The 288,358-nt window shown below is 48.9% G+C and overlaps 2 protein-coding genes, 1 long non-coding RNA gene and 1 pseudogene across 3 annotated transcripts; 1 reads left to right on the top strand and 3 right to left on the bottom strand.

The window, feature by feature from the left end:
- Positions 1–77,453: 77,453 nt before the first annotated feature.
- LOC149345753 (tetraspanin-33-like) lies at positions 77,454–92,791 on the bottom strand. Its single transcript, XM_089585284.1, has 6 exons — positions 92,573–92,791; positions 90,940–91,197; positions 86,086–86,169; positions 82,373–82,597; positions 79,509–79,783; positions 77,454–77,687 (listed from the first exon to the last, which is right to left on the bottom strand). The coding sequence occupies exons 1-6, from the start codon at positions 92,702–92,704 to the stop codon at positions 77,498–77,500; spliced, it is 1,164 nt and encodes a 387-aa protein (XP_089441410.1). The 5' UTR covers positions 92,705–92,791; the 3' UTR covers positions 77,454–77,497.
- A 13,014-nt stretch (positions 92,792–105,805) lies between these two features.
- Positions 105,806–108,562, top strand: LOC149345752 (uncharacterized). Its single transcript, XR_016292031.1, has 2 exons — positions 105,806–106,064; positions 107,285–108,562. It is a non-coding gene; the product is annotated as an uncharacterized LOC149345752 (long non-coding RNA).
- A 3,990-nt stretch (positions 108,563–112,552) lies between these two features.
- On the bottom strand, positions 112,553–236,650 carry LOC149345751 (uncharacterized; annotated as a pseudogene).
- Positions 236,651–265,079: 28,429 nt separating this feature from the next.
- On the bottom strand, positions 265,080–266,304 carry LOC149345750 (uncharacterized). The gene has a single exon (XM_089585282.1). It carries the CDS (start codon positions 266,287–266,289, stop codon positions 265,090–265,092), a length of 1,200 nt encoding a protein of 399 aa, XP_089441408.1. The 5' UTR covers positions 266,290–266,304; the 3' UTR covers positions 265,080–265,089.
- Positions 266,305–288,358: the final 22,054 nt, after the last annotated feature.

Below are 288,358 nucleotides of genomic sequence, written 5' to 3'. Positions count from 1 at the left end.
TCCGCATAGCAGTAGCGCTCCTGAGAAGCGCGCTCACATGTGCATGAATAAGACCTGCGGATGTTCTAGAGGAAATCAAGGAGTGCAAAGAGTGGAGCCATGTGCACTTTTCGCTTGCTCACCAGTAAAATAACATATGCATCTTACCAGTACTCACCTATGGGGCAGAAACGGGGAGGATAACGAAAATGGTTCAGCTTAAGTTAAGGACAACGCAGTGAGCTACGGAAAGGACACTGATGCAAAGTTATGGGACAAAAGAGGGTTAATGACATCCTACTAGAAATCAATAGAATTAAATTTAGTCTTGCAGGGGACATAATGTGAAGGAAAGATAACCGAAGGCCGTGAAGGGTAATGGGCTGGATTTTAAGAGAAGGAAAGTGCAGCAGGGGGCGTCAGAAAGTTAGGTAGGCGGATGAGAGTAAGAAGTTAGCGGGGATACGGTGGCTGCAGCTGGCAATGGATAGTGTTAATTGGAAAGATATGTGAGAGGTGTTTGCCCTGCAGCGAGCGTAGTTAAATTTATGGTGATGATTATGATGATGATGAAGGAAATACTGTAGCCACATGTAGATGCTCTGCCGCATAGGGTTTGACTGACCGTTGGCATTCGCTGGGGACTGTGGGGGCCTGGCGACAAAATGGATAGACAATTTGCCTAAAAAGAAATGGGCACCTTTTCTTACTATGTTCACCGTAGGCAGTGTGGGTGAATCATACTACGTTTCCTTCTTTTATTTTTGTAAATAACTGTTGGTAATATTCTTTTTGTCCTGATCAGCTTCCGTGGAGCAGCAAGACTTCGATGCTTGCACACTCGATCACTGTTGAACGGATTCGTGCAGGTCCGTCCAGCCGTCTCTCCGGTTCTCATTTTGTGATATCGGCCATGTCTTAAAACGCATTAAGGTGACGCTTAAGCTGCGCCTTTAATGGTATGACGCCATAGCGTTGATGCGTCCCTCTACTGGTGTGGGTCCTCTTGTCGTCACTCTACGCAGGTATGGACACTGTTCTTTCTTTCGCCACCCTATGACGCTTATCCTACCCTTCTAGTACGCAATTTACCGGTTGCGCTTAATGCGTAGCGTATGGTGTTTCTTAACATTAGGCTTCTTAAATGTAGAGGTACTGTGGTAAAGACTAATATCCATTTGTCTTGGTTCTTACGGGTACAATACTCTTGTGCCGAATGTTATTGCGTCATTTCAAGCCTTAATTTCTGGACTTCATGTCAAAAATTGAATTACGACTGCGTTAATAGAAGCATTAGCATATTACATTTCCTCGGAAATGCCAATTTTACATTATTTATGAAATGACTTGTGCCCACGTCATTATAAAATTTCTGTTCACTACACGGTGGTTCATTTCGATTATTTCGTGTCTCTGTACTTGCACTAAAGGATACATATAATTGTGATGATTAAAGACACTAGTATCTACCTCGCTTTTATTTCTTGGCTTGTAAATGCGGAATTTTTTAAATTCAAGTCTCAATACCTGGTACAGAATTGGCCAACGGGAAACCAACTTTGCCGCGTGCTCTTACACACCTTGACCCGCCATGAAAGCGAAGGCAGCCGATGGCATCCTCGAAACATTATTCATTTTTGCGGACACTCAGCCGGCCCCAATGACCGTCTGTAGTTGAAGAGTGCACATTAACTCTATTTGCCAGTGAATGGAGGCTCACAGGAGCTTAAACAAACGTTTGTCTTACTTCCAGGTTTGCAGGGAAAGAGAAGCCAGCGAAAAGGTGGCGTGGAAGCACCGCGACCATTGAACTTCTCTCCTGTTGTGTGGACAGTGAGACAGTTTATCATACAGGGCACGACAAATTTGTCCAGCGCACAGCTGAGGGCTTCGAGCTTCGAAGCCTAAGAGGAGCAGCAAAAAATTGGCCCTCACGTATGTAGTGTGCGGTCAAAAATGTAGCCTGTATGAAGGAATCATTCGGAAAAATAGTTCTCCCCTGCTATGAACTGCATGCTTCAGAAAACTGCGTTCTTATGCGAGAAGATGTAATGTAATATTGCGCGACGGATGGCACACTTTCACAACATAGTTATCTGCTTTTTGTGACACTCCAACTTCACTGCACTAATTTTTGAATGCTCGACTTCAATCGTCTACAGGTAGGCAAAACATTGTTTTCCGAAGATTAACATGAAGAGAATTGGTCCGATCGCGTTTCGAACAAAGTATAGCCTAGGCAGGCTTCTATCTCGTCCTTAACATATTCAAGAATCTAATAGCACTTACAAAACTATGCCGTATTTTAGTAGTATAAATGTCTCTAGGGCTACCTATAGTACTGAAAATGAGGCTCCTAGAGCCTCTGAGTTCCAATATATTGCGTCTAATACTAAAGCTTAAAGCTTTAGAATTAGCTCAAAGCTAATTCGAAAAAGCGCAAGACCCCTCCAACCCGACCAGCAGGATTTCTGAACCCCATTGAACCCCCCTCAAGGCCCTTTCAGCAGATCGGCATGGTCTTGCTCGCCCCTTTCCCAAAATCAACACCGGGAAATAAGTGGATCATTATAGCGACCGACTACCTGACCCGCTACTCCAAGACAAAAGCCCTACCGAACGGAACAGCAGCAGAAGTCGCCAAATTTTTCGTGAAGTACATTGTTCTGCGACACGGCGTCCCTGACGTGCTCATCATTGACAGAAGAACAGCATTCACAGCGGAACTGACGCAAGCCATCCTACATTAGAGCCAAACCAGCCACCGGAGAACAACTGCATACCACGCGCAGACGAACGCACTTACCGAGCGCCTCAACAAAACCATTGCCGATATGCTCGCCATGTATGTCGATGCAGACCACAACGCCTGGGACGTCATCCTGCCTTACCTAGTCTTCGCCTACAACACTGCAGTGCAGGAGGCCACACAGATGACGCCTTTTAGGCTCGTCCATGGCACAGAGGCCACGACCACGCTAGACGCCATGCTGCCCAACGTTTCCGAGGAAGATAACGTGGACGTCACGGCCTAGCTTCAGCGCGCAGAAGGAGCCCGAGGACTCGCCCGATTAGGATCAAAGACCAGCAGCGGACCCACGCCACACGCTACAACCTACGAAGACTCAACGCGGAATACAAGCCAGGAGACCGAGTCTGGGTTTGGACGCCTATTCGCCACCGAGGATTGATTGAAAAGCTTTTGCGCCGCTATTTCGGCCCGTACAAGCTTCTTCGTCGGCTAGGTGAATTCGACTATGAAGTCGTCCATGACCAAATGACTGCATCCCAGCAACGCCGCGTACGACCAGAAGTCCATGTCGTACGCCTAAAGCCCTATCATGCACGCTAAAGGACGCCGTGTTTCCACATTCAGGTGTTTATTTTCCCGCTATCCGTTTTTGATATTTTATAGCTGCATTATGTTCTAAAGCATCGAGTAGGTGCTTCTTTGAGAGGAGAGTAATGCCGCGAATCTTTGTAGCGTTGGTTTGTAGTGCTTGTTCATTCTTCAAGGCTGCCGACACGCCGCTTTATGGCTGTTATGCGTCAGTAAGCCATCTATTTCATTATATGACAGTGAGGTTGCATACCTTGATGCCACGTAGCAACATAGGTTGTGTTTACTAGCTGATAAGTTGGCCACTTTTTCTATAAAATGTACTACTTTCCTTGAATAAAATTTCAGTTGTGAGTCAGCGCTTGTCCTGTGTGTTCTTCTACTTTGTCTGCGTCGTTTGCGCTGTTGGCATTCAATTTATGGCTTAGTTTGTGACGCAAGACGCGCCTATATTTATCTCGATTGATCGCATCCAGGCGGAGCCGATTCTACTTTGCGCCGGAATGTTCTAGTAAGTTTCCAACCTTTATCTCGAAAGTTCGCTATCAGCTTTAGAGCGTGGCCGACAGCGGCGGGCATTCTGTTCGACGACCGCTGAGCACGCTTGTTGCTTCGCCGCCGCCGAGTGATTAAGTTCTTTGCGGGCGCAAGTCAGCCCAAATAAAGAGTTTCGTTTAGAAGCGATTCTCGCTGCTTTCCTGTTCACCGGACTGCAGTCACAACTACGTGACAATATACTTTTCTCTTGAGGGATTTTGTAAATTTCCATTAATTATCTAAGATGATCTGCCATATGCTATCCATAGCATTTTTATTCCTCTGGCTTTTTCTCTCTCAAGCTCCGGATCAGCGGGCACTACCTGCCCTTAGCATACTTTATTCTCTTGCAATTCGAACACCTTGCTACCAATTGTGAATTGCTTTTTCCTTGCGATACCGTTGAACATTACTTTCGTTTTCTGAATATTAATTTTTATACCCACCGTTTTGCTATGCCTGTCTGACTTATCCGTCAATGCTTTGCAGCTCATTTCCTGAGTGGCTTGGCAAGAAAATGTAATCAGCGAATCACAAATTTTTAGGTTTTCTCCATTAATTCTTATCCCCAACTGTTCCCACTCTAGGCCTCGAAACACGTCCTGTAAACAGGCGGTAAATAGCATTGGCAAGATCGTGTTTCCCTGCCTGACACCCTTCCTTACCGAAATTTTATTCCACATTTTATGACGGACTATGTTAACTATGCAGTCCTTATAGGTATCTTCCAGTATTTCCACATTAGTCTCTTCTAGACGCTGATTCCGCAATGCCTGCATGACTGCCGAGGTTTCCAATGAGTTAAATAATTTCTCGTAGTCAATGAACGCTTAAAATATAGGGGTTTGTTATATTCTGCGCACTTCTTATCACCTGATTGATAGTGTGAATATTGGATGTTATCTAGCATCCTTCACGAAAGTCTGCCTGATCATTACGTTCATTGACCGCGGTGGCTCAGTGGCTATGGTGCTCGGCTGCTGTCCCGAAAGACGCGGGTTCGATCCCGGCCGCGGCGGTTAAATTTCTTTGGAGGAGAAATTCGAGGCCCGTGTGCTGTGCGATGTCAGTGCACGTTAAAGAACCCCAGGTGGTCAAAATTTCCGGAGCCCTCCACTACGGCGTCCCTCATAGCCTTAGTCGCTTTGGGACGTTAAACCCCATAAACCAAACCAAACCATTACGTTCATTGAAGTCTAAGGTTGCCGGAATTCTATTTGCGATTACCTTAGTAAATACCTTGTAGGCAATGGACCGTGAGCTGATTGGCCTGTAATTTTTTAAGTACTTAACGTCTCCTTTGTAATGAATTAAGTTAGTTTTAGCATTCTTGCAAGCTTCTGGTACACTCCAGGTCGTAAGGCATTGCGTATACAAGGTGCCTAGTTTTTATAGCACAATCTCCCCTCTGTCGTTCAACAAATCTGCTGTTACCTGATCTCCACCAGCTGCTTTCTCCTTTGCATTGTTCCTAAGGCTTTCCTTACTTCCTCTTTTGTTACTGGCGGGTTGCCCCATTGCTGTGCTCTACTACCTCTCTCAACGTTGTGATTACATGAATACAGTATGGCTTTGTGAATAACTCTTCGGCTAGTTTTACTATCTTATCCATATTGCTAATGACATTGTCGGATGCGGATGCTTTACCTCTACGCCGTCGCTACATGAACTCTCTGTCTCTGCGTTACAAAGCTATTTCTACAACACATTCTGACAACGAAGCATGCTCTGCCTGGTCTGGCCCCATTGAAAACCTGATGTTCATGAGCTACGAATCAAAACAAATTACATGTCCATTAAACAGGCCTGGGTGAGACACTGAAATAGAACAGAGTTGCCACAAGGCAGGCAATTCAAAAGTACTTTGTAGCCAGGCTGTGTGCAGAGCCTGTACGGTAGAGCCTAGACTGTAGAGACGCTCGAGGACATAAGGCATTGCGTATACAGAGTGGCTACTTTTTCGAGCGCAATCTACCCTCCCTGCGTAATCCACGAGAGCACAGTACGTGTCCGCCATTTAGCGCTGTTTACGCCTCACTTGTCCTTCTAGCCTCACTATGCCCTATAAAATTCTATGCAATAGGCGATAGTTTCTAGAACAGCACTGCTAGGCTAACCTCACTGGATGATGTTCTAGGGCTAAAAGGTTGCCACGTTCTGTTTCGAATGGGAGCCTGTCTGGATCCAGAGATTCTTTGCACCCTTGGTGCGTCACAGGTATGACCGCCGCCTTGGTCATACATGTGTTTGTTCTTAGAAGGTCGTGTCCAAGTACTACATCAGGTGGCCAGATCCTTCTCTGGTGAGTGCGTTCTGGTCACAGAGATCAGACCGCACCCCAGGACTGGTTATGCAATTCCGTCGATATGCAGAGTTTTTTTTTTAACCCTTTGGAGAAACGCGCGGGACCGGGATTTAAACCCGTCTTGCAAGAGAGGTGGATGCTCTACCTCTACGCCATTGCTGCTTACCGCGACAGAATATCGAACGTCAACTTCCCACACAGGTCACCGGTTCAAACCGCGGGCTTACGCTGCACGAAATGCGAAATCGGAGGCCACAGCCCCGAACACTGCGACAAACGGGTGATCTGGAATTTTCATACGGATATTCGTAAAGACGTGGAATTGGAGGTACATACATAGTTCGCCGGGTGGAATGACCGCCGAGAGATAGGCTTTAACTTAAGTATTAAGTGTATGCTACATTAAACGCTAAATCGTATGACAGCATCCGGAACATTTGGCGTCAAACTATTCGCCCACAAATTTTACACGAATGTCGGGACTAAATGGCCCGAGTTTCACGCTTGCTAGACATGGATATATGCAGGGTGCCCCAACTAACTTGGACCAAGATTAAAAAAAAAACCTATGCGTTCTTCAGAACTGAAATCACGTCAATGTTGTTAGGGTTTATTTAAAGTTACAGTAGCATTTTTGCACTCGTCCTATTTCAATAATTTCAATAGGAAAGATGTAGAGATCCACAAATATTTTCCAACCCATGCACTTCGAACGAGATTACCCTCGTGTGGCCGTTCTTATTCGGGAAAAACGGAAGGCCGCGGAGTTTAAAAAATACCAAGTGACAGCGCGCTCCGTGCGACCGGATGCGCCGCGACTACAGCGCTCTCATATGTGCTACCCAAGACAGAACTTCGCGTTGTGCTTGGTTCCAAGATAAGCTCCAGTGGGTACGGGCGGCAGCTGAAAGAAAGCGCGGCTCGCGTTTCTGCGGCGATAATTACGCTCTCACGTTAGCAGAATGCATGCGGAGGAACGATGACAATCTCATCACTTCGAATTTGGGAGCAAGATCCGAACAAGCAAAGACGCATATAACAAGCTTGATAACGTCGGGTGAATTACGCTGAAAAACGGGAGCCGCGCTTTTTTCAACTGCTGCCCGAAACAGCGCCTCCGGCGCTGCCCGAACCCACTGGTGCTTATCTTGGAACCAAGCACAACGCGAAGCCCTGTCTTGGGCAGTACGAAAGGCGCGAAGCGAGTGATCTTTTGTAGAAAGCACGGATGAGAGCACGGCAATCGCGGCGCAGCCGGGCGAACGGAGCGTGCTGTCACGGGGTATTCTTTTAACTCCGCGGGCTTTCGTTTTTCCCGGGTAAAAACGGCCACGCAAAGTCTAACTTGGTGGAAGTGCCTGGGTTAGCAATATTTGTGGAGATCCACAACTTTCCTACTGACGCCTGAAAGTTTTAAGCTATATTTAAAAAGTTAATTTATTTATCTGGACTAATTATTCAAGTAGGACAAGAGAAGGAAATGATACTGTAACTTTCCATAGCCCTAACAACATCCACGCGATTTCAGTTTTGAAGAGCGCTTAGGGTTTTTTGAAATCTTGGTCCAAGTTAGCTGGGACACCCTGTATATCGAAGCGACAGGCGAGTTGTGGTGCTCGGGCATCACGCTGCCGCCTGTTATTGGTTGGTTGGTTGGAGGGTTGGTCAAATGTTTAGGGGAATCCCCCAAGGTGGAGTAGATTTGTAATAAGGGAGAAATTACTCATTGGCATCCACCCAAGCGCAGCCATACGGCTACAAAGGAAAGCTATACAGCTTTCTCAGAAACTTCGTAGTTAAAGAAAAATTCGTCCTGGTCCGGGGTTCGAACCCGAGTTACTGATCAATTCGCTCTCGCCCTACCATAAGCTTGCTGTCCCGGTTAGCTCAATTGGTAGAGCGACTGCTCCGGTGTGGCGGTGGTTCCGGGTTCGAACCCCGGACCAGGACGAATTTTTCTTTAACTACGAAGTTTCTGAGAAAGCTGTATAGCTTTCCTTTGTAGCCGTATGGCTGCGCTTGGGTGGATGCCAATGAGTAATTTCTCCCTTATTACAAATCTACTCCACCTTGGGGGATTCCCCTAAACATTTGACCAACACTCTTCCCACTTCGAGTTACTGATCAATTCGTTCTCGCCCTACCATAAGCTTGCCGTCCCGGTTAGCTCAATTGGTAGAGCGACTGCTCCGGTGTGGCGGTGGTTCCGGGTTCGAACCCCGGACCAGGACGAATTTTTCTTTAACTACGAAGTTTCTGAGAAAGCTGTATAGCTTTCCTTTGTAGCCGTATGGCTGCGCTTGGGTGGATGCCAATGAGTAATTTCTCCCTTATTGGTTGGAGGGTATAACGTCCCCCCAAAAGGAATGGTTCAACCGCCTACCGAGGGAACAGCAGTTTGCATTTGGTAGCGAGATGCTGTAAATAGTAAGGGAATACCTTCTAAGGGCAGGTAGTGACCGCTGATCCGGATCATGACAGGGATATAACTAGAAGAACAAGAATGGGGTGGAGCGCATATGGCAGGTTCTCTCAGATCATGAATGGAAGTGTACGATATTCCTGAAGAGAAAAGTATTCAACAGCTGTACCTTACCGGTACTCACCTACGGGGCAGAAACGTGGTGGCTAAGGAAGAGGGTTAAGCATAAGTTGAGGACAACGCAGCGAGCTATGAGAAGAAAAATGATAGGGGTAAGGTTAAGAGATCGGAAGAGGGATGGATGGATGGAGAAACTTTATTTAGCGAGAGAATTCGAGGACCGCAGGTATCCTGCTTCTGTGCGCGACTCCACTCTCGGTCTATACATTCATGTGCTGTTTGGTCATGACGTATGCGACCCGCCTGATGGCGATGTTCTGCCTGGCCAGGTCCGCTGACAGTAGTCAGGTCTCCCAGTCCTCACAGGTTCATAGTTGAAATCAAGAGGAAGAAATGGGCTTGGTCCGGGCATGTAACGCGAAGGCACGATAATCGCTGGTCTTCAAGGGTAAGGGAGTGGATTCTAAGATAAGGCAAACGTAGCATTGGCGGCAGAAAGCTAGGTGGGCGGATGACCTTACGAAGATCAAGGAGGTAGGGTGGGCGCCACTGGCAAAGCACAGGGTTAATTGGAAAGACATGAGAGAGGCCTTTGCCCTGTACTGGGTGCAGTCAGGTGATGATGATGATGATGGTGAACATCACAAAGCTACTCAGGCTATTATTGTAGCGTGTGCTACATTGGCGACAGTCTCGCCGTTTCACGTGCTCTCTTGCTCGACCATACTGCGCATGCCCGAGGAGTAATTGACGTCACTACGCACAGCTGGCGTGCCTCGCCGCGCGCGCTTGCCGCTGCGGGCTACTGCGCGTGCGCGAAGAGATTGAGCGGCGTGTATCAATGTGGAGAGATACGCAGCTACCGCGCCGTGTTCCATAGAGCAGAAACGCCAACGGCAATGAACACAATGAACGCCGACGGCTTATGGGTTCAGCGCTGCGTTTCTGGCACAACCTTGTCAATGCCTGCATCCCACATCTCTTATCGCCCCACGTACCTATAAGTATGATTCAGGCGTCTATTGACCCAGGTACGTTTCGAGGACAGATTGCCAGCCTCCAAACGTACCTGGCAACTCCTCCGTCACTTAATTTACCCCACGCAATCCAAAAGAGCCAAACAACACCACGTCAGGCGCCTTACACACAAGACCGACCTTTCTCCCTACGCACTCATCAATATACTTAGAAACACACATACAACTCCCGGTACCTCAAACCACCTGCCCCCCTATACAGGCGCTCCGAATGCCACATGCCAAACTCGACGCAGAAGTCATGGAAGCAGAAGTCAGAGCGGCCCTCCTGACTCTCCGCTCTAACTCCACCCCAGGAGTTGTCCGGATTTCGAATACTATTATCCGCAATCTGGACGATCCGTCGATCGCCCACCTCACGGGGTACTTTAACAAATGTTGGCAGGAAGGCACTCTCGCCCAATCCAGGCGTCACGCCAAAATTTTATTGATACCAAAGCCCCACAAACCTCTTACACCTGCCAATCTTCGTCCAATCTTCCTAAAGTCATGCCTGGAAAAGCTTTTCAAACGCGTTGCTCTCGCCCGACTCACCCACCACATGGCGGAGCAAGACCTCTACCCGCACAGCGCATGGTGGGCTTCCGTCCCCATCTGTCGGGGCAGGAAGCCATGCTCCTACTCACACATGACATTTTCAATCCCCTCATTCTGGGTCACACAAAAGCTGTCCAAGCCTTGGATCTCTCCAAGGCCTTTGATCGCCTAGACCATCAAGCCATCATGGCAAGCCCTCTCCCCCTTGAACATAGGTGAACGTACGTGCACCTACATTCAAGCATTCCTTACTAACTGCACGGCCGAAATTCACTTCGGTCCCCACATATCCCTCTCATACACACTTAGCGGGGTTGGCACCCCCGAGGGATCCATCCTCTCCCCTTTTGTTTTCAATGTCACTCTCATTCCCCTTGCCCGCAATCTAAAAACCATCCCTAACCTTCGTCATACACTTTATGCCGATGACATCACGCTATGGACCACCCATGGCAGTGATGGAGACATAGAAAATACTCTACAATCGGCAGCTAACCTCACACAAACACATGCGCGGAGTACCGGACTCTGCTGCTCTCCGGAGAAGTCGGAGCTCCTTATCATCCGCCCCACAACTCGAAACTGCCCCACAGCCCCCATCATGGTGACACTGGAAAATCGGCACATCCCGGAGGTAAAGTCCTTCGGGGTACTGGGCCTCCATGTACAGAACAATGGGAAAAACACACTCACCATAAAGAAACTCAAGCAGACAACGGTGTCGATATCCCACCTAATCCGCCGCGTCTCTGCACACCACCGGGGCATGAAGGAGCATGACCTATGTCGTCTAATTCATGCCTTCGTCCTCAGGCGCTTTTTCTTCACGCTCCCCTACCTGAAAATCCTGGCTGGGGAAATCACCACCCTGGATGCCATGATCCGAACAGCATTTAAGACAGCACTACACCTACCCCCAAATACCTCAACGGAAAAACTCCTGCAACTAAGCCTACACAATACGGTAGGGGAGCATATTGAGGCCCACCGACAGGCACAATGCATACGTCTCGCGAAAACCACCAATGGCAGACACATCCTACACACCCTCAGTATCTGCCTACCAGCCACGGATCCCACACAGCTCCAGGTCCCCCGCCACATTCACCGAGAATTATTTATTAAACCTCTCCCCAAAAACATGCACCCCACCTACCACGAACCCCGCCGCAGAGCTCGCTCACGGGCACTCCACAAACACTATGGCACGGAACCGTATGCCGTTTGGGTGGATGCCGCATGCACGGGCGAGGACGCGGTTGTAGCCATCACGAACTTCTCCCTCCAACCGATTGCCTCCCTTCACATAACCCCTACTGCCACTTCGGAGGAGGCCGAAGATGACGCCATTGCCCTGGCCATCACACGGGCGGAGGCCCGATATATTCTATCCGACTCTAAAACAGCTATACTAAATTTTGCTCGCGGGAAAGTTCACGTACTTGCATTTCGCATACTGAACTCCCTCGCCGCACACCCACCCCGCCACATGGAGTTGATATGGGTGCCTGCCCACTCCGGGAATCCCAGAAACGAGGCCGCCAACACTTTACCCCGAGGTTCTCTCAACCGGGAACCGGCGGCCTCCGACCTGGGGTTCTCGCGGGAGCGCATGCACTCATTCAGTTAAATGATGCAGGCCTGCAAAGCCGAGCGTCGGCTCTACCCTCCACCGCATCCCTTCCTCGACCATTATCATCAGACACTTTGGAGCCGGCTTCAAACAAGCACCTTACCCTCCCCTTATATAAGCTCACGCTATCACCAAGTCTTCACAAACCCCTCCTGTACCCTCTGCCTCCACCCGAAAGCCACTCTAGACCATATCCTTTTCCTCTTCCCGGCGGATCCTCCCCCGCGGGGCCTGGAGCACCTTACCACTTGGGAGGCATGGGAGACCCTACTGTGTTCTGAGGACCCGGCCAAGAAAGCCATGCCACCGGCCCGGCTGCCAGCGTCATGAGCCTACGGGACATGAACGTTTTAGGGCAGTGGGGCCGTGCGAGGGACCACAGACCTGTGTGTCCCAAACTCCCCAGTTGTAAATAAAGTTTTCACCACCAGCACCATTGACCCAGGGAGCCATTATGCGCACTTCCTTTCCTTAAAATGATCGGAGTGTAAAACGTTGTCAACTGCAACGCCAATGAACACAATGAACGCCGACGGCGTATGGCTTCACCAACGAGGAGAACTACAAGATTTGGTTTATGGGGTTTTAACGTCCCAAAGCGACTAAGGCTATGAGAGACGCCGTAGTGGAGGGCTCCGGAAATTTCGACCACCTGGCGTTCTTTAACGTGCACTGACATCGCACAGAAACCATAAGATAAATAAACACTTCACAATGGATACTGCACATTGCCACGTCTTTAATTTAGTCATATTTACACGTACCGGAATTTCAAGGTTTAAGAGTGGGGAAACCAAGCGATAACAAGCTTCGCCAAGATATACCTATACCTCCTCCTCTTCCTCATCATCATCATCATCAGCATGACTACGCACACTGCAGGGAAAACGCCTCTCCCATGTCTCTCCAATTAACCCTGTCCATCGCCAACTGCTGCCACCGTATTCCCGCAAATTTCTCAATCTCATCCACCCACCTAACTTTCTGCCGCCCCATGCTATGCCTGCCTTCGCTTTGAATCCACTCCGTTACCCTTAAGGACCAGCGGTTATTGTGTCTTCACATTACATGCCCTGCCCACGTCCACTTCTTCCTCTTGATTTCAACTAGGATGTCATTAATCCCCGTTTGATCTCTCACCACTCCGCCCGCTTCCAATCTCTTAACGTTACACCTATCGTTTTTCTTTCCATAGCTCGCTGCATGTTCTTAACGTAAACTCAACCCTCTTTGTCAGCCTCCACGTTTCTGCCCCATAGGTGAGTACCGGTAAGATACAGGTGTTGTATACTTTCCTCTTGAGGGATATTGGTAAATTGCCTTTCATGATCTGGGAGAACCTGCCATATGCGCTCCACCCCATTCTTATCCTTCTAGTTATTTCCCTCTGATGATCCGGATCAGCTGTCACTACCTGGCCTAAATAGACATATTCTCTTACTGCTTCCAGCACGGCGCCATCAATTGCGAACTTTTCTTCCCTTGCTAGATTGTTGAATATTACTTTGATTTTCTCCATGTTAATTTTTAGCGCCATTGTTCTGCTCTGCCTGTCTAATTCATTGGTAATGCTTTGCAGTTCATGTCCTCAGTGACTTAGCAAGGCAATGTGATCAGTGAATTGCACATTACTTAGGTATTCTTCATTAACTCTTATCCACAACTGTTTCCCTTTCAGGCCCTGGAATACCTCCTGTAAACAGGCAGTGAACAGCATAGGCGAGATCGTGTCTCCCTGCCGGACACCTTTCCTGATTGGAATTTTATTGCTGACTTTATAGAGAACTATGGTAACTGAGCAATCGTTATAAATATCTTCTAATATTGTCACATAACATTCTTCTACATCCATATTTCGCAATGCCTGCATGACTGCTGAGCTTTCTATTGAGTCGAATGTTTTCTCATAACCAATGAATGCTGTATATAGGGGCTGGTTATATTTTGGGTATTTCTTTATCATCTCATTGAATGCGTAAAACGTGAATATGGTCTACTGTCGAGCGTCCTTGAAGAAAGCCTGCCTTATCATTTGATTGATTGAAGTCTAAGGTTGTCCTGACCCTATTAGCGATTACCTTAGTAAATACCTTGTAGGGAACAGACAATAAGCTTATCGGTCTGTAATTCTTCAAGTCCTTGACGTCTCCGTTCTCATGAATAATGTTAATGTTGGCGTTTTTCCAAGCTCTAGGTACGCTCGAGGTCACAACGGATTGCGTGTAGAGGGTGGCTTGTTTTTCGAGCGCAATCTCTCCTCCTTCCTTGAACAAATCTGCTGTTACTTGACACTCACCAGCTCCTTTCCCCTTTTGAATTGTTCCTAAGGCTTTCTTTACTTCTCCTTGTTACTGGCGGGATGTCCCATTGCTGTGCTCTACTGCCTCTCTCAGTAACATTCTGATTGCAATCGCTACTGTATAGATTTGTGTAAAACTCTTGGGCTACTTTATCAATCTTACCCATATTGCTAATGACATTGCCCTCTTTGTCTCTTATCGCATACATCAGGTTTCTACCTATGCCTAGTTTTCTATTCACTGCTTTTTAGAGCATGCTCGATTTTCTCCATGTTAAACTTCTGGATGTTGACTACCTTCTGCTTATATATTAACTTCGACAGCTCTACGTGTTCACTTCTCTCTACAGAGTTAGACGTCCTCATGCTTTGCCGTTTCTTAATCAGAGTTTGTCTCCTGAGAAAGCTTCCCGGTATCCTGCCGAACCATCCTACCGCCTACTTCTACGGCGCACTCCGTAATCATATCTGTGAGACGATCGCTCATTGTTTCAACATTACGGTCGTCATCTTCAGTTAAAGAGGAAATTCTGTTCTGCAGCAAAATCCTGAATTCCTCTACTTTCCCTCTTAATGCAAACGCGCTAATAGACTTCCGCTTAACTAATTTCCTCCGTTACCTTTTAGAACCTAAGCTAATACGAGACCTTACCTTTCTGTGGTCGCTCACGCATGTTAAAGATCCCCTGGCGGTAGAAATTATTCTGGAGCGCATCGGCTCCGCCAACTTTTGGCTGGACCCACGGAATTCCGACCGAAACCCCATCAAAGCAGCTGCGTCGGTCTACGCGAACTTGAAAGCTACCTAAGGATAGCACTCGCACCCAGGTGGGCCTACATTTAGACCTTTTAAGGCCGATCCTCACTTGCGTATCGTGGCAACGGCACTAGGCCATATGCCGACGCCGGGTCGGGAGTGAGTCGCCCACCCGCGGCAAGATGGCTTCTCAAAATGTAGTACAACGTGGCTACTACTCGGAGATCATGGCCTGGTCCGAGGTTCCTGCAACTCCAACGCCTGATAACCCGAATTCTGCGCCCATTGAGAACATCAAGCTTTTTAAGCTCGTCGAACGCCGCTTGCGCAAGCGGCCGCGTTTCGATGGAGGCGAAACGCAAGAGGCACCCGTGTGCTGCGCGATGTCAGTGCACGTTAAATATCTTCAGGTGGTCGAAATTATTCCGGAGACCTCCACTATGGCACCTCTTTCTCTCTGTCTTCTTTCACTGCCATCTTCCTGCTTTCCCTTACGGCGCGGTTCAGGTGGCCGCCGAGATACGTGAGACAGATACTGCACCATTTCCTTTACTCAAAAGCAATTTATCAATTTACCGCAAGCGGAACGCTAATTGCAAGAAAACGGACGCCACATCGGCAGGACGCGCAACCCGGGAAAACGCTGCTGCGAGCGCTGCAGCGCTTCATATCCTGAAGACTTCATCATCATCATGAAGCCCCGGGTGAGCGTCGCTCTCAAGAATGTGTAACAACATGGCGAGCAGGGAGCAGGTTTCGCGGCCTACCTCGGCGTCAAGGCCGCAGCATCCCTCAGCCTGCTCCCCACATGGGAGCAAAATGTGATCGTAGCAGGCACCCGAGAGCCGCACGTCGCGGACAAGCTTCTGTGGGACTTCGAACTCACAACATCGAAGGGCCGGCTCTTCATGCACGGGCAGCTGAAACTCACTGGCGATGTGTGCCGCGGCGTCATCACCGTGGCGAAGCACGAGACAAGTGAGTCGCTCCAAAACAATATCCAGTGGCATGCTGGAGAGCTTGCCGATATCCGGAAGCTTGGAAAATCAGACTCTCTGTCCTGTGCAGTCTGTGGGTAAGCCCACGCTACTAGCTCCCGCGACTGCACGGGAAAATTCCGGCAGCTCAAGGTGCCATGCCCTTGCAGTGCACGTTAAAGATCTCCAGGTGGTCGAAATTCGCGGGTATCGCAAGGAAGAGTCGCACGTACGTAAGCTGGCGGAAATTGCGTCCACGTTGCGTCTCACCTTCCACACGGACCCCGTCCATTTAACACAGGTAGAAAACTCCGTGGCACCAGATACATGTCCGGACTTAATTTTCACTCGCAACATATGACACGCAGACTGGCTCAACACCGAGCAGACCGTCGGTAGCGACCGAGGGTCTCCTCGGTAGCGATCAGCATCCTTAACACTACACTACACACACTCCCCCTCAAGCCTCCCAGAGCACAAGCCCGTATCTCAGATTGGATGAAATTCAGGTAAAATTTTCAGTCACTTGATGATACACCCGTTTCAGAGCAACGCTACTCAGCATGGTCCCAACAGCTGCTGACACACCTTTACTGGCATGAAACTCAGATCCAGCTCTGAGAGGCGGTCACAGACGTAGATAACCACCTTCTACACCTCTGGGAAGCGCGTCGCAGCCTCGTCCCGCGCTAGCGACGCGAGAAATACAATAAAAAGGGTAAAGTTCGAATTGCCGATCTTACCGAGAAAGCGGCAGAGTATGCAGCCCAACTCGCCGACTCCAACTTGGAGGATAGATGCAACACGGCCGCGCGACAAATGTCCAGCCGCTACACGTGGCGTCTCTTTCGAGCCCTAATCGACCCAAGCCAAACACGAACCGAAATACAAAAACACCTGCAGCGAGCCATGCACGCTTTCCCTGCCAACACAATTCAACTGGCACAGGAACTTCGGGGCCAGTATTTGTGTACAGGCCAAGACCGCCGTGGATCTGCGAACTCTTATACAGGCAAAGAGACGACGAAGCTGGATCAACCTTTCAAGCTCCATGTTCTGCGGGCGGCTCTCGCCAAAATGAAATGGGGCACTGCGCCAGGAAGAATAAGGTCATCATCAAGCTTTTGACGAACCTGCCTGACTTGGCATACCAGTCCCTCCTCGACTACATCCATGCAATTTGGCGCAGGGACACCCCCCTGCCAATCGACACGAAAACGGCTCTGATCCCTTTTATTCCTAAAGCAGGCAAACCAACTGACACAGCTAACCTTCGCTCTATCTCTCTCACCTGATGTGCGGGCAAAATTATGGAGATGATGGTGCCGGATCGGTTATCTTCATATCTTGAACACAAACATATCTTTGCGAGCACCATGTTTGGACTCCGCCCTCACAGATCAAAACAGGATGTCCTCCTGCAATTCAATCGGGAAGTGCTTGACCCGCTCAATTGCCCCCATACTCACCGGGTAATACTCGCCTTGGATCTTAAAGGGGAATTTGATAATGTAACACACGAGATCATACCCACTAACCTAAGCCAGACCGACTGTTGCCTCAACACATTCCGATACATATGGCAATTTTTAATGGATCGTCAGTCCTACATCGGCATCCAAGACAGAGGGCATGGTCCTTGCCTACTCGGCACGCGGGGGAACCCTCCCAAAGGCCCAGCACCTTCCCCGCTGCTCTTCAATCTGGCCATGATGCACCTGCTGGCCCAGCTGGGTGGTGTCGCCGGCGTGCAGCACGCGCTGTGCGCCGATCACATCACCCTATGGGCCACGCAGGACAGCACAGGGGACATTGAAACCAGACTGCAAACAGCGGCGACGATAGTGGACCGCTACGCCCGCCACTGCGGTCTTCAATTTTCCCCTCAAAAACCGGAAATTGTGAACATCCGCCCCTCACAAAAGTGCATAACTAAAATATCTCTTTCTCTTGACAGTGATCCTTTACGCGAACCTAATGAGATACGGGTACTCAGACGCTACATCCACAAGCACTGACGGCGACACACTATATTGGCCATAGTCCGTAAGGTGGGGGACCAGGTGGGCCACTTGGTCCGCCCGGTTTCAAGCAAACGCGGTGGTTACGAAGTAAGGATGCCTTGCAGCTGACAAAAGCTTTCGTAACTAGTCAAATTCTCTATTCGACTCCTTATCTCCACCTATGGAAACAAGAGGAGGATGCCCTTCAGGTCATCCTTCGCAAAATTGCTAAACGTGCGCTTCACCTCCCCAACACTACTTCAAACAGCCGGCTTATGGCCCTTGGGGTGGTGAATACTTTCCGGGAGCTCCGTGAGGCGCAGCTTACAAACCAGTACACTCGCTTGTCGCAAACGGAGTTGGGTCACCGCCTTCTTACTCGACTCCATATCCAGCACAACACTCCCATGGAAGACAGGTTTCGCATCCCAGAACTGTGGAGACGCGCCCTCCATGTGCGGCCTCTTCCAGCCAAAATGTAACACGAGGACCATAATAGTCGGCGCCTGGCACTAGCGGAAGCCATCGCCAGACATTATGGCAACAAAACAGGTGTATACTACGTGGACGCTTCCGGTCCTCACCTCGGGGTATGGTACACGGTCGCGGTAGTTCACAAAAGCAACACCATTAACGGCCTCATCTTCAGAGCCCGCAGTGCAACACAAGCAAAAGAGGTCGCGTTTGCTCTCGCGGGCTCACATTCCTATTCAAAATGCATAATCATCTATTGGCGAGCGGCCTGTCGGAACATTTAACAAGGCTGCAATCCCTTCCTAGCCTATCCAATGTAGCAAATTGAATACGGGATACGGACCACGCACACCGTTAATTTATATGGGCCCCTGCTCATCAGGGGTTGCCAGGAAACGAGGCAGCAGACGGAGCCGCCCGCGCTCCCTCTCACCGGGTTGTTTTCTCCTCCCCACCCAATCAGGAAACCGATCCTAATCTGATCTGTACCTTCAAAGGTGTTACAACCTACTACCAAGGGAGTCATTGCCTTTACCATCGCCCATGTAAAGGCCTGAAGAAGGCGGATGAGCGGCTCCTTTTCCGCCTTCTCGCCAATACATATTGTGCCCGGCAGCACTAAAACATTTTTACCCCTGCTTTAACGGCAGCTGCCTGCACTGTAGTGCGGTGTCTTCTGACGCCTATCACATGGTGTGGACCTGCCCCTCCAACCCGGCTATTCCCCCATCCCCAACAAACCCGGGAGGACTGGGAGTAAGACATGATGTTGGGCTAGTCGGTTCATGGTAAGAGCGAAACAAAACTGCGCGAAGACGACGGGAACAGGGAATTCCCTCCGCTTACACAGCTATTTTCGTTGATGTACAAGATCTTTTCTATTCAGTACCGCAATAAGGGTTGTACACTGCTGTGAGGGATTGCATTCAAGAGCATGGTGAATTAGTTTTTCGCAATATGGCTGGCATCAGTACCGAGCATTTTTAGAGCTTTAACAGTTTTACCTGAGTTCCACAGCCACTTTTTACGACGGACGATTTTATGTTCAAAAGTCCGGAATTTGCATTGGGTCTTCGGTTGCTCCAGTGCTGTGTGACATTTTTATGGCTTTTTTAGACAGACGCTTAGAAAAAGAGCTTTTAAACCACCCTGTATCACGTGTGTTTCGATATGTCGATGACTTTCTAGTGATTCTAGACAATTCTTCTAACTATGACCTTGACAGTGCTGTCACTAACATTCTTAACGCCTTCTCCTCTGAGGGGCAATGCTTACTTTTTACTCATGAACTGACAAGGGACAACCGCATACAGTTTTTAGACTTAAATCTGCACTTCACTGATGCCCACGTTTGCTGGTCGTATAGCCCAAGGTCGAACAAGAGTCTACTACCCTATAAAAGCGCTCATTCTAAGCTAGTCAAACGTGGCATCATCATGTCTGCATGCCTCTCTGCCCTGCAGAAATCCTGTACCCACACCATGTCATCCAGTTTTCACTGTCAAGTTGAGCGCCTTCTTTCCGCTGGCTATCCCCGTCATCTACTTCTTGGCACCTGCGAAAGCCTGCTTCAAAGGCTAAAATCTACACATGTAAAAGATAAAAGATGTTCGGATACCAAGCCACCATTTGTCAAGCCGTATTTTCATTGCCTTTCCCATAATATCAAGAAGGTAGCAGAAAGGTATGGGATACGCGTTGTTTTTTCGGCTCCCTGCAAGCTGAAAAAAGTGTGCCCTCTACTGGCTGGAACAAGAAAAGAACCCACCACTTGCAAGAAGAACCACCGGAACAAGTTTACAAAATGTGTTTCCGAAGTTGTTTATGAAATACCTTTGTCATGCGGTCGTTCCTACATAGGCCAGAATGGCCGTTGTTTTAATGAACGCGCTTTAGAGCACAGGCGATCCCTTAGCAGTGGCACCGGCAGCAATCTACCCTTGCACTGTAAGAGCTGCGACACTACAAACTGTTCCCCTTACCTGGAAAAAACAAAGTTCCTTTCAAAGGCCAAAACAAAAACCGAAAGAGAAGTCATCGAGGCCTATTTCATTTCTAAAAGGGGTGATAAGTGTGTTAGCGCCCTTTCTTTATCTCTTTCATGTCAGGAAACCAAGTTCTTAGATGGACACATCCGAACTTTTCATGCGTCGTAATTCACACGTGGTCTTGTTTACCCTGTCATTGGCGTTCGCACGTTGCTTCTGCTTGTCTCCTTTTTTGCTGTGATTGCCTTTATAAACACCCTGCTTTTACAAAATAAAGTCAGTTGGAAGTCTGCGCTTTGTATGTGTGTATTCGTGCCTTTCTTTTGTCCCGTCGTCTTCGCGCAGTTTTGTTTCGCTCTTAGGACTGGGAGGAGACCCTGCTCGGCTGCCACGACTTACACGCCCAGCAAGGCTTAGCCCGGCGCGCCCGGGTGGCGGCCACCGCCACTGGGCTCCCATACTATGGACCTCCACCTACTGCTTGTAAGGATCGGTTCCTTGTGAGCTGATCCAAAATAACCTCCTATCCCTTCTTAATAAATGTTTTCACCCCCACCCACCTGTCGGCGACGAATCAAAACGCAGTACGGGCGCAAAAGGGCTGCTCTATAAAAAAAAACCTTCAGAACACACTTGGAACCGGCCCACCCACCTTGCTGGGATATCGGTTGCTTCTTCGTCCGGCTGGTGGAGCGGCCTGTGGGATCAGCTGCTTCACTAGCGTCTGCGTACACTACGCGCACCCAAGAGCACTTACCGATGTCAAATTATTTCTCAAAGAACGCAGATTTCATTAAAACGCTTCAAGAAAGGTGTGTTGCAGACGCCTGGGTCTTTATTAGCATCGTCCAATACAGCTCCCATATACGACCCCGTAGCAGAGGCAAAGAGTACAACTAATATGCTTCGTCAGACCGGTAATTAAAATCAGAGCAGATGATGTGATACAGGACCTTATTTCTTCATGCCTTGAGTACACAATTGAGTGGTATCACGTATAGGCAAACAGAAATATGAATCAGTCCGTGCATATTGCCACGTATCATTGCAGTGTTTGTTCGTTCACGCTCAAGGCAGCAGGAAAGGGTCGTTATCACTTTTGTTCGTGGCGCGAGAAGCGACCAGACTAATCTCGATTGTTCGCAGCCATGAAAGGCTGCATCTAGGCTTTTACAGATTACCTTAGATGATCTTTACCTGTTATCTGGAAGTTTCCTTGCAGGCTTTAAATTCAGCGATGCCGCGAGCGGCGGACATTCGTAGTTCGACGATTGACGAGCACGCTTGTTGCTTACGCCGCCGCCGGAGTGAGTCAGTTCTTTTGCGGGCGCAGGTCAGCCTAAATAAAGAGCTTCGTTTCCAAGACTGGTTGTTGTCTTCCTGACCGCTGGACTGCCGTCGCTACAACGTGACATCTGGTGGAGGTGCTGGGTAGCCTTTCATGTTCCGGACACCCCCTACAAGTCGTGACGCCAGCCCTCTGAGTCATCTACCGCAGGACCTGAGTCCAGTCCACCGCGCAAGCCGACGCCTGCAAGGGGACGCACCTGAGTTCGGGATTCAGCCGGAACCTACCCGGAAGTGAAAGCCAGCAGAAACGCCTACCATGAGCTTGCCCCAGACGATGACTCCAATCATTCTTCAGCAGCCCCGAGTGCCACCAACCTTCGACGCTTCGCCTCGCGCCGACCCCGAAGAATGGCTGGAGCAGTTCGACCGTGTGGCTATCTTCAACAACTGGGACGATGCCACGAAACTTAGGTACGTCTTCTTCGCCCTGGAGGGACCAGCAAGAGTCTGGTTCGAGAATGAGGAAGCCAGCCTTGCCAACTGGGAAACCTTCAAGGAACAGCTTCTGAAAACCTCTACAAACGTCGTGCGAAAGGAGAGAGCCCAGCAGCTGCTACAGTCTCGCGTACAACACCCAAACTAGACCGTTGCAGTGTATACTGAGCAGATGAAGCGGCTCTTCCGGCGTGCCGACATGAACATGAAGGAAGAAGAGAAGGTGAAGTTGCTTATGCGAGGAGTCAAAGAGCAACTCTTCGCCGGCCTCGTCGGGAACCCACCGAAAACCGTCGCGGAATTTGTAGAAGAGGCATCCACGATGGAAAAAACGCTAGATGCCCGAGCCCGCCAGTATGACCGCCAGCAGCATGTTTTCTCAGCAAGCTGCCTGGACACCGCTAACAACAATGACCTGCGGGAGGTTATGCGTCAAGTTGTGCGTGAAGAGCTCCGACGATTGCTGCCAACGGGAACGCAGCCGCAGCTTTCATCGCTCACAGACGCCATCCGGGACGAGGTTCAACAGGCCTTGGGTGTGACGCCGACACCCACGCAGCCTCTGCAGCCGCCAGCCATGACTTACGCCGCAGCTGTGCGCCGTCCTGCACCTCGACGACGGGACCCAAGCCCCTATCGCCCTCAGCCAGCTGCGTTGGACCGCCGCCCACTCGCCCCAACCCGCCCGTCCTGCGAGCGACGCGCGCAGCCGAGGAAATGCGATGAGTGGTGAACACCCGACCAGCGCCGCCCGCTATGCTTCCACTGTGGCGAAGCCGGTCACGTCCTCCGGCACTGCCCATACAGAAGACTGGGCATCCGAGGGTTCTCTTACGACGCTCCACGACCCCAACCCGGCCAGCGACCAGCCGAAATCGAGGAGTTTTTGCGTCGGGAAGAATGCTCACCGCCCAGCCGCCTATCACGTTCCCCGTCGCCTTCGTCTCCGCTCTTTGTATCTCCTAGCCGAGACTACGCAGTGCGCGGACGCTCCCCCAGCCCCCGAAGGTTAAACTGAATAAAGCAGCCTCTGGAGGTGAGGTTGCTTCCGAGCGCAAGTACAAAGATCCTCCATCGACGAAAACCCAAGTCCATGCCTCAACTACGACGACAACACCGACGACAACACCGACGACAGCACCGACAACGACGACGACGACGCGGCCAGACTTGAAACTTTTACCGCTGCCCAGTGAAGTAACGTCGGAGTACGCCCACCGTAGCCTCACTACTCGACGAAGCCGAGATCGGACACCGAAGACAACGTACAATACGAGAACGCGAACAAGTGACCTTGAAGTTACGGTCGACGGTCACGCGGTTACTGCCTTGGTCGACACTGGAGCTGACTACTCTGTCATGAGTGGCCCACTCGCTGTCCGGCTCAGGAAGGTGACAACAACTTGGGATGGCCCGCTGATCCGCACCGCAGGTGGTAACCTGATTACGCCGTCAGGACGCTGCACCGCGAGAGTTACTGTAAATGGGAGAACCTATGCGACAACCTTCCTGATCCTACAGCAATGCTCGCGAGACGTGATTTTAGGAATGGACTTCCTGAATGAACATCGAGCGATCATCGACCTTCGATCTAAGTCGATCAAGCTTTCCACGGACAAAGCCATACCTGTTGCGACGAGCGCGACTCATAACGTTGCCTTAAATGTCCTCGACGAAGCATTGAGCGTGCCGCCCCGATCAAGTGTCCTCGCCTGCATAGGTACTGGGGACATCGAAAATGCCGAAGGCGTCATCGAGGGGAACACCCAGTTACTCCTGGATCGAGGAGTGGGCGTCGCAAGGGGAGTCGTTGAAATCCGAAATGGCCAAGCCCAGGTGCTACTAACCAACTTCACAGAAGAATACCGGCATCTGAACAAAGGTACGACGATTGCCTTTCTCGACGAGCTGCCAGACATCAGAGACATATTTGCCCTCCCCGACCAACCCGAAGAACCATTTGACCAAGGCCATCAACCCACGTTCAACATCAACCCGGCATTACCCCGGAGCAGACAAGACCAAATACGCAGACTTCTTCAAAAGTACAGCGATTGCTTTTCATCAGCATCGAATGTGCGACGAACCCGGCTTGCCAAGCACCGCATTGTAACAGACGAACACGCCCGACCACTGCGGCAGAGCCCCTACCGCGTGTCGCCGATAGAACGCCAAGCTATCCGCTAGCAAGTAGAGGAAATGCTACGTGACGGCGTCATCCAGCCATCAAGAAGCCCCTGGGCAGCACCAGTTGTCCTAGTGAAAAAGAAAGACGGCACCCTTCGCTTCTGCGTCGATTACCGCAGACTGAACAGCATTACGAAGAAGGATGTCTACCCCCTCCCCCGCATCGACGACACATTGGATCGGCTATGCAACGCTAAATACTTCTCATCGATGGACCTGAAGAGCGGCTACTGGCAAATTGAAGTCGACGAAAGAGTTCGCGAGAAGACTGCGTTCATCACACCAGACGGACTCTTCGAGTTCAAGGTGATGCCATTCGGCCTGTGCTCTGCCCCAGCGACGTTCCAGCGAGTAATGGATACGGTGCTCGCAGGCTTGAAGTGGCAAATTTGTCTAGTCTACTTGGATGACGTTGTTGTCTTTTCCTCAAGCTTTGAAGACCATCTCAGAAGGCTTCAGATAGTGCTGGAAACAATCAAGTTTTCAGGACTAACACTCAAAACCAGAGAAGTGCCACTTTGCCTACGAGGAGCTGCTGTTCCTTGGTCACGTCGTAAGCAAGGATGGAGTTCGCCCAGACCCCCAGAAGACGGCTGCGATCGCAGAGTTTCCACAGCCTAATGACAAGAAAGCTGTACGCAGATTTCTTGGATTGTGCGCTTATTACCGGCGATTCGTCAAGACCTTTTCGCGCATCGCTGAACCTTTGACCCAACTTACCAAGGCTGACGTGCCTTTTAAATGGGAAAGGCCGCAAGAGGAAGCTTTCAACGAGCTGAAGCGCCGCTTACAGTCCCCTCCTGTGCTCGGGCACTTTGATGAAAACGCCGAAACCGAAGTTCATACCGATGCAAGCAATGTGTGCTTAGGAGCGGTCCTCGTTCAGAAAAATGGCAGAGAGGAGAAAGTTATCGCGTACGCTAGCCGTTCGCTGTCGAGAGCCGAAGCCAACTATTCGACGACAGAGAAAGAATGTCTCGCCATTATTTGGGCCACGACGAAATTTCGCCCCTACCTATACGGACGACCATTCAAGGTTGTGAGCGATCACCATGCGCTCTGCTGGCTGGCCAATTTGAAAGATCCCTCCGGCCGCCTTGCTCGTTGGAGCCTGCGTCTTCAAGAATTCGACATACCTGTAGTCTACAAATCTGGCCGCAAACATTCTGATGCAGACTGCCTATCGCGAGCCCCCGTAGACGCAGCACCGGAAGAGGAAGACGAAGATGCTTTCCGAGGACCGGTAAGCGCCAGCAGTTTCGCGCAGCAGCAGCGCTCTGATCCCGAGTTGCTAAGCCTAGTTGATTATTTGAAAGGCAAGACCGCATCGCCTCCCCGGGGGTTCAAGCGCCAACTGTCGTCCTTCGTCCTTCACAATAATGTCCTCCTGAAGAAGAACTTCGCGCCCAACAGGACAGTACATCTTCTTGTCGTGCCCAAGAATCTTAGGCAAGAAATTATGCAGGCATGTCATGATGAGCCGACTGCAGGGCATCTCGGGATTGCTCGCACGTTGCACCGCATCCAGGAGAAGTACTATTGGCCGCGGCTAGCTACCGACGTTTCCCATTACGTAAAAACGTGCCGTGAGTGTCAGCGACGCAAAACGCCTCCGACTAGACCAGCCGGACTCCTGAACCCCATACCACCTGCAACTAAGCCCTTTCAGCAAATAGGAATGGACCTCCTCGGCCCCTTTCCGACTTCATCATCAGGTAACAAGTGGATCATCGTGGCCACTGACTACATGACCCGATACGCCGAAGCAAAAGCATTGCCTAATGGTACCGCAACAGAAGTCGCAAAATTTTTTGTCGAGCAAATTCTCCTGCGACACGGCGCCCCCGAAGTGCTCATCACAGACAGAGGGACGGCATTTACAGCGGAGCTGACGCAAGCCATTTTAAACTACAGCCAGACAAGCCATCGGAGGACAACTGCCTATCATCCACAAACCAACGGACTCACAGAGCGTCTGAACAAGACCATCGCAGACATGCTCTCTATGTACATCGACGCCGAACACAAGACGTGGGACTCCATTCTGCCCTACGTGATCTTCGCGTATAATACTGCCGTCCAGGAGACAACCAGGTTTACCCCATTCCAGCTGGTATACGGCAGGAAGCCCACGACAACACTCGACGCAATGCTCCCGCACGTTTCTGACGAAGACAACCTCGACGTCGCCGCCTACCTTCATCGCGCCGAGGAAGCCCGAAGACTTGCGCGGCTTCGCGTTCAAGACCAGCAGCACACCGACGCCCGACGCTACAATCTGCGCCAACGAGATACGCATTACAAACCAGGTGATCGTGTTTGGATATGGACGCCAGTTCGCCGCCGTGGATTGAGTGAAAAGTTGCTGCGACGCGACTTTGGCCCGTACAAGGTTCTCCGTCGCATCGGTGACCTCGACTACGAAGTCATCCCCGACGGCACGACAGCATCTCAGCGACGCCGCACACGCCCGGAAGTCGTACATGTCGTACGCCTGAAGCCATATTATGAACGCTAAAGGACTGGAAGTTTTCATTGTCCGTGTTTATTTTCATTTTAAAGCATCGAGACGATGCTTCTTTGGAAGGGGGGTAATGCCACGTATCATTGCAGTGTTTGTTCGTTCACGCTCAAGGCAGCAGGAAAGGGTCGTTATCACTTTTGTTCGTGGCGCGAGAAGCGACCAGACTAATCTCGATTGTTCGCAGCCATGAAAGGCTGCATCTAGGTTTTTCCAGATTACCTTAGATGATCTTTACCTGTTATCTGGAAGTGTCCTTGCCGGCTTTAAATTGAGCGATGCCGCGAGCAGCGGACATTCGTAGTTCGACGATTGACGAGCACGCTTGTTGCTTACGCCGCCACCGAGTGAGTCAGTTCTTTTGCGGGCGCAGGTCAGCCCAAATAAAGAGCTTCGTTTCCAAGACTGGTTGTTGTCTTCCTGACCGCTGGACTGCCGTCACTACAACGTGACAATATTGCACAGAAACAAAATAAATCAATGTTTCAGGTGTCAGCTTCACATTTCAGGAGGTGCATTCACCGCAGAAAATGCGCCCATGTTTTAATTATAGTCCAACTCCAAACAAAAATATGACTTGCGTTCAATCTGGCTTGAATCTAGTTACACGAATGAAAGCAATTTGACACGTGGTCTCCAGAGTCTCAAATCAAATGTCCAGCTCGAGGTCACGCATCCAATGGTCATAGTTATATGATTACGTGGTCATATTACCATAGCTTGGACCACACAACCATACAGTTAGGCTTGGTTTGACTTTGTGAGGCACTAAAGGTAATTGTCCCATCCGCGCCGAAATCGAAGTTGTACCCTGAGGAGACACCTCTAGCTATAAAACTACGTGTACAGATAAGGACACAGAAAAAAAAAACAATTTTTGAGTTGACTGCGATTTTTTTCTACAACAGTGAATTTCGGTAATTTTTCTGCAAACTTTAGTTGACATTATGTGTCTAAAAACAGTTGCACGAGGTAGTTTTTTCTCTCTTTTTTGTCGAATGCGTTCTCCTCGATTAGTATTTATGTGTAAGGGTTTATTATCGAGCCCACTTAAAAGTAACCCAAAAGTCTCGCGGAGTGTGTTGGTTGTATCGGAGTTTCGATGAAAGAAGACTTTTCAATATGCAGCCAGAAATGCGAAGTACCAAGAAACCGACGTTTGTTTTTTAGAAAGGATCGTTATGCGCATCGGGTTCTTCGAAAGAGCATAAATAACGGCGCTTTCCAACAAGGAAGGGCATGCGCACGAAAAGGAGTAGCGGCCATCGAAAACATCAACTTCACCGCCACAAGGACAGCAGGAACGTCAGTCGCGTTGTTAGGCCTGAAACTAGGTTCAGAAACAGCGCTAAAGAAATGTGCGAGGCATCACCACCGCGCAAAGCGAAGAACATAACTGCGCCGAGGCACGCGGCTCTGGGCAGTAAGAGAAACTGTGAACAGAAAGCATGCAAGCATTCGCGCGGGAAAGAGTGTCATGGCAGGAAACTGAGATACAAAACAGCGGTGGCGAGAGGAAAAAAATTAAGGAGCGGTACAAGGCTGAAGCTTGCCGCCAGTACACAGGGAGCAGGACGCGCAGAGGTCTGTACTCTCATGCAGGCTGTCACTTTCCATTGCAATCGGGGAAGAAGTCGCGGTCCCACAGGAAGCGGCACGCGCGCTCAGAGAAAACGCGTGTTTGGCTCATGAAGCCAAAACCTGTAGGGGCCGTAGTGAAAGAGGCAACGAGATAACTGGCAAGAAGAAACCGCTTAAGTCCTCAGCCAAGCATAGCTATGGCGATGGGAACCCTCGAGTCGTGATAACGCTATTTAGTAGGCGTAAAATCAGAAGGCCGGATAGATGCGAACCTCACAGAGAGCGAAAAGGAATTGTGCGCCAGAAATTAAACGCTCCTGGAAGGTCTCGCTTGCCACCACAAGGCAAGAAAAAAAAGAACTCTCACGTCAGAAGCGTTACGCACTCGTAATGGAAAGTCGCAAGGGCGCAGGAAGCGTAAGAAAAGGGTCACGTTGTCAGTAAGAGAAAGCAACTCGTTCTCTTATTGCTCCTACCGTAGAAAATAGAGAGACAATCGCACGGAGAGAGACCAGCGCAACTACAGTGAAAGAGGCAGAGACATTAGCTTCCGGAGTAGAGGGTGTCGTTTAACATCTGTTAGAAGGGAGTTAAGCGCTGACGTAGACGCACTAACCTTTGCGTTCTAAGGTAGGCTCTCTTCTACCTCCTCGTGACTTACAATTTGTCACTATGCGAACAGTTATCCGGTTCGTTCGTAGATCGGGGAAAAATTGATGTCCTCATTTTCGGTCTCAGCTGAGTGTTTTCCTGCCCGAAAGGACCATGGGACCAACTTTATTTTGCATTCTTTTCTTTCCGTGTGTCACATGCGTTGGGCACTTTGTTGAGCCAGTATTTTAAGAGTCCTGGTATCCCTCATGTGTCTCTTGTTGAAAGGAAGCAAGAAAGGGTGTCACATATAGAGCCAGCAGAGATTTTGTGGCCTTGAAGTCTGGTGTTCTGACGGGTTACAGAGGGCACTTGCTCGTGTTTGGTGCTGTCTGTTGTTGGTCGGTTCTTGGCGAGGCGCAGAACGATCAACGACCGGTGTTGAGCAGCAAGCTCTCCAGAAGGACTGAGCGAACGTGGTCCAGACACCTGGGAGACCAGGCGGTGGAGCAGTGATTTTCGTCTCACGAGCGAGATCTGTTACGGAAAGGAGCATGGAGCCACCTGCTTCTGAATACCAGACGGGACCTTGGCGGGGCATGGTGTGAGGGCGCGCCTCGCATCCGAGCGACACGGAAGCAGCTCGTCTTTATGGCGCATTGTCTGGCGTCGGGGGTGCAGTTATGCCTGAACACGCATTAAGCTAGCCTCCACGGAAACCAGCGCTTGCGCCCGCCATTGTGCAAATCAAGTCCGGACTCTTGGACATATTGCGGCTTGCAAAATGATTCATCTTGGCTTGCCCGAGTACTCCCTTCCCCATCTCCTCGCTAGCATCGGCTCGAGACTCAACCGAAGCTTCTTCGCCAGCCCATTCTAAGCTGCAAACGTTCAACGGCCGAGCTCTTCTCGTCAATTCATCCAATACAAACGGTGGCCAGTGGCATGTGCTGATTTGAGTGTTCGAATGGCTGGCTGCTGCAACCGTCGCCGGAGGCTGTATAAACGGAGCCGCGCTGATGCGGCGCAGCAGACGGGCAGCAGACGAGAGATCGCCCCAGAGAGACGCTCTCCCGCGGCATGGCCCAACCCCTTTCTGCTATCCCGTTGTGCTCTCGGCCATTGTACGGATTGTGTAAAGCCCTTCTACATACTGAGCATAAATGTCTGACTCACCGTCGCCTCGACCGTTTCATCGCTCAGCTCTGCACAGCAGTGGCAGCAGTTTAGGATGCTATAGCCCCAAGAGTAAGAGGGAGTGGGATGCCCAGTCGTAACAATCTCCACCTCACGAAGCCATACCTGGCGATATCTAATCTGGCCATATGCGCTTAACTACACGTACTTACAAATCCATACATTTCATCACTCGGATGTTCAACAGCGTCTTCAAGCATTTTTTGGTCCACAAACAATGCTCTATGGAAGCAATTCCCGATGCTCTCCAGCGTCACTCCGGTCCACACGGTGATAGTATTTCTCGCAGCGGGAACAAAGATATCGATACATAAACCAGACATCGGCTTGGTCAGCCTTTATTGGAAAGCGCTTCATCTCGTGCTGATGCTGCTATATCTTGAGCGCGTGCATGGCGCCCGTGTCTGGTGACTGACTCTACCACTTTCCATTCCATGGCGAAAAGAATATTCTAACCACAGTCAGAGAAGGCAACTTGTGTTACACAACGTTGTCAAGAATGAGCAGGACTTACTGTTTTAAAGCGCAGTTGCTAAGCTCCCGTTCGTGGATTCAGCCGCATCGCTGTCGCAGCCGTCAGTGTAACCGAGGCAACAAGTGTACCGCTGCTCGCTGATAGATGGCGCCACAATAGTTCGCGCCGCGTGCGCCGTTGTCCTTCGGCGCTGCAAGCGCGGAGATAGGGCGGCTAGGGCAGGGAGGTCTTTTCGCGCCGGCATGCGCCCACGCACACCCACGCTCAGGCTCTTCGCAGTCGCACCATAGAGTAACATAAAAGTAAAGAGCGGACACTCGGGCCCTATCTGGCGAGTTCGGCGCTTCCCTGTTTCCGCCAGATGGCACTGAACGTGCAAATAAAAAAAAAAGAAAAAGAGTATGGTCTTCGCATGTCTTGGCTTGCAGTGACGTGCGGTGCGCGCCTACGGCCGCAGTTACGTCAGCAACAGCGGCGTTTTTTAAGTGCGTCAAGCCAACGGGCAAGCACGTCCAGGCGGCAGTGAGCGACGGACCGACGGTGTGAGCAGCTGTATTATTTTGCGGCGTCTGCAAGCTTCGTGGGCACGTCCGTTTTGTGTACTGCTGTGGTGCTGCGACGGTTGTTTCTGGGTAAGACCGCAGTTCGCTATTATTCCTGTACTGTCTGCACGTAAATATTCCTCTATGTGTCTCGCTGGGGTGCATAGCCCTAAATACGCATATTTCGATTAAGAAATAGCGCATAACTGTAGCATTCGGCGCGAGGGCCGTTTGTTTTATTTACTAAAGCTGCACACGGCGGCTTCAGGACATGTGAATTCAACTATGATATCGCGTTTGTGTGAATTTGGTTAGCTACGCGTAGCATGCGTTGTGAGAAATTGTGTATTTTATATTTTTGTTAGTGTTCATTAGGTTTATCTCAACGCAGGAATTTGCCGATATGCAAAATTGTGGCTTTTCTATGTTCTCAGGCCATGCCACCGGGAAGTGGGGGCTACGGCAGGTACTGCTCTGTAACGTGGTGCGGCAACAATGAAATAGCTCGAAGGAAGCCAGGCACAAAATTCTTCTGTTTGCCACGAGACAGCAGGTATACATTTTAATTGTTTAATGTTGCCACTTGTTTTCAACGTAAGCTGAATTTCTGTGGAGACGTCAGTCTGTGCACACGTGTGTTATATTTCTTTTCATTTACTTTCACTACTCGTCGAAAGCATCCACATTCAGTTTAAAATACCGTTGTAAACTTCAAGCGTAGCCGTATTTATTTTTGACGCTGCACATCTTGCAAGTGCACCCATCATGTGTGATAGCTGAAACATCGTCTTGGGACAACTACTGCCTGCTAATATTTTCTACCGATCCGGTGCTGTTTTGGTTAAAATCACCCTTGTTGTCACCTTCTGCCATGTGTCGTGCGTAAATCTAGACATTCTGATCTGTACTTGCATTTCAGCACAACTTACGCCAAATTTCCGGAGATATGTTCAACAAGCATCAAGCCCGATACCTTTGCTAAAGAATAATCTCTCTCCCCAAGGCAAAAGCATGGGTGCAGTACGCCGGGCGTGACGAGCTCCTTTCGAGGCCAGCTTCTGCACTCAGCAGGTGCTATTACATGTGCAGCGAGCACTTTTCTGCTCACTGCTTTATGGACCCTGCTCGAACAAAGCTCACAAAAAGTGCAGTTCCCACTGCGCCTCCACTGACGTGCTCTCAAGTTATGCTAGCTCGGGGTAACTTTCATTTTTTAGAATGTGACATATATGTGCATTTGTTTCCATAGGAAAAAGTGCTGTTTGTACTACTTTTAAACATTAATAACCGCAGCAGCGACCCAGTGGTTGAGCATCCGCCTCAAATGTGGGAAATACGGGGTTCGAACCCCAGTGCCGCCGGGTGCCCACTGTCACCCACACTTCCCGCACTTTTAAAGCGTGAAGCTCCCAGACACCCTTAGAGCGTGTGGGGGTAGCGGTCTCGGACTCAAAGGAGATGCCCTCGACTAAGCGTGGCAAGCTCAGCGGTGACCAGCTACCAAGTGACAAGAGGTTTTTGGGCGTTCGGTGCCCAGCTTTCGCTGGTCGCAAGCCAGATAATGGGTCGGAGCAAAAGGTTCACAAACAAAACAATGTTTATACAGCAATGAGACGATACAGAGGATTTCACAATCACTAGTACTAATACATACAAAGTGATTAACAAATCAATGGAACTCATGCAATGTTAAACTCGAGAGAGAATACAATACAAAAACAACATTGCACCTAAAGTGCACTAATAGAAGAGAGAGAGATAAACAAACAAAACACAATTTGTTCACCGGGCACTGCGGCAGTCCGAAGACCAGAGTTCCACGACGATGCCGTCCCGCAGACTGGCGAACGTTGCCTCGTTGGTCCGATGCTGACCGAGTGGTGTTTTCCCCGGGAGTCGAACGGGCGCGCTTCTCCGAAGCTTAAACGGCGGTCCGGACTGACTTATAGTTCTTGTTGTGACTGAGAGAACGATGAAAAGGAAATTGCACGGGCCTGCTACTGGCTCTAGCCAAGCCACCACCGCTGCCAACGTGCAGATAGAGGAGAGGTAAGAGATCAGAGGAAAGAGAAAAAGGCAAGAAAAGAAGCGCGTCGCAGCAACAACTGCGTCCGCCGGAGCGGACGCTGCTGAAAAAATCAGATAAGCGGCCGAAGCCGCGCTCGCCGAAGCGAGACCTGACTTATAGCGGTCAACGCCCTTTTTTTTTATAGCCGCGCTTGCAAGTCTGTTTGTTCTACGCGCCAGAGTAGGCGCGCACATACACGCAGCATCTCCCGTGCAGTTTCCAACGCCCTTTTTTATAGCCGCGCTTGCACGTCTGTTTGTTCTACGCGCCAGAGTAGGCGCGCACATACACGCAGCATCTCCCGTGTAGTTTCCCTTCCTTTCTCTCGCCGGCTGCACGACCTCATTGGTCAAAGTCGGGAGACGTTTCGCGAAGGTTCGGGCTAGTGCTGGCGTGGCGCCACCGCCGACGGGCGAGGGGGTCGTGTCATAGTGCACGCAAGGCTACGCCCTTTTCCCCCCGTCAGCTGCAGAAGCTACTTGGATGTTCCAGAGAAATCTTCGGCATGGATGACTCATTCCTTCGGCGCACGCCCTGTCGGTGAGCGGTGGTGGAGGGGAGAGAGAGCCACGCGCTCGGCGGGGGCTTTCCCTCTCCCCCGTTCGGCTCGCGCCGGCGACATGCCGTGCGCGCGGCGGGCTTTTGTTTTTTTGTTTCCAAAATTGCGCCGAATTTTGTGACACCCACCGGTGATACAGTGGGTACAAGCTGTCCCCTGGCCTGGTGCTCGGCTTCTTTGGGGTGATACGCTTGAGAAATGGGTCTTTGACCCCACCTTGAGTAGACTGAAAGTACATTGTGCCATGGCTCCCTTCAGCCTCAGATGTCCTTGCGCCGTAAAAATGCATGATCACTATTTCTTTCAAACATTAATGCAAGTAATATTCCTTGGTGTCAACTAATTACAACCTAACAGCATGTGTCCCTCCGTGGTGGGTCAGTGGTTATGGTACTCGGCTGCTGACCCAAAAGACGCGGGTTCGAACCCGGCCGCGGTGGCTTCATTTCGATGGAGGTGAAATGTTGAGTCCCGAGTACTGTGTGATGTCAGTGCACGTTAAAGAGCTCCAGGTGGTCGAAATTATCAGGAGCCCTCTACTATGGCGTCTCTCATAGCCTGAGTCGCTTTGGGACGTTAAGCCCCACAATCGACCAGCGCCACGTAACATCTACTTTTTGCCCCTGTTGTGGCTGTTGTATTTGGAACATTCCTGTTTTGGGGCACAAGGTCATCATACTGTCCCGGTGGCTTGCACTCTTTACTGAGCACTCCATCTCTTTGTCCATATGGTGCCTTACCATGACCAGTGTTTTTATTCTTCTCATTGAATGTTGTGTGCTTCCTTCTACACTGAAAATGTCTTTTGTCTTGTCCAGTCCCATCTTCAGACTCAAGTGGGATGTGTCTCCAGTGTAACGTATAAGAGCATGACAAATGTAAGGTTCTCAACATCCGGAGTTGCTGACTGCAGTATGCTGCTCCCACTCATGCATACAGTGGTGGATCGAGACAACTAAAGGTAACATATTTGTTGTGTTTAGAGTATTACGCACCGATTCTAGCGCGACAACATAAGGAACCCGTGTCGCAGAAAAGCCGGGGTCGGTGCTGTTTTCCAGTATTGCGATGCGAAATCCAGATTGGTCGCCAGTTTGCGACGTCACAATAACATTTCCGTCTGCAGGCAATGCAGACATCCCTAGATGTGATGGAGTTCCCAACGCATGCGCCTCATACATTATCTAGTGGTAACGTCTTACACGAACCACGTGACCCTGTCATGACGTCGCATGTCGTCTAAACATCGTTGCAGGAGTTACCTGACATAATCTTGTCATGAAATCAAAACAAACACTCAAGCTACAACCTGGTTCCGTGATGCCGCAGTAGAACCTGACTCGTATAATGAGATGCCATGAGTTGCTGATGTGATGTGTGTAAAGTGACAAAGCGCCTGAGTAGGCCATGGCAACGAATACGTTTCTTGTGCATAATACTACATATAAAATGGAAGAACGCAACCACTGTCGCTCTCTCAGGAGGGCAGCCGAGCCATGAACACGCTTTTTGATCCTCACCTTTTTAGGGGCAGAAAAAGACTATTCTCTTTAGGAAGGCACTCGAGCAGGGCCGTTAGAAGGGAATGAAATGGATAAAAAAAACTCTCTCGCGTTTCACTTTCAAAAGACGTAGCTTGATAGTCCTGTCTAGCTGTTAGGATCCAGATGTGTGTTTGTGTTAAAGGGTGGCCTCTTCATACGTCCTGTTTCAAAGTTCCTTTTTGCCCTTGTTAAGTGCACCGCATTGTTCCTGTCTGTTCAAGCACCAAACACTTTTGTTCGTAATAAACATTCTGTCCTTGTGCTAATTGAAAACGCGTGAGTAGACTCACTGAGTTAGATCATTGTATTAACTGTTGCATGCTTGTTCAAAAATACTGTCTGTGTATTTATTGAGGGTATGACATTTGGTCATTGCTGCAGAAGCATGTTTGTGTGTGCCTTTAAGTTCCGGCGCCCATTCAATCTAGTTTATTCTGTGCCTGGAGGATCCATCGTTATTTCTTTTCATTCAAGGAAACTTTCTTTTCTGTGTGAAAGCTCATAGGGCCTTGTTTTCCTCCCACTCTGAATTTTTGTTATCTTCATGATGTCTGCTATGCACTGGCATCCTTAGTGTTTTTGCGTGTTGATCTTGGTAGCTTTGGCATACCTTACCCTACAAGCGCATAGAGGTTTTTGCAGGAAAAACTGACCGAAGTAGACGGTGTGTTTCCTTTCCTTCGATAGCAGAGCCCACAAGTGCCAACTATGAGAGGCAGCCTATTTTGGAAAGTGCAGGGAACACAAGCACTGTGCTTGAAGGTGAGGAATTTTTATTTTGCACCACTTGCTTATAGCATAATTACTTTGGTATGGAGTAGTTCACACTGTTCTGTGGTGGTGCCCACTGTTGCTGTTGCCGGTCTAAATGTCTTTCCTGCATGCAGCACCCATTGCAAGTGGCAACTGCACGGCACCTCAGGGCACAAGTGAGCAACTGGAGGGCACAAGCATGCCACTTGAAGGTGAGAGACATTTGTTTTCCACCTCATGCTTCTTGTGTAATGTTTTTTCCTGTTGTGGTGGTATTGGAGAGCCAGCTTTAAGTTACCACCATGAAAGTCCTGTTCCCTGTGAGCTATCCAGCAAGTGAAATGTTCTTATTGTGATCATTGAAAGGGTGGTCTCGTACAGCACCTTCAAAACTGCACGAAAGAGACAGGGACAGATTACAGAATACACAAACAGCGGAGACTTCCAGGTGTTGTTTCGAAAGATTGCAGCAGACTTTTCGTATTCTGCAGTCAGCAGGTAACAGCGAAACGAAAGTAAAAACCCAATGCCTTTATCTGATTAGTATGGTCGCTTTGACTACACCATATCAGGAAGGAACTGGTACAGTAAACATCTTGCGAACATATGATGTCATCAGTCAAAGTGCTCGAAGTTTACGAGCCCACGCGGCACTTAATACCAGAACATATCACATCGAGAAGCCTAGGAAGGGAGCGAAAGTGGAAAGCAACAATGTTCATTGTGACCACTACAGAAAGGCAGGTGTCAGAAATGGATGGGGCAAATGGGGCAAAAAGTAAAATGCGCATACTCTTATAAACACTGATTATTATGGTAATGAAGGTGACTACTTCGAAATCTAGATGGAACCAACCTGCGCCAAAAGAACCTGAAAAGCGCACCTGCAAAAGCCATGTCTAAAAGGTGAAAACCGGAACAGCGGAGATTAATCTAGGCGTGAAAGATGGAATCAACAAGGAAGAATGCTTAATGTGAGCCCAAGATAGACGCCATGTGAAAACAGTCGTAAAAGGTGCAAACCATATCGACGGAACTATAACCTAAATAAAGACATGTGGCATCAACAAGGCGAAAGAGCTGGGGGATTGAAAGAAAGAAAACCGAAATGAAAAAAAAGGAAAAGTGCTAAACTCGTCAGTATGCATTTCGACCTCCTAAATATTAAATTTATTTCTCTGGCGGGAGTAGATGGCCTACGGATAAGCAGATAAAGGCACCCATTATTATGTTTCTTCCTATTACCTAGTGGGTGTATAGTATGAAACGTCTGCTGTAGTCTTTCCATACACAAGAAGTCTGTGCTGTGCATGCGTTTTGTGTTCTTTGTTCTCTTCCTGTATCTTATGCGCAGTTATGAAGATAAACGAATTTCTGCGGGTACCCCACAAGAAAGCGCTTTTCTACAGCACCCTTTCCTGTGTGTGTCAGTAGAAGTTCTGAAATTCCTCTTTGGGCAGGTGTCCACTTATTGATCACTACCCCTAACACTCATTCTGTTCATTTCTATCATTGTGTGCCTTGCATTTCATGGCAAACATCCATAAACTATTTGTGTTCCATGTAATGTCTGCAAAGTGTGCTTGAAAGCTGTACTTCATAACTTGCATAAAAGCAGGTACACAAAGTGCAAATAGAGTTTAGTGATAGATATGCTTGGACACTGACTATCGCTGATAATTTCTTGAATGCAGTCGGCACTAAACCTTCTTGACCTCTTCATCGTTATGCATTGCACACACACAGGCGCACAAGCACACAGATACACAGACACACACACAGGCACAAAAAATGACTGCATAGCAGACAAACGCAGAAACTGCACCAGTTTGGTCTGCATTTGCAGCTGTAATTTAGCATGTCGAGGATGGCATTGTAGTTTATTCATTAAAAAATTATTCAATCAAAATGATTTACATGATTCTTACCAACCCAATTAACTGATTGCAGAGGGTACATGCAACTGCATAGTGTATCTCATACAAATGGCATTTTCTGCTCTTGAGATTACATCTATGCACTTTTAAGGCAAACCTTTTTTCCCAGCCATTCCTGTTATACCGTACGTAATTTTTTCACAAGAGAAGCGAAAGCTGTGAGGATTTAAGCAACTTTCATCCAGTACTGAATTATGAGGCTATTCGTTATTTTCTTTCTCTGACTACAGGTTCTGCAAGCATCTCTGCTGCACTTCCTGCAAAATGCAGGCCTCGGCAGGAAAACGTTATCAGGCGCCTTCAAGGACAGATCTCAAAATACAGGAAGACCATTGCGAGACTGCGGAAACAAAAGGTTAAAGCCGTGCACACGATTTCCGAACTGCTTGCCTCGATTCGTCCCCATGTGTCAGACGAAATGTTTGAGCTTCTGCAAGGCCATGCATTGCACTTGCATTTTCGTGGCCCAAAAGCATACCGATATTTGTCCTCTTTTCTCACCTTGCCCACAGAACGCTCCATCAGGAGGTGGCTGTCTGACATAAGAATGTCACCTGGTATAATTCCAGGCATATTGACATCTCTTTCGTCATCAACTAGATCATGGTGTGAGCGTGACCGTGTGTGTTCGCTGATATTCGATGAAATGATGCTTAAAAAAAACCTGTCCTATGAAGCAAACCAAGACCTTGTACAGGGGTTTACTGACAGTTGTGTTGAACGAACATCAACCACTGCAGACAGAGCCTTGGTAGTCCTGTTGTCTGGCATATCTAAACGATGGGTTCAGCCAATCGCCTATACACTCTGCCATGCATCAACACCGTCATCAGAATTGTGTTCCTTATTATTGTCTCTCATCAAAAAGCTGATTGAGATTGGCATCATTTTGAAATGCATTATATGTGACCACGGAGCCTCCAATGTGAGATTAGCCAGGCAGCTGGGTGTATCGGTTGTGCAGCCTTTTTTCACTGTCGATGATAATCGAATCTTCTTCATTTTCGATGTTCCGCACCTTGTGAAAACTACGCGAAACAACCTGCAAATGCACAAACTACATATTGGAAGCGAGGTCATCGACTGGGTACATATCACTCAAGTGTACCATTCAACACACGAGCTACGGCTTAGGATGGCACCAAAGTTGACGGAAGGGCATATTTTTCAAAAACCATTCAGCAATATGAAGGTTAAACGAGCAACCCAAGTCTTTAGCGCATCTGTTTCCATTGCTATTACGGCACTTGTCTATGTCAAGGAGTTTCCAGACGCTGCGCTTAGCACAGCAAACTTTTGCGACCGGATGGATAAGTTGTTCGATGCTCTGAACAGTTCCAGCCCCAGGAGAAATGCTCAAAAAATGCGGTATGCAATTCAAGAAGGACATTCTGAGGTGACAGACTTCCTCGAGGCTGCCATACCTTGTGTTGCTGCGTGGAGGTTTGAAGGCAGGCGCCAGCCACATACAGTTACTGGGTGGCAAGTAACAATAACGGCAATTCTTTTGATGTGGGATGAGCTTTCAAATAAGTATGGCTTTACCTTCCTCCTTACAAGGCGCCTACAGCAGGATCCATTGGAAAATATGTTCGGCTGCATTAGACAAAAGCAGGGATGTAACTCAAACCCCACTGTCCCCCATTTCATATGTGGCCTAAAACACATCATGCTTAACAAGATCATGAAACTTTCAGACAAACGAAATGTTGAGGAAGATCACACCGTGCTTCTTCGTGAACTGTCTTCAATTTCATTGCAAAGGCCATCTCTTGGTGATCATGCTGAGCAGTCTTGTTCGGATAACTTTCCAGCACTTCAGGATATACAGACACTTTCTTCACTGAAGGAATCTCATATTGTTGATGATTCAGTATCGTATTATGTTGCTGGGTATCTCATCAAATATTTCTCGATAAGTACTCCAAGGGCTGTAGTTGTTAGGATACTCTCAGAGAAGAGCATCGCGCGACACAGGCACACAAGTACTTTATGCTGCTCAAAGCCTATCATGCTCCTGGAAAGTTGTACGACAATTTGACTCCCCCATCTGACAAAGCCTTCGAAATGTTCCAGGAAATGGAGTCCATCTTTCTTTCCATCGTTGAAAGCATCTCCCACAAGCGTAATGTTTGCTTAGCCCTGTATAACAAACTGTCTGGAGTAATTTTTCCATTCTGTTCAACGGTGTGCAGAGAACAATTTTTAAATATGTACTGTCGTATACGCTTGTGCTGGCATACTCGTTTCGTTAATGGCAACCTGGACAAAGTTCGATTTCAGACCTCTGTTTCTGGTTTGCAGCTAGACACGTTTAAGGCCTAATTCTTTATTAACTTGAAAGTCTGGTGGTCTGTTTGAACGAGAAACCTCCACCCATAAAGGAAAACTTGAAATTTCTCAATTCCCCAAACGAGTGCTAGAGCTTCCTTCTCAACGGTTGAATAGGCTATTTCTCGAGGGAGCAACTTACGGCTCGCATAGGCAACTGGATGAAGGATTTCGTCATGCGACTGAAGCAGAACGGCCCCAACACCCCTATCAGAAGCATCCGTTCGCAGGACGAGTTCCTTCTCAAAATCGGGAGGTTTCAGAATCGGTGCCTCAGCCAGTTTATTCCGAAAGTTCTTGAAAGCCCGCTCTTGCTCGCGGCCCCAGCTCACAACTGAAGGCTGACCCTTCCGTGTAAGATCAGACAGAGGGCAGGTCAGGTAAGCATAGTTCGGAATAAACTCTCGGTAGTAGCCCGTGAGTCCCAAGAAGGATCGAACCTGCTTTTTTGTCGTCGGACGGGAAGTTCTTGTATCTTTTGTAGGGTCCTGGTGAGGGGCGGCATCTCTCCGGACGCAATGTGGCGGCCCAGAAACGCGACGGTTTCCATTCCGATCTCGCATTTGAGCGGTTTGATGGTGAGACCCGCCGCCTCAGCTCCGGCAAAAACCTCGTACAATGCTTGGCGATGCTGCCCCCGGGTCGTACTTGCAATGAGTACATCGTCGAAATAGTACGCCACGTCGGGAATACCGGCCAAGACGCTCCGCATCAGCTTCGTAAAAACGGCTGGCGCCGTCTTAATACCGAAGGGCATATATCGGAACTGAAAGCGCTTGGTGCCAACCGTGAAAGCAGTCATCGCCTTTGAATCGGGTGACAACGGTACCTGCCAATATCCCTTAGATAAGACCAGCTTGGGAAAGAATTTCTGGCGGCCTATCGAGGCGATAAGGTCGTCCGCACGTGGTAAGGGCTCGGCGTTATCTGCGATGACTTCGTTTAGTTTCCGGAAATCGATGAATAGCCGATGCGTCCCGTCAGGCTTGCGTACGGCAATAACAAGGGAGTTGTAGGGCGGCTCTGATGGCTCAATATTATCTAGTCGGAGCAAGTCGTCCACTTCTGATGCGATTGCCTACCTCAAAGCGTAGGGTACCGGATAATGTTTTAAACTGATCGGCCTATCGCTCTCTAACTTCAGTTGGCACTCGATCAGCGTGGTCTTTCCCGGAAGGTCGGAAAAAATACCTTCGTACTGCTGTAGAAGTTTCCTTGCGTCGTTCTTCTGTACGCTGGTCAGTCTGTCGGAAATATTTACATCCTTGATAGGCTGTGTCCGGGAGGGCTTAGGAAGCTCTATCTCTCCAGCGTCTGTGTCTTTTTCTGCCGAAATTAGTGCACCGACGGCGGCCACAATGGTGTCGTTTTTCCTTTGCTGGTATTTCTTCAGCATGTTGATATGGAATATTTTTGTGACATTGCTCAAATCCACTTCATAGTCGACATCACCCCGGCGGCTGGTAACCGAAAAGGGTCCCTTCCATTGCATGAGCAGCTTATTGTGCTCTGTGGGAAGGAGAATAAGAAGCTGTTCTCCCGGTTTGAGGGAGCGTTTGCGGCTCTTGAGATCGTAGTAGCGGCTGTAACGCTCTCCTGCGCGCTCCACCTCTTCGTGGCATACACTAGGGAGGCCTTGCAATACTTTAAGCCTTTTCTGAGTTTTATCCTTCCATGCCTGCGTTCTAGTCACTACCGGGCAAGCTTCAGTGGCACCCGAAGGGGGCGCGGTACTCTCGGCGTCAGTTGCTAACTCTCCAACGTTCATTTCAGTGGACTTCGTGGTTTCGCTTTATTTTGTCTTGTGCCAGTCTGGATCAGGGTCGTCTGCTGGCCTAGTACCTTCCACATTTCGCAGCACCAAATCATACAGGGGATTCTCCATGCACTTAGCGCGGAGTCGTCCCTTAAAGTACGGGGTGTCGATATCGACCCAAGCTTCTGGGAGCATTAGGACTGAGTGGTCAAGTAAGTAAACTGGAGACTTCGTATCGGTGATATCTTCCTTCCGTACCAAGTCCTTCCTTAGCGCCACCGTGTTGCAGCCTGTGTCTCTAGGGGCTCGAACTGTTCGGCCCCCTATCATGCCGGCCACGACAGGTAAGCATTCCCTGGCTGCGCATTCCTTACTAGTGAGACCGGCGTTGGTGACCGGGATCTTTCCTCCGTCCTTGAGTTCTAGGTATCCGTTCTCAATGCACATTGCAGCGGACTCCCGAGTTTCCTCTCTCTGTTTTGAGGCCCCGTTTTCCCAGTATCTCCAGCTGGGATGCTTGCCGCATTTGTGGCATTTCTTGGGCTGGCCCGATCCGTCGGAGGAGGCGGCCCGGCAATTTCCGGGGCGGTGTCCCGTGAGCGCACAAATGAAACATTTCTTTTCATCGTGGCTCTTCTCGTCCGATGACTGAAGCTGCGTTCCCTTTTTTTCGGGATTATTGGAGATCGCGTTTTCTGCCTCGTCTTTCGGGGCGCTTCGCTTTCCGAAGTTCGGCCAGGCATGGGCCTCCACATACTTTTCTGCTCTTGCTACTGTTTCCGCTAAAGATGCGTCCTTCTTTTCTTTCAAAAACATCTGCAGCAGAGTGGCGCAGTTAGACAAAAACTGTTCCCTTAGAATCAGGTTCAGGAGATCTACGTACTCTTTCTTAGTGTCCGACAGCTCTATCCATCTGTCTAGGAAGTCCCGGAGGCGCTTCAAGAATTGTGAACACGTTTCTTCGTTCCGGGTACTAGCAGACCTGAATTTTTCTGTGAACCCTTCCTCTGTCAGACGGACGCGAATCATGAATGCCTGCCGGAGCTTAGTGTAGTTCAAGCACTCGGACGCAGACATGCGACTATAAACGCTGAGCGCTTCGCCGCTTAAACAAAGACTAAGGGCCGTAGCCCACTGGTCGCGAGGCCAACTCTGACTCTCCGCGACGCGCTCGAAACGCATGACGTAAGCGTCAAGGTCGTCCCTGCCCTCAATAAAAACCAGCATCAGCTTGTGCGGGCTTACGCGTTCGAGCCGAGCAACTTCACTCTACCCCGTTGTTACGGACCTTCTCTCTCCGTTGCTACTATCGTCACTTGCCGGACTATTCGACAGGTCTCGTCGGACCATCATTAACTCCCTTTCTTTCTCTATCTCCGCCATCCGGAGTTAATTCTGTTCTTGAGCCTTCTGCGACTCTAGTTCTGCCTCCTCTTTCCGCCGCGCACGTTCCTCATTGCGTTGTTCCCTGTGACGAGCTCGCTCCTGTTCTACCCATTTGAGCAGCTCTTGACCCTCAAAGCCAAAAGTTCGGCCAAACTCAACAAGTCGTTCCAACTCTGCTTCGGCCATCTTAGGTGGGAAGCGCTATGCAGTGCTAGGACTCAATATTAAAAAAAAAATTACCAACTCCTCTCTCCCTCACCGACACTTGGTTGACCAGTCCTGTTCGCGGACGCCAATTTTGTGACAAACCCCCGCCTTTACGGTCAACAGAGGCGCGAGATCCCCTTTACGGTTACCCGTCGTCCCTCTGTGAAGCTTCAGCACACAGTTAAACGTTAGGCCGGTCAACCCGTGAAGCACGTGTGTCGGTGTGGGATTGAGGAATAAGTTCACAGTAAGTCTCCGTTCTTTCAAACAATTGAATATTTACAACTGGTAGTCCAAATTACACTGAATAATAATCGAACAAACAAAAAAAAAAACCCGACAATGAACAAACACTGCGATAAGCCAAGTGGCAAGAGTTGCACAGCAACACAACGTAAAATACTAGCCAGATTAAGGTCTAAACACAGGCGAAAACAATGTTCAATTAAACGACAGCCTTTTGCAAAAAAAAACAAAAGAGTTCTCACAACTTGCTTGTTCGATGGAGCGTCGTAGTTGCAGAGTTCCGTAGCGGCGGTCGTGCCAGATGAGGAAGAACGAGGAACAGAACAGTATAGGCTTGGGCAGGTTGGTAATTCATTGCAACAGGGTAATCACAGTGCGGGAAAGAACACACGACAAAGAGGAGGCGGGACAAGCGCTAAGTTGTCCCGTCTCCTCTTTGTCGTGTGTTTTCCCGCACTATGATTACGCTGTTGCGAAGAACGAGGAGTTGACCGCGGGCTCGGCGAAGGAAAAATATAACACTTTCCCCAAACGAACGGCCGTTTGAGTGACCCGGGAGACTGCATCTCCCCAAAGCGCACTGCTAGGGCGGACGGCGGTCTGCCCTTTTGTTCCCTCGCCGGGTTAAGCGGCGCCCCATCGTCAAGGACGCGCGCCGTCCGGTCGCTGCCCCGGAGAATCAAGTCAAGGCATGCTCGGAGGGGCGGTGAGATCCCGTAATTTCCGCGGTTCAGAGGGGCGGGGAGATCCCGTAACTTCCGCTCTACAAGAGAGGCAGCTTGTGACAGGGATAAATACGTTCTTCTCGCACAACCACGGTTGACAGATTTCAAGTCCGCCGGACACCACCCCATGTTCGCGCGCCTACCACAGCGGGGATTCATCTGAAGGCAACAAAGGAACAACACTCTGGCTGGCACAAACAGGTATTTATTGCTACAACAACAATAACCCCAGCGAAATACAAAATACGCTAACGAATCGGTGTCGTCCGACTCACCGAAATGGCCATACTCTACGGCCACACGGGACGGGATGAGGAAGTACGTTCCTTCTAGGTCTCGCCTCCCTGGCGGAGAGCAGAGCCACAATTTGAAGGATCTCAAAGAACTGCACCCACACGGGAAGGTACGAGGCGAAATCCGGCAACATTGCTGCGCGCGGCTCTTCCCCCACTCTCGATTCCCCCCGGCCGCGCGTCGCTGCGCCGCTCATTCTGAGCTCAACAGCCGTACGAAATGGAGGTTCCCATTGCTGATTCCGCCAAGTGCGAGATTCATTCCGTATTTCGATTTTTGCACGCCAAAGGGACTCCACCCGTGGCTATTCATCGTAAGTTGACAGCGATGTATGGCGACAAGTGTATGTCCGTTCAACACGTCCAAAAGTGCTGCAGGGAGTTTAATGGCGGTCGGAAGGAAGTCGACGATGAAAAATGGAGTGGAAGACCGTCAGTTTCGGAGACGGTTGTCGAGTTGCTCCAATGCGAAGTGCTTCAAAACAGGAGGATCACCGTCCGTGAACCTGTTGCTCTGATTCCTGGGAGTTCTTGCGTTTAAGGAAAACTGCTTTGACTAAAAAGTTGGGGTAGCACAAGTGCTCTGCTCGATGGGTACAGGAGCTATTGACATCAGACCACAAGGAGAAACGCCTTGACTGTGTTCTCCAGTTTCTTCATAAGTGTGAAGAAGTTAAGGAGGGATTGTTGGACTCCATTCTTACGGGAGAAGAAACGTGGATCTTTAATTGCACTCACGAAACGAAACAAAAATCCAGACAGTGCCGTCACCGACGGTCACCAGTCGCAAAGAAGTTAAAACAAACTCCTTCTGCTGACAAAGTCTTGGCCAGTGTTTTTTGGGGATCGTAAGGGGATACTGCTGATCGATTTCATAGAACGTGGGACAACAGTCCACTCAGACAGTTATTGTGCAACACTAAGAAAACTTAAGAGAGCTATCCAGAACCGTGCCGTGGACGACTGGCAGCCGGTGCAACGCTGCTTCACGACACTGCCCGAACGAACGTCTAACGTCAGACCCAAGAACATTTGACATACTTTGGGTGGACAGCCATGCCCCCCACGCCGAACAGTCCAGACCTCGCGCCTGGTGATTATCATTGTTGTTAAAGGAACATTTGAGTTGCCAACGCTTCAGTAGCGGCAATGAAGTCAAAGAAGAGGTGAAACGCTTCCAAAATAGGTTGGCGGTGGAGTTCTACGACATCGAGATATAAAAATTAGAGCACTGTCTATAAAAGTGCGTAGAAAAAGATGGCGATTATGTAGAAAAATAGAGGAAAGTTTCTTGTTTCCAATGAGGTGAATTTCTACGAGAATGAACAATTTTGTTTATTTCTAAAATTGATGAGGACCTTATTTCTGGATCGTACGTGCCGTATTCGCCATTGATGTTGAAGGGGCGTATAACATCAGTCATCCTGTTATTCTGGAATCCCTTGGCATGCTGCATTTACTCGTTAGAGTGCGCAATTTCATAAAATTCTTTCTTGAAGGCCGACACTTGCCATACGCCTCAGTGTTGAGGCCGTCGGATAATTTGTTCCTCTTCGTGGCGTACCGCAGGGATCAGTATTATGACCAACACTGCTTAATATTATTTATCCCCTTTGCTTGGCGCTTACATTATGTGCCTGAAATTGTTTTTATTGTACGCTGATGACATCACTGTGTGCAGCATCCACCACGACCTGTTGACTCAAGCTTCACAAGCTGACAATTACTGCGCCATTTCGTTTCCTCAAAAACAAATTTTCAATTTTCAATTCTTCAGAACGCGTTGGCATTGACAACATTGTTTCAGAAACGCGGCACTTGAGCAATTGCCCGCCGGCGTTCTTCGGCGCGTATTGCAGATATGTGCACCCCTGCGAAGTACTTTACAGACTACAAGACTGTCTTCCTGAACCTCGGTGCACCAGAGATGTGAAAAAAAAAGATGCGAGCTGCGGTCACCACTTGTCAGAATCATTGGGTATGCATAAGCGCAAGGAGGGAAGAGCATTGGCATTGGTGTTGACGTCATTGCAGACTCAGATTATTTGGAGGAAAGCAAAGGCGCATAACTGGCTCCCTGGGTGTGTGAACACCTTAATCGAGCATGCAGGTACGTGGCGATAGTGGCACATTGGAAAAAAGAACACGCTTTCGCAAAATATTCCGTGCTTATAAGCCAGCGTTTAAATTTTGGCAAGACATAATGTAACGACACGTTCCAGAGGTTGCCAACATCGACTTCTTGTGACAGCGGCCGGTTTGCACCTGACATTCGCCGACTCACTATCCTGCGTTCGGCAAGTGCGCAAAGGTGCAGTGCCGCAATTTCCGGTTTCAACTTCCGACTGGTGTGCAAGATTTTTAGCAGCAAATTTTTATTCGAAAGATTTCAGAATTCAGCCTAAAACGTAACGCACATCCGCAAAGAACTAATTGTTTTGTGAGCAAATAATTCTCTGGAAAAAAGAAAAAAATTGCTGAGGCTCAGCTTGGCTAAGCCTGGGGAATGCGAAGCATATTAGTGGCTAGGCTTGGTAATACATGGCTTTCTTTGGTTGAATACTTGGTCATTTTAATACAACCACTAGAAGCCTTCGTCGTGGGGGAAGACAACGGCATGGCTACAGCGGAACGCCGACTAACCCCGAGACGCGCGTTGAGTGAGCGCCTGGATTGCTACGGAAGCCGCGTCTGCCTGCCCGGTGGAGCGAGCGTTCGAAATGCGCGGGAATGCGCGGGTGTGACGGCTAGGGGTCCCACGGCGACGGTGCGAGGTGGAGGCCGGCTCTCTCATCCGATGTCACGTGGTGTGACGTCACGGTGTCACGTGGGGGTCCCACGGCGACGGCGTGAGTGGTAGCTCTAGCAATATGCTTCGCATAAAAGCACATAAATGACACGATACACTTCGTTGTCATACGTGATCTCTTAGGGGCTTCGCGCATCGAAGCAAAGCCGCGCAGGCGCACAGGGGCCCGGGGGAGAAGCGCTGCGTTCAAAGGGCAAGGAATCGCGCCGAACGGGTGGTGGCGTTCCTCCCTTCCTTTACGGTGCGGTTCGGGTGTCCACCGAGATGGCAGAGAATTACTGGGCCATTTCCTTTCCTCAAGAAACCTTGGGTTCAAATAGCGAGGCATCGCGCTGAACGGGTGGTGGCGTTCCTCCCTTCCTGTACGGTGCGGTTCGGGTGTCCTCCGAGATGACATTAGGCCCGTAAACATTTCATGCTTACTGTACTCTCGGTTACGGGAGAGGCCGAGATTTTTGTCCTGATCGTTTGGAAGTCAATAAACTTCTTTTTATAGTATGAGACACAAGGACATTCAAGTGGTTGTATTACAAAAAAAACGCTCTTCCAGCCGGTGCTCTCGTTCTTCGGAGGATTCCATGGTGCGCCTTTGTCGTCTATAGGCATTCCGACGCTCCAAACGAGTCGACATACTACTACACTCACTACCGTCCACACTGATTGAAGCACAGTTTAACTCTTGCACCAGAGTCGATACACCACTGTCCGCACTGGTTGAAACACAGTTCGACTTGTGATATGCACGGTGTGTTAAAATAAGGTCATGGTGTTTCTGGGTGGCCACCCACTTTGCATACATTTGTTTTGCCCTCAGTCATGAGTGTGTTTCCAATGTTTTGTTTGTTTGCACTGTTGAATAAACTTCCCTTTTATTTAGTTCGACGGCGCGAGGTGGAGGCCGGCTCTCTCATCCGATGTCACGTGGTGTGACGTCACGGTGTCACGTGGTGTGACGGCTAGGGGTCCCGCGGTGACGGCGCGAGGTGGAGGCCGGCTCTCCCATCCGATGTCATGTAGTGTGACGTCACGGTGTCAAGTGGTGTGACGTCACTGTGCCACGTGGCGTGACGTCACGGTGCCACGTGGTGTGACGTCACGGTGTCGCGTGGTGTGACGTCACGGTGTCACGTGGTGCGACGTCACGGTGTCACTTGGTGTGATGTCATGGTGTCACGTGGTGTGACATCACGGTGTCACGTGGGGGTCCCACGGCGACGGCGTGAGCGGTAGCTCTAGCAATATGCTTCGCATAAAAGGCAGGTGAAAAATGTGTTGAGAGATCGGTCTAAACCGCGATTTCGGTTTAAAAGCACCCGGTTATGCTGGCAAATGTTTGCTTCGGCTCGTGGTCACTAACTCGTTTTCTTTTACTTTTCTTTTGTACAATACTCGGACATGTTTCGAGCTGTGCTCCTTCAGGGAAGATTTTTTATTTTCTGCGCGATCATTTTTCTCGCATTCATTCTCTCAGCCTCTTTATTGGCTTCGGAAACTATGCTTCCTTTAGAAATGCTGGATGGTGCCAGCAATGCCCAGAATGCTTCGCTAGGGTTAGCTGAGCAAGGGCCAGGTTATAGCCAGGCTACGGAGCAGTTGGCCCAGGAGCCGGCTTCTGTTGATCCCCGGCGTTGGGGGCAGCTGCGGTGGTGACTGAGGGACTTTTGTCCGGCGGAGGCCCGGCGTCAATGGATGGCCGCCCCACCATGTGGTCGTATTCGGGCGACGGCCTCCACGTGGCCTCCGGAGACTGCCTGTTAGCCGGGTACTCGGCCCTGTGCAGCGTCGGCGGAGGACAAATAGCATTAGCGGGACAAATCGGTGCGCTTCTAGACCTGCACAAACGACACAATCTTTCAACGAACGAGATTCTAAGCATGAAATGCTTTTAGCACCCGTTGTCGGCAGTATGGTGACGTCACACCGAGACCGAGAGCCACCATCCGGGCACTGAATTCCCCTCATCCGGGCACTGAATTCCACACATCAGGGAGCTGAAACGCGAGCATCCGGGCACCGTACGAGATTTAACCAGACTCTCTAAGCCCTCCTACAGGACCGGCATACAAGCGCCGGTAGCTTCGCGCCGAACGGGTGGTGGCGTTCCTCCCTTCCCGTACGGTGCGGTTGGGTGTTCACCGAGATGACAGAATTACTGCGTAATTTTCTTTCCTCTAAAGCGTCGCGTTCAAAGGGCAAGGCATCGCGCCGAACGGGTGGTGGCGTTCCGTGGACTGCCTGGCAGCGCTACAGCACGCTGTCGCGTTCTACTAAGCTTAAGCGTCATTAATTAGCAGCTAATTAGTATTTAGTCTTTAATCAGTAATTAGTCACTAATTAATAATGCGTCATTACTTCGTCATCAATTATGTGGGACGTAATCCAGTGGTGACATCACCAGTGTCACATAGGCAATGTGGTGCGGAAAACGCTTTCGCCTCTACGCCCTTTAGACAGTTTCGAACGCGCTGCGTATACATTCTTGTCAGGCCTGCGTCTCGTCGTGTCCGCGTACGCTACTGCATCGGCCTGCATTTCATGCTTACTCTACCCGACATCTACTTACTTACTTACTCTACTTACTCTACTCAAGTCTACTTACTCTACTCTACTGTAGAAGAGGCATCCACGATGGAAAAAACGCTAGATGCCCGAGCCCGCCAGTATGACCGCCAGCAGCATGTTTTCTCAGCAAGCTGCCTGGACACCGCTAACAACAATGACCTGCGGGAGGTTATGCGTCAAGTTGTGCGTGAAGAGCTCCGACGATTGCTGCCAACGGGAACGCAGCCGCAGCTTTCATCGCTCACAGACGCCATCCGGGACGAGGTTCAACAGGCCTTGGGTGTGACGCCGACACCCACGCAGCCTCTGCAGCCGCCAGCCATGACTTACGCCGCAGCTGTGCGCCGTCCTGCACCTCGACGACGGGACCCAAGCCCCTATCGCCCTCAGCCAGCTGCGTTGGACCGCCGCCCACTCGCCCCAACCCGCCCGTCCTGCGAGCGACGCGCGCAGCCGAGGAAATGCGATGAGTGGTGAACACCCGACCAGCGCCGCCCGCTATGCTTCCACTGTGGCGAAGCCGGTCACGTCCTCCGGCACTGCCCATACAGAAGACTGGGCATCCGAGGGTTCTCTTACGACGCTCCACGACCCCAACCCGGCCAGCGACCAGCCGAAATCGAGGAGTTTTTGCGTCGGGAAGAATGCTCACCGCCCAGCCGCCTATCACGTTCCCCGTCGCCTTCGTCTCCGCTCTTTGTATCTCCTAGCCGAGACTACGCAGTGCGCGGACGCTCCCCCAGCCCCCGAAGGTTAAACTGAATAAAGCAGCCTCTGGAGGTGAGGTTGCTTCCGAGCGCAAGTACAAAGATCCTCCATCGACGAAAACCCAAGTCCATGCCTCAACTACGACGACAACACCGACGACAACACCGACGACAGCACCGACAACGACGACGACGACGCGGCCAGACTTGAAACTTTTACCGCTGCCCAGTGAAGTAACGTCGGAGTACGCCCACCGTAGCCTCACTACTCGACGAAGCCGAGATCGGACACCGAAGACAACGTACAATACGAGAACGCGAACAAGTGACCTTGAAGTTACGGTCGACGGTCACGCGGTTACTGCCTTGGTCGACACTGGAGCTGACTACTCTGTCATGAGTGGCCCACTCGCTGTCCGGCTCAGGAAGGTGACAACAACTTGGGATGGCCCGCTGATCCGCACCGCAGGTGGTAACCTGATTACGCCGTCAGGACGCTGCACCGCGAGAGTTACTGTAAATGGGAGAACCTATGCGACAACCTTCCTGATCCTACAGCAATGCTCGCGAGACGTGATTTTAGGAATGGACTTCCTGAATGAACATCGAGCGATCATCGACCTTCGATCTAAGTCGATCAAGCTTTCCACGGACAAAGCCATACCTGTTGCGACGAGCGCGACTCATAACGTTGCCTTAAATGTCCTCGACGAAGCATTGAGCGTGCCGCCCCGATCAAGTGTCCTCGCCTGCATAGGTACTGGGGACATCGAAAATGCCGAAGGCGTCATCGAGGGGAACACCCAGTTACTCCTGGATCGAGGAGTGGGCGTCGCAAGGGGAGTCGTTGAAATCCGAAATGGCCAAGCCCAGGTGCTACTAACCAACTTCACAGAAGAATACCGGCATCTGAACAAAGGTACGACGATTGCCTTTCTCGACGAGCTGCCAGACATCAGAGACATATTTGCCCTCCCCGACCAACCCGAAGAACCATTTGACCAAGGCCATCAACCCACGTTCAACATCAACCCGGCATTACCCCGGAGCAGACAAGACCAAATACGCAGACTTCTTCAAAAGTACAGCGATTGCTTTTCATCAGCATCGAATGTGCGACGAACCCGGCTTGCCAAGCACCGCATTGTAACAGACGAACACGCCCGACCACTGCGGCAGAGCCCCTACCGCGTGTCGCCGATAGAACGCCAAGCTATCCGCTAGCAAGTAGAGGAAATGCTACGTGACGGCGTCATCCAGCCATCAAGAAGCCCCTGGGCAGCACCAGTTGTCCTAGTGAAAAAGAAAGACGGCACCCTTCGCTTCTGCGTCGATTACCGCAGACTGAACAGCATTACGAAGAAGGATGTCTACCCCCTCCCCCGCATCGACGACACATTGGATCGGCTATGCAACGCTAAATACTTCTCATCGATGGACCTGAAGAGCGGCTACTGGCAAATTGAAGTCGACGAAAGAGTTCGCGAGAAGACTGCGTTCATCACACCAGACGGACTCTTCGAGTTCAAGGTGATGCCATTCGGCCTGTGCTCTGCCCCAGCGACGTTCCAGCGAGTAATGGATACGGTGCTCGCAGGCTTGAAGTGGCAAATTTGTCTAGTCTACTTGGATGACGTTGTTGTCTTTTCCTCAAGCTTTGAAGACCATCTCAGAAGGCTTCAGATAGTGCTGGAAACAATCAAGTTTTCAGGACTAACACTCAAAACCAGAGAAGTGCCACTTTGCCTACGAGGAGCTGCTGTTCCTTGGTCACGTCGTAAGCAAGGATGGAGTTCGCCCAGACCCCCAGAAGACGGCTGCGATCGCAGAGTTTCCACAGCCTAATGACAAGAAAGCTGTACGCAGATTTCTTGGATTGTGCGCTTATTACCGGCGATTCGTCAAGACCTTTTCGCGCATCGCTGAACCTTTGACCCAACTTACCAAGGCTGACGTGCCTTTTAAATGGGAAAGGCCGCAAGAGGAAGCTTTCAACGAGCTGAAGCGCCGCTTACAGTCCCCTCCTGTGCTCGGGCACTTTGATGAAAACGCCGAAACCGAAGTTCATACCGATGCAAGCAATGTGTGCTTAGGAGCGGTCCTCGTTCAGAAAAATGGCAGAGAGGAGAAAGTTATCGCGTACGCTAGCCGTTCGCTGTCGAGAGCCGAAGCCAACTATTCGACGACAGAGAAAGAATGTCTCGCCATTATTTGGGCCACGACGAAATTTCGCCCCTACCTATACGGACGACCATTCAAGGTTGTGAGCGATCACCATGCGCTCTGCTGGCTGGCCAATTTGAAAGATCCCTCCGGCCGCCTTGCTCGTTGGAGCCTGCGTCTTCAAGAATTCGACATACCTGTAGTCTACAAATCTGGCCGCAAACATTCTGATGCAGACTGCCTATCGCGAGCCCCCGTAGACGCAGCACCGGAAGAGGAAGACGAAGATGCTTTCCGAGGACCGGTAAGCGCCAGCAGTTTCGCGCAGCAGCAGCGCTCTGATCCCGAGTTGCTAAGCCTAGTTGATTATTTGAAAGGCAAGACCGCATCGCCTCCCCGGGGGTTCAAGCGCCAACTGTCGTCCTTCGTCCTTCACAATAATGTCCTCCTGAAGAAGAACTTCGCGCCCAACAGGACAGTACATCTTCTTGTCGTGCCCAAGAATCTTAGGCAAGAAATTATGCAGGCATGTCATGATGAGCCGACTGCAGGGCATCTCGGGATTGCTCGCACGTTGCACCGCATCCAGGAGAAGTACTATTGGCCGCGGCTAGCTACCGACGTTTCCCATTACGTAAAAACGTGCCGTGAGTGTCAGCGACGCAAAACGCCTCCGACTAGACCAGCCGGACTCCTGAACCCCATACCACCTGCAACTAAGCCCTTTCAGCAAATAGGAATGGACCTCCTCGGCCCCTTTCCGACTTCATCATCAGGTAACAAGTGGATCATCGTGGCCACTGACTACATGACCCGATACGCCGAAGCAAAAGCATTGCCTAATGGTACCGCAACAGAAGTCGCAAAATTTTTTGTCGAGCAAATTCTCCTGCGACACGGCGCCCCCGAAGTGCTCATCACAGACAGAGGGACGGCATTTACAGCGGAGCTGACGCAAGCCATTTTAAACTACAGCCAGACAAGCCATCGGAGGACAACTGCCTATCATCCACAAACCAACGGACTCACAGAGCGTCTGAACAAGACCATCGCAGACATGCTCTCTATGTACATCGACGCCGAACACAAGACGTGGGACTCCATTCTGCCCTACGTGATCTTCGCGTATAATACTGCCGTCCAGGAGACAACCAGGTTTACCCCATTCCAGCTGGTATACGGCAGGAAGCCCACGACAACACTCGACGCAATGCTCCCGCACGTTTCTGACGAAGACAACCTCGACGTCGCCGCCTACCTTCATCGCGCCGAGGAAGCCCGAAGACTTGCGCGGCTTCGCGTTCAAGACCAGCAGCACACCGACGCCCGACGCTACAATCTGCGCCAACGAGATACGCATTACAAACCAGGTGATCGTGTTTGGATATGGACGCCAGTTCGCCGCCGTGGATTGAGTGAAAAGTTGCTGCGACGCGACTTTGGCCCGTACAAGGTTCTCCGTCGCATCGGTGACCTCGACTACGAAGTCATCCCCGACGGCACGACAGCATCTCAGCGACGCCGCACACGCCCGGAAGTCGTACATGTCGTACGCCTGAAGCCATATTATGAACGCTAAAGGACTGGAAGTTTTCATTGTCCGTGTTTATTTTCATTTTAAAGCATCGAGACGATGCTTCTTTGGAAGGGGGGTAATGCCACGTATCATTGCAGTGTTTGTTCGTTCACGCTCAAGGCAGCAGGAAAGGGTCGTTATCACTTTTGTTCGTGGCGCGAGAAGCGACCAGACTAATCTCGATTGTTCGCAGCCATGAAAGGCTGCATCTAGGTTTTTCCAGATTACCTTAGATGATCTTTACCTGTTATCTGGAAGTGTCCTTGCCGGCTTTAAATTGAGCGATGCCGCGAGCAGCGGACATTCGTAGTTCGACGATTGACGAGCACGCTTGTTGCTTACGCCGCCACCGAGTGAGTCAGTTCTTTTGCGGGCGCAGGTCAGCCCAAATAAAGAGCTTCGTTTCCAAGACTGGTTGTTGTCTTCCTGACCGCTGGACTGCCGTCACTACAACGTGACAATATTGCACAGAAACAAAATAAATCAATGTTTCAGGTGTCAGCTTCACATTTCAGGAGGTGCATTCACCGCAGAAAATGCGCCCATGTTTTAATTATAGTCCAACTCCAAACAAAAATATGACTTGCGTTCAATCTGGCTTGAATCTAGTTACACGAATGAAAGCAATTTGACACGTGGTCTCCAGAGTCTCAAATCAAATGTCCAGCTCGAGGTCACGCATCCAATGGTCATAGTTATATGATTACGTGGTCATATTACCATAGCTTGGACCACACAACCATACAGTTAGGCTTGGTTTGACTTTGTGAGGCACTAAAGGTAATTGTCCCATCCGCGCCGAAATCGAAGTTGTACCCTGAGGAGACACCTCTAGCTATAAAACTACGTGTACAGATAAGGACACAGAAAAAAAAAACAATTTTTGAGTTGACTGCGATTTTTTTCTACAACAGTGAATTTCGGTAATTTTTCTGCAAACTTTAGTTGACATTATGTGTCTAAAAACAGTTGCACGAGGTAGTTTTTTCTCTCTTTTTTGTCGAATGCGTTCTCCTCGATTAGTATTTATGTGTAAGGGTTTATTATCGAGCCCACTTAAAAGTAACCCAAAAGTCTCGCGGAGTGTGTTGGTTGTATCGGAGTTTCGATGAAAGAAGACTTTTCAATATGCAGCCAGAAATGCGAAGTACCAAGAAACCGACGTTTGTTTTTTAGAAAGGATCGTTATGCGCATCGGGTTCTTCGAAAGAGCATAAATAACGGCGCTTTCCAACAAGGAAGGGCATGCGCACGAAAAGGAGTAGCGGCCATCGAAAACATCAACTTCACCGCCACAAGGACAGCAGGAACGTCAGTCGCGTTGTTAGGCCTGAAACTAGGTTCAGAAACAGCGCTAAAGAAATGTGCGAGGCATCACCACCGCGCAAAGCGAAGAACATAACTGCGCCGAGGCACGCGGCTCTGGGCAGTAAGAGAAACTGTGAACAGAAAGCATGCAAGCATTCGCGCGGGAAAGAGTGTCATGGCAGGAAACTGAGATACAAAACAGCGGTGGCGAGAGGAAAAAAATTAAGGAGCGGTACAAGGCTGAAGCTTGCCGCCAGTACACAGGGAGCAGGACGCGCAGAGGTCTGTACTCTCATGCAGGCTGTCACTTTCCATTGCAATCGGGGAAGAAGTCGCGGTCCCACAGGAAGCGGCACGCGCGCTCAGAGAAAACGCGTGTTTGGCTCATGAAGCCAAAACCTGTAGGGGCCGTAGTGAAAGAGGCAACGAGATAACTGGCAAGAAGAAACCGCTTAAGTCCTCAGCCAAGCATAGCTATGGCGATGGGAACCCTCGAGTCGTGATAACGCTATTTAGTAGGCGTAAAATCAGAAGGCCGGATAGATGCGAACCTCACAGAGAGCGAAAAGGAATTGTGCGCCAGAAATTAAACGCTCCTGGAAGGTCTCGCTTGCCACCACAAGGCAAGAAAAAAAAGAACTCTCACGTCAGAAGCGTTACGCACTCGTAATGGAAAGTCGCAAGGGCGCAGGAAGCGTAAGAAAAGGGTCACGTTGTCAGTAAGAGAAAGCAACTCGTTCTCTTATTGCTCCTACCGTAGAAAATAGAGAGACAATCGCACGGAGAGAGACCAGCGCAACTACAGTGAAAGAGGCAGAGACATTAGCTTCCGGAGTAGAGGGTGTCGTTTAACATCTGTTAGAAGGGAGTTAAGCGCTGACGTAGACGCACTAACCTTTGCGTTCTAAGGTAGGCTCTCTTCTACCTCCTCGTGACTTACAATTTGTCACTATGCGAACAGTTATCCGGTTCGTTCGTAGATCGGGGAAAAATTGATGTCCTCATTTTCGGTCTCAGCTGAGTGTTTTCCTGCCCGAAAGGACCATGGGACCAACTTTATTTTGCATTCTTTTCTTTCCGTGTGTCACATGCGTTGGGCACTTTGTTGAGCCAGTATTTTAAGAGTCCTGGTATCCCTCATGTGTCTCTTGTTGAAAGGAAGCAAGAAAGGGTGTCACATATAGAGCCAGCAGAGATTTTGTGGCCTTGAAGTCTGGTGTTCTGACGGGTTACAGAGGGCACTTGCTCGTGTTTGGTGCTGTCTGTTGTTGGTCGGTTCTTGGCGAGGCGCAGAACGATCAACGACCGGTGTTGAGCAGCAAGCTCTCCAGAAGGACTGAGCGAACGTGGTCCAGACACCTGGGAGACCAGGCGGTGGAGCAGTGATTTTCGTCTCACGAGCGAGATCTGTTACGGAAAGGAGCATGGAGCCACCTGCTTCTGAATACCAGACGGGACCTTGGCGGGGCATGGTGTGAGGGCGCGCCTCGCATCCGAGCGACACGGAAGCAGCTCGTCTTTATGGCGCATTGTCTGGCGTCGGGGGTGCAGTTATGCCTGAACACGCATTAAGCTAGCCTCCACGGAAACCAGCGCTTGCGCCCGCCATTGTGCAAATCAAGTCCGGACTCTTGGACATATTGCGGCTTGCAAAATGATTCATCTTGGCTTGCCCGAGTACTCCCTTCCCCATCTCCTCGCTAGCATCGGCTCGAGACTCAACCGAAGCTTCTTCGCCAGCCCATTCTAAGCTGCAAACGTTCAACGGCCGAGCTCTTCTCGTCAATTCATCCAATACAAACGGTGGCCAGTGGCATGTGCTGATTTGAGTGTTCGAATGGCTGGCTGCTGCAACCGTCGCCGGAGGCTGTATAAACGGAGCCGCGCTGATGCGGCGCAGCAGACGGGCAGCAGACGAGAGATCGCCCCAGAGAGACGCTCTCCCGCGGCATGGCCCAACCCCTTTCTGCTATCCCGTTGTGCTCTCGGCCATTGTACGGATTGTGTAAAGCCCTTCTACATACTGAGCATAAATGTCTGACTCACCGTCGCCTCGACCGTTTCATCGCTCAGCTCTGCACAGCAGTGGCAGCAGTTTAGGATGCTATAGCCCCAAGAGTAAGAGGGAGTGGGATGCCCAGTCGTAACAATCTCCACCTCACGAAGCCATACCTGGCGATATCTAATCTGGCCATATGCGCTTAACTACACGTACTTACAAATCCATACATTTCATCACTCGGATGTTCAACAGCGTCTTCAAGCATTTTTTGGTCCACAAACAATGCTCTATGGAAGCAATTCCCGATGCTCTCCAGCGTCACTCCGGTCCACACGGTGATAGTATTTCTCGCAGCGGGAACAAAGATATCGATACATAAACCAGACATCGGCTTGGTCAGCCTTTATTGGAAAGCGCTTCATCTCGTGCTGATGCTGCTATATCTTGAGCGCGTGCATGGCGCCCGTGTCTGGTGACTGACTCTACCACTTTCCATTCCATGGCGAAAAGAATATTCTAACCACAGTCAGAGAAGGCAACTTGTGTTACACAACGTTGTCAAGAATGAGCAGGACTTACTGTTTTAAAGCGCAGTTGCTAAGCTCCCGTTCGTGGATTCAGCCGCATCGCTGTCGCAGCCGTCAGTGTAACCGAGGCAACAAGTGTACCGCTGCTCGCTGATAGATGGCGCCACAATAGTTCGCGCCGCGTGCGCCGTTGTCCTTCGGCGCTGCAAGCGCGGAGATAGGGCGGCTAGGGCAGGGAGGTCTTTTCGCGCCGGCATGCGCCCACGCACACCCACGCTCAGGCTCTTCGCAGTCGCACCATAGAGTAACATAAAAGTAAAGAGCGGACACTCGGGCCCTATCTGGCGAGTTCGGCGCTTCCCTGTTTCCGCCAGATGGCACTGAACGTGCAAATAAAAAAAAAAGAAAAAGAGTATGGTCTTCGCATGTCTTGGCTTGCAGTGACGTGCGGTGCGCGCCTACGGCCGCAGTTACGTCAGCAACAGCGGCGTTTTTTAAGTGCGTCAAGCCAACGGGCAAGCACGTCCAGGCGGCAGTGAGCGACGGACCGACGGTGTGAGCAGCTGTATTATTTTGCGGCGTCTGCAAGCTTCGTGGGCACGTCCGTTTTGTGTACTGCTGTGGTGCTGCGACGGTTGTTTCTGGGTAAGACCGCAGTTCGCTATTATTCCTGTACTGTCTGCACGTAAATATTCCTCTATGTGTCTCGCTGGGGTGCATAGCCCTAAATACGCATATTTCGATTAAGAAATAGCGCATAACTGTAGCATTCGGCGCGAGGGCCGTTTGTTTTATTTACTAAAGCTGCACACGGCGGCTTCAGGACATGTGAATTCAACTATGATATCGCGTTTGTGTGAATTTGGTTAGCTACGCGTAGCATGCGTTGTGAGAAATTGTGTATTTTATATTTTTGTTAGTGTTCATTAGGTTTATCTCAACGCAGGAATTTGCCGATATGCAAAATTGTGGCTTTTCTATGTTCTCAGGCCATGCCACCGGGAAGTGGGGGCTACGGCAGGTACTGCTCTGTAACGTGGTGCGGCAACAATGAAATAGCTCGAAGGAAGCCAGGCACAAAATTCTTCTGTTTGCCACGAGACAGCAGGTATACATTTTAATTGTTTAATGTTGCCACTTGTTTTCAACGTAAGCTGAATTTCTGTGGAGACGTCAGTCTGTGCACACGTGTGTTATATTTCTTTTCATTTACTTTCACTACTCGTCGAAAGCATCCACATTCAGTTTAAAATACCGTTGTAAACTTCAAGCGTAGCCGTATTTATTTTTGACGCTGCACATCTTGCAAGTGCACCCATCATGTGTGATAGCTGAAACATCGTCTTGGGACAACTACTGCCTGCTAATATTTTCTACCGATCCGGTGCTGTTTTGGTTAAAATCACCCTTGTTGTCACCTTCTGCCATGTGTCGTGCGTAAATCTAGACATTCTGATCTGTACTTGCATTTCAGCACAACTTACGCCAAATTTCCGGAGATATGTTCAACAAGCATCAAGCCCGATACCTTTGCTAAAGAATAATCTCTCTCCCCAAGGCAAAAGCATGGGTGCAGTACGCCGGGCGTGACGAGCTCCTTTCGAGGCCAGCTTCTGCACTCAGCAGGTGCTATTACATGTGCAGCGAGCACTTTTCTGCTCACTGCTTTATGGACCCTGCTCGAACAAAGCTCACAAAAAGTGCAGTTCCCACTGCGCCTCCACTGACGTGCTCTCAAGTTATGCTAGCTCGGGGTAACTTTCATTTTTTAGAATGTGACATATATGTGCATTTGTTTCCATAGGAAAAAGTGCTGTTTGTACTACTTTTAAACATTAATAACCGCAGCAGCGACCCAGTGGTTGAGCATCCGCCTCAAATGTGGGAAATACGGGGTTCGAACCCCAGTGCCGCCGGGTGCCCACTGTCACCCACACTTCCCGCACTTTTAAAGCGTGAAGCTCCCAGACACCCTTAGAGCGTGTGGGGGTAGCGGTCTCGGACTCAAAGGAGATGCCCTCGACTAAGCGTGGCAAGCTCAGCGGTGACCAGCTACCAAGTGACAAGAGGTTTTTGGGCGTTCGGTGCCCAGCTTTCGCTGGTCGCAAGCCAGATAATGGGTCGGAGCAAAAGGTTCACAAACAAAACAATGTTTATACAGCAATGAGACGATACAGAGGATTTCACAATCACTAGTACTAATACATACAAAGTGATTAACAAATCAATGGAACTCATGCAATGTTAAACTCGAGAGAGAATACAATACAAAAACAACATTGCACCTAAAGTGCACTAATAGAAGAGAGAGAGATAAACAAACAAAACACAATTTGTTCACCGGGCACTGCGGCAGTCCGAAGACCAGAGTTCCACGACGATGCCGTCCCGCAGACTGGCGAACGTTGCCTCGTTGGTCCGATGCTGACCGAGTGGTGTTTTCCCCGGGAGTCGAACGGGCGCGCTTCTCCGAAGCTTAAACGGCGGTCCGGACTGACTTATAGTTCTTGTTGTGACTGAGAGAACGATGAAAAGGAAATTGCACGGGCCTGCTACTGGCTCTAGCCAAGCCACCACCGCTGCCAACGTGCAGATAGAGGAGAGGTAAGAGATCAGAGGAAAGAGAAAAAGGCAAGAAAAGAAGCGCGTCGCAGCAACAACTGCGTCCGCCGGAGCGGACGCTGCTGAAAAAATCAGATAAGCGGCCGAAGCCGCGCTCGCCGAAGCGAGACCTGACTTATAGCGGTCAACGCCCTTTTTTTTTATAGCCGCGCTTGCAAGTCTGTTTGTTCTACGCGCCAGAGTAGGCGCGCACATACACGCAGCATCTCCCGTGCAGTTTCCAACGCCCTTTTTTATAGCCGCGCTTGCACGTCTGTTTGTTCTACGCGCCAGAGTAGGCGCGCACATACACGCAGCATCTCCCGTGTAGTTTCCCTTCCTTTCTCTCGCCGGCTGCACGACCTCATTGGTCAAAGTCGGGAGACGTTTCGCGAAGGTTCGGGCTAGTGCTGGCGTGGCGCCACCGCCGACGGGCGAGGGGGTCGTGTCATAGTGCACGCAAGGCTACGCCCTTTTCCCCCCGTCAGCTGCAGAAGCTACTTGGATGTTCCAGAGAAATCTTCGGCATGGATGACTCATTCCTTCGGCGCACGCCCTGTCGGTGAGCGGTGGTGGAGGGGAGAGAGAGCCACGCGCTCGGCGGGGGCTTTCCCTCTCCCCCGTTCGGCTCGCGCCGGCGACATGCCGTGCGCGCGGCGGGCTTTTGTTTTTTTGTTTCCAAAATTGCGCCGAATTTTGTGACACCCACCGGTGATACAGTGGGTACAAGCTGTCCCCTGGCCTGGTGCTCGGCTTCTTTGGGGTGATACGCTTGAGAAATGGGTCTTTGACCCCACCTTGAGTAGACTGAAAGTACATTGTGCCATGGCTCCCTTCAGCCTCAGATGTCCTTGCGCCGTAAAAATGCATGATCACTATTTCTTTCAAACATTAATGCAAGTAATATTCCTTGGTGTCAACTAATTACAACCTAACAGCATGTGTCCCTCCGTGGTGGGTCAGTGGTTATGGTACTCGGCTGCTGACCCAAAAGACGCGGGTTCGAACCCGGCCGCGGTGGCTTCATTTCGATGGAGGTGAAATGTTGAGTCCCGAGTACTGTGTGATGTCAGTGCACGTTAAAGAGCTCCAGGTGGTCGAAATTATCAGGAGCCCTCTACTATGGCGTCTCTCATAGCCTGAGTCGCTTTGGGACGTTAAGCCCCACAATCGACCAGCGCCACGTAACATCTACTTTTTGCCCCTGTTGTGGCTGTTGTATTTGGAACATTCCTGTTTTGGGGCACAAGGTCATCATACTGTCCCGGTGGCTTGCACTCTTTACTGAGCACTCCATCTCTTTGTCCATATGGTGCCTTACCATGACCAGTGTTTTTATTCTTCTCATTGAATGTTGTGTGCTTCCTTCTACACTGAAAATGTCTTTTGTCTTGTCCAGTCCCATCTTCAGACTCAAGTGGGATGTGTCTCCAGTGTAACGTATAAGAGCATGACAAATGTAAGGTTCTCAACATCCGGAGTTGCTGACTGCAGTATGCTGCTCCCACTCATGCATACAGTGGTGGATCGAGACAACTAAAGGTAACATATTTGTTGTGTTTAGAGTATTACGCACCGATTCTAGCGCGACAACATAAGGAACCCGTGTCGCAGAAAAGCCGGGGTCGGTGCTGTTTTCCAGTATTGCGATGCGAAATCCAGATTGGTCGCCAGTTTGCGACGTCACAATAACATTTCCGTCTGCAGGCAATGCAGACATCCCTAGATGTGATGGAGTTCCCAACGCATGCGCCTCATACATTATCTAGTGGTAACGTCTTACACGAACCACGTGACCCTGTCATGACGTCGCATGTCGTCTAAACATCGTTGCAGGAGTTACCTGACATAATCTTGTCATGAAATCAAAACAAACACTCAAGCTACAACCTGGTTCCGTGATGCCGCAGTAGAACCTGACTCGTATAATGAGATGCCATGAGTTGCTGATGTGATGTGTGTAAAGTGACAAAGCGCCTGAGTAGGCCATGGCAACGAATACGTTTCTTGTGCATAATACTACATATAAAATGGAAGAACGCAACCACTGTCGCTCTCTCAGGAGGGCAGCCGAGCCATGAACACGCTTTTTGATCCTCACCTTTTTAGGGGCAGAAAAAGACTATTCTCTTTAGGAAGGCACTCGAGCAGGGCCGTTAGAAGGGAATGAAATGGATAAAAAAAACTCTCTCGCGTTTCACTTTCAAAAGACGTAGCTTGATAGTCCTGTCTAGCTGTTAGGATCCAGATGTGTGTTTGTGTTAAAGGGTGGCCTCTTCATACGTCCTGTTTCAAAGTTCCTTTTTGCCCTTGTTAAGTGCACCGCATTGTTCCTGTCTGTTCAAGCACCAAACACTTTTGTTCGTAATAAACATTCTGTCCTTGTGCTAATTGAAAACGCGTGAGTAGACTCACTGAGTTAGATCATTGTATTAACTGTTGCATGCTTGTTCAAAAATACTGTCTGTGTATTTATTGAGGGTATGACATTTGGTCATTGCTGCAGAAGCATGTTTGTGTGTGCCTTTAAGTTCCGGCGCCCATTCAATCTAGTTTATTCTGTGCCTGGAGGATCCATCGTTATTTCTTTTCATTCAAGGAAACTTTCTTTTCTGTGTGAAAGCTCATAGGGCCTTGTTTTCCTCCCACTCTGAATTTTTGTTATCTTCATGATGTCTGCTATGCACTGGCATCCTTAGTGTTTTTGCGTGTTGATCTTGGTAGCTTTGGCATACCTTACCCTACAAGCGCATAGAGGTTTTTGCAGGAAAAACTGACCGAAGTAGACGGTGTGTTTCCTTTCCTTCGATAGCAGAGCCCACAAGTGCCAACTATGAGAGGCAGCCTATTTTGGAAAGTGCAGGGAACACAAGCACTGTGCTTGAAGGTGAGGAATTTTTATTTTGCACCACTTGCTTATAGCATAATTACTTTGGTATGGAGTAGTTCACACTGTTCTGTGGTGGTGCCCACTGTTGCTGTTGCCGGTCTAAATGTCTTTCCTGCATGCAGCACCCATTGCAAGTGGCAACTGCACGGCACCTCAGGGCACAAGTGAGCAACTGGAGGGCACAAGCATGCCACTTGAAGGTGAGAGACATTTGTTTTCCACCTCATGCTTCTTGTGTAATGTTTTTTCCTGTTGTGGTGGTATTGGAGAGCCAGCTTTAAGTTACCACCATGAAAGTCCTGTTCCCTGTGAGCTATCCAGCAAGTGAAATGTTCTTATTGTGATCATTGAAAGGGTGGTCTCGTACAGCACCTTCAAAACTGCACGAAAGAGACAGGGACAGATTACAGAATACACAAACAGCGGAGACTTCCAGGTGTTGTTTCGAAAGATTGCAGCAGACTTTTCGTATTCTGCAGTCAGCAGGTAACAGCGAAACGAAAGTAAAAACCCAATGCCTTTATCTGATTAGTATGGTCGCTTTGACTACACCATATCAGGAAGGAACTGGTACAGTAAACATCTTGCGAACATATGATGTCATCAGTCAAAGTGCTCGAAGTTTACGAGCCCACGCGGCACTTAATACCAGAACATATCACATCGAGAAGCCTAGGAAGGGAGCGAAAGTGGAAAGCAACAATGTTCATTGTGACCACTACAGAAAGGCAGGTGTCAGAAATGGATGGGGCAAATGGGGCAAAAAGTAAAATGCGCATACTCTTATAAACACTGATTATTATGGTAATGAAGGTGACTACTTCGAAATCTAGATGGAACCAACCTGCGCCAAAAGAACCTGAAAAGCGCACCTGCAAAAGCCATGTCTAAAAGGTGAAAACCGGAACAGCGGAGATTAATCTAGGCGTGAAAGATGGAATCAACAAGGAAGAATGCTTAATGTGAGCCCAAGATAGACGCCATGTGAAAACAGTCGTAAAAGGTGCAAACCATATCGACGGAACTATAACCTAAATAAAGACATGTGGCATCAACAAGGCGAAAGAGCTGGGGGATTGAAAGAAAGAAAACCGAAATGAAAAAAAAGGAAAAGTGCTAAACTCGTCAGTATGCATTTCGACCTCCTAAATATTAAATTTATTTCTCTGGCGGGAGTAGATGGCCTACGGATAAGCAGATAAAGGCACCCATTATTATGTTTCTTCCTATTACCTAGTGGGTGTATAGTATGAAACGTCTGCTGTAGTCTTTCCATACACAAGAAGTCTGTGCTGTGCATGCGTTTTGTGTTCTTTGTTCTCTTCCTGTATCTTATGCGCAGTTATGAAGATAAACGAATTTCTGCGGGTACCCCACAAGAAAGCGCTTTTCTACAGCACCCTTTCCTGTGTGTGTCAGTAGAAGTTCTGAAATTCCTCTTTGGGCAGGTGTCCACTTATTGATCACTACCCCTAACACTCATTCTGTTCATTTCTATCATTGTGTGCCTTGCATTTCATGGCAAACATCCATAAACTATTTGTGTTCCATGTAATGTCTGCAAAGTGTGCTTGAAAGCTGTACTTCATAACTTGCATAAAAGCAGGTACACAAAGTGCAAATAGAGTTTAGTGATAGATATGCTTGGACACTGACTATCGCTGATAATTTCTTGAATGCAGTCGGCACTAAACCTTCTTGACCTCTTCATCGTTATGCATTGCACACACACAGGCGCACAAGCACACAGATACACAGACACACACACAGGCACAAAAAATGACTGCATAGCAGACAAACGCAGAAACTGCACCAGTTTGGTCTGCATTTGCAGCTGTAATTTAGCATGTCGAGGATGGCATTGTAGTTTATTCATTAAAAAATTATTCAATCAAAATGATTTACATGATTCTTACCAACCCAATTAACTGATTGCAGAGGGTACATGCAACTGCATAGTGTATCTCATACAAATGGCATTTTCTGCTCTTGAGATTACATCTATGCACTTTTAAGGCAAACCTTTTTTCCCAGCCATTCCTGTTATACCGTACGTAATTTTTTCACAAGAGAAGCGAAAGCTGTGAGGATTTAAGCAACTTTCATCCAGTACTGAATTATGAGGCTATTCGTTATTTTCTTTCTCTGACTACAGGTTCTGCAAGCATCTCTGCTGCACTTCCTGCAAAATGCAGGCCTCGGCAGGAAAACGTTATCAGGCGCCTTCAAGGACAGATCTCAAAATACAGGAAGACCATTGCGAGACTGCGGAAACAAAAGGTTAAAGCCGTGCACACGATTTCCGAACTGCTTGCCTCGATTCGTCCCCATGTGTCAGACGAAATGTTTGAGCTTCTGCAAGGCCATGCATTGCACTTGCATTTTCGTGGCCCAAAAGCATACCGATATTTGTCCTCTTTTCTCACCTTGCCCACAGAACGCTCCATCAGGAGGTGGCTGTCTGACATAAGAATGTCACCTGGTATAATTCCAGGCATATTGACATCTCTTTCGTCATCAACTAGATCATGGTGTGAGCGTGACCGTGTGTGTTCGCTGATATTCGATGAAATGATGCTTAAAAAAAACCTGTCCTATGAAGCAAACCAAGACCTTGTACAGGGGTTTACTGACAGTTGTGTTGAACGAACATCAACCACTGCAGACAGAGCCTTGGTAGTCCTGTTGTCTGGCATATCTAAACGATGGGTTCAGCCAATCGCCTATACACTCTGCCATGCATCAACACCGTCATCAGAATTGTGTTCCTTATTATTGTCTCTCATCAAAAAGCTGATTGAGATTGGCATCATTTTGAAATGCATTATATGTGACCACGGAGCCTCCAATGTGAGATTAGCCAGGCAGCTGGGTGTATCGGTTGTGCAGCCTTTTTTCACTGTCGATGATAATCGAATCTTCTTCATTTTCGATGTTCCGCACCTTGTGAAAACTACGCGAAACAACCTGCAAATGCACAAACTACATATTGGAAGCGAGGTCATCGACTGGGTACATATCACTCAAGTGTACCATTCAACACACGAGCTACGGCTTAGGATGGCACCAAAGTTGACGGAAGGGCATATTTTTCAAAAACCATTCAGCAATATGAAGGTTAAACGAGCAACCCAAGTCTTTAGCGCATCTGTTTCCATTGCTATTACGGCACTTGTCTATGTCAAGGAGTTTCCAGACGCTGCGCTTAGCACAGCAAACTTTTGCGACCGGATGGATAAGTTGTTCGATGCTCTGAACAGTTCCAGCCCCAGGAGAAATGCTCAAAAAATGCGGTATGCAATTCAAGAAGGACATTCTGAGGTGACAGACTTCCTCGAGGCTGCCATACCTTGTGTTGCTGCGTGGAGGTTTGAAGGCAGGCGCCAGCCACATACAGTTACTGGGTGGCAAGTAACAATAACGGCAATTCTTTTGATGTGGGATGAGCTTTCAAATAAGTATGGCTTTACCTTCCTCCTTACAAGGCGCCTACAGCAGGATCCATTGGAAAATATGTTCGGCTGCATTAGACAAAAGCAGGGATGTAACTCAAACCCCACTGTCCCCCATTTCATATGTGGCCTAAAACACATCATGCTTAACAAGATCATGAAACTTTCAGACAAACGAAATGTTGAGGAAGATCACACCGTGCTTCTTCGTGAACTGTCTTCAATTTCATTGCAAAGGCCATCTCTTGGTGATCATGCTGAGCAGTCTTGTTCGGATAACTTTCCAGCACTTCAGGATATACAGACACTTTCTTCACTGAAGGAATCTCATATTGTTGATGATTCAGTATCGTATTATGTTGCTGGGTATCTCATCAAATATTTCTCGATAAGTACTCCAAGGGCTGTAGTTGTTAGGATACTCTCAGAGAAGAGCATCGCGCGACACAGGCACACAAGTACTTTATGCTGCTCAAAGCCTATCATGCTCCTGGAAAGTTGTACGACAATTTGACTCCCCCATCTGACAAAGCCTTCGAAATGTTCCAGGAAATGGAGTCCATCTTTCTTTCCATCGTTGAAAGCATCTCCCACAAGCGTAATGTTTGCTTAGCCCTGTATAACAAACTGTCTGGAGTAATTTTTCCATTCTGTTCAACGGTGTGCAGAGAACAATTTTTAAATATGTACTGTCGTATACGCTTGTGCTGGCATACTCGTTTCGTTAATGGCAACCTGGACAAAGTTCGATTTCAGACCTCTGTTTCTGGTTTGCAGCTAGACACGTTTAAGGCCTAATTCTTTATTAACTTGAAAGTCTGGTGGTCTGTTTGAACGAGAAACCTCCACCCATAAAGGAAAACTTGAAATTTCTCAATTCCCCAAACGAGTGCTAGAGCTTCCTTCTCAACGGTTGAATAGGCTATTTCTCGAGGGAGCAACTTACGGCTCGCATAGGCAACTGGATGAAGGATTTCGTCATGCGACTGAAGCAGAACGGCCCCAACACCCCTATCAGAAGCATCCGTTCGCAGGACGAGTTCCTTCTCAAAATCGGGAGGTTTCAGAATCGGTGCCTCAGCCAGTTTATTCCGAAAGTTCTTGAAAGCCCGCTCTTGCTCGCGGCCCCAGCTCACAACTGAAGGCTGACCCTTCCGTGTAAGATCAGACAGAGGGCAGGTCAGGTAAGCATAGTTCGGAATAAACTCTCGGTAGTAGCCCGTGAGTCCCAAGAAGGATCGAACCTGCTTTTTTGTCGTCGGACGGGAAGTTCTTGTATCTTTTGTAGGGTCCTGGTGAGGGGCGGCATCTCTCCGGACGCAATGTGGCGGCCCAGAAACGCGACGGTTTCCATTCCGATCTCGCATTTGAGCGGTTTGATGGTGAGACCCGCCGCCTCAGCTCCGGCAAAAACCTCGTACAATGCTTGGCGATGCTGCCCCCGGGTCGTACTTGCAATGAGTACATCGTCGAAATAGTACGCCACGTCGGGAATACCGGCCAAGACGCTCCGCATCAGCTTCGTAAAAACGGCTGGCGCCGTCTTAATACCGAAGGGCATATATCGGAACTGAAAGCGCTTGGTGCCAACCGTGAAAGCAGTCATCGCCTTTGAATCGGGTGACAACGGTACCTGCCAATATCCCTTAGATAAGACCAGCTTGGGAAAGAATTTCTGGCGGCCTATCGAGGCGATAAGGTCGTCCGCACGTGGTAAGGGCTCGGCGTTATCTGCGATGACTTCGTTTAGTTTCCGGAAATCGATGAATAGCCGATGCGTCCCGTCAGGCTTGCGTACGGCAATAACAAGGGAGTTGTAGGGCGGCTCTGATGGCTCAATATTATCTAGTCGGAGCAAGTCGTCCACTTCTGATGCGATTGCCTACCTCAAAGCGTAGGGTACCGGATAATGTTTTAAACTGATCGGCCTATCGCTCTCTAACTTCAGTTGGCACTCGATCAGCGTGGTCTTTCCCGGAAGGTCGGAAAAAATACCTTCGTACTGCTGTAGAAGTTTCCTTGCGTCGTTCTTCTGTACGCTGGTCAGTCTGTCGGAAATATTTACATCCTTGATAGGCTGTGTCCGGGAGGGCTTAGGAAGCTCTATCTCTCCAGCGTCTGTGTCTTTTTCTGCCGAAATTAGTGCACCGACGGCGGCCACAATGGTGTCGTTTTTCCTTTGCTGGTATTTCTTCAGCATGTTGATATGGAATATTTTTGTGACATTGCTCAAATCCACTTCATAGTCGACATCACCCCGGCGGCTGGTAACCGAAAAGGGTCCCTTCCATTGCATGAGCAGCTTATTGTGCTCTGTGGGAAGGAGAATAAGAAGCTGTTCTCCCGGTTTGAGGGAGCGTTTGCGGCTCTTGAGATCGTAGTAGCGGCTGTAACGCTCTCCTGCGCGCTCCACCTCTTCGTGGCATACACTAGGGAGGCCTTGCAATACTTTAAGCCTTTTCTGAGTTTTATCCTTCCATGCCTGCGTTCTAGTCACTACCGGGCAAGCTTCAGTGGCACCCGAAGGGGGCGCGGTACTCTCGGCGTCAGTTGCTAACTCTCCAACGTTCATTTCAGTGGACTTCGTGGTTTCGCTTTATTTTGTCTTGTGCCAGTCTGGATCAGGGTCGTCTGCTGGCCTAGTACCTTCCACATTTCGCAGCACCAAATCATACAGGGGATTCTCCATGCACTTAGCGCGGAGTCGTCCCTTAAAGTACGGGGTGTCGATATCGACCCAAGCTTCTGGGAGCATTAGGACTGAGTGGTCAAGTAAGTAAACTGGAGACTTCGTATCGGTGATATCTTCCTTCCGTACCAAGTCCTTCCTTAGCGCCACCGTGTTGCAGCCTGTGTCTCTAGGGGCTCGAACTGTTCGGCCCCCTATCATGCCGGCCACGACAGGTAAGCATTCCCTGGCTGCGCATTCCTTACTAGTGAGACCGGCGTTGGTGACCGGGATCTTTCCTCCGTCCTTGAGTTCTAGGTATCCGTTCTCAATGCACATTGCAGCGGACTCCCGAGTTTCCTCTCTCTGTTTTGAGGCCCCGTTTTCCCAGTATCTCCAGCTGGGATGCTTGCCGCATTTGTGGCATTTCTTGGGCTGGCCCGATCCGTCGGAGGAGGCGGCCCGGCAATTTCCGGGGCGGTGTCCCGTGAGCGCACAAATGAAACATTTCTTTTCATCGTGGCTCTTCTCGTCCGATGACTGAAGCTGCGTTCCCTTTTTTTCGGGATTATTGGAGATCGCGTTTTCTGCCTCGTCTTTCGGGGCGCTTCGCTTTCCGAAGTTCGGCCAGGCATGGGCCTCCACATACTTTTCTGCTCTTGCTACTGTTTCCGCTAAAGATGCGTCCTTCTTTTCTTTCAAAAACATCTGCAGCAGAGTGGCGCAGTTAGACAAAAACTGTTCCCTTAGAATCAGGTTCAGGAGATCTACGTACTCTTTCTTAGTGTCCGACAGCTCTATCCATCTGTCTAGGAAGTCCCGGAGGCGCTTCAAGAATTGTGAACACGTTTCTTCGTTCCGGGTACTAGCAGACCTGAATTTTTCTGTGAACCCTTCCTCTGTCAGACGGACGCGAATCATGAATGCCTGCCGGAGCTTAGTGTAGTTCAAGCACTCGGACGCAGACATGCGACTATAAACGCTGAGCGCTTCGCCGCTTAAACAAAGACTAAGGGCCGTAGCCCACTGGTCGCGAGGCCAACTCTGACTCTCCGCGACGCGCTCGAAACGCATGACGTAAGCGTCAAGGTCGTCCCTGCCCTCAATAAAAACCAGCATCAGCTTGTGCGGGCTTACGCGTTCGAGCCGAGCAACTTCACTCTACCCCGTTGTTACGGACCTTCTCTCTCCGTTGCTACTATCGTCACTTGCCGGACTATTCGACAGGTCTCGTCGGACCATCATTAACTCCCTTTCTTTCTCTATCTCCGCCATCCGGAGTTAATTCTGTTCTTGAGCCTTCTGCGACTCTAGTTCTGCCTCCTCTTTCCGCCGCGCACGTTCCTCATTGCGTTGTTCCCTGTGACGAGCTCGCTCCTGTTCTACCCATTTGAGCAGCTCTTGACCCTCAAAGCCAAAAGTTCGGCCAAACTCAACAAGTCGTTCCAACTCTGCTTCGGCCATCTTAGGTGGGAAGCGCTATGCAGTGCTAGGACTCAATATTAAAAAAAAAATTACCAACTCCTCTCTCCCTCACCGACACTTGGTTGACCAGTCCTGTTCGCGGACGCCAATTTTGTGACAAACCCCCGCCTTTACGGTCAACAGAGGCGCGAGATCCCCTTTACGGTTACCCGTCGTCCCTCTGTGAAGCTTCAGCACACAGTTAAACGTTAGGCCGGTCAACCCGTGAAGCACGTGTGTCGGTGTGGGATTGAGGAATAAGTTCACAGTAAGTCTCCGTTCTTTCAAACAATTGAATATTTACAACTGGTAGTCCAAATTACACTGAATAATAATCGAACAAACAAAAAAAAAAACCCGACAATGAACAAACACTGCGATAAGCCAAGTGGCAAGAGTTGCACAGCAACACAACGTAAAATACTAGCCAGATTAAGGTCTAAACACAGGCGAAAACAATGTTCAATTAAACGACAGCCTTTTGCAAAAAAAAACAAAAGAGTTCTCACAACTTGCTTGTTCGATGGAGCGTCGTAGTTGCAGAGTTCCGTAGCGGCGGTCGTGCCAGATGAGGAAGAACGAGGAACAGAACAGTATAGGCTTGGGCAGGTTGGTAATTCATTGCAACAGGGTAATCACAGTGCGGGAAAGAACACACGACAAAGAGGAGGCGGGACAAGCGCTAAGTTGTCCCGTCTCCTCTTTGTCGTGTGTTTTCCCGCACTATGATTACGCTGTTGCGAAGAACGAGGAGTTGACCGCGGGCTCGGCGAAGGAAAAATATAACACTTTCCCCAAACGAACGGCCGTTTGAGTGACCCGGGAGACTGCATCTCCCCAAAGCGCACTGCTAGGGCGGACGGCGGTCTGCCCTTTTGTTCCCTCGCCGGGTTAAGCGGCGCCCCATCGTCAAGGACGCGCGCCGTCCGGTCGCTGCCCCGGAGAATCAAGTCAAGGCATGCTCGGAGGGGCGGTGAGATCCCGTAATTTCCGCGGTTCAGAGGGGCGGGGAGATCCCGTAACTTCCGCTCTACAAGAGAGGCAGCTTGTGACAGGGATAAATACGTTCTTCTCGCACAACCACGGTTGACAGATTTCAAGTCCGCCGGACACCACCCCATGTTCGCGCGCCTACCACAGCGGGGATTCATCTGAAGGCAACAAAGGAACAACACTCTGGCTGGCACAAACAGGTATTTATTGCTACAACAACAATAACCCCAGCGAAATACAAAATACGCTAACGAATCGGTGTCGTCCGACTCACCGAAATGGCCATACTCTACGGCCACACGGGACGGGATGAGGAAGTACGTTCCTTCTAGGTCTCGCCTCCCTGGCGGAGAGCAGAGCCACAATTTGAAGGATCTCAAAGAACTGCACCCACACGGGAAGGTACGAGGCGAAATCCGGCAACATTGCTGCGCGCGGCTCTTCCCCCACTCTCGATTCCCCCCGGCCGCGCGTCGCTGCGCCGCTCATTCTGAGCTCAACAGCCGTACGAAATGGAGGTTCCCATTGCTGATTCCGCCAAGTGCGAGATTCATTCCGTATTTCGATTTTTGCACGCCAAAGGGACTCCACCCGTGGCTATTCATCGTAAGTTGACAGCGATGTATGGCGACAAGTGTATGTCCGTTCAACACGTCCAAAAGTGCTGCAGGGAGTTTAATGGCGGTCGGAAGGAAGTCGACGATGAAAAATGGAGTGGAAGACCGTCAGTTTCGGAGACGGTTGTCGAGTTGCTCCAATGCGAAGTGCTTCAAAACAGGAGGATCACCGTCCGTGAACCTGTTGCTCTGATTCCTGGGAGTTCTTGCGTTTAAGGAAAACTGCTTTGACTAAAAAGTTGGGGTAGCACAAGTGCTCTGCTCGATGGGTACAGGAGCTATTGACATCAGACCACAAGGAGAAACGCCTTGACTGTGTTCTCCAGTTTCTTCATAAGTGTGAAGAAGTTAAGGAGGGATTGTTGGACTCCATTCTTACGGGAGAAGAAACGTGGATCTTTAATTGCACTCACGAAACGAAACAAAAATCCAGACAGTGCCGTCACCGACGGTCACCAGTCGCAAAGAAGTTAAAACAAACTCCTTCTGCTGACAAAGTCTTGGCCAGTGTTTTTTGGGGATCGTAAGGGGATACTGCTGATCGATTTCATAGAACGTGGGACAACAGTCCACTCAGACAGTTATTGTGCAACACTAAGAAAACTTAAGAGAGCTATCCAGAACCGTGCCGTGGACGACTGGCAGCCGGTGCAACGCTGCTTCACGACACTGCCCGAACGAACGTCTAACGTCAGACCCAAGAACATTTGACATACTTTGGGTGGACAGCCATGCCCCCCACGCCGAACAGTCCAGACCTCGCGCCTGGTGATTATCATTGTTGTTAAAGGAACATTTGAGTTGCCAACGCTTCAGTAGCGGCAATGAAGTCAAAGAAGAGGTGAAACGCTTCCAAAATAGGTTGGCGGTGGAGTTCTACGACATCGAGATATAAAAATTAGAGCACTGTCTATAAAAGTGCGTAGAAAAAGATGGCGATTATGTAGAAAAATAGAGGAAAGTTTCTTGTTTCCAATGAGGTGAATTTCTACGAGAATGAACAATTTTGTTTATTTCTAAAATTGATGAGGACCTTATTTCTGGATCGTACGTGCCGTATTCGCCATTGATGTTGAAGGGGCGTATAACATCAGTCATCCTGTTATTCTGGAATCCCTTGGCATGCTGCATTTACTCGTTAGAGTGCGCAATTTCATAAAATTCTTTCTTGAAGGCCGACACTTGCCATACGCCTCAGTGTTGAGGCCGTCGGATAATTTGTTCCTCTTCGTGGCGTACCGCAGGGATCAGTATTATGACCAACACTGCTTAATATTATTTATCCCCTTTGCTTGGCGCTTACATTATGTGCCTGAAATTGTTTTTATTGTACGCTGATGACATCACTGTGTGCAGCATCCACCACGACCTGTTGACTCAAGCTTCACAAGCTGACAATTACTGCGCCATTTCGTTTCCTCAAAAACAAATTTTCAATTTTCAATTCTTCAGAACGCGTTGGCATTGACAACATTGTTTCAGAAACGCGGCACTTGAGCAATTGCCCGCCGGCGTTCTTCGGCGCGTATTGCAGATATGTGCACCCCTGCGAAGTACTTTACAGACTACAAGACTGTCTTCCTGAACCTCGGTGCACCAGAGATGTGAAAAAAAAAGATGCGAGCTGCGGTCACCACTTGTCAGAATCATTGGGTATGCATAAGCGCAAGGAGGGAAGAGCATTGGCATTGGTGTTGACGTCATTGCAGACTCAGATTATTTGGAGGAAAGCAAAGGCGCATAACTGGCTCCCTGGGTGTGTGAACACCTTAATCGAGCATGCAGGTACGTGGCGATAGTGGCACATTGGAAAAAAGAACACGCTTTCGCAAAATATTCCGTGCTTATAAGCCAGCGTTTAAATTTTGGCAAGACATAATGTAACGACACGTTCCAGAGGTTGCCAACATCGACTTCTTGTGACAGCGGCCGGTTTGCACCTGACATTCGCCGACTCACTATCCTGCGTTCGGCAAGTGCGCAAAGGTGCAGTGCCGCAATTTCCGGTTTCAACTTCCGACTGGTGTGCAAGATTTTTAGCAGCAAATTTTTATTCGAAAGATTTCAGAATTCAGCCTAAAACGTAACGCACATCCGCAAAGAACTAATTGTTTTGTGAGCAAATAATTCTCTGGAAAAAAGAAAAAAATTGCTGAGGCTCAGCTTGGCTAAGCCTGGGGAATGCGAAGCATATTAGTGGCTAGGCTTGGTAATACATGGCTTTCTTTGGTTGAATACTTGGTCATTTTAATACAACCACTAGAAGCCTTCGTCGTGGGGGAAGACAACGGCATGGCTACAGCGGAACGCCGACTAACCCCGAGACGCGCGTTGAGTGAGCGCCTGGATTGCTACGGAAGCCGCGTCTGCCTGCCCGGTGGAGCGAGCGTTCGAAATGCGCGGGAATGCGCGGGTGTGACGGCTAGGGGTCCCACGGCGACGGTGCGAGGTGGAGGCCGGCTCTCTCATCCGATGTCACGTGGTGTGACGTCACGGTGTCACGTGGGGGTCCCACGGCGACGGCGTGAGTGGTAGCTCTAGCAATATGCTTCGCATAAAAGCACATAAATGACACGATACACTTCGTTGTCATACGTGATCTCTTAGGGGCTTCGCGCATCGAAGCAAAGCCGCGCAGGCGCACAGGGGCCCGGGGGAGAAGCGCTGCGTTCAAAGGGCAAGGAATCGCGCCGAACGGGTGGTGGCGTTCCTCCCTTCCTTTACGGTGCGGTTCGGGTGTCCACCGAGATGGCAGAGAATTACTGGGCCATTTCCTTTCCTCAAGAAACCTTGGGTTCAAATAGCGAGGCATCGCGCTGAACGGGTGGTGGCGTTCCTCCCTTCCTGTACGGTGCGGTTCGGGTGTCCTCCGAGATGACATTAGGCCCGTAAACATTTCATGCTTACTGTACTCTCGGTTACGGGAGAGGCCGAGATTTTTGTCCTGATCGTTTGGAAGTCAATAAACTTCTTTTTATAGTATGAGACACAAGGACATTCAAGTGGTTGTATTACAAAAAAAACGCTCTTCCAGCCGGTGCTCTCGTTCTTCGGAGGATTCCATGGTGCGCCTTTGTCGTCTATAGGCATTCCGACGCTCCAAACGAGTCGACATACTACTACACTCACTACCGTCCACACTGATTGAAGCACAGTTTAACTCTTGCACCAGAGTCGATACACCACTGTCCGCACTGGTTGAAACACAGTTCGACTTGTGATATGCACGGTGTGTTAAAATAAGGTCATGGTGTTTCTGGGTGGCCACCCACTTTGCATACATTTGTTTTGCCCTCAGTCATGAGTGTGTTTCCAATGTTTTGTTTGTTTGCACTGTTGAATAAACTTCCCTTTTATTTAGTTCGACGGCGCGAGGTGGAGGCCGGCTCTCTCATCCGATGTCACGTGGTGTGACGTCACGGTGTCACGTGGTGTGACGGCTAGGGGTCCCGCGGTGACGGCGCGAGGTGGAGGCCGGCTCTCCCATCCGATGTCATGTAGTGTGACGTCACGGTGTCAAGTGGTGTGACGTCACTGTGCCACGTGGCGTGACGTCACGGTGCCACGTGGTGTGACGTCACGGTGTCGCGTGGTGTGACGTCACGGTGTCACGTGGTGCGACGTCACGGTGTCACTTGGTGTGATGTCATGGTGTCACGTGGTGTGACATCACGGTGTCACGTGGGGGTCCCACGGCGACGGCGTGAGCGGTAGCTCTAGCAATATGCTTCGCATAAAAGGCAGGTGAAAAATGTGTTGAGAGATCGGTCTAAACCGCGATTTCGGTTTAAAAGCACCCGGTTATGCTGGCAAATGTTTGCTTCGGCTCGTGGTCACTAACTCGTTTTCTTTTACTTTTCTTTTGTACAATACTCGGACATGTTTCGAGCTGTGCTCCTTCAGGGAAGATTTTTTATTTTCTGCGCGATCATTTTTCTCGCATTCATTCTCTCAGCCTCTTTATTGGCTTCGGAAACTATGCTTCCTTTAGAAATGCTGGATGGTGCCAGCAATGCCCAGAATGCTTCGCTAGGGTTAGCTGAGCAAGGGCCAGGTTATAGCCAGGCTACGGAGCAGTTGGCCCAGGAGCCGGCTTCTGTTGATCCCCGGCGTTGGGGGCAGCTGCGGTGGTGACTGAGGGACTTTTGTCCGGCGGAGGCCCGGCGTCAATGGATGGCCGCCCCACCATGTGGTCGTATTCGGGCGACGGCCTCCACGTGGCCTCCGGAGACTGCCTGTTAGCCGGGTACTCGGCCCTGTGCAGCGTCGGCGGAGGACAAATAGCATTAGCGGGACAAATCGGTGCGCTTCTAGACCTGCACAAACGACACAATCTTTCAACGAACGAGATTCTAAGCATGAAATGCTTTTAGCACCCGTTGTCGGCAGTATGGTGACGTCACACCGAGACCGAGAGCCACCATCCGGGCACTGAATTCCCCTCATCCGGGCACTGAATTCCACACATCAGGGAGCTGAAACGCGAGCATCCGGGCACCGTACGAGATTTAACCAGACTCTCTAAGCCCTCCTACAGGACCGGCATACAAGCGCCGGTAGCTTCGCGCCGAACGGGTGGTGGCGTTCCTCCCTTCCCGTACGGTGCGGTTGGGTGTTCACCGAGATGACAGAATTACTGCGTAATTTTCTTTCCTCTAAAGCGTCGCGTTCAAAGGGCAAGGCATCGCGCCGAACGGGTGGTGGCGTTCCGTGGACTGCCTGGCAGCGCTACAGCACGCTGTCGCGTTCTACTAAGCTTAAGCGTCATTAATTAGCAGCTAATTAGTATTTAGTCTTTAATCAGTAATTAGTCACTAATTAATAATGCGTCATTACTTCGTCATCAATTATGTGGGACGTAATCCAGTGGTGACATCACCAGTGTCACATAGGCAATGTGGTGCGGAAAACGCTTTCGCCTCTACGCCCTTTAGACAGTTTCGAACGCGCTGCGTATACATTCTTGTCAGGCCTGCGTCTCGTCGTGTCCGCGTACGCTACTGCATCGGCCTGCATTTCATGCTTACTCTACCCGACATCTACTTACTTACTTACTCTACTTACTCTACTCAACATTTTTCATTCCAGCTGAAGGTGTTACCCTTAGAGTGGGGAGCGGTCCAGAGTGGGGAGTGGTGCCGGTGGGAAGAGCTAAAGTGAAAATGCTATTCGGTGAAGAGATAAATGGTGATCTCTTAGGGTAGCAGAACAGGTTCAAAAGAGACGAAACTTATCGGGGAAAGGCGGGGAGTCAAATAAGGAGATGATATTAGGAAACCCGATGGGGTAGCACTGCCGCAGCTGACGACCACCTGAGACAGTGCAGGGTAGATTGGAAAGCCCCTGAACCCACAGGGGACGTAGTCGTAGCCTAGGTAATGCACCTGCTGATGATAGCTGCGAATGAGTAATATCCGCGCTGTTCTACCAAGTGAGTACTTTTCTGGTATTCACTTGTGCACACCTGCCTTTGAGAAGAGCCAAGCACAAATGTACCGACCACAACACCAAACTAAGAGATGTAACGTAGAGAAAAAATTACCCCTGATCGGTGATCCTAGACGAGCTGGTTCCAAAGAGAAAATTTAGTACAAAGAAAGAAAAAGTGTGAGAAAGGGAGATAAGGAAATTTTCCGGGGCAAGGGGTGACTGAAGCTGACACACCACGGGTTTAAAGTATTGGTGATCAAAGGGTTTATGGTGATCAATGTTCGAAAGTGACTCGGACTGTGAGGTACGCCATAGCAGAGGGATCCGTATAATTTCGACCACCTGGGGTTGCTTAACGTGCACTGGCATCACGCAGCACACGGGCTTCTAGCATTTCACCTCCATCGAAATGCCATCGCGGCGGGCGGGATCGAACCTACGTCTTTCTGGTGAGGAGTCCAGCGCCATAAGAAGTGAGCTACCGCTGCGGCCGGTGACAAAAGGGATATGCAATAGCCAATCTCGCTTCAGGTCATTATGATGAAAGGGTAGAATCCGCCCTACTTCGCTCCTTCACTTCTATCCTTGTCTTCACATACATATGAGAACGACTGGGGCGTCCCGAGACCTTTTCCCCTCGTACTCACCCCGGCTTGGCCTCCCTGGTGACGAGGCGGCTTCTAGCGGCGGCCACCTCATACAGCGCCTCTCGGCGCGCTAGCGACGGCCGGCAGCCGCTCGCCATGCGCCGGTAGTAGCGGTCGTAGAGCCGCGTCAACGAGATCACCTCGTCGTGCACCCTGGTGGCCATCTTGCTCAGCACATTCAGCGCCACGCTAAGCACTATGCCCACGACGGTCATGGCAATAGTGTTGGAGCCCAGGTAGGAGACCATGGAGTCCACGCAGTTACGGGTATAGATCTGCGCCAGTCGACGAAAAGAAAGGGGGGCAAGCTGCCATCATTTAAAGAGTAAGTTAATACACTCACTCTATACTGGTATTGGTAGTGGGGGGTCGCTTTTGCTCTGTTTTTAGTGGTAGTACGTTAGTGGTTTTCCTCAACTTGTGGTAGTAGTGCAGTAGTGCTTTTGCTTTATTTGTTGTGGTAGGGCGGTATTGCTTTTGCTCAATTTGTAGTGGTAGAGTGGCATCACTTTTGCGATATTTGTAGTGGAAGTGTGGTAGTGCTTTTTCTTTGCTCTATTTGTAGTGGTAGTGTAGTAGTTGTTTTGCTCTACTTGTGTGGGTAGTGCGGTATCGTTGTTTAGTGGTAGTGCGATAGAGCTTTTGCTCTATTTGTAGCGGTAGTGTGGTATTGCTTTAATCGACTTGTAGCGGTAGTGCCGCATTGTTTTTACTCTATTTGTAGTGGTAGTGTGGTACTGCTTCTGCTCTGTTTGTAGTAGCAGTCATCATCATCATCAGCCAGACTATGCCCACTGCAGGGCAAAGGCCTCGCCCATTGCCTCTGCTGCGATTGCCTTCTCTTGGAATCCACTTCGTTACCTTCAAGGACCAGCGGTTATCTTGCGTTCAAATTACGTGCCCTGCCCAAGCCCATTTCTTCCTCTTGATTTCGACTAGGATGTCATTACCCAGCCTTTGTTCGCTCACCCACTCCGCCCTCTTCCGATCTCTTATCGTTACACCCATCATTTTTGTTTCCATAGCCGGCAGCGTTGTCCTTAAGCTTAACCCTCTTTGTTAGCCTCCATGTTTATGCCCCTTAGGTGAGTACCGGCAAGATACACCTGTTGTATACTGTTCTCTTGAGGCATATTGGTAATGTGCCATTCATTATCCGAGAGAAACTGCCATATGCGCTCAACCCCATTCTTATTATTCTAGTTATTTCACACTCATTATCCGGATCAGCAGTTCCTACCTGCAGTAAGCAGACATATTCTCTTACTAATTCCAGCACATCACTACCAATTGCGAAATACTGTTTTCTTGCTAGACTGTTGAACATTACTTTGGTTTTCTGCACGTTAACTTTTAGCCCAACTTTTCTGCTCTGCCTGTTTAACTCACTGATCATTCTTTGCAGTTCATGTCCTGAATGACCTATCAAAGCAGTGTCTTCACCGAATCGCAGATTACTTAGGTATCTTTCATTAACTATTATCTTCCACTGTTCTCAATTTAGGCCTCGAAATGCCTCCTCTAAACAGGCGGCGAATAACATTGGCGAGATCGTGTCTCCCTGCCTGACATCCTTTCTTATTAGAATTTTATTGCTGACTTTATGGAGGACTATCGTAGCTGTGCAATCGTTATAGATATCTTCCAATATTAACACTCTTCTACACCATGATTCCGCGGTGCCTGCATGACAGCTTTTGTTTCAACTGAGTGAAATGCTTTCTCGTAATCAATGAAGGTTATATATAGCGGTTGGTTATATACTGCGCATTTCTCTATCACCTGATTAATAGCGTGAATGTGGTCTATTGTCGAGTATCCTTTACCAAAGCCTACTTTATGATTTGGTTGATTGAAGTCTAAGGTTGGCCTGACTCTATTAGGGATTACCTTAGTAAATACCTCGTAAGGAAAGGACCGTAAGCTCGTTGGTCTGTAATTGTTCAAGTCCTTGAAGTCGCCTTAAGAATTAAGATGATTTTACCGTTCTTCCAAGCTCCTGGTACCCTCGAGGTCACAAGGCATTGCGTATGCAGGCTTGCTAGTTTTTATAACACAGTCTCCCCTTCGTCATTCAAGAAATCTGCTGTTACCTGATCCTAACCAGCTGCTTTCCCCCTTTTCATTACTCTTAAGACTGTATTAGGAGCAATGGAGACTTTCTTAGGAGCAGTAGTGGTTTACCACAATCTCCACTGCTCAATCTGCCATCCTGCTTTTAAAAATATAGCTGTTATTTTGGTTCATTGATGTATCACTGTCCTTGTATTAAGTGCATAGAAGACGAAAAACAAAACGCCTCTGCTGGCCTCACCTTTTGAGGTTACACGCAAAGGCAAATTGCCGTTTGGAGGCTCTTTTTCCCTCCACCATCTTGAAACCTCAGTCACTTTGAAAAAGCTATCAAATTTCAATTCCTAAATTTATATGAAAGAGTAAAAATTATTTCGCCAAATTTCATCCCTCAAATTCTACGAAAAGAAATATTTCTTGTATAGAACGCCACGCGAGGTGGCGGATTAGTATTCTCTCTCGAAATGTCTTCGTACCCGTATCCCTTAAAATTAGGAAGCCTTGATGTTATGCTTCGCCGTTCAAGATGAAGACAGCTATACCAATTGGTATGACTGAGTGAATTTTGCGGTGTCGCGATCCGTAGGTCCAACTGGAGCAGACGTCTCCTGACTAACCATTAGTTTCGAGAAATAAGTGGTTCTGTTAGGCCTGCTTTCTCCATTCTTGTCTTAGAATTCCGGACTTTATTATTGCGTCTGGCTTTTTTATTGCGCTTTTCTTATTTCTTATTGAGTATCATTGCGTCTCCGAGATATCTCGCGGTATTGCTTGGTGGTGACAGGGCGTACCTTCTTCCAGGCCTCCTGCTGGCTGATATTGAGGACGCCACGACCGCAGAAGCGGTGCTTGAGCCTCGTCTCAAAATCGAGGTCTTCCCCTTCCTGCGCCTTGCAGCACGAGGCCGGAACCGAGCACCGCTCCGTACTCGGGTTGTCCTTGGAGCAGTTGAAGTAGATGTTGTAGTCCCAGTCGCGGTAGCGCTCTTTCGTCACGCCGCAACACTTGAAGGAAGCCTGCACCGCACGTACATCAACATCACCATCGGTATCATCCTGTACCACCATCCAAGTTATAATACTGACCGCCGCCAACTTCAACAACCAAACAACAACAATCATCATCCTCGCCGCAACCACCAGACTCGTCGCCGTCATCCCCACGAATATCACCACACTAATTGCGTTCGCAGTCAATAGATATTTTAAGACCGCCGCGGGGCACAGTCCACCTAATCACGTCAAACTGCCGAACTTGACTGCACTGTTTCCTTTCTTCAGCCTAATGGTCACCGTGTTGCAAAAAGGCGCCTGTTTGGGGTGTGATGTCAGTGCACATTAAAGATCCCCAGGTTCTTACGGCATACGTTCTTACTGCATGGTTCAGGTGTCCATCGAGATGTGAGATAGGTACTGCATCTTTCCTTTCCTTAAAACCCACTTTCCGATTGTCTTTTTCTAATGCAGATTTCCAATAGTTGAGTGGCTGCGGTCGGTGAGATCAGCATTGACAGGTGTCCACAAATTGGCCCTCGGTATTGGCGATGGCGAAGTCGCGGAGGCTGAGTGAAAATCTAGGACAAAAAAAAAAGCCTATTTAACCACTTTGGGTCAGAAAAGAAGTCTACTCATGCATTAAAGGGACAATGGAAAAAAATTTAATTTCGTCTGTAATGATATGATAAGAAAAGCAAAGGTTTCCAACAAACGGAGGGGGGGGGGGGGGCGGTTGCGAATTAAGGATGCCTTGCGGCTGGCGCATGCCTTCTGATCGAGTCGAATTCTCCATTCCACTCCTTATCTCCACCTACGGAAACGAGAGGAGGGAGCCCTTGAGGCCATCCTTCGCAAAATTATTAAGCGTGTCCTTGACCTCCCCATCACTACTTCAAACAGCCAGCTTATGGCCCTTGGGGTGGTAAATACTTTCCGGGAGCTCCGGGAGGCGGACCTTAAAAAACAGTACACGCGCTTATAGCAAACGGAGTCGGGTCGCCGCCTTCTTGCTCGACTTCATATCCAACAGACCCCTCCAATGGAAGACAGGTTTCGCATCCCAGAACTATGGAGACGTGCCCTCCACGTGCGGCCTCTTCCAGCCAACATGTCACACGAAGACCATAATGGTCTGCGCCTGGCACGAGCAGAAGCCCTAGACCGACATAATTGCAACAGAACAGGTGTATACTACGTGAACTTCTCCGGCCCTCACCACGGTGGATGGTACACGGTCGGGGTAGTTCACTAGAGCAACACAGTTAACGGCCTCACCTTCAGAGCCCGCAGTGCAACACAAGCAGGCCGCGATTGCTCTGGCGGCCTCACATTCCGATTCAAAATAGATAATCGCCGCCGCGGTGGCTCAGCGGTTATGGTGCTCGGCTGCTGACCCAAAAGACGCGGGTTCGATCCCGGCCGCGGCGGCTAGAATTTCTTTGGAGGAGAAATTCTAGAGGCCCGTGTACTGTGCGATGTCAGTGCACTTAAAGAACCCCAGGTGGTCAAAATTTCCGGAGCCCTCCACTACGGCGTCTCTCATAGCCTTGTCGCTTTGGGACGTTAAACCCCATAAACCAAACCAAGCCATCAAAATAGATAATCACCAACTCACGAGGGGCTTGTCGGAACGTCGGACAAGGTTGCACTACCTTCCTAGCCTATGGAATCTACCAAAATTGCATAAGCGATACGGACCCCGCACACCGTTACCTTATATGGGCCCTGCTCCTCAGAGGTTGGGGATCTCTCAGCGGGCTGCTTTCTCCTCCTCACCTGATCAGGAACCCGATTTTAATCCGGTCTGTACCTTCAAAGATGTGACAACCTACTATCAAGATAGTCATCGCCTTTACTCTCGCCCATGTAAAGGCCCCAAGAAGGCGGATGAGCGGGTCCTTCTCCGCCTTCTCACCAATACATTGCTGTGCCTGGCAGCACTAAAACATTTTCACCGCTCCTTTAAAGGCAGCTGCCCGCACTCTAAAGCGGTGTCTTCGGACACCTATCACATGCTGTAGACCTACCCCTCCAAACCAGCTATTGCCCCCTTCCCCAACTCAACGCGGGAGGCTAGGAGGTGACCCTGCTCGGCTGCCACGACTTACAGGGCCAACAAGCCTCAGACAGGCGCGCCCGGGCTGCGGCCAACGCCACTGGGTTCTCAGACTAGGGGCCTCCACCTAGTGCTTGCAGGGATCGGTTCCTTAAGGGCTGATTGAAACATACCTCCTGTCCCTTCCTAATAAATGTTTTCACCACCGCCACCCAAAGGTTTGGACAAGTTGGTGACACATGTTACGAGAAGAATGAAGGGCCAGTAAAAAAACACGAGTACGAGAGGTAACGCGGCCTCAAGGGCCAACTATCAACTATATTGCATGGTGATTCACCTAAGACTTTGCACAATTTTTAAAGATAGGTTTTTTATGTCGGCGCTTTTTGCACCAAAGCATTGTCCCTGGTGTAGTGCATCAGAATACCGCTAAGATTTGCTATCTAGCAGGTTGGTTAAGTAATATTGAATAGTTAAGTTTCAACTATTCTGTTAGGCTCCTTAATTATTGGGTGCGATCTAGCCCACCTTGAGTAATCAACATATCAGTTTTTGGAATTTCGCAAAACCTTGATGCCCTCGCCGCTGTGGCCCAACAAAATTCAGCCCTTTCTGCGAGTTACGTACACTGGAGGGGTTGACTTGCTTGGAGGCTTCTTGAGAGGGCATGTATATACCTCTTGAGAAAAAACAGCGCTTGCAGACAAAGGACCAGAACAAGAAGGACACACAACTGCGCAGTTGTGTGTCCTTCTTGTTCTGGTCCTCCTTTGTCTGCAAGCGCTGTTTTTTCTCAAGATGAATCCCAACCAACTCGCCCAGGAACACACCTTGCCATGTATATACGCGCGATGTAGCGAAAATTTGTTGGGCCACAGCGCCGAGGGTAAGCGCGTTTTCGAAATTCTAAAATTGTTATATTACTTAAGATGGTGGGCTACACGCCTTTCCGTAATTAAGGTACCTAACAGGTATAGTTACAAAGCTGGCTATTAACCAGCGTACTAGTTAGCAAGTCTTAGCTGCATTTTGATGTGCTACACCACTGACAATGCTATGCCGAAAAAAAGAGTTCATATAACTCAAAAAGCCTATCTTTAAATATTGTATGAAGTCTGAGGTCAAACACCCTGTACACAGGACAGCACGCCCCACGGTAAAAATTGTCAAAGAATTAAGGAAACATCGAAGGTCAGTACGTTACCCGAGTCGTTGGGCATTAACTTTGACATGATGGCAATGACATGATACCGGACTACGGCACAGGGTCAGTGCGGATTGAAGGACATTGAAACTGGCAGGAAAAAGAAAAGTGCAGCAAGCGAAACAAAAACTTAAGTGATGAAAACAAACCCGAGGAACCGTTAAACTTATCAGTAAACTGTCTCGGACTAGACGCCAACAAGTAAAAGCAGAGGAAGAACATCGATGAGAGCCGCATGAGGAAATTCACCTGGGCATAATCGACGAGACGTGCGTAGTCAGGGTTGTCACGGTAGCTCACGATCAGGTCGATGGTGAACACGCTGCTCACACTCTGCGAAGACCCCAGGGCAGCCCGTGAAACAGGGGTGGAGGGGAAGCAGGAACGCGTCCTACTGAAAAATCCGGTATGAATTTTAAACCGGAACCGCATACCGGGTTATTGTACAGGATTTGCGATACCGGATTACCGGAATATCCTGTACAAAACAGGACAGTCCTGTATAATACAGGACTCTCCTGTTTTGTACAGGATACTCAGGTAATCCGGTATCGCAAATCCTGTACAATAACCCAGTATGCGGTTCCGGTTTAAAATTCATACCGGCATACAGGACAGTCCTGTATTCTACAGGCTAGGCCCGTATTATACAGGAGGGCGCCCTGTATCACAGGAAAAAGGCAGGAATCAAATGCTTCAAATATATCCCACTTGGACTAAATCTGCCCAAAAACTGGGGCCATAGGTGGTACATGCCAAATGCTGCAATATACAGACCCTCAGAAACTGGTAAGCTGCGATTATCAGCGACTCGTATTGCAGTCTATGTACAATTGTGTTATTTGCTCCCAGCTTTTACCGAGTATTGGTAGCTTGGTGAGTATTATAATTCATCAAAAACTCCAAAAGTTGTTTATTTGTTTCGCATGTCTTGAACCAGCTCAGTGAGGTAATAATTTAACTCTTTGCGACGATCTACCGGCGCTGGGGTCTCTACAGGGTGCTGGCCAATGAAGTAGTCAAAAGCACCTGCTGAAAAGTAAATATGATTGGTAGTACATAATGCCTCCAGCTTATCATTTAATTGGGCACTGACACACAACATAATGCATTGAGAATTGTGACATGCAACTTACGGCCATTATTACTTTATTCATTGCGCAAATGCATAGAATCGCTTCAATTACCTAAATATGCTGAGCATTCTTTAGCCAAAACACTACGCACACTAAATATAGTCGAAACGTTGAATCAAGATGCAAGAATATATCTCGTTAGTGTATGTATGCTCTCTGCAAAATTCGATGATATTCATAGGCATATTTATTTAACCATGACATGAACGCCCGCCCTGAACTTGAAAATTTGTATCTTTCAACCACACAAGAACACTGCCTGGTACATAAGAGAAAAATATATATTTACAGATACCAGCAGTCTAGGGCAAACATCGCGTCCCATGAATTTTAGAACCGCACCTTGTCCATATTTGAGCACCGTGATAAATTATTAGACTTCAACGATTGCTTCGATGCGCAGACACAACGTACAGTACCTTAGAATCTCTCACAGTCCGTATGTCGACGTCGTCGCGGCGAACAGCACGCTCCCACGTAATCCTACGTGAGTCTTTTGGGAACGAAAACACAAGCACTTTTGGTCCGTTGTCATAGTTTCCTCTACAGTTGGGCACGCAGCAGCGACCCATTGCTTCAACAGCAGGTCACGACACGCAAAGATTTAGGTATCACGATGACAAGCAATTTCCTAGCCAGCACTCACGAACGCAACAGCAATAAAACGCAGCAGAGCACGCTGACATGTCCGGCTACACGACTACGGAAGGGTGCAGAACTGGTTGAGGGAAGAAAGGAGACGTCTCAGTGTCGGAGGAATGCGGAGGGGTCAGCGGTCAAAGTGGCTGACGTCAGAGCGGGGGGAAAGGAAAGCGCGCAGGCCTTGAGAATTCTCATACCCAGGAAAAGCAGAGAAGGCAGTGATGAGAGAAAAAAAAAGCTTTAAAAAAAATTGAGAAGAGACGGGTTACTCGTGTAAGGTTTCTACAGGTGTTTTTTTTTATTTTGTTCTCTCGAGCGCTGTATCTTTTAGCTAGCACGAAGCGTCGCCCTTAAGGGAACACCCAAGCTGCCGGCTCCGTTGAATTAACCTTTTCTTCGTCGATAGAAATGTTCTGGGCGATTTGTGATTAGTATGTCTTCCTGATGGAGTGAAGGGTGGGGCCGCTCGCGATGGCGCTTGGACAAGTTGCGTTATCAATGGACTATCACTTGATGAAGAAGAAGTGCAAAGAATTCCTGCACGAAAACCAAGAATTTTATTTCTTCACCGATGCGTCGCTACAGACTGCCGCTAGCGAAGATTAAGAAAGCTGCTGCAATGCGCGCGACAGTAACAAACCTTTTGGAGCCTCTGGCGCAGTCACCGGAGGCTCGCCATGTTTATCAGCCAGTCGTGAAGTTCTGCACTGTGAAACCCAGAGTAATCTGCGCAGGACTTACGAAGACTGCTGGCGGATGTATACTAGCCGTTTGCCCGCACACAGCAGCCCTGGCTTTGTCAGGGTGCTGCACGGGAAGCCAATATGGCGGTTGCGCTCCATTCACCTTCATGCAGCCCCCGCCTTTCATACACAAACTGCATGTTTTGCCACGCTTAGCCCTTTTCTTTTCCTAACCCTTTCAACAAAACCGTGTATGTGTTGATTATCGCACTTATGCGCACGCTTACCCCCCCCCCCCCCCCTTCTTCCCCTTAAAAATATCTGCTGGCGTACAACAGTCAATCTGCAGACCAAGCACCAAAACCGCAGCACATATCGCTCTGAATACAGGCTGGTATGTCCGGTTTGAGCTCCGTACCGGACTAGTCTGTCCGGTTTGAGTTCCGTACCGGACTGGTCTGTCCGGTTTGAGCTTCGAACCGGGAATGGACTGTCCGGTATGAGCTCCGTACCGGAGCGGTCTGTCCGGTTTGGGATCAATACCGGACCGGTATGAACCGATATAGCGATCAAACCGGACGGGTCTCGCCGGTATGAGAGTGATACCGGACCGGTATGAAACCGATATGTTCCGGTAACATCCGGTTTGCCGCGATACCGGATTTTTCAATAGGGCGGGTAGGGACATTAGGTCGGACTCTCAATCAAAATCAGTGCCGCCACAGCAAAGCCTAGTGTGATACTGCTGCGCAGTGCCTCAGCCCCAACCAACGCCAAGAACACCGGCACAATAAACTGAGTTTACATCAACAGCAAGGTGCGTTCTGCGTAGTTGCTGCCATATTGTGGGAGCTCAACATTCAAGGACGTCCCATCTTCGGGATGGCATGACGCCACCTTCAGCAGTTGCAATGAGGCATGTGCCCCTGTTAGGACAGTCAACTCTCAATGTAAGGGCCCTTTGCAGTGACACCTGCATTATTAAGGCCTTCAAAAGTCAACGTTGTACTTGGCAAGCAGAGCACTCAAAGACATCATTGCTCCTGGATGGCGTGACTTTCCCGCCAGTCCGCCTGAAACGTAGCCCTGTTCTTCTGACCAGTGGCAATGTCTCATCCGTAGTCTGCGAGACGTTTCCAACAAGACGACGAACAGTACAGGTACCGCTATCAGTTCTAGGGCCAGGTCGAGGGAAATGCGTCTGGCGGTGTTTTGGACAGCAGTTCCTTAAATTGTCTCGTTAGATATCGAAAAGAGCAGAACGTTTTCTTACACTTATACGTGCCATTGATGCCATCCACATGCCACCTGAGTCTCGCGTGGAGAGCCTTAGTCGGGCGGACATTGGCGTATCTCCGATAAGTGCTCGCGACATTTCGAGTGAAACAGGGGTTATCGCAGGCGCTCTCAATGGGACTCCCGGAGCTGTGAAGCACAAGAGTGTGACACGGGCAGAGAACCCTTATAAAAATGGTCGATAGAAAGTCTATAGGCTTCTTATAGACTCTACTGCCTTTCTATAGCTATTTTTGACTATTCATAGTCTATGACTGTCTATAAACAACGGTTTACTACCAGTGTATGGCCGTGAATCTATAGACTGTCTCTAGACTGTCTATTGCATTTGTATTGCCCAAAGACGGTTCTCTAGAATTTGTCTATAGAGTATGAACTTTATAGGCAGAAGTAGAGAGACAGTTTATAGACGAAAACATTTTTGTAATGGAAGGCAACAAGACGAGTTTGATCCTCAAATAAGGACTCCACCGACCCCATCCACAAACAATTTCGGGCAAGTAAACGTTCTCCTATCCAGCTCTCCCCAACTGCTCAGACGTGTAGTCGACTTCATATCCCGCGGTTTCAAGGTACCTCGAGAACACTCCCGAGCCGGCAAGCACTACCAGCTATCTCCTCGAAGCGGTGCGGTTGTCCACCGCAGAATAGTAGGCTTAAGTTTAGTGACGAGAGAAGGTAGGAAGGTCGTACAAAGACAGAGCAAAAATCAGTCGGATTGATTCTTACTCCTTTCGCTTCACTAAGAGCCAGATTATGCCTGACTGCGCGCGAAACGCAAAAGGCTCCCGTGCGCTGACTCGCCGCGGTGGCTCAGTGGTTAAGACGATCGTCTATCGAGCCGGAGTACCTGGGTGGGAACCCGACCGCGGCGGCCGCGTTCGAAACGCAAAAGGCGCCCGTGTGCTGTGCGATGTCAGTGAACGTTAAAGATTCCTTAGTGGTCGAAATTATTCCGAGACGACGACAACGGCACCTTTTTCTTCTTCCACTCCCACCTTCCTTCCTTCCCTTGCGGCGCGGCTCAGGTGTCCACCGATATGTGTGAGACAGATACTGCTTCGTTTCGTTTCCTCAAAAACCAAAAAAAGGAGCGCTGCGAAACGTAAGTGCACGTTGAAGATCCCCAGGTGGTCGAAATTATTCCGGAAACCTCCACAATTGCACCTCTTCCTTTTTCCTCTCATTCCCTGCTTTATTCTTTCCCTTACGGCGTGGTCCCAGTGTCCACAGAGATATGTGAGTTACTGCGTCAATTCCTACCCTCAAAAAACCCTTTTAATTTTTTTTTCTGAACAGAAGTGCAGCCGCTACGACATCCCGAAGATGCACTAAGCCACGCTTACACTGCTGCCGGAGAAGTTGATGAGGAAGGCGCCGAGGATGAAGAGCCCGTTGAAGATCACCAGCAAGCGGATGCCGCGGATATACCAGGTGAGGAAGTACACGTTCTCGCGCAGGGCCCCCATGAAGCCCATGAAGCTGATGAAGAGGAGCACGCCCGACACGAACAGCACCGTCACCTCGATGTTCACCATGAAGCTGACGAGCAGGGAGTGATTCCTGAAGGAGATCTCGTCTCGACGATCCACGATGGAGACAACCTGTGACACAGGGAACGTGTGATCGATTCCGTGCGACGATGCGCACGTCCGTAGTCGGCCGTTTTATAGCTTAAAAGCACACTAAGAACGACTTTATGAAATTCCGTTCTCTATATATAGGCTTTTTGTTGGTCTTTCTGCATATTGTGGTGTTTGTGCGACACCAAAGACGCATGTATCGCTGAGAAAAAGGGGGTGGAAAACTCCCCCAGCATTAGATTGAAACTCGCGGTGGCAAGACTGAAAAAGACTCCGTGATCACCGTTTGGAAATTAATACAACAGCGTAGCTTAACCTCAGGGATTCCCACTGTACAAACTGTCTTGACGTACAGTGGATAATGTGTTAAAATTTGGAGGGGACACTTAGGCTCTGTATAAAGGGTACGACGCGGTAGCGTTAATGGGTTAATACCCTTGTATGCGGAATTGGTCATTATCTACATTGGTGTATGGCTGGGACTCCTCATACCACCTCTGGCCCATTGGTGCAGCGGTTAAGCGATGCGCTCCTGCCTCGGCAGGTCGTTGTATCAAACACAGCCACCTGGGCTTGTGAGACCCAGATTGTTCTTCCCAAGCAACCTCTGGCGACAAGTCGGTAATTTAACAGCCACCTGCCACGGAGGCAATTTGTTGAAATTCGGGTGTGCAAAATACGATGACGTCACAAGAGCACCGCTAGAGATTACTGTGCGGATTTTTGCCTGATCCCATCTCACCGACACCGACGACAGCAGGTTTTCACCTGAACGGGACCCTTAACGGTATTGTTTTAAAATGCAGGTGTCGCCGCGACCCACGTATTTTCTTTCATGACCTATTCTAGCTCCTATAACCACCGTTTCTAGTAAAAGTAGCGCCTTTTTCATTCATTGTCATCATCATCAGCCTAACTACACCCACTGGAGAGCAAAACTCCTCCCATACTTCTCCATTTAGCTCTTTCCTAGAAGGCGGTAAACTATCATGCAGCTAAGCAGATTTCAATTTGTCGTCGTTTTCCTTTTAGCACGGCTTCGGGATTCACGCGATAGATGCATGCTGCCAGTCTACACTGAAGGGACTGACCTCAATGCCCTTCTGGGCTACAGGATCACTCAAGGCAGACACTGTTGAGTTCCCACTCCGCAGCCGGCATTCTCCTTATTTTTCCCTTCCCCACCGGATCCCTTGAAAATCGGAAGCCTAATAAACTGCTATAGTCGCATGCCACTCGAAAATGAAGTCGACCGCTTGTCATTACATTGTGGTTAATCCGCTCTGATCGTGACCTTTCGGAACTCCGCAACTCTCGCATGCGAAGTGGGTGCTCAAGCCACTCGGCCACCACGGCGGTGGCTTCGCGACGCAGAGGCATATGTGTGTTCACTCACGCATACGAAGACGACCATGCAGTTCACGGCAAACATGAGCAGGTTGAGGAACACGAGCGGGACTCTGTGCAGCGGGTTCACGTCGATGATGAGCGTCGACTCGTCGGGCTTGGGCGTCGGGATCTCCTGCATGGCGCCGTCCCACCCTCGCTAATTCTGCGGAGAAGATCAGGGCTGTGTCCCAGAAGCTCGCGCCGCGTGTCTTCTTGAAGCTGCCGCCGCTCGGAATCTCAGCGCGAGCCTGTAAATGGTGATGATAATGCTACAGTCCACAGCTTATGAGTGTGCTGGCGACACTGGTAATGCTAGCTGTAAAGTTAAGAGATCGGAAACGGGCGCAGTGGGTGAGAAAACAAACGCCGGTTAATGACATCCTATGGTCGAAATCAAGAGAAAGAAATGGGCTTGTGAAGGGCATGTTATGCAAAGGCAAGGTAACCGCTGGTCCTTAAGGGTAACGGAGTAGATTCCAAGAGAAGGCAAGCGTAGCCGAAGGCGTCAGAAAGATAGGTGGCCGGATGAGATAAAGGAGTTTGCGGGGATATGGTGGCCACAACTGGCAAAGGACAGGGAAAATTGGACAGACAGGGAGGGGCTTGTGCCCTGCAGTGGGCGCAGTCAATCTGATGGTGATGGTGATGATCCTTCAGAAAACCTGCTTCTTCAAGCTACAGCCCTGGTAACTGTGGCAACTTTGGCCCCGTTCCCTCTTTCAGTCACCGATCTGACAGTGTTTGCTTAGTTTATTTCAATCAACAAATCGGAATTCCTTTTATTTACTTAGTTATTGTTATTATTAATATTGTTGTTATTTTTATTATTACCTTTTTAATTTGATTTGTTTATTTTTAACGCTTGGAGCACCTCTCAGTCGCCACCTGTGTCTTGGCCAATCCCCCGCAGAGGGCACGCGCCATTATTTTCAGAACAATAACATAGGAACGTTTACCAGTGATTAGTGTTAAGACTCCTGGGTATCTGTGTTCTTGTGTGAGCAACTGATCCACTTGCAGTAGGAGAGGGAATAAAGTTAACTTAGTGGAAAATGAGGTGTGGAATTTCCTCCCCATAAGGGCGCTTAAGATTAAAGGAGGCCTCTGGTCTCTGCTTTCGCGTCCCGCCCGGTTGACCAGTCTTGGCCGGTTGATCCGGTCTGCGGCTACCAGGGCGTCCTAGCAGGGAGAGCAGGATGTGTTGAGGATGCGATCGACGGCCTCTGCTTGCGAGAATGGGTGGTTGACCAACTGATCTTGAGGGATCAAACTGTCCACTTCACGGGGGCCTAGTACTGGACTCGAAAAAAGTTTTCGCCTTCTCCACGCACACCAGGCTCTGTTCTATCGGTTTATTGGTTACAGGTGTTAACTTCCGCCGATGTGCGGGAGCGGCATCCGCGACCAGGACCTCATACGCGCTAAAGCTGTCGCTGCTAAGCCTTCTCTGAGACCGTTACCTGGTAGACGTCGAGACGGGGTGGTGTTGGCACAGGCGGCTGTCCAGTCGATGGTCCAAGGCTTGGCAGAACTGGAAGGGCAAGGATGGACGGGTGGTCCTCGGTCAAGTAAGGGTGCGCCTGGGTAGAGAGAAGACCGACGGGTAGTCCTAGCAGGATCAGGCGAGACAGCAACCGGACAGCTCGAGTGCTGGGGTTCGAATGTGCAACGGCAGGGGCTGGCTCACGAGCTAAAAATCGAACTTCGTCTTCTTGTTCTCCCGGACACGAGATCTCATTCGCAGGTTTAGATATCTGTTCTCTTGGAAGCGGCTGTGCTGAAGGAGCATTGCAGATAATGATGACCCTTGAGCAATAAAAATAATAATAATAATTATCTTTATTCAGTATAATCTCAACATACAAAAAAACGGAAGCGCCGAAGCCACAAGTGGGCTTTTGCGGCGACAACCGGCAGCCATGAGGGCGCTGAACTAGCCTGTTTTTCTTACAGAACTTCGCAAAAGATAATCTGCCCGCGCTTCCTGTGTTTCATACCGTGAAAAAAACTCGAAATTTTTGACCTAACCGCGTGCGCTAGCCGGCTCGAAAGAGCTCAGTAACTCTCGTTCAGTGCGCTGTACACAGCTTAGGTCATGACGCGAGTACGCTCCGTCCGCAAATGGGGCGCCAATTTTTTCCACTCCAGCTTGTTGGCGAAGGCTGAACGTTTAACCTCTCTTACTGGTTGAGCTCTCACTTGCACATTAGCCCATACTCGAATGGCAGGGCCTTGTTAGGGTATGCTAGGGATAATGACACCTCTTCAGAAAGCCGCGCTTGTACTGAGCCGCAAACAATGTCTGGATCCTAATCGTATCGCGCTCTCTCTTCAGGAATGTCGGAGATGAGCGTGGTCTCCGGTAAGTATTTCTGGAACAATTATCTCCCCGTCTATTACTAACGCCCCAACTGTGTCAGGTTTACGTCACACGTAAGGTCACGTTTACGTCATAAAGCTTAACCATTCGCCTTCGATTTGTGTGGTCCGTCTGTCCAGCCTAGATGCCAGAAGTAATTGACCAGCGTCAAGTGTCTGCAGAAGCCCGCGTAAAATATGCCTCTGGAAGGATACGATGCACTTAAATGAGAGAAGTAGTTATAGGACAGTTAGAAAAGTGGAGAGTAGTTATCTCGTACGCTCGTATGACATAACTAAAACGTGAAGCCAATGAAAAAGAGAAAGGAACAGAAGCACAATATTGCACACTTCCTGTAAAAAAAAAAATAGGATTGGGCAGTAGTGTACATCTTCCACCAGAGAAATGATGGAAATAGCAAGCTTATAAAGATAAAGTTACCTTTCTTGCACTTCTCATTTGCGACAGTGTGCTTCGCCTAATTAATAGCCGATGACTAGAGACCCTTAAAACAGAATTTATTGATGGACATTTCACCACAGCGCTCGCATTGTCGTTGATCGCACACGTGCTTTCTTGTATTCCAGGCAGAGAAACTGGTGCCGGGTAAGCATTAAACCGTGCTTACGATGGTGCTTACTCTGCGTGAGAAATCTCTACTCAGTCCTCCCTATCTTGCAATAGATGTTGTACCCGATCCACCTCAAGAAATCAACGCTTACAGAGTTCCACTGTGTAATGAATTATCTCTGTGAGCTATTCAAACTACGCCAAATTGAGGTGGTAAGGAACTTAACGCGGTTAGGTCCTTAGTGTATGGATAGCGGTACGATGCACCTTGTTATTCACTGCGCGGGCCATTTTAAGAGAGTGCCCTCATGAGGCACTCCGTTGGGGGAGTGCGTGTGATTCGAGCTCTTGAACACTGAGGACCACTTGAAGATGACCTGTGTCAATTTATACTACCAGGTTCTAATCAAGAATACACTACTCAGAATGTAAACTGCGATTTATGAACTATAAGAGACCAAGCAGCCTAGGTACAGTCTTTGTCAAAGTAACCAGGCTGCACGTTTTTCTTCTCAGTGGTATATTAAAGATATTACGCCAGCCCTCAAATTCTAAATCTCTGTATGGTAAGAACAATCCCTGTTCTCACCTCCAAAGAACTTTATGATCTTTAGGGAAGCCATGAGGGCTCTGTTGTACGAACGAGAAGCAAACCATGCAGCCTGGTTACTTTTGACAAAGGCTGTACATGTGTCGCCCCCGTGTGCCGCTTTTGCAAGCAAACTATCATGATGCCGAGGGAGCGCGGATCACTGCATCCAGTTTACAGAGTCATCAACCTGCCGGCGGTGATCACGGAAGCCCATTCGGCCTGGACGTCATGCACTTGAATCCAGCTTCGGGGAAAAAGGGTTTCAGCTTTAAATCTTGGTTTCTGAAAAATCTTGGTTTCTGTTTTGTCCCTGTTCTCTTCATACATTGATGAACTGCCATGCTGCTCTGCGCGTCCTCACGCGCAGTGGGCCATTGCATTTGTTTGACCCTGAATAATCATGAAGTTACATTTGTCTTGCGGTACACTGTACTTGTGACTCACTGCAGTTCGTTTCTGGTATTGGATTTCTTGTTAGACTTGTCTGCTTTTTGTTTCTTTTTTTTTACCAAGCACTGCGTAAGGATTGATTAAAAACTTGTAATGTTGTGCTGGTGCCCTATTTTATTTTCTGTTCTGCTGCCACCCCCTTCTCTGAGTGTTATTTTGCAAAGTTGTGTGCAACCGCCTTTCCTTCTTCTTTGTTTCTGAGATTTTTTTTGTGATTCCTGTTCACCCCTATCCCTACTAGTTTCTCTTGAGATGTTGCCTCCTCGCTGCGCAGGGGTCACGTTTGTCAAAAAATGCGGTAATGAGCAACACCTCGAGGGTCACTCCCCTGTCTTTCTAAGAAAGCCTTGAGGTGGTGGGTGTTCTGTATCAACCAGTCGGTCTGATAACATTGTAGCGGAAATGACGTGTGCCTGACCGGCATGCAGCGTTACCTATAAAAGGACGCTGCTGTTCTCGCTTCGGCGAGCGCGGCTTCGGCCGCTTATCTGTTTTTTTTTAGCAGCGTCCGCTCCGGCGGACGCAGTTGTTGCTGCGACGCGCGTCTTTTCTTTCCTTTGCCTCTTTCCTCTCATCTCTTAACTCTCCTCTGTCTGCACGTGGCAGCGGTGGTGGCTCGGATCGAGCCAGTAGCAGGGCCGTGCAATTTCCTTTTCATCCTTCTCTCAGTCACAACAACAACAACAACAATAAAGAGATTTTTTGTTGCTGCCCCTGAAGCGTCTGTCTGCTGCTTAGAACAGAACATCTGGCGACGAGGATGGGATCCGGCGCGCAGTAAACCGCCGCCGGCCAGCAGCAGTCACCAGGCTGAACCGCCTACGGTGCAAGGCGACACGGAGCCCTTGCAGCCACGATTTCATCGGCGGCCAGGAGTAACGCAAGAACGCCGGAGGAGCGCAGGAACGCCGGAAGAGCGCAAGAACGCAGATAAGTGAAATGTGCTCATTATGGCAGAACCTGGACATGGTCCTAAGCTCGGCAGAATGCCCGAATTCAACCCGAAAATCGACAACATACGCTCGTATTTTGAACGCTTCGAGAACTTCGTAGACATAAATGATGTCTCTGCAGACAAGAAACTGAAGTTGTTTCTGAACGTACTCGGTGCGCAAGAGTACGAAGAACTAAAGAAGATAATTGTGCCTCATTTGCCTTCTCAGAAGACTTTCGAAGAAATTAAACAGCTTCTGGAAGCTCATTTCAGCCTAGCTCATTCAATTATCGCAGAGCGTTGTAAATTTAATCGCCGAATGCAGCAAGAAAATGAAAGCATCAAAGATTTCATCACTGAACTGAAGCATCTTGCAAGAGATTGTAATTTCGGCACGTTTTTAAATGATGCTTTAAGGGACAGGCTTGTAGCTGGTTTGCGTGACGAGGAAACGCAACGGGCTCTTTTTGCACAGGCTGACTTGACGTTCGAGCTGGCGTGCCAAACGGCGCTAGATAAAGAGCTAGCGGCACAAGAGGCGAAGCAAATGCATGAGTTTGACACAAAACCGTGCAGCTTCAACGTCATTCAGGGCGAACGTCACCGTGATAAGGAAAAGAAATCGAGGATGGTTGCATGGCCAAAAGATAAACGCGAGGAAGAGCGGCGAAGTGCTTGCAAGCATTGCGGAAAGCGTCATGCGGGAGAAAAATGTTGGTATCGCAACCACACCTGCAGAAATTGTAACAAAAAAGGGCATTTGCAAGCCGTCTGCAAAAGCGGAACGAAAGCAAAAGCTGTCAGATACGTCGACACCACGGACGACGAATCCTAAGACTTGAGTTGTCAGACTGTGTTCGTCTCGGGCAAGAGTTCAAGGGGCTACAGCGTCGACCTGAACATTGAAGGGAAGACTGTTTCGATGATAATTGACACAGGTGCAGCGGCCACGATCGTACCAGAGCAGTTATATAAGCAGTGTTTCCCGCATGTTAAATATGTGGAATCCAATCTGTCGTTGCGCACTTACAACGGAGAAAAGCTGAAGGTAATTGGAAGAGCAAACGTCTTAGTCAAGCAGGACGCAAGTGAAATCTCTTTGCCTGTAGTGGTAGTGAAGGGAAACGGAACGCCGATGCCCGCTCTCATGGGAAGAGACTGGCTGGAAAAACTGCAGATAAACTGGAAAGCAGTATACAGCCTGTCCACGGATAAGTCATTGGAGCAGAGGGTAGAAGCCTTACGGAAAAAGTACCCCGAGGTTTTCAAGTGCACCCCGGGAGTCGTCAAAAACTTCGAAGCTCGCATCTTTGTAAAGGAAGGGGCTCAACGAGTGTTCTTAAAAGCACGGCCAATAGCATGTGCCATCAAATAGGAAGTAGCAAAGGAGCTGGAAAAGCTCGGGCAAGCCGGAATACTAAAGAGGGTCACGAAAAGTGACTGGGCAACGCCTCTGGTGGTGGTCGCGAAGAAAGGCGGCGCAGGATTAAGGTATGCGGCGACTACAAAGTCACGGTTAATCCTGCTTTAAATCTAACCATTACCCTTTGCCATTGCCGGAAGATTTGTATTCCATGCTCGCAGGAGGTAAAATCTTTTGCGTTCTGGATCTATCACAAGCCTATCAGCAAGTGCCGCTTGCTGAGGAAAGCAAAGCGCTGTTAACCGTAAACACTCATCTCGGATTATTCCAGTTTCAGCGCCTACCATTCGGCATCTCTAGCGCACCCGCTATCTTTCAGTCGTTAATGGACGAAGTCTTAAAAGGGATTCCAAAAGTGGGTTGCTATATCGACGACGTCATCGTCGTAGGCGACAATATAGACGACTGTCAAGAAACTGTGGTAAAGGTACTTCAACGACTGGCAAAGCACAATATCACTGTAAAAGAACAGAAATGTGAATTTTTCAAGCAGTCCCTGTCGACATCACTCGAGTTATGTTCAGTAACAGTTCCAATACAAGAGCCCACTGGCCTTCCCGGATTGTTTTCTTTGTGAATTTTTGGAGCATAAAAATTTCGTGGCCCTGAACGCAATGGAATTATAGCTTGAGCGATCTTGTCATCAATTTTCTTCTTTTTTTGTCAGAGTTGAATTCATTCTGAACCCTTCCTGTTATACTCTTTGGTGAGATGAATAGGGAGAGCCTTGTAGAATGAGAAGTCGCTTAATTCTCTTAGGGCCTCATCAAGGTAGTCCTTTTGATCCATAACTACGGTGGCTCCACCTTTATGTGCAGGTTTTAGTACATTGTGAGATCGGCTGCTGAGAGCCTGCACGGCATTGCGTTTGAGCATTGTAAGATTCGGGTGGTAATGTAGCCGTTTTTCAAATTCCGAAAGGATGTCTCTTTTCACCGCCTTTAAACCCAGTCATTTATCGCGCTGCGGAGGTGGGGACCGATCGGTAATAGATGAATGTTCTGCACCAGGGTCTGATTATTGGAGGCGATGGTGGTAGTATTCCCTCAATATGAGGTTTCAGGAGCAATTTTATACGTCTTTTGAAGTTCATTAAATACGCCGCTGGTGGCGCTGAAGTTGAGGCCATTTCAGTGCACCATGATTTCATATGTGACAAAGTTACCGAGGAAAGATTCGAACATTGTTAGGTGTGGTCTTGGCGACTGTTAAGGTTCTATGGTATGAGCCTCAAGGGGGTGAGCTGATTTTTATATCTGACGACTACAGGTTGCAAGGAGTTGACAAATTTCAAAACCTGACGGAGGTGGTGGTAGAAGAACTCCATCTCGAAGGAACTTTTTCTTCCTCTGTGTTATTTGTGAAACTTTTTATTTTCTAGTAACAACTCTAAATGAGCGGTTTTATGAATGGTCCGAAGAAGTTCTCGCTTCTAGACGAGACTCATCATGTGAGTTTGGCAGGACACAGTTCAGAAGGCATCAGGGGAACTTGAGGATATTTCCCTCACGCGCATGGACCATTACAATTGTTTAATCCCTAATCGTCCCACTGTTTCATTTCTCTTACGGTACATTGCACTTGTGGCTTACTGCAGTTCGTTTTTGTGGTGGGATTCGTTGTTAGACTTGTCTGTTCCTCTTTCGTGTGTGTGCGGAGTGCTTGTGTAAGGATTGACCAAAAACGTGATTTTTGCCTATGTCCTATTTTGTGCTCTGTTGTGCTGCCACCACCCTTCTCTGCGTGACATTTTGCAAAGTTGTATGCAACAGCCTTTTCTTTTTTGTTCTGAGATGAATCGTTGGCATTCCTCCTGCGTGTGTGTGTGGGGGGGGGGGAGCCAAGAGCCACCGAAACCAAAGAGCACAGGCGAATGTTTTTTTTTAATTGTGGCGTTGATCAATGAAAGGCTAGTAGCGTAGTTATTTTCTCTCCTAAAGATAATTAGTTACAAAGCAGAAGATAAGCAACCACATACCACCTGTTCGACCTGAGCTCACGACCTCCGAATTTCGCGTCCTCACACACACCTGAGCAATTTGCCCACAACTCAATGGACCAGCACGATCACCCGAGCCAACGGCACTGAGTATTCCTGGCTTTATTTTGCCAATTCACAAAGCAGAAAGAGAGCGATGCCTAGCATATTGCGCGGCACACGTTGGCGAGTTGCTGTTACCAGTTAGAAGCAGCGCACGCGGATGCCCTTATGTGTGCTCCGACGCTACGCTTCTTAAGGCGCCACAAAGTTTCATGGTACAAAATCTCCTGCGTCCTGCAGAGAACAGCAGAGATCGTTCTGTATGACAACTGTGCAAGAAAGCGGATCAACTGTAGTCGGAGACAACTCATGAACGAAGCGGGAAATATTCTCCAAAGGAGGCCCTCCAGAAAACGCATTCGTCTTATTGCCATGACGTCACGACAATCGCCTCACACTTACTAGCCGCTTGCACTGTGATGGCAAAAGTTGAACGGCTGGCGTCATTGCCACGTCACCTGCAGAACTGGTCGGGTAGATTGGCTGGAGATACTCATTTGAAGGGCATTTTCCCTTTCGTTATTGAGCTGCAATCAGTCAAGAATAAAAAAATAGACTTAAAAATCTGCTTTGCGTGCCGGTCAGCTTTGTCCGAATAACGAAGGCGCTAAGACGCAAGCAGTGAATTTGGGCCTTCGCTTATTATCATCATGTGGACCGTCAGCATAGTGAAGTTATGGCCGCGATAGCTGCTTTGTCGTCCAAGTTTGATACACGACATGAAGAAATGATGAATGCCATAGCTGAACTCAAGGTTAACCAGGAAGCGCTGTCCGACACTGTTTCAGACCTTTCTAATAGGATGACTGCTGTGGAAGCCGCGGTTGAGTGTCTCGAAAACATGCCTTCTAGTAGCGATGTTACTGCAGCAGTCCAAGAGGCTGTTTCAAATGAGAGCGTTGCGCTCGCGTCCAGACTGGATGAGCTGGAGGACCAGTCAAGACGCGACAACATAATATTCTATGGCATCTCTGACAATTCGTCAGAAACGTGGGCACAATCGGAAGCCCAGATCCAACACTTTCTTTCGAAGTGTCTCAATCTGAATTCCTCGGAAGTCGCGATTCACAGGGCTCATAGGTTAGGCAGCTTTGGAAATGGCAAAACACGACCTGTTATTGCTAACTTTGCGTCCTATAAAACTCGAGAATATATACTTTCACAAAAATCAAAGTTTAAAGAAGAAGGCGTTTCTATCGGCGAAGATTTTTGTAAAGCAACCCGTAAATCGCGGAAAGCCCTTAGTGATTTCGGCAAGGCTAGCGGCCAATTCTATTCTTTACGCCACAACAAATTGATCATAGGTAAAAAATGCTACGCTTATTGTGCAGCTACTGACGAAGTATGCGAAATCGAACCAGCCAGGAGTGCTATTACCCCAAAAAGAGACATCACACCACCAGGTTCACCCACTGCACATTCAAGCTCAGCATAGCTATCTCATGATCGAACGCAAACAGACTACATATCGCTTCTTTTCACTAATGTCCGAAGTGTCATCAACAAACGTACATCACTATCGTCACATATCGATGCATGCTCGGCTGATATTGTTGTGCTCACCGAAACTTGGCTCTCAGCAAAAATAAAGAATAGCGAAATACTAGACTGCGAAAAAACATACAAGTTTTACAGATACGACCGCGATTTCCGAACAGGCGGAGGTGTACTGATTGCCGTGAGCTCTGCTATCAATTCCTTTGCTATCTCTATCGATTCACCACTAGAAATCGTTTGCATCCATGTTAGCTTTCCAACGGGTTACCTTACCTTTTGCGCTTGTTATAGATCCCCATCCTCACCTACTACTTTTTGCGCCGACCTTCATGATGACCTGAATAAATTAATTGTTCGGCACCCGAAATCACACTTGTTCCTACTGGGTGATTTTAACTTCCCAAACATAGTGTGGCGAAACTGTATTCCCTCCCTTAAGCAGCCATCCTCCGAGTGCACTAATTTTTTAGACACCTGCGCCGATTTTAATCTAACCCAGCTAATTAACAAACCCACACGTACCACCAGCACATCGTCTAATATTTTAGACCTCTGTTTTACTACAGCTCCAGATTTGGTCTCTCCGCCAACGTACCTAGAAGGACTGAGTGACCACTCACTGCTTCACTTCACAATTAGGAAGAATGTTCGTCCTAAGAAAATAGTTAAGACCATATGTGATTACAATGCCGCCGATACCACGTCCATCACAGCTGAACTAGAATCATTCATTGCCGACTACAGTGAGAACTTTTCCGAACTTACTATTGAAGAAAACTGGTCCTTGTACAAAAATAAACTGATAGAATTAATAGATAGATACGTACCTAAAATTAGGATTGTCTCAAATACTACCTCTCCGTGGTTTACCAAAACCCTACGCCGCTTATGCAACAAAAAGAAGCGTATTTTTCGTCGCGCTAAAGCATCTAACCTTCCTGAACGCTGGGCAGCATATCATCGCATTCATGCAGAATATTTAATGGCTGTTAAAGATGCTAAACAGAACTTTTTTGACAACACCCTCCCATCACTTCTGCAATCTAATCCGCGTAAATTCTGGAATATTGTTGGGGGCAAAGAAGATAAGGTAATTCAACTAACCCGTTCTGACCATATTTCCATTCCTTCGAACCAGTGTTGTTCCGTTTTAAATGATGTGTTTGCTTCAGTTTTCCAGAAAAGTGCTAATATTTTACCGTCTGTAACTACTTTCTCTTATTTGCCAATGGACCCTATCAGTATTGACTGGGTCGGTGTGCAAAAGTTGGTTGAAAACTTGAAAATGTCTTCTTCGCCCGGTGACGATGCAATCAGCTCTAAAATGCTGAAACTCTCTGAACTCTACTCTTCTATTATGCTTTCAATGCTTTTTTCCCAGTCACTCTGTTCCTCAGTACTTCCAGGCGATTGGAGGGTTGGCAAGGTTGTTCCAGTACCAAAATCAGGTAACACTCATTCTCCCGATAACTATCGTCCTATATCACTCACAAGTATACCATGTAAAATTTTGGAGCATATCATATACTCTCATCTGATTGATTTCCTTGAGTCTAATTCCTTCTTTTCAGCAGAACAACACGGTTTCAGGAAGACATTTTCATGTGAAACACAGCTTGTATGTTTTACTAATGACCTTTTTGCTTACACTGACTTGAACATTGATGTAGACTGTGTGTTTTTGGACTTCGCGAAAGCTTTTGATACTGTTTCCCACGATCTCCTAATTCTTAAGCTTAGCATGCTTAACATTGACCCTAACGTACTGAACTGGATTAAAAGCTTCTTATCGAATCGAACTCAATATGTCTCTGCTAACGGCTGTTCCTCCTCTCACACCTCTGTGACATCCGGTGTACCACAAGGGTCGGTACTGGGACCTCTTCTCTTCCTAATTTACATTAACGATATTCCTGAATGCATTTCTCATTCTTCTATCAGGCTTTTCGCAGACGACTGCGTCATCTATCACAAAATATCTAACCAAACTGATTCTATTTATTTTCAGGATGATCTCACAAGCGTATCTAACTGGTGTGATAAGTGGTGCATGCGACTAAACGTTAATAAATGTAAAACGATGCATGTGTCACGTCGCACTAACATCACTGATAACAAGCGTACTTATATTCTTCACGACATTTCACTTGAATCAGTTAACTCCTACAAATACCTAGGTGTTCATATCTCACGTAACTTATCATGGCATAGACACGTCGAACATGTCGCAAATAACGCCAACAGGACTCTTGGATACTTGCGCCGAAATTTCTCTACCGCGCCTCTGCCGATAAAACTAACCCTTTATAAAACATTAGTACGACCAAAGTTAGAATATGCATTGTGGGTTTTTTGCGCAAAAGACACGACACAGAAGAAACGAGGTAGACAGGACAAAGCGCTTGTCCTGTCTACCTCGTTTCTTCTGTGTCGTGTCTTTTGCGCAAAAAACCCACAATGCTTAGGCACCAACTAGCCTGCAAAAACATACTCGCAAGTTAGAATATGCATCTGCAGTTTGGGATCATAATATAATCACACTGATAAACACACTAGAATCCATTCAAAATCGTGCAGCACGTTTTATCTTAACTAACTATTCCCGTTACGCCAGCATTACTTCTATGAAAAACACACTTGCCTTACCAGACCTTTCTTCGCGCCGGAAGTGTTTTCGACTATGTCTTTTCCACAGACTGTATCACCATAACCCCCTGTTAAAGGATCATCTTTTTTCGAGCCCTTCATACATTTCATCCCGTTCCGATCGTATATTTAAAGTCGGTGTTCCATTTTCGAGAACCAAATCGTGTCATGATTCTTTTATTCCTAAAACCAGCGTTGACTGGAACGACCTTCCTCCCTCCATCGCTGCCATTACCGATGTTGAGAACTTCAAGAAAACTGTGTTTTCTGCCATCATATAACTTGTTTTGTATAACTGTGCACTGTATTTTTTTTTGTTGTACCACTCCTTTCTGCAATGCCTACGGGCCCTGAAAGTATGTGAAATAAAATAAATAAATAAAACATGCTCAGCGAACTAGTCTAACATTACAGGCCATTCCGGGTTTGAGGACTTTGTTGCAACACAAAATTTTGCATGTCTGCCACCTCAGACAACAGCAGACGTTGTTGCTTAGAATACCGGTACGCATTCCACAACAGCCAGGAGAAGAACCTACAGTCTTTGTCAAAGTAACCAGGTGGTATGGTTTGCTTCTCATTCGTATAACAGAGCCTTCACGGCTTCCCTATAGATCAATAAGTTCTCTGAAGGGGAGAACAAGGGTTCTTCTTACCATACAAAAATTTAGAGCTTGGGGGCTGGCATAACAGCTTTAATGTACGACTGAGAAGAAAAACGTGCAGCCTGGTTACTTTTGACAAGGGCTGTACATTCTAGTGCATACACAACGAAGATAGCCTGCTTATGGAGCCTCTTACCGCACGTGCGAACCAGGCGACTGCTGACGTACGCGTTGTGCAGCTTTGCCAAGGTAGGCTCGACCGCCGTGACGATGGGAGGACTGAGCGCTATTGCCCCCAGCCGATCCGGGGACGTGGCGTCGGTCATTTCCTGGGCGCTGGTCGCCGGATGCATCGCGAACCTGCTCCCAGCCTGCACTGTCGGTACGGCTATGCGGTGCTTTTTCGTAAGCAATCCAACGCGAATGCTTTGTTTCGAGGGACTAGCTCGACAACGAGGCGTTAAACAGGGCCAGAACATTACCCTTCTGTGAAAAGCGGGCAAACCTAAAGGACTCGTTATTGGACTGCCGGATGTATTCTGTCAACAGAAATTTTGAGAGGATACGAAGGCAGCAGGGTTGCGGGTGCGCACACTACACACGAGCCTCGAAAGGACGAAAAGGCTGAGAACTGGCATTTATCTCTCTCGCTGTGGACAGTCCAAAGTTCAGATGAGCCATAGTTTCCAGACTTCACGGCGTGCAGAGAATTCACGAAGGCTGAACCATGTTTTTGAACTTGCTTGTCTCAAGCGGCGGTCAGAACATTTTTTTTTCTGGTCCTTGCGGCGTCGACTGTCTAGAAAAGGCGACTCCGTGTGTGGTCGTTGTTTCTGTAGATAGGTATAATCACCAGCTGCTTTGCAATATATGTACGCTCGTTAAAGATGGCAATCAGAAAGTCATTCTATTATATTCATTCAACCATAATTCTATGAAACATATCTGTATTCGCCATCTTCCTTTGCGCATAAAATATTGGATAAGCAGTGAACTTCACGTGTCTGATTGGTTCAGAATTAGTGGGTGACGTGTCTATTGTTTCGTCCGCTAGTATGTGAAAGAACAGCTAATGGACACCAGGACAGCACAAGCTCTCCCCACCTCCATCATGCTTTGTGAATCTTGTTTACTCCTGCGATGCTTGCTCTATTTTTGATAGCGGTCGCCTGTATTTAATAACTTTTCTGAAAGTACAAAGCAATCATGTGCAGCTTTTCCAGTCCACTAGATTTTTAGCACGACATTTAGGCACTCAAATTTTATCGGCCTGTACATCCGCGGTCAGCTAGTGGTGAAGTATGTTCAGGGTAAGCCAGGCATTCCAAGAAGAATCAGGCTTTGTAACTGGACGCTTACAGAACGTCCCGCTTGGAAATTTTCTGGGAGTGGCAAAAGCTATCTCCCTACCTTCACGGACATATTACTGATCACATGTACTGTAGGTGCTCGGTTATGGCTTGCAAGCATAGGCCCAATGATCGCTATGATGGCTTGTAAGAGTGCACGTCAGGTACGTGTTTCTTAGCGCTGTGCTATAAATGTGGTTTCTATAAATGTGATGTTATAATGTGGCAAAAACGTGCTTTCTCTCCTTTACAGGGACAATGATAACGAACAAGGCCAACCCTGTTGTGGCCAAGTTCAACGCCATAGATTTCCTCGACGGATGACCGCGCCTTCAGTGTCATCACGCCGCAAACTGCGTAGCTACGGCTGTGCACGAATTGCAGCCTATTCGCCAAACCAGTCAGCGACCAGCTTACAATGACAGGTCACATTTCTAGACGCCTATGTCGAAGTTTTTCCGAAATACCAAGTTTCAACATCACATAAATTTCAACCTTTTTCATCGCACGTTCACTAGCAAGGACAACAATGCGGATGTTTTTGTTCATTGGAAGGATAGTCAAGTGTGAGCGTAAGTTACATTACGCCTCCTTGACAGAACCCAAAACAGTACATGAACTCACAATGGACTATTTAGAAAAACATGCCGGAACTAAACATTGTGCAAGTTCTGACCGCAATGCCTGTTTCAGCCCTGTAGGACTGCGGTCGTCGATACCAACAGTTGTGCCGTTGGCGCTTTGTAACCATTTACTTCTTGGAAGCAGATTCACGCAAATCTTATAACAATTGCTGTAACCGCAGTAGCAGCTACTTACATAAGCGTGTAGATCAAAACGTATTTGCTATGTGTTTCGCGGAAAGCCGTCCATCCTGATCTCGACGGACAAACTGGAGTCAGATTCTTGGCTTCCGCGAGTTGCATTGTATTTTCTTCTGCAGCTTTCATGTTGTGAATGCGCCACTATTCTTAACAATTCTTAACAAGCAATCGCAAGTGCCTGTTTTTGATGTTCTTCTCATGGATCCCGTACTATTCGACCAATCGGGTATTCAGAGCACCAGAGAAGAAAGTTTTCCTCTTCCTATAGTGTAGACAGCGTTAATTATAAATTCTTGATTAATGCAAAGTCTCACTGTTTCATATTTCTTATTAAATACTTTGATCCGTCGCCTGAAACAGGATGTATTTCCAGTGATAATAAAATTAGGAGGGCGATTTCACTGCTTAAGTCTGGAAATCAGCATTGCCCTGATCACTTTCGACCTATAGCGCTTATTTGTATTCCTTGTATCATGCTACCTGCCATATTCTTTCATCTCATCTCCTTTTTAGAATCTAATTCATTCCTTCAGCATTGTTCAGCATGGGTGCAGCAAGTAATTTTCATGCAAAACTAAGGCTATGTTCCCTACAAAGACCCTCATTCCATCCTTGATCAAGGGTCTATTGTGGACAACATTTTTGGGCTTTTCCGAAAAATTTGATACTGGTTCTCATGAGCTTCGCTTTATTTTATGAAGTTATCTTAATAAAGCTACCATAAGCTTGCCGTCCCGGTTAGCTCAGTTGGTAGAGCGACTGCTCCGGTGAAGCGGTGGTCCCGGGTCCGGACCCCGGACCAGGACGAATTTTTCTTTAACTACGAAGTTTCTGAGAAAGCTGTATAACTTTCCTTTGTAGCCGAATGGCTGCGCTTGGGTGGATGCCAATGAGTAATTACTCCCTTATTACAAATTTACTCCACCTTGGGGGATTCCCCTAAACATTTGACCAATGGAATAATATGCGTCGGGACAATTTGTTTCTTTCTGTAGACTGTGGAGGAACTTGATTAACTTGCACGAACTCATAAGCAATTAAGCAGAGATATCTTTTTGTTGCGCTGGGATCTTCTGTGATAATTGATTTCACAGGGTAGCTGAACGGATGCGTAATTGTCATCAGTTTCCTGAAGTCGCGGTAATGGAGCTCTTAGCACGAAGACATACTCTTGTTTTCCAAACGAACCTCGGGTCTCTGGCAACCGCGCTGAATTTCTTAATGGGTTCGCTCGTTCACTAGGCAGAGGCCGTTCGGCAACACAGTGCTAAATGGGGAGGATCGTTGCGTGCAGCTGGTGACGTCGGCCAGTCGCTACGCACTCCTTTTAAGCAGAAACGGTGGTAACGGTGGTTTATGCTTTGCGCATTAAGTAAAACAATGACATGTGATTGATGGGCCGGTTCCTTGTGGCTCACAGCGCAACCTCTGAAACCGAATGTCGTTTTCACTGCGATGCGTCATGCGGCACTGTCTGACAACAAACGCCGTTTGCATAGTGAATATTGGATTTATTATAGCACAGCCGCTGCGCTGAGTTCCGCCGCGCGTGACGTGATGACTTCGCTATGCGCCTGACTGCGGCAAAACGAAAGGCTAAGCGGCCGGCCAAGGCGCCCGAAGAACGATAGGAACGTCTCGCGAAGAGGCGCCGCCAAGCCGCTGAACGACAGCCACGGCGTGTCGCTACCGAAATGTCACTGGACGAAACTGCTTTCGCTACGTATATCCTGTTCTAGCCGACCTAAGCAGCTGCCAATTTTTTCGACCGATTGAGCTTGTAGCGCCACCGTATCGGCACGCTGAAGACGACGAAGCGGTGGGCGCGCGAAGGAGAACGCTGGCTCGCGCAGAGAACGCTCTGGACTTCGGCCTCGGCCGGACGCTGCCGCCGCTGCTCTGCCGCTACCTCTTCTCAGGCAGCCCTCAAATAAATGTGGCCGCGGTCGCCTCCTGGGCGACCTCCACAGCGACCTGTACAAGCTGTATGCGCCGTCGCGTAATAATTAGTTTCCTTAGTCGCATTTTGTCAACGCGCACCACTTCAATAATAGAAGCGGCGGGTATCATTGCTTTTTCAGCTATTTGCCATGATATCACAAGTCGATGCTAGCAATAGTATATTAGAAGCGAAAACAAATGAACAAGGTATAAAAGAATTGTTGCAAGTTCGGCCGAGTTATTGAAAATAAACCCTCTCTAATATCGCCCGGTGGCAGTGAAGACGGAGGTTAAAGTACCACCGCGGGCTTTACATCTAAACGCTCCCAGCGATAACTTACGAGTGGCTTAGAATTTTAGATTGCGCGACCAGGGAGTCAGGAAGTTATTTGCTGCCGATGAAAAAAATTTGCTACTGCAGTTATTTGCTACTGCTACTGCAGTTACTGCAGTTATTGGCAGTTATTTGCTGCCTTCCTTCCGATGAAAGAAGGGCTACGAAGGGCGCCTGATGCAGTCAGATGCAGTGAAGGAGGCATGCTTTATTAGTAGGTTCCTGTTATCTTTCGACCATATTCTGGGGAATGGTGTAAACCTTCATCTCATGGGAGATCTGTGAAGGGGCTATTGACATTCTGAAAGGATTAATCGTTTAGTTCGAGGCTGTGAATATTTAGAGCGGTATCTATGTGCCCCCCATAGTTATGACATACCGACACGTGCACAACTGATTCCCCAGTCCTCTCTTTCCTTTCTTTCTCTCCCTTTGTTCTCTTTCTCGCTTGTACGGTAGCACACTGGCCGTCGCTTAGTTAACCTGTCTTTCCGTACTTCTGTTTCTACCTCTCTCTCAGCGGCGGTGTCAGATGGCGCGTTCCCATGGAAGCGTAACGCAAAAGGCGCCATTTTACGGTGCAGTGTCAGAGCACGCTAAAGATCTCTGGGTGGTCGAAATTATTCCGAAGCCACCCACTACAGAACCTTTCTCTATTTCCTCCTTCAATCCCACCTCCCTCCCTTCCCTTAGGGCGCGATTGAGGTGTCCACTAAGAAAGGAGACAGTTACGACACCTTTATTATCCTGATAATTTTTCACGACAAGTTCGTTTACAGAAAGAACGGGACGATTTCTCTTTTGGTGCCATCCGTACTAACAGGCAGTACAAAGGCGATGTAGCAAACGATATACATAGAAATGGCTTCCTTCTCATTACAGTCCAGCGAACGCGGTTTGCAAAGTAGACTATACATTAGTACTGACCTCCTTAACTCCTTCAGTCACGCCGTGGAGCTCAATATGGAGAAGAAAGCAGCAGAATAATTTCACTTTCTATCAGTGAAAGCTGCACACAAGTTATGTTCTGCGCACTGAAATTTGCTTTCCTCTTTCTTTCTGTTATCACCCTCAATATCAGCTGCCACACTCCCGGCTTGGCACTATATCTGTTCACCAAGAATCGCCATATTCGCGGACGGCGAAAGGAAGAAGTACACTCGATGTTCCGCAATTTAAGTGGTCTGTCTGAAGGCGTATTGACTAGTTTGAAGCCGGAACCTGGGTTGCTACAGGTTGCTGCCTGTCTCAAGGACTTTTGTCATCTTATCTTCGCTCACTGAAGACGTCTTCTGTTTCTAGAATTATGTACGAGTTTTCTTTTCCCTGAAATGCAGCAAGCAATTGTTGCTGTCGTTACTTTGAATATTAGATGCTGTTGTACGCAGGAACGCGAAATTTGTTTCTTTCAGCGTGGTATCGACAGGCCACAGGTAGACAAGGTACGCTCAATACTGGGTCGATTGGGTCGTGTAATGAGATAGGGGCGATCTGTGAACAGAGCCAGCGCGCAAAATCCTTTGTTCGTGTCATTTCGTACCGCGTTTCTCCAGTTGCGTAGACGTATGTCGACAAACCAATGTCTCAGAGCAGTCTATCTCGTGGAAACATTTACCTTCTGGTGAAATGCAGCATTTTTAAAGCAAGAGTACATCTATTGGTCAAGCAGCTTACAGATGAACATTTTTCTGCGTAGCGAAACTCGGAACTGCGTCACCCCAATATACGCTTGCGTTTTAAGCTGGAACTCTTCACAGAAGACCTTTTGCCGGAATACGAAAGGCAAGACGATATCTATTGTGCCTGTAAGGGCTGCTAGGCCATTGGTAAGAAAAAACAATATTATGAACTATAATATGGCGCTAATGCATTGAACGGTGTTGTCTCATTGCGTGAGAAAAAAAATACAGCTTTGACCCATAGAAACATACGGGTGCTCAGTGTGAACAACTACGATTATTACTGACGTGTTGTCACTTTAGCTGCCTTGAGAACGTCAGATTGCACCTTCTAACCTCAATAATTCAAGTCCATCAGTGAGCTTTTGAGTGGACGCGTTTGCTGTCGATTGCCTACGCACGATGCTGTATAACAATAACAATCATCAGCTAATAACAATCACCAAATACGCATCGCAAAGTTGACCACCATAAACATTGAAACGAACACAGCAGTATCATTTTTGCTTAGCACAATATTTCTTGCACTAAAGGCGACTAACAATTAAATATAACGCTGAACATATTTCAGAAGAAATCTTGTTTTCTTGATGAGAAACACTTTTTCGAACATAAACAGTGACTGTGTGAAAATGGCGAGAAAAGTTCAAATCTTTTTTGTTTATGTGTTGTTTAAAGTTTTATTGCAAAGGCAAGCTTTAGTTGAAGGATTCCTTGGAAATGACGAAACAAGAGTGTATGTTCTACGTGCGCTTGAGTCCCATATCTCGAGGCATGACCACGCCGCACTTGTAACTTGCAAAGGACACTGGAACGCCGAACATCGTTTGTTGCTGAGTTATGTACCATGGCCTGTTACACAATGGAAACTGCCCAGTGATCGCTTTCTGCGATATCTGAAGGGGAACAGGCAAATGAGCATCAAGACGAACATCCTGTTACAAAGCCTCGGAGAAAATAATTCAGCGTGTCTTGAACAGACTCTGAGTTTCCCAGAATCAACCTACCTCGTTTTACGAATTGGAAAAACAGCGCAATCAAAGACGAGACACAAGAGAAGGACAAAACACCAGCGCTACCTCGTTGACTGGCTTGAGATTGCCGAGAGCACCGAAACAAGGAAGACATTTAATCGTTCCGTATTACTATCGAAAGGAATAAATTTTACTTGCGGCCGTCTCGGAATACAAAAGGGAGTTACATACGAGAACGGAACACATCGACCAAGGGGCAATGCTTACGTATCTCTCTACTCTAGCGGCTGCAGCGGGCGTTCGCAAGCCAAGGATGCCAGGTTGGACAAGCAAAGCGAGTTAAGGGACAGTGTCGTCCGTGTCGCATGCCTTCAGCGGGAATCCACAGGCCCCTGTTCCAACTTTTGGAAATCGGAATTCCTGTTGAACGCTCTTGGCCTGTACAATGTCACAGTGCTTCGAAGTTTCTACAGCGACTTGAAAATTCACCACGATGATCTGTTGAAAAGCTATTACGACATTTCGGGACATATGCTCGTTGTGAGCGACAAGCTAGCGCTCAGGTTTGCGGTTCCACCGGCAGTCGTATCCGCGCAGGAAACGTTCTACGTCAAAAGCAGCCGTCCTGAACCGGTCTCTTTCTTAGGTATCCTGGTGAAATCGAGGCTCGGGCTATATCTCCTTTTAGCAGCATTACTTTCTGCCTCTGCAGTTACAACAATCGCTCATCTGAAGGAAACAAATGACGGGCTAGCGACCACAGTCGCTGGTGCTTTGGTGATGCATCTTGCCTCATTTTACGCAAATTCGTGGCCGATTCCCCTTAGACCACGGTCGGTTTTGGCAAATGGGATTGTTCTCGGTGTGTGGCTAATGGCGGTGAGACCTCTGTCGAGTTATGTCCGGAGTGAGCTTGTTTCAAGGCTGAGTCTGCAAATATCTCCAGACGTTATCGACACTATCCAAGAACTTGAGGATGCGATGGATCAGGGTAGGGTGACTCCATGCATTATGGCGGGCACGTTCACACACCTCATGGTTGGGGAGCGAATCACCACGAACAAGTTTTACACAAACCTTCGATCAGCGTCTCTAAAAAGCAAAGAAAAAGATGTCTTGTTGGTTTACGATATGCGTCACTGCTACTCATGCGCTCGGGAGGAGGGTCATGTATGCTTCGGACACATGTTGCCGACTTGCTACTTGTTCAAATGGGCACACGGGCTTGTGCATTCGAGGGAACATTTAAGCGCGATTCCTTTTGTGACGCCTGTTCGCAAGAATTATCCCCTTTTGCGGGGGTACCACGAGTTTCTTTAAAGAATAGTTGAGGCCTCACTGCCAAGAGATTCAAAACTACGCCTTGAAAAGTGCGGTCCCGAGGATTACTACGCAACAAACGCCGATGTTCTGGCTGAAGCTGCCCAGTTGCACGTCTTTTTTATGGCCTTCTGCTCCCTTTTGGCTGTCTCTTTAGCGGTGTTTCTGTTGGAGCTGGTTGGTATTAGCAGACGGCCATCGTCACTAGTTTCAAACTGAATACAACAACAGGGCCTAAAGTTCTCGGATGCTGAGAATACTCTTATATGTTGGTACTCATGATTTGAAACTGAAAAAAAATATTGTTTCAGAATAAGCTAAATGAACCGGTAAAGAACTAAAGGTTTACCTTGCTTATTAACAGTAATACTAGCTTTATTGTAAACGCTTTACTCCCGTCAGAGTAATTTTGCCAAAAATTTAAATACTCTGTTTCTGTAGTTACTGCTGTGTTGTTATAAAGGGCTCAATGTTCTGACTCAAGTTCTGACAGACGCTGTTGTGGAGGTCTCCGGATTATTTCGACCACCTGGGGTTCTTTAACATGCACTAATATCGCACAACGCACGGGCCTCTTGCATTTTACCTCCATCGTAATGCTACCGCGGTGGCCAGGATCGAACCCGCGTCTTTCGCGACAGTAACTCCTACCTGGAGACGAAGTTCTATCACTTGTCTTTAAAATAGCTATATCAATCCCACCAATGATATGAAAAATCGTTGAATATGTCATCTGGAACGACTGCTGCCGCTCTTTAACTCACAACAGCTTTTTTATCAGCATCCGAAAATAATTCCAACCGACTAACTAAAAAGTCTTCGCCGGCGTGTCAACGCCGAAGAACTTGAAAAATATCGCGGGTGTACAACAAATCACCAGACTCGCTTTGTCGAATGCGCGGAAGGCGTTGTTTATTCCCAGCCGTTGAAATGTGGAAAAAAGTAGATAAGACAGACCGGCAGATGCAGCAACGAGAGAGTGAACGAAAATACTTGCATTTTTTCACTATGGCCTATCAGTGCGGGAGTCATCAGGATCGAATAATCGCGGTATTGCGCTGCAGGTTTTATTGACTGGTTTGCGTTGCAGGTATTCAGAGGCGCGAATGGATAATGTAACATCAATATAATTGTCATATGTGCAGGATTCAACATTCGTATCATTTGGTCCCTCGGTTACGTAAGCTACTTTGCAGATACCTAAAATTATCATGGTCGCATTATTTGTGCAGACGACTGCAATGCGTTATTGACAGCCGCTGAGTAAAAAAAAAATTAATTCATTCAAGTGTCAACAACAAATTAGTTTCCTGAATAAATTGCTCAGAGAAAATAAGAGTGCGGAACAACAAAGAAAACCACCTACATCACTGTGAGGCGTTGAAATAATGCGCTGCACTGTCATTAACGTAAAAGTTGAAAAACATATCTTCTTATCTAATCAGAAAAAAATTCACGGAATATAGCTCGAGGTGAACCTAATCTGGATTAAAAGAAGAGAAAGGAATTTAGTGAGGAAAAGGTGGAGAGGGCGGCCGGTGACAACATGGCCTGGCTGGAGTAGTACACACGAATCACTTAAGTGCAGAGCGGTTGCAGCCTGAAGGTTGTTTGACTGTTTTGAAAAGCCTTTGTACACTCGCGACACCACGTCCAGGTTAGTGGATGTGACCTCACGATGTTTTTTTTTTCAAGTTCCTAGTAGCAAGAAAGAGATGGAAAGAAAACGTAGTGCAGTTCACCCGAAGAGTGTTTATTCACTATAGCCACCCTGTAGTCGCAGAAAGAGAAGACGTAAAAGGGAAAGACAAAAGGGACAAATGTGGCCAGGAGCAAGCAGAGCAAGAAAAACTACGCGCGCTGGAAGTCACAGGACACTCTAGCCTCAAGCCTCAGTGCGCACATCGTCTGTCGCTCGCTGCCTTACACGGAACATGCACACACTGCAGACATTTTACCGTCAACCAAGGTTGTTTCCCACCTCCGTTGATAATGTGAATGAAAAAGTTAGACATACCGACTTCTCAGAGTGATGTGGGTAGAGTAGCCATTGTGCTCGCGAGTGAAGAACTGGAGGATAGCATTCACCGCGTCCAGCAAGAGCAGTGCATGTGTTGATAACAGTCTTAAGCAATGCAACAACTAACTCGTCTTGGACTCGGCCCGAACCATGGTGTACAGCGTGACTAGCAGCAGGCCAAACAACTACATGCCGCCTGTTGAATCTGAACCCATTATCCTGGTTCACCTTCATGCTGAACCATGCATGCAAGCTTCATGCATATTATTTTTCGCTTGGGAAAATGTTTAAGGGAAAAGCACAATAAATTCCGAGCGAGATTGTTGGTAATTAAATAAAAATCAGGGCATCCATTGTCTGTAATAATATTTCAGTGAACTCATGGTTATAATCTTTGCTGTTTGTTAGTGCGTTTCAGATTTAAGCGTGAGGACACAATATTCATCTAAGTGTGCACTTCTTGTGGTGCTGTTACTGCCAGTTGTATTCACCTGCAAAGATGGGCGTTGTTTCTTGGAAATATGCATGAATAATTTTGTGTAAGAGTGTGCCTATACGTGATCAATCTTAACAGCGTGCCCAGTGCGTCAATAAAAAGGTGAAACCAAAACATCATATGCGCTGAACTGAATTACTTGTATGACGAAGTTTATATTGTCAGTCCTTTGTGCCGCTCCAACGGTGGCACGCCTTTGGGTAACTCTTAAAGGAGGCTAAGGAGAAGACAGCCATTTCCACCATACACTGCTCAAACTTTTTGTCACAAGACATACACCTAGAACAGGGGTGACCTCACCCCGTTCCCGGCTTTCAAATCTTCCCCTGATCTGCCACGTATGCCGTGCCTGATTTCTGATATCCTGAGCAAACATTTAGGATGTCATCATTAAGTTGGACTCATCAACAATGGACAATGCCCTTTCTCGTTCGCCTCCAACAAGTCCTGTCTTGTGCCAGCTCGTGTGGCACTACACGTAAAATTTCCTATACTCATTTCATGACCGGACAATCTGCTGTACGCTGCTACGTACTCGTTTCCTGGAAGTCTTTCATTTACCTCAACTAGGGATCGGTCATATAACTTACGCTAATCCGTATCCCGTCAAAGTCCACTCACTGCTGCTGCGAAGTCTTCCGGAAGAAAACTTCATTGTCGTTCAAATGTATGTAAAATTTCAGACATAATATGTGTACCGCTTTGGCAATTAACTTAAACGCAAACATTTGGACAAGCTGGAACTCATTCACGAGATACCATGACTTCTTTGCTCCTGGTAGCGCATGGTAACATAGTTGCAGTATTGTAGCGTATATTTTAAGTCGGCATTGGACATGCGCCTGCATTGATTTCTCCACTGATCTTTTAGCCACAAGAAAATGCTTCATAGCTAAACTCTCCTTATTAAATACACTAAAATTTAATTACAAGAACAAACTGAAATAAATATGGAGCCTTGGACTTGCTTATACCGGCTTTATTCACTGCTCTCGTTGGTTACCGAAAGAACACTGGAATCGGCGGGCCATGAAACAAACCCTGCATAATAAAGCTATACCCAGCTTAGGCTTAAGCTGCAGTTTATCTAAGCAAAGTTTTTATCTACGAGAGATTAGTCTTGGCGGGAGTATAATGCAGTCGCGCCTCATTAGCGCAAAATATGTAAGCGGGTAATTTACACTCTTACAGCCCGACAAAAAACAGCCATAGCTTCTGATTCTTTCGCCCGAGCTGTGTTTATATTGGAAGAATATTCGTTCGTTGCGCTGGAGGAGCCACATTCTGTTGTTTGAGAAGAAGATTTGTTTATTGCCGGTCCCCAAAAATACGGAAGTCTTGAGGTAAGGAGAAATTCTAAGAAAAGAAATTTCGCAAGCCGACAAAGCGAGATTAACAACAAAAGTTTTTCGGTTAGTGATAGAAGCAAGATTAAACTACAAGGCAGAAATTTTCACTTCTAAAAGCAGGAATACACGACAGGAATACAATGCCCCGACGACGCATTACTTCACTACAAACGAAAAAACAGCCCATCGCAATCGAGTACGTCGCGAAACTTGTGCACGCATGTTCAGTGCACCGGGAAGTGAAGTGTAACAGTGATTCCGCAAAAATCCGCATTTTTCTGCCTGCAAACCTCGCATGCTGTCAGGATGAAAAGAACTGAAACGTAAGAAAGCCATATTGTAACGTGGTGGCCAGCCGAAGAATGAGGCGTGATGAACGATGGATAAGAGATGATTTAATGGCCACTGGCCTAGCGCGAGTGCTCTGTCCCGCGCCACTGCCAGCTTCGTCTTCTTCGTAACATTACCCGGGGCCACCGAGGGATCGTCCCGATCGTAAACTGAGGAAGACGTGGACGAAGGGATGCGTGATTCAGCGATGGCGTTCACTGCAGAAAAGTAGTGGCAAGGTGATGAAGTGGTGGCCGCCACGGTGGATGAGATGATAGGCGGATGAGTCCCGGTCCACGAAGCATCCGGGCCGTAGGGTGCCAGGAGCTGACGGCCGAGGTCCTTGGACGCACCGAACGGCAGGGGCAGGGGGGCGGTGGCCTCATGTGTGGGCAGGGTCTTGGGTCGGTCGGGTCATTGGTCGGTCGGATCTTGGGTCGTCGTGTGTTGTTGTCCGGGCGGGGGACGGGGCTGGGGTAAGCGGCGAGGTCGGTACAGGTCGGGCGGGCCGTGGGGGGCGGACCGGGTACTCACGGCCGACGTCCACGGCAGGCGCAGGACGCCGAAGCTCCGTGACCAGGATGGCGATGAAGGGACCCCAGCACCTCACACCAAATGTAACATGGCGGCCAGCCGAAGAATGAGGCGTGATGAACGTTGGATAAGAGATGATTTAATGGCCGCTGGCCAAGCGCGAGCGCTCCGTTGTTGTTGTTGTTGTTTTCCTCTAGATAATGGCGCGTACCCACTGCGGGGGATTGGCCAAGACACAGGCGGCAACTGATAGGTGCACAAAATGTTCAACAAGAAAATAATGATGGGGAAAAATAAAATAATAATGATAATAATAGTCCCGCGCCACTGCCAGCTCCATCTTCTTCGTAACAATATAGAAGTCGCCAAACACAATAATACGCATTCTAGTGAATTAGGTACTAACCGCTAACCCATCATCACCATTCGATATGTCATCCGAAACAAAAAAATACCCGCGAAAAGTATATTCAACTCCTATCCTAAGCACACACCAGCGGCAAAAACACGTATGTCTTCCATACATAAAAGGTGAGAGCGAATTCTTGACCCATATTTTTGGAAAGGGAGTGCAAATGCTACACAAGTCGACTGGCACCATCGGACGTGGCCTTCCGTGCCGAAAAACCGTCAACTTAAAGAAGCCCCCCAAATCGTGGCATGCAAAATTCCCTTGTCTGAGTGCTCGACGTCTGAGGTTTATGAAACCATGAATACCACGAAGAGGGTGAACCAGATGAAAACTTATATCAAACAAATGAACAGAAAACGAAGCGCGATGGTCGCCATTGCGAGGCATGCCAACATAGCATTTATTTTAACGATTGTGCGGGAGACCGGGCTACAACCGCTGAGCAGGCTGCTAATTAACCACAGCGGTGGACTAGTGGCTTAAGCATCCACCTCGCATTCAACAGGTGAAGGGTTCGACGTCGGGCGCTACCGGGTATGCTTTGGGAATGGGTCACTGACCCTATCTTAAGTATACAAAAATACCGTCTGTCATGGCGCTGTGCCGCCAAAGCCGCGTTTGCGCGAGTAAAATTCCTTACCGAACCCATTACTCGGCAGCTACTTTCATGATGTCACATTCAACAGATGTGGGAGAATGTTAATCACTCCCACGGAACACTTCCATCTACACCCACGGTTTGCGTTCAGTGAAGTGGGAGTCGAGTGTACCTTTGCACAAAAAGCTAATCTGCAATTCGCCCACAGTCAGATTTGAAAAGGAAACCAAATAGGTTTCGAAACGTTATAATATTTTACGAGAACTTGGTTTGCGTTCATTTCTCACTGAAAACGAACCGTCACAATAAGCATCACAAAACTTGTTACGCGTGTGTGAGCATTCATCAAGTTATTTCGCGTGGTGGTTATCGCTGGTGACTGCTGGTTGAGACCGCTGCTGCGGCAGAAATCTGCTTCGTTCTTGGTGACAGCTTAAAAGTAATTTTATTCTTAAATGAGAAATGATGACAGCAAGTAGCTCATGGATTTCTTACGCTCATTGATCCCTAAGTGCACACCATCTGGTAAAGTGCGCTATGTCCTCCGTGAAAATCGTAAACGTGAGGGAGCTCCAGTTCGGGAAGAGATGGCGTGTGCATGAGACATCTGTGCCTGTAGAGGTTATTCCTGTAGGAGAGCGAACTGCAGCCCGTTCCTGTCTATGAGCATTATCTTATGGAACAAAAAAATAACGGAAAGGGCGCTCAGTCCTCGATTTTTTTCTCTCTTGTGAGCTATGGTAATAAATTTTTATGAGTGACCAAGCAGCCTGAACAAGCACGTTGTTGAGGAGCATTATCAACGAAAGGCATTCGTAAAGTTCCCTTACGCAGTGCACGCAAATTAGCTGGAATTCCCGCTAACGCAGGGTTAGCCAAATAGCTGGAAAAGCTCATGGTTTGGGAAACTGCTTTGTCCCTGCGAGGAATACAGTAGCAAAAAAAATAAAAGAGATCGTTTGTCTCTTACTTGCTTATTTAACAACGTCACATATATAATCGTGTTTCGAAAGGAATGTCATCCAAAGGGTGCGATGTATGAGTCCTGCGGCATTGGAAACATGGTTTGGCAAATGGAAGCAAAATCAACGGACTTTATCTGGGTCGTTAGATTTAAAGTGAATATTTTTTGTTTATAAAGGATCAACACAGCATTACAATGTGATTTGGAGTTTTAATGTACAATCACAAGTGTTTCATTGCAAACAGTCACCTCTTTAGGCATACACCGTTTTGGAAATAGGTTTTTCCCAGTGCTTGAGCACCAAAGCCCGTGTTCTAAGTTACTGCTTGCCACAGCAGCCGGCTTGCGCCAGAACATCTGCTGATGAATATGTTATTAGAAGTCTTTAAATATTAAAGGTGAAGGTTGGTCGCATCTCTATATTTATGCCTTTTACTCGGATTTAGCGCCAAATAGATTCTTGTGACAACGTGAACAAAGTAACTAGCAAAAACCAATTGCATAATAATATACCTGGACATGTAGAAACACACAATGAATGCGAATCTTTCCGCAGCAAAAGCCCTTTTGATTGTCATTTTGTTTTGAGTGCAAAAAATTCTTTCGTTCCAATGCTCAGTTTCTCATTCAATTCTTGGTGATTTGGCGATATAGGAACGAAGGACATGTAAGAATGCAGGACACGGCTGCTGAAGTTCCCTGTCCTTTTTTTTGAGCTAAATTGTAAATATATTTGTTAACCAACTAGCCCAATGGGACGTACTGATTAATTTTATTTCTCCTACAAGTGCGATTTTTAATCAAATTTTCGGTGATGTCTTGCTTTACGTCCACTACAAGAGAATGGCAGTAAATTTATTTGTGCAACATACTTGCCGAGAAAAGTGCCGCTGTGTTCATAGACGCTCGGGTTGTACATCTACGCCATATTTTACCGCAGTTTATATCCACTGCCGGAGAAAAGCAATCAAACATAATTTTTGCGGCAAGGCCCCTTATAAAATGAACTTGATAAGTCATTTTCTGATCACATCTCTACTAAAAGAGCGTACAACGCCAACATAAAAATCAATTTATGGTGACAAGATCGTCTTCTGATTAGACTACCACGGCTCTGATTCTCGTCGCATAGTCTCTTTAAATTGCTACCAATGCCCGTAAATCCTGCGATCACACGGCGAAAGAGCGCAATATGCAGATGAAGCAAGCAATGTCATTTCACTTTCTCTAACTGGATATTGTTCACAGGTTAGTAGCACTGGACCTTTCTTTTGATTCTCTTCTTAATATACACCTCAATACCTGCTGCAACACACAAGGGGCGGTGGGAGCTACATTTTCTAAAAAATTTCAAAGTTCGCTGTCAACGGAAACAACCCGCGATACATTAGTGGTGCGGGGAGTACCCCAATTAGACTCAACTACACTCTGTCAACGGAAAGAACACAGTACACTAAATGCTTCTTCACTGTGGGTGGCGTGTGTGAAGGCGCATTGATTTATTCTAAGCGAGCACCTCAACTTCTTCACCTTGGATGTGTTTCAAGACATATTGAGCGGTGTATTAAAGGCAATCTTGAAAGCTTTTCAGTATTATAGCGGGGGCAAGTGATGACCTCTCCGGTATCGATTTTTTTCTCAAAAACAAGATTTTCTTGAAGGAATATGAAGCAAGTAGATGTAAATTGGCGTTGATGTACGTAGCATCGGTATCTCACGCCAACTGCGCCACCTTCCGCTTGGTACAGAAGAGCCAGGGGTGGACGATGCACGCTCAATACTGGGTCAATTGGTCCGCGTAATGAGAATCGAGTCGACCTTTTTACAGGGAGGACGTCAACAGCGCGTTGATGTCTTTTCGCACCGCTGTGTAATACAGTGCGGATAAATCCACTGCTGAGAGAAGAGCGCCTGGCCAAAAAGTAATGTCCCGGTGGAACAAAGTATGCCCTTTCAAGAATACTGTGTCTTGATTCCGCTACGTACAACTGATATCTCCTCGAAGAAGGGACGACGTCATTTCCGCCTAGGCTTGCGCTTAGAACCGGAGCACTACACAGAAGAAGACCCCTTGACCACCACCAAGGCAAGACAATAGCCCACTTACCTGCAACAGCCGCCGCAGAATGAATAAGAAAAAATAATGTGGAATAATAGTATGTGCTCCTACTGCATGGAACTGTAGTGTCTATTACTTGGAACCAAGAAACGCATAACCTTGCCGCAGAGAAACTTATCGCTGGTTCAAGTTAAGCTGCTACTCTTTTTTTCCGACCCAGTGCCAGTTTACATTCCTTTAGACCGTCATTTCTGTTCCATGTCTTCGCTTCAACAATCCAAAGCCACCATGGCTTTTTTATCAGACCACTTTCCACGGTTGAGTTAAACATACTGCTAGATTATGTAAAAAATAGAAGTTAAAAGAAAACTCGAAATATCCATCGCAAGGTTGAAGCCCATATACATTCAACAAGATGTAGAGGAACCTTTTTTGCTGTAAGCATTGTGCTGCTGGTAACTGCCGATTAGTTATTATATCTAAGGCAGAAGCTATTTGAGGAGGAAGCTGCGTTTTTTTTCACATAAGCACACGTCTTATACGGCAACGGTGCGAAAATGGTGAACAAATCTCAAATATATTTTTTTATTTGCTGGTTGATGTTTTTTTTCAAACGGAAACTGTAATCGAAGCATTTCCATGGCACAAAGAAAAAAGAGCACACATTCTACGTGCGCTTGAGTCACACATCTCAAAGCATGACCATGCTGCGCTGATAAGTTGCAAAGGACACTGGGACGCCGAGGACCATTGGTTGCTTAGTCAAGTAACGTGGCCTGTTGCATTATGGAAACTCCCGAGTGATCACTTCCTTAGATACGTGACAGGAAACAGGCGCATAGGAATCAAGACGAACGTCATGTTACAAAGCCTCGGTCAAAATGATTCAGCATTTCTTGGACAAACTCTGAGTTTCCCGCAGTCAACCTACTTAGTTGACTGGCTAGTGATCGGCGAGAACAGCGAAGTACGGAACACGCTTAACCGCTTCGTATCACAGTTTAAGGCCAGAAATTTTTCCTGCCGCCGGGACGAAATTCTGAAAAGTGCTGCAAACGAGAAAGAAGTTCTGGGGCCAGGCGGAACTGTTTGCGTGTCTCTCTAGTCGCGGGGCTGTGGCGGCCGTTCGGAAGCCCGCAGTGCCAGTCGGGTAAAGCACACTGAACTCAGGAACAGCATCGTCCACATCGGCTGCTTTCGGTGGCAAGCAACGGGCTTGTGTTCCAAATTTTGGCAATTTGAGTTCCTGCTTAACACAGTTGGGCTATACAACGTCACAGTGTTGCGAACTTTCTACAGAGACGGGGAGATTCTTTACGAGCATGCTTTCAATAGTCACTATGACATTTGCGGACAAATTCTCGTGGCGAACAAATGGTTGGCGATGAGGTTCGCTGTTCCGCCTGGCGTCGTAACCGCACAGGAAACATTCTACGTCAAAAGCGGCCGTCCTGACCCGGTCTCTTTCTTCGGTATCCTGGTGAGATCTAAGCTCGGGTTATTTCTTTTTTTAGCGGCATTGCTTTGTGCTTCAGCAGTGGCAGCAGTAGCTCAGCTGAAGGAAACAAATGACGGGATAGCGACCGCAGTCGCTGATGCTTTGATGCTGCATCTTGCCTCCTTTTACGCAAGCTCGTTACCAATTGCACGGACACCAAGTTCAGTGTCGACAAGAGGCATAGTCTTCGGCGTGTGGCTGATGGCGGTACTCCCCCTGTCGAGCTATTTCCGGAGAGAGCTTGTTTCAAGGCTTAGTCTACAGACATTACCTGACGACATCGACACTATCCAAGCACTTGAGGATGCGCTGGACCACCGAAGAGTTACCCCATGCATCCTGATGGGCACGTTTACACACACCATGATTATGATGGAAAATACCACAAGCAGGTTTTACTCAGAGCTAGGTCCAGCGTTTCAAGCAAGCAAAGAAACAAATAATTTGCTGTTTTCTGACTTGAGAGAATGCTTCTCATGCGCTCGGCAGGAGGACCACGTATGCTTCGCAATCATGTGGCCCAGGTGCTTTGTGCTCAGATGGGGAGGTGGCTTGGTGCAGTCGACGGAACATTTAAGCACGAGTTGGGTTGTGACTCCCGTCCGCAAGAATTATCCCTTTTTGCGCGGATACCGCGAGTTTCCGAGGAGAATAGACGAAGCTTCACTGCTGAAAGGGGCGAAAGCGGGTTATCGAATATGCAGGTACGAAACAGGTAGAAATGCAAGTGGCGATCTTCGAGTGAACCAAGCTGCTGAGTTTCACGCCTTCTTTAAGGCCTTCATGGCGTTTTTGCTTCTTGCTATGGCGGTTTTCATCTTGTAATTAGCCATTGGTTGCCTGTAGCAACCGATTGTTGTCTCTAAGTTGAAACGCAATGCATCATATGGCGCGAATGTTTGCTGACATAGACAATACAGCTTTTGAGTGTACTTCAACCATCTGAAGCTATTACACATTCGCGGCACTCTTCCTCTGAGAAGCAAACAATCAATACAGTATTAAAATTCATGCGTTGTTTTTAATGCTTTCAATTACCTGAGAAACATTTCCCCTCACATCAAAAATTCGCTGAGTTACAATCACAATCAATGAAACTGGAATCGACAGGCTTTCTCTCTGCCTGAAAATATCACTCCTAAAATTAATATCAATATTCTTTTCGTGCTTTATCTCAGACCGAGAGCTGCCACATTTTAAAAACTACCAACTTTTAACAAAAATAAGCACGGGATTCAGGAGCTCATGCACACAAAGAAGCATTTCTTTACACGACATATATAGCAATTGGTAAGGGAAACTACAAATGCAAATGTATTGTCCTTTGAATACCTGAAAAACTTTTCAATTCTATACTTCGCGACTTATTACTCTGCTACTCTCGTTGTCATTAAAATGTTGTGTTCGAGGCGTCGCACCTGAACTTTTAACGGGTAATTTGATACATGTTTATTTCATAACGCGTATCGAATAATATGAATGCATATTTCAGCATCAAAATAAATTAATTTTCACAGGGCTTAACATTAGAATCACTTCGTTTCCTTGTTTATGTAAATGATACTCTCACTCGCGTGAATTCTCATGTTTTCATTATGTACGAGGACGAACACAATCCATTCCATACAACCAGTTAGTTAAGCACAACTGATTCATGTGCGAACAACAGCATGCATTTACTCTCCAAATGGCTCAGTAAAAACATCTTGCTAATAAGAACCATGAAAAACCTTGTATATCATTTCCTGGTAAAGAAATAAACTACTTAAGAAAGCAATACATATTAAGTTTAACAGACAACGCCATTTTAGGCCTCAGGAGAAATACTTTTCGGGAATATGGTTCCTAGGAGACCTCAGCCGGAGAGTAAATGCTGGTCATCTAATTGCGCAGATAGCGCAGTTGATGGGCTGTTTCAATACGTTAAAGTGCTTAAAGGGAAACTGCACATGTTTTAGAAATAAACGAGCCTAGGAGGGTCGAATGTGTGAAACTTGCAGGTAAAGCATGCGAAGTCTTGTTGAGCTAGCACTTGAAATAGTGAAGTAATCGCTGATTAGAACCTCGACACCCTTCAAGCTTCTCCGCAGCGCACAACGCCAAGTGGGGGAGCATGATGCGGTCATCGAAGGTATCGGTACATTTACAACGCACAAACTCCTTCTGTGATGGAAAAACAAACGCCACCGAAGCCAAATCCTTCCGATATTTTTTTGGCTGCGTCCAAAGAGTCAGGGCAGGTTGTGGCTGACGACAGCGGTGAATTGAAATCATGCCTTCCGTGTCGTCCTGCTCAACTTCTCTGCATTTCTCCAGTGCACTGAGAAGAAGCGCAAATTCAATCGTCGATTACGTCACTATTTAAAGTGCTAGTGCGAAAACACTTCTCATGCTTTACGTACAATCTATATAGCTCGAATATTGTGGAATTCCCAAAAAAGTGGTGCAGTTGCCCTTTAACTTGGCTGTACCGAAAATTAAATATTGTGCGATTCAATATTGTAATCATTGCTATTTGATGTTATTATCATCTGCGAAACAAATATATGGGGAAACTAAAGAAAACTTTCAATATTTTAGATGTTTTGACAGCTTTTGCATTTAAGACAGGGAAGCAAGTATGCAGGAAGCGCAGCCACTTTGCCAAAAACATGCGCGCGGAAGAGTCGCAGATATTTTCGGAGCCCTAAAATCGGGATGAGAAGAAGAGGACTTCCGAAGCTATGAATGCCGACGTCTCAGCGAATGAGCGAGTGCTGGCAACCTATGTAAAATGAAAGCGCGTAAATTGTTCCGGCTTATACACAAATATTTATTCCGAGCCATTTCGCCTTCCATATCATCGTCACAGACGTCATAGACAATGAAGGCGAAGAAAATTCGTTTCCCGTCGCGGAGAGCTAACGAAGAAACGTCGCTGTTGCGTACAGAACACCGGAGGCATGGATGAATAAATACAGGAATAAGCGAAAGGAAAAAAAGAGACTTTAAATGCGCACCAACAGGGCTCGTAAACTAACGTTTGGTGGGGAGAAGGAATCATCTGCTTTCGAAGAAGCAAATGAAAGCAGCGCTAAAAAGAAGTATGTCGTCCGCTGCTCTGGTCGCTACAAGTACGACTAGTTTACCTGAGGGGCTCGGCATTTTTTGTATTGGTATCTTCAAAGCTTTCGTCGAGCACTGTTTTTCCTCAAACTAACGCGTGCTTTACGGTTTAAGAGAGAGATGGAGCCGTAAAACTGTTTATCTCTATTTTGTACGTTGCTCAGAAATACGTGTTTTTTGATAGTGCGCTCAGTTGCGAATGACGCAAAGCACTGCCGAAGCAAATTGGCTATATCTGTCTGCCTATGAATCGAACAGATATTCCATTGAGCTTGCTTTGTGCCAATTCTGGCGCCCATTATTTGGAAGTAATGCCTTTAACAAGTGGCTACAACATAAGCATTATTCGTCTTTGAGCTACATCTACCTCGCTAAGTGCTGCGAACAAAGTTTCGGAGTAGTTTTTAAGTACAGAGCGCAATTAGGCCCAGGAACGGTGACTGCAGCCTAAGGAAGAGGTTGCAAGGGATGCTGTTTATTTTTTGGGTGTGCACGGGAGTGAGCGCTTTTTATTCCTTTTGATTCCTTAGTTATCCTGTTTTATTTGTATGAGGCATTCCTGTGACTTGATTTCTTTTATCGCGCCCAATGTCAAAAGATCCCGCAATTCAAGAGGAGTGAGTATTACCCTGGGTGTTGACGCAAGTGGCCGCCGAGCAAATGACAATAGAACTGCCGAAAAATTCAAGTTTTGGAACCATTTAATGCATGCGTCATCTGGCACTGTATTTGCCACCACGGTGGCTCAGTGGTTATGGTGCTCGGCTGCTGAACCGAAAGACGCGGGTTCGATCCCGGCCGCGGCGGTTGAATTTCTTTGGAGGAGAAATTCTAGACGGCCATGTACTGTGCGATGTCAGTGGACGTTAAATAACCCCAGGCGGTCGAAATTTCCGGAGCTCTCCACTACGGCGTCTCTGATAGCCTTAGTCGCTTTGGGGTATTAAACCCCATAAACCACACTAATCTGGCACTGTATTTGGCGCATTTTCGTCAACGGCACAATTGCCTGGAAATGACCGTCACTTCGTCATGGCTGTGGCGTTGTACAATGGACGTCAGGTGGTTGTTTTGGAATATTCCGTGGCAGCATTTCAGCACGTAGCTCATCGTAAACTGTTTCTTGAGTCTCAGATCGTATAACTTGGCAATATTTAGTCACTACTCGTTGATATGTGTTATATAACTTCATAACGCATCTTCGTAGTCAGGCATATCTTAATCACGCACACGCGTCATCTGTAGGGAAGCATATGTCGTGACAAACACTGACGCAATGCTTACCCTTTCCCCTGGCACCCGGATGAAAAAATATATTTGCGATCATGGTCCCAGTGGTCTTTGAGCAAGCCCTTAGTGCGTCTCATGTGTTCCAAGTGGCAGTGTGCGCAGCTGTAGATTGCATGAGACACGTAGCCCTGACGATGTCTGATTACCTGCATTCCTTCACTCTTACTGAAATGCGATCAACGGTAAAAAAACCTCGCGAAATGAAAGTCAAATACGAGCACAGCAGATAATTACATTGCGTTCATTGCATGAGCTAATAATGCTTGAGCCCACGTAGCTAGGTATTCATGTATTAATAACGCAATATTGGATTAGAAATATTATAGCGCAAACAAAGACACGGACAAAAAAGAGAGGAAACACACACACCTATAAAAGGTGTGGCTTTCACCGAATAAATTCAGTTGACAGTTAGCGCTTGTGTGTGTGTTTCCTCTCTTTTTTGTCCGTGTCTTTGTTTGCGCTATAATATTTCTAATTCAATATGAACTACCAACTCCCCAACAGGAAGTTTTAATAATAACGCAATAAGGTGATGCTTTACAAAGTGCAGATATAAATACCTTTATTTATTTACTGATCATGGCACTGAGAGTTGGACAAAAAGCGAGAAGGAATTAAAGTTTGAAATTTTGTTTAAATGCGTACAGGGCAACTAAAGATTAGATGAACATTGGTGCAAATGGATGCTATCTATCGTTGGTGGCAAAATCACGCTGAACTGATTAAAGGTTTCTCGTATGTACTGATCCGCATATATATTTGTTATTTTGAGGTGCTTTGCAGTGCCAAGCGTGTAGACGTGATGCGTTACGCAACGTGTCGTTCCTGGAACGGGGTGACGATGAGTTGTGTCCATCTGAAATAAAGATTTGCTTTGCTGCTGCGGAATATATGTGCAACCCGATTTATGTACACATTTGCCTTTGTGAGATGACTTTTAATGCTGGGCTCATACTGTTAATAATAAGCGAAAAATAAAGCATCATCGGCATTGATCTCTATGGCTTCAGTGACAAAGCTTATCCTTTTTTTTGTTTATCGCATTTAGACGCCTACTGGTGCAGGCGAATGAGGGGCCAGCCATTAAGGCCTTATGCATTTATCTAACTTTTTCGACTGATGTGGTAGAGTTTAAAATTTCAGTTATACTTGCTGCAGAACATGCTCATCGCAACTTCACTTTGGGTAGCTCTGAACACTGATTAAACTCAATTAACGCGCTCCGGGTGCACAGACAAATTCCCAGTGCGGTGAAAATTCCTGAGCAATCCTTCCTTGGATATACTGCGGTAATACCGGTATAGTTCAGAGGTGCGCCAACATCGTGAAGCGTGCGCAGGTATGCGCTCTCCGTGTGTGACTTCACCTGTACATGCTACGCTGACAGGGCGCCACAGGGTCCGTTTGAGTACGACTTCAGGACGGTGGGCAACCAGACTGTCTCCTCTCTTGATTCAGGTTGGTGCAGAGACTAAGTCTGCACGCGCGTGGGCGTTGACGGTACTATCTCTGCACATATTAGATCCTCTCGCCGTCCATCATTTAGTTGCCCGAGGAAACACCTTTCGTGTACGAACAGGTGAGGCGGCATCAGCTTGAGAGGCCGATAGCGAGCAGGCAAGGTACATCGGCTGTAGGTCGCTGGAAAGGCTTAACTGTGAATGAAACGCCTTCCTCGTGTATTAACATGCCCCCTGACCCTCCATGAAGCGGCGCCTATCTGGGACAGGTACAGTGTAATTTATTATTATTTTATTAATTTATTGCTTATTTTATGATTTATTCGTATATTCATTATTATTAACACTACTACATTATTAATTAATTCATTATTATTAACACTACTAAATGCGCAGTTTCTTCACGTCAGTAACGAATCCTTAAAAACAGGCCACATTCATAATAAACTGAAAACAGCGTAGTAAGGCCCCTTTTTAAGGAAGGATCACAAAGTGTTTACGATAACTTCAGACCAATAGCTATCTTTTGATCTATTGCCTGCATCTTTGAAAAAGTTGTTCATGTTAATATAGTGTCATTCTGTCAAAAGTATAAGTTACTAAGCCATGACCGATACGGCTTTCGACCAGGTTACAACACGACTTGCCTTTTAGAAGACTGATGATCTCACCTGCTCCGAAATTGACCATAACTATATTGTTCTAACACTTTGTTTGACCTTCAAAGAGCAATTTATACAAGTAATCATCAACTTCTGCTGCATAAATTAAATAATTTTGGTTTCAGGGGGCCCTACTAGTCATTCTTTTACAGTTAATTCAAAGAGCGACAACATTGTGTAAAAATAGGTGACTGTTACAGTAAATTGTTGGATATTACTACCTCAAGGGTCAATTGGGGGCACAACTCATCAGACTCAGAGGCTCCTCTACGGGAAGGGCGCTCATGAGAAGGTTGGGTCGGAACACGTGCGGACTGGTAGACAGATACGCGGACGTACCGGACGACCTTAGAAAGACCTTTAGTGTAGGACCCCTGCCTAAAAACATGGATCCTAACCTACACGAGGACAGACGAAAAGCAAGGGCCGAGCAGATAGAAAGGAGGCTAGGCCGATCAGAGAACACAGTCTATACGGACGCCTCCATGTACGTACATGCAGGGAAGCGCTTAGCCGCTACGGTGGTAGTTAATAGCACAGGAGACATGGCCACATGCGCCTCAGTGGAGGTCGTGGGCATAACGGAGGCCGAGGAAATTGCCGTCGCGCTGGCGGTAGCAGAAGGCTATAGGAAAGGCCGATCCCTAGACATCTTAACAGACGCGAAAGACACGTGTAAAAACTATACGAAGGGCAGAATTAGCGGCATGGCCCTCAGGATAATCAGTGGGGCAGCAGCCTCTGCTGAGGAGACACCCATACAACACATAATCTGGGTCCCAGGCCACGCAGGCGTAGCGGGGAACGAAAGAGCAGACAGCCTAGCTCGAGGGCTTACATACCGAGCAGGCATGTCAGATGTTCTGGAGCTTCAGCTACTCGCATGCGAGGGGGGATACACAGAGACATTACAACTATACAGGGGGACTAGATTCAAGTACCCACCACCACACAAAGCCCTCACGAGGGAGGAAGCAGTCGGCTGGCGTAGGCTACAAACAAACTCCTTCCCCAACTTGTACATCTATAACAAGATGTCACCAACACAATACAGAGCAAACTGCCCCTGGTGCGGCGACACACCCACACTATACCACATCACATGGGAGTGCGAACGAAATAAAGCATTCCACCAACACGAATTCCCGAGTGCGGAGCAATGGGAGAGCCGGCTCACCAGCAGCGAGCTCGCGGCCCAAAGGGCCTTAGTGCGGCACGCTACTGATGCAGCGCGACTCAGTGGAGCCCTGGACTAGGGGCCCAACCTTGCTGAAGAGAAGCCTCAAGTCGCCGGCGCCACGAAAGACGAAGGAGGCTTCGAATCGGCGAATCTCTTAAAAGATCTCAATAAAAGTTTCCTACTACTACTACTACTACTACCTCAAGGGTCGGTCCTAGGACCCCTCTTATTCAATATGTGCATTAATGAAATTGCCAGTTTATGGCTGCAATCCAAGCTGTATTTGGCCCTTGTGCTACCTGGAAAACCTTATAACAAACTTGGAGGTATAATTCAAACAGATATAGAGCGTGGTTTTAAAGGAACGCAGTAGTCGTTAACAAAGCCAAAACAAACTTTATATGTGTCCGCAATCCACATAGTGATAAAAGATACCAATGCAATTTACTTACATCTCTCATGTTCCGAGAGTTGTTCATGTATCCCAGTGGACAGCGCAGCTAGTAGTAGTAGCAGACAGTACTAGTACTAGTAGTACTAGTAGACAGCTCAAAATGCTTAGGAATGACATTCGACAGCCCACTATCTTGGAATAATCATATCGCGGAAGTTCCAACAGAACTAAGAATGGTCTGTGCATATCTACACTTCCTGAGGTCGCAATGTGAAGCACCTATACTGAAAATGGTGTATAAAAGCTTAGGTGAATCGGTACTAAGATATGGTCTTGCTATTTACGGTTCCGCATCCAAATACAAAAGAAATGTAATAAATAGTATTTGAAGAAAAATTGCATGCAGCCTCTCATATAGTACACAGTTTCATAGTGGACATGTATTATGTAGCATGATTCGTTTTAATATGTTATTCATAGAAGATTTTATTTGATCTTTTATACAAACATTATTTCTCGTGTTCTTTCAAAGTGGGAAACATAAAATCAAGACCATTTCCCCGCATAAAGAAATTTATTATTCCACGTGTGTACACTAACTATCGAAAGAGAACCCCCGCATTTTATGTACCTTCATGTTTGAACAAATTTGAAATCGATAACATACTCACCTCTGTTCCAGAAATTAAGGCATATATACGGTCATTTGTGCAGTCAAATGAATGGCATCATATGCTTTTTGTGTGCTGCCCTTGTGTGACAATTCATGGGGTAAAGTGTTCTTGCTTTATATGTAGTGCTGAAAAGATAATTTAATTGAAAAAATTTCCTGACTTTTTTATGTGAAATGATGAAAATACTGAAAATACCATCTTGTTAATACACTATGCTATGCCTTAATACCTTGTTTCGAGCCTCGGTGCTTCAAATTTCAATCTGTGTTTGAACATTTATGTGCTTACAATATTATGTTTTTTTTTTGTTTGCGTATGGCTTCGTCCTGATGCAGTCATCTGTACTGCCCAGCCACGCTCACAAGCATCAGTGCTTAAGCGGGCTGGTTATTATCATGTACATTTGCCCGGAAATAAACTATTATTATTACTGTTGTTGTTATAGATGCTATTGGCCCAAAGGGCCGTCACAAACTGCATTTCGTTCTACACGGTTACATCGTTACACACTAAAGGCACAAATGCACTGAGGAATATGGGCGAAATATCTTTGCTGCACACAATACATACCACTACATAAGGTAACGAGCACATAACAATACATACTTTGATAAAGAAAAGATGGCAAGCACAAAAATGTGCTTGCCATCTTGACCAGTAGGTTTAATACACAACAAGGAATACAATATAAACATTTGGGGCTAAGAGCTGCCATTCACTGCAAGATAATTCAATGCAGTTTTTTGAAATTTCTGCTTGAAATTAATGTTTGCAGTTTCGCCTGGTAACGAGCTGCAAGATTCAGTTTTCTGCGCAAAAAATCATTTAAATATCTCTGCTCTCACAGTTAGATACATGATTTGATTAGAGTGACTGTGTCTGACTTAACGTGATGTTTTTATGCTCTGTTGTTATTTTTATTTTGTGTACATCGAGGGAAGAAACCTTAACCAAGCCACCATTCGCTGTTGGGACAGTTTCGGTAGATTCAGTTTAGGTAATATGGTCGCTACTGAATCCGTTGTGTTGTATTTCTAAATGATAAATATTGCTCCTTGCCTCAAGATTACTTTAATTTAATTGATTGAGTTGTTTGTACATAGATTCCAAACAACAAGCGTACTCTAAAAGGGAACATACTAAAGTTAGGTAAGCTGTTAATTTCACACCTCAAGGAAACGACTTTAATCATAATATTGTCACGAATATTATACGGCACACCGTTAGATACACTTGAACTGTTCCAGTCTGCCGAGCGGTCAACAGCAAGAAGGCGAAGCCCTTCTTCTTCCTCGTCACAAGCGAGTGGCGGAGCACTTCTTCTTCGTCCACTTCTAAGCTGTATCAATATAAAGCAGATTTTTCTTTCGACTGAGCTCCAGAGATTGTTTACAGATTTACAGATTATTTATGCCTGTTTTTCAGTTTAACTTGAAGGCATCGCCTTCTAAAGAACGGGGACGGCGAGCCATGGTCCCAGCCGGTGAGGGACACTCCCACAGTCCGCATTAAAATACACCGCGACCAAACCAGTGATTTCAAATGGGCACAACATTGAACGTAGCGGCGGAGCAGAGCATGCGGTCAAGGTTATCGTGAATGCAACGCTGTGGCTACAACAAAAAGGGCGTTAGCACTTGCCTGCGCTAGAACAAAAACAATTTTAGCGGTTTACCTATGTTACGCTTAATGGTCGAGCGGTAGCTGTTGTTGCTAGTCTAGCACGTGATGTATTGTTAAACAAAATGCTTTCGATTCTATTGAAGTGTCAAGGCCTCTCAAAGGTCAAACCAAAGGTCAAAGATCAAACCCGGGTCTAATTTGGAGACAGCATCGCATTGGCCATAGTCAACGTATGCTTCGGCATCTGGCTTAAGGCTGTTGCTATGAAATTGTGCAAGTCCGAAGGGCATTTGAAGGTCATACGAACACACACTGAAACTCGAGAAGAAGTAGTCTGGTGATCATGTAGCCTGAGTTGCCAGGTGCTATAATCCAAGGAGATCAGGCCGCTCAGGTTGAAGGAGCAGCACAGCACAGGCAGCGCGAAACGGCAACGACAGAGGCAATAGGGACGTCGGGTAATCCACTGGAACTTAGAGGTAGCGGCAAGAGCTGGTAGTCACTGCCATACCGGTTGAAACCTGCCATACCGGAGCTGCCATACCGGTTGAAACCTGTGACCAGCTGCTGCCCTTAGCGTGCATAGCCTTTATTCCCACCTCGGAGCTAAAACATCAACGGCGGCCAGTCCCGAACGCACCGATCATTCTGCCCCAGCCTCACCCTGTGGCCGTATGCTTTCACTGAGTGTTCGGCCGCGGAGCCACTGCCGGATAGCTTTTCGAGGAGCTGAGGTGGAGGTCGGGGGACCAAAGCAAATGCCCTGATGCATGCGTGAAACAGAAAGGTGCGCGCATATCTAACGGTTCCCCTGGGGCCAACGAACACTGCAAGATTACAATCCGAGCGATGAAAACTGAAAACTGGTGCTGGTGGGAAAAACTAGTGAAAATTGGTGTTTGAGGACACCTAACTCTGCCACACATCGGCGGACACCTCAGCCGCGCCGTGAAGGAAGGGATGGCAACTGAGTGAAAGAATGAAGAAGCACCGTATTGGAGGTCTCCGGGATAATTTCGGCGACCCGGGAATCTTAATATGCAGTGACATCGCGTAGCCAAGGCCGGCAGATGCAGTGGCACAGCATCGTGCCAAAATACATGCCATCGTGCAAAAATAGATCCTGCCAAAATACATGTGTCTTCAAAAAGCATGGAGGCAAAGCAACCATCCCAGTGCACGTGACTAGTCAAAAAATCCAAATTTTTTCTAGCCACAACGCCAAAGGTAATCGCGTTTGCTAAACTATAAAAACCGATATGGCTATTACTAACTCTAATAGATAAAAGTTAATTACGAACAATTAGTGAGCCGGCTCACTACTTAAAACGATTCAATTATGCTCGACACAACAACTACGAAACGTCCAGAAACGTCTAGCTATTAATGATGGTTAATGATAGTTAAGCGTGACTTGCACATTTCGTCATACTAGTTAATGTATGGTTAGTGATAGTTAATGTGGCCTTAACTAGTACACTGCTTAATTAGTGCTAATTAAGGTCAGGCGCAGTCCCACTTCTTAACTACTACTAATTAACAATTAGTCATTTAGTCACTAAGTACAATGAAACAATCATGAAATCCTTTTATTATGTTCTGATGTCTCTATTGCACCCGATTAAGTATCAATTGGCTATCCGAACAAACTGAACACACTGCTGCTTCAACCTGTTACGTTCAGACTCTCGCGCCCCTGTGCCACGATATAAATCATGCGTGAGTGCCCCGTCCATGTTTTAATTTATATTTCCACTGCTCACCTGCATCCTTGTGACCGAAGGCTAGCACTCCACGCAGACCGCTGAGCCCGCCGGCCAGAAATGGCTGGTGGATCGGGCTTCACATGAAGCACAAGCCCGTGGACTCCTGGACCAGTAGGGGACCACCCGGGAAGATTTTTTGTGTGTGTGTTTAATAAAGTTGTTTCCATCCATCCATCCATCCATCCATCCATCCATCCATCCATCCATCCATCCATCCATCCATCCATCCATCCATCCATCCATCCGTCCGTCCGTCCGTCCGTCCGTCCGTCCGTCCGTCCGTCCGTCCGTCCGTCCGTCCGTCCGTCCGTCCGTCCGTTCGTCCGTCCGTCCGTCCATCCATCCATCCATCCATCCATCCATCCATCCATCCATCCATCCATCCATCCATCCATCCATCCATCCGTCCGTCCGTCCGTCCGTCCGTCCATCCATCCATCCATCCATCCATCCATCCATCCATCCATCCATCCATCCGTCCGTCCGTCCGTCCGTCCGTCCGTCCGTCCGTCCGTCCGTCCGTCCGTCCGTCCGTCCGTCCATCCATCCATCCGTCCATCCGTCCATCCATCCATCCATCCATCCATCCATCCATCCATCCATCCATCCATCCATCCATCCATCCATCCATCCATCCATCCATCCGTCCGTCCGTCCGTCCGTCCATCCATCCATCCGTCCATCCGTCCATCCAAGCTCGCGTGTGATTTCCCACAACCCGCATATCTATTACTCTGGGGTCAAGGTTAAAAAAACAACAAATGACATGACGGTCACCACGTGTCAACGCGATACTGAGCGGCAGCTGCTAATGCAATATGTTGTGGTTGAGATTATGAGCATGACCTCTTATTTGTGTAGTTCTATGCCGCTCTTTTCAGTATCCCTTACATAGTCATTTACGCACCAGTGTATACAGCTCGTTCGGTCGAAAAGCCATCAGCGTTGTAGTTGTAGCTGCCGGAACCGCGCATCGGAAAAAAGTCTATCATGCCAACCGATCGCCGCAGAATGTTCCAGAAGGTGTAATACCATTCAGCGTTTCGAGCAGCATAAACTGACTAGTCAGCGACCCTGCGGCAGGAATTCGAACCGGTGACCTATAATCGGAGATTCGGGTGTCCACCGAAATGCGTGAGTCAGTTACTGTAACTTCCTTTCTTCAAATCAAATTTTCGTTTCCTTCATTACGGCCCCACTTTCTCTCTCTCTACCTCTTCTTTCACGCCCACCTACCTCCCTTTCTTTACGGCGGGGTTCAGGTGTACCCCGAGATGTGAGACAATTACTCTTTCCTCTTCTCAAAAATGCGTTGCGTTCAAAGCTGTTTCCAACGGGCAAGGCTCCGCGTGGAACCGGGGATGGCGTTTCGTGGACTCCCTGGCAGCGATGCAACACACTCTCGCGTTCCACTCCTAAAGGCGAAGCTTGTCTTCCAATTTTGTTGTTGTTGTTGCAAACGAAGCAAAGTGCACATGCCTGCGGACTGGCTCGGTGGTGGTGGTGGCGAAAACATTTATTCAGAAGGGACAGGAGGTGTTTGCATCAGCCCGTAAGGGACAGATCCTTACAAACACTAGGTGGAGGTCCCTAGTTTGGGACCCCAGTGGCGGTAGCCGCCGCACGGGTGCGCCCGACTAAGGCTTGTGCCTGTAAGTCGTGGCAGCCGAGCAGGGTCGCCTCCCTGTCCTCCCGGGTTGGGTTGGGGATGGGGGGAATGGCCGGGTTGGAGGGGCAGGCCCACACCATGTGATAGATCGGGCTGAGCCACAATCGCTGCCACGTGCAGACAGAAGAGAGTTGTAAGATGTGAGAGGTATGATGGATTGAAAACATATTTGCTGAATATTCTTGAACGTGTTGGTGGGCCGCCTAGTCCTGTAGTCCACTACTGTTGCTGCTGCGGTGGCCCTCCCCACCAGCCAGTGCTTACGGTCAGCGTCATCGCTGAGCAGAATAGCCTCCCACTGCTCCTCTGAGGAGTTTGCAATGGGGTCAACTAAAGGATTAAACTGGCACGTCCACACCATGTGGTACAGGTTAGCTACCTCTCCACAGTGTGAGCACTGCGAAGAGTATATTGTAGGGTACCACTGGTGTAACTCAGCTGGCGTTGGGTGTCTGTTGGTTTGTAGTCTCCTAATGATGATCTCTACTAACTTATTGAGGAATTTATGTGGTGTTGGGTACTCCTTCCTGGCTGTTCTGTATGGCGCGAGATTGTCACAATACAGTGCTAAGCCTATTTGGTCGCGGCACCCTTCATGGTCATCAAGGGGAGACGCCCGGTATAGAAGAGCTCGGGCATGCCTGTGAGCGGCTTCGTTTCCTCCTGGTAGTTTCAGGTGACCGGGAAACCAGATGACTCAGGCTTGGCTGGGTGGATGCTTAGATAGCAATGACAACCCTGACCTGCGAAGGAATCCGTTATTGAAGTTGCGACAGGCGTTCTGGGAATCAGTGAGCACAACGGCATTCGGGAGGAAAGATTGGTTGGTTGGTTTGGTTTCTGGGGTTTAACGTCCCAAAGCGACTAAGGCTATGAGAGACGCCGTAGTGGAGGGCTCCGGAAATTTGGACCACCTGGGGTTCTTTAACGTGCACTGACATCGCACAGTACACGGGCCTCTAAAATTTCTCCTCCAAAGAAATTCTAGCCGCCGCGGCCGGGATCGAACCCGCGTCTTTCGGGACAGCAGCCGAGCACCGTAACCGCTGAGCCACCGCGGCGGAACCGACGCGCGTTGACACAACCGCTTCCGCCGAAGCTACGACGCCGGCTGTGACAGATACCCGAGTGCCCCTAGCCCGCTTCCCCCGAAATATTTTCTGCGAACGCCTGAAAACCCGCCGCGGTGGCTCATGGTGAATGCGCTCGTCTAGTGAGCCTGAGTACCCAGGCTCGAACTGGACCGCGGCGGCCGCATTTCGTTGTAGGCTAAAGGCAAGAGGCGCCCGTATGCTGTGCGATGTTAGTGCACGTTAAAAATCCCAATGTAGTCGAAATTATTGCGGAGACTTCCACTTTTCCTTTCGGCACGTTAATGCGCCAATTCCTTTCCTCAAAAACCAATTTGCCAATTTCTGCCTGAAAGCATAAAGGGAAGTATACTGAGCACCAAATCATCAACACAGCACCACGCGACACGCCTAACACATGAACACGTTGACGATCCCGACACCCATCTAGACACACTTCAAACCATGTACACATCTCCAGGCGGCCCCATACCTCTACCCCACTACACAGGACAAGCAAATCCAACACTCGACACCGACATCACGCAGACGGAATCCACAGCGGCCCTACTGATTCTCCGTGTCAAATCCGCACCTGGTGGAGACCAAATCACAAACTCCATGCTCCGTAATCTGGATGACCAATCGATCACCCACATTACGAAATACTGCAACCAGTGTTGGAGGGAGGGTAACCTCTCGCAGTCCTGGCGCCACGCGAAGGTAATATTCATACCTAAACCAAACAAACCACTTACACTTCAAACCTTTGACCGATTTCGCTAACCTTATGCCTCGGGAAGCTCCTCGAGCATGCTGTATTAGCGAGCCTCACAAGTCACATGGCGGACAACAATCTTTACCCGCATAGCACAGTGGGTAGCACCCATCTATCCGCACAGGCCGCCATGCTGCAACTCACACGCGACATCTTCCACCCGCTTCTTCCAGGTCACACCAAGGCAGTCTTAGCTTTGGATCTCTCCAAAGCTTTTCATCGCATTGAACATCAGGCGATCATGACTGCTCTATCACCATTGAATGTGGGTGCGCGCACGTATGCCAACATTCAAGCATTTCTCACTGACCGCACGGCTGAGATACACTTCGGGACTTTGTCATCCCCCTCCTACACGCTTCAGAGTATCGCCACCCCTCAAGGGTCCGTCCTTTCCCCCTTTCTCTTCAACATTACCCTCATCCCCCTCGCCCGAAAATTGGCAACTATTCTCCACTTGAAGCACACTCTTTATGCCGACGATATCACCCTGTGGACCGCCCACGGCAGTGACGGCGACATAGAGAACAAATTACAGGAAGCAACCACCCTCACCCAAAATTACGCACGGACCATCCGACTGTCTTGCTCCCCAGAGAAGTCCGAACTGCTCCTCATCCGGCCACAAACCACCGCGGTCGCCGCTCCCCCATTGGCATTGAATTGAATGGTGACCGGGTACCTGAGGTTGGCACCCTCCGTGTATTGGACCTGCACATCCAGAACTATGGCAAAAACACCACTACCCTCAAGAAACTACAGCAGGTTGTAGGCGCGATATCGTACCTCATCCGCAGGGTTTCGGGACGTCTTAGAGGCATGAAGGAACGCGACCTATGTCGCCTCACATGCCTTTGTCCTCAGCCGTGTGCTGTACACCACCCCATACTTACAACTATCCAAACATGACATAAACACTTTGGATGCTTTGATTCGCAAGGCATTCAAGGTAGCACTTCATCATCCCCTCAACACACCCACAGAAAGATTACTAGGCCCGGGCCTCCACAACACGATTGGGGGAACTGGTGGAGGCCCAACGACAGGTCCAATACATCAGGCTCACACAAACTTCCACAGGTCGGTATACCCTGGACTCCCTCAGAATCAGAATACCGGCCAACGACCCAACCCTCCTCGCCATCCCACGACCCCTTCACCGGGAGCATCTCATCAGGCCGCTCCCGAGGAATATGCACCCGTCCCACCATGAGCAGCGCCGTAGAGCCCGAGCGAAGAGACTCCATCGAGCGTACGGCTCCGAGCCGGACGCCGTATGGGTGGACGCTGCCTGCACGGGTGATGAAGCGACAGCAGCTGTGGTGGACTCCTCTTCATCCACCCTCCTCACACTACCTCTCCCTTCAGACACGTCCCCAGAGGCTGCAGAAGAAGCCGCCATTGCACTTGCTATCACTCGCACGGAAACCCGGTATATTTTAAGTGATTCTAAAACTGCGATTCTAAATTTTGCTCGAGGCCGAGTTCATGTCCCAGCTTTTGACATACTGGACTCGCCCGATGCACCCCCGCCCCGCCATATGGAGCTGATATGGGTGCCTGCGCACTCCGGGAATCCCGGAAACGAGGCCACCAACCTTAAACCGGGCTCAGGTGGCCTCTGATCGGGGATTCACAAAGGATCGCATGCACTCATTCAGTGAGCGGACCCAGGCATACAGAGCCTCACGCCAGCTCTACCCGCGGCCCCACCCCTCCCTAGATAACAAACACGCAACACTCTGGCGCAGACTATAGACACATACTCTCCCCTTAAAGGGTCAGTCTACTCACCGAGATGAGTGTATAAATAATAGCATATTCTGGTAGTTGGCCCCCTATAACATCAATAACGAGGGATGTGCGCCCGGTTTAGGCAGGAATTAATATTTTGTTTCAGCGTTAAAAGTCGCGTAAAAATGCATGGTGGCGACCCCAAACGTTCATTTTGTTCAAGAAAGTGGTAGTCTTTTTTTGTAGAAGCATAAGTGAATATACTACGTACCATTCGTATGCCCCAATGTCAGAGAAACGCACGGTTTGTTCTAGTAAACTGTAGTAGGCGTACCGCTGGCTTTTTCTGTAAATCACGTGAATATTTATAGTTACACGTACGCAAAATGCAGGCACATTCCCACCTTTAGTTCAGTGTATGCTAGTAGAGACGCAAAAATAAACTCTGCCTATAGTGGCGCCATCTGGTCGTCAGGACGGGAACCATTGCTGTAAACAAACCGTCTCTCCACTTAAGCCTAGGAGCGGCAGAATTCACTCTAATTATTAAAATAATGCAAATTTATCTCTTATGTGTTTTCTTATAGGCGAGATGAGACAAAGCGAAAGACAGGCGCCCCATTTATGGCCAGTGAACGCACTGAAAAAGGCAGCAACAACGAGAATTCAGTCCGAAGCGAGAGCTCCGGCTTCGACGGGCGCCACCATGTTTGTCGCCGCGCGGCGGAAATCCAGATGGTTGCCAGATGAGAATACCATCTCATACAGATGTGTTCCCACATTAATAAATTCTATTTTAAAATGTTCTACCGCACTCCTTGGCACCACAGCTGGCTAAACGGTAATTTGAGTAAAGAGCTAGCGGTTGCCGCAAAGAAAATATGGTCGATAAAATTCAGTAGACTGACCCTTTAACCTAGCCCAATAGCATCCCTCCTTCCCCACTCCGGCATGCGCCCTATGCCCAGAACCATTCGCCTCTTCCCTCCACATCATTTCCCTCTGCCTGGCGGACCCTCCCCCGCGGGACCTAGAGAACCTCAAGACCTGGGAGGACTGGGAGACTCTGCTGCGCTCGGAGGACCCGGCCGTGCAGACCATCGCCACCGGCCGGGCTGCCAGTGTTATGGACCTTGGGAACATAAACACTTGAGTGCAGCGGGGTCGTGCGGGGACCCTGGGGCGTACCCCGAATTCCTGTGTAAAGTTTTTTTTCTCTCTCTCTCTCTCTCTTGAGCAGTGCAAACAAACAAAAACGTTGCATACACATTAATGACAGAGGGCAAAAAAAATGCATACAAACTGGGTGGCCACCCAGAAACACCTTGCCTTTTTGTACATGTCTGGCAAAACTCACACAATACCACTACCTTCGCCAGAAAATTTCGGCGACCGCCTGAAAGCCCCGTGAGAAAACACACACGAGGTCACTGCCTAAGTTTTCAGCTGCTCTACACTCAGGTCAGCTGCATCTTCCGACATCAGCAGGCATGACTTCTTCGCATTTCGCTGCTCAATGAACGAACGCCTTTTATCGTGAGCAAATTCGCTATCACGCTACACCACTCTTTTCTAGGAACCGTTGCCAGGAGAACTCATTGAAGCGAAGCAGCAGTAAGAAGACTAGGAACATTTTTTTTTAAAGGAAAGGGCGAAGTGACGGATATAGTTTTTGGTAGACACCCCTATCGGGCTGTGAGGGAAGGGCTGAAGGAGAGAGTGAAAGACGGAAGAGGGGAAAACAACAGAACATACTGCTACGAGATACCTGCAGAAGGGAAGGGAAAACTTTATTTACACTAATGGTTTTTCTTGCGGTTTGGGGGCATCTTCAGAGACGTCTTGGTTCTACCCCCCGGAGCCTTCTCTGTCGAAGTCGTCCGCATCTAATCAGTGGTCGGCTGCCCTCAGTCCAGGGCTCCGCTGGCTACTGCCGCCCGTTGAGCTCGCTGTACCAGACCTTGTTGGTCTTCAAGCGGTCGCTGGACAGTAGAGTCTCCCACTGCTCCGCACTCGGGTTTTGTATTTTGGGGACCACGTGTAGGTTTTGGCAGGCCCATGTGTTGTGGTATAGAGTAGGTTTTTCGTCGCACCAGGGACATTTGTTCGTGTATATCGTAGGGTGCATTTTGTTTAGTATATGTAGGTTTGGGAAAGAGCCTGTTTGTAATTGTCTCCAAGTGACAGCTTCTCTACTGAGAGATTTGTGCGGTGGGGGATATCGCATTCTTCTGCCTCTATAGTTTTGTATATATTCCCTGGGTGCTGGCGCGAGTTCCGCGGTCTCGTCGGATGCTCGGAAAGTAATGTATCCTCGAGCTATCCTGTCGGCCTCTCGGTTCCCTGCCACCCCCATGTGCCCCGGTACCCACAAAATTTTGTGTCGGATCTTGTCGTTTTTTTCTTCCGGGTTTTTAATTCTGTCGCTCGCTGCGAGGAGTATACGGAGCGCGTGACGAGCAATCCTGCCATTCATGTAATTTCGGCAGGTTGTTTGAGAGTCCGTGAGTATTGTTAGTGACCGCCCGGTTCTATAGCCCTCCGCCACCGCTAGAGCAACGGCTACTTCCTCGGACTCTGCAGCTGTGCAGCCTCGGAGAGACGCGCTGGTTATTTCGCGTAAAGACGAATCGACCACCGCCGCTACAGCGATTTTGGTATCTCCTCCTCTCCAAGACGCGTCTGTATACACGGTCGTGGCTTGAGGAGCGTATGTTTTCTCGATTAATTCGGCCCTCGCTTCTCTTCTGCCTCGATGGAGGTTGGGATCCATGTTTCTTGGTATTGGCGCTACCTTGAGGGTCTTGCGAAGCTTGTCGGGGATCGTTGCCGTCCTCGACATTTCTCGCATCTGCTCGCGGTATCCGAGCCTCTGCAGGAGCGCTCTTCCTGTCGTTGTTTGCAACAGCCTGAGTTTTTGCGACTCAAGCTGCGCCTCTCGTAGCTCCTCAAAGGTATTATGTAATCCCAGGGCCATGAGTTTTTCTGTAGACGTGTTGTGTGGTAGTCGGAGCGCTGTCTTATACGCTTTGCGTAGCAGGGCATCAGCTTGTTGTATTTCATTTTTGTTGAGGCACTGGTAGGGTAGGCTGTACGTGATTCGACTAACTACTAGGCTTCTGACTAGTTTTAGTGTGTCCTCTTCACGCATGCCATGTCGCCTGTTGGTGATGCGGGTGATCATGCGTGCGACTTGTAGCGTTGGTGCTTTCAGTAGGGTAAAAGTGTGAGTACTGCGCTGGTTGGAATGAACCCACATGCCCAAAATTCTTATTGTTGTCTTTTCGGGTATGGGCGTCCCTTCTAGGTAGACGTTGAGTTTTAGGTCCTCGTTGGTTGGGACGGTTCGGTTTTGCTTGCCTCTCGAGACTCTCAGCAGTTCCGATTTCTCGGTCGAGCATGCGAGTCCCCTTTCTGCGAGGTATTGCTCTACACAAGAGGCCGCTTGCTGTAGCCTTTCTTCCTTCTCTCCGAGGCAGCCCGTGTTTGTCCAGACTGTTACATCGTCAGCATACATTGCATGCCGGATGCCTTCGATGTTCTCTAGTTTTCGAGCTAGGCCTATCATAGCTATGTTGAAGAGTAGGGGTGAGATAACTAACCCTTGGGGTGTTCCCTTGTTTTAAGTGCGAATTTTCTCCGATCGAAGGTCTCCTATGCCGATGGTGGCTGTTCTATCGGACAGGAAGGCTTTGACGAAGCCGTGCATTCTGCGTCCGCAATCCAGGTTGTCTAGGCCCGTAAGAATCGCTTCGTGGCTGACGTTATCGAATGCCCCCTTGGTGTCCAGGGCCATTATGACATTTTCTCCTGTACAAGGTACGTTTCGCAGGACACCTTCTTGTATTTGGAGGAGAACGTCCTGCGTCGAGAGCTTCGCAATGATGCCGAACATGGTATGTGGTACACAGTCGTTGTCTTCCATGTAATTTTGCAGTCTTAAAGTTACAACCGTTCGTAAAGGTTGCCAAGGCACGACGTGAGTGATATGGGCCTGAGGTTTTCAATTTGTAGCTTTTTACCAGGTTTAGGTATCATTATTACTTCGGCGTGTTTCCAATCTTCGGGAACCGTCTCCGCCTCCCAATGTTTGTTAAGAAAGGTGACGAGCTCATGTATGAGGTCGTCGCTCAGGTTGCGGATTAGGGCGTTGTCGATTCTGTCCGCTCCGGCTGCCGTGTTTCTGGTGGTGGTGGTGAAAAACATTTATAATGCAATACATATTTACAGAGAGGTGATTGGGGTAGGCCCTATTGGCCCTTTCCCCTAACAATACTAGGTGGAGCCTCTATTCCATGGCATCCGGTGAACCAAGGCCTTTTGGGTCTTTAGGTCCTGACAGCCGAGCAGGACCGCCTCCCAGTCCTCTCTGGTGGGGTTGGGGTTGGGGGGGATAGATGGGTTTGACTGACACGCCCAGACCATGTGGAAGGTGTCAGCCACCTCCCCACAAAACTGGCACGCGCCATCAAAGGATGTATTGAAATGTTTAAGCACCGCCGGGCACAGTACAGTGTTAGTAAGAATTTTGATGAGGAGGCGGTCGTCAGCGCGATCCAGACCCTTACAAGGGGCCGGGTAGCGCCGGTGCTCCTCCTTGTAGTAATCGGTGATTTGTTTGAATGTAATGGCCAGATTGTCTGATTAGGAGTACCCTTCCAAGGACAGGGGGAGAGCCCGGGGAGAGAGTGCGCGGGCGGCCTGATCGGCCTGTTCGTTTCCCTGGAGTCTCTGGTGACCGGGGGCCCAAATCAGGTTGCGTGGAGTTGGATCTTCAGATCGACAGCTATATTCCAGTATGCGCCAGGCAAGCGGGGGAGCCCAGCCCAACTCGTAGTTCCGACAGGCCCCTCGCGAGTCGGTGGTGATGTGTTTCGACTTGGGAGTAGTGAGAGCAAGAGCAATGGCAATCTCCTCCGCGTGTGTTGCGCTGTAGGCTTTGAAAGTGAGCCCGTTGACTGTGTTTGTGTTGTGTACGACTGCGGCCGTGTACCACACCCCGTGGTGTGGGCCGGCAACGTCCACGTAATACACATTTTGTTGGTTACCATAGTATCGCGCCAACGCTTCCGCGCGCGCCTGGCGACGACCGCTATGGTCTTCTCTGGACATGTTGCGGGGAAGGGGTCGGACCCGGAGGGCGCGTCTCCAGGGTTCTGGCACTCTCTCCCTTTCCTCAATATGGTAGTCATGTTTGATGTGTAGCTGGTCCAAGAGGCGGCGACCGGACGTGGTCTGTGCAAGACGCGTGTATTGGTTGACTAAGTGGGCCTCTCGAAGCTCCCGAAATGTGTTCACCACGTCCAAGGCCATTAGTCGCTGGTTGGACGCGGTGACCGGGAGGTCGAGAGCCCGCTTGATGACTTTCCGGTGGATGACCTCCAGTTGGTCATCATCATGTTTGCGCAGGTGCAATAGGGGGTTGAGTAGAGGATTCTACTCGTTACGAAAGCATGGGCAAGCCGCAGTGCATCCTTGCTTCGTAATCCGCCCCGCTTGTTGGAGACCCGGCGGACCATGCGGCCCACCTGGTCTCCCACCGTGCGAAGTTTGGCTAGGGTGGAGTCGACTCTGCGTTGGTGGTGTATGAAGAGACCAAGGAAGCGGATCTCCTTGGACTCCCGGATCGGTCCCGAGGGGAGACTGATGCGAAGCGGGGTTGTGTCCCGAGGGGAGGGACGTATGTGCACAAATTCTGATTTAGACGGGGCGCACTGGAGTCCGCAGTAGGCCGCGTAGTCGTCGACTAGGGTCGCCGCTGCTTGCAGGCAGGATTCCATGTGGCCCAGGTTACTTTGCATGGCCCAGATTCTAATGTCATCCGCATAAAGAGCGTGATGTATCCCGGGCAAAGAGGACAATTTGGAGGGAAGATGAAGAATTGCCAAATTGAAGAGGAGGGGAGACAGGACCGCGCCTTGAGGTGTTCCCCTCGAGCCGATGGTGTATGGCCCGTGTTCCGCATCTTGTATGCGTATGTAGGCTTGACGGTCTGTAACAAATTGTTTTATGTAGTTGAATGTTTTGTGGCCACAGTTGGTGTTACTGAGGTGGTCCAGGATTACTTCGTGTATGACGTTGTCGAATGCGCCTTTAAGATCCAAGGCCAGGACCACCTTGTCGTTGTGGGGACATTCGACAGGATCTAAGATGTCGTGGTGAAGCTGCAGAAGTATATCCTGTGCAGACTTGTGAGGGCGAAAACCGAACATGGTGTCCGCGAAAGTGTGCTGTGTTTCGAGAAAATTGGAGAGTCTGTCGCGCACCATCGTCTCCATCAGCTTGCCGACACAAGACGTGAGGGAGATGGGGCGAAGGTTCTCCACATCAATAGGTTTGCCGACCTTCGGAATAAAGGTCACGAGAGCCGATTTCCAATCGAGAGGGAGAGGAGTCTCTCCGTCCCAAATGCTATTGATGTATTTGGGGAGCGCGGCGTAGGCTGCGTCGGGAAGGTTGGCCAAGAGCTTGACCGTAACCTTGTCGCGCCCGGGTGCAGTGCTCCGCTTCATTTTGCTCAAGGCCGCCCGGAGGTCGTGGAGCTGGAACGGCTTGTCCAGCTCCGTGTCCTCTTCGCCTGCATACGAGTACGCCGCCAGCCGGGGGTCCTTAGTGGTGCACAGGTAGCGATCCCTGAGCGTGTGCGCTAGCTGTTTTGTCGTTCCTGTAAAGTTGTGCAAGGCCCTATGTAATTGGCGTTGGGTTTCCGTGCGTGTTTGTATTGGATCGATGAGAGCGCGGAACAGGCGCCACGTGTTGCGGCCAGACATCTGGCGAGCAGCCGCGTTGCACCGGTCCACCCAATTAGTGTCGGCTAGCTGAGTAGCATATTCCGCTGCCTGTTGTGTGAGTTCGAGGATGCGGTTCTTTAGGCGTCTGTTATCTTTCTGTTTCTTCCATCGCTTCGTGAGGCTGCGACGGGCCTCCCAAAGGTGGAGAAGGTGGTTGTCCACGTCTGTTTGTGTTTCTGTGAGCTGTATCTGCTGTTGGTGTTGTGTGAGTGTAGACGTGAGCGATCTGGACCAGGCGTCGTATCCCGACTGGAGGGGGTCTACAATAGGTAGAGAGGTGCGGAAAGTCGTCCAGTCAGGGATACGAGCTTGTTTTAGTGGGCGTTTCAGGGGACGCATGTAAATGATTGTTGTGATTATACAGTGATCACTACCTAGAGTGTCCTCTGTATTCAGCCAGTCGGCATGTCGTATGTTGCGTGTAAATGTGAAGTCCGGGCAAGCATCTCGTTGAATGGAATTGCCGACACGTGTTGGGTTGGCGGGGTCAGTGTGCAGGGTGAGTCCAAGTGTGGAAAGAAGTTCCGCAAGCTTCCTCCCACGCCTGTCCTCCCGGGGGTATCCCCATAGCCTGCTCGGGGCGTTGAAATCGCCGACGATTAGGAGGGGATCCCTACCCGCCACCTGCATAGCTTGAGTGAAAATTTCATAGAACGTGACGTTCTTAAGTTTCGGTGGGCAGTAAAAATTACGAGGAACTTTAGCGGCTGAAGTGCTGAAAGGCGAAAGCCTGAGTGCTACATTCTGCTACGCGATTGTTCACTTCCCATTTTGTGAGTGCATTAATTAACTGCCAATTGATGACGCTTAAGCTTCGCCTTTAGGAGTGGAACGCGACAGCGTGTTGTAGCGCTGCCACGAAGTCCATTGAACGCCACCACCCGTTCGGCGCGATGCTTTGCCCTTTGAACGCGACGCTTTTTAAGGAAAGGAAATGGCGCAGTAATTCTCTGTCGTCTCGGTGGACACCTGAGCCGCGCTGTACAGGAAGGGAGGAAGTGGAGTGAAAGAAGAAAGAGGCGCCATAATGAAGAAAATGAAAATTGTATTTGAGGAAAGGAAATTACGCATTAACTGTCTCGCATATCAAAGTAGACACTAGTCGAAAATTGTATTTGACGAAAGAAAGTTGCGCAGTAACTGTCTCACTTGTTTCGGTGGACACCCGTCAAAATTCGCGCGTGGTGACATCACGACAAATTAGACCAATCTGAAACGCGGACAAATACGCCTTGCTCGTCAGTAAATTGGTTTGAGGAAAGGAAATGTATCTGTCTCGCATATCTCAGTGCACACCTGAACCTCGCCGTAACGGGAAGGGAGGAAGATGGGAGTGAACGAAGACACCGTATTCACTAGACGCACCTTTGTTCATTCCAAACCATCGAGCTGGCATGGCAGAGTGGTAGCGTGCTCGACTCACACTCCAGAGACCGGGGTTCGATTCCCAAGCTCGGCCAATTTCTTACTCGGTTTTATTTATTTATCTTCTCTGACTAGAAAGGTGAATTGGACTAATTGGTTAAGTAAGCAATTAACTAAACTCAAACTTACTTGGAGCATCACTATACGATCCCTTTAATTGGTTACATGGTTAGTAGCCAAAGTACAATTGGCCCCGTTTGAAATTCGCGCACTGTGACGTTACGACCGTTTCGACCAACTGAAAAGCGTGACATTTCTGTCGACAGCTCCTGCTTACAACGATGAGGCATTAAAGGCTTCCGCCTTAATATTTAGAATGTGTACAGGTGGGTCAGACCGCTTTAGGGGCAGCACTGAAACCATCGTGTATGGGAAAGACGGTGTTGTGGGAAGTGTGACCTCCTGCGCAGTGTATCGCTTGTGAACAAGTATACATGTCTGCGGGTTGTGTTGAAATGTAGTGTAGTTTGTTAGTTTGGCACCGGCGCCGGGTTCCTGAAGGGCAACCACGGCGACGAGGAACTCAAGGTTCTCAAGACAGAGGCGGAGATGAGTCCGCTTCTTGTGGTTCTTGAGACCTCGGCAGTTCCACTGCGTTAGTGTAAGCGGCTGAGTTGTTCTTGCTCGCGACTTAGGGTTGGGGGCCATGGTCGGAGGCGGAGGGTGGGGTCACGTTGTTAAGACTACCCAGTCCGCTAGTGCCGGCGCAGACGTGCAGGAGTCTTCCGAAAAGTCAAACTCATCGGGAATAGCTCTATTGAATTTTGAGGGGCGGTTAGCGTCCCTGATGGGTCCTACGCGTTTAAGGACGCGCGGATTGTCTTTTATCCATTTTTGGATAATGTGCGTTACGGCTTGTGTCACCTGTGCGATGACACTCTCCACCTGACACGCGATGGTATCATGGATAATGTTGGGGAGGTCAGCCAATTGTGTTTCAATTGCGGTCACCCGGGTCTCCAGGGCCGCGGCGCGACTCTCCACAGCAGGAGGGATCTCCCTGTCCGTTATGTTTTCTACCTCGTCGCTCGACGCGGGCGGAGTATGGAATTGGGATTTGAGCGAGTTAAGCTCGCTGGCTAGCTTTTCGTTTTGAGCTCGCAAGAGGGCGAGCTCGCGCTTTAGTTCCTGCGTCTCGGCGGTGCTGGTGGGGGAGGAAGGAGGAGGGGAAGGAGAGGAGGCGACCCTCGCCCAGCTGCCTACCTTGGGTTGGTTGCAGGCGGCGCTGCCAGATGAAGCGCTGAGAGCTGGGAACTCCGCTGCTCCGGGTGGTGGCGTTACTGTTGCTGTCTTGCCAGGGGGAGGCATCACGCCTCCCCCTGGTTTGTAGTTTTTTACCAGGTTTAGGTATCATTATTACTTCGGCGTGTTTCCAATCTTCGGGAACCGTCTCCGCCTTCCAATGTTTGTTAAGAAAGGTGACGAGCTCTTGTATGAGGTCGTCGCTCAGGTTGCGGATTGTAGGGCGTTGTCGATTCTGTCCGCTCCGGCTGCCGTGTTTCTGGTGGTGTTTCTTATGGCCGCGTAAACCTCTTCCACAGTTATGGGGCGGTGGAGTTTCTCGTTTTCGGCTCCTCGATACGCTCCTTGGTATCGCGGGGGGTTGTGATCGCCGAAACATTTTTCTCGTGCCTTCTCCAGTAGGGCGATGTCTGATCCCTCGAAGGAGTGGATGAACCTGTGGATGGCTTTATTTTTTTCTGATTTTATTTTGGTCGGATCGATTAGTGCTCTTAAGAGATTCCAGGTTCTGGCCGTGCCTAGAGTTCCCCTAAGTGAGTCGCTGAGTTGTTCCCAATTTTGTTTCGCGAGTTGCATCGCGTATTCTTCCGCCTTTGCCGTAATTTCTGCTATCATTAGTTTTAGTTTCCTGTTGTGTTTTTGCTTCCGCCATCTTTTGGTGAGACTGCGTCTCGCTTCCCATAGTCTCAGGAGGTGGGCGTCTACTTCGGGCGTTGCTCTCGTTCTCCTTAGACGTTTCTCTCAGCATGCCGATCCATTCCTCCAGTGATTGGATACCGCCTTCAGATTTGTTGCAAGCCCCGCGAAACGCGTTCCAGTCAGTGATTTTCGCCCGTCCAATCTGGAGTCTTATGGTGTCGGATGCTATTCGTGTCCGGAGGATAAAGTGATCGCTGCCTAGATTTTCCATCATGTTTTCCCACTGTGACTCCCTGCTCTTCCATAAGAAGGTGAGGTCCGGGCATTTGCCTGTGCTCACGCTATTCCCGATTCTCGTGGGGGTCGCAGGATCTGTGATTAGACTGCAGCTAAAGTATTCCGCTACTTCCGCTAATGTTCTTCCCTTGATGTCTTGTTTCTGGCATCCCCAACTCCTGTCCATGGCGTTAAAATCTCCTACGATGATGAGTGCATTTTCTTTGGCCAGCTTGTGCGCTCCATAAAACAGTTCGAAGAGTTTGGCTTTTCTTTGTCTCGGCGGGCTGTACACGTTCAGTAAGAACGTGCTGCTTGCCTTTCGCTTTTTCGGAATGAGTTCAACAAACGCGTGCTCAATGTCGGTGTCGGCGATGGTATCGTGCCTGATGGCGGTAATGGTTTAGCTGACTAGGACGGCCGCTTTACCTTCGTTTTGACTCTCGTAAACCTCGTACCCTTGTAAGGTCGGCTTGATTCCAGTCTCTTGGAGCGCAATTACATCAGGAGGTGTGAGTTGTGTGCTTATATTGTTACGCCTAGGGTTTATTGAGACCGGGACGGAGGACTGAAAGCAGCTGGGTCCGCTTGCCGAGCACGAGACACCACCAACCTCGTTCTCCTCATCTTCGGCTTAGTCAGCAACGCCGACCATGTAGAATAATAATAGGTAGAATAGGCCTTTTCATGGGTGTCACACTTACCCCTACGCAGGCGAAGCCCGCTGGGCGAGTTAAGAAGCACCGCGCGAATGGTAGGGCTTCAGCCGGGCAACGTGAGTAACTTCAGTTCGCGCTGAACGACGTCCGCTTGCCGTGAGACGAGCTACGCGGTAATTGAGCTCGCCAAATTGCTCAATAATGACCTAGGGTCCATCGTTGTGGCACAGCAGCTTCTGAGACAATCCTCGCTTTCTGATAGTCCGCCACAACAAGACCAAATCACCAGGCCTGTAAGTGACGTGACGGCGGCGCGCATCGTAGCGCGCTTTGGACCGATCTTGGGAGGCGAGAACATGAAGACAAGCAAGGCGTCGGGCTTCTTCGGCGAGACAGAGTGTCTCAGCGATGGAGGGATCTTCAGGAAGCTCGGGAGAAAATGGTAGTATGGTGTCCAGGGTGTTGCGTGGGGGCCGAGCATAGAGTAAAAAGAAGGGGCTGTAGCCAGTAGTCTCATGGCGCGCGGTATTTAACGCGTACGTCATGAACGGCAGGACGCTGTCCCAATTCTTGTGCCTTGAATCAACATACATTGACAGCATGTTGGGGATCCAGCGGTTCGTGCGCTCAGTGAGTCCATTCGTCTGGGGATGGTAATGCGAGGAATGGCGAAAATGCGATGCGCAGGAACGGAGAAGTTGCTCCACGACGTCAGCGGTGAACTGCCGACCACGGTCACTGATGATAACGTTTGGAGGTCCATGACGTAGAACTATGAATCGTAGCAGAAAAGAGGACACATGATGCGCTGTAGCTGCGGGTAGGGCTGCCGTTTGACAATAACGAGTAAGGTAATCGACACAAACCACTATCCAGCGGTTCCCATGATAAGATTTCGGAAACGGTCCAAGGAGATCTATGCCCACTTGCTCAAACGGTGCTGCAGACGGTGTCACAGGGTGAAGCTGACCAGATGCAAGGCTAGTAGGTCGCTTGTATCGTTGACACTGAGTGCAGCTGGCGACGTACCGCTCAGTCGTGGCCCGCATTTTCGGCCAATAGAAGCGTGCCTGAGTACGGTGCAGCGTCCGTGCTGAACCAAGATGTCCAGATGTAGGGTCATCGTGCATGGCTTGCAAAACAGAGTTGTACAGGCTCTTCGGGACTACCAGCAGGAAGCGGTGGCCCGTAGAAGAATAGTTTTTCTTCCACAGAAGACCATCCCGCACACAAAAGTGGCTGACATTGGAAGCATCTTCAGCTGCCGCAAGGAGAGACCGTAGGGTTAAATCTTTCTGCTGTTCCGCTTTGAACGTTGCGACATCAGGAAAAGCAGGTGACACTGACGCGACGCAGTGGTCCAAAGTAGCGACGGTAGGCTTAGACTCAGAGAGGGGCAGCCTCGAACGACAGTCCGCGTCAGCGTGACGGCGACCACTCTTGTAGACGACTGTGTAATCGAACTCTTGTAGCCGGAGAGCCCACCGTGCAAGGCGCCCGCACGGGTCACGAAGGTTAACGAGCCAGCAGAGGGCATGATGGTCGGTGACGACGGTGAACGGTCGTCCGTACAGATAGGAACGGAAACGCTGCGTGGCGAAGACGACAGCCAAGCATTCTGCTCGGTGACTGTATAATTGCGCTCCGGCTTGCTGAGCGAGCGACTCGCATACGCAACAACGTGCTCTTTGTTGTCGCATCGCTGGACGAGAACAGCGCCGAGGCCAACACCGCTGGCGTCGGTGTGAATCTCTGTGGGAGCGGAGGGATCGAAGTGGCGAAGTACAGGGTGGGATGTCAGGAGTAATTTTAGTTGGCGAAAGGCGGAGTCGCACTCAGGTGTCCACTCGAAAACCACATCTTTCTGAAGTAGACCAGTCAGGGGGTAAGCTACGTCCGCAAAGCGATGAATAAAGCGGCGGAAGTAAGAGCATAAGCCCAAGAAGCTCCGCAGCTCTTTGACAGACTGTGGTGGCTTGAACGACTCGACAGCTGCAGTCTTGGCTGGATCAGGTCTGACGCCGTCTTTATCAACGAGGTGTCCAAGCACTAACGCTGGACGCGCACCAAAGTGGCACTTTTTAGAGTTAAGCACAAGTCCAGCTTGGCGCAAACAGTCCAGGACGAGAGCTAAACGGTCGTCGTGCTCACTCAACGTCTTTCCGAAAATTACAACGTCGTCGAGGTAGCACATGCATATTTCCCATTTCAAACCGCGGAGTATAGTGTCCATAAATCTCTTGAAGGTGGCGGGCGCATTGCAAAGGCCAAATGGCATCACATTAAATTCATACAGGCCATCAGGCGTGATAAACGCTGTTTTTTCTTTGTCCGCGGGATGCATAGGGATTTGCCAGTACCCCGACCGAAGATCAATAGAAGAGAAGTAGGAGGCTGAAAAAAGGCAGTCGATGGCATCGTCGATTCGAGGTAGGGGGTATACGTCTTTTCTGGTGACGGCATTCAGACGACGGTAATCCACGCAAAAACGCCACGACCCATCCTTCTTCCGAACAAGAATTACTGGAGCAGCCCAGGGACTCGACGACTCTTGTATAACACCTTTAGTTAACAAATCCTTCACTTGCTCATTGATCAGCTTACGTTCAGACGGGGCCACTCGGTAGGGCCCTGCATACCCCGCACCTCCACCAAGATGTTACGTCCAGGGTTTATTGAGACCGGGACGGAGGACTGAAAGCAGCTGCGTCCGCTTGCCGAGCACGAGACACCACCAACCTCGTTCTCCTCATCTTCGGCTTAGTCAGCAACGCCGACCATGTAGAACAATAATAGGTAGAATAGGCCTTTTCATGGGTGTCACAATATATTGTTTTAAGAGGGCCTGCTTTTTGCGGTAGCCTGTGCAGTTCCATTGCCAAATATCTAAGTGTTCTTGTTCTTGCCGATACGTATTGATCATGTTTACGCGTTACTGCTGTTGCCTTGTTCGCTTGCGAAAGCTGTTACCGCTGGACGGTTGTACGCTCTTTCCCTAATGTTTTCGGTATGTTTTTGTTTTCGAAAAGCGCTTCTGATCTCTGAGATCTGCCCTTGGAATTGTACTCGCATCTGTTGAATTTGCGATTGGATTTGCTGCATCATATCCTGCATCATCTGCTGCATCATCTGTTCCATTCGTGTTTCAAGGTCTCCTTCGTTCGATGCCTGTGGTTGTCGCTTTGGAAGGGCTCTAGTCGTATCGAGTTCCCGCTGTTGTTCCTTTAGTGTTTTTGCGAGTTTCTCAACTTTGCGTTCGAGCTCATTTTGTTTGAGTCGAGCCAGTTCTAGCTCGCGTCTGAGCGCATCGCTGTTCGCGTCCTTCGGTTCTGTGACGCGACTGTCTTTATTGTTTGCGTTGTTTATGTCACTACCCTTTCCTACCGAGTGCGAAACAGTGGTAGAAGCCCAGCTCACCTTGCCGCCGCTTGCCTGGGAAAGCGTCTTCTTTTTCTTTTTCTCTTGCTTCTCCCCCTCCTGTGGGCCGGCTGGTGGTAGAGGCGGGAAGGAGTTGGACCTCGATCGGCTCCTCGATGTCTCTCCCTCTGAGCTGCCATTGCTTGGGTGCAGAGAAAAAATTCAGGGGACATTTTCGCTCTCTAAAGTGCTGCAAGGCGAAAGCGCTTCCTGGCGCACAGTTGCTCGCTTTTTATTTTTTTATATTTCTTTTTATTATTTTTTTCTTTATTTATTAAATTTTTTGCTTCTTTCTGTTTGTCTCTTTTTCTTATTTTTATTTATTTTATTTTATTCAGGAAACCCATGCATTCAGTAGATGCCCCTATATTCATGCTGACGTGCTCGGTGTCTCGGGACCATGGTCTTTGCCGCATGAGGATGAAGCCGGCAGACTACGGAGAGAAGTCTTCAGGAGTCGCAGTAAACTTGAGGGTTTATTTACAGTACAACAAGGGAGACCAAGGTCAGGAAAGAAGCTTCTTCACACACGACAGATTGCGGCTTAAGTACAGTTCATATTCCCCAGGCCCCCAGCTAGGGAATCCGAACTCTGGTCGAGTGTGCAATGGGTCGTAAGCCTCTTCCCAGACTCCGACCTCACCACGCGACCGCGCACACAACACAGAAACACGTGCTGGCAAGGAGGAATCCCGGCGCCTTACAGTCGCGGATGGCGAAGTTTCTCGCTTGCTGACCAGGCCCAAGGGTCGTCGGCCTCTGTGCGGCGATCCTGCCGCAGGAAACAAGGGATCTGTTGACTCGAACCGGTGGACTCTTCACGAGGGAAGGGACAATCAGCCGTGAGAGAGAGAGAGAGAGAAAAACTTTATTTAAAGAGGAATTCGGGGCACGCCCCGGCATCCCCGCACGACCCCACTGCACTCAAGTGTTTATGTTCCTAAGGTCCATAAAGCTGGCAGCCCGGCCGGTGGCGATGGTCTGCACGGCCGGTTCCTCCGAGCGCAGCAGGGTCTCCCAGTCCTCCCAGGTCTTGAGGTTCTCTAGGTCTCGCGGGGGAGGGTCCGCCGGGGAGAGGGAAAGGATGTGGAGGGAAGAAGCGAAGGGTTCTGGGCATAGCTCCCATGCCGGAGTGGGGAAGGAGGGATGATAGTGGGCTAGGGTAAGGGGTGAGGGGAGAGAGTGTGTCTGCAGTCTGCGCCAGAGTGTTGCTTGTTTATTATCTAGGGAGGAGTGGGGCAGAGGGTAGAGCTGGCGTGAGGCTCTCTAGGCTTGCGTGGTGGTGGTGGTTGTAAAAACATTTATAGTGCAATAAAATTTACAGAGAGGTGATTGGGGTAGGCCCTATTGGCCCTTTCCCCTAACAATACTAGTTGCGTGGAAAGACTTACCTTGCGTGGAAAGACTGTAATGTCATCCGCATAAAGATCGTAATGTATCCCGGGCAAAGAAGACAATTTGGAGGGAAGATGAAGCATTGCCAAATTGAAGAGGAGGGGAGACAGGACCGCGCCTTGAGGTGTTCCCCTCGAGCCGATGGTGTATGGCCCGTGTTCCGCATCTTGTATGCGTTTGTAGGCTTGACGGTCTGTAAGAAATTGTTTTATGTAGGTGAATGTTTTGTGGCCACAGTTGGTGTTACTGAGGTGGTCCAGGAGTACTTCATGTTTGACGTTGTCGAATGCACCTTTAAGATCCAAGGCCAGGATCACCTTGTCGTTGTCGGGACATTCGACAGGATCTAAGATGTAGTGGTGGAGCTGCAGAAGTATATCCTGTGCAGACTTGTGAGGGCGAAAACCGAACATGATGTCCTCGAAAGTCTGCTGTGTTTCGAGAAAATCGGAGAGTCTGTCGCGCACCATCGTCTCCATCAGCTTGCCGACACAAGTCGTGAGGGAAATGGGCGAAGGTTCTCCACATCAATAGGTTTGCCGGGCTTCGGAATAAAGGTCACGAGAGCCGATTTCCAATTGAGACGGAGAGGAGTCTCTCCTTCCCAAATGCTATTGATGTATTTAAGGAGCGCGGCGTAGGCTGCGTCGGGAAAGTTGGCCAAGAGCTTGATCGTAACCTTGTCGCGCCCGTGTGCAGTGCCCCGCTTCATTTTGCTTAAGGCTGCCCGGAGGTCGTGGAGTTGGAAAGGCTTCTCCAGCTCCGTGTTCTCTTCGCCTGCATACGAGTACGCCGCCTGCCGGGGGTCCTTAGTGGTGCACAGGTAGCAATCCCTGAGCGTGTGCGCTAGCTGTTTTGTCGTTCCTGTAAAGTTGTGCAAGGCCCTATGTAATTGGCGTTGGGTTTCCGTGCGTGTTTGTATTGGATCGATGAGAGCGCGGAACAGGCGCCACGTTTTGCGGCCAGACATCTGGCGAGCAGCCGCGTTGCACCGGTCCACCCAGTTAGTGTCGGCTAGCTGAGTAGCATATTCCGCTGCCTGTTGTGTGAGCTCGAGGATGCGGTTCTTTAGGCGTCTGTTATGTTTCTATTTCTCCCATCGCTTCGTGAGGCTGCGACGGGCCTCCCAAAGGTGGAGAAGGTGGTCGTCAGCTCGCTGAATGAGTGCATGCGCTCTTGCGTGAATCCTCGATCCGAGGCCACCTGAGCGCGGTGTAAAGAACCTCGGGCTAAAAGGTTGGTGGCCTCGTTTCCGGGATTCCCGCAGTGCGCGGGCACCCATATCAGCTCCACTTGGCGGGGAGGGGGTGAATCGGGCGAGTCCAGTATGCTAAAAGCAGGGACATGGACTCGGCCTCGAGCAAAATTTAGAATCGCAGTTTTAGAATCACTTAAAATGCACCGGGCTTCCGTGTGGGTGAGAGCAAGGGCAATGGCGGCTTCATCTGCAGCCTCTGTGGATTTGTCTGGAGGGAGAGGTAGTGTGAGTAGGGCGGATAAAGAGGGGTCCACCACCGCTGCTGTCGATTCATCACCCGTGCAGGCAGCGTCCACCCATACGGCGTGCGGCTCGGGGCCATACGCTCGATGGAGTGCCTTCGCACGGGCTTTGCGTCGCTGCTCATGGTGGGACGGGTGCATATTTCTCGGGAGAGGCCTGACAAGGAGCTCCCGGTGAAGGGGTCGTGGGATGGCGAGGAGGGTTGGGTCGTTGGCCGGTATTTTGATTCCGAGGGAGTCCAGGATATACCGACCTGTGGAGGTTTGTCTGAGCCTGATATATTGGGCCTGCGGGTGGGCCTCCACCAGTTTTCCGATCGTGTTGTGGAGGCCCAGGCCTAGTGATCTGTCTGTGGGTGTGTTGAGGGGAAGATAAAGTGCTACCTTGAATGCCTTGCGAATCAAAGCATCCAAAGCGTTTATGTCATGTTTGGATAGCTGTAAGTATGGGGTAGTGTACAGCACACGGCTGAGGACAAAGGCATGAATGAGGCGACATAGGTCGCGCTCCTTCATGCCTCTATGACGTCCCGAAACCCTGCGGATGAGGTGCGATATCGCGCCTACTACCTGCTTGGGTTTCTTGAGGGTGGTGGTGTTTTTGCTATCGTTCTGGATATGCAGGCCCAATACACGGAGGGTGTCAACCTCAGGTACCGGGTTACCATTCAGTTCAATGGCAATGGGGGAGCGGGGACAGCGTTGGTTCTTAGGCCGGATGAGGAAGAGTTCGGACTTCTCTGGGGAGCAAGACAGTCCGATGGTCCGTGCTTAATTGTGTTTGTTAGTGTGGCTGCTTCCTGTAAGGTGTTCTCTATGTCGCCGTCACTGCCCTGGGCGGTCCACAGGGTGATATCGTCGGCATAAAGTGTGTGCTTCAGGTGCGGAATAGTTGCAAATTTTCGGGCGAAGGGGATGAGGGTAATGTTAAACAAAAAGGGGGAAAGGACGGACCCTTGAGGGGTGCCTTGCTCTGAAGCGTGTAGGAGGGAAAAGACAGAGGGCCGAAGTGTATATCAGCCGTGCGGTCGCTGAGGAAAGCCTGAATGTAGGCGTACGTGCGCGCACCCACATTCAATAGGGATAGAGCAGTCATGATCGCCTGATATTCAATGCGATCAAAAGCTTTGGAAAGATCCAAATCTAAGACTGCCTTGGTGTGACCAGGAAGAAGCGGGTCGAAAATGTCGTGTGTGAGTTGCAGCATGGCGTCCTGTGCCGATAGATGGGGGCGAAATCCCAGCATGCTATGCGGGTAAAGACTGTTGTCCGCCATGTGACTTGTGAGTCTCGCTCGCACAACATGCTCGAGGAGCTTCTCGAGGCATGAGGTTAGCGAAATCGGGCGAATCTTTTGGATGGTAAGTGGTTTCTTGGGTTTGGGTATGAATATCACCTTCGCGTTGCGCCACGACTGCGGGAGGCTACCCTCCCTCCAGCACTGGTTGAAGTATTTCGTAATCTGTGTTATCGATCGGTCGTCCAGATTACGGAGCATGGAGTTTGTGATTTGTTCTGGACCAGGTGCGGATTTGACACGGAGAATCAGTAGGGCCGCTGTGGATTCCGTCTGCGTGATGTCGGTGTCGAGTGTTCGATTTGCTTGTCCTGTGTAGTGGGGTAGAGGTATGGGGCCGCCTGGAGATGTGTACATGGTTTGAAGTGTGTCTACGAGGGTGTCGGGATCGTCAATGTGTTCGTGTGTGAGGCGTGTCACGTGGTGCTGTGTTTCTTATTTGGTGCGTGCGGGGTCAATGAGGTGTCGGAGGAGTTGCCATTCGCGTTTGCTGGACAGGTTTCCGGCGATGCCGTCACATATCTGTCCCCAGTTGGATCGGCAGAGCTCCCAGAGTGCTGTTGTATTTGTGTCTGCAGCGCGGCCAGCCGCTTTTTAAGCGTTCTGTTGAGTTTGTTGCCTTTCCAGCGCTCCAAGAGGCTGTGATAAGCCTCCCAGAGGTGGGCTAGGCGTGTGTCGAGGGTAGGGGTTTCGGTTGTAGTTTCAATGTGTCGCGTGTTGTGGTGAACGTCATGTTTGAGTGACTGCACCCATGCGTCGATATCTGCGATGGGTGTGTCTGGGAGTGCGGTGCGAGCAGCGCGAAAGGCATCCCAGTTAATGAGTTTGTGTGTTGTATTTTCGTGACGTGGTGGTTTGTACGGGACAGTGATTTGTATAACGTAATGATCACTGCCCAGTGTATGTTGTGTTCTGTTCCATGTAACGCCGCGGATGCAGCGGCTCAGCGTCAGGTCCGGACTGGTGTCCATGCTGACACTGTTGCCGATCCGCGTAGGCGTCTGAAACATGTTGTGCACAGTGAGTTGGAGGTTCTGCAGGAGCAGCCAGAGCCTGCGACCTCTATGTGTTGTGGTTGTGTATCCCCAGTCAGTATGCTCACTGTTGAAGTCCCCACCGATTAGTAGGGGATTTTTCCCTGCTAGATGGTGTAGCTTTCGCAGAAGTGATTCTAGCGGGGCCATCGGCAGGGACGGGGGGTGGTATATGTTTGCTATAAATATAGAAGGAAGTGAATGTGTGTGATGGATAAGTTGTGTGATCACGCAGGGCGTCTCAGACGTGATGTGGTGAGTTTTGTTGGTGAGGCTGCGGTGGATGAGCGTGGACGCCCTGGGTGTGTTAGTGGTATCCGAGTGCGTAGATGTGTAGCTGGGGAGGGTTGCCCGGTGTGCTGTCTCCTGGAGAAGAAGTATGTGCGGCGTGGGTGTGTTGGTGGGAAGGAGAAGTTGCAGAGGAGCGCTCTTGCCCCGGAAGCCGCGGCAGTTCCAAGTTAAAATGGGGAGATAATTAGTGCTCCCCCCATATTGGATAGGCGGTGGGTTTAGGAGGGTAGTAAGACGGGAGTCAATCGGTATGTGTTGCTCAGGAAAAGTGGTTTGTGCTTGCGGAGGTAGGATGGAGGGAGTGGAGGGTTTTTGAAGTTGGGCGAAGCGATGGGTAAGGCTATGTTCTAAGAGGTCCAACATCTTGGTAAGCATAGCGCCCATGCGCTGCTCAAGTTTTTCGGTGAGGGTGGCGGCAAGGTGATTGAATCTGGCCTCGAGGTGGGCGTCTAGGTCTTTTAGTTTGTGGTCAAATTTGGCTTCGAGTGCTGCTAATTTAGCGTCGATTTCTGGGGGCACGGGAGGGGGTGTGGCGTCTGTGGTGCGCTGTTTCTTTGCAGGAGGGGTGCTCGAAGTGTCTGGGGTTGATGAGGTCGGGTTAATGACAAGGGGTGCGGGTTGAGGGGTCATGGAGGGGGCGGGTGTGCTTAAGAGGGAGGAAAGGCGGCTTACCTCGTCACGCAAGGCCTTGAGTTCCTGGTCTCTGGGATCTGCCTGGGAGGACTGGGTTGGTGGTGGATGACGGGTGGTTTTGCCGGAAACGCGGTCTGCCCAGGTGAGACGCGAGGCGTTCTTGCTGCCATTCTGCCGGGTTGCGGAAGGCAACCGGGAAGCCGTCGATCTGCGTCCGTGGGCTGTTCTGGGTTGATCGCAGCGGTAAAGCCGTGGTGTAGACGGGGGAGAGAGAGCGTTCCTCGGGAACGTTAGTTTACGGCCCCCTGCCTTGCAATTCCCAGTTTAGGTCATGTAAGGGCCTCCGCAGAGAATGCAGCTGGGGGTGCATGAGGGCACATCTTCCTTAGGATGGGGCTGTCCGCAGCGGGGGCACTTATGTGATCTTGGTTGGACGCACACATCCGTCCGGTGACCTGGGACGCGGCAGTTCGTGCAGGCGTCTATATGCCCTCGGTAGGGTGTGCATCTGTGGAGGGCTCCTCCATAAAGAACGGCGCGTGGGACTGGTCCGGCGCGGAACGTGATCAAAATAGAACGCGTGGAGCCCATTCGGCGGGCATCCACGATGAGGGCGTCTGGGTTGCAGGCGATCAGGTCTTGGAGGAGCTCTGTCGGGGTCTCATTCCAGTACGCATTGGAGATGACTCCGCGTACTGCTCCGTCCGGCGGGGCTATGTAAGGTGCGACGGCGAATTCCTTGCCTTGGTGTGTGATGGTGAGCGAGCACGGCATCCTTTAGGGGAGTGCTTACGGTGCAGGAGTTGTTGACCGGGTGTGCCCTGATTTGGGTACGCGCTGGCTCCTTAAGCTGGGAAGCCGCTTGGAGGATGGCCTCTCGTAGTTGTCGGGGTGGAAGCAGATCCAGCTGCAGCCCGCCTCGTGATCTAAAAATTGTAATCTGCAGCAGGAAGCGGTGGCTGCTGCCGCGAACGCTGCGCTGCTGTGCGCGTTGCTTGCAGGTGCGCTGACTTTTCAAGGCATGGAGACTTGGGGGTACCGGTAGCAGAGGCTGCGGCCTCCTGGCGTCGGGTTGTTGAAAGGACGTCCTTGGAGCGGGCATAAGAATTTGCGTCCAGTCCCTTGGGTCGTAGTCGTGGGGGCTAAGAACCTCTCCGTGCACCTGCACCTCCATGATGGCGTTGGTGGCCTCAGCCGTGACCACCCCCGCTTTGTCGGCTGCTCAGAGCGCACGCGGGCAATGGGTTGGCGCCGCCGTCGCCGCCACTTTGTCTCTTCCGTCGGTCCACGGGAATGCGCAGTCCGGGAGAAACACCGCACGCAGACTGGCTCAACACCGAGGAGACCCTCGGTAGCGACCACTGCATCCTTAACACTACACTAAGCACTCGCCCCCTCAAGCGTCCCAGAACACAAGCCCGTATCCCAGATTGGACGAAATTCAGGCAAAATTTTCACCCACTTGACAACACACCCATTTCCGAGCAAGGCTACCCAGCATGTTCCCAACAGCTGCTGACACACCTTTTCTCGCATGAAACTCAGATCCAGCTCTCGGAGGCGGTCACGGAGGTGGATAACCACCTTCTACACCTCTGGGATGCCCGTCGCAGCCTCGTCCGCCGTTGGCGACGCTAAAAACATAACAGAAATCTTAAAGCTCGAATTGCCGAGCTTACCCACACAGCGGCAGAGTACGCAGGCCAACTAGCCGACTCCAACTTCGTGGATAGATGTAACACGGCCGCGCGACAAATGTCCAGCCGCAACACGTGGCGTCTCTTTCGAGGCCTACTCGACCAACCCAAACACGAACCGAAACACAGAAACATTTGCAGCGAGCCATGCATGCTTTCCCTGGCAACACAACTCAACTGGCACAGAAACTTCGGGACCAGTATCTGTGTTCGGCCCAAGACCCCCGTGGATCTGCGTACTCTTATGCAGGCAAAGACAACACGGAGCTGAATCAACCTTTCAAGCTCCATGATCTGCGGGCGGCTCTTGCCAAAATGAAACGGAGCGCTGCGCCAGGAAGAGATAAGGTCACCGTAAAGCTCTTGACGAACCTGCCCGACCTGGCATACCAGTCCCTCCTCGACTACATCAATGCAATTTGGCGCAGGGACACCCCCCTGCCAATTGACTGGAAAACAGCTCTGGTCACATTTATTCCTAAAGCAGGCAAACCAATTGACACAGATAACCTTCACCCCCGGCTTAGGCACCAACTAGCCTGCAAAAGCATACTCGCGAGAATTAGGTGCGCTAACGCTGTTAGGCCATTGCTTTAAATTGTTTGTCCTCCACCTGTCATGTTGGTCACGTCGCCTTCTGACGTCATCACCTACTGCTAGGTATATACATCTCGTATATACATGACGGAAGCTGCGTTTCGGTGACTGTTGGCATGTGCGTCATAACACACGTCACAACATGTACGTCATGTACATGTATATGTACGCCACAACGAGCCCGTCTTTTCCCTTCCCTTGTCTGCTATAGATATAATACTCAACAATTCTGAACAAAAACATTCTTGAACGGGAAATAATGTATGAATGGAATTTTTTCGTACGTTGTAAGTTTCACTTGAACAATGAATACATCGGGGGATCTCCCATAAGTAGAGGCATTTTTTCCTTATTAACGTTTTTGCTGTCGTCAGAACATCGTTCGCCATTGGTTTTGTAAGGCAGTCTTAACTCCTCGATGCGGCTGATAGGAAAACTTTAAAACAAAGATTTCGGTTAGCATTGGAAGATTAGACAGCACTCGTCGTAGGTGGTTGGTCGAGCATCGGTCGCGAAATTTGGAGGTCGTGGGGTGGGATCCCACCTGCGGCACGATTGTTTTTCTTCTGCTTTGTAATGAATTGTCTTTAAATGATAGATTTATCCTAGTATTATTCTGCCATTCATCAATACCACAAATTAAAAGAATGGAAACATTTCTCTATGCTCCTTGGTTTCAGTGGCTGTTTGTTTCCTTCATATGTATGTCAAACGGGCCCCTCATTTTGCCTTCCCTTGTCTTGAAAGGTATAACACGATTTAATTCACGACGTTTCGGCTGGCGGACCCGCCTTTATCGAGTGTACTGCAGCGTTCGAAACACACAGCTTTTCAAGCACGCGCGAGCCACAGAAATAGCGTAAAGCACCAGTGCAAGCAATAGGAGAGAGGGGGAGAATGAAAAAGACAATGAGCGAAAAATAAAATCCATGAAAATATTAAAAAGGCGATCCCCTAACGTCTAAGCAGGTGTTCGAAAGGAGCGAACGACAGAAGAGCCACGGTATGGGCTAGTGGTAGTCAACATGAGGAAGTTTAGCGCTTGTGTTGTGTCCCTTCAATTTTGTGCGCTATGGATTCTCATGAACGACAGAAAATAAAAAGAGTGGGGGAGGAAAATTCCTTTCCCCACCACCTTATGGCTTTCTTAGAAAGACACGCGAGTGACCCTCGAGGTGTCGCTCATTAAAGCATTTTAGTAACAAGCGTTAAACGCTGGACCCTTGCGCAACGAGAAGGCAACATTTCAAGAGAAACAAGTATGCATGGGGGTGAGCAGGAATGCCAGAGGTATCTCAGAAAAAAAAAAGAAAAAAGGGTCATGGCACAAGACATGACGAAATGCCACTCAGAGGAGAGTGGTGGCAGCACAAGAGAATACAAACTAGGACATCAGCAAAAATCACAAGTTTTTAATCAATCCTTACGCGAGCACTCCCTAACAGAAAAAAAGAAAAACAAAAACAAAAAAGACAAGGCTAACAACAAATCCAGCACTGGAAACGAGCTGCAGTGAGTCACCAGCACAATGTGTTGAGGATTTGCGGGGTCGCAGCGGAGCACCAGAGCAAGATGACCAGCGTGGCAGGCTTCTAGTTCCGAACAGCCCGTGCCGGGCGTGCGCTCCGAGCACGCGCTGTCCATCTTTATTTTCCTCTAGCGCGCGCTGGTAACGCCGATCTTAGCGCCTGCGCTTTAGAGCGTCGCCGGGCGCTATAGGGCCCCCCGCCTAGACAGAACGGCGAAATGTACGCGCCGACGGGGCACAGATGGAGGCCACACGATGGAGGATCCGGTAAGTTCAAGTCAGGGGCCGGTAAGAGCCGTCGGGTGGAGTGCGCGAGCTCAGGTGGACAAGCCTGGCTGCTGCGCAATGGGCGAGTGATGCAGGGTGCCGAGCTGACAATGGACAAGGGGGCAGGGGAGGCCATGGTCGGGCCGTCACCGACTGTAGTGCTGCCCGCTGACACAAGTGTCATCGGTGTTGGAACGTTGCGCCTGATGTCCATGGGGATCTGACGCGCCGTGGACACGGTCACAAGCACAGGAGCGGCCGAAACGGCTCCATGGACTGACAGCAGCTGTGGTGTGACCGTCGACAGAACGGCGACAGCTGTGACGATGCCGGAAGAAGTTGCTGGGCTCAATGCCAGGTGCTTGGGTAAAGCGGGAGTGGCAGTCCGGTGCGACTGGCCAGTGCTGATTGGCGTGTGGGCATGGTCGGCGGTGGGTGGCTGCAAGAAGGTTGTGGCAGTTACAGGCCGTACAGCTGAGACTGCTACATCAGACGGCTGGCTGACAGCAAGAGACACAGCTAGTGGATGGACCGTTGCCACACTACTTGGTGGATGTAGCTCTACCATTCGTTTCTGAAGGTGGCTCAAGTCAGGCACGAGAGCAGACGCTTGCTGCGACAGTGTCGAGCTGCCAGGGTCAGACTCCGAGAAGCGGTTGACAGTACTGAGGGCTTGGGGTGGGGCCTCTTGGGCAGGCGGTGTGGCCGCCTGGGTAGTGGGGCTGGTATCTGACAGATGCTGCGGTGCCAGCAATCTCACTTCACCCTTAGCACTCTCGCTCAGGTCAGTGACTGATGGCTTTGGCGGAATGAGCGATGAGGCGGCAGGTGAGCTTTCGGCTGGCAGCGATGCTACGCAGTAGGGTACAGAAATTGTCGGAATGGGGAACTCGTCGAGGAAGAGCTCGACTGACGGCGGCACTATTGCAGATGAGAGAAGTTGCTGACCGGGCTATGCCGTAGACGCTGTATCGTCCTTATTGGAGGCGGTATGGCCGGAGGCGCTGAACAGGGTGGTGCGAGGCGCATCTGTCGCTGAGTTCGCTGACGTGGCAAACCGCGGTGGGCCAGGCACCTCACCGAGCTGCTGAGGGAATGACTGCGGTCTTGGGTCCGTGGAGTCATCGCACAGTGCTGCTAGCGTGTCCGGAGTAGCAGGATGTGATCATGGAAGACAGTTGGGCTAGTTGGCAGTCATTAGCAGGATGTGCTGTCAGAAGCGATGCGGCAGCGTCTGGTGCGGTCGGTGCTAAAGCAGCCGAGCCGGAGACGCTGGACTGGAGTGGCGGCGAGGCGGCGAGGGGCTGCTGAGGAGGGCCGGGTTCTGATGAAGGCTGCGTAAGCGCGAGCGAGGCCGGTGCAGGGCCAGAGGCTGGCGGCGGCGAAAACGGGTCCGCTGCGTCGTAGAGCGACGGCGGAACATAGTAGGCGCCGAAGTCAGCCATGACGGCCGCACGCAGCTCATCGTAGGGCTGGCAGCCCAAGGCAGAGTAGGTGAGCCGACGCAGGAGGTCGGGCGGGAGGATGTCGCAGAGGACTGCGTGTTTAAACGGCTGGATGGTAATGCCGTTCAGGTACATCGCAGCCTCCAATTGGGCGAACCACCCGCCGACGCCTGCAGGCCGGAACGCTGGGAGCGGCGGGTCGAAACTTGGGTCCTGGCAGTACGCCATGCTAGGACGCCGCTGGGATAGAAGGCACGGTTCACCGGGTCACCACTGTTGAAGTTTTCGGGGGGTCACAGCGGAGCACCAGAGCAAGATGACCAGCGTGGCAGGCTTCTAGTTCCGAACAGCCCGTGCCGGGCGTGCGCTCCGAGCACGCTCTTTCAATCTTTATTTTCCTCTAGCTCGCGCTGGCAACGCCGACCTCAGCGCGTGCGCTTTATAGCGTCCCCGGGCGCTATAAATGTACTGTAAGACAAACAGAACTGCAGGGCTATTCAGGGTTAAACAAATGTATGGCCTACTGCGCGTGACCACGCGCAGTACACCATGGCAGCTCATCAATGTATGAAGAGAAGAGGGACATAACAGCAAAAATAACAATAAAAAGAGGGCAAAAATGGTGAAAAAACAACGCCCGCAGTAAATACGTGATAATATTATACAATGCGTGACAATACAATATAAAAAATAAAAAGTGGCAACAAACAACACTAACAGTAATTGCCTGACAATAAGAGTGACATGAAGAAACGACGACTGAAGCAATGCTTGCTGTACTTTTTGCCGACCGTTCTGTCAGTCTCTACTTCTAACATGTCTGAGGTAATTATTTTTTAGTCTATTAAGGCTGTAAGTATGACAGCCGGCCTACTGTTTCATTGATGACGCTTGAGACTATGTTATCTTTGTGAATCAAGTACGACCATAATATTGCCACCTACGAACCATTCAGTGGCGCCGTACCGCGGCCGAACTGTTTAAGCTGGGATTTGCCAAGCCTTGGGCACTCGAGGTGCTCGAAGAACGTCTTCCTCGCTCGAGCAGCCTGCTGGCTTGCACGCCCACCTCGTCTGCTTAGAACCTGGTCTGTTTCTTCAACCGTCTGTCGTTGAAATATTTGGTGGAGGTTCTGGGTAGCGTCCCATGTACTCTGACTGCGAGGACTCTCTCGACACCTGTTCTCCACGCGTGGACACAACACCCGTCCACAAAGCGAGCCGCCGCCTGCGAGGCCTACAACCAGAGTTCGGCCAACTGGCAGCGCCGGTAAGAGCGGTAAGAGCCATGACATCAACCGTGGCTAGCCAGACACGTGGCTAGCACCATACCTTAGCCACACTGCCCCATTGTTTAGGAAACACCAATTGCTTACACTGTGGAATGTTATAAACAAAAAGATAGCGTTAGCCACTTACCAACAAATGCATTCTGATCCTGCCGCCTTTTGTCATAAGTATCTCACGAAACCACACAGCTACAACATACGGCACATAAGTTATAATAAGGAAAAAATACGTACGAACTACGGCGCCCAGAAACTTAGCTCCAGAATTTCCAGTTTTTTAAACGCTCACCGTCCTGCTGTAAACGTTATTCAAGAAAGCAAATCATTGAAAGCTTTCAAAAATTGCATCACCATTTATCTGTTGTTACTCCAGGCATAACCACTCTTTTCTTTTTATTCTGTTGTCTCTCATAGTATTTCTCCAACTGTAGATAAATGTTCAAGATGAAGTTACTGCAGTTCACTGTTAACCAATCCTTTCTGTATTTCCATTTAGTTTTTGTGTCTATTTTATGCGCTGAATGTCTTGTGCTCTCGAATGGGAGCAAGAAGGGCGTGGAGTCTTTGTTAGGCACCGTTATGCCTTTTAGTCTACGCCCTAGGCAACTGTACCATTCAGTTGTCTAAATAAACACTTTGACTTTGACTTTCACAACACAGCGTTCCGGAAATGCCCCGCCATTCGTCCTTCACACACCTAGGTCGCCGCCACCGTTCCACGGGGACAGGTTCGAGGACGTAGAAAACTGGTTGGCCAGCTTTGACCGAGTGGCGGGCTTCAACGAATGAGACGGCGAGCGCAAATTGCGCAACGTATACTTTGCGCTGCAGGACTCGGCCAAAACATGGTTCGAGAACCACGAAGCTTCCTTAACCACCTGGGAGGCTTTTCGCCGAGAACTCCTAGCGACTTTTACTACCAGCGAAAGAAAAGAAAAGGCTGAAATCACTCTGCACTCGAGGTCCCAGCAGTCCAACGAGAGCGTCGCGATGTTCATCGAGGACATGACGCGACTGTTCAATCGGGCCGACCCTGCTATGCCAGAGGCGAAGAAGGTGCGCCACTTAATGCACGGCGTAAAAGAACAGCTATTTCCCGGACTGGTCCGTGACCCGCCCAGAACAGTGGCCGACTTCACAAGGGAGGCAACGAGTATCGAGCGCTCTCTGTAGGAACGGGGCGCGCACTACGGACGTGAGGCTACTGTAGCAGCCGCTTCCCAGTACACGCCTACGTCGCTGCCCACCGAGGAGCTTCGGGAGCTTGTAAGAAGCGTTGTGCGTGAGGAATTGGCGAAACTTCGTTTTGAAGCTCCAAAGGCCAATGTCGCTGCCGTAACCGACATGGTCCGTGACGAAATCCGACGAGCTGTGCAGCCGCCCCCAGCTCCACACCCGGCGCCCTCTGTTAGGACGTACAGCGAGGCACTACGAAGTCCTGGGCCAGCGAGGCAAGCCTTTCCCCCCGTCGTTCCCATGCCAGTGCCATCTCTGTAGTACCCGAGCGCAGCAGTACCATCTGTGCCGCAGGAGTACAGGCCCCCCATGAGCAAAGCCCACGTGTGGCGAACGCCAAACAATCGGCCGCTCTGTTACCACTGCGGGGAGCCCGGCCACATCCTCCGTCACTGCCCCTACCGGAGAATGGGTTTAAGGGGGCTTTCACCTGACGCACCTCGACCGCGCTACGGTGAAAGACCACGGGATATCGAGCTGTACCTGGCTGATAACGTGCAGTCCTCGACCCCGCAGCGGCGTCAGTCCCGATCGCCATCCCCAAGGCACTTCTCTTCGCCCGGCCGCCCGTCGTCCTCTGGCCAGTTCAGAGGTGCGTGCCCACATCGGGAAAACTGAAGACGGCGTCCTCCGGGGGTAGGGCCGCCGCTACTGAACCGCGTCAAGAGCCTCCATCCGAAGATTCGCCGCGACACTCCGACCAACGACGACCTGACCCGACGACCTCAACGACGCGCTGCGACCGACTGGTTTCTGCCGAAATTCCGGTATCCGCCGACAACAACGACGTTACCGCCCTAGTGGATACCTGCGCCGATTTTTCTGTAATGAGCAGTCGGTTAGCCGCGGCCCTGAGAAAGGTTCTGACCCCTTGGTCTGGGCCGCAGATCCGGACAGCTGGTGGCCACGTCATAACTCCGATCGGTGTCTGCACTTCAGGAATCCCGATCCGCGGAGTTACTTTCCCTGGTCGGTTTGCTGTGTTACCCGAGTGCTCTAAGGGCCTCATACTCGGTTTGGATTTTCTTCAGGAGTACGGTGCTGTTATCAATCTGCAGGAGCTTATCGTGTCGTTTTCCACGCAGGGCCCTGTCGACGACGATACTGAGCCACGCAGGGCTAAGCTATGCGTCTGTGACGACCAGGTAGTTATCCCGTCAAGAGCCAGCATGTTTGTTACCGTAGAGTTCGATAACAGCCCCAGCACTCGTGGCATCGCTGAAACCAACATCTCGCTGCTCCTTGGTCGGCAAGTCTGTGTAGCTCGCGGAATTATTGAATTGAACAGTGGGCGAACCGAACTTCTGGTGACCAATTTCGGTTCTGCACCTCAGTGTTTGCCTGGCAAAACGGCTATTGCGTATTTCGAAGAACTTTGTGAATTCGCGGGACAGCACGCGTTGTCCGAAATCCCGGCATCAGTGGAGGCACCGACCACTCCCATCAAGACCGACGTGAACCCGAACCTCCCGTCTCATCTGAAACGCTGCCTAGAGAGCATTATCGAATCTTTCCGCGACTGGTTTGCGTCGACCTCTAAAGTTAGGCAGACTCCGCTCACAAAGCATCGCATTATTGTTGACGCAAACCAGCAACCGTTATACCAGCCGCCTTATCGGGTCTCTTCGAAGGAACGTGACGCTATTCGCCGACAAGTTCAAGAAATGCTCCAGGACGAAGTAATACAGCCGTCGACGAGCCAGTGGGCATCGCCTGTTGTTCTTGTGGCAAAGAAGGATGGAACCGTACGGTTCTGTGTTGATTACAGGCGTCTAAACAAAGTCACCAAAAAGGACGTTTATCCTCTGCCGCGGATTGATGACTCCCTGGACCGGCTACGCCACGCCACGTATTTCTCGTCACTAGATTTACGTAGTGGCTATTGGCAGATCGAGGTGGATGAGCGCGACCGGGAAAAGACCGCCTTTATTACACCGGATGGTCTGTACGAATTCCGGGTGCTCCCTTTCGGACGGTGCTCGGCTCCTGCCACCTTCCAGCGGATGATGGACACCGTGCTTGCCGACCTAAAATGGCAGTCCTGCCTCGTGTACCTGGATGTCGTTGTCATCTTCTCCGCTACGTTCGAAGAGCACCTGAGGCGCCTGCGCGCCGTGTTCGCCGCAATTCGTTCGGCCGGTCTTTCCCTCAAGCCCGAAAAGTGTCACTTCGCTTTCCAGGAGTTGAAGTTTCTGGGCCACATCGTGAGCGCTAAGGGAGTAAGCCCTCATCCCGATAAGACTGCCGCCGTCGCTGCTTTTCCCATGCCAACCGATAAGCGAAGTGTGCGCCGCTTTCTGGGCCTCTGCGCCTATTATCGGCGTTTTGTGCGGAACTTCTCCCATATTGCTGAGCCCCTCATCCGCCTCACGAAAGATGCCGAACCGTTCTTCTGGGGCCAGGAGCAACAACAGGCCTTCGAAGACCTCCGCACTCGTCTGCAAAGTACGCCCATCCTTGGCCACTTCGACGAGTCAGCCGACACTGAACTGCACACAGACGCCAGCAACATCGGCCTCGGTGCGGTCCTTGTGCAGTGGCAGGATGGTCTCGAACGCGTAATCGCATATGCAAGCCGCACCTTGTCACGCTCGGAGGCGAACTATTCCACCACTGAAAAGGAATGCCTGGCAATTGTGTGGGCAGTGACCAAATTTCGCCCGTACTTATACGGCCGCCCTTTTAGAGTCGTCAGTGATCACCATTCGCTGTGCTGGCTGGCGAACCTCAAAGATCCCTCGGGGCGGCTTGCACGCTGGAGCCTTCGCCTTCAAGAATTCGACGTCACCATCGTCTATAATTCCGGCAGGAAGCACAGTGATGCCGACTGTCTGTCTCGTGCTCCTGTTGAGGACAACGGAGCTGATCCCGACACCGATTTTGTTTTTCTCGGCGCCATCTCCAGGTCCGTCCTCGCTCAGCACCAAAGAGACGACACTGAACTACGGCCTCTCATTGAGTATCTTGAAGGAAGCGCTGAGTCTCCACCGTGAATCTTCTCACGTGGACGGTCGTCGTTCTGTTTGCGGTATGGCGTTCTGTATAAGAAAAACTACCACCCGACGGAAGCTGTGTATCTGCTCGTCGTACCCGCGGCCTTGCACGACGAAGTCCTGCCGGCGTGCCATGATGACCCATCTTCTGGTCACCTGGGTTTTTCCCGCACTTTGGCGCGTATACGCCAGAAGTACTACTGGCCCAGGGTTGCTGCAGTTGTACAGCGTTACGTCAGAACTTGTCGCGAGTGCCAACGTCGCCAGACGCCACCGACTAAGCCATCCGGACTACTGCAGCCTATTGATCCGCCACAAGCCCCCTTCCACCAAGTTGGCATGGACTTACTCGGCCCATTTCCACAGTCCTCGCTGGGTAACCGCTACATTGTGGTCGCCACCGACTACCTCACCCGGTACTGTGAAACTAAGCTCTCCCTCGTGGTACCGCTGACGAAATTGCGAACTTTTTCGTTCAAAACATTGTGCTTCGTCACGGTGCACCGACCATCGTTGTAACTGACAGGGGAACGGCGTTCACCTCGGCCCTTACGCAGGAGGTTATGCGCCTTAGCGGCACCTGTCACCGCAAAACAACTGCTTACCACCCTAAAACGAGCGGACTCACCGAACGGCTCAACAAGACGATCGCCGACATGATCTCCATGTATGTTGACGCAGACCACCGGAACTGAGACACCATACTTACTTACGTAACATTCGCCTATAATACTGCTCTGCAAGAAACGACGCGCTTCACTCCATTTCGTTTAGTGCATGGTCGCGAAGCCACCACCATGCTGGACGCAATGTTGCTTCCGAGCAGTACTCCCTCAACTGTTGTGGGTGCTGACCACTTCGTTCGTCACGCCGAGGCCGCCCGCCAACTCGCTCGACAGCGCATCCGGCACCAGCAAACCCACGACGCTCGCCGCTATAACCTCCGCCACAGAGCTGTTAGTTACCAGCCCGGCGAACAAGTCTGGGTTTGAAGCCCAATCCGCATGCGTGGACGCTCCGAAAAGCTTCTGCGCAGAACTTTCGGCCCCTACGAGGTACTCCGCAAAGTCAGTGAGGTGAACTACGAAGTTTTTCCCCTAGGAACAGTTCGCTCCTCCAAACGGCCGACCTGCGAAGTCGTCCATGTCGCCCGGATGAAGCCGTACCACGCCCGCTAGAGCTTCAGGCGTGTCTACAGCTGCCGCCGGACACATGCGGCGTCCCTTATCTTCGTGCTGCCCACTCCTGCGGCACCGAGTCGGTGCCCTTCAGAGAGGGGGAGCAATGCCACCGTACGAACCATTCAGTGGCGCCGTACCGCGGCCGAACTGTTTAAGCTGGGATTTGCCAAGCCTTGGGCACTCGAGGTGCTCGAAGAACGTCTTCTTCCTCGCTCGAGCAGCCTGCTGGCTGGCACGCCCACCTCGTCTACTTAGAACCTGGTCTGTTTCTTCAACCGTTTGTCGTTGACAATATCATAATTCTCATAATCATAATGATCGCGGTCATAACGTGTTTTGAACCCTGATTGGGGTGCAATAGTTGTAAAGTTGTCAAATCGATGCCCGAGATCGTTTGTGTTTTGAAAGTGGGAGATTTGGCGGTGTCCGCACATGAGATCCGTGATTGTTGATGCGAATTCTGAACGGTATAACTGTTCTCCCCGCTGAGCATGAAAGGTGCCACATTCCAGGAGGTAAAGATCATCTGCACTGTCGCTTGAGATGCTACCTTTTGAAGCGAAAGCTCCACTACGGGACCACGGGCTCCATCACGGGCCATACAAATTTGACCTTCAGTGTACACCTTAGTCAAGAGTAAGCTACGAAGCCAATGGGGCGAGAGCTTGGAAAGCAAAGGAAAGGCGCCTAACTGCCCTCTTGGAACAGCGGACATCTTAGTCGTGCTTTAAGCTACGTGGCGGTAGTGACAGATGTGCATGCGTTGGCATTGACAACAGGTGGCAGAAACGCGGCACGGAAGCCATAGGCCGTGGGCGTTGATTGTGTTCATTTTCTTTGGCGTTGAAAAGGGTTTACACTGCGATGATCTTAAGGAGAGGGAGTGCGCGTAACTGGCTCCCTGGGTCAGTGAACGCCTGAATCGCACTAATAGGTACCTGGGGTGATCAGAGAGAGATGTGAGCTGCATGTGTTAGCGCGGACAACGTTGTGGCAGACACACGGCACTGCTGCAACAGACCGCAGCGTTTATTGGGTGAGCGAACTCTCGCGATCAACCACTAACTGCCACCTGCCATGATGGCCAGGTGGGTGTGCTGCCTATCCAGTATCCGCACTCCACAGTACAGGCGCCAAACCCCTTATAATTGTCCGATACGCCATAGCTTTCGCTCTGTAACCAATTTCGGCTGTAGTTGCACCACACCATTTTTATCTGAAATAAAAAGGATGACGCTGTGTTTTTGGCACTAGTAATTTTGCGCTCATCGAACAGAGTTTAAACCTTATTGCATGGTGCGGATCCTTTGAAGCTACGGTTGCCAATTGCAGACGACTTACCATATCACAGATGTTTCTTGCACGCCTAAACACAACGCGCGGGGGAGCAGGGATGACTTCTTTAATCCTTTTACTGTGTAGAAGGATGTTGTGGTGTTTATTAAGAACCGCATTAACACTGGGAGTTGATGCAGAATGTGCAAGAACAAGATTGACTTGAGAGTCCGGGTGTGGCTTCTTTTTGCCATTTTTGAGTTCGCGCTGGTCATGCTTTGTAGCTTTCTTCATCGAATCGTGGATGACTGACAATGGGCGCTTCTGTCGTGCTAGATCTGCCCGGAGTGTCTCGCAGTTTGAGTGAAAGTCCCCTTCTTTGGAGCAAATGCTACGAAAACGTAGGGATTGACTGTAAGCGATGGAGGTTTTACAATGTCTAGTGTGACTGCTTTGAAAGTGTAATTACTGGTGTCGGTCTGGGGGTTTTCTGTAAACTGTTGTCTCAAGTTTGTTTTCCGCGATGGGCACCTGGACATCAAGGAAATTCATTGTCAAGGCTGAATACGAAGAGAAAAACAAGACGTTAGTGGGAGCGCTGTTAAAGTCGGAAATAAATAGTTTTTCCTCACCATGTGTCAAAACCATAAATATATCATCGATGCATCTTCTTTAATATATTGTTCTATATAGAGAACTATTGAGGAATTCCGTCTCAAGTACAGCCGGGCATATATTAGCTTAATTTTGTACAATTTTTGTTCCCTTTGACGTAACGCTTAATTGTACATAGTGGTGGCCATTAAACTCAAAGTTGTTTAACTCAAGTATCAGGTTTAACAGCTCTTTAAACATTTTGCCGTCCACAAGTTTAGATTCTAAGCGCTCATACGAATAGCAGACTGTTTTGATGCCATCAGCAGGGACTATATTGCTGCACACTAAAGCAAAGACCAGGGTATCCAAAAGAGAATCATCTCGAATAACCGTGCAAAAAATTTCGCTCAAAAAATGGGTGGTGTCCCTAACATAGGAAATATATGAGAGGGATACTTCTTATGAGGCTGTCGACATAACTCGATGTTCTCAGTAAGGGCCCCAATAACAAGAGACGATTGGTCTTCCCGGATTGTTTGAGTTTTTGGATGAAGATACCGTCCTGGATTTGAATGAAGCAGAATAAGACCTTGTGCTATGTTGTCATCAAATTTCTTTTTTGCCACACCTAAATAGATTCTGAAACGTTCTTTTTATACTCTGCGGTGAGATCAATAGGGATAACACAAACTGGCGGGCTAGTTGGTGGGAATCCATACGATTTCAGCTGCGCGAACACGGTTAGGAAAAAACAGACAGAAAGGGGGACAGGACAGAGCGCTGAACTATCAACTTTATTTCAAGAATGACCAAGACCCCGCTCTTAAATACACACGCCACAGAAACGCCCACCTCGGGGATCTATCTAAGCACAACACAATCAGAGCGTGAACGAGTATATTATCACTTTTCCCCGGTTATCAAGGATACAAAGAGCATGAGCACTAACAAAGGAAAGACTAAAAACCCATCGTTATCCCATCGTGTTGTAGCAATGTCATTCCTGTGTTTTTAGCCTTTTTTCTTGTGTTTTCTTAAGAGCTTTATGCACCCTCAGCCCTGTTGTTCCATGCTTTTTACATGTCTTTCACCGGTCTTTCACCGAAGGGCAGGGTTAATTGGAGAGACATGGGAGAGGACTTTGCTCTGCAGTGGGCGTAGTCAGGCTGATGATGATGATGATGGCGATGACGATCGCACCTGTCTGCAGCCCTGGCATTGACTCAATTCCGATTTTGAAGCTCTCCAGAACCCTGCTTGCCGTTATATTTTCTGTTATCGAACAAATACCGCAATCACCATGAAATCGAAACTCTCCCTACCACTTCTTTCTTAGCACAGCTCAGGGGCTTCATTATGCCTTTTTTACAAAATTTACCGCAACCGATGCCTCTAAGTAAAGTTATTAACTTATCATTCCGCATTGATCACCGCCATAAAGTAGAGATTCATCTTGTCACGCAAAATGTTTTCATGACTCATTCATTCTCTGAACTTATGCAAGCTGAAACCACCGTCACCATGCATCGCTATATTCCAGATATGCATTTCAATTCAATTTATTCTCCAGTTATAAACTGGAACGTTCTCCGGGCTAAAAGGACCGACTGGGCCTTGACTGAGTCCCGGAGACGTTTACAGAGCAGCGACAGGCAGTACATACGGAGAAATACTATACAATACAAAAGTTAAACAGAGTTTACACATATAAAAAGTACATACATATATACAAAGCACACAAAAGAGGACACTTATACAGAGTTATATAACTACAAAATGCGAGGAAGAAGGCAATTACAATTTACTAAAGTATTCGTGTAGTTTTTTACGCGAAAAGTTATTCATATCTTTATGGCGATTTAATATAACAGGTAGATTGTGCTTTATGGACTGCAATTTATAATTGGTGCGAAAATGAGGAATGAGCCAAGGGTCGGTGTTACGGGTAGCAACATTGTGTTCGTGGCGTGTCAATGAAGATACACGTTTAAAAAAAGATTGGAACTCTTTTGTGGAAAAGAGAAAAAGAGAAAGAGTTCTTGTTTGCATTCTTCTTTAAAGCGAGCAAATTCTGCCTTTAGTTCTTTTTCCATTTTCGCTAGATCTTTCGTCATGCTCGGTACAAAAAAAAGTGATCAAAATACAACACACTCAGTACAAAAAGTACTGAGCCAATATTATTATATATTTATATATATTTATATATTATATTATATTATATATTATATTATATTATATTATATATTATATATATATATATATTTCGCAAAGCCAATATTATTTTTCTCTGAGTGTGTGCTTGTTCCTGTATATATTTTGCTTTTTACTACTTGAACGCTATTTTCAATGCATCCCCCCTGCTTGCAAAAAGTCATCGTTTTCCTGCTGTTTTTGCGCCTGTCACCATGCATTAGAGCTTTTCTTTTTTACTTCTCTTTTTGTTGCCATCTGTATTGTATTTTTGATATATCCCTGTTCTCTTCTGTAATAGCCTCGGGCCAAAAGATTCCTTTATTTTTAAATAACTCTACATTTACCATTTACAATCCTACTCCAATAAAGGGGCCATTTTGTATTCCAAAAGAGTATGCAGAAAGATTAGTATGTAACTGATCAGTTCTGCGAAGACTGGCTTATGGGGACGGCACCGGAAGGCAACGCGTTTGAAATACACAAAGTGGGGGATTACGGTTCCAGCGAAAGTTATGAGCACCCACTGAGTGGTGCCCATCATGCGAGCAGCGAGAATATCGGTTTTGAATGATTCGATATCATGCATGAGGTCATCAGGGGTGAAGTGGCCACCGACGTTATGGATGACGCCGAGGCATGAGATGGGAGGATTAGGGGCATATGTTTTGATGGTGATAGGCTTACCGTGAAGCTGAAGATGCGTGATAGAATTTTGCGTGTGACGGCAGTGCCAAACAGTCCTTAACAAGGGCAAGAACCTATAGGATAGTGAGTAAACTTTAGTAATTCAGAAAACAAAATTTATACCATTAGAAGATGTTCTGTTTGCTCACTTGATTGAGCTGAAGTAGTGTGCACACTTAATTGGTCAGATGACCCAATAATTACTGTAATGTACAACTGTAAAGTTGAACCCACGAAATTCCAAAACAAGGTCTTTTACGGACCGAATACCGTGCGTATGCGCTCGTATCTAACCGGACAGCTGGTGGCCACGTCCGGACAGCTGGTGGCCACGTCATAACTCCGATCGGTGTCTGCACTTCAGGAATCCCGATCCGCGGAGTTACTTTCCCTGGTCGGTTTGCTGTGTTACCCGAGTGCTCTAAGGACCTCATACTCGGTTTGGATTTTCTTCAGGAGTACGGTGCTGTTATCAATCTGCAGGAGCTTATTGTGTCGTTTTCCACGCAGGGCCCTGTCGACGACGATACTGAGCCACGCAGGGCTAAGCTATGCGTCTGTGACGACCAGGTAGTTATCCCGTCAAGAGCCAGCATGTTTGTTACCGTAGAGTGCGATAACAGCCCCAGCACTCGTGGCATCGCTGAAACCAACATCTCGCTGCTCCTTGGTCGGCAAGTCTGTGTAGCTCGCGGAATTATTGAATTGAACAGTGGGCGAACCGAACTTCTGGTGACCAATTTCGGTTCTGCACCTCAGTGTTTGCCTGGCAAAACGGCTATTGCGTATTTCGAAGAACTTTGTGAATTCGCGGGACAGCACGCGTTGTCCGAAATCCCGGCATCAGTGGAGGCACCGACCACTCCCATCAAGACCGACGTGAACCCGAACCTCCCGTCTCATCTGAAACGCTGCCTAGAGAGCATTATCGAATCTTTCCGCGACTGGTTTGCGTCGACCTCTAAAGTTAGGCAGACTCCGCTCACAAAGCATCGCATTATTGTTGACGCAAACCAGCAACCGTTATACCAGCCGCCTTATCGGGTCTCTTCGAAGGAACGTGACGCTATTCGCCGACAAGTTCAAGAAATGCTCCAGGACGAAGTAATACAGCCGTCGACGAGCCAGTGGGCATCGCCTGTTGTTCTTGTGGCAAAGAAGGATGGAACCGTACGGTTCTGTGTTGATTACAGGCGTCTAAACAAAGTCACCAAAAAGGACGTTTATCCTCTGCCGCGGATTGATGACTCCCTGGACCGGCTACGCCACGCCACGTATTTCTCGTCACTAGATTTACGTAGTGGCTATTGGCAGATCGAGGTGGATGAGCGCGACCGGGAAAAGACCGCCTTTATTACACCGGATGGTCTGTACGAATTCCGGGTGCTCCCTTTCGGACGGTGCTCGGCTCCTGCCACCTTCCAGCGGATGATGGACACCGTGCTTGCCGACCTAAAATGGCAGTCCTGCCTCGTGTACCTGGATGTCGTTGTCATCTTCTCCGCTACGTTCGAAGAGCACCTGAGGCGCCTGCGCGCCGTGTTCGCCGCAATTCGTTCGGCCGGTCTTTCCCTCAAGCCCGAAAAGTGTCACTTCGCTTTCCAGGAGTTGAAGTTTCTGGGCCACATCGTGAGCGCTAAGGGAGTAAGCCCTCATTCCGATAAGACTGCCGCCGTCGCTGCTTTTCCCATGCCAACCGATAAGCGAAGTGTGCGCCGCTTTCTGGGCCTCTGCGCCTATTATCGGCGTTTTGTGCGGAACTTCTCCCAGATTGCTGAGCCCCTCATCCGCCTCACGAAAGATGCCGAACCGTTCTTCTGGGGCCAGGAGCAACAACAGGCCTTCGAAGACCTCCGCACTCGTCTGCAAAGTACGCCCATCCTTGGCCACTTCGACGAGTCAGCCGACACTGAACTGCACACAGACGCCAGCAACATCGGCCTCGGTGCGGTCCTTGTGCAGTGGCAGGATGGTCTCGAACGCGTAATCGCATAAGCAAGCCGCACCTTGTCACGCTCGGAGGCGAACTATTCCACCACTGAAAAGGAATGCCTGGCAATTGTGTGGGCAGTGACCAAATTTCGCCCGTACTTATACGGCCGCCCTTTTAGAGTCGTCAGTGATCACCATTCGCTGTGCTGGCTGGCGAACCTCAAAGATCCCTCGGGGCGGCTTGCACGCTGGAGCCTTCGCCTTCAAGAATTCGACGTCACCATCGTCTATAATTCCGGCAGGAAGCACAGTGATGCCGACTGTCTGTCTCGTGCTCCTGTTGAGGACAACGGAGCTGATCCCGACACCGATTTTGTTTTTCTCGGCGCCATCTCCAGTTCCGTCCTCGCTCAGCACCAAAGAGACGACACTGAACTACGGCCTCTCATTGAGTATCTTGAAGGAAGCGCTGAGTCTCCACCGTGAATCTTCTCACGTGGACGGTCGTCGTTCTGTTTGCGGTATGGCGTTCTGTATAAGAAAAACTACCACCCGACGGAAGCTGTGTATCTGCTCGTCGTACCCGCGGCCTTGCACGACGAAGTCCTGCCGGCGTGCCATGATGACCCATCTTCTGGTCACCTGGGTTTTTCCCGCACTTTGGCGCGTATACGCCAGAAGTACTACTGGCCCAGGGTTGCTGCAGTTGTACAGCGTTACGTCAGAACTTGTCGCGAGTGCCAACGTCGCCAGACGCCACCGACTAAGCCATCCGGACTACTGCAGCCTATTGATCCGCCACAAGCCCCCTTCCACCAAGTTGGCATGGACTTACTCGGCCCATTTCCACAGTCCTCGCTGGGTAACCGCTACATTGTGGTCGCCACCGACTACCTCACCCGGTACTGTGAAACTAAGCTCTCCCTCGTGGTACCGCTGACGAAATTGCGAACTTTTTCGTTCAAAACATTGTGCTTCGTCACGGTGCACCGACCATCGTTGTAACTGACAGGGGAACGGCGTTCACCTCGGCCCTTACGCAGGAGGTTATGCGCCTTAGCGGCACCTGTCACCGCAAAACAACTGCTTACCACCCTAAAACGAGCGGACTCACCGAACGGCTCAACAAGACGATCGCCGACATGATCTCCATGTATGTTGACGCAGACCACCGGAACTGAGACACCATACTTACTTACGTAACATTCGCCTATAATACTGCTCTGCAAGAAACGACGCGCTTCACTCCATTTCGTTTAGTGCATGGTCGCGAAGCCACCACCATGCTGGACGCAATGTTGCTTCCGAGCAGTACTCCCTCAACTGTTGTGGGTGCTGACCACTTCGTTCGTCACGCCGAGGCCGCCCGCCAACTCGCTCGACAGCGCATCCGGCACCAGCAAACCCACGACGCTCGCCGCTATAACCTCCGCCACAGAGCTGTTAGTTACCAGCCCGGCGAACAAGTCTGGGTTTGGAGCCCAATCCGCATGCGTGGACGCTCCGAAAAGCTTCTGCGCAGAACTTTCGGCCCCTACGAGGTACTCCGCAAAGTCAGTGAGGTGAACTACGAAGTTTTTCCCCTAGGAACAGTTCGCTCCTCCAAACGGCCGACCTGCGAAGTCGTCCATGTCGCCCGGATGAAGCCGTACCACGCCCGCTAGAGCTTCAGGCGTGTCTACAGCTGCCGCCGGACACATGCGGCGTCCCTTATCTTCGTGCTGCCCACTCCTGCGGCACCGATCGGTGCCCTTCAGAGAGGGGGAGCAATGCCACCGTACGAACCATTCAGTGGCGCCGTACCGCGGCCGAACTGTTTAAGCTGGGATTTGCCAAGCCTTGGGCACTCGAGGTGCTCGAAGAACGTCTTCTTCCTCGCTCGAGCAGCCTGCTGGCTGGCACGCCCACCTCGTCTACTTAGAACCTGGTCTGTTTCTTCAACCGTTTGTCGTTGACAATATCATAATTCTCATAATCATAATGATCGCGGTCATAACGTGTTTTGAACCCTGATTGGGGTGCAATAGTTGTAAAGTTGTCAAATCGATGCCCGAGATCGTTTGTGTTTTGAAAGTGGGAGATTTGGCGGTGTCCGCACATGAGATCCGTGATTGTTGATGCGAATTCTGAACGGTATAACTGTTCTCCCCGCTGAGCATGAAAGGTGCCACATTCCAGGAGGTAAAGATCATCTGCACTGTCGCTTGAGATGCTACCTTTTGAAGCGAAAGCTCCACTACGGGACCACGGGCTCCATCACGGGCCATACAAATTTGACCTTCAGTGTACACCTTAGTCAAGAGTAAGCTACGAAGCCAATGGGGCGAGAGCTTGGAAAGCAAAGGAAAGGCGCCTAACTGCCCTCTTGGAACAGCGGACATCTTAGTCGTGCTTTAAGCTACGTGGCGGTAGTGACAGATGTGCATGCGTTGGCATTGACAACAGGTGGCAGAAACGCGGCACGGAAGCCATAGGCCGTGGGCGTTGATTGTGTTCATTTTCTTTGGCGTTGAAAAGGGTTTACACTGCGATGATCTTAAGGAGAGGGAGTGCGCGTAACTGGCTCCCTGGGTCAGTGAACGCCTGAATCGCACTAATAGGTACCTGGGGTGATCAGAGAGAGATGTGAGCTGCATGTGTTAGCGCGGACAACGTTGTGGCAGACACACGGCACTGCTGCAACAGACCGCAGCGTTTATTGGGTGAGCGAACTCTCGCGATCAACCACTAACTGCCACCTGCCATGATGGCCAGGTGGGTGTGCTGCCTATCCAGTATCCGCACTCCTCAGTACAGACGCCAAACCCCTTATAATTGTCCGATACGCCATAGCTTTCGCTCTGTAACCAATTTCGGCTGTAGTTGCACCACACCATTTTTATCTGAAATAAAAAGGATGACGCTGTGTTTTTGGCACTAGTAATTTTGCGCTCATCGAACAGAGTTTAAACCTTATTGCATGGTGCGGATCCTTTGAAGCTACGGTTGCCAATTGCAGACGACTTATCATATCACAGATGTTTCTTGCACGCCTAAACACAACGCGCGGGGGAGCAGGGATGACTTCTTTAATCCTTTTACTGTGTAGAAGGATGTTGTGGTGTTTATTAAGAACCGCATTAACACTGGGAGTTGATGCAGAATGTGCAAGAACAAGATTGACTTGAGAGTCCGGGTGTGGCTTCTTTTTGCCATTTTTGAGTTCGCGCTGGTCATGCTTTGTAGCTTTCTTCATCGAATCGTGGATGACTGACAATGGGCGCTTCTGTCGTGCTAGATCTGCCCGGAGTGTCTCGCAGTTTGAGTGAAAGTCCCCTTCTTTGGAGCAAATGCTACGAAAACGTAGGGATTGACTGTAAGCGATGGAGGTTTTACAATGTCTAGTGTGACTGCTTTGAAAGTGTAATTACTGGTGTCGGTCTGGGGGTTTTCTGTAAACTGTTGTCTCAAGTTTGTTTTCCGCGATGGGCACCTGGACATCAATGAAATTCATTGTCAAGGCTGAATACGAAGAGAAAAACAAGACGTTAGTGGGAGCGCTGTTAAAGTCGGAAATAAATAGTTTTTCCTCACCATGTGTCAAAACCATAAATATATCATCGATGCATCTTCTTTAATATATTGTTTTATATAGAGAACTATTGAGGAATTCCGTCTCAAGTACAGCCGGGCATATATTAGCTTAATTTTGTACAATTTTTGTTCCCTTTGACGTAACGCTTAATTGTACATAGTGGTGGCCATTAAACTCAAAGTTGTTTAACTCAAGTATCAGGTTTAACAGCTCTTTAAACATTTTGCCGTCCACAAGTTTAGATTCTAAGCGCTCATACGAATAGCAGACTGTTTTGATGCCATCAGCAGGGACTATATTGCTGCACACTAAAGCAAAGACCAGGGTATCCAAAAGAGAATCATCTCGAATAACCGTGCAAAAAATTTCGCTCAAAAAATGGGTGGTGTCCCTAACATAGGAAATATATGAGAGGGATACTTCTTATGAGGCTGTCGACATAACTCGATGTTCTCAGTAAGGGCCCCAATAACAAGAGACGATTGGTCTTCCCGGATTGTTTGAGTTTTTGGAAGAAGATACCGTCCTGGATTTGAATGAAGCAGAATAAAACCTTGTGCTATGTTGTCATCAAATTTCTTTTTTGCCACACCTAAATAGATTCTGAAACGTTCTTTTTATACTCTGCGGTGAGATCAATAGGGATAACACAAACTGGCGGGCTAGTTGGTGGGAATCCATACGATTTCAGCTGCGCGAACACGGTTAGGAAAAAACAGACAGAAAGGGGGACAGGACAGAGCGCTGAACTATCAACTTTATTTCAAGAATGACCAAGACCCCGCTCTTAAATACACACGCCACAGAAACGCCCACCTCGGGGATCTATCTAAGCACAACACAATCAGAGCGTGAACGAGTATATTATCACTTTTCCCCGGTTATCAAGGATACAAAGAGCATGAGCACTAACAAAGGAAAGACTAAAAACCCATCGTTATCCCATCGTGTTGTAGCAATGTCATTCCTGTGTTTTTAGCCTTTTTTCTTGTGTTTTCTTAAGAGCTTTATGCACCCTCAGCCCTGTTGTTCCATGCTTTTTACATGTCTTTCACCGGTCTTTCACCGAAGGGCAGGGTTAATTGGAGAGACATGGGAGAGGACTTTGCTCTGCAGTGGGCGTAGTCAGGCTGATGATGATGATGATGGCGATGACGATCGCACCTGTCTGCAGCCCTGGCATTGACTCAATTCCGATTTTGAAGCTCTCCAGAACCCTGCTTGCCGTTATATTTTCTGTTATCGAACAAATACCGCAATCACCATGAAATCGAAACTCTCCCTACCACTTCTTTCTTAGCACAGCTCAGGGGCTTCATTATGCCTTTTTTACAAAATTTACCGCAACCGATGCCTCTAAGTAAAGTTATTAACTTATCATTCCGCATTGATCACCGCCATAAAGTAGAGATTCATCTTGTCACGCAAAATGTTTTCATGACTCATTCATTCTCTGAACTTATGCAAGCTGAAACCACCGTCACCATGCATCGCTATATTCCAGATATGCATTTCAATTCAATTTATTCTCCAGTTATAAACTGGAACGTTCTCCGGGCTAAAAGGACCGACTGGGCCTTGACTGAGTCCCGGAGACGTTTACAGAGCAGCGACAGGCAGTACATACGGAGAAATACTATACAATACAAAAGTTAAACAGAGTTTACACATATAAAAAGTACATACATATATACAAAGCACACAAAAGAGGACACTTATACAGAGTTATATAACTACAAAATGCGAGGAAGAAGGCAATTACAATTTACTAAAGTATTCGTGTAGTTTTTTACGCGAAAAGTTATTCATATCTTTATGGCGATTTAATATAACAGGTAGATTGTGCTTTATGGACTGCAATTTATAATTGGTGCGAAAATGAGGAATGAGCCAAGGGTCGGTGTTACGGGTAGCAACATTGTGTTCGTGGCGTGTCAATGAAGATACACGTTTAAAAAAAGATTGGAACTCTTTTGTGGAAAAGAGAAAAAGAGAAAGAGTTCTTGTTTGCATTCTTCTTTAAAGCGAGCAAATTCTGCCTTTAGTTCTTTTTCCATTTTCGCTAGATCTTTCGTCATGCTCGGTACAAAAAAAAGTGATCAAAATACAACACACTCAGTACAAAAAGTACTGAGCCAATATTATTATATATTTATATATATTTATATATTATATTATATTATATATTATATTATATTATATTATATATTATATATATATATATATTTCGCAAAGCCAATATTATTTTTCTCTGAGTGTGTGCTTGTTCCTGTATATATTTTGCTTTTTACTACTTGAACGCTATTTTCAATGCATCCCCCCTGCTTGCAAAAAGTCATCGTTTTCCTGCTGTTTTTGCGCCTGTCACCATGCATTAGAGCTTTTCTTTTTTACTTCTCTTTTTGTTGCCATCTGTATTGTATTTTTGATATATCCCTGTTCTCTTCTGTAATAGCCTCGGGCCAAAAGATTCCTTTATTTTTAAATAACTCTACATTTACCATTTACAATCCTACTCCAATAAAGGGGCCATTTTGTATTCCAAAAGAGTATGCAGAAAGATTAGTATGTAACTGATCAGTTCTGCGAAGACTGGCTTATGGGGACGGCACCGGAAGGCAACGCGTTTGAAATACACAAAGTGGGGGATTACGGTTCCAGCGAAAGTTATGAGCACCCACTGAGTGGTGCCCATCATGCGAGCAGCGAGAATATCGGTTTTGAATGATTCGATATCATGCATGAGGTCATCAGGGGTGAAGTGGCCACCGACGTTATGGATGACGCCGAGGCATGAGATGGGAGGATTAGGGGCATATGTTTTGATGGTGATAGGCTTACCGTGAAGCTGAAGATGCGTGATAGAATTTTGCGTGTGACGGCAGTGCCAAACAGTCCTTAACAAGGGCAAGAACCTATAGGATAGTGAGTAAACTTTAGTAATTCAGAAAACAAAATTTATACCATTAGAAGATGTTCTGTTTGCTCACTTGATTGAGCTGAAGTAGTGTGCACACTTAATTGGTCAGATGACCCAATAATTACTGTAATGTACAACTGTAAAGTTGAACCCACGAAATTCCAAAACAAGGTCTTTTACGGACCGAATACCGTGCGTATGCGCTCGTATCTAACTTAAAATCCGGTTCCACATGCGGAATAAACGGCGTGATCTAGCAATCCAAATCAAGTACACCACTAGCCGAGCGCTTAGTAATTAGATACGTACAGGCTAGGATGCAACCGTAATACTGCGGGGGGGGGGGGGGGGGGGGGGGCTGGCTGCCTGTTTACAAAGCCCACACAGTTGCAGTGCTGCCGACTGTTTTCGCTATACATGCAACTGGATGTCATACTCGCTACTGCTGGTGCATAGTGGGTTTCCGTCAGTTGTACACGAAATACCACCGCCGCCTGCATATGAACACCTGCGTGATGACCAGGCATTTTTACTAAAAAAATTGTAATTTGCTTCCTCATTTTTCGCACCTCCACAAGGAGTTAGTAATCATGAGATTGGGTACCCGAAGCGAGATAACGTGTGTGTCGCACGTGCTGCTGCGAGGCGATAATTGAGAGCTAGTCTTGAGAGTAACCATTAATTTGCTCATGCACGCTCTTTTAGACTGAGCACGAACGCAGTTCTACATAATTCGGCGCCTGAAGCAAAATGTCTCTATGCACCACCTACGTGACCTCCACAGACGACGCGAGTACTCACGTAACAATACACACTCGCCGACAGACCTTACCTCCACGCACTTTTAAAGCACAGAGTAATGGAGGTGACCTATTCATGTTGAAAGCTGTAACCTGGCAGCGCACTAAAAAAATACCTGTTACAGGCCACATTAATAAGCGTTCACTATGCATATTTTGTTACCTAAAACTCAGAAACATGTTTAGTTTCTATAGCATATATGTTTATATGTTTAGTTTCTACAGCATAATACAGCATATATGTTTAGTTTCTACAGCATAATACAGCATATCAAACGTTCCTCTCGATCTTGTCCAATCATACAAATCCCTTGGTGTTCATATTTGTCATGATCTTACGTGGAATACGCATATTTCAAACATCATATCATCCGCCAACAGAACACTAGGATTCTTAAAGCGACACCTACGCTCTGCACCTCAGCATGTCAAGCTCCTCGCATACAAATCATTAGTCAGATCAAAATTAGAATACGCATCTCCCATCTGGTCTCCAAAGCAAGCATATCTCTGTAATTCAATTGAAGCAGTTCAAAACCGAGCAACTAGATTCATTCATTCATCGTATTCTTTTGATATCAGCATATCATCCCTCAAATCACAGTCCAGCCTACCTACCCTTGCTCATCGCCGCTACATTGCTAGTTTATGTTTGTTTCACAAGTTTTTTTACTCTGAGCTACGACAGGAACCCTACATCTGCGCACCACCACCACGCATCTCCCTCCGCACCGGCCATCAGCAGCAAGTGTCACGACCTCGCGCCCGCACCACTACATTTTCTTCATCATTCTTCCCCCGGACCGCGAACGACTGGAACGGCCTTCCCCGAGAACTTGCTGCTATCACATGCCAATCATTGTTCATCGAAGAAATCACGCGTGTACTTGCTCAGTGATAATCTTATATTTGTATAACTTTTAACTTATCTGTTATTCATTCTGTTCTTCATTTCTGTGTGCCCCACCCCGTATGTAATACCCTCTAACGAGGGTCTTTAAGGTATTAAAGTGAAGTGAAGTGAAGTGAAGTGAAGTTTGGTTCATAGGTGATAGGGTGCAATGTCTCACAGCGACCTCGGCAATGAGGGACGCCGTAATGAGGGCTCCAGAATATTCGGCCAGGTGCACCTGCCGACGCGCTTCTAGTGGCGAAGAAAAAACTAATGGGTGGCGCTATGTGACAAACTGGAAATGGTTACCGAATCTTCTAGATGACGAGCCAAATTTTCTGTGGCTGCAGAGTCAAGCGACGAGACAAGTGACACATGCAAAACGGTTCGCCTGCAAACAGGTTGCCGTTGCCTTTATTGAGGGTCATTCGATGAAAAACGTCCCAGCATTGTGCTCAGCCATCTCCGATTTGTTAAAAAAAATTCATGGAAAACAATTTCAGTGTATGTAATCAAAGCCTAAAATAATTTTGCCAGAAAAAGTCACTGGTGAGGTGACCACAGTGTGAACTTTTCGAAAAGGTGAGAAACCAGACGCTGCTCAATAATAATAACAATATAAATATTAAGAAAAGAGCCAATGAACTTTATCATGACATTTGCACAAAATCTGGCATTGGATGCGATTCGGAGCCCGCATTTTTGTACGGCATAAATATCTTTATGCTTTTAAAGAGACTGTGAAAATGTACCATTTCTGTCATTTAAAAAAATGTCAACTTGCTCTCGAAAAATTTAAAATAGCCATTTTGCTTCCATAGATGTCTGAGACATATAAAAAATGTTACAGAAGATGAAAGTGTGCAAAAAATAATACTCATGTTGTCAAAAAGTAAATTTTCAGCGATAAACATCGCTTAATTTCACCCTTAGGAGCTAGAAATAAAATATAAACAATACCGCTTTAAGTAGAACAATTTACTTCTGAAATTTTCTGAAAATTTAATCGAGGTAACGTTTGTTTAAATCGAGGAAAGAATTTTTGAAGTTGAGCTATCGCACGCTGCAAGTTGCGTCGTCTCTTAATGCCTCTTCACCGCAAAGCACGACCCCGTAGACACTGTAGCAAGATGAAATGTAGATAGAGGGACCTGGTTCACCCATGTGATTAAAACTGCACATCCGTCTTCAACAGAGACACGACCGCAACTGTAAAGAGGCTGAGCCTCTATGCAGGCGAAGCCCGTTCATGCGAGCGAGACACCTCCTCGCGAGCAGGCAGCACGCCGCCGCGCTCACCGCCAGCGTGTCTCCCGTCCCCGCCGCCGCGGTATGCGCGCACGCGCTCTCAGCAATCATATTCAGACATAAAGCACTTGTGTTACGCCTGCCATGCCAGCTGGTCGTTCGTTCCTCGTGGTCCACGCGGCACAGCATGGTAAATACCCTCTTTTTTCTGCTCTTGGCTCCCTGGCACCAAAGCGGGTCCGTTCGAAGTTCGAAAACGAAACGAGTTCGCTTTCAACATTACCACCCGCCGAATTTCATGCAATGTCTGCTTTAACTCCTACCTTAAAAATGCACGACAGCGGGCGATGGCAAATTGAAGTGGTGATCTGGCCACAAATGTCGCGCCATGCCAGGGGCTGTGTTCTGCGGTGAAGGAAATTAGGAGACGACGCAACTTGCGGAGCTTTTTTCCCCGTGGGTGTTGCATAATCCTCCTCGCTGCTCCGGCCCCTGCTCTCCCGCTTCCCTCCTGTCCTCATATTCTCCCTCCTCCTTTTATTTTCTTTCACGCCTCTTCTTCGTCAGAAGGGAGCCCTCCGGCGCTGGTCATCGGACAGTTTTCTCGCTTTTTTCTCCCCTCTCGGCGGCGTTGCCGCGGCGGCGGCGCGGCGCCATGCGACACACCTCTACCGCCTTTTTCTCCTTTGAGCGGCTTCTATCGCGTAATAACATGGGTAAAATTTTTAATAAGTCGCGTGTCTCACCCTCTCTACACGTGGCATTTTAGTTGTTTCGTGCAAAGAAAGCTATTGCGAAAGTATTTATAAACACGGCGTCTTACTGCTTCACGATATTTGTCTCAAAATATTTACTTTGTGAAATCAACATCCACAAACGTTAAAACTGCGCAAAAGGCGAGGACATAGGCAACGAGTATCAGACAAAACACCACGGGTGCAGATTTTTTTGCTTCATCTTGCTTGGATTCCGGGGAACACAAAACAGAGACCAGAGTAGAAGAGATGTGGTTTAGTGTTCGTCCTTGCGAGCTAGTTTGTTCATAGCTCCATAAATGTTAGAACTGTGGAAAAGGCATATGTCATCTGTATCCTCGTACTTCGCAGTTACAACATTTCTAGAGCTATGAACCAACCAGCCCGCAAGAACGTCCTAATGAAATCAACTTGTTCACTCGCCATAACACGATCTAATCGTGCTCCGTCGCGTCATTTCTGGCCATCGAGTCCATGTATTTCTACCACACGCGCAAACCACGAACTAATCGTATTAGGAGCGAGAAAAAGGCGGGAAAACTGTCACATGACCCGACGCCGGCTCTTCTCGGACGAGTAGAGAGGTGTGAAAGAAAATAAGAGGAGGAGAAGGGGCCTGAGCAGCGAGGAAGATTATGCAGCATCAACGAGAAGAAAGCCACTTGCGGAGCGAGAGCTCAACTTCAAAATTCGTTTGTCGCCGTAAACAAAAATTAAGGCAATGAAAATTTCAGAAATGAAAGGCAATAAACCGTTCCATTTAACCCGCCATTTTTTGTTTTTCCTTGGACCACCTCAGGGGGAAATTAACGTGCTTATGGCTCCAGATGCACCTTTTGCAACTTTCTTATTTTTTTTTTTTACTTTCTTTTACACAGTGTTCAACTCCTGTAACACTTGCTATAGCCAATGTACATCTAGAGAGGCACAACAGATATTTTGAAATTCCGAGAGAAGTTTATTTTTAAAAAATAACAAAATTGTACATTTTCTAAATCTATTTTTAAAAAAAATGTGCCCTATAAAACTGCGTAATCTGAATCACATCGAAAGCCTAGCTCTCTCTGCAAATGTCAGTGAAAAATTAGATATTTTCTAAGCATACGGAGTTTTTATTAATTATTAGCAGTGTCTGGTTCCCTGCCTTTTCGAAATTTTCTAACTGCGCTCACTTTACGAATACAATTTTGTTTCGGCAAAAATATTTTATGCTTTGATTACGCACACTGAGATAAGTTTCCATGAATGTTGTCGAAAAAATCCAGATTGTTGAGCGCGACGTCTGGGACGTTTGGCGTGGAATGACCGAGTTTTCGCGTACATGGACTCAAAAGACTCGATTATGTAACTACACAATTCCTCGTTCCCTCGTTTACACTCCACCAACTGCCCTTCCTTGCCTTTCAGCAAAAACAGGCGACAAGCTACCGTCAGTCCAAACACAGCGCAATTTCACACACGAGAACTGCGATCTAATCCAAGTTTGTTAGATATGACAACTGCAAAAATGAAGACCTAAGTCATGACCGCATGCATTTGGAGCAGGTAGGCTCCCTACAAACTTAGTCGAAAAAAATTGGGAAACCAATTAGAATGAAATGGTGCCAATTGGGAGGTCAGTACGTCCAATTGGGTGCCCAATGGGACCAATTGGGCATCCCGTTGGTCCAATTGGTTTTGTCATTTCCAATGGGTCACCCAACTCACTCGTCTAGGCAGCATTTCAAATCAGAAAGGTGTTCAAGAATATTAGGCACAAATAGCCAGCACATGATTGCATTTATTTACAAAGCATATAATGTGGATCCAAAGAATACTGTGTTCACAAGATCATAAATTTGATACCGAAGAATGTGAAAGAAAGTGAAACAATAGCATATATACATTCAGCAATAAATCGTGCAGAAGCAAAAACTACTAACATAGTAACATCACTTAGATTGAAAGATATTTACATAGAGGCTTCAGACAAATAGAAATCAATTGAACAAAAAATCTGCCCCATCCCATTTGTAATACAAGATGAACACAATTTATGGCCAGACAAATGGTGTAGTCGATGAGTGAATTTCTTCTTACAACTTCTGTGTCAGAAGCAATGACAATTTGTTGCAAAAATTTCAGGTTTTGTAGCAGAAAGGATCGGTGCAGTGAGATGACTGCACACAAAAAATCACGCAAAAATGAAACTACGCAGGGAAAGAAAGTGCACAGGCAGCACTCTATGAAATGCACAGTTAGCAAAGGATGACTTAAAGACTTTTGCTTGTCCTTCTTTTTTCTTGTCCCGTCCGCCGTAGTGGCTCAGTGGTTAAGGTGCTCGGCTGCTGACCTGAAAGACGCGGGTTCGATCCCAGCCGCGGCAGTCGAATTTCAATGGAGGCGGTATGCTAGCGGCCCGTGTGCTGTGCAATGTCAGTGCGCGTTAAAGAACCCCAGGTGGTCGAAATTTCCGGAGCCCTTCACTACGGCGTCTCTCATAGCCTGAGTCTTTTTGGGACATTAAACCCCATAAACCAAACTAAACCGAACCTTTTCTTGTCCCATATCACCTAAGGACCACAGTCCACTCTGCTAGACTATATGCGTGCTACAACTTCGCTCACTTCACTGTTCCTTGCCAATTATTGTGTGTGTAACGAACATCATAGAGATCGCAAGCTATCGTACTATCATGAAATGATGCATTGCACAGCCCTTAAGTTTCCTGAAGCACAAGTGCCGAGCAACCCATGGAGGCTCTTCCTGGTCGCTAATTCCTTTCATCAGGGTCTAGCACTGCCATGCATGTGCTTTTGCCGCTGTCCGGTGATCTGACATATCAAGAAGGCCGAGGTCAATTTATGAGTAGTGCACGATTGTGCAAGATAGTTAGCGCTGTTTAAAAATGTCACAATTTAGGCCGTGAGTTCAAAAGAAGACAAAAAAATGTCATTTTCCAAACACTGCCTCATTACTCTGAATTGAAAATGTGTGGTAAGATCAAACTGAACAATAGATTCTATTGAACTATTAAAAATTTCAAATATTTCTCCACTTCTACTTTCCCCAACACTGTCATGGAAACAGTTTGCACAATAGTTAAAAGTGATGGCTGATTTTGATTATGGTAATGTTTTTAAGGACACTTGTGCAGTTGTGGCACAAAATTAGAGCCAAAAATTGATTTTGTAGCAGCATGTAGCAGGATTTGCCATTTGAAAAAGTAGCTCACCACTGCTAGATTGTTAGCAAGTTGACAATGCATGAGACTGCCATTATATTCTTTTGTCAATCACAGGTAGTCTTAATTCACTAAACCTGCTCAACATAGGACACATCAAGCACTCTGAAAAAAAAAAAAACATCTAAGAGTTCACTGATAGATATTTGTCAGTTGACTAGTGACATTGCCAATAAAAGAGTTCAACAACTTTACAGTGCCAGTTATGGACACCTGACAGGGTTAATTGGAGAGACATGGGAGAGGCCTTTGCCCTGCAGTAGGCGAAGTCAGGCTAATGATGATGAATTTGGCCACATTTAGGTTAAGGCAACATACAGAATGCCCCTGTGTGATGTGAGCACACGTTAAGGCTGCAGATAGACTCATCCATGAAGAATGTCGTCGTCTGCAAATGGAGAACCCCAAGCGGTCCAAATTTATCCAGAGCCCTTAACTGCAATGTCTCTCATAGCCTTAGTCTTTTTGGGATGTTCTATAATTTGATTTTTAAGAGCATTAGCTTTTACTACTTACGTTTCGCAAGAATACGCCTCTCTGTAATGGTCAAATTGACCAAAACAGTCATCATGTGACCACACTATGTCACATAGCAACAGTGGGCGCGTAGTTCCTCATTTGATAACTATACTTTCGATCCTTTATATATGTGCCAGCATAGTGGCCACCGATATGGGACTGCCCGGCAGCACCATTTGCATAACATTTGGGGGCCACCCATTTGACTCAGAATGTTCGAAGTGGTGTCAAATGACTTGGAATGTTCCCGAGGATAAAATTACTAAAAGATGAAACTCAAAACATGTGTGGGATTCATACCGACGACCCTTCTTCCCCAAACCTCTGACGACCTTCAGACGACCATTACGGCCGAACCGTTTGTCACAAGGCGTTCCAGATAGTGTCAAACAATTCAACGTGTTGTGATGCACTCGTTTGTAAAATTAATGAAATAATATTGTCACGTAGCAGTTGGTACAGGTAGCGCCGCGTCCAGACAGCAGAGGAACGCCAACACCGAGATGATGCCAGCGCACACCGAGACGGCCAGGATGGAACGTCGAGCTTCTTCTTCTTCAGCAGCGAACAGCGTGGCGCACGAGCTGCGTGGCGAACAGCCGCCGAGCGGCTATTGTTGTAGACGCGGCATTACCCTCCCTCTCGGAAAGAGCATCGGCCCGATGCTTTAACAAGAAAATAAGGAGAAAGAAAAAAAAAACAGAGTAACGCACAGCACTTAGTCACTGAATGTCTCACGAAAAATAGGGCTTCATCCGCACTACATGAACAATCTCTGGTCTCTGCTGACGGCGAGTAGTCCGGGAAGCCCCATCCGGGAGAACTTCATAGGTTAGGTCGCTTAGCTGACGGAGAACTCGGTAGGGGCCGAAATACTGCTTGAGCAGTTTTTCGGAAAGTCGAATGGGGGTCCATACCCACACTTTGTCGTCCGGGGCGAACGTCATCAGTCTGTGGCGGCGGTTGTAACGTCGGGCGTCACGGTCTTGTTGATTCAGGATACGCACTCTTGCAAGTAGTCGAGCTTCTTCTGCGCGAAGCGTGAACTCCTCGGCGCCAACGTCGGGGTCGCGGCCATCATGGGGCAGCATTGCTTCCAACATTGTCGACACTTCGCGGCCGTACGACAGACAGAAGGGCGTCCTCCGCGTGGTTTCCTGTTGAGCCGTGTTATACGCGAAAGCAATATATGGCAGGATATCGTCCCAAGATCGATGCTCAACGTCAACATACATCGACAACATGTCGACGAGAGTTTTGTTGAGGCGCTCGGTCAGGCCATTCGTCTGGGGATGGTAGGCGGTTGTTTTCCTGTGAGTAGTGCCACTCAGCCCCATGAGGGATTCCAAGAGTTTGGCAGTGAAAGCGGTGCCTCTATCCGTGATAATTGGTGCTGGAGCGCCATGCCGGAGGACGATACGTTCCACGAAAAATTTGCGCTGGAGGGCCTTGGTTTCAGCGTAGCGCGTAAGGTAATCAGTGGCGACGATAATCCACCGGTTTCCCGAAGATGAAGTTGGAAAAGGGCCGAGAAGGTCCATGCCAACTTGCTCAAACGGGAGTCTGGGCACTTGAACGGGATGTAAAAGTCCAGCTGGCTTGACAGGGGGTGTTTTTCGTCGTTCACAATTGCGGCACGTGCGTACATAGCGTCGTACAGTCGCCGCAAGCTTAGGCCAGTAATAGCTCTTTTTGATCCGAGCCAGAGTGCGGGCGTAGCCGAGGTGACCTGCGGTGGGCTCTTTGTGACACGCCTGCAAGATTTCTTCACAGATATTCGCTGGAAAGACGAGGAGGTAGTCGCTTCCGGTTGGAAAAAAGTTGGCTTTGTACAGCACGTTGTTGCGCAGACAAAAGGAGGACTGGGTTCTTGCGAAGGGCTGGGGAACCTCCTCGGTACGTGCTTCCAGGAAGTCGATGAGAGGTTTCAGCGCCGGGTCCTCACGTTGCTGACTGGAAATAGTCGCTGTCTCTACGGCTGCGATCAGAGGAAAGTCCGGTTCGTCGTCGTCGCGCGCAGCCTCGACTGGATATCTGGACAAGCAGTCGGCATCGTTGTGCTGGCGCCCTGATTTATACACGATGGACATGTCAAACTCCTGAAGGTGTAAACTCCAACGCGCAAGGCGGCCAGAGGGATCCCGTAAGTTCGTCAGCCAGCAGAGAGAGTGGTAGTCGGTTACAACTTGAAATTGCCGGCCGTACAGGTAAGGTCCAAATTTGTCACAGCCAATACCACGGCAAGGCATTCTTTTTCGGTCGTGGAATAATTAGATTCAGCACGAGACAGAGTGCGGCTGGCGTATGCTGTTACGCGCTCAGCGCCGTCCTGCCACTGGACGAGTACAGCACCGAGACCCACGTTGCTGGCATCTGTGTGGACGCGAGTCTCCGCACGAGAATCGAAATGTCCAAGGACAGGCGTGGTTTGCAAGCGTCGCCGTAATTTATCAAATGCCTGCTCCTGCTGTTCTGTCCACGCGAATCGGACGTCCTCTCTTGTAAGATGCGTCAACGGTGCAGCAAGTCGGGAAAAGTTGGCAATGAAACGCCGGTAATACGCGCAAATGCCAAAAAAACGCCGGACCGTTTTCTTGTCCGAAGGAACGGGAAAGTTGGCGATGGCAGCTGTTTTAGCAGGATCCGGCCGGACTCCACGATGGCCGACGACATGGCCCAGGAAAAGGAGCTCCTCATAACCAAAGTGGCATTTCTCGGGCTTCAACGTCAGGCCGGCAGATCGTATAGCCTATAGCACGGTCAAGAGGCGCTGGAGGTGCTCTTCGAACGTTGGCGAAAATACAACAACGTCGTCCAGGTATACCAAGCACGTCTGCCATTTCAGGCCCGACAAAACAGCGTCCATCATTCTCTGAAATCTTGCCGGAGCTGAACACAAACCGAAAGGAAGGACCTTGAACTCATAAAGGTCATCCGGCGTCACGAACGCTGTCTTCTCGCGATCCCGCTCGTCAACTTCGATCTGCCAGTAACCACTTTTTAAGTCCAGCGAAGAAAAGTAGCGCGCGTGCCGCAACCGGTCAAGAGAGTCGTCAATGCGTGGTAACGGGTAGACGTCTTTCTTGGTAACCTGGTTAAGCTTCCGGTAGTCAACGCAAAATCGCAGACTACCATCCTTCTTCTTAACCAAAACCACAGGCGAAGCCCACGGGCTCCTCGACGGCTGAATAACACCATCCTGCAGCATCTCTGACTTGTTCAGCTATGGCTTCACGCTCCCGCAGTGAGACACGGTATGGGTTTTGTCGAATTGGTCGGGTACTGTAGTCCGTAATGATGCGGTGCTTAGCGAGAGGCGTCTGTTTGACTGCCGACGTAGACGAGAAACAGTCTTGGAACTGATGCAGTAGGCCGACTAGGGTCTCCCTATCGGCTGGGGGTAAGCCTGGGTTCACGTCGAGGATCAGCTGAGGTGTGCAAGAATTGGACGTTTCGCTCTAGAGGGCAAGGTAGTCGTTAATTTCGGTGATGCCCTCGAAGTATGCGACCGCAGTGCCCTTGGCGATGTGTTGCCGTTTGGTCCCGAAATTCGTTAGAAGGACATCTGCCAGGCCGTTCCGTCGTGTGACGATACCTCTGGCGATGCAGACCCCATGAGAGAGCACAAGCGCAGTGTTCTGTTCTGCTACGCCGTCAGCACTGCACCGGTCGTCACAAATGACGGTAACGAGGGCACAGGATCGCGGAGGCACGGTCACATCGGCGTCGATTATGCGCAGGGCCACTCTGCGTGGTTCGGTGTCGGCTGAAATCGTTCCAGGGGTCGAAAATGTTACCAGACAATCAGGAAGGTTTATGATGGCACCATGCTCACGCAAGAAGTCCATTCCGAGGATCAGGTCTTTGCAGCAGTGCGGCAGAACAACAAAAGTGCCAACAAAAGCAGAATTGGCAATGGTGACTCGAGCAGTGCATCTTCCGGCAGGCCTCATGAGGTGACCGCCAGCAGTACGAATTTGAGGTCCATCCCATGCTGTCTTTACTTGCTGAGGCGATCCGCGAGGTGCTTGCTTATTATCGAAATGTCCGCGCCTGTATCGACTAAAGCAGTCAGTGGGTGCCCGTCAATGTGAATGAGGAGGTCGGCGCTAACTGCATCGGTGTCAGGGAAACTCGGGTTCACAGAATCGGTTTGCGGCGGCATCGGGATCTCGGCATCGCGCTCCGCGGCGTTCGGGGGTCTTCGTTATATCCGTTGTCAGCAACCTTCCCCCCAGAGGTCGCCGCTTTCAGTTTCCCCGGCGCGGGCTTGGAGACCGCCCCACAGTCCATCTGAGAAAGCCTGGCGGCTGGGCGACGTGATGCGTGCGGGAGACGGAGTTCGGGGTCGGCGGTTAGAGGTGGTGTCATGGGCAGCAAGGTACTCCTCTATTTCGTGGGGTCGCTCACCGAAACGGGGACAGGAAGCGTCACGTGGGAAACCCCGGAGGCCGATTTCACGGTAGGGGCAACGGCGATACAGGTGGCCGGCTTCCCCGCAATGGTAATAGAGCGGCTGCTGATCAGAAGTGCGCCAAACAGCCGCCTTCCGGGCCGGTGGATGCAAGGCAGGTCCTCGCTGAGGCCGCTGGTAGAATGACGGTGGCGGAGCTGTTGGCGGCGGCGGGTGGTACGGCAAGCGTTGCACAGGTGGCAACTCGGAACGAAGAGCCGCGGCGTAGCTCATGGGACGTGGCTCCGGCATGACTGGAGGAGGCGGTGAAAATGCTTGGCGAATCTCGCCGCTGTAGTGCCGGAGCTCCCATTTCGCTGGCTGGCCCCCCTGGAAACAAGCGCTGCGCGCTCGCCGACGCTCAAAGCAGGCCCAGACTTTCTCGGACAAGTCGCGACATGCAGCGTGACTCACCCCGCCGACGCGGCGCCCACACGGACCCTTCCTCCTCTCCTCCTCTCCGTCGGTGCGAACTCCTCCGCCGCTCGCCGGCTCTCGACCATTGGTCTGATTTGAACGGTGGCCAGTGATTGGAGGATTTGAACGGCTGGCTACCGTAACCGTTACCAGCGGCTATAAAAACGGAGCCGCGCTGAACCCGAGCAGCAGACGGGCAGCAGAAGAGCCATCACGCCGGAGCTACGCTCGCCGCCGGGGCCGCCCTTCTTCTGTGTGCCTGTCCGTGGTGCTCTTACCCTTGTATCATGTAAAAGCCCTTGTACATACTGTACATAAACGTCCTTTTACTCACTGTCGCCTCGACCGTTTCCTGGCTCGGACACCCAGTCCCAACAGTGGTGACAACGGTGGGATGCCCCAGTCCCAACAGTGGTGGCAGCGGTGGGAGGCCAAAGACCCAACAGTGGTGGCAGCGGTGGGATGCCAAAGACCCAACAGTGGCGACAGCGGTGGGATGCCCCAGTCTCAACACCGCGCACAACCTCGGTATGAGCCGCAGCCGTCGGATCAGACGAGGCAAGGGTCAGTTTCTGCAGCTCTTCACGGACCACCGAGCGTATGAGCTCACGCAGCGACGCATTGTCGCTGGACACGCTCAAAGAAGCCGCACTGGCGCTTGGCTCACCGCACAAGGAGTCATTTCGGCGGCGGCGCTGATGCAAGGCCCGCTCAATGGCGGTCGCCTCTTTGATGAAGTCGGCTACCGTCTGCGGGGGATTCCGGACCAAACCAGCGAAGAGTTGGTTCTTTACACCTTGCATCAGGTGGCGGAGCTTCGCGGATTCCGCCATATCTGGGTCATCGCGCCGACAAAGACGGGTCACGTCCTCGGCGAACATGGTAACGGTCTCATTAGGCTTTTGGACGCGAGCGTCCAGGAGGCGCCGCGCACGATCCCGGAGGTCCGTGATAGCAAAGGTGTCCCGTACCTGCTGGCGGAAGGTATCCCAGCTTTGGAGATCGCCCTCCCTGTTCTCGAACCAAATCTTGGCTCCGTCTTCGAGGGCGAAATACACGTTCCGCAGCTTCTGCGCAGGGCTCCATTGGTTGAAATCGGCAACCCGCTCAAACTGGTCAAGCCAGTCTTAAACGTCTTCGAAAGTGACGCCATGGAAGCTGGCTGGCCCGCGGGGTTGCTGGAGCGTCAAGTGTGAAGCGCTAGCCTGAGCCATGGTGGTATGCTCACCAGGTCGATGAGTGCGTGCCGCTTTTGGGAGGAGACCAAACTCTGGGATCAGTCCCAGGAGGCGGCGGCTGTTGCGGTGAACGGGCGTGCCGACAAGGGGTACAGTCAAACCCGGTTATAACGAATAGCGTGATTTAACGCGAATAGTTCGTTGTATGTAGTATTTCGTTATAACCGAACCCGCTTTTAACGAACCTTTAACGAACCTCAGTACCAAATTCGTTATACACGAAGTCCCGAACGGCAGAGCGAAAACGCGCTAACGAAAAAAAATGTCGCTCACCATGAGTAAGGTATTAAGAAATTTTTTGCAGAGGAATGCACACTTATTTGCAGTAGGCAGTGATTTTTGCCTGAACACTGCATTTAGCTGCATCAGTGAGAATCACATTTTCGACGCGCGACATCATTTCCACGAACTCCAGTCCGCTTCCTTGTATTCCGGAGCAGTAATGTGCTCCTCGGAATCTTGAAGTGCGTGGCAACGTCAGCCTTTTTTGCGCCGCGCCCAACGCGGCGAATCATCTCAAGTTTGTCGGAAAGCGGCACGGCACGCCGCTGCTTCGTCGTCATCTTGCAGGATGTAGCGGCGGAATGTGTCGACAAAGTAGGGACGTCCGGAAGCGAGCAGCACGACTTGCAAACGCGAGCAAAGAAAGCTAAGAAGACGCGGGAAAGCGTCGCGAGGCCGCGCATGCGCAGTGGGGGGAGCCCTAAGCTACTGCAGAAAAGCCTCCCGGGCCGATTGCCCTGCATTTCATGAAAGCGCGGCGCGGGGGCAGGCAGCGGGGCGTCGCGACATGGAACCGGCGCAGTAGCGCGTTGGCGGTCGTTTGACGACCGATTGCAGGCGATAGCGGCGATCGCGGCGACTGCGGCCCGGAAATGGCTGCCTAGAGACACTGGATGCGGGCACAAAGGCGCGTTGGCGGGCGTTTGGCGAGCGATCGCGCGCGCTGAGAGTTCGCTGTATCCAATGTGTAATTCGTTATAAAAAATACATTTCATATGGATAACGATATCACAACTTTGAGTGTTCGTTATAAGGAATAATTCGCTCTATCTGAGTTCGTTATATTTGGGTTTGACTGTAACTGGTCGGGACTCGATGAGCGGCTGTCTGAAGAGGTGTTGGACATGGGACGTCGAGCCCGCAACCTCCACCTGTGTCACGTAGCAGTTGGTACAGGCAGTGCCGCGTCCAGACGGCAGAGGAACGCCAACACCGAGATGATGCCAGCGCACACCGAGACGGCCAGGATGGAACGCCGAGCTTCTTCTTCAGCAGCGAACAGCGTGGCGCACGAGCTGCGTGCCGAACAGCCGCCGAGCGGCTATTGTTGTAGACGCGGCAATATAACGAGGAAATATACCAGATTCAGCGAAAGTATCTGGAAGCTGCATAGTAGTCAAAATCCATCGGGTAGACGCGGGTTCGATCCCGGCCGTGGCGGTTGAATTTCTTTGGAGGAGAAATTCTAGAGGCCCGTGTACTGTGAGTAGTCAGCGCACGTTAAAGAGCCCAAGTGGTCGAAATTTCCGGAGCCCTCCACTACGGCGTCTCTCATAGCCTTAGTCGCTTTGGGACGTTAAACCCCATAAGCCAACCAACCAACCATCGGGTAGAGTGTGCTGCTTGGGTTTTAGAAAGGACGTTTCCAGAGAGAAAACATCCATGGATTTTGGATTTCACCTTCTCCACATTTACTGAGTAAACCAATGTAAACACTTGAACCTGCTGTAGCTAATGCTCTTAAGTCGAACAATGAGGCAATGTTGGCAGAGAATTTTTTTTCTGCAAAAACATTTAAAATTTTCTCAAAACGTGAATGAGCTTGGAACTGCAGCAACATATGTGTTAAGAAGTTCCATGAGTACACAAACTCTCTCAATATTTGATGCTGGCAGAACAAGCACGTCCGGCTCTTCTGCCACAACCTTCAGAAGATGCCTCATAGTTACCATGGAATATTTTACTGGACTACACTTGAGTTGCTTGAGGAGGACGTAAGTTTTGTAATCACTACCACAAATCTGTTTTTCAAGTATGGCAAATGAGCCATCAGTCAATTGAACAACAGAATTATTTCTTCGCTTATTCAGCACATACCCCCTGACAGTAAAGATTGATCCTTTCATGAGCATTCTAGCATACTGCTTAGAAATTGCAGGTATACTGAATTCATTCCAACTTGACAGCCTGATTGTTTGTATTCAGCCCCATTTCCGAAGAAGCGGATACCGCCACTGGAGCACACACTCTTTTTGGTAAGTGCTGCGTCAAGAGAGGTGCAAAACTGCACTACCCGTTGGTCAACAGCAAGCTGGGTTAGCTGTTGAGCTACATCCTCCATTTGCAAACGACGACACACTTGATGAGGTATTCCATTTGCTGCCTTCACAACCTCCTTTAGGCTGCCATTCCCCGACGCACAAGGGAAGGCTGAATGAGCCCACAGTGGCCCCCAGTGCCGAACACTTTTTCACAATGTGTGTGAGCTGATGCATATTGTAAGTCATAAATTGTTTCCCATATAGAATTTCAGCACGTATGTGGAACTCCATGAGAAGCTCCTCTGCCATGTCAATTTAAGAGGCCTCAATGTTGCATTTTAACATAATATGGAGGGCTTCGACTAAGCATGCCCAGTGTTGTAGATGTTTTTGACAGAATGCCATCAAGCACTGGGATGCTGTAGAAAAGTATTCAGTTTTCAAGTTCTTTGGCTTTTCACCATCTGCGCTCTTTGGTCGGTCTCTGCATGCGTCTGACTATTTTCGGAGGCTGTATGGCGATTAAGCTTTGGTCAATTCTCTCTTGCTCCAGGCTGATTGAATGCTGGCAGTTGGATGACTGAAGCCATATATCTAAAAACTGATGGCCGATTCCGAGCAGAATTCAATGCATATAGTCTGGAACAAAACTTGACACTATGTCAAAGTATGGCAGAGCAATCAAAGGCGATATAGTTTTTACACCATGGATAGGCTTATTTTCTTTTTCTGCAGCCTCCATGTCGATTAGCATTTGCTTTTCAGTTCGGTCAATAGGATCGACACTAAGTACAGGGTACCGCATTGAGCCCCCAGCCCATTCCCCTTCTTGGAGGCACCAACTGCAACCGAAATACCAATTTAATTCGGTAACTCCTTGCATTGGTGACCGCGCAACAGAATCGGCAGCACAGCACACACAGAAAGCCTTGAATTTCTCAGTTTTTCCTTGATTCTCTAGGGTGAAACCCTCATTACTTAAATGATTCATGGAATCAACAAATGCACCTTGGAGTAATGCCATGTCTGGCTTTTGTTTCCCAAACCACAAGGCGACTAGACCAAGCTTCGCCATCCTTTGCTCAACTGGCACTTCATTGAAAATTAGCTGAATTGGACAAATAGAAGTACCACTTGATTTAAAAAGCGGTGTGCCATCTGCATTTAATGAAAAACTAAAACTCGGTCCAACTTCTGTAGCTTTTGTAACAAAATCGCGGTACAGCTGTCGATCCCATATATCTGAAAGAGTGCGGTTTTGTGGCAGCGATTCTGTCAAGTCTAACAATTCAGAAATCTTCAGTAACTTCTGCAGCTGAGACTCAATATCTGAGAGTAGAAAGAATGGTATGTCTTCAAGTTTGTAAACATTGATTACATTGCTGCATTCTGAGCACACAAAAGATGAATTCGTATGAATGTTGCTTATATGTGCAAAGCACTTAGGACAAAAAAAGTGAAAAATCATTGATGTCCCAGACTGCTCAAGAAGTTTGATAAGCCTGTACTGGGAATGAGGCAAGATTGGGCAGTTAAAGAAACTGTTGATCTTTTGTATAAGGCTTGTGAGCCCTGTTAGGGATAACTTATTTTTTAAGGCATATTTCAGCACCATCAGAAGAGCATCCCCCTTTGTCACAACTACTTTTTCATTGATGGGCTCTTCAAAAAGATGGCTAAACAAAGAGCTTTTGCCAGGCCCAGGTCCCTTGTCAGGTTATTCAGGCAGCGACTCCTGAAATGAAAATTATGATTCAGAAGGTCTGAACAAGCACCCGTGCCGATGCTTAAATGGTGCCTGCTGAAACAAGATAAGAACTACACCTTTTAACGACATTTTACCCGAAAAAGCCGGCAAAAGTTAACAGCAGGTGAAATACCCTGAACAGCTAACAATGCCTCAACAGTACAACTGTCTACTTCAAGTCATTTCCAACCTACTACTGACAGTGGCAGAACAGAGTGGCTGACAGTGGCAGAGCTACTTACTGACAGTGGCAGCAGCTGTAATTTTGTAAGATGTCACGTTATAGTGACGGCCGTCCAGCGGTCAGAAAGACACCAACAAGTCTTGTAAACGAAGCTCTTTATTTGGGCTGACTTGCGCCCTCAAAATAACTGAATCACTCGGTGGCGGCGTAAGCAACAAACGTGCTCGTCGGTCGTCGATCTACGAATGCCCGCCGCTCGCGGCATCGCTCAATTTAAAGGCGGCAAGGAAACTTCCAGATAACAGGACAAGATCATCTACAGTAATCTAGAAAAACCTAGATGCAGCCTTTCATGGCTGCGATCAATCGAGATTAGACTGGTCGCTTCTCGCGTCACGAACAAAAGTGATAAAACCCTTTCCTGCAGCCTTGAGCGTCAACGAACAAACACTACAATGATACGTGGCAATATTCTCTAAAGACATACAGAATGAACTTACAGCATGTTGGTGGCGGGCGCGCGGTAGACCGAGGAAGTTGAAAATCTGCAGCCGGGCTCAAGTAGGCTTTGTAAGGTCCTCGCTTTCTTCGTTTTCGCGAAGAATGCATTTCTGATGTCAAATTTAGTGGTGACCAGGACGCATGAAAACTTTATCTTCTGCACTAGGGTGTCTAACTGCACTCCAAACTGCCTTTGACAGCCGCACACAAACAAACACAGCTGACAGCCGCCATCTTGAAAATAATTGTCTAGCTGATCCAGTCGATGTTATTGCTCCGCTTCGTATTTATTGTAGAAGTGTTTGTATCTTCGATATGCGTTTCTTTCTCAACAAAAAATGCATGAATAAGATATCATTTTTTATAACATTAAAACACATAAAGAACAAGCTTCTGTTGTGTTAAAGTTTGTTACTTTATTACTTGTAAAGTGGGAAACTGACTGCCAAATCCTGATTGCTGATATCCAGCGTAAACAAAAGCTTTGCAGGCCACGTGTTTTCGATCGGTTCTGTCTCTTGTGGCTCGCAGGCTGGTTGTACTAGTTGCCCCTTGCTGTTTCTTAACGATGATCAGCTACGCTTATGTGCACTATGAAGACGATATAAAATATGCCATCGTCTCCATTGATGACATCGAAGACTTCCAACCTCGGAACGAGAAAGACTTTTCTTCAAGGGCGTATTATGCCCTGAAGTGGACAGCGGCGGACGGCAGTTCCGATTATTACCGCTCGTGCGTTTTAATCTTGGGCGGTAAGTTCATTTCAGCTGGCTTATTGAATATGTATAGATTTATTTTATGGTGCCTTGCATGACGGCAGAGCCGAATTGTCCCCCCCCCCCCCCCCCAAAAAAAAGTGCTGTTTGCGTCACTTGTCAGTAAGCTAGTGCACCGATCAGCTTCGCGAGCAGGTTTTACTTCACACGTATGGAAAACACGCACTTGTAGCCTCATTCGATTATTTCTCTTTGACGATCTCAATGCCAGGTGCATATATGCGATCACATTAAATCAGATATTTGCAGAAGTACCTTTTGAAGGCCAGTTAGTTCATTATCAAATGGAGTAAACATGGCGGCCTAATATACAGTCTAAGAACGGAAGGAAAACAACGAGAATGCAGCCGGCTCCCATGTTGCAGCGTTTTTTTTTTCAATTAGTTACCTTAACTCCCTGCGCGATTTTTTCTTGACTGCATATTTTGCTGTTAGTCGCCATCTTTTGTATGACAGAGCTGTATAAAAAGTGTGTTCCCACGAAAGGTAATTGGTAGTCGGCACTCTTCATTGTCTTCTTCGTTCTTCCCGTATCTTTCGCGCCTTGTTAACCTAGATGAGAAGATTGACAAAGATTATTTTGCTCTATTTTAATCTTTTTTTACCTATGCTATCATAGCTCAGGTGTGAACTGATGCAGCGAAAAATAGGTCATGGGGAAACTTGTTCTGACGAGTTTCATTGTTATTCATTACATCATATGCATATTACGTCATTGATGTAAGTTTGCTATATGTTACAACTTCTTTTTTATCCTGGATTGACATAATTTTCAGAGTCAGATGATGTGGCCTCGAAGGTTGCCCGCAGCAGAGTAAGAATGAATAGATTGCTGGACTCGAGTGACAGTGATGATGATGTGCTCCAAGAGGTAAGTACCTGATTGCATGTGTTCTGTCTGGTGCCTGTGACTTATGTTTTCTTTCGGGGAGTTGAGACAAGACAAAGTGATTTTTTCCTGCACAGCCTCCTCCGAAAAAAAAGAAGGATGGGTCTAGACAACATCTTCTGGAAATTCAAGATGCAAAAAAAAAAGCAGCTTAGGCATGCAGTGGATGACGAAAGCATGCATGGAAAAAAAAGTAGGCCTGAACATAGTCGCACAGCCTACCAAGAGGATAAAATGCTGAAAGAAGTAAAAAAAAGCTGGATAAATCAGGAATTTGAAATCAAAATTGCAAATACAAGAGGAGGAAATCCTGCAGCTGCGCAGGCTAAATATGGGCCTGCAGGAAAAAATTTTGGCCAGGACCGATGTTGGGGAAGGTATGTGGCTGAAAGCTTTTGGCACTAATCTAAAGCAGTTAGTACTGGCATGTTAGATGCTATATATATGACATCTATATAACGAAGTTTTAAACATGTAATTAATATAAATACTTCATGTACTCTTTCGCGAGTTTCCTTTCATAAAGGCTGGTTGCAGGCCTAAATGTCAAGTAGATAACTGTTTCCATTAATGAAGTGTTTCAAACTTCACTGCACACACACATAAAACTGCTATGAGATCAGAGTCAGCGTTTAAGTGGAGATATTGTAGGTGACAAATTTTAGTTCTCTAGCTTTTAACAGTGCGTAACACATCAGCATGCCTAGCTGCTCTTTTATTTAGTCTGGGTTTTGAAACAGGTTGATCTGATTGCTGCAAATTAAACTGGTGAACCTACGACATCATGGTCTTAGCATGCCTTACCATCAATCACCTGTTGCAGCTTCAAAAGCTTATAGCAAGAAATTTAATTATAAATTACTGGCAAACAATACACAGCCATCTGCAAATTTTCTGCCTGAACGTCTTTAAAAAACAGTTGGATGTAAGATAAAAGGTAGTCTCAGAAACGTTCACGAGTTATGAAGTAGGTGGTAGAACATTTGGACTGCTTTTAGTTTTTGTAGGATCCAGTTGTGCTGTACTTGGCAGCTTTCTATCCGGTACCTAGCCTGCACTCTGCAGTTGAAGAATAACTGAATTTGCCAAATTTTTCAGTGTGTTTACACATGTGCTAATACCCAATGTAGGCATCTTGGTCACCCCTCCTGTCACTTGGGCTGCAGCAACCACAGCGGATAGCAGCAGTGGCAGATCCCTGCCGCACCATGCATCCTGTAGTGCAGCAGAGCCATCAACAGAAAGTTCACTTCAATGTGACAACATGGTAGGTTAAACTGCATTTTGATCCACTGCATGCGTCCTGACAAAAGGCTGAAAAACGTTCCATGTACATGTCAAGAGATTTTTGTTTTCTGAAGGTGGACATCGGCCAAGGGCTCTGCATACAACGAGAGGCCTGGAAATGTATTCAGGGCCAACAGAAAGACTCTATATTTGTAAAGGAGTTGATGATGGCCATATGGAAGGAGGATTTAGTCAATAGGTCGCTGCAAGGTATATTAGCATGCATAGTATCTTATTTCTAAATCATAACTGCTATTTCTCATCCTTATAGATAACTGAAAGCTTGCAATCGTTATTTTGTTTGTATGCAGGCAAAAAATCCGCGATTTCCAGGCAAGGCAGTAAAGAGCCAACTGTCTCCCTGGAAAGTTGACGTCATGCGACGTAAGAGTTAAATGGTGTAGCACATGATGCAAAATAGTGCAGCTTGTCATAGCACTGAGGGGTAAATAAGGACAAAGGAACTGTTTGGCTGGTATTTGTTATTTTTTTTTTGGGGGGGGGGGCATTTGTCTTTTGATGTAAAACGTCCCCTACATGAAACTTTTTTGGTGGGGAACTTGATTTAAGAATGCTACAAGGCAAAATGTACCGGCAGGGCGGTTGCCAGCTGCCACACAGAACCTCAACCACTTTATTGTGGAGAAGCTGGCAGATATTGATAAGGGAGTAAAGAGGTGAGCTGCTACTTTACAGCATGAATTTGCAGTGAAGCCCCACCCACATTAAGTCTCGTCACACACCCCTACGACAAAGCCATACTCTTTTGTTGTTTTTACTGGAACAAGGACCTAATAATAAGGAGTAAATATTAGCTGTAGAATTTTGAGTCGTCAGGTTTGACTAGTATAGTCAGTCATTAAAATTGTGATTCTGTTTACTGTTATGATTCTGGCCCCAAAGGGTGTCGGCAGGAAGTACATTTACTTAAAGGCACAGTGAAGAGGAATCTGAACTCGTCTTTTTGCTGCAGGAACTCAATCTACACGTTCCAAGCATTCTAAGAAACTTCGATTTATTGCCCTGTGTGGTCGATTTCCCAAATTAATCGAATTAACGTCCGGCTTCCGCCTTTTTTTTTCATTCTCCCCGTACGGTGGACGGAGTCTTCCAATGCGTAGAGTGCCTTTCACCCAGTCCCGTGGCGGCTTGCCACTCTGCCATCGGCGGAGTAATACGTAGTAATCCGTAGTTACAAATAGTCCGCGCGTATTTTTATTTCTGCGGGCTTATTTCGCGGCTATATTACCTGTGAATGAAACTGTTTATTCACGGAAACCTAAAAAACAAAATAAAGTGAAAGCAAAGCCTCCACGAAGCTGGCTGAAAGGCACTCCCACACGTCAGTCGACTCCGCCCACCGTACGGGGAGAATGAAAAAAATAAATGTGGGAGCCGGATGTTAATTCGATTTAATTAGGGAATTCGGTCACACGGGGCAATAGGTCGCAGTTTCTAAGAATGCTAGGAACGTAGGGATCGAGTGCCCACGGCAAAAAGACGAGTTCAGATTCCTCGTCATTGCACCTTTAAAGCATGCAGCGACTGCATATCTCGAAATTAAATAACCTAAACATTCAGCTATGATGCAGGAATTATTGCTTAAGTATATTCTATTTTTTTGCTACTTTGAGATCTTTGATTATTGCACTTTTTTTCGCTTTAATACTTTTTCAGGGCATCAAAGGATAACCATGACCACTGAGTGGACACAGATGACGTGGAGGCTGATGTTGGGGGGAAAGGATTAGCAGTGCAATAAATATGATAGTGCACCATCTTTGTGGCCAACATTTCAAAATTATTGGAATAGAGTCCTCTCTGCGTATAGCAAGTGGTTGATATGAAAATCTGCCTGTATCACTCTGCATATCACTTGAACTGGTGAAGTTTTGGCTAGTTTTGCATCAGACTGTGTGACCCTAAAAATCTATTGGGTAGTTAGTAAATATAAATAAATTTGTTTTGGTGGCACGGTTAGACTAATTCAACTACCATGAAGGTCCAGTTGGATGACCTGTTGAAATCAACTGGTGTGCCCTTTGGTTTGATTGGGGAACCAATTGAAACCAACTGGTCTACCAATTGGTCTCCATGGACAACCAATTAAAGACAACTGGTGTATCATTTGGTCTGCTTGTGCAGCCAATTAAAACCAACTGGTGTACCAATTGGTCTGCTTGGGCAACCATTAAAGACCAATTGGTGTACCAATTGGACTGCTTGAATAACCAATTAAAACCAACTGGTGTACCAATTGGTCTGCTTGGGCAGCCAATTAAAACCAGCTGGTGCACTATTTGGTCTGCTTGGGCAGCCAATTGAAACAAACTGGTGTACCATGTGGTCTGCTTGGGCAACCAAATAAAACCAACTGGTGCACCACTTGATTTCAGTTGGAGAACCAATTCATTTAAACTGGTTGGGGCCCAATGGGGGGCGAAAACACATCTGGTTGAGCAATTGGTTTCAATGGGAAAATTTCCAATTGGACCCATTGTTTTTTTTACTGGGAAGAGGCCTCACAACGATCTGCGACACAAGGAATGATTCTGGAACTATACTCACGCCATTTTTTCCTTCGCACTACACTAGCAGCGCTTCACAGGCATTCAGTGAGTACAGAAGACGCTGCAGCTATCGTCAGTCCAAACATACCACTACTGAGGCCCTCAGGCCGAGCTCCGAAAAAGGTAGAAAAAGGCCGAACTCATGAGAGCACGTGGCATCAGGAAGGCTTCGTTCAATGTGGCCGTACAACGTGCTGCAGTATTTACAGGAGTAGCAGTGGCCAAAACATCTGCGCACATTACCCGCTACACAAGACAAGGAACTACCATTTGCGAGCTAACAGAGCTCTGTCCTGGCCATAAGCTGAATGAAGCAAGAAATGAAATGCTACCCTTGCTTAGCTTGTTAAAGCGTGGACAAGCGCGGTGCCTTCTCATTTCTGGGCACTCCAGATTTCACTCAGAAGCAACGCTATCACGTCGAAAAAAGTCGAAGACGCGATGCCGCGAGAACCAACAAAAGAAATGTCAACGTATACAATTACCGTTAACGGCCAGCTCGCGATAAACTCGTCACCATAAATATGCTGATGCAACTGACCGGAAAATTGCGAAGTGCGCTATGCGGCCACAGTTGAGCCACTGCATGGCTTCCGCAAAAGAAGAGTGTGTCACTCCGCGGCCACCGCAAAATAGTTCGGTTACGGTTTCGGCTTGTTTCGGTTTTTGTTTTGCATTATTGTGAATGTCCGTAACCAACCGGTCTAATTTCGTTTGCACAACGCCTGTATTGTGTGAAGATTATTCTTGGCGCAGTGCGCCGTCGCTAGATTAGCGTAGTCGCTAGGCACTCTTTACTTGATGCCGCACGATGCCATGCGTCACCGGGGTCATTATTTAAACGAGATCAAACGTCCGCTCGTAGAGGGGTGGAAAGAAGGCTTCCTTAATTCTGTATTAGGACGGGCGAGTTAGGCTACGTGGAATACGTTCATTCTGAACGGGTTACAGCGCGCACGGGGACACAAACCCAGCGCTTGTGTTGTTTACTTCTTTGTGTGTAGTCCCCGTACGCGCTGTGACCGTTCAGAATGTCCCTTTATTCCGCTTCGTCAGGTATACATAGAAGGTAGCGGGGGGGGGGGGGGGGGGGTGAACAGACAATTCATGATCACTTGGTGCCCTGCAGCCACCGATCGGCTTCATTCTATAGCGGCGCGCTGCGAGTATGATGAGGTTCGCAGCACAGTAATAAGAAACAGGCTGCACCACCGAAGACATTTATTTGGTTCCCTAAGAATCAGGGTACACCTTCGACAAAAATATTTTGCTTGAAGTCTCTTTCTGATATTGCACAATACTGTCTATGCGTGCAACATATATAGCATATGTAACCGAGAACTCACGGTGACAGATACAGTGACGTGGCGCTTCACGTACACGCCGCCAATCATCCTTCCGTTCACCCTCAGTCTCTGCACGCGTTGTACCATGAAACTCCGGCATATTTCACATGCGCATTGCAGCTACGGTGCTGAGTATACATCGGATACGTCGGTTATGTGTTGTGACGGGTGCGCTCCGAATAGGCCGAATAACGGGACTGTCGCATCCACCTACATATCCTCCGCTTTGAAGGCGAATGCAATGAGTGTTTTAAATCAAATGAAGGTTTATTTCTTCGAAAACTGTTACAGCATGTGAGTTACGCAGGCGAGGTTCCTATAGTACAAAAGACTGTAAACGGACCCTTGACGCAGCCCGAAGATCTCGAGGGTCATAGGCGAAGTCTTGTCTCTTCGAACCCATTCTCGATAGAGCGCGCCGCACGTGGTTGCAGTGTCACGCCAGCTTCATTGGGCTTGAGTTGCGTCGCGCACGAGACGACAGCTTCTACATTTTTACTGTTCTTATATCTGCTCAGGAACCGACATTGCAAGGATAGAAGGGAGTGGTTTGGTTGATTGGTTTATACTGTATATACGGTTTAACGTCCTAAAGCGCCATCGGTTATGATGGATGCCGTATAGTGGAAGTCTCCGGAATAATTTCGACCACTTGGTGTTCTTCACAGTGCACTGAAATCGCACAGCACACGGGCGGCTTGAATTTTGCCTCCCTCGAAGCACACCTGCCTCGACCGGGATTGAACCCACATCATCGGGCTCAGCAGTCGAGCGCCAAAGCCACTAGGCCGCCGCAGGGGGCATAAGTGGTTGGCTTGCGGATGAAAGTTCATGACCCGGTTCGTGAAGCTTGGAAAATGGCGCTTGATTGCTGACGACGCTTTATGCGCCAACTCTCGGCACTTGTTGGCTTAGCACCTGTCGGATTCGGTTTCATCCAAAACACGCGGAATCGAATCCAGGCTGCACTGGCCACGAAGTGCAGAATCGCCCATAGGCTGTCCGTTGTCCGTGCAGAGTTAAAGAGCCCGATTTGCCGAAATTAATATCAAATTCGCTCCGTGCGTACACCGCATACCATAATGTATCGTTCCATGCCATCTCTATACCGGCTCTCCTCAGGTCAGCGAATACGTGCCTTTTGCGCCTTCGAGCTGCTATTTCTGTAGTAGTAGAAGTAGTAAAAGACTTTTATTCGACCATAATTTATTGGCCGAGTATGTCGACCGCCTGGGCGACCAGAAGCCGCTGTTCTTCTTCCTGTTCAGCGCCAAGCCAGTGGAGCCAGGTGGTGATTGATAGAGAGGGTGGGGGGAAGGAACCCGACTGCTGAGCAGCCGGGCAATAGAAGAGGCAATGGACCAGGTCGGCATAGATACAGGGGCAGCTGGGACTGGAAGGGTCCGATCGATAGCGATAGAGGAAGAGGCGGGACGGAGTGATAATTGCATTCATTTGGATGTGCCGAAGAAGGCGAGACTCCGGCACCGTGAGTGATGCATGAGGGGGAGGGCAAAGTAGTTTGTCGAGGCGGAGCTCAAGGTAGCCCTATTTTATGGTGCTGCGAAGGGTGAGTCTCCCACCGTCCTCCGAGGGCTTGGGCCAGGGGATCAACGGTGCCCGGAAAAGTGTGTCCCGGGCGAGTTGATGGGCCAGCTCATTCCCTTCAATCCCTGAATGCCCAGGGACCCAGCGGAGGAAAACGATGGAAGGCTGCAGTGCGGAGATCGCTCGTTCGACCTCCTGTTGGAGAGAAGGGGTCAGGGTGCGTTGCTGCATGTGGTGTATAGCGGCTTGTGAGTCTGAATACACTGTGTACTCTTGGAGAGAGGGAAGGAGGGCACATGACTGGAGGACATGCGCAATGGCGAGGACCTCGAAGGACAATGCGTCTGGAGGGTGTAGATACGGCCCGCTGGTGTGGGTTTCAGGAGCAGGGAGGTGTGGATGGTACAGGGCGTAGCCGCAGGTACCTCGGGGAGCCACGAAGGAGGCATCCGTGTAGGCTACACCCTGGATATCAAAGAGAGGGGAATGGTGCTTCGCGGCCGCATGACGACGGCTGGCATGCAGGACGGGGGACATGTTGGTCGGGAGGGGAAGGATACGAAGATTGGGAGCGGGGGTGGGAATAGGAGAGGTAAACGGGGAGATTGGAGCGGGCGAAATACCCGCTTGAGTCAATAACCACTGACCCTGACGGGTAAGGGAAATCCGGGCAAGCTGCGTGTTGCATGCAAGTTAAGGTATAGTTAATTTGCGCTCAATGTCCTCTAATAATCATTCCGAGTATGTGAACGTTGTGCTCGGTATAACTTTTAAGCCTTTTATTATTTCAAATAATTGCCGCGGTTTATATCGCGCGGACGTGTCTGGCTGCAATTTTGGAGGAAGTGTTCAAGGACCGAGCGTGCGCCGAGGTCCATATCTATGATGGATTGCGGGTTATATTGTTACGCATCGTTCAAGATGTCACGAGTGCTACTGAGCCCCTGAATAGGAAGAACATCAAGACGTTGGCGGTGACCGTCGGCAATCCAAAAAGCGACCGCATTTGCTAGACATTCACCGTTTTGTTCTCGCAAACTCCGCGAATTCGATATCCCAGCATACTAACGACGACAACCAAACCGCGTAATTACGGAACGTGCAAAAATAAATATCGTACCAAAATTGAATACGGAATGCATGACGAAGCGTAATAGTTGGCTGCACCGAACTGGATTACTGAACTGCCCTATCACTCGTAGCAGGGCTTGAGGCGGGTCACGTGGAATACTCGTTGTTGAGGTTACCCAATGGCCTAATCACTCGGCATGACTCGAAGTTGCGGTGGTGGAGTTTTTCGCTTAGCCCTCGTCGCTGAATCAGAAGCCACACACGCACACGGTTTCCAGGTGCACAATGACATCACGCTGTCCAAGATTGTAGCGTTCGGCATCACGGCGTTGCTGTACCTGAATCTGCGCCTTGATCACCTGACGAGCTTCATCGGCGCGTGCCAGGAAGATGCGGCCCCGTGTGTGGGCTGGAGGCGGTCAGATATGGCAATATGGCGTCGAGCATCGTCGTCACTTCTCAGCCCTGAACGAAAAAGAGTGGGGACATGTATGGCCGCATTATGTGAAGGTCATGTAGAGGAGCACTTCGTCCCACGCTTCGTGTTCTATATCGATGCACATAGAAGGCATGTCGGCAAACGTTGTTGTCACTCTTTTCTCCAAACCGTACATCTGGGGGGGGGGGGGGGGTGGAGGGGGCAGGATGTTGTTCTTCGGTGGTCTACATGGCTGTGAAGAACGATCGGCTACACACGCGCATCCATGTATGCAGTGCCCCTGTCGGGGATTAGGATCTCAAGGTCATCATGGCGAAGAAGGCTTTCATGCACGAACTTTGTGACTTCTAAGGTTCCACCGCTTCGGAGACCTGACCTTTCATTGTAGCGCGCCTGGTAATGGTGCATTCATTCACAGAATTGGAACGCGGGAACGGACCAAGCATGTCCATTGCTATTTTCTAGAAGAGCCTCAATGGTGTTTCAATGGGCTTCAAGAGCCTGGGTGGTATTGTTTTTGGCAGTTTTAGACTCTTACAGGATCGCATTTTCTTTTAGTGTTTTAGATTGTTTTGTAAAGAACGGGCCCGGGCTGAAATTTACGCATGAAATTCCTCAGGATAACACATTACAATTTTTGGAGTTACTGTTGGTCTTTGAAAAAGACCACGTGTGCTGGCAATACTCCCTTCGGAGTGAGAAGCCCCTGTTGAACTATAGCTCGTGCCACTCGAAACTAGTAAACAACGGGATAGTAACCGGGTGCATGAGTATGGCGTTGAAGAAATCCTGTTCTCACAAAATGAAGGCTAGCCTCTGCGCCCAGGTACACCGCTGTAAGCAGGCCGGTTTCCCGGACTCAGTTCTTGTGTCGTGTGCGGAAAAGATCCTGAAAAAAATTGAAAACCCCGGAACGTGACTCTGAGCAACGCTCCAGTGTGGACGAGGGAAGAAAGAATATAGCTGTAATGCCGTACGTACATTCCCTTTCGCACAGATTTAAGAAAGTGGGGGCCAAGTATGGTGTCAACGTTGTGTTCTCGGCTCCTAATAAGGTAGGCAAGGTGGGGGCACCTGTTCAAAGGAAGAGAGATGGAAGGGGAAAGAAAACAGGGTGTAAAATTAACCATGCAAACAAGTTCGTCCCGTGCAAGGTTGCTGTAGTCTACTAGATTCCTCTGTCCTGTGGCCGTACTTATATTGGCCAGACAGGTCGTTGCATTAATGTACGGCTTTTGGAGCACCAAAATTCTTTGGGAAAGTGTTCAACAAACTTGGCCAAGCATTGTCTCGAGTGTAAGTGCGCCCCGTTTTTCGTTGACACCGAAGTATTGTTCATAAATAACGATCGTAGCACGAGGGAAGTAGCAGAGGCATTTCATATCTCAAGAAAAGGAAACAGATGTGTCAGCCAGCCTTCAGTAGCACTGTCCTCTAAGGAACTGAAGTTGCTAAACAGTGGTTAGGACCGATAATCACACGCGCGATTACGAGACATTTTATTACCCGACAAGTGTTGTTTTTTTTGACAAAGCGCATGCGCGCGCTTTCTTGACGCCCTGCCTTGAAAAGCAGCGTGTTTTTCCAATAAACGCAGTTGGAAGTTCAGCGCCGTGTGTGTCTTTTCTCCGTTCTCGTCCTGTGCCCTTGCGCTGTTTTATTACAAGTCGCATTTTCTGATGTAGTGTAGAATGTCGGCACTAAGACGATGTCAGTAGTACTTTTCTGGACACTGGGAAGCGTACGGGCTATTACGAGGGGTACAGAAGCGGGTTCGTTACGAGAGGCTTTAAGAATTTCACCACGCATGCTCACTAGTTTGACGACTAGGGATTACAAGATGAGATTTTCCTTGTCGAGGTCACCATTCCGAATGCTTAGTGACGACATAGCACGCTAGAAATGTCTCGCGGTTGGGAGGTGCCTACCGTTGAAACATTCCATGATGTCTCGAAGATTTTTATGGGCGCGGGCTGTTGCTGTCGAGGCAGGTGGTTCTGAGAGCATTCAAGGCGGCGTCCTCATTATTGGAGTCGTCGCTTGGAAAATCTAGAGGCGCGCGAGGGAGAAAAACGGCATGTGAGTACTTGCGTCTGCACTTGCATGGTACGGCCATGTATGGTACGGCCTGTAGCCGTAGACTACATCTTACGGGAAGGGCGGACAGGTCTTTGAGGTTCTCGAGCCAGCGAAAGGCGTGAAAATAGGCAACGGCTGTAAAACGCTCCCATGAAAGTATGGCCATTATTTCTGTTTCCCAGACGATGCCAAGACATTCGTCTTTTGATTTAGCTCTCGACAAACTCCGGTTTACGTAAAAGATGATCTGTTGTTGAGTTCCCTTGATTTCCGTGATGATAGCACCTGAGCCTAAGTCGCTGGCGTCGGTACGGAGCTCCGTGACGGCATTTTCAGCCGAGTCATCTAGAATAGGAGCTGCCTGGAGGAGGCGATGGAAATCTTAAAATGTTTTGTGCTGCCGTGCCTCCCTTGGGAAAGTTGTGTCTGTCTAGATCAGGCGTGCCAAAGGCTCTATGATTACAACGAAATCTTCCACAATGCAGGGGTAATAAGCGCAAATTTCAAGGAAACTGCGGATGGCTTTCTGGTCCTGCACCCGCAGGAAAGTGACGGTACCTCCTGTTTTCTTGATATCAGGCAGACATCCGGCGTGGTTCACAGCGTGTCCCAAAAAATTGCGCTCGGTGCAAGTGAAGTAGAATTTCTTATTTTTAGAATGCGCCCAGAGGAATTTTTTTCTTCCTTGGTGGACCGATTGGATGCGTCGAAAGTGATCCTCGAAGTCGGGGCGAAGACGAAAACATCGCCAAAGTTGATCAAACACGTCTGCCACTTCAGATCAATATGCACGGTGCCCACGATTCGTTGTAAAGTGTCCTTTGCAGCGCACACTCCAAACAGAATGAGCTTGAATACATGAAGCCCGCCCCGAGATATAAGCACACTTTCTCGCCTTCCCTCTCGATTTTCGAATATCCCCACCATAGGTAAATCCAAAAAAACGCATCTGGGGTGGCAGAGATTATTCAGATCGTCGCTGATAAGTGGAATGGAAGAAAACGTCATTTTTTAGTGATCGTTTTCTTCTGGTGGCAGGTGCCTAGAGTCAGGTTATCATGTTCATAAAGAACTGTGGGTCGCGGCTTTGGTCGGTCACCTCGTAGCTGCGTAGGACGATCTTGTCCAATTTTAATATGAGCAATCTCCCCTTTAAATATAGCTGCTTTCACTATTCCTCACGGGAATTGGCGAACCTCTCAGCGGAGTTTTGCCGTAAGAGCATCGAGAAGAAAAACGACGTTCCTGCGTACGGCACTCCATGCTTCGACATCTCCTGTAAGCCGAGAAGCCCGTTGTGCTCTAAGCGGTGCGGGCCGGGCTCTATTATTTTACTTTCCTTTTAGACAATCCCACCCTAACATCTGTAAGCCGGGAGTCAAGACTGCATAGGGCCTTATTCACTGAGGTTATACCTATGCACCAAACCAGGTGACGGCTACAAGGTCTTCCATCACAGTTCGGAGCTGTGCCAAGAATCTTGCCCTCATCTTCAACAGATTTCACACGTGGTTCTTGGCACCTGAACTGGAGAGGAAGGTGTTGATGGCAGACGCCGGTAAGGCCCAACCCCGCCCCGCGTAAGTTCGTCAACCCCCTGAGGAATAGTGAAACCCGCAGCGTTTGAGTGGGCCGTTGGTCAACGGCACAGTGCACAAGACCTTTCTACGCCGCTACGAGGCGACCACCTAACGCCGCGATCAACCGCTGTTTAGGAACATGGTGCCCTGACTCCCGTACCTTCCACCGGAAGAAAGCAATCACTTAAGAAAGACGTTTGTACCCTTCCGCTTATCAACGACGCTCTAAATCACCTCTATTAATTACCTCCCTCTATTAAGGCAATTCGCCCCATCTCCCTCGCGTTTTGAATTGGCAAGATCTATGAACGGGTCATTCACACCTGTCTCCAAATCTACATTGAGGCTAAAAACCTCTTTTCCCATACATGCACGATTTCCACCCTCGACTTTCCGCCCAAGACGCCTTTCTCCTGCTCCTAAACGATGCATTCACGGCATCGAACACTTTGTCCTCAACCTGGACATCAAAGGAGCATTAGACAGCATCCCCCAGACACACATACTGAACGACCTCAATCGTATCAACTGCGGAACCCGCTTCTATCGGTATATCACTGCCCGCCTCTCCAACCTCACCGCGATCCCAACCCTTCGACAATCCTTATAAGGCCACCCCGTTGTCCTCTTCCTCTCTTTTTTATATCGTTATGGCCCCTTTGACCCACCAACTACTTGCTCAAGAAGACATTGGGTACACCATGTATGCAGACGGTATTACCTGATGGCCTATTCGGGGCTCCCTCGCTGCCAAGGAAAAGGCTCTTCAAAAAGCCATCCTAACCGTCGAGGATTTCGTCACCAGCACCGGCTTGCAGTGTGCCCTGGAAAAACCTGCAGTCATTCGAATACACGGACTTCCCTACAAGCCACATGGCCCATCCTGGGCCGAATCCATGACCGTCTCATTGCGAAACACCTGATTATTCTAGTCCACAGCCCCTGGGTTGAACACACCCTTAATTACGCTCCGCACTTCGGTTCGCAACATGACGCGACGAACCGCTACATAGCGGGGCCCAGAAAAGGCATGCGCGAAGAGGACACTCTCCGACTCGTCAAGGCCCTTGCTATCAGCCGCATTGAGTACCGCCTTCTCTACTTCCACCTCACCAAGACCAACCAATACAAGGCTGAGGTCCTAATGCGCACACTTCTCAAAACCGCTCTCGGACTCTCGGTGATTGTAGGCATCCACAAAACCTTCGATAAAATCCAAGATGCGGTCTTCTACTCCCAACGCATGCGCTTACTCCCTACCTCTGCGGGACGGGTCAACTTCCAACACATCGGGGATCCCCAAGCAACCTAAACACTCGCCCTCACAGGAATATTACCCCCCCCCCCCATCATCTGCACCCACCTCTTATCCCCAGATCCAAGCACTATGAACTCCAAAAGGCCAGGAGACAAGTCCGACTGCGAGATCTGCGAAGGCAATACAGGCATGATTCTACCGTTGTCTACGTTGACATCGCCTCCTATGCCCACCCACAGACGTACGCCTGTGTTGTCATAGACAGCACCAACATTCCACTTCGGGTAGCCTCAGTCCGAGCCCCAGACTGAACCGCCGCTGAAGCGATCGCCATCGCTCTCGCCATAAAAATCAGTGACACCCACTCCAAAAGCGCTCACATATTCACAGACTCTCAAGCCGCCAGTCGAGCGTATACAAGCGGCTGCGTTCTACGAATGGCGCTACGCATCGTGGGGCACTCTCCGTCAAGACCATGTCATCACCTAGGTGCCCGGCCACGATGGTTTTGATGGTAACCTCAGGGCGGACACCTTAGTTCGAGAATATACTCACTGAGTGGGGTCATCCCCTCCCGCCTTGTACCTCTCAACTCCCACTTCGCCAAAAGGCTCGAAATACAATGCCTCATATACTCCTGTACGTTCTGCCGAATCCCTCCTTCTCCTCTGTACTCTTTTTTCTTCTACGGCATCTTCAAACAAACAGATGTTTCAGACTACACTGTTTACGTCGCCTACGCCCAACACTTTACGAAGACAACTGTTCTTGTTGCGGAGACACCCCAACACTAACACACATCACATGAACGTGTCCCCGTAAATTGCACCATCTAAAGCCGCGTAATGCGGTTTTGGAGCTGTTGGAGGTGGAGCTGGCCAGGGCACGCCTTGGCGACAAGGCAACGCTCGTTCTCATCGCCAGGAGCTTGGCACAAGCCTCCAGATTCTTGGACTCCTGTCCACCCACATGCTGTCCAGCCACCATCTTCAAAAAATGTTAGCGCACTCACTCATCTGCTAGACAGTTGCTTCAGTTTTTTCGCATTCTGAACACTGTGCGCTCGATGTACCAGCAAAATAAAAACTGGCAAATGCACCGTGTCAGCACCGTGTCAAGAGACAAAGTTAATGTAAAGTCCCAGAAAAGTGGAGCATGAGTTCGCATGAGTTCGCATGAGTTCGCATGCATGAGCATGAGTTCGCAGCTTTGGCTAAAGCAACCTGAGGTTTTCCCCTCCCTTGTTCATTTTGTGATCGCGAAGGACCATCTACCGCACCCTCTCTCTACCATCACATCACATCACATCACATCACTTTATTTTCCTTAAAGACCCCTTGCGGGGTGTTACATAAGGGGTGGGTTTTTAAGAAGTACAGGTGTTCAATGCAGTCATGAATGTTCCAGGGCAGGTGATGGCAGCGATATCGTGGGGAAGGCCGTTCCAGTCAGCTGCTACTCGGCAAAAAAATGAATTAGAGAAAACAGTAGTACGGGCACGGGGGCGCAAAAATGAAGAGGATGACTGATGCGATGGGATCTGCGCGGCGGGGGTGCGCAGATGTAGGGTTCTTGTCTGAGTGGCGAATAAAAAAACTTGTGGAATAAGACGAGACTGGCAGAGCGACGGCGAGCAGAAAGATTAGATAGACCTGATTGCAATTTTAGAGATGATATGCTAACCTCGTATGAATACGAGGAATGAATGAATCTTGTGGCCCTGTTCTGCACAGCTTCGAGGGCGTTTGTTAGATATGCTTGGTGAGGGTTCCAGATGGCCGATGCAAATTCCAGTTTAGTTCTGATGAGTGAAATGTATGCTTGTAGTCTTACATGTTGAGGGGCATCCCGCAGGTGACGTTTCAAGAAGCCAAGTGTTTTATTAGCTGATGATATCAGGTTAGTCACATGCAGTGACTAACCTAACCCAATAAACCTAACTAACCCAATAAAAACAGGTGGACGTCAGTGGTAGAATCAAACCACTTTGTGACTGATGACATGAATATTCCACTCCAGCAGCGCTTTAAAAAATACCGGAATAATCCGTGTTGCGCCTTAATAAACGTGCGGCAGCTATTAGTGTGATCTCGGGCCGTATTCCTTGCTCGCCATACAAGCGGAGCTTTGGGAGTGGCACGGCTTAACGTTTTCGCTTCGTTGCGCATTCCAACTTTAACTTGAAAACTTTATTTCCAACGACTTGTTGGGGGTCATGAGGCACAAAAGCTGCAATTGGTATCCTGAGAGTGCCTGATGCCCGTACAAGGCAGCATATAGGCAACAGAAAATTCTGAACACACGTGCACGGTTTCACTTGCACACAAATTGACTGATCGAAAGACATTGTCAATACAGTTCAGCAAAAAAGCATACAGTATGAAAAACTGAAGGGCAATGAAAATATAGCGAATACCATTTGATGCACAAAAACTGGGATGAGAAAAAAAATTCATGCGTCTGTTGTCTATAACGTGTGATTAATGATAATTTTCAGACAGAAATTTGTTAAGCAAGCATGGCAAGTTGTGTGTGAGTGACTGTAGCATATAATTTGTATATCTGCGAGGTGTCAACCATGTCTCAGATCCACGGGTGCAACAATCACTTTTCTGTTTCTGCAACATCGCAAGGAATTTTATTAGGCTCTTCAACATTTCTTCACAAAACAACTATGAGTAGAGTAGACGAAACTCTTATCAACGCTTATCATGTTATATCGTGTGATTGGTGGTGCAGTTGAATGTATATTGGACACATTTGCAATGCAACGAAGTGCTTTCTTTTGAAGAAGGAGCAGTGTTTGAATATCTGTTTGCGTGGTTGTGGCCCAAACCAATGCGCAGAAATTGCGTGAGAGGAAAACACTGCATGATAAATTTCAAGATTTGCTCTATGGGGTAGAATATTGCGGCACCGTGCTAGTGCGCCGGCTGATGTAGGGAGTGTCTTTGAAAATAATTGAACATGAGGAGTCCATGACATGTCAGCAGCAAAGATCACGCGAAGAATTTTGTTCTTAACAATTTCTAAAGGTGTATCTCCGAGAACCAACCTTTCTTCTATCTGTGGCGGCTTGCCTGTAGCCATGAATATCTTGGCCTTAGATTTATTGCTATATATTTTTAAACAATTCTCATTTGACCAATCCCCAATTATTGCAAGCTCTTTTTTGGCTTCCCCTACTACTTCGTCTACATTTTTACCAGTGAAAAAGATGCTCTAAAAAGATCAATAAAGGGCCCTCGAATACTCCCTTGTTGCACGCCGGAAGTCAGCAATCTGTGGTCTGAGTTACTTTCAGCGACAGAAACGCGCTGCTGACTATTGAAATGAAACAATTTAAGTAAGGCGGAACCAACTCCTCAGACAGCATAACCGAGTAGTTGGTTTAGTAATATTTCGTGGTTTAGGCGATCAAATGCTTTGCTGTAGTGAATGAGAATTGCGAGTGTGAGTTTTTCCTATTGAGTGTTCGAAATTATTAATTCCTTCTGAGTTAATAATGCTGTTTTCTTTGACCTGCCATTGCAAAAGCCATACTGACCACCTGAAAGCATGTTATGTTTAACAAAAAAGCTGTTCATGCGCAAAAGAATAATCTTCTCTAAACCCTTATAAAATACAGGAAGCACTGAGACTGGTCAATAGCTATTAACATTTTTTTTTGCCCTCCTTAAAAAGAACCGCAACTTTTGCGATTGTCATCACGTCCGGGAAGCAACCAGATGCCAGAGCCAGATTGAATATGTATGCTAGATACGGCGCAAAAATATCGATAGCATACTTGACCGCCTTTGTTTGAAAGCCGTCGATATCGCTGACATTGCTGTTTTTCAAACTTATAAAATTGCGATACATTCCTGTTTCGTCATTTGGTTCAAAAAATAGTGTCTCCTTACACTGGTATTGAAGAAAAGCGCTAGTCGTGTTGTCGACTGCTGGATTTTCTACATTGACGAAGTGTCCTTTGAAAGACTCGGCTAGGGCAATTCCGCATAATTTTCTACAGCCTATAGTCAATTTAGAAGGGACTTCTCTTGACGTTTGTCTATTTAGGGCTTCGTTGAATATTTTCTAAGCTTTGTCCGGACGCTGTTTTCTTGCAGTATTGAAAAGGTGGTTGTAGTAGTACTTCTTTGCTCTTCGCAATTCCGCGTTTAGTTTGTCCGATACTTCTTAAATATTTCAAGTTTAGCTAGGTTATGTTTCTTGGGGAAGGCTAGAAAAAGAAGTTTTTTTCCAGTTATCATTTGTTCCATGCCGCCCCCAGAGACGGGGCAAGAGAGAACAGCTCCAAACGAAAGCGCGTTCGATAGAAAGGATTCTACACTGTAGAGTGTCCGAGGGCGTCGTAGAGGTTTTTGTGGATTGCAGGTCCCTGCGCCTCTCACACAAAGCTTGCAGAGGCTATCCTATTGCTGCTTCTCAGTTCACTATCGACGGTCGCGAAGGTTGCTGTCTTCTTAGGGCCTTTGTCTGTGTGCGTTTATGCATAGGTAGGCATAAATCGACCGTTCGCGGACCAGCTTGCGAAAATAGCGACCATTTCGGGTTGTCCAAAAATACGCAGCTCTGGAGTCCACTATGTTTTGTTGTCAGGATGATGCTCCCCATGACGAACGATTAGCGGATACTTGTCTTACGACCTTCATATTTCTTCGGTAGTGTTCCAGAGGTATGACCTTAGGACAGGATTTCGTCCTGAGCATCGACCTTTCAATGATACTTAGTCGAGGTCCATAACTTTTTAGACGGACGGAGCCATTTCCCGAACCACGACACCGGAATGTCACTCAGTCCTCAATGCACTTCAGCAAAAGTGACTGTCTGCCCTCTACTACCGTGTCTCTCGATGCACCTTGTTACAATATGCAGAGATAAGGTGCGCGTGTTATGTATCAGCGAGTGCTGGGAGGAAATGAAAACATATGCACGCGTACACCCGGAGTAAACAAAGCAATTGTCATATACCGTGACGCGTTTAGGCGAACATACAGTCGAGACATTAGAGATAAGAAACCAGGTGATCTACTCGACTGGTTTTATTTGTCGAAAAATGAATGCCAGGATACACAGGTTCGGAACGTTGCACGTGTAATACACGCATATAGTGAAATCTAAACACAAGCTGCAAAGAAAGAAAGGTCACCTGAACAAAAGCACATCGTGAAAACAGAGAGTGACATGACCAATCAAAGAGATCCTCGAGTGATAATGAAATATCGCACTCACTACATATGTGTTCACAACAATCAGAACCAGAGAAGAAAATGAAACGTAAATTACACAAATACAACGGGTGCTAAACTCACCAGGCACAAGCAGAACTGAACATGATTTTTTTTTACATGTGCCAGTCGTGTCACGACTGAGTCCAGCATTTCAAGCCAAGGGTCCTTGCTGCTATACGAGGTCATCAAAAGCAGGGATAAGCACAGCGCAGCGCAAAGTCCTCTCTGACTGTGATCTCCAATGCGATGTCATTCATGTCATGAGATAAAATCAGGAGTTCCTTCCACAGAGAGCCAATGTACTATTAACCCGCAAGCGCCCGCTGGACTTTATTAGGGAATATTTCCGGTTTACCTCTTAGAATTATCGAGGTATCTACTGATAAGGATACAGCGCGTAGTCGCTTGTTCAGATTGAGGCAGTTACAGCAGCCTTCACTTGGGACAGGGCAGAAAGCTGAGCTAGTTGGTGTAAGTTTTTTGTGAAAAATCCAGGCGCTAACAAAAAACGACACAGAGGGGACACAGCGCTGTGTCCCCTCTGTGTCGCTTTTTGTTAGCGCCTGGATTTTTCACAATGAATTCACTTGGGACGCATGCCACTTAGAACTTCGCAAATTCAACGGCCCCAGTTCATCAGTAATCGTAAAATGAAAATTGCAGTTTTGTCAGCACGTTGGAGACCAGGCGGTAGGTGATTATGGCAGGGGTTCTAGGGATAGCAGAGGAGGGCTACTAGCAGAGTTCGCAGATAGAAATAATTTACGGATCATGAATACCTTCTTCAGCAAACAGGAAGTGGACGTGGAACAGCCTCAATGTTGAGACTAAAGATGCAATAGATTTATACTGTGCGCTCACTTTGGAATTGCAGAGGATCTGGAGGTCTTCGGAAAGGTCCGTTGTAGCGACTACTGAATGGTAAGGTCTCGTATTAGCTTAGATTTTAAGAAGGAACGGAGGAAACTATTGAAGTGGAGGGCTATTAACGAGTTAGCGTTAAAAGGGAAGGTAGATGAGTTCAGCATTTCGCTGCAGCATAGATTTTCCGCATTAACTGAAAAAGACGACCGTAATGTTGAAACAATGAACGATAATCTCACAGCTATCGTTACGAAGTGCGCCGAAAAAGTAGGTGATAGGATGGTTCGACAGGATACCGGCAAGCTATCTCAGAAGACTAAAGATCAGATTAAGAAATGCCGAAGCATGAGGACGTCTAACTCCACAGGCAGAATAGAACAAGCAGAGGTGTCGAACTTAATAAATAATTTCAAGGTAGCCAACATAAGGAAGTTTAAACTGTAGAAAATCGAGGACACTCTCAGGAACGGAGGTAGCCTAAAAGCAGTGATGAGAAAGCTGGGCATAGGTAAAACCCAGATGTATGCGCTAGGAAAAAGTGGGCAATGTCATTAGCAATATGGATAAGATAGTTAAAGTTGCCGAAGATTTCTGCGCAAATATATACAGTAGCGAATATAATCAGAACGTTCTTGAGAGAGGCAGTCGAGCACGGCAATGGGACATCCAGCCAATAACGAAGCAGGAAGTAAAGAATGCCTTAGGAGCACTGTAAAGAGGGAAAGCAGCTGGTGAGGATCAGGTAACAGCAGATTTGTTGAAGGAAGAAGGAGAGATTGTGCTAAAAAAACTAGCCAGCCTATATACACAACACCTTGCGACCTCTAGCGTAGCAGGAGCTTGGAAGAACACTAACATTATCTAATCTCATAAGAAACAAGATTTCAAGGAATTGAACAGTTACACACCGATCAGCTTATTGTCCGTTGCCTACAAACTGTTTACTAAGGTAATCGCTAATAGACTCAAGTCAACCTTACACTTCAAAAAACCAAATGATCAGGCAGGCTTTTGTAAGGAATACTCGGCAATGGATCATACTCACGCTGCCATTCAGGTCTTAGAGAAATGCGCAGAAGATAACCAACCCAAATATATAGCCTTCATTGATTACGAGAAAGTATTTGACTCAGTGGAAACTTCAGCTGTCATGCAGGCATTGCGGAATCAGGGTGGAGAAGAGTGTTATCAGAAAATAATGGAAGATACTTATAACGATTGCACAGCTACCATAGCCCTCCATAAAGTCAGCAATAAAATTCCAAAAAGGAAAGATGTCAGGCAGCGGGACACAATCTCGCCAATGCAATTCATCACCTCTTTACAGTAGGTATCCCGAGGCCAGAATTGGGAACAGTTGGGGATAACAGTTAATGGAGAAGACCTAAGTAATTTGCGATTCGCTAACGACATTGCCTTGCTAAGTCTTTCAGGACATAAGTTGCAAAGCATTATCAATGAGTGAGGCAGACAGAGCAGAACGGTGGGGCTAAAAATTAGCAAGCAGAAAACCAAAGTAATGTTCAACAGTCTTGCAGGGGAACAGCAGTTAGCAGTTGGTAGCGAGGTGCTGGAAGTAGCAAGAGAATGTGCCTATTTAGGGCAGGTAGTCAGCGCTGATCCAGATCATTAAAGGGAAATAACAAGAAGACTAAGAATAGGGTGAAGCGTATATGGCAGGCGCTCACATCATGAATGGCAGTTTACCAATATCCCTCAAGAGAAAAGTATACAAGAACTGTATCTTACCGGTACTCACCTATGGGGCAGAAACGTGGAGGTCAACAAAGAGGGTTCAGCTTAAGTCAAGGACAGCACATCGAGCTATCGAAAGAAAATTATAGGTGTAACATTAAGAGATCAGGAACGGGCGGAGTGGGGGAGGAAATAAACGCGGGTTCATGACGTCCTAGTCGAAATCAAGGGGAAGAAATGGGCTTTAGCAAGGCATTTAATGTGAAGTCAAGATAAGCGATGGTCCTTAAGGGTAACGGAGTGGATTCCAAGAGAAGGCAAATGTAGAAGGCGGTGGCAGAAGGTTAGGTTGGTGGATGAGATTGAGAAGTTTGCTGGGATACGGTGGCCGCAACTGGCAATGGACGGGGTTAATTGGAGAGTGATGGGAGAGGCCTTTGCCCTGCAGTGGGTGTAGTCAGATGATGATGATGACGATGATGATGTCGTTTTTTAAACTGCTGCAGCAATGCAAGCGCCTGTCTTCTGACCATAAGCGCTACCAAGTAGAAGGATTACTCCGAGTATCCGCTAATTTCCTTGCGTAAGCTCCCATTGAAACCTACTCTTTCTCCGACGCTTTTGACTTCGTCTGCTACTGCCTCTTAATCCCCCGCATGGGTGTATATCTAATTCCCTCAGCCAGCCTCTGCCTCTTTCAAGTACGATTCAATGCCTCTACCATGACAATTAGTCGCGCCATAGTCTCTTGTCCCTGATGGCACATTGTCTGGGTACTAGCATGCTCGACTGTCCCTGAGAACGAGCGCAAACAAGCGCTCGCCTGTGACCAATGGAAACTGGTTACCAAGGTGGCGGAGGTAATGGTCCGGCTCAGAATGCGGGGTAGCTTTGGAGCATCCATTTATCCAACGTGGAGTACTTACGCTGGCACCGTGAGCACTGCCGCATTGTCCCCTCCCCCACTCTTCGCTCCTCCTCTGCGCACTCTCTCTCGACTGTAAACAGTCATATATTGGCTGCTATAAACAGATACCTTCCCATTGCCATAATGCCGACAGGCAAGTAACTGCACCAACACTCGTCGAACATTTGCGAAATTCTTCGGACCCTCTGCAGCAGTGTCTTGCTTCCTGCGAGCATACCTCAACCACGAATCCGGCAACTTACAGGATCCTTGTGGGAACATTGCCTGCCCCTGCCCTTGCCCGGCCACCAGATTCTCCTTGTCCACTGTGCGTGGTAGACACCAGCCAGCGCTGGGCTTTCGACGTAAGAGCCGCACGCTCGAACGCAAAATTCCATCGTACGAAAGTTTGTTCTGCCTAACCCTATCTCTAGCCCCAACTGGCGGTCTTGCCCGCGATGGTACAACACTTCCTTGCTACCATCGCACTTCAAACTACTTTCACAATGCCAGCTTGATCTGCATCATCAGTTAAGACAGCAGTTCCCGGCGAGACCCTGAAATTATTTTGGGTGGAAAAAACAGCGCGAAAGGGACGGAAGACAAAGATGAAGGAAACCACACGGACGAGCGCTGACTCACAACTATTTTTTATTCAGGAAAAAACAGACATTTATAGTTAAAAAGTCACATGACATGACGTCACTCGCGCACATGCCCAGACTAACAACAGTCTAAGAACTACATCATGAGTCAAGATTAAAACCTTACAACGCGATTTCAGAACACTGTGATTAACCGAAAAAACACGAGACAGCCAGAAACAAAGAAAACAAACAAAGCCACTAAAAAACAAAGCACAAATCACGTGTTGTCAAGAAATGCGACCTCTGTATCGATCGCTTCATGCAGAGACGCGACACATCAGTAGCTAGGCCAGAAAAGACGCCCGGTCCTTTATTGCGCATAGATTTATAGCTGCGGCTGCAGCGAGGGAAAGGGAAAGGAAGAAGGGGCGTTGACATGTTATCAGGCCGCTTGCTTGATAGCCACATCTGATACATCTTCTTTCCTCTGTGAAAAGATCAGTTTTGACAAAGCTCTAAGAAATTTGCCGAAACTTGTGATCATAAGTCAGCCGTTTAGGTTCCATGCGTGGCCGGGTTGTCCTGCGTGGAATGGCTGGCATGGTTGATCCAGTAGCTGCACCTGATGCTGTGAGCAGCGTGCTTGTGGCAAGTCCATCACGTGGCAAGTCCATGCTTGATCCACCAGCTGCACCTGATGCTGTGAGCCGAGTGCTTGTGGCAAGTCCATCACGTGGCTCACCCTGTTCATCGGCGGTACCATGACTTGAAGTTCTTGTAGCCTCGGAGCGGATGTCCACGTCGTCGTCGCTGTCATCGATGACGTTGTAGTGCTCTTGGGTTCGCAGCAGATGTTGCCTATTACGCCTTGAAGACGGTCGTTGTCCATTCTCACGATGTGGGATCGTGGAGCCACCTTCTGGACAACCATCGCTTTGCGCGACCATTGGCGGTCGTCACGAACCCGCACCGTGTCTCCTTGCTGCAGTGGAGGCAGTAGTTTGCCCTTGGACGACTGGCGGTGCTTGACTACCGGGCGCTCCTGTTCGACGCTGCATTCAGGCAGAGTAGTGCGCAGCCGACGACCCTGCAACAATTCTCCCGGTGATTGTCCGTCCTCTAATGGGGACGCGCGATATGATAAAAGACCCATCCAGAAGTCGTCACGAGACTCTGCAGTTTTCTTCATAATGCGCTTGACTATTTGTACTCCTTTCTCGGCCAAACCATTCGACCGCGGAAATTCAGGGCTCGAAGTAATATGGACAAAGTCATAGCGCCGTGCAAACTCCGCGAACTCTTGGGAAGCAAACTGAGGTCCGTTGTCGGTACACACTTGGGCAGGAATTCCGTACCGCGCAAAAATAGACGCAACCTTTGTAATGACTTCGCGCGCAGTGGTGACGGCGAGTTTCTCAACGTCTGGAAAGTTTGAATGCGCATCAAACACCACTACGTACATGTCACCAGCGAAATGAAAAAGGTCGATTGCCACCCGGTGCCATGGCACCTTGGGTGTTGGCCACAAAATAAAAGGCTCAGAAGCTTGCTTGTAGGCGTACTTTTGGCATGCGCTGCATTTGCGAATGAGCGTTTCAATGGCACTGCCCATTCCTGGCCAGAAGATCAGGCCCCGAGCTCTGGCTTTACTTTTATTTAGCCCAAGATGTCCCGCGTGCAACTTCTGCAGCATCTCCACTCTCATTGTCTTCGGTACGACAATTTTGCATCCTTTCAGCAGTATTCCATCAATTTCCGATAGTTCTGCTGCAAATGGCTTTAACTCTCCTTCAATCTTAGTTCCTTGTGCCACCTGCTCCAAGACTTTGCTCAAGTATGGATCCGCTAAAGTCTCACTTTGCAGGCGCCGTTTTGTTGGTGTGCTTACTATGCTTGAGAGGACCTGTACAGCATGAACGTCGACGTCTTCGGTTGACTCCAGGACGGCACGGACGGCAGGAGCACGGGACAGCATGTCCGCTAACAGCAGGTCCTTGCCCGGAGCAAACTGGAGTTCGTAGTCATAACGAAGAAGACGAATAAAGAAACGCTGCAGCCTTGGTGGCATATCTCCGATTGCCTTTTTCGCGATTGCCAGCAAAGGTCTGTGATCCGTTTCAATGACAATTTTGCGGCCATATACCAGCTGGTGAAACTTTTCACATGCGAAAACAATGCCCAGGGTTTCTTTCTCGATTTGCGAGTACCGTGTTTCGCTATCGGTGAGCGCTCGCGAAGCGTATATGACTGGGCGCCACTCACTGCCATGCTTCTGCAACAATGCTGCGCCTAACCCTAGCCCAGATGCGTCAGCCGAAATTTTGGTTTCTTTCTTCGCGTCGAAGAAGGCCAGCACAGGAGGCGTTGTTAATGCTTCGCAGACCTCTTTCCACTCACGCTCATGAGCCGAACTCCAGTCAAAAACGACGTTCTCCTTCACCAAGCTGCGAAGTAGGGACGTTTTATCGCTCAGTCGAGGCACGTACTTGCGGAAATAGTTAACGACTCCAAGCATTCTGCGTACTGCACTTTTGTCATTCGGGTGTGGCATAGCTTGAATGCTTGAAATTAGATCAGAACTCGGCAGTATGCCATGTTCACTGATGACGTCTCCAAGAAATGTTATTTCCTTCACACCGAAGACACACTTCTCACGGTTGAACGTAAGAACAGCTTCCTCTGCCCTTCTCAGTGCTGCTCGCAAGCGCTCATCATGCTGCTGTTTGCTGTTGCCACAGATTAGCACGTCGTCAACATATACATGAACCCCTGGCAGGCCGTCGAAGATCTCTGCGAGCGTCTTCTGGAAGACCTCACTAGCAGACGAAATACCGAAAGGGAGCCGAAGGAATCTGTAGCGGCCGAACGGAGTCGCAAACGTGCATATTCGCGACGTGGCCTCATCTAACGGTATTTGGTGGAAGCCGGAGTTTGCGTCAAGGCGGGAAAACAGTCGCGCCCCTGACAATTCGCACTCAATGTCTTCACGTCCGGCCATAGGGTAGTGCTCACGCATGATGTGCTTGTTAATTTCTCTTGGGTCCATGCACACCCGGAGGCTTCCATTCTTTTTGCGAACTATGACCAAGGGACTCACCCATTCGGTGGGCGCGTCTACCCTTTTGATGATGGACGCCTTCTCCATGCGGTTGAGCTCTTCACGTAGTGGTTCCCTTAGGGAGAAGGGTACCCTCCTAGCTGGTTGTACGACTGGAACCGCACCGGGCCGCAGGACCATCTTGTAGTGTCGTTTGACGCAGCCGGTTCCACTGAAAAGGTGCGGGGCCGTTTGCTGTGGTGTTTCATGCCCATCCTGCATGTTAACGGCATCGCCAACTGATGGAATGAGGCCAAATTGCAGGCATGTGTTAAAGCCAAGGATTGCTTGTCGGCCTTTTTTCACGATAAAAAAAATTCGTCTCGTGCTTCGCTTTGTTCAGGAGCAGTGATGCTGTGGCGACACCCACGTGCTTGATAACGCTGCCATTGTAGGCAGTAAGAACCGCTGTACTCTTGCGCAGGGGCGTTGTACTGCAGATGCGTCGAAAGATGCTGAGGGGAAGAAGGTTTGCCTGGGAGCCCGTGTCAACTTTGAAACTGATGACGCATCCGGCAATCTGGCCGTGCATTGTCCAATCTAGCCCTGCTTGCCTGTTGACACTACATATGCTGACGTCCAAAACTTGGAAGTTTTCATCGCTTTCCAGCTCTTCCTGTACTTGGTTGACTTGGCGACTTCTGCAGCACAACGAGAAATGATTCATTCTTTTGCAAGTGTAGCAGCGCTTCCCGTAAGCTGGACACTGTCGCGGCGCGTGCGCCTGGTTGCACTGCTTGCATCGAATCCGCCTTTCTTTACCAGACTGGTTTCTTACGGCGTAGTCAACGTGGACGTCGCCTTTGGACCAGGTAGCATTTTGCTGCGCGGCAGTCTCCGCTGCCTTACACATCTCTTCTGCTTTCTGCAATGTGAGACTCTTATCTCGTAGCATTTTTTCTCTGAGCGGGGTACTATTAGTGCCGAAAACAATCTGGTCCCGTACCATGGATTCTTCAAGGCCACCAAAATTGCAGAGCTTAGCTTGCGTTCTGAGGTCTCGTGCAAAGGGCTCAAATGGCTCGGACTCACCTTGTACCCGCATACGAAATACATGCCTCTCGTAGACTTCGTTTTCTTTTCCGTCGAAGTAACTGTCAAATTTCTTGAGCAGCGTGTCGTAATCATCTTTGCACTCATCTTTCGCGTAGCTGAAGTTGTTGTAGATGTCCAGTGCCTCGTCGCCGGCAGCGCTTAGAAGGATCGCTGCTTTGACTGCTGCTGACTTTGGGGTGGCGGTCGACGTCGCTGTCAGGAACAGTTGCAGCTTCTGCTTGAATATTAGCCAGTTTCTTCTGACATTTCCAGTCAACTGCAGTGGTCCTGGCGGTTTCACGATGTCCATTGCTTCGGCTGCTTGAATAATCCAGCTGGGCACACCGGGCCACTTCTGACACCATGTATCGATCGCTTCATGCAGAGACGCGACACATCAGTAGCTAGGCCAGAAAAGACGCCCGGTCCTTTATTGCGCATAGATTTATAGCTGCGGCTGCAGCGAGGGAAAGGGAAAGGAAGAAGGGGCGTTGACATGTTATCAGGCCGCTTGCTTGATAGCCACATCGGATACAACCTCTTTATCGACCATCAATAAGGAAGGCTGACTGACGCATGCACCCCGTCTTTTCCGAATATGATATGCCTCAATGAGCTCCCTTGTCGTCTTATCTCTATGGCGGAATAAAATACGTGTGTAAAAATGGATAAAATTATAAAAATTATCAATTCAAGAATTTGGTATGTCCCAAAACTGGCAGCCCCATTCTCCGCTTTCACTTCCTTGTTAACCTGAGAACACCTGGACGGCCTGGTATTCTCTTCTACATATCAGTATGCTGAGTCAGAATGTGGAGCACGAGTGCTATCACACGGCGCGGTTGGCATAGTTTCCAAACCAGACGGCCATATATGCGCTGTGCGTAATTCTTAGTCGTGTACACATTCCACGCTCATGTAGTGAAGATTGCTATTTAGGCAGGCCGACCTACGGCTACATGTAAAAGAAAAACACAGCGGTGACCAAACACCGAGAATGTAGCAGCTGCTTGCGAAGAACCAAGTTGGATTCTTTGGAAGTTCAGCTGGGAACATGGCTGCGCGAGGTCTGTGAGGTGCAACGTGCAAAGCATCACAATCAGCGGCAGCATTGCAGAGGTTCTTCTGCGATAGTATCATGCAAGTCTAACCGTGAACGAGGAATTTACTACGATGACCGAGAATCAACTCGAAACACAATGTTGCACTCGAAAAGCACGTCAAAGACACGAAAGCGACGAAGAATGCTGATAATTCGAGCATTTGGGAGATTAGACCCCGTTTATCCCGACTGGGCCGACTTGCTGCTGGTTCAGCATCACACCGCTGCAGCTTGTAGCATGGACGCAGTGTTGTCTCGAACAGTCTCTGCAAGAGTTGATCGTAAGCTCTGGCGAAGCGATAGCTCTTACTCACGGGAGTCGAAGCAAAGGCGAGATTTAATGGTTCACGTGACTCCACGTACTGTCTAGCTGCCCCTTGGGCCGAGCAGTACTCCAGACCGCACAAAAGGCACTAGAATCCAGGCCTACGAGCGCATTTCAGGCACTCGCCGTGGAATGTAGAAGGTACAACAATGCCTCCATGTTTCCGCCCGAAGGCGCGTCTCAACTTGGTGTACAGTGTGTTGTTACTGTATCGTGCCAATTTCAACTATCCATCAACTTCTGCGTGCACGCACCCGTCTGCATTGACACAGATCTTTATCTTTTTCTTGTCGAGATCCGTCTCAAGCGCCTGCGTTGTTGGTGTGTGTTCTCTCCCCTTGTGTCCGTCGTCCTGGTTTTGCGCTACTCTTATGTTATGAAGCTCTTCGAGTGTGTCTAGAGGGTGTGGTGCGACCGACACAGCGAGTCGCGACGTCAGCTTGCTTCGAAAGTAAACTGACAACGGCATAATGCCAAGGCTCCACACAGTCAACGTTATGACACGCGCTAGCCTACCTGGTGTTTTCTACGTTCCGCGTGTCTCGTGTCCAATGGCGCCGAAGACGCCCCTCAGCCCCTTCTTAGGCAAATGTCTAAGCAACAAATAAAAAGAAAGAAAGAAAGAAATCAGGAATAGAGCCGTGTCCAACAGTGAGTCTACTCGACAAAGACGCTGGTAGAGGTAGTCACCGAGACTCAGTGCCAGCCACACGGCGACCATGGCAAACATGAGAGCTACAAAAGCCACCTCGGAATGTCTCAGTACCTCGAAGAAGGTTATTTCTGCTACGCTGTTGTCTTTCCACACGTAAAAGGTCTCGTACGTGAAGCGAAGCGGGTGTGGAAGAAGGAAGAAAGACGAAGTTTCTTCGTCCGCCTTGGCGAGCACCATACACACGTCGGCGGCGCCATCGATGACTGCATTAACAGTTGTGGCCATTCCTGTGTATATCTTGATCTCTATGGTTGCGTTGAGGGCGAGAGGCGCGTCCCTAATTCCTTCAAACACGCCCGGCGCACAGTTATGTTCAGTTAAATTTCTGTCGGCTTGTGCAGGCGTGCACGCAATTACGATACGCTGCCCTGCGAACTCTGCCGCAAACGTCTTCTGGCAACACCTCTCGGGAAAGCCGTACTTCATAGACAACGCGGTCGCACCAGCCAATGACAGGCGAATGTTTCCTTCTTTCGGTGAGGGTGCGGAGGCAACATGGCTTCCCAATGGGAAGCCTACCTTGGACACCATGGCGTTCCTATCCTTTGGCTCTGTGTCATCGACGGGCAACACGATCCATTTGGTGATGTACACCCAGAAAGGATGCTTCCCAATGCGCTTAGCACACAACGCCTGTTGTCCAGGGGCGGTGAGCAGAAAAACTGTCGTTCTCTCATGGTTAGCCATGTTTTGTTTCAGCATCTGGTAAAATCGGTTGCTTGGAAACATCCACAGCGTTGTTTCCTTTGGAATAACTCGAGATATGGGGTGCTCGAATTTTTTCTTCTGGATAGCGCAAAAAACGCCACGTCTTCTCGAAATGACATCCAATATTCCATCGAAGCTGAAGTGTGTCCTACAGGATCGTGCCGAACCGCGATGGAGATTGCAGACAGTCCGCAGGTCGTTGTTGCTAGCACAGAAAATATCCCCGAAACAAGGAGATGCATAGTGCGAATCACTTGGAGGTCACTGTGTCAAGTGCAAAACGTGTTCTCCTGCTCGGACGGGTCTTTTCGACGAAATTAGAGTCGAAGAGGACCACGGCTATTCACCTTACATCAATTAGAATGGCAGAAATGCAAATCTCTTTTTGCCCTCTTAATTCGAACCCCTACCTGGCTGTTCAGTAGCGCATTCTGAAGTGGGCACGAGGTACTGTGGACGACAACAGCGAGCAAAGATAAATGAAAATAATTGAAAAAAAAATTCCAGGGGCACTTTGACTGTCTAAAGTGCGTAGAGGCGAAAGCGTTTTCCGCACCACTTTGACTGCTTCTGTGGCACTGGTGGCGTCACATGTAATTGAGTACTAATAACTAAGTGACGACAAATCACTGATTAATGGATAATTACTGATTTGTGCCTGAATACTAATTAACTACTAATTAATGACGCTTAAGCTTCGCCTTTAGGAGTGGAACGCGACAGCGGGTTGTAGCGCTGCCAGGGAGTCCACGGAACGCCACCACCCGTTCGGCGCGATGCCTTGCCCTTTGAACGCTTTTTGAGGAAAGGAAATGGCGCAGTGATTCTCCGCCACCTCGGTGGAGACCTGAACCGCACCATAGAGGAAGGGAGGAAGTGGGAGCGGAAGAAGAAAGACAAAGATGGCCCCTAATGAAGAAAATGAAAATTGTATTTGAGGAAAGGAAGTTACGCAGTAACTGTCTCACACACACATCTCGGTGGAGTCCACCCGTCAAAATTCAGGGGGGCACTTTTTTTACCTAAAGTGCGGTCACTGATGTGTGGTTAAGATGTTAAGCTTCGCCTGTAAAAGTGGAACGCGACAGCGTCTTGCAACGCTTCCACGAGTCCATAGAACGCCATTGCCCATTCGGTTGTAGGCCTCGCTCGTCGATAAATTGGTTTTTGAGGAAAGGAAATGTATCTGTCTCTCATATTTCGGTGGACACCTAAACCTCGCCGGAAGGGAAGGGAGGAGGATGGGAGTGAGCGAAGACACCGTATTCACTAGACGCACCTTTGTTCTTCCCAAGCCATCGAGCTGGCATGGCGGAGTGGATAGCATGCTCGTATCACACTCCGAAGACCGGGGTTCGATTCCCGAGCTCGACCAATTTCTTACTCGGTTTTATTTATCTATATGGCCTGACTAGAAAAGTTAATTAGGCTAACTGAGTAATTAAGCAATTAACTAAGCTCAGTCCCACTTGGAGCATCACTATACGATCCCTTCAATTGGTTGCCTGGGTACTGGCCAAAGTATAATTGGCCCCGTTTGAAATTCGCGCACTGTGACGTCACGACCATTTCGACCAACTGAAAAGCGTGACATTTCTGTCGACAACTGCTGCTTACAAAGATGAGACATTAAAGGCTTTCGCCTTAAAACATCATTGCTTTTCGAAGAATGGTTCGCGCAAAAAGTAATTACCTCAGCTTTGTCTGGGCTCCACCGGACAGCGGGAAGGCTTTGAAAGGCGAACGTAATTCGAAAGGAGACCCGACTTTCACTCGGCCATCATTAATTTCCGAGTCATGTACGTAATGCAGACGCTGCAGACGGATGCAGCTTAAGGCTGTAGTGACCGGCCCACAGAATTCCTCCATGGTACAAATTAGTGCACTGTTTAAAGATTTTCTTGTTACCTAAAGAAAATCTAACCTCCAGACAAATTTGTAAACTGTGGCAATGCATGAAGTGGGGATAGTTGGTTTTGCATTGCCAAGAATTTAGAGCACAAGACGGGCCGAGAAGAGAGACGACAACAAGAGCTCTCTTGTTGCCGTCTCTCTTCACGGCCTGTCTTGTGCTCTAAATTGTTGTAAATGCTTCACGAATTTTTGAATTTTTTTATGCGCCTGGCTAAAAAGTCAAGTTCATTTCGTTCATTGTTCTGACTGGTCGGCGGAGGAATAGAGGACGCCGAGGAAAATGGTCCATTGTGCTGAACTGTTCTCCCTTTTATCCTAGTACAAGAGCTTTGCGCTCTTTTGTTTGCTGGTTTTCGGCCCACATTGGATCGAAAGTGGGCTGTATAGGGGGCAGCCAACGCGTTAGGATTTCTACATTATGATTTGCAATCGACGAATTTTTGTGTTTTGGCTTCATATACTCTTTATAATGAAGGAACTCTTGGTTGGATATGTGTCGTCCACGTGCAAACAATTGGGTGCATTATATACCAGCGAATAATTGCAACACTTTCTCGCATTTAGCTGAAACAGTCATGCATGCGCAATGTTTTTCACAAACTGTTCACAGGGGCTGGACGGGGTGGACAGCGTCCGGGGATAGTGCTACCGCTGTGTGCCCTCACGGGACTGCGTCACCGCTTGGTCGGCTGCGAGCGCTATGGCTGCGCCAGAGGAGCATAGGTGTGGTCTACTTCCACGCTGCACTCTGGAACGCAGTGTTCTTCACGGCGAAAGCCTTTAATGGCTCATGCTCGCGGTGTCCGTCCATGCGCTGGAATCGTACCAACTGAGCTCTCTCCTCAGCGCAGCGGCGCAACCTCCACCACTCCTTTGCAACCGGCGTGCCGGTGGTGGGCGCTGCTGTGCATAGCAACCGGGACGTCACACAGTAGCGGTAGAACGAGAGCGCGTGCGTCGGCGGGGGCAGCTGCACCGCCGCTCCTTCGCCAGACGTGTCGTTGCAGTCGAGTGAGTGAGACGCATGACTCATAAACGGCCCACTGATTCCGCGGTAAGTGGTTCGTGGAAGCGGCAGTGGGTTGACCACAAGGCTTTCGCCAAACAGGGGGCGCTGTGAGCGCGCGGAGCGAGTGGACGTACAGCGCATCGTCTCCGCCAACTTTTGGCTGGAGCCACGGTTCCTCGGCCGGAATCCCGTCAACGCAGCCGCGTCTGTCTTCGCGAAGTCGACAGCTACCTGTGGACACCACTCACACACAGGTGGGGCAACATTTAAGCATTTTAGGGCCGATCCTCACTTGCGTTTCGTGGCGACGGCGCTAGGCCTAACGCCAACGCCGACGCTCGGCCGTGAGTGAGTCGCCCACCCGTGTCAAGATGGCTGCTCAAAAAGTACAACGCGGCTACGACCCGGACGCCATGGCCTGGTCCGAGGTTCCTTCAGCTGCAACACCTGAGAGTCCGGATTCTGCGCCCATCGAGAACCCGAGGCTCTCCAAACTAGTGGAACGCCGCTCCCGCAAGCGGGACGCCGCCTCCAAGAAAGCGGACGCCACGTCGGCAGGCCGCTCAACACGGCACAATGCTGCTGCGCGCGCTGCAGCGCTTCACGGAGGGGCCCAGTCTAAGACGGGACCCTCTTGGAAACCAAAGCCACTGCCGCGTCTTCATCCAGAAGACATCGTCATCATCCTGATGCCCCGGGTGACCGTCGCTCTCAGGGATGTCTACCAACATGGCGAGCTGGGAGCAGCGTTCGCGGCCTACCTGGCCGCCAAGGCCGCAGTATCCCTCAGCCTGCTCCCGACATGGGAGCAAAACCTGATCGTCGCAGGCACCAGAGAGCCGCACGTCGCGGACAAGCTTCTGCGGGATTTTCAACTAACATCACCGAATGGCCAGCTCTCCATGTACGGCCAGTTGAAACTCACTGGAGACGTGTGCCGCGGCGTCATCACCGTGGCCAAGCACGAGACCAGTGAGTCCCTGCAAAACAAGATCCAGTGGCGTGCTAGAGAGCTTGCCGATATCCGCAAGCTTGGCAAATCCGACGTCGCGTCGCTCACCTTCGTGGGAAAAGTGGTGCCGCGATATGTGCATTGTAACTCTGAGGTGACCCTTGTGCGTGCGTACAAGAGAACCATTCCGGCCTGCGTGCGGTGCGGCACTGTGGGCCACCGAGCAGACACCTGCCCCTGCCCGGATGAAAAGTGCGGCCTGTGAGGCCAAACGGCGCGACCGTCGACAGAGTCAAGGTGCCGCATGAATGTACTCTGTCCTGTGCAGTCTGTGGGCAAGCCCACGCTACCAACTCCCGCGACTGCACGGGAAAATTCCGGCAGCTCAAGGTGTATGGCCCCAAGGCTAAACGCCCAGAGGTGCCAAAAAACCAGCGACCTGGCAAGCAGCCAAGTCATTCAAAACCAGGTGCCGGTGGCGGAACGCCGCGTGGTGCTCACGGCACCGACCACAAGACATCGTCACCTTCTTCACCGTCGGTGAAGCGAGCGCCCGGGAAGAAGACGGCGCCTCCACCGCCCAGCGGCAGAGACACTGGCCACTTCCCGGCCCTCAAGACAATTGGCGCTGCCGACGCCCGGGCACCAGCGCCTCAACACGACAAACAGGTGAGCAGCTGGGCTGAGATCGCCTCCTCTTCCTGTCATCCCTCACCCTCCCCCGTAACCGTCTCCGCACTCGACGCGGAATACAAAAAACAGATAGACGTGCTCCGGGCACAGACTGAGCTTTTGCTCAACAAAATTCAAAATTTAGAGTCAAAATTGGCGTCCGCCGCACCGAGCCAGCAGAACTCGGACGCAATGGAGAGCGACGCGGAGATCTCGCCTGCCCTCGTGACAGCCATCTCTGGGATGGAGCAGCGCTTAACCTCTAAATTGCGATATATGATCGAGACCGCCATGGACCAGATCTTGACAAAGGTGAAATCTGCCGTCCCCGCGGTGGTCTCAAAACACATCTCGGACAACCCCCGCCTCCTCCGTCGGACGGGACCCATTAGAGACGTATCCCGCCCTTCAAAATTCAACCGTCTGATTATTGATTCGGACAATAAGGACAGCTGCCCCGCTCCTTCCGTCATCAGCCCCTTGGTGGCGCAAGTAGCTGGCTCTGAGGCAGCCAATCCCTCCTCCTCCCCCCCAAGAATTTTAAATCATGGCGAGACACTTTAATCAAAGGAGTTCCGCCATCTCCAATTCGGCCATGTCAACTTCAATAACACAGTGGAACTGTAGAGGCTTTAAGGACCGCACTAAGCGAGCCAATTTCCGCCTCTACCTTGAAACTTTCGAGTCTTTACGAGCCGTGGTTGCCCTCAAAGAGCCAGGCCTGGGCGCCACAATTTCAAATTACACGACGTTCCAACAGGATCCCGCGTCTTGTCTTCTCGTTCACAAAGACTACACAGCCAACCTAGTGGATCTCGACCTCCAACTAGAGTACTCTTATGTAATGGTGACCCTCCTACCAGTCCGCCGCAGGGACCCACCGTTGCATATACTCAACGTGTACTGCTCTCCCAAACTAAAGCGAGTGACTTTTTCGGACCTCTTTAGCCGTGCGCTAAGAGTTGCGGGTCGCGATCCCCTGCTGATTGTGAGCGACTTTAACGCTCCCAGTCAGCTGTGGTGGTATCGCAAGGAGGAGTCGCGCGGGCGTAAGCTGGCGGAGCTTGCGTCCACGTTGGGCCTCACCCTCCACACGGACCCTGTCCACCCAACCCGGCTAGGAAATTCCGTGACACGGGATACGTGTCCAGACTTAACCTTCAGTCGCCACATACGACGCGCAGACTGGCTCAACACCGAGGAGACCCTCGGTAGCGACCACTGCATCATTAACACTACACTACGCACACGCCCCCTCAGGCGTCCCAGAACACAAGCCCATATCCCAGATTGGACGAAATTCAGGCAAAATTTTAACTCACTTGATAATACACCCATTTCCGCGCAAGGCTACACAGCATGGTCTCAACAGCTGCTGGCACACCTTTCCTCGCATGAAACACACATCCAGCTCTCAGAGGCGATCACGGACGTGGACAACCACCTTCTACACCTCTGGGAAGCCCGTCGCAGCCTCGTCCGCCGTTAGCGACGCCAGAAACACAATAGAAAGCTTAAAGCTCGAATTGCCGAGCTTACCCAGAAAGCGGCAGAGTACGCGGCCCAACTCGCCGACTCCAACTGGGTAGATAGATGCAACACGGCCGCGCGACAAATGTCCAGCCGAAACACGTGGCGTCTCTTTCGAGCCCTAATCGACCCAACCCAAACACGAACCGAAACACAAAAACATTTGCACCGAGCCCTGCACGCTTTTCCTGGCAACACGACTCAACTGGCACAGAAACTTTGGGACCAGTATCTGTGTACAGCCCAAGGCCCCCTGTGGATCTGCGTACTCTTATGCAGGCAGAGAGAACACGGAGCTGGATCAACCTTTCCAGCTCCATGATCTACGGGCGGCTCTCGCCAAAATGAAACGGGGTACTGCGCCAGGACGGGATAAGGTCACCGTCAAGCTTTTAACGAACCTGCCCGACTTGGCATACCAGTCCCTCCTGGAATACGTCAATGCGATTTGGCGCGGGGACACCCTCGTGCCAATCGAATGGAAAACGGCTTTGGTCACTTTTATTCCTAAATCTGGCAAACCAATTGACACAGATAACCTCCGCCCCATCTCTCTCACCTCATGTGTGGGCACACTAATGGAGACGATGGTGCGGGATCGGTTATCTACATATCTTGAAAACAAACAAGTCTTTGCGAGCACCATGTTCGGATTCCGCCCACACAGATCCGCACAGGATGTCCTCCTGCAACTCAATCGGGAAGTCCTTGACCCCCTCGAATGCCCCCATAATGACCGGGTAGTACACGCCTTGGATCTTAAAGGGGCATTTGACAATGTAACACATGAGATCATACTCACTAACCTAAGTCACACCGACTGTGGCCTCAACACATTCCAATACATAAGCCAATTTTTAAGGAATCGTCAATCCTACATTCGAATTCAAGATAGAGACCATGGTCCTTACCTACTCGGCATGCGGGGAACCCCTCAAGGCGCGGTACTTTCCCCGCTGCTCTTCAATCTGGCCATGATGCACCTGCCGGGCCAGCTGAGTGGTGTCGCCGGCGTGCAGCACGCCCTGTACGCCGATGACATCACTCTGTGGGCCACGCAGGGCAGCACAGGAGACATTGAAACCAGCCTGCAAACAGCGGCGACGATAGTAGACCGCTACGCCCGCCGCTGCGGTCTTCAATGTGCCCCTAAAAAATCGGAATTTGTGCACCTCCGCCCCTCACAGAAGTGCACAACTAAAATATCTCTCTCTCTTGAGACTGGTCCCATACAAGAAAGTGATGAGATACTGGTACTCGGACTCTACATCCACAAACACAGGCGGCCAGACACTACATTGGCCAAACTCCGTAAGGTGGGGGACCAGGTGGGCCGCATGGCCCGCCGGGTTTCCAACAAACGCGGAGGGTTACGAAGTAAGGATGCCTTGCGGCTGGCAAACGCCTTAGTAACTAGTCGAATTCTCTATTCGACTCCTTATCTCCACCTATGGAAACAAGAGGAGGACGCCCTTGAGGTCATCCTTCGCAAAATTGTTAAACGTGCCCTTGACCTCCCCATCACTACTTCAAACAGCCGGCTTATGGCTCTTAATAAACAGATTCACAACAGCGCTACGGCACAAGGACAGAAGAAACACGAAAAACACAGGACGGGCGCTGACTACCAACTCTTTATTGCGTGAAAAACCAGCACAGATTTATACTATTTCCTTGACCACGTGATGCACTGTCAGCCACGGGACACAGCGAAGGAACGCTTCACACGTTTGGGGAGTCATCACACAGCTCGACAGAACTCAAAAAACGTGCATGCACTATCAAAAACTATAGCATTACCAAGCTAATGATAAAGGGACTAACAGATACAAAGATGTGCATGGACCAGCTACAGCCAATGACAACTGCAGCTCAGATAGGCAAGAAAATGAGTACTTCAAAGCAGAGCGGAATCTTTGGGCTACGTAAAAAACATTCAAGAGAGCGAGAAGGCGTAAAGGCATGAGAAAAGCATGAGCAAAATGGCGATGAAGAAAGTAAAAGTTGCTAGGCAATAGGCACAGTCAGCAGGCTAAAAGCGAAAACAAGAAACCGACACCAACAAATAACACGGTAAAAGTAACAATCGTTAAAAAGGGAAACTAAAAGAAAGAACAAAAACATGAACCACCACCGGCCAAGCAATGAAGACGGTAAAACAACTAAAAGTCTTTAAAAGACAGAGGAGCAAAGTTCCGCATAAGGTCAACAAACAAAACAACGCAAAATAAAACACTATAAGGTGAGATGCAGGAAAAACCGTTTGTCAGGATGTCTAGCAGTTAAAACGCAAGAATCGCGTCCGTTCAAGAAAGGTCCTTTCTTTCTCCTGTAAACAGACAGATGAGCTGCTGATGCACTCGTCCCCAGCCTTTTCAATCAAAAATTCTTCAATAATCTCCCTTTCTATTCTACTCCTTGCGGTCGCCAGAAACTTGGTGTCTGAAAACATAGGTCGACAATCGTGACGGGGTTGGTTACAATGTAGTGCCATGTGGCTCCCAGACTTGTTTTTTACGTTCAGGAAGTGTTCGCTTGCTCTGTCATTGAAGCAGCGTCCGGTCTGGCCGATGTATACTTTTCCACAAGTGAGGGGAATCTGGTAGACAACTGCGGATCGACATTCGGTGTACTGACGGGAATGTTTTACTGAGCAGGTCGCCCGCTTCTTCCGGTTTACCATCGGACACACTCTTGCCAACTTACATGGGGCAGAAAACACAACGTTCACATCGTACCTGGCTGCAACCTTCTTAACATTGTGCGATAGCTTATGGATATAAGGATTTACGGCAACACGTTTCCTTTCCCTGGGCTCTCTCCTTCCCTCTCCTAGCTTCATTTTCTGTAGTAAGGCTTCGCACAGGCCTGCTATGAGGAAAGGTGAGTAGCCAGCTAAAAGAAGGCGTTCAACCTGGTTATCAAAGCTGTAATCAGCCATGTGCTCGCAACTTTTTGTTAGTGACGCATGAAGTGCGCTAGTTGCGACTGCCCGCTTGACAAGTTTGGAATGCGCACTGTCGAAGGGGAGTAAACCTTTCTTCGATCTAACGTTGTACGACCAACACACTCGCTTACCACTAAAAACCAGCAACAGATCTAAAAACTGGATCCTGTTCTCTTTTGGCATTTCCCACGTGAAGTTCATTCCACCAGAACAGTCCTTGAACACTCCGACGATGTCCCTGACGGCTTGTGGCATGTCAATAGCAGCAGCACTGTCTAACACGATGAGGAAATCGTCCACGTACCGATAGATCTTGACGATGTGCTTGTCATGTAAACGTTCTTGAACTGCCCGGTCCATGGTGGACAAGAAAATATCCGAGAGCACCGGGGCAACCTTGGACATTTCCTTCGTGACAGCTTGAACCTTTTGACTGGAGCTGACCCATTTCAAGTACGCAGCTCTTTGGAAGTTGTCGAGGACCTACGCCAAGGAATGCAAGATGCTGCTACGGCCTTTTCAATTGACGTAACAGACCTTTTTTACTCCATGCCCCATGTAGGACTTTTCACAGCTGTTATCCAAAGGATAGACGAGATCGGAGCCATCAGCTTTCAGAATGCAACCGAATAGGTCAAGACAGGTTCATCACCCTACTTCAGTTTTACCTGCAATCCACAGTACTGTCGTACAAAGACCAGCTCCTGATACAAAAATCGGGAATATGTATTGGTTCCTCCGTTGCCCCGGTGCTCTCGGATATTTTCTTGTCCACCATGGACCGGGCAGTTCAAGAACGTTTACATGACAAGCACATCGTAAAGATCTATCGGTACGTGGACGATTTCCTCATCGTGTTAGACAGTGCTGCTGCTATTGACATGCCACAAGCCGTCAGGGACATCGTCGGAGTGTTCAAGGACTGTTCTGGTGGAATGAACTTCACGTGGGAAATGCCAAAAGAGAACAGGATCCAGTTTTTAGATCTGTTGCTGGGTTTTAGTGGTAAGCGAGTGTGTTGGTCGTACAACGTTAGATCGAAGAAAGGTTTACTCCCCTTCGACAGTGCGCATTCCAAACTTGTCAAGCGGGCAGTCGCAACTAGCGCACTTCATGCGTCACTAACAAAAAGTTGCGAGCACATGGCTGATTACAGCTTTGATAACCAGGTTGAACGCCTTCTTTTAGCTGGCTACTCACCTTTCCTCATAGCAGGCCTGTGCGAAGCCTTACTACAGAAAATGAAGCTAGGAGAGGGAAGGAGAGAGCCCAGGGAAAGGAAACGTGTTGCCGTAATTCCTCATATCCATAAGCTATCGCACAATGTTAAGAAGGTTGCAGCCAGGTACGATGTGAACGTTGTGTTTTCTGCCCCATGTAAGTTGGCAAGAGTGTGTCCGATGGTAAACCGGAAGAAGCGGGCGACCTGCTCAGTAAAACATTCCCGTCAGTACACCGAATGTCGATCCGCAGTTGTCTACCAGATTCCCCTCACTTGTGGAAAAGTATACATCGGCCAGACCGGACGCTGCTTCAATGACAGAGCAAGCGAACACTTCCTGAACGTAAAAAACAAGTCTGGGAGCCACATGGCACTACATTGTAACCAACCCCGTCACGATTGTCGACCTATGTTTTCAGACACCAAGTTTCTGGCGACCGCAAGGAGTAGAATAGAAAGGGAGATTATTGAAGGTTTTTTGATTGAAAAGGCTGGGGACGAGTGCATCAGCAGCTCATCTGTCTGTTTACAGGAGAAAGAAAGGACCTTTTTTGAACGGACGCGATTCTTGCGTTTTAACTGCTAGACATCCTGACAAACGGTTTTTCCTGCATCTCACCTTATAGTGTTTTATTTTGCGTTGTTTTGTTTGTTGACCTTATGCGGAACTTTGCTCCTCTGTCTTTTAAAGACTTTTAGTTGTTTTACCGTCTTCATTGCTTGGCCGGTGGTGGTTCATGTTTTTGTTCTTTCTTTTAGTTTCCCTTTTTAACGATTGTTACTTTTACCGTGTTATTTGTTGGTGTCGGTTTCTTGTTTTCGCTTTTAGCCTGCTGACTGTGCCTATTGCCTAGCAACTTTTACTTTCTTCATCGCCATTTTGCTCATGCTTTTCTCATGCCTTTACGCCTTCTCGCTCTCTTGAATGTTTTTTACGTAGCCCAAAGATTCCGCTCTGCTTTGAAGTACTCATTTTCTTGCCTATCTGAGCTGCAGTTGTCATTGGCTGTAGCTGGTCCATGCACATCTTTGTATCTGTTAGTCCCTTTATCATTAGCTTGGTAATGCTATAGTTTTTGATAGTGCATGCACGTTTTTTGAGTTCTGTCGAGCTGTGTGATGACTCCCCAAACGTGTGAAGCGTTCCTTCGCTGTGTCCCGTGGCTGACAGTGCATCACGTGGCAAGGAAATAGTATAAATCTGTGCTGGTTTTTCACGCAATAAAGAGTTGGTAGTCAGCGCCCGTCCTGTGTTTTTCGTGTTTCTTCTGTCCTTGTGCCGTAGCGCTGTTGTGAATCTGTTTATTAAGCATGAACCAACTAGCCCACACCAGAATCCTTTTATGGCTCTTGGGGTGGTGAATACTTTCCGGGAGCTCCGGGAGGCGCACCTTACAAACCAGTACATGCGCTTGTCGCTAACGGAGACGGGTCGCCGCCTTCTTGCTCGACTCCATATCCAACACACCCCTCCAATGGAAGACAGGTTTCGCATCCCGGAACTGTGGAGACGTGCCCTCCACGTGCGGCCTCTTCCAGCAAACATGTCACATGAAGACCATAATGGTCGTCGCCTGGCACGAGCGGAAGCGCTAGCCCGATATTATGGCAACAAAACAGGTGCATACTACATGGACGCCTCCGGCCCTCACCACGGGGGATGGTACACGGCCGCGGTAGTTCACAACAGCAACACAGTTAACGGCCTAACTTTCAGAGCCCGCAGTGCAACGCAAGCAGAAGAGGTCGCGATTGCTCTCGCAGCCTCACATTCCAATTCAAAATACATAATCACCGACTCGCGAGGGGCCTGTCGGAACGTCGAACAAGGCTGCACTCCCTTCCTAGCCTATCGAATGTACCAAAATTGCATACGGCATACGGACCCCGCACACCGTTACCTCATATGGGCCCCTGCTCATCAGGGGTTGGCAGGAAACGAGGCAGCAGACGCAGCCGCCCGCGCGCTCTCTCACCGGGCTGTTTTCTCCTCCCCATCCGATCAGGAACCCGATTTTAATCCGGTCTATACATTCAATGATATTACAACATAGTATCAAAATTGTCATCGCCTTTACCCTAGCCCATGTAAAGGCCTGAAGAAGGCGGATGAGCGGCTCCTTCTCCGCCTTCTCACCAATACATTGCTGTGCCCGGCAGCGCTAAAACATTTTGACCCCTCCTTTAGCGGCAGCTGCCCACACTGTAGTGCAGTGTCTTCTGACACTTATCACATGGTGTGGGCCTGCCCCTCCAACCCCGCTATTCCCCCCATCCCCAACCCAACCAGGGAGGACTGGGAGGCGACCCTGCTCGGCTGCCACGACTTACAGGCCCAACAAGCCTTAGTCGGGCGCGCCCGGGCGGCGGCAACCGCCACTGGGGTCCCATACTAGGGACCTCCACCTAGTGTTTGTAAGGATCCGTCCCTTACGGGCTGATCCAAACATACCTCCTGTTCATTCGTAATAAATGTTTTCACCACCACCACCAAGCACACTTTGGAATTTCCAGTGTATTCGGTATTTTTTTGAGAAAAGGAAATGCGCCGTATCTGTCTTCCACAGCCGCGAAACCAATAGAGCGAGGGTCTTGGAAAGCAGAGGGTAAAATTTGTAAATTGGTTTTTGAGGAAAGGGAATGCGCAGTATCTGTCTAAAACATCTCGGTGGGCACCTGAACCAGAGGCAAGGCGCATAACTACCCTGTTGGAACAGTCGACACCTCAATAGCGCTTTAAGCCCGAGTCACACTGCGGAAACACAACAACGACATGAACCAAACATGTTCGCAAGCGAGCCGTCAACAAGTCGCCCAACCAACTTGTCCCACAACTTCTTGGCACACTGCACGAACGGCAGGGAAACGAGACAGGTTGCTGGGGTGTTCCCTCGGTATGACAGCTTCCGGGAACCGGAACAACAAACAAACAGCGTTCGTGGACACGGTTGGCGCTGTTCGCCGGCCGGGCGAATTTCCTGGCGACACCGCACGAACAAACCAAGCACTTTGCGGAGTCACCGCTTTTGTGCCTTTCGTGCTTGGAAACTTCGTTTGCAAAGTGCAAAAAAGAGCGCTTCCTTTCGTGGTAATGCTGTCTGCTGCGGTACGGCGTCTTGCAGGCGGGTGCATACAGACGGGAGGGCTGTCGTGGCCACCGTCGGCTGGCAGGTGCGGCCGCCGTGGAGAAGCACGTTCGATCCCCGTCGCATTCTTGTGAGCAAGCGTACACTTCTGACGAACGCGGTTCTGTAGGGAGCCAAAAGGATTGTCCTGTTCCAGGGACTGCCTCGGCTGCTAGTTCCAGAAGTTTCTTGACGGGTTTGTGCGCGAGAACCACCCGAGCAAGAGCCGGCATACGAGCGTGCCAGTTGCTCGCGTGAACATGCCGCCGTCGTACTCGTGCCGCCAGGAAAGTGACCTGATCGCTATGATTGAAGAGAGGCGTTTTCCATGGGATATAACAGACCCAAGATATCAGCGGTGTGATCTGAAGGAATCTGTGTTTCAAGAGATCGCTAGTTGGGACTGTATTTCACAGGTGAGCGTGAGTTACCACTTACCTGTCCTGCTATTTTTGAACTTGAGATGAAGAAGAAAGCAGTGCTGCATTTTTTTCTTTGAGATAGCAATCAGAATAACTTTACTGGGTTTCCATTTGATTGCTAGAATGATGCGTACAATTATATCTTTTTTTAGTACTCTCAGAGCGTGGAACAAACTCGATGAATCTGCCGAGATTGTGGCGTGATTTGTAGTGACCGGCCGGGTTGATAATGCATTGTGGAACAGCAGCGCAAAACACAAAATGTGTAGGTGTAGACACAGGGCACAGAAAGTAGACGCATGTAGTCCGTGTTTAATTCTTTGGCATGAAGTTTTCGAAAACGCCTTTCTCAGGCGCCCTTCTCAGCCAGTCGATCATCCAGCGCGGTTTCTCTCGGTGGCGGCTGGTCGTCCGAGTCAGAATCGAGCAAAGCTGCACCTCAGCCGCCGCGCACGATCATAGTTCGTCCGATATTCTGCAAACGCGCAAGTAGCTACGACAGCGCAAGGTGTCTCCAGTTTCCGCTGTTGTGCACACGCACGGAGGAGAGCGCGCGAGCAAAGGCAGAGAAGCGCCGGGGAACGCGATTGAGGCGGTTTTTCCGGTGTGACAGAGAGTTTGTGAACAAGCGGTGCACATGTGGCCAACACAGGCTGGCGGGAGACAGCGACATGTTTACCCTCTGTTCGTGTTGACGCGGTGTGACAGGATCGCCAACCCGACGAAAACACTGTTTTGTCGGACGGGTTGGCGGACTGTTTCCGCAGTGTGACTCGGCCTTTAAGCTACGCGGCGGTAGTGACAGATGTGTGCTCTATGCTTTGGCATTGGTAACGTTGCGCCAGAAACGCTGCCACCTGCCAGCGTGACAGGGTGGGTGAGGACATTACAGTGGATATAAAGACAAGCGGGTATTTCTTACCACTTATGCGGGAGAACGTCGCGTTCCTCTCGCTCGTAACGGCTCCCACAGCTGTGACAACCTCGCTAAATGCTTGCGCAGACCTCGTCATTGAGAACCAGGGTTTGGTGAAGCAATTGTCTGTAATTGTACATATATGTCTTTGCCTCAATCCTTTCCTCAATTCTTTGCCCAAACCTGCCCTGAAAGTCCGCACAATGTGTCAAAATGGTAAAGTTTTACCTAAATGCAGTGTAGGATCGCCATTCATGCCAATGTTTGCCAATAGCGGCCCGGTGTTCGTCCAATGATGTTATGCTGCCTGGGTACATGGGCGCTGTGCAATGTCAGAGCAGGTGAAAGAACCCCAGGTGGCGAAAATTTGGAGCATTCTTTCAGACACAAACGGTCTATGATAGCAGGGCTAAAGGCAGATGCTCTCTGCCTGACGAGGGCCCGAGGGCCCGAAAAAATTAATTCAAAGCCCTCCAATACACTGCGTCATGTCATCTGCTCATGCCGGATGTTAAACCTGACACACCTCATCTACTCCGGCAAGGACAGGTTGTATTCTTATAGAGAAATCATGCAGACTACAGGATTGCTAGACCAAGATTTCCCCCAGCACTCTACAAACGGTAGGACGTTTGCCAGCATAAGGGTTACATCCCAGTGGTTGTGTATACTCACGCGTTCGTACATGCGGATCCAGTCGTCAACATCACCGTTGTCGGTGCCAGAAAATGTCCCAGGGTCACACGGAGAGGGGGGGGGGGGAGAGGGATCGAGCGATGGCATAGGCGGTGCTGATGTTTGCTGGGAGGCGTCTTGGGCCATGGTTAGCGAAAACAGCTGGCGGCCTCTGCGGAAGTTGCGTTGTCTGTAGGCGTAGGGGTGTCACAAAATTCGGTGCATTCTTGAAAGACACAAAGAAACAAAACAGCGCGGCGCGCAAGGCGTCTCGCCGGCGCTAGCTCAACGGGGGAGAAGGAAACCACCGCTGAGGGCCTTGCCTCTGTGCGTGGCTCTCTCTCCCTCCACCACCGCTCACCGACACAGCGTACGCGGAGGGAATGAGTCATCCACGCCGATTTCTCTCGAACGGCCGAGTCGCTTCTACTGCTAACCGGGGGAAAAGGGCGTAGCCTTGCGTGCGCTAAGACATGTCCCCCTTCTCTGCACTCGGACGTCGGCGACAGCGCCACGCCAGAGTTAGCCGGAACCTTCGAGAAGCGGGCCTTGACCTCTGACCAATGGGGACGCGCGGTCGGCGAAAGAAAGGGAGGGTGTCTGCGCAGGCGACACTGTGTGTATGTGCGCGCCTACTCTGGCGCGTAGAGCAAACAGACGTGGAAGCGAGCCTATAAAAGAAGGACGTTTACCGCTGTCAGATTAATCCGAACCGTCGTTTAAGCTTCATCGAAGCGCGTCCGTTCCACTCCCGGGAAAACACCACTCGGACAGCATCGGACCAAAGAGGCAACGTTCGCCAGTCTGCGGGAATGCGTAATCGTGGACCTCTGGTCGTCGGACTGTCGCAGTGCCCGGTGAACAAATTGTGTTTTGTTTGTTTGTCTCTCTCTTGTGTTAGTGCACTTAAGTGCAATATTTCCTTTGAATTGTATTCTCTCTCGAGCTTAACTTTGCACGAGTTGCATTGTTCGGTTAATCACTTTGTATGTGTTTGCAATAGTGATTGTGAGATCCTCTGTATCGTCTCTTTGATGTATAAACATTGTTTTCTTTGTGAACCTTTGGCTCCGACCCATTCTCTGTCTTGCGACCGGCGAAAGCTGGGCACCAAACGACCAAAAACCTCTTGTCACTTGGTAGCTGGTCTCCGCTGAGCTTGCCACGCATAGTCGACGGCATCGCCTTTGAGTCCGAGACTGCAACCCCCCTACGCTCTAAGCGTGTCTGGGAGCTTCACGCTAAAAGTGCGGGAAGTGCAGGTGACATATATTCTGGCGTCTGAGACAGGACGTTTGGTGTTTGAAAGGGCAGAGAACGGAGAAACAGTCGGAAGAAGTTTACGAAAAGGCCGTAAACGAGCGTTAGCAGCAGAGCGATGTTATGAGGTGCCGCGCAGCGGCGGTTAGATACGGCTTCCGAGTTGAGCTATGATCGAGGCTTGAACAGCTGGGACTCCCAAACGGATCTAAGAGATATCGTGAAGTTAGGTCGTCAGCTGGGCCTGGAAGAATCCGAGATTGCGGATTGGGTGAACCGGGAAATAGAAGGAATAGAGAGAGAACGAAAAGAAAACGAGAAGAGGCAAAGAGAGATGGCTAGAGAAGCCGCAGAGAGGGAAAGAGAAATGGCTCGAACACCCACTAAGAAAGCGCGAGAAGAAGCGCAGAGAGAAAGGAAAGTGCCCGAGAGAGGCAGAGAAATTCGAATTGAAACGAGAAGGAAAAGTTCATCTATAGAATGCGATTCTCATGAGGAATGGAGTGAGGAATAAGAAGAGCCAGCTTAAAAGAACGGGCAAGAGTGGTAGAGTGCAAGAGCCCAAGCCTAAATGCTACCGGTGAAACAAGGTAGGCCATTACGCCTCAGATGGCCGTAGCAACTTAGTGAGGAAGAGAACACTTGTTTGCTTCAAGTGTGGAGATAAGGGGCACAAAGCAGCGGCGTGTCCTACTCTTGAGAAGCCGGTCGCACAGGTATCGCAACCATGTGGCTCTTCGTATGACGGCGAGGAGGAAGACTTTAGGGCCGACTGCATAGAACAGGCGTACTGGGAGAAACCTCCAGTCTTATGCACAGTTACGTGCGTCAGACCAAGGTCTCTAACTGAGGGAATGCCGGTTCTTCCCGGCAAAATTCGAGGAAAGTCAGTTTCCGTTTTGAGAAGCACGGGAAGCACCGGAGTTTTCATCGAAAGGGAATTGGTCACCGATGAAGAACTTACTGGAGCAATGAGCCCTGTGTGTTTCTTGGATGGTTCCGCACAGCTGTTACTTGAAGCCAGAGTGCACGTGAACACTCCGTACTTCACCGGAGAAGTGACAGCGCTGTGCATGGAGCGCCTGCTGTATGACCTCATCCTGGGTAACATCAAAGGAGCGAAATTGCCGAACGACCCAGAAATATGGGCCACCGTTGTGGTGGCTGGGACCTTCGCTTCCCATACGGAAGAAAGGTCGGCAGGCGGTAGGTCTACAGTAGAGACGGCGGGGCAAGCACAAGCGAAGGCTGAGAAAACGGAGTGAAATTTCTTAGCCTCTAGCAAAAACGTGTGCAGTAATAACGAGACTGATTCGGTGGCAACCACAGAAGAGGTTGTAACTAGCTCCACTAGTGAGTGAGGTTGTGGAACAGCCTGTTCCTGCAGCTGAAACCACCGAGAGTGAAGAGAACACTGGAGTGTCAATTCCTCAAGAATGTGAATGCGTAGCTACTACCGAGGTAGTAGGCACTGAGGAGAAGGCCAACCTGACGCTTCTGTCAGGGGTCACCATAGAGAGGCAGGCGCCTGAAGAAGAAGAAAGTTCGAGCTCCAGTGACAAATCACTAAGCTGCACGCCTGAGGGTTGCAGTAGGGACCATGAGGAAGTGGGGTCAAATGTCGCAGAGAACGAAAGCTCCGACGTAGTAATAGCCAAGGAAAGCGCACTTAGTGAAGACCCGGAAGCCGTTCCGAGTCAACCCTCGAGCAGCGAGGAGGGCTTTCCCGAAGAGAAAGGCGAGGAAATGTGCGCCTCGGAGGGAATAGAATGTGCAGTACAAGGAATGGAGCACCACTGCACTGAAAGTGACGAGCTCAGGAAATTATCAGAGAAAGCTGAGGAAGCAACACTGAGCGAAAGTGAGGAGGATGAGTCATCAACGGCTAATGAGCCACGCTCAGAATACTCCTCGCAAGGAAGGCTCCGAAAGGAGAAGAAGAAGGAAATATCAGAAGGAGAAGAAACTTTAGCCGAGGGAGAACAGAAAGGGACTGAACCAGTGGCTTCGTCCCGGGAACCCATCTCGGACGATGCAGGTGAAATCGAACCAGACAAGCCCTGCAGAAAATTCAGGAAGAAATGGACAGAAAGAGAACTAAGCTGAAGAAAGCTGAGTCGAGTCCAAGCGAGCTGCGCGAATATCGCAGCAAAGTAAGAAAGAAGATGAGTCGAACGAGTCCAGTGCACAGCAAGGACTCAGTCTGGAGGCGCAAAAGAAAACAGAAGGCACACCGAGAAGGAAGACACGAGAAGTGGAGCCGTCATGAGCGAACTGGCGTTAAATTTGTTCGCAGGAGACGCGCTAGGCGCAAGGAAAGAGGAAGGGCTCGAAGTCTGGGCGCAAAACCAGACACGAGTACGAGCAGGAAGCGGAGCCAGAACCACGTTCGGAAGAGAAGCCTCAGCATGAGGCGAAAGAAGAGCAGAGCTCGCGACAGAAAGAAAGGTCAGAGTCGCGTGCGTAAGAGAATTAAAAGCGCGACTGAAAGCTTGAGCGAAACATTCATGTTCTGAAGCAACTCTGTAGGTCAAACCTGGAAGTATAGGCGAAAGTATGCCTCGTACTTGTGTGCTTCCTGTTTGCAATGTTGGGCAGGCGGCGTGTTTTTATGTGCATTGTGAACATTGCATTGAGTTACATATGTGGAAAAATCATTGTATTGATGTATGTATTCTCACATGTAGTATGTGAGCGCATGTATGTGCGCGCGAATTGTACCGCCAAACTGCGGCGTGTTTTGACGTGCAATCTGTCCATTGCACTGCGTTAAGTACGTGAAAAACATTATGGTATTGATGTATGTATTTTGGCATTCGCCGTTGAGTTTGTGAGCGCATGCATGTGCGCGCGGATTTTGTGTATTGTGAATATTTTTACACAATATTCTTAAAGGAAGTGCCAGTGTCACAAAATTCGGTGCATTTTTGAAAGACACGAAGAAACAAAACAGCGCCGCGCGCACGGCGCCTTGCCGGCGCGAGCTGAACGCAGGAGAAGGAAACCCCCGCTGAGCGCCTAGCCTGTGCGCGTGGCTCCCTCTCCCCTCCACCACCGCTCACCGACACGGCGTGCGAGGAGGGAATGAGTCATCCACGCCGATTTCTCTCGAACGTGCGAGTCGCTTCTACTGTTAACCGGGGAAATGGGGGTAGCCTTGCGTGCGCTAAGACATGTCCCCCTCGTCTGCATTCGGAAGTCGGCGACGGCGCCACGCCAGAACACGCTCGAACCTTCGTGATGCGGCCCCCGACCTCTGACCAATGGGGACGCGCGGCCGGCGAGAGAAAGGGAGGGTGTCTGCGCAGGCGACACTGCGTGTATGTGCGCGCCTACTCTGGCGCGTAGAGCAACCAGACGTGGAAGCGAGCCTATAAAAGAAGGACGTTGACCGCTGTCAGATTAGTCCAAACCGCCATTTAAGCTTCATCGAAGCGCGCCCGTTCCACTCCCGGGAAAACACCACTCGGACAGCATCGGACCAACGAGGCAAAGTTCGCCAGTCTGCGGGAAGGCCTCGTCGTGGACCTCTGGTCGTCAGACTGTCGCAGTGCCCGGTGAACAAATTGTGTTTTGATTGTTTGTTTCTCTCTTGTGTTAGTGCACTTTAGGTGCAATATTTCCTTTGGATTGTATTCTCTCTCGAGCTTAACTTTGCAGGAGTTGCATTGTTCGGTTAATCACTCTGTATGTATTTGTACTAGTGATTGTGAAATGCTCTGTATCGTCTCTTTGCTGTATAAACATTGCTTTGTTTGTGAACCTTTGGCTCCGACCCATTCTCTGTCTTGCGACCGGCGAAAGCTGGGCACCAAACGACCAAAAACCTCTTGTCACTTGGTAGCTGGTCACCGCTGAGCTTGCCACTCATAGTCGACGGCATCTGCTTTGAGTCCGAGACCGCAACCCCCCTATGCTCTAAGGGTGTCTGGGAGCTTCACGCTAAAAGTGCGGGAAGTTGGGTGACAAGGGGAAATCCACACCTCCAACAAATATGCTGCGGGAAAGAATATATTTACACATATTCAGACGCGAAGGGAACAGCTTTGAGCGGCACCCAGATGATGATGATAATGTCCTCGGCCTTAATGGTACATACCCATGGCGGGGGATATTTTCCAGAGTGCACAACGGATACAAATGCTCATGTTCAATCAGTCATTGTCGACGTCTTCTACCCGCTTGAATATTATCAGGTAGTCCGGCGAGCAGGAAGACAGCGAGAATGCCTTCCCAACGAAACACCTTATTTGGGCTGACTTGCACCCGCAAAACAACTGAACGAACCGGGAGAGGCGTAGCAAAAGGCGCGCTCGGTGGTCGTCGTACAGAATCCCTGCCGGTGTGAGCTGCACGCCACTGCGGTGGCTCATTGGTTATGGTGCCCGGCTTCTGGCCCGAAATACGCGGGTTGGATCCCGGCCGCGGCGGGTGAATTTCTTTGGAGGCGAAATTCTAGAGGCCCGTGTACTCTGCGATGTCAGTGCACGTTAAAGAGCCCCGGGCAATTGAAATTTCCGAAGCCCTTCACTACTGTGTCTCTGTTAGCCTGAGTAGCTTTGGGTTGTTGAACCCCATCGACTAGACTAGAAAATATAAAGCCGATAGGGAGCTTTCGAGATCCGCTCGGAACACTACTACAACATAATGGAAAAACGTAGAATCGGCTCCCCCTGGATGCGATTAGTCGAGAGAAATGTGGTCGCCTTCTGCGTCACAAACAAAGCGATAAACCGGCGTGCCACCAGCTTTGAAAAATGGACTACAAAGATTAGCGCCATTACACCCCTCTCAAAGAAACCATCGACCCTATGCTTTCAAACGTACAATGTGACTGGAAATAAATAAAACGAACTGTGCACAAAAAACAACGAGACTCAAAATATAGCTTCCCTTTCCACGCATAATAGAGCTTTGAACGGACGGAGAGGACAACTTCCGGTCGTACGTGGTGTCGCTGGGATGCAATCTTTTACTCAGAGACGACTTCATAGTCCAGTCCACCTAGCCGACAAAGGAGATTGTACGGGACGAATTAACGGCGGAAAAGTTTTTCACTCAATCTGGGGCAGCGAATTGGCGACCAAACCCAGAGACTCTCCTGACTTATATTCGGCGTTGCGTCTTCGTAGGTTGCAGCGTCTGGCGTCGGCCCGCTGCTGGTATCGGGCAAGTCTTCGGGCTTCTGCGCGCCGAAGGTTGGCGGCGACGTCGGCGTTACCTTCTTCGGTAACGTTAGGCAGCATGTCTTCTCACGTGGTCGGTACATCCCTACCATCAACGAGCCTAAAAGGCGTCGTCTGGGGGTCTCCTGAACTGTGGTGCTGCAGGCGAAGACAATGTATGGCAGGGTGACGTCCCAGCTCTTGTGTTCTGCATCGACATAAATGGCGAGCACGTCAGCGATGGTTTTACTCAGGCGCTCCGTCAAACCATTGGTCTATGGATGGTATGCAGTTGTCCTCCGGTGGCTTGCGCCACTCCCGCCGTGAAGGTTGGTTCGATGATTGTGATGAGCACATCGGGGGCGCCGTGTCACAGGAGAATGAACTCGTGCGAAAATTTTGCGCCTCCTGCTGTTGTTCTGCTCGGTAGGACTTTTGTCTGGGCGTAGCGGATTAGGTAGTCGGTTGCTATGATGTTCCGCCGATCTGATGGAAGGGCCTTCACGAGGGTTCAATAGGGTTCAGCATTCCTGCTGCTTTGGTGGGAGGGCTGCTTCCTCGCTGACAATCTCGGCAGGTGTTCACATATTGTGCGACATGAGCAGGCAGTCGGGGCCAGTTAGTGTTGAATGCGGTAGAGGGTGCGAGAAAACCCGAGATGTCCAGCTGTCGGCTGGTCGTGTGTGAGGGGAAAAGGCCCCAGCAGGTTCGAGCGTCCTCCGAGGTGGGGCCCCGGAGGATCCAGAAAAAGCGTCCCAGACCGAGCACGTCCGTAGATGTAACGAAAATAGTTTTACTTAATACGGGGGAGCAGTCACTGATGGGTATGCAGCTGTGCGGCCGAGGGTCGAGGAGTGGCTCCGGTGTGAGATTGCGCTGGCCAGAAAGGCGCCGGCGGCCAAGTACCTCCGCGGGGCTGTTCTCCCTGCGGCCGGAAGTCGGGCGCGGAGCACCAGCACCAGTGGCGCTGACGACGCGCTAGAGAGGAGACGGCCGCCCAGGTCTGGACACCCGGGCACGGCCAGGAAGGCACCCTTTCACCGCAGGGGGGTCCCAGCCACGGGACGGCGGGCAAAATCTGACAGAAAGGTCGGCAGGATCTCCGCGCAGGCAGCACCTGCCTGCGCCCGGCACGGCGCACGCTCTCCGAGGCAGCGAGAGGCAGGCAGGAGACAGGAGACAGCAGGCTCCTGGTTGCCCTGAACTGGGCAAGGACAGCTTCCCCAGGCCTGGTCACCCGGGTTCAAGAAGCCGATCCGCCGTGACCTCGCCTGCTCCGTTGCCCAAGCTCGTCTCCTCGCGCCGCTTGCGCCACGCCCCGCGTCTCTCTTCTTTTTCCTCTGCTTCTCTCGCCTGAGCGAGCGTCAGGCCGCCGCTAGTGCTGACGGGCGCTGATGGCGCATCACATCGTGCGAGGCCTGTAGAACTCCTTCGCCAAGAATTGCAGGTACAACAAAGAGATTTACTGTTTTTTTCGCTGCGGAATTCTTCTCAAGGACACCATTCTCTACAGAGAAAGGAGACCATCCTCGCTAGAACGACGCAGGGGGTAAAAAACCTTGCCTTCCAAGTATTCGATGAGGCGTGATAGGTCGAGGTCCGAGCATTACTGCCGTGAAAACGATCCGGAGCTGATGGGCCTCAGGAAAGCACCCGCATCGTCTTCCGGCGGCGGTGCATCTAGAGCAGCTCGTGAGAGGCAGTCAGCGTCCGTGTTTGCGTATGGACTTGTAAATGACGGTGACGTCAAACTCCTGGAGGCGCAGGCTCCATCAAGCGAGGCGTCCGGAGGGGGTCCTTGAAACTTGGCGAAAGTACATATAAACAGCGCTAAACGACAGGACGAGATAGAGGAGTAGACAAACACAGCGCCGTGTTTGTCTACTCCTCTATCTCGTCCTGTCGTTTAGCGCTGTTTATATGTACTTTCGCCATGGAACACCAACTCGCCCAATCGTCCGTTCTCCTTGAAACTGTCAAGTCAGCACAGTGGTGATGATCGCAGACCCCTTTGAACAGTCGTCAGTACAGGTAAGGGCGACATTTCGACGTAGCCCAGGTGACGGCAAGGCACTCTTTCTCAATTGTCGAATAGATAGCCTCAGCCTTGGACAGGGAACGGCTAGCGTATGCTGTTACTTTCTCCTGTCCGTCGGATTTCTCAACGAAGATGGCGCACAGGCCCATTCTTCTTGCATCGGTATGGATTTCAGTCTAGGTGTTTTCACCAAAGTGCGCGAGGATAGGTGGGGACTGTAAACGACGCTAAAGTTCCTTGAATGCGTCTGCTTGAAGCAGTTCACACTTAATTGGCACGTTTCCTTTTGTCAGCTGGGTCAGAGGCTCGGCGATGCGCGAGAAGCTCTATATTTTATGGATCACCAACTAGCTCCCACCCTTACCCTACTGAATTACCCTCTTGACAAATCGTCGGTAGTACGCGCAAAGTCCGAGACACCTATGCGCTGTTTTCTTATCGGTCGGCAGTGTAAACAGTGCGATAGCAGCTGTTTTCTGTGGCTCTGGGCCTAGTCCCTTCACGCTAACAATGGGCCTAGAAACAGCAGCTCTTCATAGGCAAAGTGGCACATCTCTGCTTTCAAGGTTAGGCCGGATGACTTGATTGCCTGTTGTTGCTGCGACTGAGAGAAGGATGAAAAGGAAATTGCACGGGCCTGCCTACTGGCTCGAGCCGAGCCACCACCGCTGCCACGTGCAGATAGAGGAGAGTTAACAGATCAGAGGAAAGAGACAAAGAAAAGACGCTCGTCGCAGCAACAACCGCGTCCGCCGGCCGAAGCCGCGCTCGCTCCACCTCCTACCAACTTGACTGGCTCTAGTACTTTGCAAAGTGGCATTGCTCGGCTTTGAAGGTTAGGCCGGACGACTTGATTGTTTATAGTACTTTGTAAAGTGGCACTTCTCTGCTTTCAAGGTTAGGCCGGACGATTTGATTGCCTCTAGTACTGTTCAAAACGTTTTAGGTGCTCTTCAAAGTTGGAAGCGAAGACAACGACATCGTCTAAATATACCAGATAAATTTGTAACTTCAGGCCTGCCAGCACTGCAACCATTACTGGCTGAAACGCCGCAGAACAGAGACCAAATTGCGTCACCTTGAACTTGAAGAGGCCACCCGGAGTGATGAACGCGGCCTTCTTGTGATCCCTTTCATCGATCACAATTTGCCAATAGCCACTCTTCACTTCACTTCACTTCACTTCAGTTTATTACCTTAAAGACCCCACTTTGGGGGTATTACATAAGGGGTGGGAGTACAAATATAGGTTGAATATGATTGCTTACATGATATTTATGAAATGCATATTTAAATTGTTCACAAAACTTGATTGGCAGGTGATGGCATCAACGTCGTGGGGAAGGCCATTCCAGTCTTTAGCAGTGCGAAGAAAAAAGGATGCGGAAAAAGTGACGGTGCGGGCGCGTTGGCATGACACTTGCAGTGGATGGCCGGTGCGATGAGATATGCGAGCGGGCGGTGTGATGTAGGGTGGTTGTCCGAGGGAACTGTAAAAAAACTTATGAAACAGACTAAGAGAAGCAATGCGACGACGATGGGCAAGAGTTGATAAACCTGATTGTCGGTTAAGTGACGATACACTGATGTCGTATGAATAGGCAGAATGAATGAACCTCGTGGAGCGATTTTGGACAGATTCTAGTGAACTGATGAGATATGCTTGTTGCGGGCTCCAGATAGCAGATGCGTATTCTAGTTTTGGTCGAATGAGTGATTGGTAGGCGAGAAGTTTAATACTTTGAGGAGCGTGCCGTAGATGACGTTTCAAAAAACCCAATGACCGGTTAGCTGATGCGACGATGTTCGTTACATGAGAGCGCCAGGAGAGATCCTGGCACAAGGTGACACCTAGGTACTTGTATGAGTATACAGATTCTAGTGGAACGTTAGCAACGGAGTAAGGGAAAATATGGGGGTTACGCCGGCGGTGAAAAGATACAAGTTTACATTTATTAGGATTAAGCGACATTAGCCAGTCATCGCACCAGGCATGCACTGTGTCAATGTCGTTTTGGCGCTGTGATTGGTCAAAGGTGTTGGAAATCGTGTGGTAAATAACGCAGTCGTCTGCAAACAGACGAACATTGCAAACCAGGTTTGAGGGTAAGTCGTTTATATAGATTATGAATAGGAGGGGAGCAAGTACAGAACCTTGGGGTACGCCTGATGTTACTGGAAGAGGGTTGGAACTCTGGTTGTTAACGAGAACAAACTGGGAGCGGTTAGAAAGGAATTCTTCGATCCACAATAAGACGTTAGGATGCAGTTTTAGCATGGTTAGTTTTAGCAGTAAACGCCTGTGGGGAACTTTATCAAATGCTTTAGCAAAGTCTAGAAAAATAGCGTCAGTTTGTAAATTTAGGTCGAGGTTAGAGTGAACGTCATGAAGAAAGACGACCAGTTGAGTTTCACATGATAAACCCTTGCGAAACCGTGTTGTGAGGGATGAAAGAAGTTGTTAGCGTCAAGAAAGTCCATGATTTGAGAATAGATGACGTGTTCCATGATTTTGCCAGGTATGCTGGTTAATGATATCGGACGGTAATTTAAAGGAGAATCTTTGCTACCGGACTTAAAGACGGGAATGACCTTTCCCACTTTCCAGTCATCCGGAATGGAACCTGTAGAAAGCGACTGTGAAAACAATAACAATAAGTACATTGCAGAAACATTCTTAGTGTTGCGCAGTATTTTGGAGTTAATTTCGTCGACGCCGGCCGATGATGAAGTTTTAAGATGTTCAATGAGCGAGGAAATGCCGGCTTCAGAAAACGCGATAGCAGGCATGCTGGACTCTATATTGACGGCGAAAGTTGCAGTTGGTGGGTGAATTTCATTAGTGAACACAGATGAAAAGGCGTTATTAAAAATGTCAGCGCACTCAATGTCATCAGCTTCTTCTCCAGACTCTTTAGTTAGAGTGATGGTATGTGCCGGGTGTTCACTTATGACCTGCCAAAACTTTCTGGGATTGGAAGTCAACAATTTGGGGAGGTCGTTGTGAAGGAAAGAGTATTTTGCGCTGCGAATTGCTGATAGGTAGGTGCGTTCGGCTGTATAGTATTTTTCCCATGCGCACTCGTCGTGTTGCTTTAATTTTGCCGCACTGAAAAGGCGCTTCTTTTTATTGTCGAGTCTTTTTATCGTTTTAGTATACCATGGCTTCTGGGCTTCTGGCGGTCCGAGTGGAAGCTTAGTTTGGGGATGTATCTATCGGTTAGTTCACTCACCTTTTTCTTAAAACGGGACCAATTATCATTTACTGAATGATCGTGAAAAGATGCTTGAAATGTTGTGAGATATTGGTTTAATTCAAGACTAAAGGCTTCATAGTTTCCTTTGTCGTAGAGGCGAATAGTTTTGCCTTGATTCTGGCGTCGTGATGGGCGGAACTCAAATGTGGCGTCGATTACTTTATGGTCGCTGATTTCGCGTAGATAAGTGATAGATGAGAGGGCTTCCGGGTGGGTAGTGAGGATTAGATCTAGGATGTTTGCAACGCGGGTCGGTTCAGATACCACTTGAGTTAAGTTGAAGTTTAGGCAGACCTCGATAAAATCATTTGCTTCCCTCTTGCCGACAGCTGTCTGTGTCTGCCAGTTGATTTCTGGAAAATTGAAGTCTCCAAAAAGAATGACATGCGCTTTTGGGTATTTCTACGTTAATTGGCTGATCACGTCGTTGAGAATTCGAGAGAAATCGGAGTTGGTATTTGGCGCTCTATAACAAACGCCCAGCAGTACGGTTTGGGGCGCAGCGCGACAAAGTAGCCATACTATCTCAAGGTCTGATGGAATATTAATAACTGTACACGAGAACTGATTGTTAACTGCGATGAAAACGCCTCCACCTCGAGCGGATGTGCGATCTTTGCGAAAAAGGTTAAAATTCGGTAAGTCAGCAAGAACTTCAGTATCGGTGATGCCATTAGTGAGCCATGTTTCGGTAAGTGTCAGCAGGTTACTAGCAGATGAACACACAAGATTGGAGATGATTTGGCGTTTCGGAAGAAAACTACGTATGTTTGTGAAAATCGCCGAAAAGGAAAGATTAAGCTGGGGGGTGGCAGGTACATGAGCGGCTGGGGGCTGGCGGCGCAGCAACCGCTATGGTATCTCTTTTACAGATTGCGATGGTTCGTCGAAGATATATCGTCGGGAACCGATGAACAGGGTTTTGTATCGCAAAGAAAAACGGTTAGTCTTGCTTTTGGCAAATGTAACTAGGTGTTTGCGCACATTGCGAACGCGGCGTGAAAAATCTTCACCGACGGAGTAGTCAGTGTCCTTGAATTTGCGGCCATTAGCTAGAATTTCGTCCTTCGTTTTGAAAAGTGCGAATTTGGCAATTAACGGACGGCAGCGATCAGGTTCGTGGCGCCCAAGACGGTGAGTGCGGTCTATTGTTTTGGGGTCGAGGGTGATGTCCAAAGATTCGGAGCAATGGCGAATTAGTAGCTTTTCAGAGTCGGCCCACGTTTCAGATGGGTCAGGGTGAGGAATGTTGTAGAATATGAGGTTGTTTCTTCGTGATTGGTTTTCTGCTTCGTCTATGCGATCCTCGAGATCACAGAGCTGGCGAGTTGCCTGGGTGGTGTGAGTTCTTAGGCCTTCTATCTCTGTGCGTAGTGACTGTATGGTTTGGTAATGACCTTCAAGAGCGCTGATGCGCCTGCTTAGATCAGAAATAAGGTTGTCTGTTGTTAGTAATTGGGTTTTGAGGTCTGTAACTTCCGCAATTAATGTCGACTGACCGGCGGACAATTTTTTAAGTTCCGTAAGTACAGTTTCGAGTGAGGCAGGGCCGGGGTTAGTCTCTATGTCGCCGGAGAACAAAAGCAAGGAAATAATGACATCAGAACACTCAGTGACAATGGCAAGGCAGCACTGCGGGCTCGGCAGCTGTATCAAAAAGTAATCACTAGATTTCTTAGCGTAAAGACAACATGGCTTACTAACCTGCATGGCGAGGCAGAACGGGTTAAGTGACCGCATCGTGGCACAGCCACCGAGCCCACAAAGCGACGCCGGTGGCCGAAGCTGCTTAAAAGCTGGAGCGGAAGAGGATGTTGATGGCGATGGTGTTTCCAACTGTCTGTCGAGGGTGCAGTGCACTGGTGAGGTCAGCGCACGATCGGGCGAAGCGGTGATGGCGCAAGGCTGGCACATATCGGTTCGGTTGAGAGCGGGCGTCCATTCCGGCGAGATGTCCGGTGGACAGGCAGCCAGAGGGGCGGGGAAAAGCACGGTAATCCAGAGGGGAGCGATCACCTGCATGGCGATGCAGAACGCGTTAAGTGACCGCATCGTGGCACAGCCACCGAGCCCACCAAGGACCATCAAAGAGAAATGCTCGTCATTGCTGAGCCGGTCCAGTGTGTCATCTATGCGGGGAGGGGATTAGACGCCCTTCTTCGTTATGGTGTTCAACGGGCGGTAATAGACGCACAATCGAAGTGCGCCTTCATTATTCCTCACTGGAACAGCCATGGCTGCGCAGGAGCTCTTCTACCGCTGGATGACGCCGCAAAGCATTTCTTCCACTTGGTCCCGGATGGCTCATCGTACTCGCGGCGACAGACGGTAGGGGCTTTGGCGGAGAGGGCGAGCGTGCTGGTCGATGATCGCCTAATATTCATTTAGAAAATTCTTGCCCAATGTCACGTCACGGGAACGTTTCTGTCAAGGTCACATAAGTATGTCCCTTGACAGTCACTCGCGCTGTGCGTCGTCCCTATGGCGTAATGAGGTGACCTCCTCCGGTGGGAATATGTGGGCCGTCCCATGCGGTCGCGACTTCCCTCAGCTGCACAGTGAATGCTTCATTCATCACCGAATAATCGGCTCCTGTGTCGACTAGAGCGGTAGCTTTCCGGCAATTGATATCTAAGTCGGACGTCCTGGCTCTTGCGTTCCAGGTCGTCCTCGACGTCGCGTCGCGGCTTTGCCGGCTATGTGAATCTTGGGTAGGGCGTGTCGTCGAAACTTTTTTGGGTGGCGGTGTCGTTCTCAAGGTGGTGCGCGTCGTGTTCGAGGTGTGATTGTATACCGCGTCACCGTATGGGGGGCGCGTCTTCATACGCCTTGGTCGCTGGACGATCCACGGCGTTTCGGCCGTGAACAACCTCACCTCCAGAGGTCGCGTGGAGACTTTGCTCGTACCGCAGCTGCATAGCTCCGGCGTGGCGACGCAAATCGCGAAGCTCACGGCGATGGTGAGCGCGAAAGGCGGTTTGGCGCATACTCTTTCCACCCAGGTACTCGTCAATTTCTTGCGGACGCTGGCCGAGGCGTAGTCGTGGAGCGTGTTGGGACTGGGAGTCCGAGCCAGGAAACAGTCGAGGCGACGGTGAGTGAAATTACTTTTATGTACAGTATGTACAAGAGCTTTTACATGATACAAGGGCCAAGAGCACCACGGGCTAGCACTAAGGAAGAAGGGCGGCCCCGGCGGCGAGCGGAGCTCCGGCGTGATGGCTCTTCTGCTGCCCGTCTGCTGCTCGGGTTCAGCGCGGCTCCGCTTTTAAAGCCGCTGGTGACGGTTGCGGCAGCCAGCCGTTCAAATCCTCCAATCAGGTCACGGCACTGGCCACCGTTCAAATTAGACCAATGATCGAGAGGCGCCGGCCATTGAAGGCTGGAGACAGGAACGGGCGGCCGGTGAAGCGCCGCGGCGTCCGAGCCGACGGTGAGGAGGGGGAGGAGGAAGGATCCGCGTCGGCGCCGGCGAGACGGCATGAGTCACGCTGCACGCCGCGACATGCCCGAGAGAGTCTGGGCCTGCTTTGAGCGACGGCGGGCGCGCAGCGCTTGTTTCCAGAGAAGCCAGCCAGCGAAATGTGGGAGCCGGCACTACAGCACCACCGCCGCCAGACAATGCGCCACGAAGAAGAGCTACTTCCGCGTGGCTCGGATGCGGGGCGCGCTCGTACGCCAGGCTCCTCCAAGTTGTCGTCCGGTGTTCAGCCGCAGGTAGCTCCAGGCTCCTTTCCGAGAACGGGTCCCGCTCGTCAGGACAGGATCACTGCTCCGCAGCTTTGTCGCCCAGGTGACTGGATCAGCTTCACTCGGTCCTTCGGAAGAGCTCTCTTCTCAGCATCGGTCGTTGATCGTTCTGCATGTTGCCAAGAAACGACCGACAACAGGCAACACACAGCACGAGCAAGTGCCCTCCGTCACCCGTCAAAACAACTCTGTCAAAAAAACTGCTGGCTATATTTCTGTCCCCTCTTTGTTCCCTCTTCTACAAGAGACACATGTGGGATACAAGAACTCCAAAGTAATTAACTCAGACAAAGTGTCAAACACATGAAACACTCGGAGTGAAATGAATGCAAAATAAATTCGCTCTCTTGAGATCACTCGGCCAGGAAAACTCAGCTGAGGCCACAAATGAGGATATAAATTTTCCCCCGATTTACGAGCGAATTCAACAGCTGTTCGCGAAGAGACAAAATGTAGGTCACGAAGAGGCGAAGGCAGCCTTGCATAGAACGCACGGCTTAGTGCGTGTACGTCAGCGTTTAACTCGGTTAAACGACACCCGCTACCGCGGAAGCTAATGACTCTACCTCTTTCGCTGTAGCTGCGCTTTTCTCTCTCTCTCTACTACCGTGGAAGCTAATGTCTCTGCCTCTTTCGCGGTAGACGCGCTTTTCTTTCTCTCTGTACTTGTCTTTCCAGTTTCTACGGGCGGTACAGTACGAGAATGATTTGTTTTCTCTTACTTGCGACTTATCCCTTTCTTTGCGCTTCGTGCGCCAGTCGCGACGTCCCATAACGAGTGCGCAACGCTTCCGATGGGACCGTTCTTTCTTTCTCTTTGTTCGTGGTGGCAAGTGAGACCCACGAGTCTTCAATTTCTCGCGCACCCTTTTGCCCCTGCGCGCGATGTCAGATTTGCATCTACACGGCCTTTTGATTTCACGCCTACCGAATAGAGTTATTTCCACTCGCGGCTTTCCATCGCGGTACCTGAGCTTGGCCGAGCGCTTAGACGGTTTCTTCTTGGCAATTTTCTTGCCCCTGTCACTGCGGCCTCGTACAATCTTTCGCTCTTTGAGCCGTACACGCGCTTTCCTTCCGCGCGCGTGCCGCTTTCTGTGGGAGCGCGGTTTCTCCCGTGAATGCAGCGGAAAGAGAGAGCCCGCATGAGAGCACGTGCCTTTGCGCGTCTTGCTCTCCCTGTGCTGGCGGCAAGATTCACACTTATCCCGCTCCTTAATTTTTCGCCTCACGGGCAGCGCTCTCGTGTATCTCGGTTTCCCCCCAAGATACTCTTTCCCGCACGAATAATTGTACGATTTCTTTTTGCAGTTTATTCGACTGCTCAGATCTATGTGCCTCGACACACTTATGCGCTTCGCTTTGCGCGATAGTGATGCCTCCACATTTCTTTAGCTCTGGTTCTGACGCTAGTTACAGGGCTGTCGAAGTGACTGACTTTACTGAAGTCATTTTGCCGGCGACGCTTGCGCTTCCGATGGTGGCAACCCGTTTTCGCGCGTTTGCCCTTTCTCTCTTTTCGGCGGCGCCCGTCTTTCTTATGACTGCCTTTCATCTCTCGGCGGCACCACTCTTTCTTTTGCCTGCCTTTCACCGTCTTTCGGTGACAGCTCTCTATCTTGAGATTGCCTTTACTGTCCTTTCGGCGGCAGCACTGCTTGTCTATCACCTTGTGGTGATAGCTCTCTTTTCAGAACTGGCTGTTACTTCCTTTCCGGTTACAGCTTTCTTTCTTATGCTTGCCTTTCATTTTTCGATGGCAATACTGTTTCGCTAGCTGGTTCTCCGAAAGCACATGCTGCTTTCGTAGCCTAGGTTCCTGCTGTATGACAATATCACTATGATTCTCAGCCGATTGCCGTGCGCTGCCTAGATCAGACCTGTCTTTGGCGCCTTCACTAAGTTCATCAAAGCTGCGCTCTTCCTGCTCAGCGTCTCTGAGTGCGCATTCGTCCTCATATTTCTCGGACGGGTTGACGTCTACCGCCCCTATGTCGTCTGGAACGTTCTGTTCTCCACTGTCGTCCAGCACCTTAGTTTCTTCAGGCGCAGACGAACCAGTGTTTTCTACTGACTTTACTGCTGACACGCAGCTCTCGTCATGCTCCTGACGCGTTTCAGCCAATTTCGGATGAGGGTCGGCTCTGCACTCAGTCGCGGTGTTCTCGCTACTGCAGCTACTTTCTGCAATATCGCAAAGCTCAGAGCAGTGCGAAAGCACGGGACTCGTTTCGCATCGCTCGCTGCAAACACTAGCGCACAACTCAGCGTCCGCAAACTCTCCATGCACCTGCTTCCGTTGATCGTAAGTTTCGGGTTTGTGCATCTCTGCCGAACGCGCTGCACAACACGGTGTGCCGTCCTCATCTACTTCGCTTGCGTCGGCGCAAGCGTTTTCATTAATGTCCAGACGGACGTCCTCTCTGTCCTGTTCGGCAACTTCTCCTGCTTTCGACACGCTAGGAGATTCGCTTTCCGGTAACTCCGCCACAATTTCAATGGGCGAGACCTCTGTAAGTGCATCGTCCGATGCTGTGACTGTCTTATCCGATGGTATAGAGGCTTTCTCGGTTGGCGAATGCGGGGCAATTCCCACTGTTACAGCAGCAGTTAGATCTGCCACGTACGGACTACCTTCCTCTGTGCCGCACTGGCAGGGCTGCTCTACAGCGACGCACTCTACATCTGTGTCACGATCTTCCGACCCTTCAGCATTTTCCAGCCACTCTAAAATGTCGGCTTTAAACTGGTAGGGAAAATCGTTAAACGATGGGGTGCTATTCTCTCGCAGGTACCTTTGGCGAAGGTGCAGCGGTGACACGTTATACCTCGTCAGTAAGAAGCTTTTCAGCTCATCGTAGTCCGCCAAGCCGTCGTCCAACAGGCGCTTTAAAACCTCATATGCTTCGCTGGAAAGCAGGGCTACCAACTTCTGTGCTCAACCATTGCGCTCAACGCGCTTTCTCTCGCAGACGCGCTCGAACTCCGCCAAATATTTCGCCATATCTTCGGCGATCACGAAGCGCTGCGGCCTGTATCTTAGCTGCTGACCGTTGGTCTCATGCAGAGCGGACAATGTTCTATATCTCTCATATCCGATCTCGTGTGCTTCAATCTCCAGGTCCATCAGTTTCTTAGCGCCAGCACGTCGTTTTATCTGAAGCTACCTCCGTTTTTCTTCCTCTTCGCGCAGACGCTGCTTCTGTTTTTCTGCCTCCTCGCGCTCAAGCTGCTTCTGTTTTTCAGCCTCTTCGTGCTCACGGCGTTCTGTGATCTCTTCCCAGGCCTCATTGGCTTCCTCAGCCGTAACATTCTCCTTTCGCATGATCTCAAGAATCGCATGCTTTCGTTTTGCAGGGCCCAAACCAATGCCCAACTCTTCACAAATTTCGATGAGTTCCTTCACTTTGAAGTTCTCCATCACTCACAATGGCCTCTTGTAGTTCGCCCTTTTCTTAGAATTCCCTGGCCGTTCGCTACTATAGCGCTACTAGTACGACACGCGCAAGTAATTCTTTCCTAAAACGCCTCGTTTACTCCCTCTGCACCAGCTTTCGTTTCAAAGCGCCCCGACTTGGCTCGAAACAGCAAAGCTCTCTCCAGTGCAACACACAGCCCTACTCTAAATTACAATCACGTGTGCTAGAGCAGTCTGGCGAATTGAGGGGAAAACATCAGGCACTCACGGCGCCGAGGTAGCTGACGCCGGTCGATCCCGTAGCTGCCATCCACTGTTGGGACTGGGCATCCCACCGCTGCCACCACTGTGGGGACTTTGGCATCCCACCGCTGCCACCACTGTTGGGACTGGGAGTCCGAGCCAGGAAACGGTTGAGGCGACGGTGAGAGAAATTACTTTTATGTACAGTATGTACAAGGGGTTTTACATGATACAACGGCCAAGAGCACCATGGGCTAGCACTAAGGAAGAAGGGCGGCCCCGGCGGCGAGCGGAGCTCCGGCGTGATGGCTCTTCTGCTGCCCGTCTGCTGCTCGGGTTCAGCGCGGCTCCGCTTTTAAAGCCGCTGGTGACGGTTGCGGCAGCCAGCCGTTCAAATCCTCCAATCAGGTCACGGCACTGACCACCGTTCAAATTAGACCAATGGTCGAGAGGCGCCGGCCATTGAAGGCTTGAAACAGGAACGGGCGGCCGGAGAAGCGCCGTGGCGTCCGAGCCGACGGTGAGGAGGGGGAGGAGGAAGGATCCGCGTCGACGCCGGCGAGACGGCATGAGTCACGCTGCACGCCGCGACATGCCCGAGAGAGTCTGGGCCTGCTTTGAGCGACGGCGGGCGCGCAGCGCTTGTTTCCAGAGAGGCCAGCCAGCGAAATGTGGGCGCCGGCACTACAAGCGTCAACGACAAATTCACGAAGGCCGATCCGTCGGTACAGACAATGACGAAAAATACGGCCGGCCTCACCGCAATGGAAGCACAGTGGCCCGCTGTGGAAAGTCCTCCAGACGTCGCATTTACTGGGGCTTGAGCGTCGCTCGTAGGTTGGTTGGGCGGGGGCAGGGAGGCGACGTTCTGGAACAAGTGCTTCATGTCTGAGACGACTTAGGGTGTGTAGATGGAGCTTAGGAGTGCGTCCTGCAGCCATCCTGGTCATGGTCTAGAGTTATGTAACCGTCGGGGTGCCAAGTGCCTGTTGCAGTTCTTCCCGTACCATATCCATGAGTCGCTGCTTGCGGCTGTGAGGAGGATGGCAGCAGCCACCGTAGCTCCTCGCGGACGATTTGGCGGAATTCTTCCGGGGAGCTGCCCCTGGCGGTTGTCATCGTGTCCGAACAAATTAGAGCACCCCGCCCAAATGGAATGTCACCATCAGAGCTGATGTTGGCGTAAGGTGTGGCTTTCGACGAATAAATCCAGTTGACAGTTAGCGCTTGTGTGTGTGTTTCGTCTCTCTTGTCCGTGTCTTTGTTTGCTCTATAACATTTCTACTTCAAGATGGACTACCAACTCGCCCAACAGGAAGTTTTAATGAATGGCATCACGAATGAAACCGAAGCCGGATGTTTCCATTCCTAGAAGGGAGGAAGGGAGTGCACCCGAGCAGTTGCTGACAGAATCCAAGAGGCATCGCGGAGAGACGAAAAAGGGACCACAATACAAGGAACGTGAAAGGGTTGCAGTTTGCAATTTCGGCCGAGGGGCTAGATGGTGGTTGGGCGAAGTTGATGAAACGAACAGAACTTCTATGGTAACGGTTTCAACTCCTCAAGGGAAAGTTCGCCGTCACAACAACCAACTGAAAACGCACCTGGCCACTCCAGCATCAAGTGCAGCGGGTACACCTGCAAGCACCGAGGAAGACGTAGCCAGCTCCGCAAGCACCATGGAGGCTGCAGCGATGCCATCTGCGAGACGTTCAACTAGAACTGTTCGCTAGCACCTACATTACCGCTAACCTTCTTAAGGAACCAGGAGTGCTGTGTATGTGTGTCTTGAATGCGTAGCGCGAGATTGCGCCACCGCCGCAGCAAGACTGTGTATGTACGCCCAGACGCCGCCCCGTGTACACGTGTGAATAAAGATGGCAGGTATGTTACCTAAAAAGAACAATAAGGTTGATTGAAAACCACCTACGTTCAGTATTTTCATGGTCTGAACCCATTTGAACTGATACAATTCAGTTTGAATAGGTTAAAACGGGTTCAGGCCATAAAAAGTCTTAACGTGCATAGTTTTTAATCAACCTTATTATAACATTTACTCTTCATTATCTGGACTGGTTCTAACCAGAACGGAATGTCGCTTCGGAGCCAAACCCAACAGGACCCGCGCCAAGAGAGATTCGGAGGCACCGGGGCAAAAAGAAGAGAGCACTGCCAAGCGCAGACGCCAGGACGTGGAGCGGAATCCGCGGCGTGCCCTGTCCCCACTGCAAGACCGGGGCGCGATGGATACGACCGACGAAGTAGCGGCCATGAAGGGAAGGCGCGCGATTGACCACGTGATGTCTTGTGTAATGTCTAACAGGTAGCCATGACGATAAGCAAAACAACTAGACGCAACCAGTGATGTACCGTAGCTCTCGCTCTGTATACCCTGGAGTAGCTGAGCTAAGCCACTGCCAATTTTTTTTGCGTTTCGACTCCATCGAAACGCTGGTGCCTCTTTCTATCTTCTTTCACTCCCACCTTCTCTTTCACTCTTCTTTCACTCCCTTTCACTCCACCCTTCCCTTACGGCGCGGTTCTGGTGTCCACTGAGATATGTGGAAAATTACTGCACGATTTCCCTTCTTGAAATTTTGAAGGACGCTTAAGCTTCACCTTTATGAGTGGAACTCGACAGCGTGTTGCAGAGCTGCCAGGGAGTCCAGGGAACGCCTGCGCCCGTTCAGCGCGATGACTTGTCCGTTAGACAAATCGCTCGGAGTCTTTTCCTATCGTATCTTACTGAGGAAGCCTCTCGAAATACCCCATCCGCCTCTCGAAGAGATCACGAACGGGCTACAGGTACGCTGCTCCTCCGTCTCCGTTGTAATTGTGTGTTTAGAGCAAAGGAAAGAAGCAGTAACCGCCTCGCACATCGGTGGACACCTCCACCTCGCTAAGAGGGAAGGGACAAAGTTTTGTAGTGAAAGAGAAGACAAAAAGAGAGTCCAGAATGGAGGTCTGGGTCTCCGATGGTGTCGCATTCCTTGACCACAACCGCACACAGACGCGTATATCACAGGCGCTCGGGTGGTACGGGTTCCATGACATCACTATGGACGAGAGCCGTACACAACATTACGCACACAGGTCGGGGCACCGCTGCCGCCCGCGGGGGCGAAACGACCCGGCTCCGCGTTGGCACCAGTTGACGTCATCAAAGGTTTCGTCTGCCGGTCCTCTAAATTCAAATCCACTACCCCTGTGCGAAGTCAGCGCCGTTAAAGGACCCCAGGTCGCCGAAATTACCTGTCCTCCACTACGGCGTCCCTCATAGCCTGAGCTGCTTTGAAACGTAGGACTATATAAATCCAAACCCAACTGGAGTTGCTGGAAAATTTTCTAGTGAGTCTAAACCGAGCGCGGTTATAACACCCTCAATAGTACTGTTGAGGATTTGCGGGGTCGCAGCGGAGCACCAGAGAGACGACCAGCGTGGCAGGCTTCTAGTTCCGGACTGCCCGTGCCGGGCGTGCGCCCCGAGCACGCGCGGTCCATCTTTATTCTCTTTCTAGCGCGCGCTGTAACGCCGATCTTAGCGCCGGCGCTTTATAGCGTCGCCGGGCGCTATAGTACCTCTGCATAAGCTCTCGCCGAGGTGACTCAGTGGTTGTGGCGCTCGGCTGCTGACCTGAAAGACGCGGGTTCGATCCTGGCCGCGGCGGTTGACTTCGATGGAGGCGAAATTCTAGAGGCCCGTGTACTGTGCGATGTCAGTGCACGTTAAAGAATACCAGGTGGTCGAAATTTTCGGAATCCTCCACTACGGAGCCCCTCATAGCCTGAGTTGCTTTGGGACGTTAAGCCCCCCATAGACCCTTAAACACTCAACACAACCTATTCGAATTGACTTTCATGTCTATACAACATATAAGGCGCAGCGCTGCCACAGTTTATGGCTGTTAGTTGAAATGCTTTACAGAGTACAACGCGATTTCTATCAGGTCCCATTTCGAAATTCGCGTACTGATAAATATGTATGCATCAGTGCACAAACACACTTCACGAGGTAAAAGACCACAACGCATTCACTAGGTCGACTTTTATTCAGTTAATTCGCACCAGCGAGCCTTAAATACCTAAAACTGGTGGTAAGCATGAACTACGATTTCTAGATGACTGCATGGCTACCACACTTCCCAAAGCTGTTAATAAGATTTTCGCTATAGTCCGCTGAAATCGGCTACAGCTCCCAATATCTACTTTTATTCACTTCATCAAGTATGCGGCTTGAGGGGTTGCTTAATGCGGTCTAATCTATATGTACCGCACACGGTGTGGCAGTATTGCAGATACGCTCATGAAAAATTACCACTGGTGCGAATTTAAATGGGAAAGACGTTTTATTGGGTGTCCCATTCACTTCGTTTTTTCTCTTTTAAATCAAGTCAATCTTGCTTCGCTTCTTTCTACAGTGATACTCCTTTGTTACAAAAAACTGTTCCCCGAGCTTGATTGTTAATGTCGGTCTGTGACAACCAGTCTGAATTTATTCCACTGTGAAACAGGGCTGCTCGCTGTCCACGCTCCTGTTCGCACAATACTTGGGGCTACTTAGTATAAGTGTGACAAACGGTGCAGCCGTAAGTGGTCTTCGTACTATGGGTCACGAATTGAAGGCATTAGCCTATGCGGAAGACCTCACGTTGTTCTGCTCTCGGATTAATCGTTCTAAAATTTGCGGTCTCTGGTTTCGTATGTGGGAAAAGATATCTGTCGAATATGCTTGTATCCAATGAACAACTACGCACCAAAGTATCCTGACGTTCCTTTGAGCGCCTATAAGCACACTGCACATTTGTGGAAAGAGAGCGTGCCAAATCTTGAGCGCTATGCTCAGACTTTTGCGCCCCGTGGTTTCTCCATTTTTGGCAGGGCGACCGCATGCGACCTGTTTCTCGCCACTCAAATTCAGTGTCTACTGCAAATTATTCATTAACCTTGTAGAATAAATGCCGTGTAAGAAAAAGAAAGTCGTGGCAGAGTGCCAGCTTCCCCGTCTGCAGCGCCCATGGTCCGGGTTCGATTCCCACCTAGTCTCGAAGTTTCTTTTGCTGTTCTTTCCTTTTCTTGTAAATGACAGTTCATGCGGACATTCCTGCTGACAGCCTCTGTCCACAACTTTCGTCCACGTCACTCACGAGCCAAAAAAGGGTTTCGCCTCAAAACCAATAGCTTGCGATGGTGCGCCGAAAGTTCAGTGCAGAACGCGTCATGAAATGAAGCTGCTCTTTTCACGCCTGATACTTTTTTCTGTCTTGTACTATTGTAAGGAAATAATGGAAAGTTCACCCGAATGATCCACTTCATGTTCGGCCTAGGGTTCACCACTTTTCTCCGAACATATTGCACTTAATTTGTGAAAACCAGAACTGCAATGCATTTCGTGCACAAAAGGACCACTCAGATGTCGTCTGCGCCCAAATACCACCTTACCGAGTGTTGTAATAATTCTGCCAGCTTTTCATACCTCTGTCGAGGTTATTTGGACCCCCGAAAGTTGTTCAGCAAAATTACTGCAGTCGGCCCTATTTATTTTGAGCATCTCTTCAAGAATGGACTGTAGGTAACATAGAGACGGTGGTACCGCGAAAGAGCCTGTGGGGCTAGCGTGGTATTTTTACAGACGGTCGTAGCCTCTATGGCTAAGCTGTTAAGTCTATGACTGGGCTTGTTTGTGAATAAAAAGGGAAATGGCCTGCGCAAGGCCATTCAGTTCAATTTCCATATTAAACATCAGGAAGAAACTGGCTCGGGAGACGTCGCTTTTATTGCCGAGGCGTCATTTTCTTTGCATTTAAATGAAAGAGCACAGACACCTGCCTTATGCAAAAAAAAACTAACCCGATAAAAACGAAATATTTGTTACTTTTCCACTGAATAAGAGCACGTAGCTTCCGAAATTCTAATTGGAGCGAACTGCACTGGGACACATTTTTGCGGGTTTTCAATTCTTTCAGGGACCTGTTTATACATGCCACGTCTCTATCGACTTGAGCTGCGCTCAAGCTTATTCCAATTGCTTTCGATCGCAAAACAATACATTTCTCAATGTTGCACACATCACAATAAAAAACAAATTCAGCAGTTGGAGGCACCTAGACGAACTCTAAAATATGTCTTGCTCTTTGCTTGCACGAAAACAACAGTCATTATCAAACTTATCATTGTATCTAGAAAGGGGTTCATCATTATTCGCGCACCTTTGCACACAGCGTGCACATAAATTCAGAAATACTTCAGATAGAAGAATCTCTCGAGATCGATGTTGAAATTTCGGGGTGACGGTGTCAAACAACGCATGTCACGGCGGAAAGACGCGCGCCCTTTCTTGTCCATTCGGCGACACCCAGCGCTCAGATGGGCACGGATAGCTTCATATAAATTGAACGGGACTACAATTGCTTAACCTGTGTGCTGCCCACGTAGTAACGCTATAGCTTAGAAAGCAGAGAGGAGAGGCATGTTACTGTTCTTGTAATGCGAAGGTTCACTTGAAGAAATGTTGTCAGAGCTTTGAGCTTTCTTCCTTGTAAAAGAAAACAGCCTTGTGCAACTTACGTGATCAGATTTGCGTTCGCGGGATATACGCGCTCTCAACGCCTCGTAGGCACGTCATAGGCGAGGCGAAGCAACGATATTAAAAAAAAAACTTCAGGGGGGCACTTTGTTGACCTAAAGTGAGGTTAGGAGAAAGCCTTAAGCGCAGTGTTGCTGCTTGTGTCACTGATGTGTGGTTAAGATGTCAAGCTTCGCCTCTAACAGCGGAAGCCGACAGCGTCTTGCAACGCTGCCAGAGAGTCCATAGAACGCCATCGTCTGTTCGGTTCTACGCCTTGCTCGTCGCTAAATTGGTTTTCGAGGAAATGAAATTATATGTAACTCATATCTAGGCGGACACCTAAACCGCGCCGGAACGGGAAGGGAGGAAGGTGGGAGTGAACGAAGACACCGTATTCACTAGACGCGCCTTTGTTCATTCCAAACCATTGAGAGTTCAGAAACTTGCTCCTGAAGCTCCCGAGTGGCTCGAAAGAGTCGAGCCTTTGGTGACGCTTAAGGAGTTTTAATATGATGAAGCCACGCACCCCCGGGCGGATAGTGTTGTTAATTATTGCTCATTGCGCTCTGTAAGTGTATTTGTGTACTGTGGTTCTTGCCGAAGTCAGGCAATAAATAAATAAATAAAAAGCTGGCATGGCGGAATGGTAGCGTGCTCGTCTCGCACTCCAAAGACCGGGGTTCGATTCCCAAGCTCGGCCAATTTCCTACTCGGTTTTATTTATTTATCTGGTTTGACTAGAAAGGTTAATTAGGCTAATTGGTTAAGTAAGCAATTAACTAAACTCAGTCCCACTTACTTCGAGCATCACTATACGATCCCTTTGATTGGATGCATGGTTAGTAGCCAAAGCACAATTGGCCCCGTTTGAAATTCGCGCACTGTGACGTCACGACCGTTTCGACCAATTGAAAACCATGACATTTCTGTCGACAACTGCTGCTTACAACGATGAGGCAATAAAGGCTTCCGCCTTAAAACAGTATCAACCAGGCTGCCGCTGCTAGAGCATTTCAGGTTATGGGTCTGGCAAACATACTTTGGAAGTCTTTCATTGCCGTTAACATATTCGCTCTTATCCCGCCTACTGAAGCTGATACCGACTCAGTGTTTTTTAGTGTCATGGCTTCGTCAAACTTCAGCTACTTTCAGTCGATCGTAATGTACTCAGCCCTGGATAAGCAAAGGCTCTTCGCAGGAGTAAAAGACTTTCCGATTGCCGTAAAATTTTTCAGTTTAGACGAGACTGGAATGGAGTGCGAATTTCCTTTCTTCGAGGAGAAGTGCGATGCACGGAACCTTCCTTTTATAGCGGTTCAAAAAGCGGTGTTTGTGCCCTACTTTTCAAGTATGAGCATGCCACATAAGAACTGGATCCGCAAATTATCTCTGCGACCAAAGCACCGCTTTTTCATTCATTCTGAGTTGCGGCACGAAGAAACCCTGCGCGGTTTCTCCTTGGGGCTTTGTCAGGTTGTGAGCGTGAGCTCTATGGACATCAATGCCCCGAGAGACCGTTTTCGGAATTGCGGGACCCGGGACATTGTTCCGGCTTCCAAGCTTTTCGCTCATGACCGGGGCTCCGAACAGGTTTTTACTCAAGGCCACAGGTACAAGGCATCTGTCCACCCCTTGGTATATCTTAGCTCTAACAGCGCGCACCTCAACCAAACGGCCGAGATGTTAGCGCTGCTGGACGTCTACAGAGCTTTGAACAACACACTTGATTTCGACGAAGCGGAAACCGTTCGAGGAGTGATCGCTAAGTCTGTAGATATTGTAGTTATGCCTATTCGCAGCACCCTTCTTAAAATTGGACACTTTTTCAAATATGCGCACTATTCGCCCTCTCGCTTCTGTTTCTTTACGGGCCGCCGAACAGCAGTTAAGTTAGCGTTCATGGACTCGTGGCAGTCGCTGGGGTGGTTGTTGTTCTTTTTACTCACATCCGGAACCGTGGTGGCTCTTGTCTTGCGCATTCGCAGCCGCTTCCTGTTCAGGAGAAGTACCCACGAATTGCAGCCTACGATTCTATATTTGTTAAGCACGTTTCTGTGCAGAAGCCCTGCCATATCCTCCCGCACTGCTTCTACCTACCGAAGCCTGGCCACCGCCTTCTGGTGCCTGTCTATGATGTGCCTGGGGAGCTACGTGCAGACGAGCATCACCGCCGTTCGCTCCGTACCGAGCGTCTCACGCCACGTGAAGAATTTTGGGGAACTTGACAGATACATGAAGAAATGTGCGATTGTTCCCTGTATTACCATGAAGTGGTCATTCCTTTTACTTTTTGCGGAATCAGATGGACAGGTCCTAAACCACTTTCGCTCAATTGAAGAGGCTCTGGGACGTTGCCCAACATCCTCCAATTTCAATGAACAAGCGTCTTACTGTCTCGAAAGAGCACGGGAAGGGACCCACGTGGCTTTGACTGCGACTTGCACCGACGAAGAGGTGGCCTCAGCCTCTCAGTGGGATCTCGCTGCCAGCGACAATCTCTGCAGCATCACGCAAGTGGCTCCAATTCATGTTTTATACCCGCTGAGGTGCGTATGTATTTGTTCTATTCGTAAGAAAAGTGTAGATTCCTTATTTTATTTTTCGGGCTCGTCCATCTTATTGTATTTTAAACGTCAAGTGGCTTGAAAAATACAGAAACAACACCAGAAAAACAGTGTGAACGAAAAGTGCTCAAAAAGTCCAGAGTAAAACTAGAAATATTTATTTTTGTGCTGTCGAAAATTTGCTGAGCTCACCCAGATGTCCCACAGGTCGGAATTTTTACTGGCCATCCTATGTTGCACAGTAATTATTCGCCAATAAACCTTCCTTTCCAGACTTCAGAGACATCTTACCTCATTGCACATCTCGCAAGCTTAACCTCATCCTATGATAAAACAGCTCATGAAAGCGCAGCTCCTTGTTAAAAGTCACCTTTTAACTGTGCAGATGTGAAGGCTTCAGACTTTTTATTTATTTACAACGAAGCAATTGTGAAGCACGCGATTTATTTCTCTGAAACGATTCGCTGGGACGCGACGAAACAGATTATGCCGATGCTCGAACGTCTGGGCGGGTCAGGTTCCTGGACTGCTCCTTTGCCCTTGGATATATCAAATATTGAGACGATGTCCTGATTTGAAATGGACCGATGCTTTCTTAACTAGTACAGCCTACGTTTTTCTATCAATGCACTTTTTATGACTGTATTTTGGGTGCAGGGTAAGTGTTCCACCAATCGTTCTTGAAGGCGCCTAGTGTGCGCCATTGCCATCCCCGTTCTGGGTAAAGACGGGGACATATTTTGTAGACAAAACGCCAGCAGTCACCGAAGCGATCAAAGCACATATGGATTGTATATTTAATTTCTGCACTTGATGTCCATGTGTGAAAGGGTGAATGTCAAGATCACTTAATGGTCAGTAGGTTAATGAAGGCCACGTATCTGGAAGTCTTTTGCAATAGGCAAAAAAGAAGGTTCTCGCACAGCGGCTCGTCTGATCGTTCAATCATGTTCCGCGTTGCGCATGCGCTGTTTTACTTGACGTCCTATGTAGAACGCTATGCGCGAATAGGCTCCCGAAAATAGAAAGTAAGACAGCCGCCGCATAAGCTGAATTTGTAGAGCACGACAGTCGGCTTACGGAGGTAGTGCGTTTGGATACAAATACAAATACCTTTATTTCAACATCTGAGATGTTAGTGGTACACCCAAAAAGCCTATGACTGGCTTCACAGAGGGGCGCACCCCCGTACATAAAAACCGGCAGCAACAGAACACGGACAGAACAATAAAAAGACTACAGTGCATAGGTAAATATCTTATTCAATAAAGATTAGTGAACATCCTCTTGCATTAATAGATAGGTGAAGTCGGCAAGATTAACACGCAACACTCAAAGACACTGAAAAATGTAAAACGAAGGTTAAAAATCACAAAAGAAAACTGGATAAAGAAGGAAAAAGCTTGCAGTAAGAAAAAAAACCGTACCGTTAGGTCCTCACGGCTCGTTGCGCCGATTAAGGAGAACTGGAGTTATATGTCGCAGCATTTGACGACCATAATTAGTACGGAAGGATGGCACATACCAGACGTCGTTGTTATGCGTTGGGTAGTAATTAGCTTTGGGCCGTGAGTTAGCTGTGATATCAAAGAATGCGCCGTGATTTTTCCGTTTTCCTTCATATCGTTTACTCAGCAATAAACTATATCGGTCATTAATAGGAGTTACTTTTAATGATGCGAAAAGAGGTTTAGTGTGAGCAGTAAACGGGGGATTTGCAATGATACGAATGACCTTTTTCTGTATTTTCTGTAACCTTTATGTATTTGATCATGTTGTTGTACCCTACACCAGATGACAATATGAAAGGTTAGATAGAAATAGTGCATAATAAACTAAAAGTCTGACACTTAGAGGTAGTAAAGAGCGGACTTTGTATAACATGCCTGTGCATTCTGCAAGTTTTTTAACCAGATTGTCAATGTGTATGTCCCATGAAAGATTGCAGTGCAGTGTCACACCTTGACACTTTACTGACGCAGCTGTTTCAATGCTTTGAGAACCAAGCGTTAGTGTAGGTAAATGTTCTAGTTGTTTGTTCTTAGGTCTAAAAAGTACAGCTTTAGTTTTGGTAGCGTTAATTATCACCAAAGATTCAGTACTCCATTCTACCAGTTTGCGCAGAGTTTCATTAGCGTTTAATGTCAAGTCACTAAGTGTTTTAGCCCTAAAAGAATATGCTGACGTCATCTGCATACATTATACATTTAGCGCTGTTGTCAATGTTCACAATGTCGTTAATATAGATGTTAAACAGTGTAGGTCCAAGAATACAGGCTTGCGGCACGCCACAATGAATGGATCTACAGTGCGATGAAAAATTGTTAATTACAACCCGTTGCTGGCGGTGCTCTAAATATGTTATTAAAAGCTGAAGGAATGTGCCGCGAAATCCATAGTGCTCAAGTTTAAGAAATAATATTTGGTGATTTATGGAGTTGAATGCTTTGGAAAAATCCACGAAAATACCGAGAGTTAGTTCTTTTTCTTCAAATGACTCTAATATAATTTCCTTCATGGTTAATAACGCTGTTTCTGTTGATTTTCCTTTGACAAAACCAAACTGGGAAGGTGATATGACTTTTTGTTTGTTAATAAAGCTTGTAATGCGCACTTGTAAAAGCTTTTCAATAAATTTCGCAAAAACTGGCAAGATATATATAGGTCGGTAGTTGGAGAAATTATTAGCGTCTCTTCCTTTAAAAATGATGGTAATCTTGGCAATATGTACCTTTCTCGGAAAATTTCCAGAGGAAAATGCCAAGTTTATTATGTGTTCTAATATTGGAGCAAGTATGTGGGATGTATACTTCGCTGGAAGTATTTGGAGGTCGTCTATGTCTTTACTTTTACTATTTTTCAGCCACTGTAAGACCGACAGAACTTCGTTAGTTGTAACAGGGGTTAAAAACGCGGTTTCGCTGACCTTTTGACTCATGCTGTTGAGGTATTGGTTTGGTTGCGTGCTGTCTGCAATGGACACGAAGAAATTGTTGAAAGCATCTGGTAGTTGAGAACCGGACAAGTGAGTGCCATCTGTGACTATTTCATCTACAACAGTCTTCTCTTTTGAGTTCAGCAAATTATTGAGTCGCCCCCAAACAATATCAGAGTGACCAAATATTTTTAGGGGAATCCCCCAAGGTGGAGTAGATTTGTAATAAGGGAGTAATTACTCATTGACGTCCACCCGAGCGCAGCCATACGGCCACAAAGGAAAGCTATACAGCTTTCACAGAAACTTCGTAGTTAAAGAAAAATTCGTCCTGGTCCGGGGTTCGAACCCGGTTTTTTTTTTCTTTAACTACGAAGTTTCTGTGAAAGCTGTATAGCTTTCCTTTGTGGCCGTATGGCTGCGCTCGGGTGGACGTCAATGAGTAATTACTCCCTTATTATAATATCAGAGTGCTTTATTACTTCGTCGTTAAATTTGTTACCCATGTAGTTTCTTTTGGCTTGCCGATTGATACTGTTGGCTTTATATCTCGAAGCCTTAAACTTCTTCAGATCGTCAATATCTTTTGTTTTTATATGTTTTTAATTCGTATCGCCTTTAGGCGTTCCTTAGTTATCCACGTTTTACGTGCCTTCGAAGCTGACACTCTGGTTTTGTACGGAAAAGACTCACAATACAGCTGCTTATAGGTGGCAATAAAAATACCGTAAGCTTCATCAACATGGGTTTCCTGGTAGACGCTGCTCCAGTTTACTTGCGACAGTTTATCTTAAAATGTTTGTAAAGTAGTCTGGTTTATGTCTTGAATACGCATAGCAAACCGTTTTGCAGGTTTGTTATGGGGGACTGTGAGATTTGTAATTAAATAAATTGGCAGGTGATCGCTAAGATCAGCTGCCAGTGCACCGGATATTGACAATTCATCACATGCATTAGTAATGAAGGTGTCTAGTAACGTTGATACTCCGGGCGTAATGCGTGTTGGTTGATTTACGATATTTAAAAATGAGTTGGTCTCTAGTATTGTGTAGAATTCTTGTTAAAGTGTTGACTTTTCAAGAAAGTTTATGTTGAAGTCCCCGCCTAATATGAGTGTGTATTTATGATCATTTGCCGAGCTGAAGTACTCGTCTATAAAATGGAGAAATTTGTTACTGCTTCCGCTGGGTGGGCGCTATTTGACAGTAAAAAGCAAGGAAATAGATTTTAAGGTACGCACCTCGTAGTCATCGGTTACCACACAGAAAGTGTCAAGTAATTCGCATTTTAAAAATGTTTTTGACAGCATCGCAACCCCCCTACATCTTTTAGAGCTCCGGTTAAGAAAAAATGTGGAGTATTCAGGTAGATTAAGAAGAGCAGAGTGGCTATCGTACCATGTCTCAGATATCATGACAACGTCAAACGTAAAGCTAAAGCTGGAAAGGAAGGCACATATATCATCGCTTTTGTTTCGAGCTGATCGAGAATTCAGATGCAGAAACGAAATGTTACTGCTTTTTGTCTGATAACGGCTGCTCAGCTCGTAAGGTGTCAAGAAATCATAACTTGAAGCGTTCACTGATGCCATGACCTCAGAGATACGGTATGTTGCAATCTATTAACGATAGCCATAAGAAGAAGCCAAAAGAGTTCAAAAAACGAAGCTTTGAAAAAATGCAAATGCAAACTGCAATGGGCATACTTATAGCATGGCACAGAAACAATTCTTTTGACTACGTCTGTGCGAAAGTTGTACACTTTACAGGACACGGCACAAAAGTCGGTAAATGTACACTTTACAGGGCACGGCACAAAAGTCGGTAAACTTTAAATATACAATGAGAAAAAAGGCACTACAGGCACTCCTAGTACAGCCATCACACAGACATTTACAAAACTTATTAATGGTTAGCTAGCATCGCAGGCAGAAACGAGGGTTGAGATGACGAAGCAGTAAACAGCTCTTTTAAATGTCAAAGTGTCAAAATCTTTATGCCGAAAAACACAAACAAGAGAAGTCATATTCACATGTTTCCAGTTGTTATACTTGACAAACAACGTTCTATTTTGGCAGTCCATGTGTATAACAAAAACGCTTAAGCGACCTTCGCCAGGTCCGCCTTACAGGTAACATGCAAGTTTGAAGAGTTGTCACTTTTGCGCATTAAAATTTTTCCTTGCGACACCCACACGTATTTCCAATTTTTCTCCTTCTTGAGCTTTCGAGCTTTACCCAGCAGCACCTTGTTCTCGACACACAAATGCTCATTTATGAACACGAGGTCGCTTGTGTCAAATCCCAGCCATTTTCTTTCAGGGTTTTCTTCCGGGCAGCTGACAGCAACTTTTCACGAGCAATTCTTGAGACGAACTTTACCACAATGTTAGGTTTCTCCTTATCTTCAGAAGGCACACGATGCACTACATCAATGTCACCGTCAGTGACACTTGTGCCCAGACATTTTGCAATGTCCGCAACAGCCTTGTCTAAGTCTTCATTATCTGCAACTGGAAGTCCTTGAATTTCAATGTTCACGCTTCCACTATATTGTTTCAGCCCTATTATCTCCTTCCTTGCCTGTTTAAACTCCTCCAAATCTTCGTTTGCCGCGCGACATTGCTCAGCTTCGGCCTTCACTCCAACAAATTCCTCCCTGTAGCGCTAAATATCCCTCTTCAAATCTTCAAGTCCATCATTCATAAACACAATAGAGCTACGAATGCCACAGAGTTCAGTGTAGATTTCAGCACTTGAAGCATCAACCTTGGCTACACCTTTTTTTATTTCGGTGGTGAATGCATCTAGCTTGACTACGAGTTCGGCAAGCACCTTCACAACTTCTTTGATAGTGCTAGGTTGCTTCTCTACAGCCTTTGCATTATTCCCTAGGGCGCCCTGCTCAGTTTCCGGCATTGCCGAATGGCGAAAGACAGCAACTAAAACAGCACACCGAGGAAAGTTCTACGACATCAAAAATGGACACTTGTGGCAGCAGCAGCGACGAGACTATTCGCGTTATGTCTAGGAAGCTTTATAAGAAAAATTTTAACCAACCTGAAAAATTGCAGGAAGCTGGTTAGGTCCGGTCCGTACGCCGTCGCCGCTGCTGCCAGAATGACCAAAATGCTCCAACGAATACACCGCGCTCCGAGGAAGTGATAGTGGTTCGCTGATTGCTTTAAACTTGCGTAGGTGGCAGGCGTGTTAATTCAGTCATGTTTATTTATTTATTTATTTATTTATTTATTTATTTGTTTATTTATTTATTTATATAAATAAATAGATTCAGTCATGTCTGCGATGCGTTGATGATAGACGCCCGCTCCTCGACCGGGCAGCAACACGGTCTTGGAAACTTTCAGTTCACTTGAGAAGCACAAGCCTCAACCTGAAAAATTGCAGGAAGCTGGTTAGGTCCAGTCCGTACGCCGTCACCGCTGCTCCCAGAACGAGCTTACGGCGGTGAAGTCAAGACAGTCAACATGCCCCATAGAGACTGCATGAAGTTAATACAAACTAAGCTGAAAGATAAATAGCAAGCTTCTTGGGAAAACGAAGTGAACAACAAACTACACTTCCTGAAGCCGATCTTCGGAGAATGAAATTCATGCAGGCACCAGAAACCTTTCATAGAAGCAATCTGATGTCGACTTCGCATTGGACACACTCACCTAGCACATAATTTTCTGGTAGCAAAATAAGATAAGCCCCCCTGGGAAAAATGTGGACAGGAACTCAACCTTAGCCATAATTTATTATGCTCAAAACTCGAAAAGCTGAGGAAAAATGCTCCACACAATTTTATAAAGAATGCATCCCTTTTCGCCCAGCACTGCTCATAAGTGATAATGCACTTGCAGGGGATGTGTTTTGTTTTCAGCTTTTAAAGGAAATGTTCCTAATAGGAAATAGCTAGCAACTGTGAATGGTGACTTACTGTTCTGCTTCATTTTTGATACACCTCAGCCACTATCTAACTTCTGATAACAAGGTTGAGGTCTTTATTTGGTTCGCCGGGATCCTCGGAATCCTTGCCCAGCAAAGGATGGTCACTGAGGGTACGCTATACTCTTTGACACTATTACTAGTGGTCATTTATAAAATGTCCTTCCCTTGTAGACGGCATGTAGTAAAAAGTTTTAGGCTCTCTACACCACCCATCCGGTTTCACATTTTTAAAAAAATTTTGAAAAGAACTTTACCTTGTGTTTGGCGCATGATGGCCCTATCAGCCATTAAACTCAACACAACACACAGTTGCCTCTGGACTGCTGGCACCCCCATACTACCAAGAGCATTTGACTATTTGATACCAATTTTTATGGTTTACAAAGCGGGTTCCTTGCGGTGTCTAAGAAATTACTTAACACCCAACCAATGCAAGGAGTAATAATTAGTACGTGCACCACTTGTTCTAAAGCTTCGCAAGTGTGTTGGTAGCGATATTGCGAATGCGTCTCGAGGACGTGCCATTTCCCTGCATATTCAATATCCAGCGCACCTGTTACGCGCCTGTTCGTTAAGTTGATCGTTCACGCCTTCGTCGGCCGTCGGTGCAACCAGAATGTGTCTACCACCCTTCCCGGGGTTACCGCTCGGATCCTCCGAAAGGTGGCTGCTGTGAAGGGATACCGTCAAGGGG

The sequence above is a fragment of the Amblyomma mixtum genome, chromosome 4 (genome assembly GCF_055824585.1).
Source record: "Amblyomma mixtum isolate Tamu chromosome 4, ASM5582458v1, whole genome shotgun sequence".
NCBI classification, from domain to species: Eukaryota; Metazoa; Arthropoda; class Arachnida; order Ixodida; family Ixodidae; genus Amblyomma; species Amblyomma mixtum.
Note: the sequence above shows the minus strand (reverse complement) of the source record. Positions and strands in the feature narration are given on the sequence as shown.

What these genes read in the sequence shown, in the direction of transcription:
- LOC149345753 (XM_089585284.1), bottom strand. Translation starts at nt 92,704, where the DNA reads ATGCAGGAGATCCCGACGCCCAAGCCCGACGAGTCGACGCTCATCATC. An exon ending in GTCTCGTCGATTATGCCCAG is followed by an intron (nt 82,598 to 86,085) that starts GTGAATTTCCTC and finishes CGTGCGGTGCAG; the next exon opens with GCTTCCTTCAAGTGTTGCGG. An exon ending in AGCAGGAGGCCTGGAAGAAG is followed by an intron (nt 79,784 to 82,372) that starts GTACGCCCTGTC and finishes CGACTGGCGCAG; the next exon opens with ATCTATACCCGTAACTGCGT.
- LOC149345750 (XM_089585282.1), bottom strand. Translation starts at nt 266,289, where the DNA reads ATGCGGTCACTTAACGCGTTCTGCATCGCCATGCAGGTGATCGCTCCC.